The sequence below is a fragment of the Chlorocebus sabaeus genome, chromosome 12 (genome assembly GCF_047675955.1).
Source record: "Chlorocebus sabaeus isolate Y175 chromosome 12, mChlSab1.0.hap1, whole genome shotgun sequence".
In the NCBI taxonomy this organism is placed as follows: Eukaryota; Metazoa; Chordata; class Mammalia; order Primates; family Cercopithecidae; genus Chlorocebus; species Chlorocebus sabaeus.
The window spans coordinates 13,337,778-13,626,135 of record NC_132915.1 but is presented as its reverse complement, the minus strand read 5'-3'; the positions used below and the strand labels follow the sequence as shown (position 1 = coordinate 13,626,135).

Genomic DNA, 288,358 nt, shown 5'->3' with positions numbered 1-288,358 from the left:
ACTAGAGTTTTGACCCTTGGACAATTTCCTCTGCCTCTCTTTTCCTCCTGGGCCTTATTTTACAATCTGAACAGAAAGGGCAGAAGCAACAGGTAAGACTATAAGATTCATATTGGAAAAGGTAAAAGGAAACATACAAACAAAAACCCCAACTATTGGAAAAAGAAAAAAGAACATATCTGGAAATGGACAGAGTTGGAGATGAAATGCTGCTTGGGAATATCCAAGAAGTTTTTGTTTGGGATTTGAGAACTGCCATTTATGGGGAAGACAAGACAAAAATGGAGAGAACAGATTTTAAAGATGTTTTGCTGCCTGAGGTCAGAAGATCGAGAACATCCTGGCTAACACAGTGAAACCCCATCTCTACTAAAACTACAAAAAATTAGCTGGGCGTGGTGGCGGATGCCTGTAGTCCCGGCTACTCAGGAGGCTGAGGCAGGAGAATGGTGTGAACCCAGGAGGCGGAGCTTGCAGTGAGCCGCGATCACACCACTGCACTCCAGCCTGGGCGACAGAGCGAGACACTGTCTCAAAAAAAAAAAAAAAAAAGAAGAATTTACTCTCTTCCTCCTAGGACCTTTAGTCTTTATACATATATGTAAACACACATATACACATGTGTATGTATATATATGTGCATCTATATACACATATATATGTGTATGTATCTATGTATATGTGTGTATATATCCCTGGAACCTGTGAATCCTTTAGCCTTTGAGTTTAAAAACTCATGAAGATTTTAGTGTTTTTCAAAATTTGCTTTCTTTTTTTTTAAAAAAATGGTCAGTGTTTCTGGAAATGTGACTCCATGACACACTCCACTACAGGGAGCTGGAGTGTTGGCGGGCTGTACAAACATACTTTTATTTGAGCTTTAGTAAAGACTGCATTTAATCAGTCTTTTAGAATTCAATACGATTTTTGGCTTTCCACCATGAGATCACTGGTGAGATTTAAAGGAGGTGGTTGTGCAAAAGAGGAGAGAGAAAAGACATTATCTAGGAGTTTGTAGTAAAGACATTTCTGTCGGGGCATGGTGTCCTGAGAGTGGTGAAATAAATGAGGGGGATGCTTCCAAAACAACTTTAATTTCTTGAGATCAAGTTAGTGTATACAGTGGTAGAGGAAACTTTTATGTATTCCTTTTTTATTTCTATTTTAAACCAGAAGCTGGTATCAGCAGAAATTTCTTCTGAGAATTCAGGGCAAAATCTTCCTGTTGTGAAGTTGAGTTTGAGTGAGAAAGGGTGAGAGTGCTGAACAGAGAGTATGTATGTATCAGTAAGCCTTTTTTTCTTTCTAAACTGGTCATAAAATGTACATAACATAAAATGTACCACTCTGGGAGGCTAAGGCAGGAGAATTGCTTGAACTCAGGAGGTGGAGGTTGCAGTAAGTCGAGATTGCGCCACTGCACTCCACCCTGGATAACAGAGTGAGACTTTGTCTCAAAAAAAAAAAAAAAAAAAAAAAGTACCACCCTAACCATTTCTAAGTGTACAGTCCATTAGTGTTAAGCACATTCACATCCTTGTACAACCAATCTCTGTAATTTCTAAGTCACATTGCAAAGGGTGTGGATATAGGGAGGGGTGAAGAATTATGGCCATTTTTGCAGTCTACCACAGGATGGTAGAATTTTAGTCGTACTAGTAGAGGTGAGAAGTTTACAAGAAAAGTATTTGAATTTTTATAATAAGATGACTGGTTTTGTATGCCAGCACAAATATTTCAGAACCCTTTGACTTGTTGAAAGTAAGACTTAAGAGGCTATGAATAAATTTTTCTTGGAATGTTTATCAGATAACTTTGGTGTTTAACCATTAAAAATGCCAAAGATTAATTTTTAAAATAACTTAATTTTGGAATAATTTTAGATTTACAGAAAAGTTGCAAGTGTAGTATAGAGTCCCTAATATCTTTTACCCAGCTTCCTCCAATGTTAACATCTTATTACCTTAGTACATGTGTCCAAACTAAGAAACTAATATTGGCACCTTACTATTAACTAAATGCCAGACTTTATTTGGATTTCACCAGTTTTTCCATTAATGTTCTTTTTCTGCTCCAGGATATAGTAGGATACCATGTTGCATTCTGCCAACTCTTAATTTTAACTGTGAAGAAATTCTCAAACAGAAAACTGTTAAAAAAAAAAAAAAAATTCTGGCCTCCAGAATTATGAGAGAATAAATTTCTGTTGTTTAAAAAAATATTCTTGTTAGACTGAAGTGGGCTGAAGATAAAAATGAAATTATTTTTAAAAATTCTCAAACATCATGATGAAACTGTTCCTGGCTCTTCTTGGGGAGCCCTCCACTCGAAGCAGTTCATTTTCTCAATTCCTGACTAACTCTGACCATGTCCTCATTAGTCTCTTCTCCTTGGTCCCCCTGGCTTTCTAATGTGTTGTGGTGATGAGGAGTTTATTCCAGCCTCTCCGAGCTTTGGAAAGCCTCCTTCGCTCTTGCCCCTCTTTCAAACTCTGAGCTTCCTCCATATCCCTCTCTCAGGGATCTCCAGGAGGTTTTCTCACATCTCCAGAGCTCCTCTCTTCAGACCACGTCAAGCCTCTCTTAAATGCATACAATTAAATGTGTATGACTGCTAGAGTCTGACTCCATTGGGTAGACATGCTCCTTCGGAAAGGTTCCGTGCTGCTTGGTTTGCAGCTGTGAGTCTCAGTGGTGGTGAGGGGCAGAGTGGGCAGGCTTGAGGGGAGGGCAGGACTCTTTCACATTCTACTTGTCTGTCTTCCCTACCCATTTGTCATATTCACTGTTATTGATGTGAATATGACATATCGTTTGTTAGGTCCAAAGAAGTAAAAACCAAACCCAAACCAACCAACCAACCAACCAACCACAAACATGTTATAGGGGGAGTTGATTAAATAATAATACTACTACTACTACTAATAATATATTTTTTACAAATATGTAAACTTGTTCTTCTATAGACAGAGATATTAGACTCCTATTGTACCATTTGTTCATCCATTGTTTTCTGCGGGACAATCCAAATTCTTCCCACAATTTCAACGTCGGGGCCTTCTCCAGAGCTTAACTTAGTTTCGAGCTGTGCTGTGCATGCCAGACATGAGCTTTGGGGAATGAAGACAATGGAGTGCTGGTCCCAGAGGCCCCAGAACTTGTTTTCTTGACCAGTCCCTGATGTCAGCCAGCCTTGTGGTCATTACCGCTTGCTCAGAAGGTAGAGTGAGACATGCACAGCTGTTGGACTCCTGGGTGGGATGATGTGCCTGCCCTTCTAGCAAACTAATTAGCCAGGCTAAAGCAGAAGCAGTTTTCTCTTCCCAAGTGCTTTCTTGCCTCCAGAAACTTATTATCTTCCTGCGTGTACCCAGTGACTCATGACTTGTCAGCATCATACAAAACATGACTTTTTCTGTTCACAGCGATACAACCCATGTGTTCCTGCTTTTCATTCATAGTCTCTTTTTTAATTTTTGTGGGTGCATAGTAGGCATGTATGTTTATGGGGTACATGAGATATTTGGATACAGGCATATAATGCATTATAATCACATAAGGGTAAATGGGGGTATTCATTACCTCAAGCATGTATTCCTTCTTTGTGTTACAAACAATCCAATTATACTCTCTTAGTTATTTTTAAAGGTACAATAAATTATTGTTGACTGTAATCCTGTTGTGCTATCAAATACTAGATAGTGTCATTTTATCTACCTATATTTTCATACCATTAACCATCCCCACTGGTTCCCCTCCCGCTGCCCGCTACCTTTCCCAGCCTCTGGTAAACATCTTTCTACTCTCCATCTCCATGACTTCAATTGTTTTAATTATTTTAGTTCCCACAAATAAGTTTGTCTTTCTGTGCCTGACTTATTTCTCTTAACATAATGACCTCTAGATCCATCCATGTCATTGCAAATGAACAGGATCTCATTCTTTTTTATGGCTGAATAGTACTCCAATGTGTATATGTACCACATTTTCGTTACCCATTCATCTGTTGATGGACACTTAGGTTGCTTCCAAATCTTGGCTATTGTGACTATAACAAACATAAGTGCTGTAATAAACATGAGAATGCAGATATCCCTTTGATACACTGATTTACTTTCTTTTGGGTATATAACTAGCAGTGGGATTGGTGGATCATATTGCAGCTCTATTTTTAGTTTTTTTGAGGAACCTCCAGGCCGTTTTCCATAGTGATCGTACTAATTTACATTCTTACCAATAGCATATAGGGGTTCCCTTTACTCCACATCCTCTCCAGCATGTGTTATTGCCTGTCTTGGATAAAAGCCATTTAACTGGAGTGAGATGATATCTCATTATGGTTTTGATTTGCATTTCTCTGATGATCAATGTTGTTGAGCACCTTTTCATATACACTTTACCATTTTATGTCTTCTTTAGAGAAAAGTCTATTCAGATCTTTTGCTCATTTTTAATTGGATTATTAGATTTTTTTCTATAGAGTTGTTTGAGCTACTGGTTATTATTCCCTTGTCAAATGGATAGTCTGGTTATTAATCCCTAGTCAAATGAATAGTCTTCAAATATTTTCTTCCATTCTGTAGGTTATCTCTTCACATTGTTGACTCTTTCCATTGTTGTGCAGAAGCTTTTTAACTTGATGTGATCTCATTTGTCAATTTTTGGTTTGGTTGCCTGTGCTTGTGGGTACTATTCAATGAATCTTTGCCCAGTCTGATGTCCTGAAGAGTTTCCCCAATGTTTTCTTTTAGTAGTTTCATAGTTTCAGGTCTTAGATTTAAGTCTTTAATCCATTTTAATTTTTGTATATGGAGAGAGATAGAAGCCTAGATAGAGGTCCTCCTTCGGCCTATGGATATCCAGTTTTCGCGCATCATTTATTGAAGAGGCTGTCCTTTCTCTAACGTTCTTGCTACCTTTGTTGAAACTGAGTTCACTGTAGAAGTATGGATTTGTTTCTAGGTTCTCTATTTTGTTCCATGAGTCTATGTGTCTGTTTTTATGTAGTATCATACTGTTTTGGTTACTATAGCTTTGTAGTATAATTTGAAGTCAAGTAATGTGATTCTTTCATTTTTATTCTTTTTGCTCAGGATAGCTTTGGCTATTACAGGTCTTTTATGGTACTATATACATTTTATGATTTTTTTTCCATTTCTGTGAAGAATGTGATTGGTATTTTTGATAAGGATTGCATTGAATCTGTAGATTGCTTTAGGTAGTATGAACATTTTAACAATATTGATTCTTCTGATCCATGAACAGAGAATATCTTTCCATTTTTTGGTGTCCTCTTCAATTTCTTTCATCAATGTTTTCTAGTTTTCATTGTAGAGATCTTTTATTTATTTGGTTAAGTTTACTCCTAGGTATTTTATTTGTACCTGTTGTAAATAAGGTTATTTTCTTGATTTCTTTTCCAGATTGTTCACTGTTGACATATAGAAGTGCTACTGATTTTTGTATTTGATTTTGTACCCTGCAACTTTACTTTGTTTGTCAGTTCTAATATTTTTTTGGTGAAGTATTTAGGTTTTTCCAAATATAAGATTTATATCACCTGCAAACAAAGGTAATTTGACTTCTTCCTTTCCATTTTGGATCACCTTTATTTCTTTCTCTTGTCTGATTGCTCCGGCTAAGACCTCCAGTACTATGTAGAATTAACAGTGGTGAAAGTGGGCATCCTTGTCTTGCTCCAGACCTTAGAGGAAAGGCTTTCAGTTTTTCCCATCCAGTACAATAAAGCTATGGGTTTGTTGTGTATGGCTTTTATTTTGTTAAGGTGTGTTACTTCTATACCCAGTGTTTTGAGGGATTTTATCATGCAGGGATGTTGGATTTTATCAAATGCTTTCTCAGCATCAATTGAAATGATCATATGGTTTTTGTCTTTCATTTTGTTGATATAATGTATCACATTTATTAATTTGCATATGTGGAATCATCCTTGCATCCCTGGGATAAATCCCACATGATCATGATGAATTTTTTTTTTTTTAATATGTTCGTGAATTCAGTTTGGTAATACTTTGTTGAGGGTTTTTTCATGAATGTTCATCCGGGATATTAACTTGTAGCTTTCTTTTTTTGATGTGTCATTGTCTAGGGTAATACTGGCCTCATAGAATAGTGTAGAAATATTCCTCTCTCCTCTATTTTTTAGGATAGATTGAGTAGAATTGGTATTAGTTTTTTAAATGTTTGGTAAAATTCAGCAATGAAGTCATTGAGTCCTGGGCTTTTCTTTGCTGAAAGACTTTTTTATTATGGCTTATATTGTTTTAAATTCTGCTTGATTGTTTTAAATCTTGTTATAGCTCTGTTCAGGTTTTGGTTTTCTTCATAGTTCAATCTTGGTAGGTTGTATGTGTCTAGGAATTTATTGATTTCTTCTATGTAGGTTTTCCAACTTACTGGCATACATTTTCTCATAATATTCTCTAATGATCCTTTGAATTTCTGCAGTATTGGTTGTAATGTTTCCTTTTTCATCTCTGATTTTATTTATTTGGCTTTTCTCTTTTTTTCTTAGTTTGGCTAAAGGTTTGTTGGTTTTGTTTATCTTTTCAAAAAACCAACTTTTTGTTTCATTGATCTTTTGTATTTGTTTTAGTTTCAACTTCATTTATTTCTATTCTGATCTTTATTATTTCTTTTCTTCTAATTTTGGATTTGATTTGCTCTTGCTTTTTAGTTTTTAAAGATACATTGTTAGGTTGTTTATTTTAAGTTTCTTTTTTACTTCTTTGATATAGGTGCTTATTAGTATAAACTTTCCTCTTAGTACTGCATTTACTACATCCCATGGATTTTGATATGTTTCCCTATTCATTTATTTCAAGAACATTTTCAATTTTCTTCTTAATTTCTTAATTGACCCACTGGTCATTCAGGAGCATAGTATTTAATTTCCATGTGTTTATATGTTTTCCAAAGTTCCTCTTATTATTGATTTCTAGTTTTATTGTGGTCAGATAAGATACTTGATATGATTTCAATTTTTTTTTTTGAAATTTTAAAGACTTATTTTATGGCCTAATGTATGGTCTATACTTGAGAATGATCCATGTGCTGAAAATATGTATTCTGCAGCCATTGGATAAAATGTTTTATAAATATGTATTAGCTCCATTTGGTCAGGTTAAATGCAGATTAAGCCTGATGTTTCTTTGTTAATTTTCTGTTTGGATGATCTGTCCAGTGCTGCAAGTGGAGTGTTGAAGTCTCCAGCTGTTATTGTGTAGGAGTCTGTCTCTCTCTTTAGCTCTAATAATATTCGGTTTATATATCTGGGTGCTCCAGTGTTGGGTGCATATATATTTATAATTGTTATAGCCTCTTACTGAATTGACCTCTTTGGCATTAAATAATGACCTTCTTTGTTTCTTCTTGCAGATTTTGTCTTGAAATCTATTTTGTTAGGTGTAAGAATAGCTACTCCTCACTTTGGGAGCCAAGGCGGGCAGATCACAAGGTCAGGAGATCGAGACCATCCTGGCCAACATGGTGAAACCCCATCTCAACTAAAAACACAAAGAATTAGCTGGGCATGGAGGCGGGCACCTGTAGTCCCAGCTACTTGGGAGGCTGAGGCAGGAGAATGGCGTGAACCCAAGAGGTGGAGGTTGCAGTGAGCCGAGATCGCGCCACTGTACTCCAGTCTGGGCGACAGAGCGAGACTCCATTTCAAAAAAAAAAAAAAAAAACAGAGTAGCTACTCCTGCTCATTTTTGGTTTCCATTTACATAGAGTATCTTTTTTCATCCCGTAGAATATCTTTTTCATCCCATTATTTTTAGTCTGTGTGTATCTTTATAGGTAAAGTGTGTTTTTTGTAGGCAACAGATTGTTGAGTCTTGGTATTTTTTATCCATTTAGCCACTCTACGTTTTTTGATTGGAGAATTTAGTTCATTTACATTCAATGTAATTATTGATATGTAAGGACTTACTGTTGCCATTTTGTTATTTATATTCTGGTTGTTTTTTCTCCCTCCCTCTTTTCCTCCCTCCCTTCCTTCCTCCTTCCTCCTTTCCTCCCTTGCTTCCTTCCTTTCTTTGTTTTAGTAAAAGTGATTTTCTCAGGTGGTATGTTTAAATTTCGTTTTTTTTTTTAATCTTTGTGTATCTTGTGTGTGTGTTTTGTTTCGAGATTACCATGAGACTTGCAAATACTTGTAGCCCATTATTTTAAACTGATGACAACTTAACACTGGTTATATAAACAAACAAGCAAAGCGAAAACTAATAAAAACTCTACACGTTAACTTCATCCCCTCACTTTTTAACTTTTTATTGTTTCTATTTATATCTTGTTTACTGTCTATGTCTTGAAAAGTCATTACAGTTATTATTTATGATAGGTTCATTTTTCAGTCTTTCTACTTAAGGTAGTTTACATACCACAATTATAGTGTTATAATAGTCTGTGTTTTTCTGTGTGCTTATTATTACCAGTGAGTTTTGTACTTTCAGATGATTTCTTCTTGGTCATTAACATCCTTTTCTTTAAGACTGAAGAACTTCCTTTAGCATTTCTTGCAGGACATGTCTGGTGTTGATGAAATCCCTCAGTTTTTGTTCGTCTGGGAAGATCTTCGTATCTCCTTCATGTTTGAAGGATTATTTTGCTGAATATACTATTTTAGGATCATGTTTTTTCCCTTCAGCCCTTTAAATATGTCATGCCACTATCTCTTGGCCTGTAAAGTTTCCACAGAGAAGGCTGCTGCCAGACATATTTGAACTCCTTTGTATGTTATTTGTTTCTTTTCTCTTGCCACTTTTAGGATCCTTCTTTATCTTTGACATTTGGAAGTATTAAATGTCTTGAGGCGGTCTTATTTGGATTAAACCTACTTGGTGTTCTATCACCTCCTTATACTTGAATATTCATATCTTTCTCTAGGTTTAGGAAGTTCTCTGTTATTATCTCTTTCAATAAAACTTCTACCCAGATCTCTCTCCCTACCTCCTCCTCAAGGAGGCTATTGAGGCTATTTTTTAGATCTTGTAGGCATGCCTTATTCTTGTGTCTCCTCTGACTGTGTATTTTCAGATAGCCTGTCTCCAAACTCACTAATTCTTCTGCTTGATCAATTCTGCTGTTTAGAGACACTGATGCATTTTTTAGTATGTCAATTGCATTTCTTAACTCCAGAATTTCCGTTTGTTTTAAATTATTTTAATCTCTTTGTTAAGTTTATCTGATAGAATTCTGACTCCCTTCTCTGTGTCATCTTAGATTTAACTGAGCTTCCTCAAAACAGCTATTTTGAATTTTCTATCTGAAAGGTATCAGATCTCTGTCTCTCTGGAATTGGTCGCTTATGCCTTATTTAGTTCATTTGGTAAGGTTATGCTTTCCTCAATGGTCTTGATGCTTGTGAATATTTGTTGGTGTCTGGGCATTGATGAGTTAGGTACTTATTGTAAATTTTTCAGTCTGGGCTTGTTAGTACCCATTCTTTTTTGGGAAGACTTTCCAGATATTTAAGGGAATGTGTAGGTTGTGATCTAAGTCTTTGGTCACTGTAGCCATATTTGTTTAATGGGGCACTCCAAGCCCAGTAATGCTGTGGTTCTTGCAGGCTCGTAGAGGTACCACCTTGGTGGTCTTGGTTAAGATCTAGGAGAATTCTTTCGATTACAAGGCAGAGACTCTTATTCTCTCCCCTTATTTTCCCCCAAACAAATGGAGTCTGTCTCTGTGCTGAGCTATTCTCTCTGTGTGAATATTGGCTTTACAATTGACTTTACATACTGAATATGCATTCAATAGAAATAGTGCTTCACATTTTGATTTTTGATCTTGGACTAGCAATATGTAGTACGATACTATCTTGTGATGGCAGGCAGCGGCAATGAGCCACAGCCCCCAGCCGAACACATGATCACCACTGTAAATCACCAACAATCTACAGTATTCTGTGTTTCCAGATGATTTTGCTCAACTGTAGGCTAATGTAAGTGTTCTGAGCTTGTTTTAGATAGGCTAGGCTAGGCTAAGCTATGGTGTTCTGTAGGTTGAGTGTATCAAGTACATTTTTGACTTACAATATTTTCAATTTACTTATACTGGGTAAAACACCATCATAAGTACAATAGCATTTATATGGATTTAACAAAGCAGCCTAAAGAAACCTTTAGAACTCATCACAAATATCTGTAGGTAATTAACTCAATTGTGGACAAAAAAGTAGATATGTAAATTATTTTTTGCCCGTAATTTGGTAAAGTTGTCAAGTGTGGAATGTTAGGTGTGTCCCAGCTCACTTTTCTCTTTTTGTCTGGGCTGATTTTCTTCCTAAGCATTTCATGTTGTCCTCTGTGTTCTGCAACCCAGCTGTGTGCTCTTCTTCTTCTTCTTTTTCTTTTTTTTCTTTTGAGATGGAGTGTCGCTCTGTCACCCAGGCTGGAGTGCAGTGATGCAATCTTGGCTCACTGCAACCTCCGCCTCTAAGGTTCAAGTGATTCTTCTGCCTCAGCCTCCTGAGTCACTGGGATTACAGGCGCACACCACCACGCCTGGCTAATTCTTGTATTTTTAGTAGAGATGGGGTTTCACCATATTGGTCAGGCTGGTCTTGAACTCTTGACCTCAGGTGATCCGTCCGCCTCGGCCTCCCAAAGTGCTGGGATTACAGGCGTGAGGCACCGCGCCCGGCCCTGCTCTTTTTAAATTTCTCTGTGCTGTTACCCAGTTTGCAAGGGTATCCTTTTCAAGTAAGTCATGTCAAGTTACTTCTATTTCTTCTAGGATTTGCTGCTCTTGCTCTCATGTCTTAGGAGCTCACTTTCTTTCTGCTTGGTTTTTCTTATGACTTGTTCAACTCACTCTGGCTGTACCCAGCACAGAGGCACATAACGGGCTCTTAAGCTTGGTGATTAAATGCATTGAATAAATGCATGAACACTCTTACTTAAGGCTGCAGTCTTTCTCCTTCGTCTGCACTGGGTCTTTCTCTGGTTTATTTATCTTTTCAATGGAAGTCAGGTTACTAGACTGTTTAAACAACAATATAAGATACCATTGATAACATTTGTCAAGAAATGCAAGATATTAGAATTTTATAGATAACAGCATATATCCCATTTTTATATCACAGCAGGTTTACAACTTTGTGTGAAGTTTTTGTTTTTCAAACATTTGTCATTTGGGAGGCCTGTTGCTTAAAATACAAACACAGTTCAATTCCACAGGGTGTCAGTTGGGTTCATATTTGTCAGAAAAAAGTACACACCCACAAACATTTTAAGTTTTAAAGTAAATGCCCAACTTAACCAGCAAAGAATTATACATCTTATTGGAAGTGAGGTCATTATGTTGGGTGAGATCAGATGCAGTTTATCTCTGCACAGCTTCCTGTGAGCTCCAACATTCCTAATGGGATAGGTCTACTGAGGAACATGCTGGGAGGCAGGCGTATGGTTCCTGTGAGTTAGGGTTTTAACAAGCTGAAAAGTTCCATTCTTGTTTTGCCACTTCCTTTTTATTTGCAGAAACTATACTCTTAACTTACGGGCTTCTTCTTTCATTAAATTTACAAACATTAGGTTCTCCTAATTCTTTTTTTTTTTTTCTTTTGGGACGCAGTTTCACTCTTGTTGCCCAGGGTGGAGTGCAATGGTGCAATCTTGGCTCACTGCAACCTCTGCCTCCCGGGTTCAAGTGATTCTCCTGCCTCAGCCTCCCAAGTAGCTGGGATTACAGGTACCCGTCACCATGCGCAGCTGATTTTTGTATTTAGTAGAGATGGGTGTCCACCATGTTGGTCAGGCTGGCCTCGAAATCCTGACCTCAGGTGATCCACCCACCACAGCCTCCCAAAGTGCTGGGATTACAGGCGTGAGCCACTGTGCCTGACCAGGTTCTCCTAACTCTTAATCCAAATGCAGAATCTAGAAGCTGATATCCTTACTTGGGCATGGAAAGCAGGGCTTAAAGGTTTCTATAAAACGTTTCAAACTCCAGGGCCCAGAGTCCCGAGAAACCCCTTTCTTCAGGAATTTTTACTGACTTGACAATCTCCTGTGATCAGACTCTTAAAGGTTGTCTGTGGTAATCAGAGACCCTTACCACACTAGCTCTTGACAAAGGGATTAAGGCAGTGCATGCATCAGCTCAGGCTGCCATAACAAAATATCACAGATGGCTTAAACAACATAAATGTATTTTCTCAGGGTTCTGGGAGCTGAAGTCCAAGATGAAGGTGTCGGCAGGTTTAGTTTCTCCTGAGGCCGCTCTACTTGCCTTGCAGGTGTCTGACTTCTCCCTGGGGCCTCAAATAGCCTTTCTTCTGTGGTATCTCTTCCCTTCCTATAAGAACACCGGTTCTGTTGGATTATGGCCACATTTTCATGACCGCATTTAACCTTAATTATCTTTTTACAGGCCCTGTTTCCAAATACAGTCACATTGTGGGCGTTAGGATTTCAACACATACATTTTGGGGGATACAATTTAATCCATAACAGACAGAATACCAGATCATTGGTAACCATTTCAGAGTAGCAGATTCTCTGCTGATAAAAACGTTTTTATCTGTTATACATTAGTTAAGTGCTTTTGGGAGCTAAGCTGTCTGCATTCATGCCCTTGCTCTGCCACTTACTAGCAACTGTGAGACCTTGGGCAGGTTACTTATCTTCTTTCTGCCTCAATCTTTGCATCTGCAGAATGGGAATTATCAAAGATCTAGCTCATGGAGGTGTGGTGAGAATGAAATGAGTTAAAACATGTAAAGTGTTGATTACGGTTGGTAGCACGTAAGAAATGCTCAATGAACGTTAGCTATTCTCATTGTCAAGAAATGTTACTTTTGGCTACGGACTGAATTGTGACCTTCAAAATTCATGTGTTGAAGCCCTAACCCCCAGACCATCAGAATTGAACCAGATCCGGAGATTAGGGCTTTAAAGAGGTAATTAAGTTAAAATGAGGCTGTTAGGGTGGGGACCTAATCCGATGTGACTGGCGTCCTCAGGAGAAGAGGGAGAGACACTGGGGCATGCACGCACAGATGGACACCCTTGTGAAGAGGCAGCAGGAGGGGCTGTCTGTGAGCCAAGGGGAGAGACCTCAGAAGAACCCAGCCTTGCCGGCACCTTGTTCTTGGACTTCCAGGCCCCCAAACATTGAGAATATACATTTCTATTATTTAAACCACACAGTCTGCGGTATTTTGTTATGGCAGCCCTAGCAGAGTAATACACGCCCTAAAAAGAATGAGCCTAACAAGATCCAAAGTATTCCCTTCTAATTAAAATTAGGTGGCTCCTCTTTCTGCCACGATGACAATGTCCTGATTAGAAGTCACTTTGTCAAAAGAAATGACATCGTGAACACCCAAAGAATGGTATGGTATGTTTTTAAAAGGGTGCTTTCTCTTTTTGAGGATGCTCTGTTGTACATCTATGCACTTAGGAGAAGTGTGTTTTCATTACCTGTTTGGTAATCCCTCTAAGATGCAAATATAATTATTCTAATGCAAATCTTACCACATATTCTCAAGAAATTTCAGAAATAAAACCAATTTTTTTGTTTTAAGACAGATGCCTTGTTTGTTTGTGTGTATGTGAAATATTCTTTATCTTTAAAAGAGATTGTCTAGTTAGAGAAAGATAGATGGTAGGCAAAGGACCCCTAACTTTGAAGGGCATAGCTCCACAGTTGAGAGCTGCCTGGTTGGTCAGCGGGGACAGTGTAGCAGTGACCAGCACTCAAACTGCTCTTGGTTTCATAGCAGTGACCAAGTCAGGCTCATGTTCTTTTTTTTTTTTTTTTTTTTGAGACGGAGTCTGGCTCTGTCGCCCAGGCTGGAGTGCAGTGGCCGGATCTCAGCTCACTGCAAGCTCCGCCTCCTGGGTTTACGCCATTCTCCTGCCTCAGCCTCCCGAGTAGCTGGGACTACAGGCGCCGCCACCAAGCCCGGCTAGTTTTTTGTATTTTTTTAGTAGAGACAGGGTTTCACCGTGTTAGCCAGGATGGTCTCGATCTCCTGACCTCGTGATCCGCCCGTCTCGGCCTCCCAAAGTGCTGGGATTACAGGCTTGAGCCACCGCGCCCGGCCCAGGCTCATGTTCTTAAAGTGGCTTCATAACACTCCAGTGGAGGATTTATGTCTGCGAGTTTTCCTGTTTCTTGGACATCCCAAAGACTGAACTTCTAACAGAAAACTCTAAGTGGGAGGCATGTTTACACCACAGAAACCGCTATTATTGGGAGGAGAAAATGTTGTTTTTGGCAGTGTAACCAGGGAGACAGACCTACCCCTTCAGGGAATAAAACAAGCCCTTTCTTTGTGATGCTCACTTTTTTCATCCCGTTGAATGAGGAGTTGCAAACTGATATCTCACAGGCCAAATCTGGCCTGCAGATGTTTTGTTTGACACGGTGGTATTTACGCAGGTTTTCAATTTGAGCATGTTTAGACAAAGCAAGTATTTTCTAATTTGGCACAGTTCCCACCACTCTCTGTTGTCTTACATACAACACACTGGTTCCCACTCATTTATGTGACTTGACTGGATCCTGAATGCATTTAGCTTGCAACCTTGGTTAAATTGTTCCCTGGCCACAGTTAGAGACTTTGCTTCAACACAGAATTTGTTTTTTTTTTTTTTTTTTTTTTAAAAGCTTTTGAGGTTTGTTCACTATATATAGATCATGGCATACCTTCATTTGCATTCAATGCATTCTGATATTTGAGGGATTTGGAACACTTGTTACTAATACAAATTTTACTGTAGTCAGTAGGAATCAGATTTTCAAATCGCCAATTTCTTCTTTTACCTGGAAAATGAGTTTTCATATTATAGTTCACACATGGGTTATTCTTAACTTTAAGTCTCGACTGGTGCTATCCAAAATGGTAGCTGCTTGCCACATGTGGCTACTGAGCACTTGAAATGTGGCTAGTCTTCACTGAAATGAGTTGTGAGGGTAAAACACACAATGGATTTAAAGCAGTACAAAAATAATGCAAGATACCTTTTTAATACTTTCTTGTATTGAAATAATATTTTTGAGATAGTAGGTTACATAAAATATTAAAGTTAATTTCATCTGTTTCTTTTTACTTTTGAAAATGTGGCTACTAGAAAATAAACCATTGCATAGGTGGCTTGCACTGTATTTCTATTGAATGGGGTTGGGCTAGAAGTTAAACAAAGTGAATTTCTAACGACATTAAGTTTACTGAGTTCATGGCGCCATATGTTGAGTTTATTTATAATCCTTCTATAAAATCAATAATGAATGATGGCTTCAGTTTCCTGAAGGAGGCCCCTCTCTGGGGTGTGGTGTTAAACATGAGTGCTAACAGGCAAGAAGTGTGCTGGAAAGATATGCAGGCACTAGGTAAACAAAAGAGTCCAGAGAGTTTGAGTTGGAAATTAGTTGTTGCTTTGACATGTGGCATGATTCATCCCTTTGCTGCTCATATTTCTCTATCAGGCAGCTGCTAGGCTTCTTCTAATATACTTGCCTGCGTATGTCTGCACACACACACACACACACACACACACACACACACACACACACTCACACCCCACACACAACTGTGGCTGGAAGCCTCTTTTAGGAGTTCTCTTGGCATCTAATGTGAAAATTCCTTTCCAGTGGGAAGTGACCTTGGTATTCTTTTAAAACCCTATTAGAGATCATTCTTGGACTCTTTTTTTCTTGGTATAGAAATGAGAGACAGGGAAGTTACGAAACTGATATTGTAGAATGTATGAGAAGGTAGGAAGCAGATGGGAGACTGGAAAGAGAATGGAAGTTGGAGGGAGACAGGAGTTTGCATGTTGGTTCTGAACTCACCAACTGTAACTTAGGCAAATCTCACATGCTCTGTGAGTCAGCTTCGTTTATAAAAGGTGGTGCTACTGAGAAGCACTTTACAAAATTCATATCCAGTTCAAAGGAGTGCTTTTTAAAACTTGAAGATTCACAAACTAACATTTTTATTAGGGAATATAAGCTTTCATTTAATAATCATTATTATCAATAAACATTTGATTGCTAACTAGATGCAAGTTACTACCCCTAGAGCAGTGCCCTGGTTTAGAACACTCAAAACCAGAAGTTTTACTCATTGCTGAATTTGGCCTCGTATCTCCTGTGACCTTCACTGTCACAGAGAAGGAATTGTGTTAAGTATGTTTCATCTTGCTCTACTGTTAACTCATACTTCACAGATTAGAAATGTAATTCTGAGATTGGTGAATTCAATCATGATCCTGTTTGTTGTGGCCAACAAATAGATTATTTAAACATTGCTTTGCTGTCCTTTTAAATCAAGATAAGAACAATTTAATTCATTACTGATGGCTTTAGAATAGATATTTCTCAAGGAGCTGATTAATTTGGTTAGGGCTTCAAGTACTTTGGTTTGCTTCCCTCTATTCTTTTTCATAAATTCTTCTTTATATTCTTTTTAAGTAAACAAGTTTTCACTCTTATGATACCCTGTGCCATCAAAGTAACTTTTCATTATTTTAAAAATCACATTAAAAAAATTAAAGAAAAAATGCAGAATATAAACTGTCTTCTGTGTTTATTGCTGTGGGTTGTTTTTTCCTTTACCTTTTTTCTTTCTCTTTTTTTTTTCAGACGGAGTCTCACTCTGTCGCCCAGGCTGGAGTGCAGTGGTGCAATCTCGGCTCACTGCAAGCTCTGCCTCCCAGGTTCACGCCACTCTCCTGCCTTAGCCTCCCAAGTAGCTGGGACCACAGTCGCACGCCGCCACACCCGGCTAATTTTTTTTTTTGTATTTTTAGTAGAGATGGGGTTTCACCGTGTTAACCAGGATGGTCTTGATCTTCTGACCTTGTGATCCGCCTCCCTCAGCCTCCCAAAGTGCTGGGATTACAGGCATGAGCCACTGTGCCCAGCCTACCTTTTTTCTTTACCTTTTGTTTTAATGGTCAGCTTTTTATTTGTTTCATTTTTTTATTCTGAGCCAAAACATAAATCTTGGTGGATGGAAAGAAGATGGGTAAAAGAGAGAAGGTAGAAAATAAGCCCCACTAAGAAAGAGAAAGGAAATAGAACCACCACCAATGAGATTAAAAGATAACATGAAAAATAGTGTGTTCAACTGATAAACAGTCTCTCCTTACTAAACTCTAGCCAGAGTCCTCTGAATCCCCTTCTTGACTAGGCCTCTACCTTGGCCTATAAAAATTACAGACACTCAATACAAATGATGTCATCCAGCCCCCCACTCACATTAAAAGACTTAAGCAAGCATTAACTTAGTTTCTTGCCAGTCAAGGCCACATCTCTAGGTGACTTTAGCTTCCCTTAAAGTGCCTGCTTGGGAAAGCTCAAGGCTACCAAAAGAATTGACTGTTTGTTCCAGCTGATACCTGACCATAGGCCCTTGACCATCCTTTCTTAGAGCATTCACTAAAAAGGGTTTATTGTGAATCTTTCCTCTGTCCCTTGGGATATGTGTATACCTCCTACAACTCAGGAGTGTCTTTCTCAAGGACCTGAAAGCCATTCCTCTGAGATACTATCATAAGGAAGAACAGGGCGTCTGTCTTCCAGTGACCATGGGAGGATGCAGTCCTGACTTTGATAACTGCCAGCTAGCAGACGCAGCTGGCCCAATCAGCATTTACACTGATCAACCCTTTGCAATTTTTTCGCTTCCCTGACTACTGAGCCCCCATTGTCTCCACTCCCTACTCCATTGCCCTCCCTTTAAAATGCCATCATCTCTGTACAAACTGAAGTTGAGTTCTGTTCACGTGGGACCCTCTTTTCTAGTGCAATCGTATATTATATTGGTGATTACAATCTATCCTTACCATTTTTACTTCTGTCCAGCTTTGTTTATCTTTGATAGAATGCACCCTAAGATTACCCCCTATGAGTCACATTCTTGTATAACGCCTTCCCTTGAGTGTGTGGAATCTACAACTTGCTTCTAACCAACAGAATGTGGGAAAGGTGATTGATTATCACTCTTTGATTTGGTTACAATATGTTAGACTCCATCTTAGCAGACTAGTGTATTAGTCTGTTTATGTTACTATAAAGGAATACCTGAGACTGGATAATTTATAAAGAAAAGAGGTTTAATTGGCTCACAGTTCTGCAGGGTGTACAGGAGGTATGGTGCCAGCATCTGCTTCTGGCAAGGCCTCAGGAAGCTTCCACTCATGGCAGGAGATGAAAGGGAAGCAGGCGCATCACATGGTGAGAATAGGAGCAGGAGAGCGAGGGGTGAGAGAGTGGGGAGGGGAGTTTCCAGACTTTTAATCAACTGGATCTTGAGTGAACTAACTGAACAAGAATTCACTTACTACCAAGGGGATGGTGCCAAACCCTTTATGAGGGATCTGCCCCCATGCTCCCGTCACCTCCCACCAGTTCCCACCTACAACATTAGGGATCACATTTCAACATGAGATTTGGAGGGGACAAACATCCAAACTATAGCAGCTAGCGAGAAATCCTCCTGCTGTTTTTGAAGAAGCAAATGGTCATGTTGTGGACTGCCTTTGGAGAAGACCTCAAGTCAGGGAACGGTGGGTGGCCTCTAGGAGCTAAGGATGGCCTCCACCAATAGGCAGTGGGAAGCAAGGGGGCTCAGTCATACAAGTGCAAGAAAATGAATTCTGTCAACAGCCTGAATGAGCTTGGAAGCAGACTCTTCCTAAGTTGAGCCTGCAGATGAGAATGTAACCCGGCCAACACCTGGACTGCAGCCTTATGTGATCCTGAGTGGAGGACCCAGCCACTCTGTGTCTGGACTCCTGATCATGGAAACTGTGAGATTTAAAAATGCATGTGCACGTGGGGCCTAACACCTAGGTGAGGAGTTGATAGGTGCAGCAAACCACCACGAAACACGTTTACCTACATAACAAACCTGCACATCCTGCACATGTATCCTGGAACTCAAAACAAAATATAATTAAAGAAATATTTTTAAATGCATGTTGTTTTAAGATGCTAAATTTGTGTTCATTTGTTACATAGCAATAGAAAACTAATACAGTTACTACATACATTTCTATGCTAAGTTTTTTTTTACTTTAAATTTTTAAAAAAATTTTTTGCCATAAAATTTCTCAAACATAGAGCAAAGTCAAACAATGTTTATGATGAGCACCTATATATCTACCACTTAGATTCTACCATTAAGATTTTACTATCCCAGCACTTCGGGAGGCCGAGGCAGGCAGATCATGAGGTCAAAAGATCAAGACCATCCTGGCCAACGTGGTGAAACCCTGTCTCTACTAAAAACACAAAAATTAGCTGGGCATGGTGGCTTGCGCCTGTAGTCCCAGCTACTCGGGAGGCTGAGGCAGGAGAATCACTTGAACCTGGGAGGCGGAGATTGCAGTGAGCTGAGATCATGCCACTGCACTCCAGCCTGGCAACAGAGAAAGTCTCAAAAAAGAGAAAAAAAAGATTTTACTGTACTTGCTTTATTACATTATCCATTTATCCATTCCTCTATCCACCTATCAATCCATCTTACTTCTCGGTGCATTTCAAGGTAAATTGGGACACCTCTACACTTCCCCCTAAATATTTCAGTACTCGTATCATTAACTAGAGTTCAATATTTCTTAATAGTTTGCTCTTAGGCCGGGCGCGGTGGCTCAAACCTGTAATCCCAGCACTTTGGGAGGCCGAGGCGGGCGGATCACGAGGTCAGGAGATCAAGACCATCCTGGCTAACATGGTGAAACCCCGTCTCTACTAAAAAATACAAAAAAACTAGCCGGGCGAGGTGGCAGGCACCTGTAGTCCCAGCTACTCGGGAGGCTGAGGCAGGAGAATGGCGTAAACCTGGGAGGCGGCACTTGCAGTGAGCTGAGATCCGGCCACTGCACTCCAGCCTGGGTGACAGAGCCAGACTCCGTCTCAAAAAAAAAAAAAAAAGTTTTCTCTTTTAATGTAAAATACAATGATGTATACAAACGTTAGTGTACATTCAGTCAGTCTGACAAATGCATACACCTGTGTAACCCAAGCCTCTATCACAGTAATTACTGAGCATTGCCATGACCCCACTAACTTACCTCATGTCCGTTCCCAGTCCTTTTCTGCTCCTACCCACCCTGCTCCTTCCAGGAAACAATTCTTCTATTTTTTTCCCCCTATATTAGTTATGCCTGTCCTAGAACTAAATATAAATGGAATCATATAATATGTGCTGTCTTGAGTAAAGCTTCTTTCATTCAACATAATTTTTAAATATTTTTCTGAAAAGTTGAGTGAACAGTTTCTTAGGAAAAATGTATAATCAAAAATTTTAAAAATTTTCAAATATTTACCTGAAAAAAAGGCATGGGGTCTAGAAGTCTAGAGGCAAGTGTTTTTAAACTGTCAATGAAGAGATAATTTCTATGCAGTGTAAATTTATTTCCTAGGGTAGATGTAGATTAAAAAACTGTCCAAATTGTTTCACTAAGCTGCCAGAATTCCAATACCAAAATAAATCAATATAACACTCAAAAAAGAAAATAAAATGAATTTAAATAGAAAATAATACATTATAACCAAATAGAGGTCATCCCAGAACTGCAAGGATAGCTGAATATTATTTTAAGGATCAATATAATTATCTCTACAGGTAAAAAGAAATCCCTTGATTATCTTGAATATATGTGGTAGGACAGGCATTGAGGACTTCTAGTTAAATATGAAAATGGATTATGTGCATTAGTTCAAAAGAGTCCAAAACACCGCTAAGATAATGGTAAGGAAATACAAAAGTGTAGAAACTTTAATGGAGAAAGAAAACTAGAGCGAAGACCATAATGGACTAAAGAAATCAATGCAATTCTGAAAGAAAGAAAGTAGATGGAAGAGCAGAGGGGATGCCAACCAGAAACAAATTAATGTGCACCACTTAAGCCCAGAAAAGCTCAGCAATGACAATAGCAGGTACCCATAAAAGTCGGGATATGGGTGTGCGGAAAACAAGGTGTACTGCTGAAGTTTGTATCTAGAGCAGTTAGACCCTGAGATTCTCTCCTCACCTCCCACAGTCAAACAACTTTCTGTCTCTGACTTGGAGGAAGGGCTCAGAGTTTTATTCCCTGGAGACCTTAAGACAGAGAGATGTGGACTGGACACTAGGGGTAGTTGAGGGTCGGGGTGGGGGGTTCCTACTAAAAACAGTCATTAAGTTGAGAATGATGAGACCAAGATCCTTTCTCCAGTTCAGTGTCCAGGAGGCAGGCAGCCAGGCCTATGCCCCTCAGAGTAGAACATTTCTCTCTGGAAATAGTGACCAAGCTAAGAGAAAAGACCTACAGAAATAGACATTTTTATTCCTTAATGACATGGCTGGGTCTATGCCAATTACTTGATGGTGAGGGCCACCATTCTATAAGCCTTTCACAAACACAAGCCTTCCAATCAGCTTTTTAAAAGCAAAAACATTAATGAGTGATTAAAAATCATGATATATTTAAGGAAATATCTTAATGTGAAACTATTCAATACAAAAAAGTTAAAATAGATCAAAAAGAAACTCAGGTAACCGAGACAAGGCAGAAAACAGAATAAAATTTTAAAGAGACTATCAATATCTTCAGAGAGATAAGAAAAGATATTGCATTAGTGAAATAAAGGCAGAATGCTATAAGAAAAGGACACTTTTGAGACTAAAAAAGGGTCTTTAAAAAATGTTAACATGAATTTTAAAAATTCAGTGGAAAGGTTGGAAAAGAAAGCTGAATAACATTCTAGGAAGAACGTCAAAGAGGAGGAGGCAGAGCGGGAGAAGCAGTGGGAGGCTCTCCTAGTAAACAAGGCCGAAGGCAAGACAGAAAGGTTTGGTGACTTATTTGAGAGCCATACGATTTGGGAACACAAAAGGAATGTGAAGCAAGGGAAGAGATCAAGAGAGAGAGACTGACATACTCCTAGAGATGAAGCAGGCTGATGGCCAGGTAGATCCACACAGCATGCAAGACTTTTTTTAGATGGGTTGCAAGGAGTGACCATATTTCCCAGCAATCTATGTGGAAGAAGGTGAGGGAGTTTATGTGCCCAGATCCCTCCCATCTCTTGCTTTCCATTGGTCAAAGTTCACTCCATGGGAGTTCACTCTTCCGCACACCCACATGGTATCATTTGGCCTCTTTGGAAGCTGCCAGGGATGGCAGGAACCATGCTGTACAGTGTGGTGCTTCATCTAAGTCCTGAAATACAGGGAGGGGCCAGAATCTCTGACCTGGCTGTGCAACTGTGCCCACAAGGAAGGTTTTGGCATTCCCAAGGCAAATGACCAGTTAGCTCCAAGTGACAGAACTGGCCAGTGGTAGTAGGTAAGGCAAAGAGGTGGCGAAGGGACTGAGGAGATGCGTAAAATTTGTGCCCGATATATCTAAAATTGAAGAATCAAGAAAATTAGGATATATATGTTATTTAGAAATAAAGATTTACGACTGGGCACAGTGGCTCATGCCTGTAATCCCAGCACTTTGGAAGGCTGAGGTGGGTGGATCACTTGAGGTAAGGAGTTCGAGACCAGCCTAGCCAACATGGTGAAACCCCGTCTCTACAAAAAAATACAAAAGTTGGTTGTCCCAGCTCCTTGGAAGGCTGAGACAGGAAAATCACTTGAACCTGGGAGGCGGAGGTTGCAGTGAGACAAGATCATGCCATGACCCTCCAACCTGGGTGACACAGCAAGACTGTGTCAAAAAAAAAAAAAAAGATTTACAAGTTTGCAAATTAAATATTAAAACTTACAGAGTCATAAGTGAAAACTCATGTAACTTAGAGACATTAAAAAAACTTTTCCAAATATAACACCAATGGGAGAAAGCCATAAAGGAAACAATAGCTGGATTTAAAACTTGTTTTTTTTTTTTTTTTTTTTTTGAGGCGGAGTTTCGCTCTGTCGCCCAGGCTGGAGTGCAGTGGCCGGATCTCAGCTCACTGCAAGCTCCGCCTCCCGGGTTCACGCCATTCTCCTGCCTCAGCCTCCCGAGTAGCTGGGACTACAGGCGCCCGCCACCTCGCCCGGCTAGATTTTTGTATTTTTTAGTAAAGATGGGGTTTCACCGGGTTAGCCAGGATGGTCTTGATCTCCTGACCTCGTGATCCGCCCGTCTCGGCCTCCCAAAGTGCTGGGATTACAGGCTTGAGCCACCGCGCCCGGCCTAAAACTTGTTTTTAATTACAATGCAGTATAAATGAAATTTTGAAAAAAGAAATTTCAAAGAACTGGATAACAATATATGACAAATAATAACTTTAAAATATAAAAGACACTTATAAATACACGAAAATAAGATGAATATCTCAATATAAAGGTGGGAGAAGTTATAAACATTCAATTCACAAAATAAAATACAAATAGAAGGAGATGAAGAAATAGTTCATATTTCTAATAAGTACATATGTAAACAAAGTACCATTTAAGCTTATCTTATTGCACAATAACAAAACATGCACTAATACCTAGTGTTGAGAAGGTCATTGGGTAAATGTTGATGCACTGCTGGGAGAATTGTACGTGTATCTTTCTGGAGGATAATTTTGCAGTATATATTGAAAACCTTAAAATACATATACCCTTACAGTTAGACATCTAATTCAAGGAATTTATCCTAAAGACACAAAAATGTATGGATGTCTGTTTATTCTGGCTTTTATTATAACGCCAACAACACAAAACAACATAATCCAACAGTAGCGTCTTTGTTACATATAATGTCCAATATCCAAATATTGGAATACTATTCAGTCATTAAAAAGGTATTTTTATATTTCTAGACATAAAAGATAGCCAGGATATATTTTTAATTGAAAAAAGTTCTCATTGTCTCTTTTTTCTAAATACATATATTTATTAGGTATACATGAAAGGAAAATTAGGAAAAAAAAAGCGTAAAGAAAGGTAACTGTTATTTGAAAATTTTTTGCAAAGGAGTTTAGACTTTAGAAGAATTTGCCTGATGAATAAAAGATTGAATGTTGTATTTAAAGAAAATTCCCCGCAAGGTTACCAAGGTTGCAGATAGTCTAGTCATGGTGGGAAAATAGTTTTCTCACACAACTATCACATCTGCAAGGAGCATCATATATTGGTAGATGTCTGCAACAAAAAAGGCAGGGATAAAGTTATCACTGTTTATGGCCAGGTGCAGTGGCTCACGCCTGTAATCCCAGCACTTTGGGAAGCCAAAGCGGGTGGATCACTTGAGGTCAGGAGTTCAAGACCAGCCTGGTCAACATGGTGAAACCCCATCTCTACTAAAATACAAAAATTAGCCGGGTGTGATGGCGGGCACCTGTAATCCCAGCTAGTCGGGAGGCTGAGGCATGATAATTGCTTGAATCCAGGAGGTGAAGGTTGCAGTGAGCCAAGCTCTGTTACTGCACTCCAGCCTGAGCGATAGAGCGAGACTCAATCTCAAAAATAAAATAATAAAAAAAATTATCACTGTTAGAGAAGTCAGTATACAGGAAAGTGATGAGGTTTCATTTGTTTTGGGGACTGCTGCTAGATAGAGTGATTCTGTAGTTTTATTTTTTTTTATCTTGGGGGCAAAGTGCTTTTTTCGCCCCTCCATACTAACTCATAATAGCAAAGTCCCACTTTCTCAAACACATAGAAACATATCTAGAGGAATGTACATCACAAGGTTCAGTACAATTACGTCTTGGTGTAAAATTACAGATAATTTTTGTTTTTAAAAAATTTTGTGCTTGCTTGTATTTTGTTTTTCTATCATAATATTATTGCTTACATACAAATTCTGATTATAAAAGTAATACATTCTCAGTTAAATGATATATAAAACACTGAAAAGTGAAAGGAAGGACATTGAAACTGTCAATAAACTACCCAGCAGTATCATTTTAATGTACTATATTTGGTAAGTTTGGTATGTATTTCTAGCAGGTTTTTTGTTTGTTTATTTGAGCCTATAATCTGCTTTTGTTAACAAATATAGTACAGGCATCTTCCATTGTTTTTATATATTTTAGTATATTTTTAGTATATTTTAATATATTTAGTGTATATATATATATATTTTGAGACAGAGTCTCGCTCAGTCACCCAGGCTAGAGTGCAGTGGCGCGATTTTGGCTTACTGCAACCTCCACTTCCCGGGTTCAAGCAATTCTCCTGCCTCAGCCTCCCAAGTAGCTAGGATTACAGGCATGCACCACCATGCTCAGCTAGGTTTTTTTTGTATTTTTAGTAGAGATGGGGTTTCACCATGTTGGTTAGACTGGTCTCTAATTCCTGACCTCAAGTGAGCCACCTGCCTCAGCCTCCCAAAGTGCAGGGATTACAAGTGTGAGCCACCGTGTCTGGCCTATTTTAGTAAACTTTTAATGGCTTCAAAAATTCTACCACATGTATATACCACAACTTACCTACTATCGGTCATTTGGGTTACTTCCAATTTGGGGCTATTATTAATAAATAATTGTACTCCATAGTGAACATCTTCATTACATAAATTTTTGTACATGCTTCAGATTATTTCCTTAGATTCTTGGGAATAGAATTACAATGTAAAAAAGTGGGAATGCTTTTAAGACCCTTTACACATGTTGCCAAGTTGGTCTCTAGAAAGGCTGAGAACCAAAATCATCCACCCCTGGCCCCCTACACACAGTTTGGACACTGAGGACACAAACTATTCCCCTTATAACTTACTGTCTACCTTAACATGACTTTGCTAGTCCAGTATCTTCATTATCATAATTTAAAAAATCTGAGAGACTCTTGCCTAGGCAGAGTTCCTTGTTCATTACTGAAATTTCCCAAGAGGCCCATACACTCTTCAATGGACTAAAGATTCCTTGAACCACTTGCTTTGAAACTCCTCACCTTGCTGTTTCCACAAATCCTGGGCTATTGTGTCATCCTTACCCAATCCTAATCATGCCCTCTTCATCTCCCCAATTGAAAGACCCACCTTAAAGCAAACCTTAAATGTCCAATTTTCAGTAAACTCTAACCTTGACATCCCATATCCTAAACACAAAGTAGTATAGAGCTGGTGTTCTCCTTACCTTGGTAAGCAGTAAACTCAGCTTTGTCTGAACACCTCATGTTAGTGCCGGTCTATACATTTTGCAGAGTATAAAAGCCCATGCCAGGATATTTGTATCACCATATCCAAAGAGATGATACGATCAGCTGTTAACCTAATCAAACAGCCAGCCCTGTCCATGGAAATGGGTGCGTTAACTGTAAAGAAGGATTTGTGGTAGGAACATCACACATCCCTTTTGCCAAGGAATACATGCAATACAATGCAAAGTATTGTTCCTGGGTGTGTCTATGAGGGTGTCGCTAAAGGAGATTAACATTTGAGTCAGTGGATTGTGAGAGGCAGACCTACCCTCAGTCTGGGTGGGCACCATCTAGTCAGCTGCCAGTGGGGCCAGAATAAAAGCAGGCAAAAAAACGTAGAAAGAGCAGACTGCTTTAGTCTTCTGGCCTCCATCTTTCTCCCATGCTGGATGCTTTTGCCCTCAAACATCGAACTCCAAGTTTTCAGTTTTGGGACTCGGACTGGCTTTCCTTGCTCCTCAGCTTGCAGACGACCTATTGTGGGACATCACCTTGTGATTGTGTGAGTCAATACTCCTTAATAAACTCGCCTTTATATATGCATCTATCCTGTTAGTTCTGTCCCTCTAGAGAACACTAATACATTCCTATAAGTACTTTACTATCAAACAGGGGTCCTTCATCAGACTTCATTATGATCCTAGCCATGTAGTCCTTCATTATTAACATTAATGTTTTACTGTCAGTAAATACAGTTGTCAGTTATTAATGGCCTATAACACCAAGTCTGGGGCCACAGGCTTTATGTGTGTTCTTTTTTTTTGAGACAGAATCTTGCTCTGTCACCAGACTGGAGTGCAGTAGTGCGATCTCGGCTCACTGCAACCTCTGCCTCCCAGGTTCAAGCGATTCTCCTACCTCAGCTTTCCGAGTAGCTGGGATTACAGGCACGTGCCACCACGCCCAACTAAGTTTTTTGTATTTTTAGTAGAAATGGGGTTTAACTGTGTTGGCCAGGATGGTCTTGATCCCTTGACCTCTTGATCCGACTGCGTTGGCCTCCCAAAGTACTGGGATTATAGGCGTGAGCCACAGCGCCCAGCCTTATGTGCATTTTTGATCTCATGTAATTCTCACAACAGTCCTCTGAGTTAAGACAATTTTTATGGCTGTTTTATAGACCTACTCAGAACGTAGTTCCCAGGTATGACACCCAGGGATCTACTTTTGAAAGCTCCCAAGTGATTCCAATGCATCTATCCATGGAACCATTGCATTGGTTGATATGGGAGAGGTGAAGATGAGATACAGATCTGTATCTAAGCACATCTCAAGATATGATATAGACATCCTGCCCATTTGGGGCTTAGAGTTCATATGGCTATAAGTACACGAATGCCCAATAAACATATACACTACTAGGATGTCAACTCTCAAAGTCCACCGCTGGTGTCTGGGTGTTGCAATTTGCGTGGAGATGGGAGGCAGAAATGTCTGCTCTTTGGGTTGGAGAGAACTTTGGACATTAACTTCTTGGTTTGATATTTAAAACTTCTATTGTGTTGATAGCCCTTCCAGAATAATTGTGGAAAAAGAAAAATATTTTAAAATATTCAAACCCAAATCATCTTTGATTTGGACTTTTTCGGATGGAGCAAAGCTTTCACATATCCTTGGGAGGAAAGAATTCAAAAATTGGATGTAAATAGAGCTGCATTTATTGAGATAGGAGAGAGTGGATGCAAAGAATGAAATGTGTGTGCAGATAGTAAAGAAGTATTTACCTATAGGAGTGTGCTGTTTGTATGTTCTCTCCCACAATTTACTTGGTACTGAAAAATGTTGTCATGGCAACAGTATAACAAACAAGGTGGAATTGCATACAGATGAATCACGACTTTATATGCCAGACAAAGAAGCGAATGTTCTATTAGGGCTAGGCTTATTAAGCTTAAAAGTTACAGCAAACATTTTAATGAGGTTTTCTTATTGTTTCTCATTTTAAAAAATGAGGGAGGTGCATAGATGGGTAGAAGGTGTGGGATTATATTTACAGGATTTCCATAATATTACCATGGCAGAACACAGGTCTGCTGCGTCAGCTTCACCTGCTGGTGTCCTAGCTTGTTTGACGGGGTAGAGCTTGAGATGGTATCTGTTCCAAGAACATGTAGTTGAGGAGTTTACACACACATGGGCACATGTGCACACACACACATGATGAACATGGCAAGAAACTGTCATGTCATCTTATCTGGTGGAGAGAGCCATGTATATAAAGCATTCCACCCAGGGGTGTGAGGCAGAGAGGGCTATGACCACACACGTGGTTCCAAGGACACAATGGCTGTCCTTCCTGAAGGATAGGAACCCTTGAGGGAGCAAATTTGTCTTTTTTTGATGTTTTGGGAATCTTCTCTTTGAGTTCCATGAAGAGACACACCATGGGTGGGCCACATACTCATGCAGAGTCATTGGTTTGGGTTATGATTACATAAAATTCCTTGCTCCAACAAGTGGTCCATGTCCTGGAGCTAGAGGATGATTGTTTTCCAAGCACTTTTTGGATACAATCCCCTTCCTTGATACAGAGCTGCAAGCACTGATTGGCTGCTCTTGGCTGTGAGTCTTACCTCACTGATTCTTGGACTTGAGACTGTATCTGTATCACCTGGAGAGGTTTGTTAAAACACATCTTTCTGGGACTCACTCCTAGAGTTTTAAAACTTGCATTTCTAACAAGAGCCCGGGTGATGCTGTTGGTCTGTGGATGACACTTGGAGAGCTGCTGCTTTAGATGGAAACTCACCTGACAGAAAGGATGGGAATATTGGTCTTACAGTTTCCTTTCCCTTCCCACTAAGTGGCTAGGGCAGAAATTCAGGGACCTCTCCAGTGGAGAAGAAGACTGGGACTTAATTGTTTGAAGTAAATTTGATTAAAAAAAAGAGAAGAGATTAACAAAAGGGCTGTCTTTCTTCAGATCCCAGGCAGTGCAGGAGGGACAATTTTCTGGATTTTTCTGTGATTGAGAAATGTTAAGAGTGGAGATGTAATAATGTGCTTCTCAGAGAATTAGTCCTCCACTAGCAAACTGGCATCACAGGAAGCTTATTCGAAATGCAAAATTTTGCACCCTACCCTCGATCTGAAGCAGAGTTACATTTAATAAGCTCCCTGGGTGATTCGTATACATGTTAAAGTTGGAAAAGCACGGCTGTAAGAGACAGGCTGCCAATTTGGCAGTCAAGATACTTGAGTTTAGCTGGGTGTGGTGGTGTGTGCCTATAGTCCTAGCTACTCAGGAGGCCCAGTTGGGAGGATTGCTTGAGCTTAGGAATTTGAGGCTGCAGTGAGCCCTGATTGTAAGTGAGAATAGCCATTGCACTCCAGCCTGCCAGCATAGCAGATCTATCTCTTAAAAAAAGAAGATATCTGAGTTTTAGCCCAGGTCCTTCTTTTACCCAACTGTATAGCCCTTACTGGGCTTCGGGGGATGGGCTGGGGTGAGTTAGTGACCTACAAGTTTCTTGCTAGCTTTGGGGTGCTATAATTCTGAATCATACCTTGGCAGGTCCCGACTTGCTCTGCCATTTCAGAAGGCTTCTGAAAAGTGTGAGCCCAAACATCTCTGAGGTCCTTGAGTTCCTTCCCTTTGCTGCCCATCCTTTATCCCACTGCAAGCTGGTGTGAACTCTTGCAGGAGGACAGTGCTATCTTGTGCCAAGGACATGACATCATTCCATGTACCTAAACTCAAAGGAGCCCAGTGTATAATCACTTACTATGGATGAAAGCTTGAGCAATCTGGGGAAAGTACATCCATTCTGATAGCACTAATAACAAAGCCTTTGTCCTGAGTAGCCTTTAGGAAAGCGGCTGGGTCAGTCTCTGAGCCTCGACTTCCCACTTAGTAAGACACATAATTGCAATACTGTCATATGCCATATAACGACATTTTGGTCAATGATAGGCTACATATATGATGGTCCCGTAAGATTATATAGTCCCATAAGATTATAATACCATATGTTTAGTGTACTTTTTCTATGTTTAGATACACAAATAATTACCATTGTGTTACAGTTGCCTCCAGTATGCAGTACAGTCCCATGATGTACAGATCTGTAGCCTAAGAGCAATAGGCTATACCAGCTAGCCTACATGTGTAGTTGGCTATAAAATTAGGTTTGGAAAAGTGCACTCTATGATGTTGGCACATGACAAAATTCCATAACAATGCATTTCTCAGAATGCATGCCTTTCATTAAGTGATGCATGACTGTGCTTACTTTTCATGCACAAACATCCCCCAAACTAGTAAAAGGCTGTCTTCAGGGTGTTTGAAGTATTCTTGTTTCTGCTGCATCGAAGCATTAAAATAGAACCATATGCATTTTCAGATTTGGAACCTGAATTAATTAATATAAAATGGGCAGGAAAGATGTCTGATGACTCAAATTAAGAAGAACCTGATATGGAAATTTCAATCTGCTCTATAGGATAAACTATTTTTAAAGACTTCAGACACGCCAGTTTTCATATAAAGCAGATTTTCTTAAGGTCAGCTCTGTGGATGGTGCACTTGCCCTAGTTCAGTGCTCACAGGATTGCATTTTGTATTCCTTAAGCAGTCCATCATCCTGACTTTTTATTAATTTAAGCTCATTTTCTCCTAAATCTGCCCAAATGAATTAAACATCGTGTGTGTGTGTGTGTGTGTGTGTGTGACATGAGATCGTCTTTCTTGCTGCTGGAGGAGTCTGATTGCTGGATGAATTTCTTTTGGCTGTTGCTGACAGAAACTTGTGGCCCCTTTTGATTTGGTCGAATTTTGGCAAAAGGTGATTTGGACAAACAGCATGACAATGTAAGGCCCAACACTTTCACTTCCCTTACAAGTGGTCTCTTTCTGTTTTTTTTGTCCCCTGGCACTTTGGTTTCTATTGTCCAAAGGTGTTTGCTTGCAGTGTCTTGATTGCATGCATTGCCAGGCAGGTGTGAGGTACATTGGAGCAATTTTCTGGGAGAAATGCTGACTTAGAATGGAGGCAGAGTCTTGATGTTTGTTGAGGGAAGAAAGGCTGCAAAAACAATAAAGCTGGGTTTTCTATGAACTGACTCAGGGTCAGAGGGTAAAGGAAAACATATCCTTGATAGAAATCCTTATACCCTGGAGACTCAGTGGTTTGTCTACAAAGCCATCTGTTGAGATGGGAGTAGGAATTATGAGAAGGGAGCCAGCTCTCTAGCCTGAATCCTTACCGCATTGTTTTGAGTCTTTTAGGGGGCGGTGGGGGAGCAGCTACTTCTGTTAAAACAATGTCAGATTCTAAGTGTGTTGGAAAGGGGATTTTTGCTGCCTTCTCTTTTTATGTAAGCATGGTGTGTATGTCTTTCTTTTAAAGGAAACTAGAGTAGTCTTGCATAAAAGCTTGGAGGGTTTGCAAAATCTACTGCAGCTTTGCTTGGAATAGCACGACTCTGGAAACAACCCAAATACACATCAATATGGAATTGCTTACATAAATTATGATACATCCATACTGGGAAATTCATAGCCTTAAAAAAGCATCGAATAATCAAAACCCAATGCAAGGCATCCCTCTCTATATTGAGAAGGTATAATCTCCAAAATACAAACTTGAGGGTGAAAATACAAGGTAAGACACATAAGATGTTAAGAACATTCCGCGTGTGTGGGGGGCAAGCATTTGGAAGTGGGGGCAGAATGTGTGTGATTACTTGAATACACGTGTATACACATGTGTATAGGCATAGAAATATCTGGAAGGGTGCCAAAAACCTGGTAGCGCTGGTTGCCTCCATGGGAGAGCGAGGCTTGGGATCTTGAGAGGCCGAATTTCCAGGGATACCTTTCTAGTTCTCTTTGAAACTTTTTTTACCCTGGGAGTCAAACAGCCAACCAACAACCAAATTCAGGACTGAGCAAATACTTAAGCACCAGGGGAGGAATAATGGGCGGCACAGTTGCGGGGTGCATCGGGGGTCTGGAGAGGGAGTGAGCCCCAGCCCAGCTGCAGCTCCAGTCGATTTTATGGCTGTAAAGGAGCCGGAGACACCAGCCGTCTCCACGCCGGTCCGCCCTCAGCACGCTGCACCCTACACCTGGCTCCCCAGGCACAGCAGCCTCGCCAGGACGGCACGGCTTCGCGTCCTTGCTCAAGTCCCCTGTGATGGCCGCGTCCCGGCGGGCACGGTGCAAATTGACTGGGGTTTGGGGGAACGAAAGCCCCGAAGGGGCCTTCTCTGCCAAATGTCTTCTTCCGTCCGCTCGATGGCAGCCCCCAAGCCTTTCATTTTCACTGTATGAAAACACTGGGGTAGATTTAGCTTTTCCTTTGGGAAACAAACAAAAAAGAGCACAAAGAGCGTGTGTGCGGGTCTTCTTTCAAAATAGTGGGGCATTTGAAACCCGCGCTGCAGCTGCGGGCGCGGCTTCAATCACAAGCGTTTCGTTTTCTGAAAGCGCTTTAAAAGATGCTCAAGAGGGAGAGAGCGAGCGCCCTGCGCTTTTTCGGAAACGGAAGATTTTGAAAGCCTGTATTTATCTGCCCTTCGCAAAAAATCCGTTTCTCTAGGGCAAGCCTTTCCAGCCTTTTCCGTCAGGACACATAGAAAATCATCTGATTTCAAGAGCATTCGGGGTAAAACTGGAGGGGATTTCAGAGCGTCTCTGTGAGGTTTATTTAAAAATTGAATACAGTTTTTAATGTTATAGAATTATAAGAAAATATGTATGAAGTATTAGAGAAGAAATTGTATGTGTTTTAAACTTCCAAATCTGCTCAAAATTTTAAATGAGAAAATTGAGCTTGTTTCCACGAATGTAACTTTTATTACGGAAAAATTTCAAACAGATACAAATAAAGAGAATGGCGTACCAGCTCGCCTCTTGCTCATAGCCAGGACCCAGACTAAACTGCTATCCACGTTTGCCTTTCAGATTTCATCTACCTCATCCTCCTTTTTTTTTTTCTTAGAATATTTAAAAGCACACCCCAGGAATCACTTCATTTCATCTGAAAACACTTCAGTGTAAATCTGTAACAGACAGGACTTAAAAATAAGCAAAATACCATTCTCAATTCCAATAAATTAAATATAATTTCTCAGTATTATCTAGCATCCAGTTCATGTTCAATTTTTTTCATTTGCTTAAAAAAAAAAGTCTTTTTACTGTTGATCCGTTTGGGTCAATTCAAGATCAAAACAAAGTTTTCGATCGATTGGTATGACTTTCAGGTCTTCTTGAATCTGTAATATGAATATAACTTTTTAAATGTATAGTAATTTTTATATTATGCTCTGCTTATTTTTAAAAATAGCTTTATTGAGATGTAATTCACATACTGTTGCAGGCTGAAAAATGATCCCTCCACTCCCTAAGATATCCGATTCTAATCCCTGGAACCTGTGACTATTACCTTATATGGAAATAGGGTTTTTACAGCATAATAAAGTTAAGAATCTTGAGATGGGAAGATTATCCTGTATTACAAGAGTAAGCCCTGAGTGCAGTCACCTGTGTCCTTCAAGAGGGAGATGTGACACACACTGAAGGCTTTGTGAAGATGGAGCTGAGAGAATGGAAGATGCTGGCTGATTCGAATGACACAGCTATGAGCCCGGAATTGACAGCAGCCACCAGAAGGTGGAAGAGGTGGGAGGGGCCCTGCCAACACCTTGAGGCTGCCTTGGGAATTCTGGCCTCCAGAACTGTGAGAGAATCAATTTTTGTTGTTTTAAGCAATCACGTTTGCGGTAAATTGTTGCAGCAGCTACGGAAAATGAAGACCCACACCATACAGCTCACTTATTTAAAGCATACCATTTAAGGATTTTTGTTTGTTCGTTTGTTTTTCAGATAGAGTCTCACTCTGTGGCCCAGGTTGGAGTGCAGTGGTGTGATCTTGGCTCACTGCAAATTCTGCTTCCCAGGTTCAAGTGATTCTCCTGTCTCAGTCTCCTGAATTTAATGGTTTTTAGTATATTCACAGTTCTGTGTCCATCACCACAGTCAATTTTGGAACACTGTATCACCCCAGAAAGAAATATTATATATATTGGCAATCACTCACATTCCTTTCATCCCCCAGCCCTGGGCAACTACTAGCCTCCTTTCTGTTTCTTTAGATTTGCCTATTCTGGACATTTTACATAAACAGGATAATACAACACATGGTCTTTTGTGTCTGACTTCTTAGTGTAATGTTGTCAAGGTTCATCCATGTTGTGGCATGTATCAGTACTTCATTTTTATTGCTGAATAAGAACATAGCTGTAATATTAATTTATGATCTTAAAATACCTGTGAGCAAATCCTGATGAAGATTTTTTTTTTTTATGGCAATCTTTTCAAGGTATCAGTAGTCACTATTCATACTTTGTTTGCACAAACCAGGGATTTAAACGGTTTAATGTATTTAAATCTAATGGTTTAATGTTTAAACCTTCCTAAAATTTACAATTGAAATTTTATTTAAGGAATCTAACAGCTCAGTCTTTGCTTTCACTGACAAATGTAATACTGGAATCTCTTGCGGTAGCGTGAATGGATTTCAAGTCTGATAGAAGTTTCTCACAGCAAATTTTTCAAGATTATGATGAAGCTGTTAGTGCTCAGGCACCACAAAGAAGAGGGCATGGGAGCTGAAAGTGGGTAGAAGTATAGGATAATGTGAAGACAAAGCCTGGGGCCACATCTGACAGATGTGTCAGCAGCCTCAGCTGAGCCTCCCAGACCTGCACTCCTTCTCCAGCGACTGCAGCCCCTGCTCCTGGGGTCAGAGGTGTGCTGTAAGGGGCTGCTGAGCCAGGTGGGAGGGCATCTCTTTGGTTTCTGACATCCTATCACAATGGGACGAGGAGTCTGCGTGTCTCTGTTACTGCGCTTCCCCCTTCAGGGCCCACTTCCCTGGGGCTGCCCTTTGAGAAGCATTAGACTAGGTGCCCCAAGTCAGAGGTGGCCAGCAGTACCCTGTGACATGTCGTGGCTCCCACTCTGGCACACTCATTGTAAAGCTCTGCTCTAGGTTGGCCATGAGCATTTGGGGCCAATAAAAATGAATGAAGTACTGATACATGCTACAACATGGATGAACCTTGACAACATTACACTAAGAAGCCAGACACAAAAGACCATGTATTGTATTATTCTGTTTATGTAAAATGTCCAGAATAGGCAAATCTAAAGAAACAGAAAGGAGGCTAATAGTTGCCCAGGGCTGGGGGATGGAAGGAATGTGAGTATGTGGGAAATGGCAGGAGAGCACAGAGAGTTAATTTCATATGGCTAATTTCTATGGACCAGTGACTGCTGTGGGCCTCTTATTTCCCTTCTTTCTGAACATTGGTGTCTGTTGTGGTTATCTCATCCTTACACTGACATTGTAAGTTGGGAGTTAGGAAGCAGATAGCTTGTCATGTAGATCAGAGTTCTGATAGAGAGACACTGTACCCCAGGAGCTGCACCTGAGCAGTCCTCCTTCATCGGGGCTCAGGTGATGAGGTCATGGACTTTGAATTGATGCTATAATGAGATGAGATTTTGGAGATCTTTGAAGGGGGTTAGTGCATTTGACATTTGGCATTTGCATTTGACATGATGCAAATTATTGTGGCTAGCTGGCAGAATATCTGAAAAGTAGTTACCATCAATTCCTTCCCTCTCTGTATTCATACCATCCCTCTGTTAGGAGATAGATTCGTTTCCTCCCTGACCCCTTGAATCTGGGCTGCTCTATGAATGCTTTGACCAATACAGTACAGCAGAAGCGATGCTCTAAAATTTATGTAAGAATTCAAGGACTTAGAATATCCAAAACAATCTTAGAAAAGAAAAAAAAGAGTTAGAGGACTTGTCCAAGTGCAGTGGCTCACGCCTGTAATCCCAACACTTTGGGAGGCTGAGGTGGGCAGGTGGCTTGAGCCCAGGAGTTCGAAACCAGCCTGGGCAAAATAGTCAGACCCCATCTCTACAGAAAATAAAAAAAACTTAGCCAGGTGTGGACCTGTAGTCCCAGCTACTCAGGAGGCTGAGGTGGGAGGATCGCTTGAGCCCAGGTGTCCGAGGCTTCAATGAGGCAAGATCACACTACTGCACTCCAGCATGGGTGACAAAATGAGACCCTGTCTCAAAAAAAAAAAAAAAAAAAAAACAAAAAAAGAATTTAGAAGTCTCACATTTCCAGATTTCAAAGTATTCTCTAATTTTGTAATTAAGTGTGATATTGGTGTAAGAATACACATATGAATCAATGTAACAGAATAGAGTTCAGAAATAGACCCATGTGTATGTGGCTAATTGAGCTTTACAAAGGTGCCAAGGTAATTCAGTAGAGAAAGAATAATCTTCTCACAAATGATATTGGAACAACAGGATAAATATATGAAAATATGAATATTAATCCCTATCTCATACCACATACAAAAATTAGTTCGAGATGGATCAGAGACTAAGTGGAAAAATTACAACTATAAGTTTTCATGAAATAAAATAAAGTCTTTTCAAACTTGGGTAGGTAAACATTTCTTGGAGAAGACACAAAAATCACCAAACATAAAAAAAATTGATGTGTTGGACATCATGAAAATTTTACAAATTCTGCTTATCAAAAGTACCGTTAAGAAAATAAAAGACAAGCCACAGGTGGTAGATGTGGGGGTGGAGACATCTGGGAAAGGACATTTATCCAGGTATATTAAAAATTTCTACAAATCCATAACAAAATAAAAACCATGTAATAAAAAATGGGCAAAAGACATGAACAGACACTCTATAAACAAACTAATAAGAATAGCCACTAAGCAGATGAAAGGTGTTCAACATTATCAGTCATCAGGAAATGCAAATTAAAATCACAGTGAGCGACCACATTTTAAAAATAGCTAAAATTAGTCAGACAACACAAATGTTGGCAAATATGTGGAGCAACTGGAATTCTCATAATTTGCAGGTGGCAACAGGGTGTGGTATTAACGACTTTAGAAAACCTTTTGTCTGCCTGTTAAAAAAGGTTATACATACACTTACCTATGAGCCAGCATCTCTACTCCTAGATATTTATCCAAGAGAAATAAAATAATACATCGATAGCAAGACTATATAAGAAATTTGTATAAGAATATTTATGCCAGGCCTGGCTAGGTGCTCACGCCTGTAATCCCAGCACTTTGGGAGGCGGAGGCAGGTGGATCACCTGATGTCAGGAGTTTGAGACCAGCTTGACCAACATGGTGAAACCCTGTCTCTGCTAAAAATACAAAAATTAGCCAAGTATGGTAGTGTGCACCTGTAATCCTAGCTACATGGGAGGCTGAGGTAGGAGAATTGCTTGAACCCAGGAGGCAGAGGTTGCAGTGTGCTGAGACTACACTATTGCACTGCAGCCTGAGCAACAGGAGTGAAACTCTGTCTCAAAAGAAAAAAAAAAAAGAATGTTTATGGTAGGTTTATGAATCATTGCCAAAATCTGAAGACAACCTGCATAACTGTCAATAAGAGAATGGATTAACGAATTGTGGTTTCGTTATACAATGGAATATGGCCTAGCAACAAAAAGAGCAGTAAGATATATATAACACCATGGATAGGTCTCCAGCACATTATATTGATGGAGGAAGCTAGGGACAAAGGGCACATCCTGCATGATTCCACTTTATAAAGTTAAAGCAGAGGCCACACTAAGCTACAATGATAAAAATCACAACAGTGGGTGCCTCTGAGGGTAGGGCGGGGAATGACTGGGCAACAGATGCAGGAACTTTCTGGGGTAATCAAAACAGCACATTGTACTGCTTAAATATATATAATTTTTATTTGTTAAGCAAGCCTCAATAAAAATGGAAAAAAGAGAACTTTCTAGGGTAATGCAAATTTTTTTTATCTTGATGGTGGATTGCACGGGTGTGTACACTTAGCAAAACACATTGAATTATCAATTTAAGATATGTGCATTTTCCTCAATATACATTTTTCCTCAATTTAAAAAGTTGCAACTATAGAGAAGCTACATGAATGAGTGTTTCCTAGGTCTCATCATTCAGGCCTTAGTTCAAATGTCACTTCCTCAGAAAAACCTGCCCTGACCAGCTATGATTATCCTTGCTGCTTAGGCTGTATCACAGAGAGCCCACTTTTATTTTCTTCATAGTGCTTATCTGTATCCAAAAGCATAATTTAAAAGCAATTAAGCAATTATTTGGTTAATTGCCCCATCACCTCTGACTACAGTGTAACTTCTGCGAACATAGGAACTGTGTCTCTTTTGTTCACTGCTCTATCTCTAATACCTGACAGCAAGGATTTGCTCAATAAACATTTGTTGCTATTAAATGAATAATGGATAAAAGGGCAGACAAATCTGACCAATAGAGATTAAGTTCCTTCTATTTGGAAAAACATGGAATGGGGATCACACAAGGGGACTCACCATCATCAAAGGAACTGGCGGTCAGTTCTATTCCTTGGATAAACATATGCACACCTCCTGTGTGCTGAGTGCTGGACTGAAACCAGACACACTCAGATAAGTAAAACTGGATTATTAGTGGTATTGAGATGGGTGTTGAATGAAAAACGGACAGGCTGGCTACTAGAAATAGGGCAGGCTCTTTGGATTCCCCACATGCCTTTGAACATCTATTTTTAGGTCCACTGGGTTTTTTTCCCAAGTGTAGTAACTTCCTGTTAAAGCTTTTGAGCAAAAGACCGCAACAACCAAATCAGGGACCTAGGATTGGCAGGAAAAGGACTAGTTAGGACCTGAGCAGTGTGGGGTGATGAGGGCCTGAGCAGTGGGAAGGAAGAAGAAATGATAGATGAAAGAGATACTCTGCCCACAATAGTAGCTTTTATTGTATATTACCTGTAAGAGATATCAGGCCTTGGCCATTAAATTTTATTTTTCTTAAGAAGCATTCTTTTATAATTGTTTTGTAAGCTTTAGGGAATTGCCTTGCAATTCATGCTTGTGGAGGAATTTTAGGCAAATGTTTTCAAATGGTACTCATTGATTAATTGCTTCCAAAGTCTATTGAGTAGGCCTTTATCTGGAAAATGCCTTCCTTGGCCCTCACAGTCATCCTTTCCCAGAAACCAGAATTTATCTCTTTTAGTTGGTAACAATCACTAGCCCTCTCCCGCAGCATTTCCTTGTCAATGATAGTTTACACATTTCCTTCCCAGGAGACCTTCGGGACATAAATAGACACAAACCAGCTTGGGCAGCATTGTGAACAACCCTTTCAGGAAGTAAGAAAACAACTGGTCTCTGAGTCCATGAAGGAAGCAGATTTACATTTCAACAGGGACACCATAGGCTTGACATAAATGACAACTGTCTAATTCTAGAAGATTTCCTTAATTGGGCCTAAAAAAGAGCAGATGGGGCAGCTATGTATGGAATGATTTGGGTATATTTCTGGCTAGAAGCAGAGAAGAGATTTATGACTTCTTTATTTTTTAAAAGTTTATTTATTTTTGGATCGTGAGAGCAGTACTTGTCATTGTTTCAAACTCAAAAAATAAAAAGTGGCACCTAGATAATATTACTCAGAATCCCACTACCCAATCATAGCCACTACTAGTGGTTTGATGTAGTTGTTTTCAAATAACATATCTGGTGTATTCATAGTTTTGCATCTTGATTTCTTTCATTTAGCATCTTCCTGCATTATTAAATATCCCCCTAAGCTCATTTTTAATGGCTGTGTAATACTCTCTTATAAGACTGTATAATAATTCCTATTCTGTGTCCTTATCCATGTCAGTTTAGGTTGTTTACAATTTCTCAACACTATAAAGAACAGCTGAAAAGAGCTTGGCATATCAATGTTTCTGCACATTCCTGATTGCTTCCTAGGAAGAGATTTCTTTAGAGCAGCTCTTGTTACGGTGTGACGCCTTAGCCACCTCTACCAGAACCAGGCATTAATGCACATCAGGGTCCCAACCCCGTCCTGCAGTATCTGAATCTCTGCAGTTAGGGCCCAAAAATCTGCCTAGAAAAAAGCGCTCCTGAGATTTATGGGCACACTAAAGTTGCCTCTTATTGAGTTTCATAATTCTAGAAGAAATTACTGGATAGTTTTACTTTCTAACTGTATTTGTATTTCTAAATGCATTTTTATTTTTATTATTTATTTATTTATTTATTTTTTTTGAGAGGGAGTTTCATTCTTGTTGCCCAGGCTGGGGTACAAAGGTGCAATCTCAGCTCACTGCAACCTCTGCCTCCTGGGTTCAAGCAATTCTGCTGCCTCAGCCTCCCGAGTAGCTGAGATTACAGGCACCCACTACCACGCCTGGCTAATTTTTTGTATTTTTAGTAGAGATGGGGTTTCACCGTGTTGGCCAGGCTGGTCTCAAACTCCTACATCGGGTGATCTACCCACCTTGGCCTCCCAAAGTGCTGGGATTACAGGTGTGAGTCACTGCACCCAGCCTGGATTTTTAAATTTAAAGTTTTGACACATGGTATCAAATCATTTTCCTAAAGCCTTATGTACGTTACACTCCTGCCGGCAATGTATGAGGATACTCAACCCATCAAACTCTTGCAAAACAGCTTTGCTAGTTTGTTGGTTGAAAAGTGATGGCTTCATGGAATTAAAAAAATTAATACATAATAATTGTACATATTTATAGAGTATATGAGATATTGTGATACATGCATACAATGTGTAAGATCAAATCAGAGTAATTGGGGTATGCATCACCTCAAATATTTATCATTTCTTTATGTTGAGAATATCCCAAATCTCTTCTAGCTATTTTGAAATATATAATAAATTATTGATAACTATAGTCATCCCACTGTGTTCTTGAACATTAAACCATATTCCTTCTTTCTAACTGTACTTTTGTACCCATTAACCAACCTCTCTTCATCCCTTCCTTCCTGCTACCCTGCCCAGGCCCTGACATCTATCATTGCTTCCTCCATGAGATCAGCTTTTTAAGCTCCTACGTATAAATGAGAACATGTGATATTTGTTTTTCTGCACCTTACTTATTTTCACTTAATGTAATGTCTTCCAGGTCATCCGTGTTGCTGCAAATAACCAGGTTTTATTCTTTTTATGGCTGAATAATATTCCATTGTGTAGATATACCACATTTTCTTTATCCATTCGTCTACTGATGGACACTTAGCTTGATTCTATGTCTTGGCTATTGTGAATAGTGCTACAATAAACATGGGAGTGCTATTATCAAAAATATAAACAATAACAAATGCTGATGAAGATGTGGAAAAAGGAGAATGTTAGTATATTCTTGGTGGGAATGTAAATTAGTACAACTATCATGGAAAATAATATGGAAGTTCCTCAAGAAACAAAAAATAGACCACATAATCTAGCACTCTCACTGCTGAGTGTATGCACAGAAGAAAGGAAATCCATATATTGAAGAGATTTCTGCATGTGCATGTTAATTGCAGCACAACTCACAATAGCCAAGATATGGAATCAAGTTGAGAATTTGTCAACGGAGGATAGGATGAAAAAAATGTGGCATACACATACCACGGAATGCTACTTAGCCATAAAATAGAATGAAACAATATCTTCTGCAGAAACATGGATGCAACTGGAGGATATTATCCTAAGTGAAATAACTCAGAAATAGAAAGTCAAATTCCTCACGTTCTCACGTGTAAGTGGGAGCTAAACATTGAGTGCGTAGGCATGTACAGAGTGGAATAATAGACACTGGGGACTACAAAATGTGGAAGGTCAGGGGAGAGGTGAGGGTTGGAAAATTACCTGAGAAATAATCATCCAGACTTCAAAAAGCCCAGACTTCATCAGTATACAATATATGCATGTAAGAAACCTATACTTGTGGCTGGGCATGGTGGCTCACACCTGTCATCCCAGCACTCTGGGAGGCTGAGGTGGGCAGATCACCTGAGGTCAGGAGTTCGAGACCAGCCTCACCAACATGATGAAACCCCATCTCTACTAAAAATACAAAAATTAGCCAGGCATGGTGGCTCATGCCTGTAATCCCAGCCATTCAGGAGGCTGAGGCAGGAGAATTGTTTGAACGTGGGAGGTGGAGGTTGCAGTGACCTGAGATCACACACACCACTGTACTCCAGCCTGGGTAACAGAGTGAGACTCTGTCTCAAAAAAACAAAACAAAACCAAACAAAAAGGAAATCTTTAATTTTATCCCTTAAATAGATAAAAATAAAAAATAAACTTAAAAAAAGACACAATAATAGAATAATGGAAGCTGGCAAATCTTTCACTAAGCCACCCATATTTGCGTAGATTTGAGGAAATCCCTGGGCGCCAACTCAAGTTTTGGTGAGACTATGTCTTCTTTCATTTTTGTAACTGTAAAATTGAAGGCCCTTGCACACTTCTCAGAAGGCAACCATCCTTTTTTGTTGTGTTTTGTGTTGTTCATCTTGTTTTTTAGGTACTGGAAAGAGATGAGAGGTAGAGAAGAGTGTGAGCAGGGCCTTGAGCACTGGCTGCTGAGGGATCTATGTGGTGGCGAGGCTGTCATTTCCAAACCTGCCCCTGGGCTCAAAGGCTGCCAATAATGCCTATGAGCCATGGTGTGTTTCTGGTTGAGAACCTGTAAACTCAATATTCCATCTTCAGATGTGAATCCAAATTGCCTTTTGTGATTCCAGTTTGTTCTTTGGTGAGTTTGGAAGGGCAGCCAGTTTTTCCAGGGATTCCTGGGAACCCGTTTAAGCTGACTTTAGAGGCTTCAAATTGCTTTCAAAGCATACATGACGGCCACGCACCCCGTTACCCTGTGATCCCTCTCCCTCTCTTATTCTCCTAGCTTCCCCCACAGCTTATGAAGTTGTTAGGATATGGAAAATGCCTCTAGTGACATCTCAAATATAGAAGTCATCTGTCCTGGAGGCTCAAAACGTGCCTGTTAACTGCTGCTGGCAAAAAAAATCTTTAATGGATTTTTTTTTTTTTCTTTCAAAACAGTGGTCATAAATTAACTAACTCACATAAAGATAAAAACATCTGAAATATATTTGCCATCAAAGACAGGCAGCCTTCCTTAAAGGGAATTGAGTGTTGGAAATAAAAATTCGTAAAATCAGAAGAGAACTGAAAGTCCATGGGTAGCCAGGACTCAACAAAATGCAACGAGTTTTCCTTTTCTACAGGTTCGAAGATGGCAACGCTGCATTTCTTTGTTCTTTGTGGCTCCTCATTGCCTTGTTAATCTGGACACGCAACAGCCTTCAGGAACTGGTGGGGACTTACTGGTCTCTAAGTCCTTCTTAACACAAAAGGACAATATTTAAAAGGACCCCCCTCTCAAAGCCATCTCTAACAGGATTTCTGCCAATATCTGTTTCTTTAAAACAGTAAGGAGACTTAAAAACAGCAACAGCACCTCCCTAAGCCTCCCTCAGCCCTTTCTTTACAAGTTCTTTCCTTTAATGAAGGGAAATTGGCATACTATATTGTGTCAGAGTTGGCATTCGCATAGATACAAATGGGAAGTAAAGAGCTCCTGGCTGCCCTGGTGCCAGGTGTTCGCTAATTGTAAAACTGAATAATGGATAATAACCCATCTTAGTGTGTTTATCAATGCAGTTCACTCTCTACAATGCAGAAGAGGTCATTGGAGACAATGTGTAGGCCTCTCATCTCTCCTATTCATTAACAAGGCACTGCTGGCTGGAATACAGGCTCCATTACCTAGATGCAACAATGATGGGGCCCTGCATCAAATTGTAATTAGGTTTGATCAGGGCTGGGGTACAGTTTCTATAATCAGAATCACTCAGAATTCATTTTATACTTGTGAAAGGATATGAGGTGAGATTGATTTAATGGTAACCAAAGCAACCCCTTTTTCTATGACTCTCTGAGCTTATAAAAAAGCAAAAAGAGAAAGGGAAAAATGGAGGGCAAAGGAAAACAGAGATGAGCATTTTAGTTCTATTAATTTTATTGTAACTAGTTAGGAGAAAATGTGTTGCAATAAGAGCAAATATGCGACAGCAAGGTGATCACTGTCTGGGTCCTAGAAACTGCTGTGGGTCTCATTACATGCCTACAGCACGTCCTGGGATGCTTAATTTCCTCTCCCTTTTTGTCCATTTCGTATGTGTTTGGAAACAGCCTGATTAGGGCAAGAATTTCAATTTGCAGGAAGAAGAGGAGGAAATTCAAGCTGAGTAATATTTCCTTTCTTTAGTAAGAATCAGTTAGTCAGCCTTTCACCTTTGGCCCTTTGTATATATCTCAGAACTAATGACCACTGGTTTCTATAAGAGCAAAGAGAAGGTTTTGGAGACCTGTTTGTGACATGGTTTAAGAAGTTACAGAGATGCGAGTGGTGTGGTAAAGGGATCATATCTAATTCCTCATGACTGAGTGGTTACTAAATTTTTTCAGGTTAGCCAGGTGCTGTTCTGGGACTAGAATCTCACCTTAAGGTTTGAAATAATTGGTGAAATGTGTGAATATGCGTACATTTCCATTTATGTACACCGTGCAGCTATTGATACACCTGATTTGCTCTATTTATGTGTGTTTGATCACTAATATTTAGACACCATAAATTAAATATTTGTTCTTTCTCTCCCCCCAGGAAGATTTAGAAATATATATATATAATAAATATATACTAATATTTATATATAAATATATATATCTATCATATCAGCTTCAAGAGTAGAAGTATCACAGTCATTTTGAGGATACTTTAAAATATGTAGGTAATGACTTAACAGGGAGAGGCTTTTTTTTTCTTAAATACATCTCAGGTTATTTTGTGGATAAGCAAATGGCATGAATATTTCCAGTCGTTTAATTGAGTAGGAAGTATTGAAACAAAGTGTATCTCTTTCAGATTTTAAAAAAGAAACACTCTAGCTCTTTTTTTTTTTTTTTTTTTTTTTGCTTGGACACAACCTCTTGGCTACTCAACTAGTGAAACTATACTCAACTAAGGAAAGTTATAGAGGTGATATTGGCACACATCATTGCATATCTGACTACCTAGAAATTTCATGTGTAGACTTAGATTTTATGTCACATGTTAATTAGGATGTCTGAGGTTTGATTAAAACATCAAATTTAGCTAAAATTGATTTTACCTCTTTCGGAGTTGGAGATTTTATGTAACAAATTTATTGCTTCATTGTTTTTCTTTTTCTTCTTGTTTGTTTCCGTCAAAGACAATGTGAATAAATGAATGTGAAGTTGTGGAAATGGAATTAAGACAGTTAGGAAGTGGAAGGGTGACTCTAATGGCAATCTTCATGCTGTAGTTTTATAGATTTTCTTGACTTTTCTCCCACTATTCTAGTATATAAAGAGTATATGGAAGAAACAGTGGGGACATTAAAGTTTAAATGGACTCAGATGGATGTACATCTCGTGTTGTATTTTGAAAAGTAGTGACCAAGGTATGTATGCTGAAAGGCATAGCCGGCCTGATACTGCTGGCCTTAGAAAGGCCTATTTGCAAAGTTGGTCCTTGGCTGGTGTCTGGGAACTGGGTTAGTAAAAACTTCCCTACACTGATGCAAAACTTTCCTTAAATGATAAGATTGACTTACTATACAAACAACGTGGTTTATGCTAGATACCTGCCTTCCTTCTGGGAACATGAAATGTCAGGGACTGCAGTTAGTCATATGGGTCCTATGTGCCTGTGTGACCAACCTTTGATAAAAGCTCTGTTCTTTTAGGCTCAGGTATGTGTTCCTGGTGGACAGTGCATGCCACAGGGCATTGCTGGAAGAAATAAACCTGTCCTGTCTAATGCCACCAGCAGAGGGTTCTTGGAAGCTTGTTCCTGGTTTCCTCCAGACTTCATCCATAAGCCTTTTCCCTTTGCTGATTTTGCCGTAATAAATCTTAGCCATGAGTACAAATATATGCTGAGTCTTGTAAGTCCTAAAGGACTGGTGTCCTTGGCTTTATTCAGTAAAAGAACTTAATAAGATCATAAGCAAGTCATTGAACTTGGGGATGGCCTAGGGAACCCTGACACAGTAAGAATGTAGGTTTTGAGTTGTTCGGTTATTAACTCTGTCCACAACCACCAGAGCAGATGACTCAGTAAAATATTGAAAATTCTTATGCCCAGTGTTATTGCTCAATTTGGAGAGGAAGGATTCAGCTGAAGACTCTGAACAAGCAGACCAGGGGAATTGATACATGCCAGGCTCTCTAAAGGAGTAAGAGCAGGTGTGAATATGTGTGTGTGTGTGGAGGCGGGGAAAGGTGCTTGGAAAGCCCTAAGTGAGGTTCTACCCTCTAACCTCTTCCAGCACTCCCTTACCCAACTATTAACTACCAACCCCCCAAATCACAAATAGTTTATTATGTTCCCTTTTTGGATTGGAAGAATAGGACTTGCTACTGAGGAGAGATACGTCAGTGAAATGGGGGACGTCAGGAACAGGGGCTGATTCTCTCTGACAGAGTCTAGGTTCTAATGCTTCATGTCAAACCGGAAATCCATCGGAAACAGAAAGATATTCCCCTATGGAAATAGAACATGTCCCCACTTAGGTGGATCAAGGCCTGGGACTGTATATCACATCAAATGTTCGAAGAGAGAAAATAATTCACATCCCCCAAAAAACCTGCACATAGACCCAGCTGGCCATTCACCTCCACTCCCAGGACAGCAGGTAACAGAAACATGGACACAATCTCCTCGAACTCTAGCTCAGAGGTGAACACGATGTGATCTCCAATACAATGGGAAGAGAGTTAATAAGAATTCACCCACACCACATCAGAGCAAGCACCAGGCAAGCATACCATGCTCCCCCTAAAATAAGAGAGGAAGAAAGTAATATAACATTGAACACACTGAGAATCCAGTCTGTAAGAAACCATAACTCACAGAATAGAGAGCTTTATTCAATAAAAGAGCTTCATAAGGTCACAAATTCAACACAACAAGAACTCAGAAATGAGATGCTGGAACACCAGAACAGAAAGAAGAAAAGTGATGGAAAACCTAAAGAAAGAAACTGAAGAACAAATCAATACCATTATAGACCTGACACGTGTATCTGATGTTTCAGGAGAAAGAACAGACAGGGCAATAAACTGAATTCCTGACAGAGAAAGGGCCTGAAATAATCAGTGTTTGCAGTGAAACATTTAAGAGAAATTAGATACATATTGAAGGTAGACAAAGATAATCAAACATTTAAGAATAATCAGTGAACTTAGAGGACACAGCCCAACAAATGAGGTGTGCAAACTCTTCAGAGACATAAGAAGAAAATTTCCTGAATAAGGTGCAAAGAAAAATGGCTACAGAGTGGCCGACACTGAACTATATCTTAGTTAAGTTGTCTGCTTCAAGGATGGAGAATAAATTGCTCATGGATCCAGGTAGAAAATGCAAGTCATTTACAAGGAAGAGAAAAATCAGGCCAGAGATGTCTCCACAGCAACACTGCATTCCAGAAAAAAATCTGTTGTAATGTCTAAGAAAGAATTGTGAACCCACAAAATGTTATCCTGAGGCAAGTTACCATTCAAGTGTAGTGGCCAAAGATTTTTTCAGAGACAAAAGAACTGAGTTCTACTTGAAAAAGTATATAATGATGAAATCTAGCCATGGAAGATGTAAATATGGGAACCCAGCAAAAGAATAGCCATAGCAAAGGGCCTGGTGAACTTGGAATCCATTTAATCACAGAACGACATTAAACAAATATGGGAATTATGTTTATAAAGATGGATGTAAATGTTATAACCTTGATCATAGAGAAATAGTCTGAAACAAAAAATGAGAAATGGAAAGTGTAAGAGTAATCATTTTTTTCAACACTCATTGCTGAGGCAATTGATATTTTCTGTGGGATTCACTTTTATTTAAAAAAATGAAGCTTCTGATATTTTGGGTCTTTTTGTATTTTTTCTCTTTAAGCTTTTAGTAAATAAATTTACTGTGGCTAAAAAAATCCCCTTCAGTTTTAACTTAATTTTTTTCTGATTAATTGAAGAAAATTTTAAGTTAATGTTTTAAATAAATAGCATCTAGGCTGGGTGTGCTGAGTCACACTTGTAATCTCAGCACTTTGGGAGACTGAGGTGGGTGAATCGTTTGAGGCCAGGAATTCAAGACTAGCCTGGAAAACATGGTGAAATGCTGTCTCTACTAAAAATACAAAAATTAACTGGGCATGGTGGTATGTACTTGTATTCCCAGCTACTTGGGAGGTTGAGGAAGGAGAATCACTTGAACCCACCAGGTGAAGGTTGCAGTGAGCCTCGAGATCATGCCACTGTACTCCAGCCTGGGTGACAGAATGAGACTCTGTCTCCAAAAATAAATACATATATACATACATACATACATAAATGGCATTTCTATTATGACTTCATTTGTGTGAAATTATGTCCATTTACACACACACACACACACACACACACACACACACACACACAGAGTAATACTCACCAAATGTTAATTAGTTTTTTCTGAATGGTAAGATTTTTGTGTTGATTTTTTAAAAACTCATCTTACTTGAATGTATTACGAGTGGATTTATTATCAGACACTTAAGACATTAAAAACATTATGGAGAATAATTTGATGAATTCCCATGCATCCACTACCCAACTTAAGGAAACACAGGCGTTACAAAAAAACCTTTGGAGTTTATTATTTTTGTGTGTGTGTATGTCTTTTTTTAATGGAGTAATTTTTCTTCTGAAATAAGTTTCTTCTCAATTTCCTTCCTTTTGTAAAGGGTCTTGGAGTTGATTAACAGAAGAAAGGTAATAAGAAATGAAAAAGCTTTATTCTCTGCTAGTGGGAGGATTAGAATAAAAAGGAGAAAACTCCTGTATTCTGACAGGACAGCAGCAGAGGAAAAGCTTTGGAATGGGTTCTTTTGGCTGATCCTGAGTTGAGATGCTTACCCTCGCTGATTGTAAGTGATCCATGGTTAGAGTTTATGGTTAAGTGAGAGAACACAAGACATATCTGAAGCATTAAGTCTTCATGGCTAACACGGCATTTCCAAAATAAAAGACTCAGTTATTTTCTCTTTGTTTCTTGGCCCTTTTCCTTATGGCAGCAAAGAGGGCTGTAGGACAAGATACGGTGCTATTTGTCATTCTCTGGCATTTACTGAAAAGTTGGCCGTTCTAGGCTTGGGACGCCTTTTTGTGTTCTGAATATTGTGTACACAATTCCTGGTCTAGACTTGAAATTTGTTGGTGAGCTTTTGGTTACCTGTTCAGTTCACCTGTTTCTGGAGCACCCTCTGGGTAGAGAATCCTATTATCATTTCTTTTAGCAAATTGAGAGGCGTGAATTCAAATAGATATATAAATAGTAGCTCTCCTCTCATGGACTCACCCAACATCTATTTGTTTGTTCACTCAGCAAATATTTACAATCCAGAATGGAAAGTGAAGACCTGGAAAAAGCGTGTTTCATTTAATCAAGATGTGAGAATTAGAATCTCATTTTAAAAAAACATTATCATCCTCTGAAAGTATTGGACTTGTTTGTATATCATTTAAAAAAATTCATCCAGCAAGCACTTTACCAGTTCTCCCTGATATTCTGGAGGTCAACTACCCTACTGATTTCTCTGTCTAGATTCAACCAAAAGTGGAATCTCTGTGCTTGGGCAGTTTCCTTGTACAGCCTCAGATTACGGTTGTGCCCTTGCCTGGTGGTAGTGCCAAACAAAGGGGCATAGCTCTGGGAACACTTTGCCTCAGGTATAGACAATGGGCAGGCACATGGTTTATGAAGCATTTAAAACAACACAAAATCAACTAAAATTTGGTCTGCTTTTTATTATTACCATATGCTGGCAATTATAAACAATGTCAAAGATAAAATACTCCTACATACACAAACACACAATTTGTTGCACTAAATTCTAAACAATTGCAACAGTTAATTGAATGAGGTAGCCATACGCTTATCCGCTGTGGGGCAGATACATTTACAACTTTAACTACTTTTGAGTAAAAGTATTTATATAGGAAAATGCCCATTTTTGTGGGAAAGCTTGTTGCCCACGCTGAAGCACAGAAACAGATTTCTATTCACTTCTATTAACATGTAGGCTGAGGAGTCCTTTCCAGAAATTCATTTCACACATCACAGAGTTTTTATTTGCACTTACCACTTTAAACAGTGTAATGGAGTGGTGAACTGTGAGGTATAATGTTTTTGTTTGGCAAATTCAAATTTTATTTCATACATGAAATATTTTATGGAATTTGAATAATATCTTTAAAATTAAAAAATATTTTAAAAAGTTAAAACTAAATAGCCAACTCCAGAAAATAGTAATTACTACAGAAAATAATTTTATATAGAGGCAGAGGCTGTTAAAAAATGATCTAACTGGTGTCCAGTTCACAAGAGAAGCCACTGCCTGGCAGTTTCGTTTAATACTCTGGTGGTCAGACTTCTACCTAACGGAGAGTGTGGCTCTTACATAATTGGCTGTAGTTTTCTTTGTTTTCTGCCCTTCTTCTCTTAGATATTTTTTATACTGCATCACGAGATAAAGAGAAATGCATTATATTTTCAAGGTCTTTTATTTAATCCCACTTCTGAGTGAATGAAAATTGCCACAGAACGCCCACAACAGCAATTTACATCTTTTCCAAGTTCATTATTCACTTACTTATGGACAGGGGTAAAATAAAAGAACCGTGCCAGGAAAAGAACCATTTCAAACCTTTTCATGCCTGGTTTGGTTGAAGCTTGGAACATTTGTGCCGAGCTTGTAAGTTCACTTTAGAAACCAAACCAACCAAGCAAAGGATGTTGATTCTAAAGGCAAAGTGATGTTGAGAGGGACTCAGGAGAGAGAGGAACCTGGGCACGGGGTAGCAGTGAGGCACACACACCTCCCTTCCTCTAACCTAAATGTCTGCAAAGAAAACCCAAGAACTAAAGGAGAGCCACCATCTCTACCCCAAGACAGCCTCAAGATAAGCAGACTTTGGTGACAGAAGAGCATCAAACCATTGTTAAAATGGAATCCCACCTGTGCAAAAAACACAGGCGTACCTCCACTTTCAGGACTGTCGACAAAAGAGGAACACAGTTCACCATAGGGACAAAAAGATTCCCCAGCACATGGTCAGACGAGTAAAATTCCATTCTATGCATAAAACACGAAGAAGTTTACCAGCACCATTGTGCAGTTTGAAGATTAAAAGTTGTTGGTGGGGTGGAGGGAACACGTGTATTCACAGAGTTTAAAAATAAATGTAGTGGAAGCTGTTTTCTCTGAGCCACTGGGACCAATAAATGGAAAAAGCTGGTTCAATTTGGCTGTCATGGAATGATCTATACTTGCCTTAAATAGGTTAACATAAAATGCATACATGAATGGCAATTTACCAGTCTTTTGATGTAAGACCAAGGCTTTTGCTTTGAATTTGGATCTGTGGATTGGAAATTCCCCTACATTTTCTATAATTTCCTGGCTTTGTTTCTTTACAATAGAGAGTTTAAAGACACTAAGAAAACAGACTGAATGCAGAATCTTACTAGATCCCTGTGAATTCTTCTTCTAATTTAAAAAATAGCAGCTTAATTTTTTTAAGGCATCTAATTTAGTTTGTGTGAGAACTTTTTCCTTTTGCACCAATTTTCATGAGTTTATACATATTTTAAAATGTGGTTACATAATTACAATAGTACTGGCATAAATAGGTCCATATGTCCAATCCTTGGTAAATGTAAAACTCAATTGGCTGGAGCCACGTAGATTCAGTGTGCTGTGGGCACCAGTCAGGATGTTTTTCTAAGAAAATGGAGGGCCTTGTTATTCACAGACTTGAAACTATATTAAGAGAACTTCTACTGTAAAAAGTGAAATTATAAAATTAATTATAGATGGATTGGGTCATGGAAAAGTGAATTTTCTAGATAATTGAATACTTAAAATTATTCCAAACTGGCTGTTGAAGGACAACTTCCTATAATGTATTACATCTTAGAAAAAAAACAATAAACATATAACTCAATAAGCTGACACTCTAGTAAGCATTAGTGAGTGCCAGTGGGGATGTCTGGTGAGCACTATGCCTTTTCAATGGATTCCCCCAGCTGCCTTGCTGGTCTAGTTTGTGCTTCCCTCCTCCCTCATGGACTGTATTTCCCAACCTTCCTGTACACTTCTCTCCCCAAGGTCTTATCTAACCATCGTTCTCTTCAAGTTGCCATTTCCGTTCCCTGCTTCCCAGCTATGCACCTTCTGTTCCATTTGGTTGACTTTTATGTTTTTCTTCTTTCCAGCACATAGCTTTCAGTTTTTCTGCCTCTGCAGGAGTTTTCAGGGTTGGAGCCAGGAGGGCCTTGCTTTTTCCTTTTTTTCTACCAGGTTAGCCCAGTTGGATTATGACATCTCCTGATTTTCAACTCTCCTCATCTCTTTTCATGCTGCTTTGCTGGAGTTGGATGATTGAGGTTGGCTGGACTGATGGTTACAAAAGAATATGTGAGAGTATTGAGGGAGTGACTAAATCCCTCAGGGATAAGAGAGGGAACAGGACCTTCCAGAAGGTTGTGCTCTTATTGTCTCAGACTTTGTATATACATGTTTATTTCTGTAAATTGCTTTCTCCATTTGGATGAACTACAATACCCAGAGTAAAAAGCTACCAGGAACGAGTTCTGTTCAAAATTACAGAGATGGACATTGGAGTCTCAGTGAGTTTGCTTGAGAGTTCTCGGAATAATATGAAAATAGCTTTAAAAGGGACAACAGGAGAGCATACAGAGTGGAGCTGCTTTTTTTTTTTTTTTTTTTTTTTTTAATGCTGAAATTGGTTCAGATAGAATGAAACTGTCCCTCTTAAGATTCGAAAAATAAAAGCCAAAACAACCCACTCACATATCTCAAATCCCGGTTGAGCTAAAGCTACAAATAACATTCATTTGTAGTATACAGTTGAGAGATGACGCTCGAATAATGAAGGCTCATCAGCTGGGCTGTAGTTAACGTAAGAGGTAAACAGGGGCCTTCTTGTTTTCACTCTTTTGGAAGCTCTAATTCATTTCTAATTACTATCTCCTGGAAAAACATCTTGTTGTCATTGCCTTTTAAATTTCTTTCTCTTTTTAGAGAAAACACATATTTTAGGTCATTAAGAAAAACCTTGTCTTAATTTGAATGATGTTTTTATTCAACAAAATAGAATTATTATCTTGTTTGAGGCACAATTTGTGTGGTAAGAAGAAGAGGCTGTATGCATTTTAATTTGGCAATGAATTAACAATAATAAAGAGGATGTGACTTTTCCGCTGTTACACGGTTCAGATCTACATGTTTATTTAGGCCAGAGAAAAAGCATCCTTGCTATTTGAAGTTTTACAGGGAATTGGTCAGGAGGAAAAAATAATGGCACGTGAAATATCAAAACCTTTCCTTAATTTTCAACTCAATAACGTGTTTTGCAATTTTAAAAGTCCCCGAAGAAAAAGAAAAAGAAGACTTTACAATTAGTAGGCGTAAAAAAGAAAAACCAATATAGTTTTGTATAGACAAGGAAGCAGAATGTGGCAAAAATTAGCTTTTGTTGTTTTTCATATTATGAAATATTCCCCAGTACATATGAAAATATAAGTAGACAAAACATTTTTTCTCACTTATAAGCTGAGGTTATCTTGGTTATTTTTTGAACAGCTTAGTCTGTTCTTACAGTAATTTGGGGAAATGTATGAATGGATGGGATAAACTTTTCTTTGAGATTGAGAATGAAAATGGGCTCAATGGAGGGCCACGGTCTTCCTCAGTGCATAGCAGATTCCGAAGACATCACTCACACAAGTTGTCCACCACTTCTAGTTCCAAGAGAAGGTGTGGGAAAAAGGGGTGAAGGGACCAGCATTGCCTGGAAAGATGGTTGGGGGAGTAATCAGCTGGGGAGGCCACGTTAGTCTGGATACAGAGAGGGGACCAAAGAGGTCTCAGACTTTGCCATTTTACTTCTTGATTTACTAATGGGCTCCAAGTGTGAACTGTAATGTAGAGAGTCAGGAAGAAGGTAGGTCTTAAATCTTGTTAAAAAATAGATACATTCTTAAATGCTTTAGCTTGTAGAGAAGAGAGAAGAAATTTTGATTATTCATTATGCTTCTATTAAAATACCTGGGAAAACTATTTGCTCATTTGATTTTTACCAGCTGCATATTTGTATGACATAGGTGAACTATATTTGTTTTAACAAGACCAAAAATGCTGAACACAAAAAGAAAAATACATTATTCACAATTCTACCTCTAAGAGATCAGTACTGTCGACATATTATGTTTGTGTGTGTGTGTGTGTGCGCGCGCGCACGTGTGTGTATTCTTTCATTTGGCAAACCAAAAAAAAAAAAAAAGATATTCTTAATATTGTCTCTTTAAGAGATTTCACATTAAAATATTCAAATGAAAGAGACATAAAATTCATAGAGGCAAGGCCCTGCTGTAAACCTGTAGTTACAGAGCAAAGAAACAAGCTTTTCCAGGACTAGCTTTTAACTAACACCTTTCCTGAAAACTTCCCCATTTTTTCTGTTCTGCTGGGGAAAAATAAGGAACCTGGAAAATTAAAGGCCCAATCATCCATCTAGTTGAGAGGCTCTCAAAGTGTGGTCAGGGACCAGTAGTGTCACAGCCACCTGAGGACTTGTCAAATGCAGATTGTCGGGCCCCACCTCAGACCTGAATTGGAAATTCTGTGGGTCGGGCCCAGCAAGCTGTGTTTTAGTGGGCCTTACTGAGTGACTCTGACGTACACGCAAGTTTGAAAACCACGGCCCCTGGAGAAATTCTAGAGTGGGGTCTGGGAATAATGACTGGGGGAGCAAACAGGGGCTCTGGTAGCCTGTGGTTTGGCTCCAAACATACAAGGAGACGACTCTGTCAGTGTCTGAGTGGAGTTTCCAAGAAAAGTCTAAAGAAATAAGCAGCTGTTTACTCTGGAGATCAAGTGGCTCAGAGAATCGGGAACATGTAATTTAAGACCAGAAAGAGCAGTTTGTGTGGAGCTATGTCCTAAAGACCAAATTAGGGTTAATGAATATATTGAAGAAGATTAATTACAATATTCATAATGATTCAAGCACTGCTGACTCTCCTATTTTGTTTGAACTAATTTCTTCTGTCTTTATTAGAACAATTAATGGCTGCCAAAAATAATATTGCATTTGTATTTCCTTAAGCATATTTGAATATGTCATCATCTTACACAGGAAGCAAAGCACAGTGAATGTTTATTTTTTAAAATATGAAAACACTTGTTTTCAAGCCATAAAAATGTGACTTAAACCAAGATTCAGACTTTGCAATTAAAATATAGAGAATTTATAAATTTCTTAATTTATTATTTCTGTCTATGTATATAAAAATTATTTTCTGTTCCCAGATTGGGTGCTCTGATTCTTATTAGCCGAGTGGCCATTAAGAAAGATCTGAAAACTCTCTTAGTCTTAGTTTCTTCACTTGCAAAATGGAATAATAATACAGAACATATAATAAGAGTCAAATAAGATAGTGCATGCAAAACTGCTTTCTAAGCTGCATAGTGTTATCATGACCATTATTAAATTATGATATAAATTTATTTTTGAGATGGAGTTTTGCTCTTGTCACCCACACTGGAGTGCAGGGGCATGATCTTGGCTCACTGCAACCTCCACCTCCTGCGTTCAAGCGATTCTTCTGCCTCAGCCTCCCGAGTAGCTGGGACTACAGGCGCCTGCCACCACACCCGGCTAATTTTTTGTATTTTTAGTAGAGACGAGGTTTCACCATGTTGGCCAGGCTGATCTTGAATTCCTGACCACAAGTAATCCGCCTGCCTTGGCCTCCCAGGGTGTTGGGATTACAGGCATGAGACACCATGCCCGGCCAATTTTTTTTAGACAAATCTTACTATGTGGCCCAGGCTGAAGTGCAGTGGCGTGATCTCAGCTCACTGCAACCTTCACCTCCTGGATTCAAGCAATTCTCACGCTTCAGCCTCCTGAGTAGCTGGGATTACAAGCATGTGCCACCACGCCTGGCTAATTTTGTATTTTTAGTAGATACGGGGTTTCACCGTGTTGGCCAGGCTGGTCTCAAACTCCCAGCCTCAAGTGATCTGCCCGCCTTAGCCTCCCAAAGTGCTAGAATTACAGGAGTGAGCCACCATGCCTGGCCAAAAATTTTAACATAAATGTTAATTTGTTATTTGTATTTCCCTTAGTATATTTAACTTTTCTACTTACCATAGAAAATGTGTCCAAACCATATCTCATTGAAATTGAAATCTCATATTCAATTGTAATTCCCAGTGTTGGAGGAGGGGTTTGTAGGAGGTGACTGGGATCGTGGGAGTGGAGTTCTCATAAATGGTTTAGCACCATCCCCTCAGTATTGTATAGTGAGCGAGTTCTTACAAAATCTGGTTGTTTAAAAGTGTGCAGCACCTCCCCCACTTTCCTCCTTCTGCTCCAGACATGTAAGATGAGCCTGCTTCCCCTTCCCCTTCTGCCATGATTGTAAGTTTTCTGAGGCCTCCCCAGAAGCCGAGCAGATGGCCAGCATCATACTTGTACAGCCTGCGGAACCATGAGTCAATTAAACCTCTTTTCTTTATAAATTAGCCAGTCTCAGGTATATCTTTATAGCAGTTCGAGAACAGACTAATGCAATGATGATATTGACAGAGAAAATGCAATTTGATCTTGGGCAATTTGCTCTCTATCCTGTAATACCTTAGGGCTAGAAAAAATGCAAACTCTAAAACATTGGAAAATAAAAACACATTTTCTCCTCTATGAACATAGATGGAGAAATCTTCACAATATTGGCAAGACTAATCCCCCTATGTATGAAAAGGATAATGCCTTATGATTAAGTGAATTTATCCCAGGAATATAAGGTTGGTTTAAATTTTGGAAATGAAACAATATAACTTGTCATATTGTATCATAATTGATGCAGGAAAAAAACTTGACAAAATTTAACACCCATTCATGAAAAAAAAGTCTCAAGAAATTAAGAATACAATAGTTTCCTCACCCTGATAATGTGCATATACAAAAGCCTACTCCCTCTTAGATGAGTGAGTTTTCACCCTACTATCATCAACGTGCATAGGGTCCACGCTCCCGTGAGAACCTGTAGTTACAGAGCAAAGAAACAAGCTTTTCCAGGACTAGCTTTTAACTAACGCTTTTCCTGTACATCGTACTTAACAAACATCATACTGAATAGTGAAATGAACATCATATTTAAGAGTGAAAGACTGCTTTCTCTTAGGTATGGCAGTCACCATTTCTATTTGACATGGTACTGGAGGTCTAGCCAGTGTAAAAATCCTAGAAAAAGAAGTGAAAGTCATATATATTGGAAAGGAAGAAGTCAAACTGTCTTTATTTGAAGATGATGAATATGAAGAAGATCCTATTCTTCAAAAAAAACGACTAAACAATGTGTGAATTTAGCAAGATTTCAAGATATGGGGTCAATATACAAAAATCAATTGTACTTTTTTCCTAGAAATGAATAATCAGAAATTGAGTAAAAGTAACACAGTAGCATCAAAATTATGACATTCCCATGGGTCAATTTAACAATGTATATGTGAGACCTATACCCAGGAAATCAACTTGGAAGACTCTTGCTACCTATGGCCAAGTTGTTTTCCTGGAGGATCCTGGTACATTTCCCAGGAGCAGTATAGACAAGTGTTAGCTTACGTGTGTGTAAGCTTTGGATGCTACTTTTTTCTTTTCTTTTCTTTTCTTTTCTTTTCCTCTTCTCTTCCTCTTCTCTCCTCTCCTCTCCTCTCCTCTCCCTCCTTTCCTCTTTCTTTTTTTTTGAGACGAAATTTCGCCCTTGTGCCTCAGGCTGGAGTGCAATGGTGCGATCTTGGCTCACTGCAACCTCCGCCTCCTGTGTTCAAGCGATTCTTCTGCCTCAGCCTCCCGAGTAGCTGAGATTACAGGCATGCGCCACTACGCCCAGCTAATTTTTTTTTTTTTTTTTTTTTTGTATTTTTAGTAGAGACGGGGTTTCGCCATGTTGGCCAGGCTGGTCTCGAACTCCTAATCTCAAGTGATCTGCCCCTCTCAGCCTCCCAAAGTGCTAGGAATACAGGAATGAGTCAACGTGCCTGGCCACTATTTCATTTTTTAATAAAACTTTAAAATCTGGTTACACTGCTTGAATATCAGGTGTTACTGTGTAATTTTAATATTTACTTTAAAAGCCTAAATTGCAAGTAGTCATAAAGATTAGAATAGGGACTACTTATTGAGGGTTTATTGCATGTCAGACATACTCTAAATGTTTAATGAACATTAATTCTCACAAGGACTCTATGAGTTAGGTATTTGTCTTAGTCTGTTTTGTGTTACTACAAAGAAATATCTGGAGCTAGATAATTTACAAAGAAAAAAGGTTTATTTGGCTCGTTATTCTGATGGCTGGAAAGTTCAGGATTGGCATCTGCCTCTGGTGAGAGCCTCCGACTGCTTCCGCTCATGGCAGAAGGCAAAGGGGAGCCGGTGTGTACGGAGATCACATGGAGAGAGCGGAAATGAGAGAGGAGAGGAGATACTCAGCTCTTTTTAACAAGTTCTGCAAGAACTATTAATAGTAGGGTGAAAACTCACTCACCTAAGAGGGAGGACATTAATCTATTCATGTGGGATCCATCCTCACGACTTGAACACCTGCGGTTAGGCCCCACCTCCAACACCTGGGATCAAATTTCAACATGAAGTTTGAAGGGGACAGAGGTCCAAACCACAGCGGTGCTGTCGTTTTCCCATTTTACAGGTGAGAAACCGAGGCTTAGAGAGGTTGAGTTTCCAGGACATGCTGCCAGGTTGTAACTGAGCTGGATCTTAAACAAGGCATCAAGCTTTCAACCTTCACATTTAACTGCTTCTCTGAGCATTATTAGCTCCAATGCGGTTTTCCTATCAATAGTGGATCTGCACGTAAGCTGGGGATGCAGGCTACTAAAATACGTTAATGAATATTTTTAGAAAGGCAGAAATCTAGGCAGTTCCTTAAAATAGGGGTCCCCAACCTCCAGGCTATGGACGGGTGCCCGTCTGTGGTCTGTTAGGAACCCGGTTGCACAGCAGGAGGTGAGTGGCGGGCTAGTGAGCGTTACTTCCTGAGGCCCGCCTCCTGCCAGATCAGCAATGGCATTAGATTCTCATGGGAGCGCGGACCCTATTGTGAACTGCACATGTGAGGAATCTAGGTTGGTTGCTCCTTATGAGAATCTAATGCTTGATGATCCAAGGTAGAACAGTTTCATCCCGAAACCATCCCCCAAACCTGTGCATGGAAAAATTGTCTTCCACGAAACTGGTCCCTTGTGCCAAAAAAGTTGGGGACCGCTGCCTTAAGGGAGGAACATATGGTGATGCAGAAGCTGCATGTGTTGAACCTAAGATGCGTATTCCTGGGCCCTATCTCTAGAAGTTCTGCTTCAGGAGAGCTGGGGTAGGTCAGGAATGTGCATGAGGAACAAGCACCCTGGGTCCGTCTGGCGAAGGCGATCTACGGAACTCACATTGAGAAATACACCCCAGAGGTGGCGGCGGCGTGGTGCGACATTTCAGAAGGAAAGCGCACTTGTGTATCTAGACATTAATGAAACATGGGCAAAAACTGAAGGCATAAAGGGGATTTGGCAAAGATGAAAATCTGATGACCCATTAAATTAAAAGTAAGAAGATTCATAAATATCTTTCCAAGTACTATAGGAACTTATTTTTATAATAGTCATAAAAAATAAATAAATGAAGGACTACAAAGTGACTTCTTACTGGCAGGGACTTGTTAGGAAGGGGACGGGATCAGTTCCTTCCCAGCCATTCTCCTTATTTCTCCAGCTTTGGGGGCTCTGTTGGCAGCACATGCCCTTCCCGTGAGCCTGGCAACAAAAACGCCCCAGATGTCACTAAGCAGGGCCTTGTTTAGAAGTTAAGTGAAGCCTGTACCACTTCTAATTTTTTGACTTTAATACATTAAAAATGGAGAAAGCCAACAAAAGGTTACCAGAATACCAGTATATATAGTATATATTGTTTGCATTTGAATATTTAGTACTTTTAACACAAAAATTCAAGGTAGTGTAATTTTGAATTCATCAGGCAATAGTACGATTTCTTTATAATAATTCATGATAGAAGATGTAGTCCAGAAATGGAACAGGGTTTTAAAATTGTATGATGGGCCTAATGTTCCAGCCCTGTCGGTGTGTCTATCTCTAAATGTACATTAACATCATTTGGAGATGATGTCAAAGATCTAAATTTGAGATTCTTCCTGAGAGTGAAGTCTGAGCCAAACAACTCTCCTAGCCTACACTAGAATAAACTCTGTTGTTAAATATAGTCATATGTCACTTCATGGGGGATATGTGATGCACAGTCAGGCAATTGTATTGTTTAGGAACATCATAGAATGAGCTTACACAAACCTAGCTGGTAGAGCCTACTACACACCTAGGTGGTATGATACAGCCTATTGCACCCAGGCTGCAAACCTGTACAGCATGTTACATACTGAATACTATAGGCATCTGTAACTCAATGGTTAAGTATTTGTATATCTAAACGTAGAAGAGATACAGTAAACATATGGTATAAAACATAAAAAATGGTACATCTATATAAGGCACTTATCATGCATGGAGCTTGCAGGACTGGAGGTTGCTCTGGGTGAGTCAGTGAGTGAGTGGTGAGTGAATGTGAAGGCCTAAGGCATGACAGTACATTACTGTAGACTTTATAAATACTGCACACTTAAGTTATACTAAACTTACAAAAATGTTTTTCCTCAGTAAGACGTTAACTTTAGTTTGCTGTAACTTTTTACTTTATAAACTTTAAAATTTTTGGACTCTTTTGTAAGAACACTTAGGGTAAAACACAAACACATAGTATAGCTGTCCAAAAATACTTTCTTTCTTTATATGCTTATTTTATAAGCTTTTCTTGTATTAATATTGTTTCACTTTTTAAACTTCTTCATTAAGAGTGAAGACACAAACACACACATTAGCCTAGGTCTACACAGGGTGAGGATCATCAATATCACTGTCTTCCACCTCCACATCTTGCCCCACTGGAAAACCTTCAGGGGCAATAACCCACATGGAGACTGTCATCTCCTGTGATAACAATGCCTTCTTCCAGAATACCTTCTGAAGAACCTGCCCGAGACTGTTTTTACAGTTAACGTTTGTTTTTAAATATGACAGCTATGATGGCACTGAGCAATAGGAATGTTCCAGCTTCATTCGAATCTTATGGAACCACCCTTTTGTATATGCGGTTTGTCCTTGCCTGAAACATCATGATGTGGCACATGACTGTATTTTTACTCTTTTAGTTCTTTAAACTTGCAGGGAACTTTGCAGGCAATTTCTTGTTAACCATTCACCTATCATAAATGTTGAAGATAAAATATAATGTATTAATATGATTCATTTGAGATACAGTTCAAAAACAGGCAAGACTAGTAAATTGTGCTGGAAATCATCCTAGTGATTAGCCTAGGGTGCTGATATTGTTCTGTTTCTTAGTTCTGAGGGCTGGTTACATGATTTGCTTACAATTTGTGAACTTTTTTTTCTTTAATGTTACATTTGAATACAAGTCTTACTTTAAGAATTTCGCTGAGTCTTTACAGTTTGTAGAAGTGCAACCACTGTCAGCTCAGCAATGCCTTAAATCAGAGGAGCCAAGTTGGATCAAGGGGCTTTTCTATCTCCAAGAATAGCCCTCATTGGCCGGGACACATGGTGCTCACTGGTGGGCCCCCGCTCGTGTGTCCCGATGGCCTGGCACTACTGAAGAGCTAGGCCCATTAGATTCTTGCTGGTAAATGTGGACGAGCACGTGCAGTTTGTCACAAGCCCAAATATGCGAAGCCTCTGACAGAAAGTCCCTGGTACGTGACTCCAGCCTGGGCAATGGCGGTGTCTCAATGCCTCTGCAGTTACTCATTCACTGAGGGGGTGTGCGTGCGTATTTGTGTGTGTGTGTGTGTGTGTGTGTGTGTGTTCTTCTCACCTTCCCCAACATTGTTGTCCCTGGAACTTCTGTGAGTGACAGGACAGAGGGAAACAGGGCCTTGTTGAGAGGTGGAAAGCCTGCCAGCTGGCCCTATGGTCTGCTTGGCCCCCAGGAGGCCCTTCCTGACACCTGGTCCCATATGGCAGTGCATGCTCTGGGACATGAGCCAAGTAGTCCCTCGGAGTAACAGAAACACATTCCTAACTCTGTGGCCAGACCAACAGGAGGTGGGGAGGCGGGGTGGAGAGCTTGGGCCTGGGAGTTCAGTGCGTGCCCTCAGTACTGCTGTCTTTATCCCTCAGAGCCCTTCCTTCCTTGTGAACAGAGGTTCAGCATCTCAAAGGTCTCTTTCAGTGTCTATGATCTTACAATAATGAAAACAGACTTCTTGTTTAGTTTTAGAAGTTCACCAAATTCTTTCCTCAAATCCACTTACCCCCACTTCTGGCCTCTGTATCGTACATCTGTTTATCTGTCATGATCTAGATCAAATCCGGCTCCCCAGATGAAGTCTCCCTGAGAGAATGTCAATGATCTGCCATACTTGTCATCTAATTTATATTTTGTTACTTTTATCTATGTCTTAAAATTCCACTTGAGATTGCAAACTCCTTGATGAAAATGGCAGCAGCAGCATCTTTGCATCCTCTGTAGCAAGGATCCCCGAATGTGGGTTGAGTGACCTGCAATGATTGCCTGCATTCAAATCACACAGGGTGTTTAACAGTTCAGATTTCCACGTGCAACCCCTGGAGATTCTGATTAGAGATGTAGGATGGGATCGAGGAATCTATCTTTAAATAGCATCTGCAGGGTTTCCCACGCAAAGCCTGCTCAGAGAGCTCCTCCACCACCTCCTTTATATGGTGATTTGATTAAGCGCCCAGTATATATAGGCTGAATCAGTAGAGGAATTTAATTTATCATATCTTTTTTTAGTCATCCTAAAATTTTCCAGAGTTCACAAAGATGTAGCACATAAATCAAGATTGTGACATTTAATGAAAACAATGTCACTGAGTTGTTCCAACAGCATTTTCTAATATTTAGAAATGTTTTGTGCCATGAAGGTGAGATACAAGATTTTATTTCCTGAATTATTTTTTGGTGTTTGAGTTGAAATAGGCAAACTTTCTTGTAAAGACTCTACCAAGTTCTTTGATGTCTTCCTCCTGTGCCACCTGCCTTCCACTTATAATTTCTGCCAGTTTAAGAAAAGTACAAGCTTTTTTCCCCCTTTTCTCTTCTTCCATCAAAATCTGCTATATCTCTTACTTTCTATTTATTCCTCTATCCATTCATTTAATAAACGTTGACTGAGGACTGCTCTGTACTGGGCACAATATTAAGTTCTGAGAAAGCAGCAGTGAACAGAACAGACTTGGCTTCTGCCCCTGTGGGATTTACGCTCTCAGTGGGGAAGGCAAATGTGATATAAATAATTACAAATATTAGCTAGAACCTTGCAGCTTTATCTCATCTGTTAAGCTAATGACATCTAAACTGTTGGCTGCTAATGACTTAACATTTTATTCTTCCCAGATAACATTTGCTGCAAAAAATATTTTAGCACCTTACTTTGAGAAGAAAGGATGAAGTGGAGGGGAGGAGTTTCAAAAGGAGATCTATTTGTGGAGGAGACGTTTTCTGACATTAAAAAATTATAATAAGTAGCTAGATGCCTACTCCACTTGACCATAATTGTCCTCTTATACTAAACAACATTGGTTTCAGGTCATTTGCATGGGATTGTCCAACATGCAGCATATATCCTAATGGTGGGACACAAGATGTGTTATCCTAATGGTGGGATGCAAGGTGTGTTATCCTAATGGTGGGATGCAAGATGTGTTGGGTAGTTGAAGCAGATGTGGTTAGTGACCTAAGCAAACTACCTAGGCACTTGCTGTTCCTTGCTATGCTGATGGCTTCTGTTTTTGGTTGGTTGGTTTGTTTTTTGAGATGGAATCTCGCTCTGTCACCAGGTTGGAGTGCAGTGGTGCGATCTCGGCTCACTGCAACCTCCGCTTCCCGGGTTCAAGCGATCCTCCTGCCTCACCCTCCCGAGTAGCTGGGACTACCAGCATGCGCCACCACGCCCAGCTACTTTTTTGTATTTTTAGTACAGACAGGGTTTCACCATGTTGGCCAGGATGGTCTTGATCTCTTGACCTCGTGATCCGCCCGCCTCGGCCTCCCAAAGTGCTGGGATTACAGGCGTGAGCCACCTCTCCCGGCCTGTGCTGATGGCTTCTTACTGCAAATGCCTGTAACTCAGATTGCAGGAACTGGCTTGCCCACCTCCACAGCAGGCCTGCAGTGGTGGGGAGTTAATGGTCACATCCACGGGAGTAGTTTTCAAAGAATGACGAAGGGAAGTTGGTGGGTAAAACTCTGAGACTCATTCTCCAGCTCTCCCAGGAGGTCCCCAGGGATGCAACCCCAGAGCCCATAATGCTCCCTGGACTGACTTTCCTTTCTTCACGCTTATTTCTCCAGCCCCCTAGTGGTGCTTCTTGGGAACACCTCTCAAATAGATGATTTGTACTTAGTCCTAGCCTCAACCCAACCTAAAACAATGGCACATGGGCACATACTTTTATTTTAATGGCCCTGTATTTTAACATGTGTTAGAAAAAAATATAAATTGCACACCGTATCTGTAATTTCATGGATATTAGTGAAGCTTAAGTTCTAAAAGTGAGTCAATTTAAACCTAAGTGGAAAGTAGTGGTATTCGGGTATTTGACAAGTTACAAACGGAGAGTGTGAATGGGGGACAATTGTATTAGAGCTTGAGGTTACCTGTAAACTGGAGCGCTTCCAACTTTCTGGAATAAACTCAAGGATACCGGTTCTTAATTCAAGGTTCCTGAAAAGACTCCCAGGTGCTCACCAGCCCTTGAGAGATTACGCAAAGTTTTATGTATTTGGATCTTCTTCCTCCCAAAAGTTCATTTATTTCCTTAGTCTTACAAAGGGATATTTCACTCAAAGTCAATAGAGAGGAAAAAAAAAAAAAAAAAAAAAAAAAAAAGAAGGAAGAGAGGGACAGGGGGAAGACAGGCAGACACTCTCTGTTTTTCTATTTTATTGATGTAATTCAGATTTCTGTTTCTGTTGCAAAAAAGCAAAAAATAAAATAAAACAAAACAAAGGAGAGGAATGAGGAGATGGAGCCCTGATCCAAATAGCAAAAAAAAAAAAAAAAAAAAAAAAGTGTTTGTAGAATTGGGTTACTGGATGACTTCGGGGAGATGAGCTATCCGTCACCACCCCCATCCTCAATAAAAAACCTGGAAATATCATTTGAGGATTTTTGTTTGTTAGGAAGGATGGCGATAGCCCAAGGGCAGCATCTGTATACAATGAGGGAAAAAATATTTGGTAACAAAGATCCATTAAACACCCAAATCTACCAAGTATCCGATGGCAAGATAAATGAGATTTTTGTACATGCAAAGCAAATTTTATATAAACAATAACCAAGGCAGTTCCTGTTGCTTCATAAAGCAGGACTTCTGTTAATAGCAGAAACAACAAATACAGAAAACCAAGCCAATGCATTTTAATGCCTGATTTTGATGCATTAGAAAAATCAAGAAATTCAACAATTCACAACTAATTGTGTAGTCATGCCACCCAGACTGAATTAGGATTAGAATCAACTGTGAGCAACAGAAAATCCAAAATAATGAGTGATGGAAAAAAGATGGAAATTTATTTTTTTCATGTGAAAGTCTGAGTAAATGGTCTAGGGGCTGGTGTGATTATTCGTAATACCAGGGAACATTGAGTGGCTTCTCCAGTTCAAGCCATCATGTCCCCATTCCAGCCAGCAGAAAGGAGGGAAAAAAGCTTCCCTTTAAGGACACTTCTGTGATGTTGCATACACCATTTCTTCTTACATTTCTTTGCCCGGAACTTAATAACTTGACCATACCTATCTGCAAGAGAGGGTAAGAAATGCAGTTATTATTCTGGAAGGTCATATGCTCAGCTAAAAATTCTCTTGCTGTGGAAGAAGAGAATAGATATTGAGTAACACCAGCAGTCTCATCTACCCAGATTTCGTACATATTGGTAGTTGTAAGTAGTTAACTTTGGCCTGCTATTCAACTGTAAGTCTTATTTAATGTGTCAATGAAATGGCTTGACCCTAATCACCCAGTTTTTAAAGCTGCCTCTAATTAAATCTTTGCTGACATCTACAAATAAAGCATATTTTTCATTTTGAGTGTCTGTCTGCTTGATGCTGGACAAAATTCAGCCCACCTAGAATAGCAGGTCTAGTTTGTGGGTTATCGAGACCCTTTGTTCCCTCTCCTTTTCTGTTCAACATACTTGTGGCCGCTTTCCCATTAGTTAAAGTCTGAAATAAAGAGAGAAAGAAAGATTTAAAAAAGAGATAAAGTCTAATCAGATGTTTTGTTCCTTTTCAGCAACATTTCTCCAGGGCTAAAGTAGGAGAGATTGAAAATAAGTAATATTAAGTTGTGGGATTTATCTGTTATAAAAACAGTCCTTTAGGCCAGTTGAAGAGCAAAGCCCTTTTCACTGCCATCCATAATTGTGGCTGCAGCCCTGTGAAGAAGGCAGTGTCATCTCCGCTTGAGCGAAGAGATGAAACATCCCAGAAGCAGCAGTTATTAAAGGGCAAAGCCAGGATTTTCATTGGGGTCTCTCTGACCCCCAGAACTGTGCTCTTTTGACTGCTCCACCCACAGAGTCCATCCTGCCATGAGTCTTTTAAGCATCATTATCTCCAGTGGAGAGAGAACTTTTACATGAACATTGGCTGAGACTAAAAGCAGGCCTTGGAGACATAAACAAACTGAAGAGGTTCAGAAAGTGCTCGTCAGCCTGCTCCTCATGGTCTGTCTGCCCTCCCAGGTTTTGAATTTTGTTATTAGGAGGCACTTGGTATTTACAGAGTGGCGTCTGGGACTTGCAGCCCCAGGTGGAATGCAGAAGATAAGGCAGAGTGCCCTCTCTGCAGAACACTTGAAAAGAGTGAGGATGGTTTCAGGACAGCGTTTCCTTGGCCTCTCATCCTGCAATGCTGGAGAGAGAAAGTCACTGAGGTAGACGGCAGTTTGGAAGGATCCCACCTTCCTTCCCTCCCCCTAGCTTGGAATGGAACCTCTTGCCCATAGTACAATAACAGAACCTCACATACATTCAGTACGTGCTCTGTGGCTGCCACGCTGCGGGTTCTTCTCCATCAGTTCCAAGAGGCCTTCTATAGGGGAGGATGTGGGATTTGAACCTAGAATCTCTGATTCCAAAACTCACATGCTTAACCACAAGGCAATGTACCCTGGTCATAAACCCACACTAGGGGCTGAAATGGAGACAACTGATAGTAAAGTCTAGAAAGAAAGGATGGGTAGAATATATCTGAATATACTTGAGGAAAAACATTTTGGTGAAATGCTTTCTAATTAATCACATGGAGCAGGTTCTTGGATTTGGCATTGAGAAACCCTGAGTTTTTTCTTCAATTCTATCCATAACATGGAGGGCAGAAGCCGTTAATGGAGAACGATCTGAGGAAATCACCAACACAGGGGGCATTTGGTAGCACTTTACCACTGTGGGCTCAGCTCTGTGTGGACGTCTCAGAGTCTGTTGAGTGCACCTCAGAACTGTGTTGTTGAAAAGAGGAAACCAGGGTGTTAAACTACCAACTCCTGTCCCCTCTGACAGGAAAGTCATGAATGGAAGGTCACCTCTGGAACATTGACTCTAAGGTGTGTCTGGCACCTACGGGGCACCTGCACACAGTTCTGAGGTGGAGAGACCCAGGAGGCTGATGGTGTATTCAGGATTTGTTTGAAGTGACTTCTGGGGTTGGCTAAAGGGGTTTGGGTGGGGCCCTGAACCCGTCTGCCTCAACTTGTTCTAGCTACAGCATGGCATGTGAATGTAGTATGGGGGAAATCCAAGAAATGCAACTTATTGTTATTTTTAAAATGACCACATTTTCAATAGTTATAAATAATGACCTGATGTGGGTTATCCAAGCTCAGATTCCATTTTGCCAACTTGGATGGTTTGCTAGTGGTGCCATAACAAAGTACCTCAGACTGTGGGGCAAATAACATATATTTATTTCCTCACGATTCTGAGATCAAGGTGTCTGCAGTGCTGTTTCTTCTAAGGCTTGTAGTGGGCTGTCTTCCCTCGGTGTTTTCACACAGTCTTCTGCCTGAATGTGTCTGTGTTCTAATCTTCGCTTCTCATAAGGACATCAGTCCTATTGGATTAAGGTCCACTCTAATGACCTCATTTTAATGTAACTACCTCTTTAAAAAGACTGTCTCCAAAAACAGTCACATTCTGAGGTATTGGGGGTTAGGTTGTCAACATATGAATTTTGGGAGGACTCAACTCAGCCCATAGCCTCACTTAATGGATAATAGTGACAAAAAAGACACTGTTGAGCTACCTTTACTTTTTCACCCTATAACCTTTACTGCAGAAAACACTTAACATAGCAACCCCAAGGTTGCTGTCTTTAGAAAGACCTGCTTGCAAGGTTGTTCCTTGGCTGGTGTTAGGGAACTTGGATTTGAGGGGATTCCCACCATTTCCAAAGCTGATAATAGAAGCTCACAGTGCCTACATTGTACCAACAATGTCGTTTATGCAGAATACCTGCTTTCCTTCTGGGAGTCTGGAATTTTGGTACCTACTAGGCCAGGGTTGCCTATGTGACCAGTTCCGATGAAAGCTCTGGGTGTCAAGTCTCTTCTGAGGTTCTCTGGTAGACAACATTTTACGAGTGTTGTCACGGCTTATTGCTGGAAGAGATAAGCATGTCCAGTGCGATTCCACCGGGAGAGGACTTTTAGCAGCCTGTGTCTATTTCCTGCAGACTTTGTTCCATGTGTCTTTTCCCTTGCTGGTTTTGCTTTGCATCCTTTTGGGATAAAAAATCTTAGCCATGTGATATCGTTTGGCTTTGTGTCCCCATCCAAATCTCATCTTGAACTGTAATCCCATAATCCTCACGTGTCATGTGAGGGACCCTGTCGGGGATAATTGAAGCATGAGGTCGGTTTTCTCCATGCTGTTCTCATGATAGTGAGTGAGTTCTCACAAGATCTGATGGTTTTACAAGCATCTGGCATTTCGCCTGCTGGCACTCATTCCCTCCCCTACTGCACTGTGAAGAGGTGCCTTCCACCATGATTGTAAGTTTCCTGAGGGCTCCCCAGCCATGTGGAGTTGCGAGTCAATTAAACCTCCTTTCTGTATAAACTACCAAATCTCGGGTATTTCTTCATAGCAGCGTGAGAATAGACGAATGTGCCATGATTATCACTATTTGCTGAGTCCTGTGAATCCTCTTAGTGAGTCATCAAACCAGGGGTTGGTCTTGGGGACCTCTGGCACACCTTTTTTTTTTTTTTTTTTTAAATTATACTTTAAGTTCTGGATACATGTGCAGAACGGGCAGGTTTGTTACATAGGTATACACATGTCATGGTGGTTTGCTGCACCCATCAGCCTGTCATCTACATTAGGTATTTCTCCTAATCCTATTCCTCCCCTAGCCCCTCACCCCATGACAGGCCCCAGTGTGTGATGTTCCCTTCCCTGTGTCCATGTGTTCTCATTGTTCAGCTCCCACTTATGAGTGAGAACATGCGGTGTTTGGTTTTCTGTTCTTGTGTTAGTTTGCTGAGAATAGTTTCCAGCTTCATACATGTCCCTGCAAAAGACATGAACTTATCCTTTGTTAGTGCTGCATAGTATTCCATGGTATATGTGTGCCACATTTTATTTATCCAGTCTATCACTATGGGCATTTGGGTTGGTTCCAAGTCTTTGCTATTGTGAACAGTGCTGCAATAAACATACGTGTGCATGTGCCTTTATAGTAGAATGATTTAAATTCTTTGGGTATATACCCAGTAATGGGATTGCTGGGTCAAATAGTATTTCTGGTTCTAGATCCTTGAGGAATCGCCACACTGTCTTCCACAATGGTTGAACTAATTTACACTCCCACCAACAGTGTAAAAGCATTCCTATTTCTTCACATCCTCTACAACATCTGTTGTTTCCTGACTTTTTAATGATTGCCATTCTAACTGGCATGAGATAGTATTTCATCGTGGTTTTGATTTGAATTTCTCTAATGACCAGTGATGATGAGCTTTTTTCCATATGTTTGTTGGCCACATAAATGTCTTCTTTTGAGAAGTGTCTGTTTATATCCTTCTCCTACTTTTTGATGGTTTTTTTTTTTTTCCTTGTACATTTGTTTAAGTTCTTTGTAGATTCTGGATATTACCTGGCATACTTTTATAGGTTTGCTCTGATAGCTGGCTGCAGTTAAAGATGCCACTTAGCTGGGACTAGGAGTGGGATAGGAGAAGGGTTTATTACATAGCACCTAGATTATGAGGTAATGCCTGAGAAAAAAGGCTGCTGAGTTGTCAGAAGATGCTACATATGTAATAAACCTTAGAAGAACATGGACATGGCCTTGGAGGTCATAGATCTATTCACCAGAGCACTTTGATCTTCCTCTACCTGGCCGTAAGGTACCACCGACTTGGTGTGGCCAAACTCTGGCTCGAGAGACACTCTCCCTCACTTGTTGCCAAAGACTTAACCTCTCTCCTGAAAATCAGGAGAACATGTCTGACTGCTTGATGTGTCTGCCTGTCTCTGATCTCCTTCCCTCTCATCCCTGGGTAAGAGGCAGTCTTCTCTTTTGTAGCCCCTGTAGATGGCTTATAACTTGTATTTTGTATTGCCGGTATTGCCATTGGGATGTTTCTGGCCGACATCTGTTCTGATTGGTCAGTGCCTGTATTAAATATTTTGATGATCACCTCTGACCCTATGTCACATCCCTCTTCTACCATTAAGCCACCAGGATTGTGGCTGTGCTGGAATGAGTGTCTTCTGCACACCTAGGAAAACCCTCTGAGCTGGGTGCCCCAGGCTCGGTTCTTGATGTATTAAAGCTGGGACATAAAAGAATTTTTGTGTCCTCTCTGGAAAATCCTCTCTGGAGGAGGTAGCCTGACTTGTACAGCTATTATCTTGCTGCCAAATCCTGATTTGCCTGCTAGAAGCTGCATATGACTCTGTACTTTACCTCTGTAACAAATCCTAATTTTCCCATGGGCAAATGGACACTTATTCAGAAAAGCAAAAGAGAAAAATACCTTGATACTTTTCAAAACATTATCCCATTACATTGTACTGAGTTGAGTTAAGCATTGGGTCAGACACTGGGGATCCAAAAATGAATGACACTCGTATCCACCCAAAGGAGAGGATGGAGTACAACACCAGTTCTTTCATTTATTTATTTATGTATTTATTGAGAAAGAGTCTTGCTCTGTTGGCCAGGTTGGAGTGCAGTGGCACGATCTTGGCTCACTGCAACCTCCGCCTCCTAGGCTCAAGCAATTCTCCTGCCTCAATCTTCTGAGTAGCTGGGATTACAGGTGTACACCACCATGCCCGGCTAATTTTTGTACTTTTAGTAGAGACAAGGTATCACCATGTTTTCCAGACTGTTCTCGAACTCCTGACCTCAGATAATTCGCCTTCCTCAGCCTCCCAAAGTGCTGGGACTACAACACCACCAGTTCTTTAGTGCTAGAGTGGCGGTGTGTCCCAAATGCTGTGGAAACTTAGAGGTTAACAATCACAACAGAAGCAATATTAGCTAATAACATACCGAGCTTCTCTGCGAGGCGTGAGCTCAGTGACTTAATTTACTTCTCTCCAGTAATTCTGTGACCTAGGTACCATTACTTCCGCCATTATTCAGAAGAGGAGCTCCAGGCACAGAGGGGTGAAGTAACTGTCCAGGGTTGCCCAGCCAGCCACAGTGGGGCCAGGTTTAGGGTGACCAATCAGAGCATAGCACCTTCGGTCTGATTCTCTCTATTGTCCCCATCAAGGAAGGCTTCACAGAGGAGGTAACATTTGATGTCTTTCCATTTGAGAGATACGGAACTAGGGTGTGATTAAGAGGCTTGCCTAAGGTCTACTTGGCAGCGGGTCAGAGATTCTTCCTGCATCTTAGGCTGCCTTTCACAGTGAACTTGACACTGAGGTAGCCTGCAGAGTGTTCACGCTATACATAGTATAGATCACGCAAGGGTCAGCACAAGAGGTCACCTGGATCCCGATCCTACCCCAACTCTTACTGCTTGGTGGGAGACTGGATGTTCTGTTGAATAGATCCATGACTTACAAGGTCAGTCCATGTTCTGCTAAGTGTTAGTACATATGTTGCATCTCCTGACAACTCTGTAGCCCTTCTTCTCTTGCATTACCTCTCACAGTCTTGGTGCTATGTAATAAACCCTGCCCCTAACCCATTCCTAGTCCCAGCTGGATGGCATCTTTAACTTTTATGTCCCAGCTTTAATACATCAAGAACTGAGAGTGGGGCACCCAGCTCAGAGGGTTTTCCTGAGTGTAGAGAAGACACTCCTTCCACCTGTGACAGCACAGCCACAATCCTGGTGACTTGATGGTAGATGAGGGATGTGACATAGGGTCAGGGGTGATCATCAAAATATTTAAGGCAGGCACTGACCAATCAGAGCAGATGCCAACAAAAAACATCCCAATGGCAATACCAGTGCATAGTAGCCAACTATAAGCCGTCCACAGGATCTACAAAAGAGAAGTCTGCCCGCCCGGTGTAGGGGTGAAAGAGAAGGAGAGCAGAGCAGAGACAGAAAGGACATCTGTGGCTCTGAGGATTTTTTTGCTGGATTGTCTTCTGAATTTGTGTCCCCTAGAAGCAGATCCTGAAATAAGCTACTGAAGGAAATATACGTAGGGGAGTGGAGAAGTGATACTGGTCGGGGAAAGCAGCTGGTAAATGGTGTGTTTTCAAGCAAGTCACCTGTGTGGGCAGCCGAAGCTGAAGCCAGTGGGGAAACACCGTGTGCCAAGAGAGCTGGGGTGTTTATAATTGGACAAGGGCTGCTCCCAGGGTGTTAATTCCATGGCACTACCGGCCTATTATTAGGCGTCCAAGCTGGTTCCAAGAGCCAGTGAAAGCGCTGAGGCAAATGAATGCAGGTGCTGGTTTTGGAAGGTGCTGTGTGCCCAGCAGTGGTACAGGTGATGGGATAGGAACAGGGCACTGGGAGCGTCTGGTGTAGTCATCAGCAGACTGGGTGAGGGATAGAGCCCTACAGCCTCTGTGTGTGTGTGTGTGTGTGTGTGTGTGTGCGTGCGCGCATGTGTGTGTGTTTGTGCATGTGTGTGTGTGCGTGTGTGTGTGTATGTGTGAGAGAGAGCTGCCCTGTGGCATTTCAAGGCTGGTGATTCGGATCACAAGAGAGCGGCGAACATGAGACTGGAACACTCTGGAGCCAGAGGAGGGGTCTGTGGCGGCAGGCACTGTCAGTTGCTGGCGCTGTCCTTCCCCTGCTGCGTGTGTCACTACCTGCTCCCCCTTCCTTTCCTGGTTGGCCCTCCCAGACCTAAAGATGCCACCCCAGTGGTTTCTGGCCAGTCTGAGTGCTCCTGGTTGGACTTCCAAGAAATGGGTTTTGCCCCCTCATAGCTGATCTTGTGCCCTGAGGGCTGGGAGGAGGCCTGTTTACAAGAGCTTTGCAGCCTCAACTTCCAGTGTCCTATTTCAGCCACAGAGCTGACCAGCCTCCTTGGGTAATTAAGATTCGTTCCCTCCCTCTGGTAGCTAAAGCATGTACAAGTTCAATTGAGGTTACTACTCCCTGGCACCAGTGAGGCAGCTGTCAGCCTTAATGAGATAATGCCTTCCACGTTTCCTGAGTTCTTTGGGAGACAGGCCCTGTACTACTCTATTATTTATAGGATTGTTTGCAGTGTTGTTTTCTAAACACATATCAATGTGCATGTACAAAAGGCTGGAAACATTTTCTTTTTTAATTTTTTGGAGAGAATCTCGCTCTGTTGCCCAGGCGGGAGTGCAGTGACACGATCTCAGCTCACTGCAACCTGCGCCTCCCTGGTTCTAGCGATTCTCCTGCTTCAGCCTCCCTAGTAGCTGTATTACAGGCGCCTGCCACCATGCCTGGCTAATTTTTTTGTATTTTAGTAGATACAGGGTTTCATCATGTTGCCCAGACTGGTCTTAAACTCCTGAGCTCAGGCAATCCGCCTGCCTTGGCCTTGCAAAGTGCTGGGATTACAGGCGTGAGCCACCAGACCCGGCTTGGAAACATTTTCATCTGAGCATTATCTCTTCTTGGATACCCAGGACAAGGGCAGATTTACATTGTTCCCCACCCTCAACATTTAGGTGGAAAGAAAATGTTCAAATGACAATTACTTTCTATCCCTTTAAAATGTGTGTCTTTGCACTATTCACAACAGCAAAGACTTGGAATCAACCCAAATGTCCATCAATAATAGATTGGATTAAGAAAATGTGGCACATATACATCATGGAATACTATGCAGCCATAAAAAAGGATGAGTTCACAGCCTTTGCAGGGACATAGATGAAGCTGGAAACCATCATTTTCAGCAAACTATCACAAGAAAACGAAACACCGCATGTTCTCACTCATAAGTGGGAGTTGAACAATGAGAACACATAGACACAAGGTGGGGAACATCACACACCAGTGCCTGTTGGGGAGTCGAGGGCTGGGGGAGGGATAGTGTTGGGAGAAATACCTAATGTAAATGATGAGTTGATGGGTGCAGCACACCAACATGGCACGTGTATACCTATGTAACAAACCTGCACACTATGCACATGCACCCTAGAACTTAAAGTATAATAAAAAAAATGAAAAAAAAAAAAAGTGTGTCTTTGGCCAGATGTGGTGGCTCACACCTGTATTTCCAGCACTTTGAGAGGCCGAGGTGGGCAGATCACGAGGTCAGGAGTTCAAGACCCGCCTGACCAACAAGTTGAACCCCCGTCTTTACTGAAAATACAAAAATTAACCGGGTGTGGTGGTGGGTACCTGTAATCCCAGCTACTCTGGAGGTTGATGCAGGAGAATTGCTTGAACTCAGGAGGCAGAGGTTGCAGTGAGATCGAGCCACTGCACTCCAGCCTGGACGACAAAGTGAGACTCCATCTCAAAAAAAAAAAAAAAGTGTGTCTTTGAAAAGAAGCTCTCCAATGTTATCAGCATCTCACATCTTCAATTCCAGCAAAGCAACTGGGTTCCTGGTGAAGCTTGACGCTATGGAAACAAAAGCACACTTTTTTTTGGTGTTAATTCTCATTTGATTACCTATTCAGTAGCTAGGATGCTGTGGTCAAAAGGAATTTTTGGATTTAGAAAAATTTGAGTTCCAAATCCTCATCTTACTAATTGCTGATTGTGTGATATGGAGCGATGTTGTAAATTAGAATTGCTGTGAGGGAGCCCAGAGCTGCTGTATGATTCTGTGCAGCTTGGACACTGCAGTCTTCCAGAGTTCATGTGGCAGCCTATGCGGATGATGTCCCCAGAGTTGCTGGGTATACAACCTGAACAACCACATGCAGTGACCCTGAGGACCAAGAGCCTGCACATGAAATTGTAAAACACTTTGCAAATGGTAAGGTGTTGACCAAGAAAAACTAGAGGAAGCCAACTTTAAGGGTGAACTATTTTTAAACATCCTTTAAGAAAATTATTTTTATGTTAGCTATTTTTAAAAGCTTATCAGTTACTTGTAAGTGTAACCCACTTAAAAACGTCTGTGTATTTTAGGGTAAATCTAATCTTCATCACTTTAATTTATTCAGTGTTGTCTCTAAATCTGTTTGATGTCTAGTGAGCTTTTCTCTAAGCTCTGAATACTAACTACTAAGCACTTTCTCCTTGATGTAGAAAGAAAGTTGTCATTTCGTGTTTGCTATAGGTCAGTGCTGCTGGATAGGACTTCCCATGGTGATGGAAATGTTTTCTCTTTGTGGTATAAGGCAGCCAGTAGCCACACCCGGATATTGATCATTCGGCGTGTGGCTAATGCAATTGAGGAACTGAATTTTAAATATAGCTTAAACTAATTAAAAAATTAAAGAGCCACACGTGACTATTAGCCACTCTGTTGGGCAGTGCAGTGCGTTCTCAGTACTACTCACCATATCTAGTCCTATTAAAGTCATACTATTGCAGCCCAAGGGAACCCTACTTAAGGGCAGTATGTGACTTTGGGCAATAAAACTTTGCTTCATTTTCCTGTATAACGTGTTCCTAAACAGCTGTATGTATGGAGAGAAGTTTTGTATCAAATCATGTTTTCTCATTTAATCCTATTATAATTTCAAGATGGCAGAGCCTCTGAAAAGTCTTTGATTTCAACATTTAATAGATCCAATGCTTGAGTACATTAACCCTTGCTTTCAGAAGCTGTTGATCTTTATCAACATCTTGTCTTTTTATGTCGATTTTTTCCGGCTTACACTCATCTTAAGAAGGTTAATTAAATGGATTTTGCAAATGGGATGGACATAGCGAGCTGTATTTCCTTATGGAAACATGCGAATTCCCTGTGGCTCACAGGACATTGTTCTTGCTCCTGTTGCCTCTGCTTCATCTTTGCAAGCAAGTCCAGAGGTGAGGGCTCAAAGTTCTGTACTCCAAGTAGACATCTGCCTAAAGCACAGACATTTTTGCTTGGATCTCCTTTCCCTTCTCTTTAAGTCCTAGAAGTCAAAAGCCTTTGAGAATAAAAGCTGTGGGAATAACCCAGTCCTGAGGGTAGGGATTGGGAGGCTAGACTTAAGTTAATTCCCCACTGCCTGCCATGAGTGCCTGGCCTGATCCAAGAGTCTGGGGGATAGATATATCCCCCAGATATACTCAAGACTCTGGCTGGGGGATATATGAGTAAGACAAAGTTTTTGCTTCTTTTGAGAAGTCTACAACCAGTGTTCCCAGAGAGGGCTACGAAAACAGTAATAGGAACTTGAGGAAGAAAATTCATGTAGAAACCATTCACAGAGGCTTCATTTTTTTTTTCTCAAGGAACTTTCTGACCTGATACTATCAATCTGAGAAACAAAGACCACTTCCCAAATAAAAAGCAACAAACCTTCCTAATCAAGATGCTAGAGTCTGTGAAATGCTCCCATACCCATAATCCCACCTGACGGCCACAAAAAGACCTTTCTGGGAAAGCAGGGAGAGTGGCATCCATATTTGAGTAAAAAATTGATGCTCCCCCTAGTCTCCTGGCTTGTAATCTTATAAATACTACCTATAGGACTTTATATGCCCTCTTCTCTCCCAAAGAGCAGTATGAGTAATTTTTATCCCGTACTCTTTAGTTCTGTTTTTTAAAGTACATTGTTTAATAGCAAAGACATTGAATCAACCTACGGGTCCAGCAGTGGATGGATAAAGAAAATGTGGTACATATACACCATGGAATACTATGCAGTCATAAAAAAGAATGAAGTCGTCCTTTGTAGCAATGTGGATGCAACTGGAAGCTATTATCCTAAGCGAATTAACATACAAACAGAAAACCAAATACTGCATGTTCTCACTTATAAGTGGGAGCTAAGCATTGGATCCTCATGGATATAAAGATGGAACAATAGATACTGCAGACTACTAGAGAGGGGAAGGGAGGGAGAGAGACAAGGGCTGAAAAACTTCCTATATTAGATGTTATGCTCGCTACCTGGGTGATGAGATCATTCATATCCCAAATCTTAGCATTATGCAATACACATGGGACAAACCTGCACATGTACTTCCTGAATCTAAAATAAAAGTTGAAATTATTTTTTAAAATACCTGTTTAAAGTTGTGTTTACCCTCTTAAAGGAAACACTTCTAAATTGCTCCCTCCTTTTCCCTTTAATATTTGAGTCACCATTATAAATGCTTCAGCAAGGTGACCAATGAATGGTGAGGGTTTCGGGGTAGCACAAAGCTCCCCAAAGAGAGGCATACCTCTTTTTATTGTGCTTCACAGATACTGCATTTCTACATTGAAGGTTTGTATCATCTAAGCTTAAAGCAAGTCTGTTGGCATCGTTTTCCACCAACATGTGTTCATTTCATGCCACCATGTCATATTGTTGTAACTGTCACAATATTTCAAGCTTTTTCTTATTGTTATATCTGTTCTGGTGATCTATGATCAATCGTCTTTGGTGGTACTATTGTACTTGACTGCTCCTCCACCCGTTCCCCCATCTCTCTTTCTCTCCCCCAGAGTCCGTATTTCCTGAGACACAAAAATATGGAAGGTAGACCCATTAGTAACCCTACAATGGACTCTCAGCGTTCAAGTGAAATGAAGAGTCCCATGTCTCTCACTTTAAATTGAAAGCTAGAAATGCTTAAACTTAGTGAGTGAAAAGGGCATGTTAAAAACTGAGACAGGCCAAAACAACCAAATGGAGGATGCAAAGGAAAAGTTCTTGAAGGAAATTAGAAGTGCTACTCCTGTAAACACACGAATGATATGAAAGCCAAAGAACCTTATTGCTGATAGGGAGAAAGTTGTAGTGGTCTGGATAGAACAGAAAACCAGTCACAACACTCCCTTAACCCATTTATGCCTGAGGTTGCAATTTTTTGAATTTTTGCAATCAGACCTTGGCAATGATCTTGAGCAGTAGCATATAAGTAACTCCCACATGCCTAGCGTTCCAATAATGGAATGCTAGGCATAAGTATTAAACCAAAGCCAAATTTAGAGTAAGGCCCTAAATCTCTTCAATTCTATGAAGGCTGAGAGAGGCAAAGAAACTGCAGAAGAAAAGTGTGAAGCTGGCAGTAACTGGTTCTCGAGGTATAAGGAAAGAAGCCATCTCCGTAACATAAAAGCACAAGGTGAGGCAGGAAGTGCTGGTGGAGAAGCTGCAGTGAGTCACCCAGAAGATCTAGCTAAGATCACTGATGAAGCCACCTGTATCAGGCTGTTCTTCCATTGCTATGAAAAAATACATGAGACTAGGTAATTTATAAGAAAAGAGGTTTAATTGGATCCTGGTTCTTCAGACTATGCAGGAGACATCGTGCTGGCATCTGCTTCTGGGGAGGCCTCAGGAAGCGTTTACTTACGGTGGAAGGCAAGTGGGAGCAGGCACTTCACATGGTGAAAGCAGGAGAAAGAGAGAGCGAAGAGAGGTGCCACACACTTTTAAACAACCAGATCTTGCGAAAACTCACTATCTTGAAGAGGGCAACAAGCCCAGAGGGTTCTACTCCATGGCCCAGCCACCACCCACCGGGCCCTACCTCCAACACCGGGGCTTACAATTCAGCATGAGATTTGGGCCAGGACAAATATCCAAACTATATCACCACCTTCACCATTTACACTAAACCACAGATTTTCAATATAGACGAAACAGCCTTATCTTGGAAGAAGATGCTGTCTGGGACTTTGATAGCTTGAGAGAACAAGTCAATGCCTGGCTCTGAAGCTTCGAAGGACAGGCTGACTCTCTTGTTGGGGAATAACGCAGTGGGTGACCTAAAGTTGAAAGCTCATTTACCATTCCCCAAATCCTAGAGCTCTTCAGAATTATGCTAACTACTCTGCCTGTGCTCTGTAAGTGGAATAACAAAGCCCAGATGACAGCGCATGTGTTTACAGCTTGGTTTACTAAATGGGTTATGATCACTGTTGAGACTTACCCAGCAGAAAAAAAGATTTTTTTCCAAAATATTACTGCTCATTGACAATGCACCTGGTCACCCAAGAGCTCTGAGGGAGATGTACAAGGAGATCAATATTGGTTTCATACCTGCTAACACCACATCCATTCTGCAGCCCATTGATTAAGGAGTAGTATTGACTTTCAAGTCTTATTATTTAAGAAATACATTTTGTAAGTCTATAACTATCATAGATCACGATTTCTCTGATGGATCTGGGCATATAAAAAACCTTCTGAGAAGGATTTATTATTCTAGGTGCCATTAAGAACATTTATGGGCTGGGCACAATGGTTCAGGCCTGTAATCCCAGCACTTTGGGAGGCTGAGGCAGGAGAAACCACTGAGCCCAGGAGTTTCAGACCAGCTTAGGCAACATAGTGAGACTTCATCTCTACAAATAACAATAATAATAATAATTAGCCAGGCATGATGGCATGTGTCAGTGGTCCCAGCTACTTAGGGGGCTGAGGTTGGACAGTTGCTTGAGCTCAGGTGGTCGAGGCTGCAGTAAGCTGTGATCATGCCACTGCACTCCAACCTGGGTGACAGAGCAAGACTCCATCTCCAAAAAAAAAAAAAAAAAAAAAAAATTGTGATTCATGGGAGGAGATCAAAATGTCGTCAACATTGACAGGAGTTTGGAAGAAGTTGATTCCACCGCTCATGGATGACTTTGAGGGATTCAAGACTCCAGCGGGGGAAGGAACTGCAGAGGTGGTGGAAGTAGCAAGAGAACTAGAATTAGAAGTGGAGACTGAAGATGTGATTGAATTGCTGCAGTCTCATGGAAAACTTGAAAGGATGAGGAATTCCTTCTTACGGATGAACAAAGAAAGTGGTTTCTTGAGATGGAATCTACTCCTGTGGAGGTGCAGTGAACATTGTTGAAATGACAACAAAGGATTTAAAACATTACATAAACTTAGTTGATAAAGAAGCGGCAGTGTTTGAGAAGGTTGACTCCAATTTTGAGAGAAGTTCTACTGTGGATAAAATGTTATCAAACAGCCTTGCGTGCTACAGAGAACGTTTTCATGAAAAGAAAAGTCAATAGATGCAGCAAATTTCATTGCTGTCTTATTCTAAGAAATTGCCCCAGCCATCCCAGCCTTGAGCAACCACCACCCTGATCAGGCAGCAACCATCAAAATTAAGGCAAGACCCTCCACCTTCCAAAAGATTATGACTTGCTGAAAGCTCAGATGATCATTAGCATTTTTTTTTTTTTTTTAGCAACCAAGTATCTTTAAATTAAGGTATGCTTATTTTTTTAGATGTAATGCTATTGCACACTTAATCGACCTCAGAATAGTTTAAACATAATGAGACAGCCAGGTGGGAAGAGCTCCCTGGCGGAACCTCCAGCGACCTGCGCACTGGGAGGAATGTGTACTGGAGTGGAGCCGTGGGAAGTTCGCGCCCTTTGCAGTGGGCAGGAGCCTGGCCTCTCTCTCCTGTTCTGGGGTTTGGTACCTGGGATTTAATCTGCAAGGCGGGAAGTACACTAGCAGGACTCTGAGGACTCTGGCTTTGCAGAGAGTCCTGTTTTCCCTTTTTTCTTTTTCGCCTGATAAATCCTGTTTTTCTCACCCTTTGAATTATCTGCAAGGCTAATTTTTCATGGTCATGTGATAAGGACCATCTTTAGTTGAACTAAGGAAAACTCCTGCAGCAATAACTTTTCTATGCACTGAGAAACCAAAAAATTTGTGTGACTTGCTTTATTGTCACACAGTAAATTATTAGCTATATTTTGGTGGTCTGAACTGACTCTGCACTATTTCTGAAGTTTGCCTGTATCTGTGCTTTTTCTGCAGCCTTCCAGGTGGCATTAAATAGGCCTGTTTTACAAAAAACCCCCCCTTCCACCCTCATCTTATACTGTGGCACTTATTTACCCAAAGTCTTCTTGGCATGTACATTTCTGATCTGCTGCCATCCGAATCTGCCTGCTGCTTGAATGGATGGCGCCCTGAATATATTTTAGGGAGAAAATGTACCTAAGAGTTAAAAACTCATGATTGTAAATATTCAGTAGGCACTTAAATGATTGTTTCAAAACAGCTTTTGGGATGCAGAGAACATGTTTTTCTGTCAGCTGCTCAATATTTATTTTAACGTATTAAACAACCTCAGAAATATTCATTGCACGAAAACCTTTCTGCGTTCGAGTGGATTAAATTTACGAACCCACGTTAATGCTATAAATTACATTTACATAATTCGTTTCCCACTAAACAGAATTTATTTAGCCTGTGTCTGCTAATATATATGTTTAAGGAAAAAGTAGCACCTGTATTGTCGGCCACGCAGTTAATTTAGATTAAATAGAATTTAGAAGGCATCTTTGTGTTTCTTTGTTGGGCTATTCCTCTCCACCATCCAACATCTGAATTTTACAATTAAACAGCATATATGTGTGTGGTCGTAGGCGAGGAGAGAAATCTGCTAAACAAAACCGAAGCCGCCCTTATTTTTGCTTTTCAGAATGTTCTGTGATGTCCTTTCAAATCATCTATTACCTGTATTTTGCTAATTTTGTGTAATCCGGGAAGACAGAAAGAGATGAACAAACTGGGTTGGAGGTCAGATGGAAACTTTGAAACCAGCAGTTTGAACCCAGATGAATTTGAAGTGACAAGGGAAAAAGAAGCAAGAGTTAGTGCATTGACAATGCACGCAGAGACCCGAAGAGCCACAGATCTTCTTTCCTTTTGCATTTACATCTATTTTCACAGATGAGGGTGAGGGCCATCAATGCATTTGCTGCTGCAATTTCAGGTTTTAGAATGTTTTGAACAATATGCTTCAAATCACGCCAATAATTAGGGGGCCCTTCATTATCGAGTGTCATGTCTCTAACGATGTTACTGGCAGAGAGGAGACATCGGCTTCACCTTGCGAGGCTTGGTTTTGTGTGGCTGGCACTGAAACAGGCATTGTTCGCCTCAATTTCTCCCTTCTTTTTTTTCCCCAGTATTCTATTAAACCTCTTTGTTAAGAGACCCAGCTGCTTGTTTTCTCTCAAGATAATGACTGAAAAATGCACTTTAAAAAAATCATGGGGAACATTATTTCTGGATGGTCTGTCTGCTCTTTCTTTTTCCTGTCATCTGGTGATGATGACTTTCAATAATCCTTTGGTAATAAAAATTCATTTGAACACACAGACCAAATATGGAGCTTAAATTACCACAGAAACCGTGGACTATTCCCCTTCTTTTCTGCTTAATTGGAATTCTTCACTTTCTTTTCCCCCTATATATATATTTAAAAAAAAACCTAAAGTATAATTTAAATACAATAGGATTTGCAGATTTTACATACACATTTTCTGAGTTTGAACTGATGTACGTTCCCATGTAACTGCTATTCCCACCAAGATAAGGAACATTTCCACTACCCCAGAAAGTTTTCTCATTCCCTGCCCCAATCTACCCTCCTCCAGAAAACTCCCACTGTTTGGATTTTTTATCAACACAGATTAGTTTTGCCTGCTTTTGTACTTTACATAAATGAAATCACACAGTATGTATTCTTTTCGGTCTGGCCTTTTCACTCAGCACAATGTCGTTGAGATCATTCCTATTGCCGCATGTATCAGTAGTTTGTTCCTTTTGATTGCTGAGATGTCATCCATTGTGCGGATGGAGCACAAATGTTCTAGCCTTCTTTTTGTGGGCACATTGATTGTTTCCATTTTTGGCTATTTTGAATAAAGTTACTGTGAACATTTATGTATGCAATGTCGTGCAGATACCCGCTTTTGTTTTTGCTGGGTAAATACTGAAGTGTACAATTGCTGGGCTGTATGGGAGGTGTGTGTTGTACTTTAGAAGAAAGTGCCAAAAAGTTGTTCAAAGTGGTTGTATTTTTTTTAAAAACATCAAAACATGGATGTGTGGAAAGCTGATTTTGGTCTCTGACAAATTCTATCATGAGATTTTTGAGGGGATTGACAGTGTGCTCTGCCTTGCTTTTTGACCCACTTTAATTTTGGGGAGTACTTGGCTCCTATCTACAAAGAGATCTGAAGCATTAGAAATTGTGGAACTTGGCTCCTTCCTTCCTTCCTTCCTTCCTTCCTTCCTTCCTTCCCTCCCTCCCTCCCTCCCTCCTTTTTCTCTTTCTTTCTTTCTTTCTTTCTTTCTTTCTTTCTTTCTTTCTTTCTTTCTTTCTTTCTTTCTTTCTTTCTTTCTTTCTTTCCTTCTTCCTTCCTTCCTTCCTTCCTTCCTTCCTTCCTTCCTTCCTTCCTTCCTTTCTCTCTCTCTCCTTCCTTCCTTCCTTCCTTCCTTCCTTCCTTCCTTCCTTCCTACCTTCCTTCCTCCCTTCCCTTCCCTTCCCTTCCCTTCCCTTCCCTTCCCTTCCCTTCCCTTCCCTTCCCTTCCCTTCCCTTTCTTTCCTTTCTTTCCTTTCTTCCTTCTTTTTTGGAAAAGAAACCTCAGGAGGTTTCAGGCAAATGTCCGCAGGAAATGAGCCTCAGACCCATTTCCCTGCAGGCTGAATGCTTTGATACATTGCTCACTTGAGTGGTGGGGGCAGTGCGGAGGTCTCAAAGAAGGCTACATCTGCAGGCTCTGTGCTGAAATGGAGCATGTCATTCTGCAGCAGGAAGTAAAAGATATCAACCCCTCCACTGGAACACAGAACCTCCATGAAAAATCAGTCAGAGAAAGGTGAAGAATCTCAGCAAGAGAACAGCTCTGTCTTTGGTCACTGGGACAAAGACTAGGACCTGTTTATAACTTGTTAATGTTTTACTAGACAAATGCTAGCATCTTTTTTTCACATTATATGCTGTTCACATGTCTTGCAAATAGTCATAAATCAACAGACTTAGACATGTCACCATGATGTTTGTCCTGATCAGTTTACCTTGGTATTAATGAATAGAAAAAATATACTGTCTTTTACTACCCTTTTCTTGTAAATCTCAGCAAAGCAGGTAAGGAACTGAGGTATGAAGCTGGGGGTGTGAGCACTGCTTTTTTTCCTTCTTGGGGGTGGATTATCATAATCCACAGAGCCGTATTTTAAGATCAGAGTCTCTGGTCTCTTAAGTTTGACAACAGATGCCAGACTCTGTTTCTACTTCCATTGCAAATAGGTACCCCGTTTATATACAAACAATTGAAGGAGGAGCTGATATCAATAACTTAACTGAAATCTTTCTCCATTCATCCCCACTCCTATGTTGCCTCTGCAATTTGTGATTCATGTCAATATATCAGATTATTCTGATCAAATGAGTCAATTCAAATGAGAATATTTAAATAGATATTTATTAATATCATTAAAAAAGGCTCTAACTTAACAATCAGAAAACAAGCAATCAAGTAAAGAATGGACAAAATATCTGAACAGACACCTCACCAAAGAGGATATGCACATGGCAAATAAGCATATAAAAAGACACTGGACATCATATATCATCAGGGAATTGCAAATTAAAACAATAATACCACAGTTACATGATCTTTGGGGTGTCAACTTTCTGGCCAGAAACTTCTGTGGTTGTGGTGCCTTTACCCACGTTCTTGTCCTGCATCCAGGAAGAATGGGGTATGCAGACAAGCGAAGGGTGCACAAGATGCAGATGAGCTTTATTGAGTGTTATAGCAGCTCAGAGGAGACCCACAGTGGGTAGCTCCTTTCTGTAGGCAGTTCATCCATCAAGTGTTCAGTTCTTAGCAAAGAGGAGGCCCTGGAGAGGGTGGCTTCTCTCTGACAGCAGGTCGTCTCTGCAGCTCTCAGCAGAGAGGGTAACTTCTCCCTGCTACTGGTTGTCCTGTCATCTCCAGCTATCAGCAGAGAGGGTACTCCTCTCTGTAGCTGGTGGTCCTGTCCTCTTTCTGCCCTCTTCCTCCTCAGGCTGTCGTCTGCCCTGCTCTGGCTGAGCCTAGGGCTTTTATGGACCTCAGAGGGGAGGAAGTACATGCAGACTGGTCCATGGGTAGCTGTGGATGGGCGGAACAGGCACCACAAGTCCCCACTCTGGTCCGTGGGACTGGCAGCCTGGTCCCCAGCCTTCAGGTCTTCCCTGGCCTGAAGGTGGAGGCTTACAAGTACCTGCCTTTTTCCACCCAGGACTCTGCTGCCTCCTGTTGCCATTGAAGGCCCCAGGACTTGGCCCCAACCCTACTCAGAGAGTGGAACAGGTGCAGGGCGAGAAGAGAGGCTAGGCAGTGGGAGCCGAAATCCCTGAGCCTTTGGGGCTTCGGGGACAGTCCTTTCCTGACCCGAGGGTGCAGGCTGTAGAGATGCCTGGGTTCTGTGCCTGGGAGGGCAGCCGCAGCTGCACTCAGGAAGGCAGATCCTGCCTGCTCCCAGCCCACCCCGAGAGCACAGGGAGCTCAGATCCACAGCTGCAGTTTGGGTGACTGTAGCCCTACCCAGGAGGGCAGGGATGGCTCCTGCCTGCTCTGTAGAGCAGGAGGCCTGGGTCTACAGCTATGGTTTGGGTGGCTGCAGTGGCACCTGAGGAGCTCCTGCCCCAACTCAGATGGAGTGAGGCTCCAAATGGCTCCATGGAATGTGCAGCCACAGCTGGGCCTCCTTGCTGTAGCCACTGTGATGATGGCAGCCGCTGTCATAACCACTACACACCTATAAGAAGGGTGAAAAAATCATTAAGAAATAAGAGAATGGTGAGAATCCAAAACACTGAGGATGCCAAATGCTCGTAAAGATGTGAAGCAATAAGAACCATCGTTGCTGGTAGCAATTTGTCAGTTTCTTGGCAAACGAAACATACCCTTACCATAAGATTTAGCAATCATACTCCTTGGTATTTACTCAAATGAATTGGAAACCATGTCTACATAAAAACTTGCACACATTATTCACAATAGCAAAGACATGGAATCAACCTAAATGCCCATCAGTGGTAGACTGTATAAATAAAATGTGGTACATATACAACACGGAATACTATGCAGTTATACAAAAGAATGAGATCATATCCTTTTCAGGAGCCTGAATGAAGCTGGAGGCCACCATCCTTAGCAAACTAATGCAAGAACAGAAAACCAAATACTGCATATTCTCACTTACAAGTAGGAGCTAAAAGATAAGAACATATGGACACAAAGAGGGGAAGAGTAGACACTGGGGCCTACTTGAAGGTGGAGGATGGAAGTAGGGAGAGGAGCAGAAAAAATTAACTATCAGGTACTATGCTTAGTGTGGATGACAAAATAATTTGTACAGCCAACCCTGTGACACAAGTTTACCTATATAACAAACCTGCACATGTATCCCTAAACCTAAAATAAAAGTTTTTATAAACCTCGCACATACATGTTTATAGCAGCTTTATTCGTTATTGTCAAGCTTGGAAGTAACCAAGATATCATTCAGTACATGAATGGATAAACAAACTGTAGTACCTTCATACAACATAATATTATTCAGTGATAAAAAGAAGTGAGTTATCAGGCTCTGAAAAGACATGAAAGAGGCCCTTTCTTCTGCAGCTGGGACCTCCATCTTCTCCTGCCCTGGAAACCATCCCATTCTCAGGCCTCCAGCCTCAGACTGAATTCCACCACTGGCTTTCCTAGTTCTCCAGTTTGCAGATGGTATTTCGTGGGACTTCTCAGTCATCATAATCACATGAAAAACTGAGCCACCAGCTAGCCAATAGCATACCTGGGCAGGGAGTGGAGGTTTTGTATGCTATCATGGCTGGGATATAGTCACTATCAAGACAGAAAGAACCCCCTTCATGGCCCCCTGGATTCAAGAAAGCAATTCTTCACTTGGACACTCAACCTGAAGCAGAGAATCCAAGAAAAGTACAAAGCAAAGATTTTCTCCTTTTTGTGTCTTCAAAGAGTCCCCAACCTTTTTGTGGGAAAGAGGTGGCTAGTTCTTATTCTCCTAAAATCTCACAATGTCTAAGGGGTAGGTGAGGACTAGGCATTTGCCCCAACCCCCTTGTCACTAGAAATGCTAAAGGGATTTGGCCATAATGGCAGCTGTTTCATAGCTAGCTAGTTTTACAGAAACTTTTTTTGAACCTGGTGGAAATTCCTGTCCCATGGAACCAGAAAAAAAGATCAAGAACATTGTGATTGCCACCAAAAAGTTAGAACTGAGGCGTGCTCCTATCTTAGTCTGTTCATGCTGCTATAACAAAATACCATAGAATGGGTGATTATAAACAACAGAAATTGAGTTCTGAAAACTGGGAAGTCCAAAGTCAAAGTGCTAGCAGATTTACTGTCTGATGAGGGCCTGCTTTTTGGTTTATAGATGGCCTTTTTTACCAGTGTCCTCACATGTGGAAGGGGCAAGCTATCTCTCTGGGCCTCTTTTTATAAGGACACTAATCCCATTCATAAGGGCTCTGACCTCATAACCTAATCACTTCCCAAAGGCTCCACTTCTTAATTTCATCATATTGGTGATTAAATTTCAACATGCCGTCAACTGTGTTGGGGAACCCTGAGGAATCTGTTTTTGTATGAGTAAGATCAATAAATCAAAAACATAGGAGCAAATCTTTGTGGTCCTGGATGAGGGAATGGTTTCTTAGATATGACACCAAAAACACAAGCAACAAAAGAAAAAAATAGATACATTAGACTTCATCAAATTTAAAACTTTTGTGCTTCCAAGAACACTGTAGAGAAAGTGAAAAGACAAACCAAGTCCAAGGTGGGGACAAGTGAAAGCTCTGCTCCAAAGGCAGCAAATAAATGTGTTCAGAGGAGTCTATTCCATGTCCATTGATCAGGGAGATATTGACAAATTTAAATGAACATGGCTTTGTACTGAATGAAGTGGCTCTGAAGTGCCACATGGAATGCCAAACTTCTGTTTCAGGTTTCTTAGACATATTTATTTGTAGTCTCTCTAATTTGTGGGCATGGTTGGATCCTTACTAAACAATTAATTGATGGAAAAGCCAAAATGAGGAGCAGGCACTTATTTTTCTTTTCTAGGTGGCTGCTGAGTTTGAAGGTTTTAAAACATTTTTGGCTTGATCATTCTAGAGTCAAGGTCAGTGAGCTTGGAAAGCCAAGGATTCATATTCTTTCAGTGGTAAATTAAGTATCTGGATGACCTAGGTACCATATACTACCTGAGGAAGCGAGTTGATTCCATGGAGAAAGTGTAGGCCACTGTTAACTTTTTGCTTGGATGACTAAAAGCTTCCTAATTTCCCTTAGTGCAAATTCTGGCTCCACTAATTTGTAAATGTTTCACTTTAGGCAAGTTACATAATCCCTGCTGAAGTTAAGGAAAATGAAAATAACCATAACTACCTTGAACAGTTGTTAAAAGAATGAAATAGAATTATACAAAACAGTTAGTACAGCGCTTGGTAAATAGTAGGTTCTCAGTAGATAGTGGGACCTGTAGATAATCTCTAAATGTGGTTTCCAAATTGGGGAAAGCCAGTATATCTCTCCTATACATTCACATCTTGTATCTGCTTGCTAGCCTTGGTGTGATTTCTCTCTGATGGATTTATAATTTACATGTTTATCTCTTTACTGGACTTTAGCTACCTAAGGCAATGATAGAACTTCCTCTTTCTATCCCTAGTGGCTAGCAATGTACTTAGTGAATGTTTGAATGAATAAAAATCTCTCCCACTATATACATTGGGAGGAAAGAAAATATAAATTTCACCAGTGCCCACCCTATTGAAGACTTCTCAGACTGATGCCATCCGTGAGTGTATACCCTTGTCTTTTAGAGTACAGTGATCACTATTCATGGATGTTCTCATCAAGCAGGACATAAAGGAAAAAAATGTCCTCTCTTCTGTGCAAACTGAACTTCAGTGTTTATAATCCTATCGGACTGGGCTGGAGAGAAGCAAAATAATATCATGGACCATTAGTGGTCACAAGACATAGTGTTTATAGAATCCTCCCAGTGAAATCTTTCCTGTTTTTCATTGTGTGGGTGTATTAGTCCATTGTTGCATTGCTATAAAGGAATACCTGAGACTGGGTAATTTATAAAGAAAAGAGGTTTAGTGAGCTCATGGTTCCACAGGCTGTACAGGAAGCATGATGCTGGCATCTGCTTGGCTTCTGGGGAGGCCTCAGGAAACTTAAAATCATGGCCAAAGGCAAAGGTGTAACAAGGCATCTCACATGGTGGGAGCAGGGGTTGGGGGAGGTACCACACACTTTGAAATGACTGGATCTCATGAGAACACACTCATGATCATGGGGACAGTACCAAGGGGATGATGCTAAACCATTCATGAGAAGTTAAACCACATGGCTCAGTTACCTCCCGCCAGTCCCCACCTCCAACATTAGGGATTACAATTTGACATGAGGTTTGGTAAGAACATAGATCAAAACCATATAATTCCACCCCTTGCTCCTCCCAAATATCATATCCTTCTCACATTGCAAAATACAATCATACCTTCCCAACTGTCCCTCAAAGTTTTAACTAATTCCAGCGTTAACTAACTCAAAAGTCCAAAGTCTCATCTGAGACAAGGCTAGTCCCTTCCACCTATGAGCCTGTAAAGTAACGAACAAGTTAGTTATTTCCAAGATACAATGAGGGTGTAAGCATTGGGTAAACATTCCCATTCCAAAAGGGAAAAATTGGCCAAAAGAAAAGGGCTACAGGCCCCATGCAAGTCTGAAACCCAGCAGGGCAGCCATTAAATCTTAAAGCTCCAAAATGATCTCCTTTGACTCCATGTCCTACAACCAGGACACACTGTTGCAAGGGGGTGGGCTTCTGAGGCTTTGGGCAGCTCTGCCTCTGTGGCTTTACAGGGTTCAGCCCCTGTGGCTGGTCTCATAGGCTGGCATTAAGTGCCTGCAGCTTTTCCAGGTGTAGGGTGCAAGCTGTTGGTGAATCTATTGTTCTGGGTTCTGGAGGACAGTGGCCGTCTTCTCACAGCTCCACTAGGGAGTGCCCCAGTGGGGACTCTTCATGGGTGCTCCAATCCCACATTTCCCCTCTGCACTGCCCTAATAGAGGTTCTCCATGAGGGATACACCTCTTTTAGCAGGCTTTTGCCTCGACATCCAGGCTTTTCCATACATCCTCTGAAATCTAGGTAGAGGCTCCCAAGCCTCAACTCTTGCATTCTGTGCACCTGCAATGAAACAACACACTTCTAAATAACACATACATGAAAGAAAAAAATCTCAAGAGAAATTAAAAAATGTAGTTTGAACTAAATAAGAGTAAAAATAGAATAACTGAATAAACCAAAATTTGTGAAATGCAGAGAAAGCAGTGCTTAGCAGGAAGTTTATAACGTTGAATGCATATATTAGAAAAAAGATCTAAAATCAATAATCTAATCTTCCACATTAGGAAACTAAAAAAAGGAGTGCAAATTAATCCCAAAGTAAGCAGAAGAAATAAAAATTAGAGCAGGAATCCATGTAATTAAAAACAGGAAATCAACAGAGAAAAGAAATCAAAAGTTAGTTCTTTGAAAAGATCAATAAAATTGATAAGTCTCTAGCCAGGTTAATTAAGAAAAAAAAGAGAAAAGATAATGGCCAGGCATGGTGATGCAAGCCTTTAATCCCAGCTATTTTGGAGGCTGAGGTGGGAGGATCACCTGAGCTCAGAAGTTTGAGTTTGAGGCCAGCCTGAACAACATGCAAGACCCTGTCTCTAAAACAGAGGGGGAGAGAGAGAGAGAGAGAGAGAGAGACAGAGAGAGAGAGAGAGAGAGAAAGAGAGAGAAAGAGTCAGAGAGAGAGAGAGAAGACAGAAATTACTCATATCAGAAATGAAAGAAGGGACATCACTACAAATCCTATGAGTATCAAAAGGATAATGAAGGAATATTATGGACAACTCTATGCCTACAAATTTGACAACCTAGATGAAATGGACACATTCCATGAAAGACATATGTGCGAAAACTCACCCAAGAAGAAATAGACAATCTGAATAGGCCTATATCCATTAAAAATACTGGATCAATAATTAAAAACTTTCCAAAACAGAAAACATCAGGACAAGATGGATTCACTGGGGAATTCTACCAAATATTTAAGTAAGAAATTATACCAATTCTCTACAATCCTTTTCAGAAGATAAAACCCCAGAAAAAAACTTCCTAATTCATTCTATGAGGGTAGCATTACTCTAATATCAAAACCAGACAAAGACGTTACAAGAAAGCTACAGAACAATATGTCTCATAAATACAGATGCAAAAATCTTTGACAAAATGTTAGCAAATCCTCAGATGCTGAAGACTCTTATATAAAATGGTGTAATATTTGTGTATAACCTACATACTTCCTCTTGTATATTTAAAATAATCTCTAGATTACTTATAATAGCTAATATAATGAAAATGCTGTGCAAATAGTTATCATACTATGCTGCTTTTAAAATTCGTATTATTTTATATTATTTTTTATTTTTTTCAAAAACTATTTTTGATCTGCAGTTGTTTGAAATTATGGATGGAAACCAGAGGATATAGAGGGCCAACTGTATGTGAGCACTCCCCAAAATGAAATACTAAGGTATGAATTTAACAAAATATCAAAGAATAACTGAATAAATGAAGAGATATTTCATGTTGATGGATAGGAAGGCTCAATATTATCAAGATGTTGATTCTTTGAAACTTGATCTATAGATTCAGCACAATCCCAATCAAAATCCTAGGAAGCTGTATTGTGGTTATAGACAATGATTTGAAAGTTCGTATGGAGAGGCAAAAGACTCAGAATAGTCAATTCTATATTGAAGGAGAACAACAAAGTTGGAGGACTGACACTACCTGACTTCAAGACTAACTATAGAGCTGCAGTAATCAAGACAGTGTGGTATTGACAAATAGATCAATGGAACAGAATAGACAGCCCAGAAAAAGACCCATACAAATATGGTCAACTGATCTTTGATGTAGGAGCAAAGGCAATACAATGGAGCAAAGAGTCTTTTCAACAAATAGTGCTGGAGAAACTAGACATCCAAGTGCAAAAAAAAAAAAAAAAAAAAAAAGAATTAGACATAGACTTATACCTTTCATAGAAATTAACTCAAAATGGATCATCAACTTAAATGTAAAATGCATAACAATAAAACATCTAGAAGATAACACAGGAGAAAACCTAGGTGGCTTTGAGTATAGTGATGACTTTTTAAATAGAGTACCAGAAGCATGATTCATAAAGGAAATAATTGACCAGGCACAGTGGCTCACACTTGTAATCCCAGCACTTTGGGAGGCTGAGGCGGGCGGATCACCTGAAGTCAGGAGTTCAAGACCTGACTAACATGGTGAACCCCTGTCTCTACTAAAAATACAAAAAATTAGCCAGGTGTGATGGCACACACCTGTATCCTAGCTACTTGGGAGGCTGAGGCAGGACAATCACTTGAACTTGGGAGGCAGAGGTTGCAGTGAGCAGAGATCGTGCCAGCACTCTAGCCTGGGCGACAAGAGTGAAACTCCATCTCAAAAAAAAAAAAAAAAAAAAAGGAAAAGGAATAGTAAGCTGGACTTCATCAAAATTAAAAACTTCTACAAAAGACATGGTCAAGAGAATGGGAAGACAAGCCACAGACAGGAAGAAAATATTTGCAAAAGATATATTCAATAAATGACTGTTATCCAAATATACTAAGAACTCTTAAAACCCCACAATAATAAAATGAACAACCTAATTAAAAAACAGGCAGGAGACCTGAACAGGCACCTCATCAAAGAAGATATACAGAGGGTAAATAAGCTTATGATAGGATGCTCAACATCATGCATCATTACAAAATTGCAAGTTAAAACAAAAGTGAAATACCATGACACACCTGTTAGAATGGTGAAAAGACAAAACACTGATAACACCAAATGCTGGTGAAGATTGAGAGCAGCAGGAACTCTCATTCATTGCTGATGGGAATGCAAAATGGTACAGCCATGTCAGAAGACATTTTGTCAGTTTCTTACAAAACTGAACATAGTCTTACCATAAGATCCAGTAATCATGCCCCTTGGTATTTACCCAAATGAGCTGAAAACTTATACCCACACAAAAACTCGCACACAAGTGTTTGTAGCAGTTTTATTCATAATTGCCGAAACTTGGAAGCAATCAAGATGGCCTTCAGTAGTGAATGAATAAATAAACTGTGGTATACACAGACCATGCAGTATTATTCAGTGCTAAAAAGAAACGAGCTACCAGTCCGGGTGCGTTGGCTCACACCTGTAATCCCAGGACTTTGGGAGGCCAAAGCAGGTGGATCATGAGGTCAGGAGTTCAAGACCATCCTGGCCAAGATGGTGACACCCCATCTCTATTAAAAATACAAAAAAAAAATTAGCTAGGCATGGTGGTGGGCGCCTGTAATCCCAGCTACTTAGGAGTCTGAGGCAGAGAATTGCTTGAACCCTGGAGGCGGAGTGAGCTGAGATCGCGTACTCCAGCCTGGGCAACAGAGCGAGACTTTGTCTCAAAAAAAAAAAAAAAAAAAAAAAGAGCTATCAAGTCATGAAAATACATGGATGAAACTTAAGTGCACATTACTAAGTGAAAGCAGACAATCTGAAAATACTACATACTATATGATTCCAAACATATGACATTCTACAAAAGGCAAAATCATGGAGACAGTAAAATAATGAGTGGTTGCCAGGGACTTGGGGGAGGTTGGGATGAGTAAACATAGCACAGAGGATTTTTAGGGCAATGAGAGGATTCTGCATGGTGATAGAATAGTAGATACATGCTACTATACATTAGTCTACACCCACAGAGTGTTTAGCACCGAGACCTAATGTAAACTAGGGACTTTGGGTGATAATGATGCGTCCATACAGCTTTATCAATTGTAACAAATGTTCCACTGTGGGTCAGGATGTTGACAGCGGAGAGGTTGTGCATGTGTGGGCTAAGGGGTATATGGAACTCTCTGTACTTTCCACTCAATTTTGCTGTGAACCCAAAACTGTTCTAAAAATAGTCTGTTAACAAAAAAGAGAATGTACATTCTTTATCTGTAATTGCTCCTAATTTGTAGCAATTCAGGAAAAACAGCTAGAGAAAGCAGGTTATCAACATGATGCACAAAATAAGCACTGAGAACCTCAAAAATGGTATCATTTGTTAATGCAGAACCCAGACTGGTCCCAGGTCTTCATCAGGATGGGTTGATGATTTTGACTGGGGAGTAGGTTCAAAGTTTGGGGGGCACAGAGGACATGCAAAAGTAATTCCAAGTGCTTCTCAGATTATGGATTTGGTGTGTAATAAAGGTTTTATTTTTAAATTTTTCTTAATTCTCTCAAGCTTTTCTTCTGGTGGAAAACTCAATGTTGGTCATTATTAGAGCTTTTTATTTTCACCTCCGGTTTAAAAAGGTCCTGGGGTCTTACTGCCAAGCATTGAAGGGCGAGCCTCTTGTCATCCAGGTACCTCTCCTATTGCCACCATCCTGGCTCACATAGTACCTCCAGGCTTGGCAACCCTGCTGTTTCCTCAAGGTTCAGGAGTTTATGATGAGGCAGGGATCCTACCTACCTCACTAGCTGGACAGCTAAGTTTTTCAACTAGTTAATAGAACTGTCTATACACAAGGAGGAAGAGGAAGTGAGAACAAGAATGAAAGAAAGGGAGGGAGAGAAGAGAATAGAGAAGAGATGAGAAGAGAAGAGAAGAAAGAAGAGAAAAGAGAAGAGAAGAGAAGAAGTAGTGCCCAATGAGGTGCAAACGTCCATGAGAGAATATTGGGGTTCAGTTAGGTGAACAGGCAGTTAAAATCCAAAGCTCCCCTGTATTGGACAGATGTCTGGTTCTTAAGGTACCTTTCTTAGCTGGGTGGTCTAACAACAGCTTTCGAAAATGTGCCTGCCCCCCCACGAAAAAATAGGGGAAAAAAGTGCTTCCCCAGAAAGACAAATATCACACATTCTGACTCATGTAGGGGCTAAAAATGTGGATCTCATGAAGACAGAGAGTAGAATAATGGTTGCCAGAGGCTAGGAAGGGTAATGGGGAGGAGGGCATGAACAGAATTTGATTAATGGGTGAACATATACAGTTTGATTGAAGAAATAAAACCTAGTGTTTGATAAATCAGTAGGGTAACTATAATTTACAATAAGCTATTTTACCTTTCAAGATAGCTAGAAGAGAATAATTCAACTATTTCTAGTATAAAGACAAATGTTTAAAGTGATGGTTATCCCAACTACACTGACTTGATCAAACTTACAAATTATATAAATGTATTAAAATTATCACATGTACCTTGAAGGTATGTATATTTATTATGTATCAACAAGAAATTGTTTCTTAAAAAGTGCCTCCCAATTGTTTTTATGGGAACTTTCCTCTTCTCTAGGATCAGTCCCTGAAAGTTAATATAGATCAGGTTGGAATACATTTGTTTATGTTTTAAACTTATAAGGGAGAAATGCCATTTCTCTCTCTCTGTCTCTAAGAGGTAGATATGAGCTGGACATAACAGCCCCACCATTTTCAGCTTCCAGGATGAAATTTTCCTTCTCGAGGGATGAGGATTTTAGTGTTGAACCCCTGTTAGCCTCAATAGGGAAGGCACTGGGATCAAGATGCCAAAGAAGAGATCCAGAGTCAGCAAAGGAGACGGAGTTTTATTAGGGCCTTCCATACAGGGGAGAGAGTCCAGTGGCCATGGGCTGGACAGAACAACTGCCTTATGTGCAGAAACAGTCCAGTGGTAGTGGGCTGGACAAGATATCTGCCTTACATACAGTCCAGTGGCGTTGGGCTGGACAGGAAAACCACAACCACTTGCAAATAACATGCAGTTTATATAGAGTTTTCACTGACCACCCTCCCGCTAACAACCTCCACTTTATAACCTTCATTTAAGCCAAAACTCAGGGTCTCAGTTCTCTGTATGACCTGTGTTCCATGGGTGGGCTGGGGGCTCAGTTGCTCCTCATAGATAATGAATGACTCTCCTGGTTGGCTGTTCCCCGATTCCATAGTTTGGAGTGCACCTTCAGGTATACCTTCCATGCAGAGTCAGTCTAAGGGTATGATTAAGCTATTGCTACCAGGTGCGTTTACCCTGCAGGTTTAAATTTACCTTTCAAGCACTCTGTCCTATTATTTGGGAACACCATCACAGTGAGTGTTTAATCAGGAAGCAAGAACCCCTGCTTTGTCCTTGTGGAAGATGTGAACGTTAGGAACTTACCCAAAGGCTTGGAATTGGGTTCCTGAAGTTGAGTCCTTGAAGTCCCGCCTTGGGAGGTCTGCTGGACAACAAGAATGGGTGGGTGTTCTAATGAGTCCCTCTGTAGGTGTGGTTGGTTGTTTTTGGTTTGTAGTGACAGGAAGCATTGCTTTTCTTTGTAAGAATTCCAGTCTCTGTGCTTCTTGCTTGTTCTTGGGAGGTGAGTGTGTGTGTGTGTATTTGTGGTGTGTGTGTGGGGTGGTGTATGTGTGTGGTGTGTGTGGGGTTGTGCATGTGTGTTGGGTGTGAGTTTGTGTGTGTGGTGTGTGGGGGGTGGGGTGTGTGTGGGGTTGTGCGTGTGTGTAGGGTGTGTGTGAGTTGTGTGTGTGGTGTGTGTGTGTCTGGTGTGTGGTGTTTGGTGTGTGTGTGTGTCTGGTGTGTGTGTGGTGTGTTTGGTGTGTGTGAGTATGTGTGTCTGGTGTGTGTGGTGTGTATGTGGGGTGGGGTGTGTGTGTGGTGTACGTGGTGGGTTGTGGTGCGTGTGTGTGTGGTGTGTGTGAGTTTGTGTGGTATGTGTGTGGTGTGTGTGTGGTGTGTGTGTGGTGTGTGTGTGTGGTGTGTGTGTGGTGTGTGGGGTGGGGTGTGTGTGGTGTGTGTGGGGTGGTGTGTGTGTGTGGGGTATGTGTGGGGTTGTGGTGCGTGTGTGTAGCATGTGTGTGTGTGGTGTGTGTGTGTGTGGTGTGTGTGTGTGGGGGGTAGGGTGTGTGTGGGGGGGGTTGTGCATGTGTGTAGGGTGTGCGTGAGTTGTGTGTATGGTGTGTGTGTGGTTGTGTGGGGTGGTGTGTGTGTGTGGTGTGTGTGTGGTGTGTTTGTGTGGTGTGTGTGAGTATGTGTGTCTGGTGTGTGTGGTGTGTATGTGGGGTGGGGTGTGTGTGTGGTGTACGTGGTGGGTTGTGGTGCGTGTGTGTAGGGTGTGTGTGAGTTTGTGTGGTGTGTGTGTGGTGTGTGTGTGTGGTGTGTGTGTGTGGTGTGTGTGTGGTGTGTGTGTGTGGTGTGTGTGGGGGGTGGGGTGTGTGTGTGGGGTTGTGCATGTGTGTAGGGTGTGCGTGAGTTGTGTGTGTGGTGTGTGTGTGTGGGGTGGTGTGTGTGTGTGGGGTATGTGTGGGGTTGTGGTGCATGTGTGTAGCATGTGTGTGTGTGGTGTGTGTGGTGTGTGTGGGGGTAGGGTGTGTGTGTGGGGGGTTGTGCATGTGTGTAGGGTGTGCGTGAGTTGTGTGTATGGTGTGTGTGTGGTGTGTATGTGTGTGTGGTGTGTGTGTGGTGTGTGTGTGGTGTGTGTGTGGTGTGTGTGTGTGGGGTGGTGTGTGTGTGTGGTGTGTGTGTGGTGTGTGTGTGTGGGGTGGTGTGTGTGTGTGGTGTGTGTGGGGTGGTGTGTGTGTGGTATGTGTGGGGTGGTGTGTGTGTGTGGGGTATGTGTGGGGTTGTGCGTGTGTGTAGCATGTGTGTGTGTGGTGTGTGTGGTGTGTGTGTGGTGTGTGTGTGGGGTGGGGTGTGTGTGTGGGGGTTGTGCATGTGTGTAGGGTGTGCGTGAGTTGTGTGTGTGGTGTGTGTGTGGTGTGTGTGTGTGTGGTGTGTGGGGTGGTGTGTGTGTGTGGCGTGTGTGGGGTGGTGTGTGTGTGTGGTGTGTGTGGGGTGGTGTGTGTGTGTGGGGTATGTGTGGGGTTGTGCGTGTGTGTCGCGTGTGTGTGTGTGGTGTGTGTGAGTGTGTGTGTCTGGTGTGTGTGTATTAAAGCTGCTGCTCATGACACGCAGGAGCTGAGACAGCTGTAAGGTGGGTCACGCTGGAGAAGAGGCTGAGAAGAAGTGCATTTGGTCACACTGGGTTTGGTCACACTGGATCTCACAGCAATGTTACAGAAGATCACTGGATCTCACAGCAATGTTACAGAAGACTGAATAGGATTCCTGGAAATAATGTCCAGTTGAAGGACATTGCCATTGTCAATCAGCTTTGTAAAACAGCAGGACCTGGGACCAGAAAAGAGTTCAGGAGGCAAGTTTCAGGCTGGAATAGGGTGAGGTGGGGGAGTTTGCCTCTCTTGCGGTCTTGTGGAGGTTGAGGTCCTGATGCTGAATAGAACAGGTATTGAGTTTGCCTCTAGTGGGAATGGTAAGCTAGGACTACCTATTTGATGTGTGTAGAGGATCAGGCAAAGAGAAGGCAAGCAAGGGAAACTGTCTGTGAACTATAGAGAATCAATCTGCTATCCAGTGTTTCTCTCTTTTGTTGTAATTCCTTTCAATTAACTCCAAACCCCAACCCCCATAAGACCCCTTTTAAACATTACGGCTTGGTTTCTGCATTCAATGATGGGAAGTCAGAGGGGTCCATTTTGGGGGGACAGAATGGTACAGCAGAAAACAGCAGCTGGAAAGAGGAAGGTCCAGGGACCCCAGGGGAGCCACCACCGGCAGCCAGAGCCTCCCCAGTGGCTGAGGCTGCAATCAGTCATGAAAACAGCATTCTGACAAGCGAAATGATTCCTTGGCAGTCCCAGAAATGCTGGTGAAGAGGAAGCTGGTAGAAGAACTGGACTTCATCGGGCCGAGTCAGTGGGAACCCGAGGCACCATCACTTTTGAATCACAAAGAAATGTGACTTTATGATGACATTTAAAACTAATGAAGTCTGAACATTTGGGCTGTATAATGTAAGGAACTGAGGCTTGGTTACTGTGTGGTTCATTGCTGCTCATTATGTTGTCAGACGAATGGGAATGAGGCCACACTCGGCTTGAAAATTGCCAGTAAACTCTGATGGAGAGGAACATTCTGCTTTCATTCTGTAAAATTAGAGACACAATGTAACACTCGCCGTCTAATTAGCTACAAAACATTGACATCAGTGTTCATGCTCTGCATATCAATACAGGTTGCTCCGTTTGTGCATTTATACCATCTTCCTGATTACCAAATACCTTAGCAAATGGGACAGCAGATGTTCCCTCTCACAACTTCAACGTGGCATCTGCTCAAATCATTTGTCTCCTCCAACCCATTCAATTGCTAAGCCCCTATATTTGTTCTGACATCTGGGGGCTGGCTCTTTGCCTGTTCGACTAAGTTGGGTAACATTGAGTGCTTTCCTGCACTAAGTTGGTGTTTAAGGGGAAGAGCTGAAAAATCACGTCTGCATGCTTTCTAATCTGGTAAATGTTGGTTTTACTCATAACTCCCTGGGAATGATTTTCTCTGGGTCATGGAAATCTTTTATTTTTTATTTACTCATTTCTATTTGCTAGTTTAAAAATGAACAGATATTATTGATAAAATAACAATTTTTAAAAATGTAAGACAGATCATTCAGGAAATTTTAGTCAGATGCTACTAAGTCTTCCATTTCATTATTTTTTGTTTGTTTTTATTTGATACATAATAATTGTACATGTTTATGGTATACAGGGTGACGTTTCAATACATGTATACACTATGCAATGATCCAATCATGGTATTTAGTATATCCATCACCTCAAACATTTATCATTTCTTTGTAGTCACAGCATTCAGAATCCTCTCTTCTAGTTAGTTTGAATCCATTAGTTATTCCATTCATAACAAGGTGGAGAGAGATGGGTGGATGGTATGGTAGTGTATCTCCAAGATGAATACTGTTAAGTTCTTTCTTTCCCTACAAGCCATTCTTCATTGAGAGGTGGAACTTATTCCACCACCTTAATGAATCTAGGCTGGCCTGTGACTTGCTCTTGACCAGTTGAATGTGGTGGAACTGGCATAGTCTAACCTCCAAATCATAAGAAGCCTTGCAGCTTCTGTTGGGTCTCCTGGCGTATTCCCTCTTGGGGAAATCCACGGACCACCTACTACCAGTCCAACTACTTTGAGACCGCCATACTGCGTAGGAAGCCCAGCCTAGCCATGTGGAGAGGCTGCTTCAGGATAGATGCTCAAGCAGTCCCCAGCTTTTCCAGCCTACACATAAGACGTGAGAGTGGAGACACCTTCTGATATGGTTTGGATATTTGTCTCCTCAAAATCTCATGTGGAAATGTGACCCCAGTGTTGAATGTGGGAGATGTTGGGTCATGGAGTGGATCCCTCATGAACGGCTTAGCACCATCCCCTTGGTGATGGGCAGTACTTGGTCAGTACTTTATGTAGATTATTATCTCTTTAACCCTCCCATGACCCTATATGTCAGACAGTTTTGACAGTGAAAGAGACACTGTTAATAATTATTCTTTTAATTATTCTAATCATTATAAAAATATTCTATATGCCAGCACTGTCCTAGGCCCACCTGGGCATATGATCACCCCTGCCTATGGACAAGTATAGTTCCTGCCCTGATAGTACACCTGAGGAAACTGAGGCTTAGTTCTTACTCTCTTAGTTCACATGACAGCTAACTATTTAAAGGAGCCTGGCACCTCCTTCTCTTTTCTTGTTTCCTCTCTTGTCATGTGACATGCTGGCTCCCCTTCCCTTCCACCTTGACTAAAACTTCCTGAGTCTTCCCCAGAAGCCCAGCAGATTCTGGCACCATGCTTGTACAGCCTTCAGAACTGTAAGCCAAACAAAACCTCTTTTAAAAATAAATTCCCCAGTCTCAGGTATTCCTTTATTGCAATGCCAGACTAATGCACCTTCCAGTGGCTCAAGTTCCAGCTGTGCTCTGTCTGTAACCAAATGAGGCACCCCAAGTAAGAACCACCCAGCTAAGCCTGTCAACCCCCAGCCCCAGGAGAGGTAACGGTACATAGTTGTTTTACACCACTAAGTTTTTGGGATAGTTGGTTGTGCAGTAACAGATGACTGGAACAGTTTAACTAGGAAATAAACTTAAGGGGTTGTAGTTTGTATTTTAGTAAAAGTTCTAAGTCTTCTGTTAATTTTCATGGTAAGTGAGGACAGCTTAAACAAATGCCATGATCTATGTTTTAGAATAGCATTTGGCTGGAGGGCACTGGACTCATTGATTTTATGCTTGGTATAAATTCAGATTTGGAGATATATATATATATATATATATATATATATATAAATATATAAATATATATAAAATAGATTGAAGAAATCAAGGTAGGTCTCAAGTTTACAAGGAGCTGTTAGTGTGTGTTGTTTGAAGAAATACTGAAAGCTACCCAAAATCATCTCCTTCCACCAGCCTAAAGTCCCCATTAATCCTTTTTTATCTCAACTTACCTAGGAAGGGCAGTACATAAGTCTCCTGGGAACCTGGCAAGACCAGACTACTCTGTCTGGGAGATCAGCTTGCTGAGCCCTGAAGGAGAGTCCTGAAGGAGTGGATCAGAGACAGCTTTTTGAGGTCACTGAGAAAGGTCCAGGCATATGTGGGATGCCAATGTGAAGGAATCTGGGTAGTATGAGACTGGGGCTGGGACAACTCTGAAGACAAACTTCTCTCCCCTCCTAATTCTGCACAGAGCTAGTCTTACATGAAGCTATTGCCAATTATTTTGGGTGCATCTTCTATATCCTAGGCACTATGGTCAGTACTTTACATAGATTATATCTCTTTAACCCTGCCATGACCCTATATGATGGACAGTTTTCACAGTGAAAGAGACACTGTTGATAATTATTCTTTTAATTATTCTAATCATTATAAAAATATTCTATATTCCAGGACCATCCTAGGCCCACCTGGGCATATGATCACCCCTACCTATGAACAAGTATAGTTCCTGCCCTGATAGTACACCTGAGGAAACTGAGGCTTAGGATGTGAAGCCACTTGCTGAAAGTCACACAGCTGGTAAATGGTGGAGGAGGATTTGATCCAAGTAGTCTGGCTCCTGAGTCTATACTCTCTGCCACTACAGCTAAGTATTGACATAGCTATCGTTTAATGCGAAAGTCAGACTGGAAAGCTGAATTTGGCTCATAGATTCTGTTTTGGTTGGCATTCATTGATTTTTTTTTTTAGAAATTGGGCTTAGGCCGGGTGCAGTGGCTCACGCCTGTAATCCTAGCACTTTGAAAGGCCGAGGTGGGTCAGGAGATTGAGACCATCCTAGCCAACATGGTGAAACCTCGTCTCTACTAAAAATACAAAAATTAGCTGGGCGTGATGGCGGGTGCCTGTAGTCCCAGCTACTCAGGAGGCTGAGGCAGGAGGATGGCGTGAACCCGGGAGGCAGAGGTTGCAGTGAGCTGAGATCATTCCACTGTGCTACAGCACTCCAGCTTGGGCAACAGAGAGAGACTCCATCTCAAAAAAAAAAAAAAAAAATTGAACTTAAATGCCTTTGGGTTGAGGCCTTTTTCTTTCAGTTCATCTTATAATTTCCCTTGGTCCACTTGTCTTTTTTTCATAAGTGTAATCCCTGGAGGCATTTGATTTGGAAGCTCCTAAAGTAATACATTTCTAGCATCCTATGGTATCCCACTGACCATTCTTTCTACTTTCTACCCACAACCTTCTCTCATCCACTGACCTCTCCAGTCTCTTGTGTATGATACCATGATACCATCAATCTCATAACCCCATTTTCTCCACTCCTCTCTGACCTTCACGGAAGAGCCTGTGTATGGGTGAGCTTCTCACTTCTGTCCCAGTGTACCTGTATATACAAAAAGTCTCCAAGTGTAGCTGGGTATAATTTCCATTTCATGTGGTCACTCTAAAACCATTGAGTGTACAATATCCAGCAATCACTTGGAAATACCCCTCTAAATTGATGACAGTAGGCAGTGACTATTCAAAATAACTATAAACATTGCTGAGCATTTACTTAATATTTAAAAATTAGGATGAGAAACCCTTAAGCAGGTAGCACATTTTTTTTTCTTTTTTTTCTTTTTTTTGAGATGGAGTCTCGCTTTGTTGCCCAGGATGGAGTGCAGTGGCGTGATCCCGGCTCACTGCAACCCCTGCCTCCCAGGTTCAAGTGATTCTCCTGCCTCAGCCTCCTGAGTAGCTGGGATTACAGGTGCCCACCACCATGCCTGGCTAATTTTTGTACTTTTAGCAGAGATGAGGTTTCGCCATGTTGGCCAGGCTGGTCTCGAACTCCTGACCTCAAGTGATCCGTCTGCCTCGGCCTCCCAAAGCCCTGGGATTACAGGCATGAGCCACCACGCCTGGCCATGATAGCACATATTTTTAAGTGTTTATAAAAATTGAAGAATTTATTTCTTAAGGAATTTTGTGTATTTTGAGATATTCATGTATATAACTAATCAAAGGTTTAAAAGTTTTGGGCAGTGGCTGGGTGTGGTGGCTCACGCCTGTAATCCCAGCACTTTGGGAGGCCAAGGTGGGCGGATCACAAGGTCAGGAGATCGAGACCACCCTGGCCAACAATATGAAGCCCCATCTCTACTAAAAATACAAAAAATTAGCTGGGCATGGTGGCGGGCACCTGTAGTCCCAGCTACTCAGGAGGCTGAGGCAGGAGAATGGTGTGAACCCAGGAGGCGGAGCTTGCAGTGAGCTGAGATCGCACCACTGCACTCCAGTCTGGGCGACAGAGTGACAGAGTGAGACTCCATCTAAAAAAAAAAAAAAAAAAAGTTTTGGGGAGCTTTAAAAATGTCTGAATCATGTACAAGAATTCTGTGAAACCATAGAAGAAATTCTAATGAAACATGAAAGAATACTTAGATTTCAAGAGCCAAATTTTATTTTACAATGATGAAGATGGACAGAGAACATCTTCTTGATGAAAGAGAAGAGTGACTGAACATGAGCAGAGAGGAAGGACTCATTACATACAAGTACCAGATGCAAATATCATCAAGCTCTAATCAGCATGGGAGAGCATTGCTTGGGAAATGTGCACTCTGGCTCAGGGCACGGTACAGAACTTGGAAACTCTTCTCATCCTTCATACACTCTGATCCAAATAAACCTTGCTTACTTAAAAGAAGACAGCTTCTTTCATGTCTGGTGTTCTCAATGCCTATCAACAGGTCACAGAAACAAACTTTTAATAGAATCTGTTTAAACCTCCAGAAATCTGTATTGTATTACAGGTTTGCTCAAGAATGTGATCATTGGATTAATTAAGGGTTGTGTGTGAGAGCAATGAGATTTTTAATTTACTTGAGCTGATAGCCTTTATGAATATATTAATATACACAGACAAGTAAAATACGTGTATGTGTAGATTTTTATTAATAACTATTAAGATCTACTGGAACGGGGAGGGCTTCCTCAAGTCTAGCCACTTAGTGCCTATTATGTGTACACATCTATGACTAAAATTCTGTCTGTGGGCTTCACAGATTATATAAAGTAGCAGGGAGTTTTCTCTTTTCAGTAACTTAGTTTATGAGGGGGCCTGGATGCTGGTTGTATGGAAAGAATCTTTACAAAATTTCCATTTAGGGAAGTAGTTGGTGACATTTCTGTGTATTCACCCTGATACTGCATATTCATGAATCACTGCTTGTCAACACCTCCAGGTTAGGTTAGATGAGCTCTGTCGTGCCTTCTGACTTGGAAATTCTGGGTTTTATGTGACTTATCAGCCATTTTTCCTGTCTGCTCTTGCATTGAGCCATTTTCTACCAGGAGCCTTCTGGTTGCCAAGAGTCAAGCTTATTGTATTAGCTTGGTTCTGCTTGACTGATTCCACATTACTAGGAAGGCTTCTATAAATACAACTAAGAGGGAGAGTTTCCCAAAGCCTTTTATCCAAGGCCATGCCACTGAATTCACGTAGAATAGAAATTTCTCTGGAGCAGTTAGCCTACATTAAAAAGGGCAGTTCTGCTGGGTGTGATGGCTCACACCGGTTATCCCAGCACTGTTATCCCAGCACTTTGGGAGGCCAAGGCAGGTGGATTGCTTGAACCTAGGAGTTTGAAACCAACCTGGGCAACGTGGCAAAATCCTGTCTCTACAAAAAATACAAAAAACAAAACAAAAACTAGCTGGGTGTGGTGGCATAGGCCTATGCTTGCATCATCATATCTCTCTCCTGGACCCTACACACCTGTCTCCCTCTTATAAGAACTCATCTGATTACATCAGGCCTACGTGGAAAGCCCAGGACAATCTTTCCATTGCAAGAGCCTTAAATTAATCACACTTTCAGCCCCTTTGTCATGTAAAGTAACATATCCACAGGTTCTAGGGAGTGGGCCATGGAAATCCTTGGGGACGCCACTATTCTACCTACCACGCTCTACCCTGTGTCCCCCAAAGATTCACATCCATCCCAGATGTAAAATATATTCACTCCATTCCAACTTCCCCCAAAGCCTCAACCCATTACAGCATCAACTTAAAGTCCAAAATCTCAGCTCAATCTTATCAGCTCAAAAGTCTCACATCTCATCCTCTAAATGTCTAACTCAGGTATTGGTGAGACTCCAAGTATTACCCATCCTGGGGCAGCATTCCCCCCTACCTGTGGACCTGCAAAACGAAAAAACAAGCTATCTACTCAAGTACAATGTTGGCACAGGAAATGAATAACGGCTATAGAGATTTCTGATCAAAAAGAGGGAAAATGGAAGGAAAAAAGGAATCATCAGTTCCAATCTATTTTGAAATCCAACCAGGTGAACTAGGTTAGGTTTCAAAGCCTACAGATAACCCTCTGTGCCTCAAGACTCCACTCTCTGGGTTCACAGATCTGCCCTTAAAATTGTCCCTTGACATTAAAGAGTTTAGGCTAAACAAATTTATCTTTAATTTTCCACAAAAGTAACATATAGTTGCGCTGAGTAGTTTTATCAGCCTTTTTATTTTTTATTTTTTTTTCCTACCAAGGGCAAGTAGGCATGGCCTGGTATCTGCAGTTGGGATGGCACCACCTGAGACTGACCTTGGGTGTCCTGGGCAGTCTACCCTTACTAGAACCACAGGCCCTCCTAATCCCTCAAACTATGAAATAGGGAGATGTGTGGTATATTTGGAGTTCATTGCCCAGCAGGGCTGAACAAGAGCGGACCTCAGGCATGCTTTCTTATTCTTTCCTTTTTCCCCCTTTGGTATGGCTTTATTGAAATATAATTCACATACCATACAATTCACCCACTTAAAGTATAAAACCCAGTGGTTTTAGTACATTCACCGAGTTGTGCAACCATCAGCACAATCAATTTTGGAACATTTATGTCACCCCAGAAGGAAATCTATTCTTGTTAGCTGTTATTCTCCATTTCACTCATTCCCCAGCCTTAGGATACTAGTAATCTATTTTCTGTATCTATACATTTGTCTGTTCTGGCCGGGCGGGGTGGCTCATGCTTGTAATCCCAGCACTTTGGAAGGCTGAGGGGGGTGGATCACCTGAGGTCAGGAGTTAGAGATTAGCCTGGCCAACATGGTGAAACCTCGTCTCTACTAAAAATACAAAATTAGCCGGGTGTGGTGGCATGAGCCTGTAATCCCAGCTACTTGGGAGGCTGAGGCAGGAGAATCCCTTAGAACCTAGGAGGGAGAGGTTGCAGTGAGCCGAGATTGCAACACTGCACTCCAGCCTGGGTGACAGAGTGAGACTCTGTCTCAAAAAAAAAAAAAGAAAGTTGTCTGTCCTAGCCATTTCTATGTAAATGGAATCACACAATATGTGATCTTTTGGGCCTGGCTTTTTAAATCTAGCATAATATTTTCAAGATTCATTCATGTTGTACCATGATTCAGTATTTCATTCCCTTTTATTGTCAAATAATATCCCATGGTATGGATATACCACATTTTATTTATACGTTCATCAGCCGATGACTATTCGGTTCCTTTATATTTCTTGACTATTGTTATTAGTGCTGCTGTAAATATTCATGTACCAGTCTTTGTGTGGACATATGTTTTGATTTCTTTTAGGCATACACCTAGGAGTGAGATTGCTGAGTCACCTGGTAACTCTATGTGTAAACTCTTAAGGAATTACCAGACTGATTTTCAAAGAGGCTTCACCATTTTACACTCCTGTCAGGAGTGTATACAGGTTCCGATTTCTCTACGTTCTTGACAGTTGTTACTTTCTGTCCTTTTTTTTATTATAGCCAACCTGGTTGGTAGAAAGTAGTATCTCACTGTGGGCTTTGCATTTCCCTGGCGGTCAATGAAGCTGAGCATCTTTTCATGTGATGCGTATTTTCTTTGAAGAAATGTCTATTCAAATCCTTTGCCCACTTTTTAATTGGGTTATCTTTTACTATTGAGTTGTAAGAGTTCTTTGCATATTTGACATGTGAGTCCATTACCAGATATATGATTTGCAAATTATTCCCCTCCTCCCAGCTCTGTGTTTTTTCTTTTTACTTCCTTGGTGATGTTCTTTGAAGCACGGATGCTTTTAATTTTGAAATACAGTTTAAGTAATTTTTTTCTTTTGTTGCTTGTGCTTTTGGTGTCATAACTAAGAAGCTGTTATCTCATTCAAAATTGTAAATATTTATTCCTGTGTTTTTGAGCTCTGATATTACCATAAGAAAGCATATTTCTTGACATTCCCATTATGGTTTTTGGCACCTCCATCCTTGCAATTGTTTGGGTCAAAAGGCTTTAAGTCATTCTTGACTTCTCTGTCTCTCTCCTATGCTATTATATAACCATTATATATATCTATTATATTATCAAATTCCTTTAGAATTTTGGGAGTCAGATAGCCTTCTTTCATTTTTGTCTTCCTCCATTTTTTCCCTTCCAGTTCAAGTTGGTGGTGTTTATGCTGGTATACATTCTTCAGAACCTTCTGAGTCTACTGTGTATGTCTTGGGAATATACTTCTTTGGGCAAGAGGCTCCTCTACAGATCCTTCCTGGATAATCCCATCACTATTCCTGGCTTCTACTGAGATGGCTGAGGGAATCAGTGACTCACATGCCTTACCTCCTCAAGTCAAAGGTCTAACCCTTCTGTGTAACTAAATAATCTGAACTTTTGATTCTTCAAGACACGAGTGGAAAGGCCGTGTAGCCACATCCTTGGTTTTCTCTCCAGAGCACTTTTTCCTGACAACAAATTTCCTAATTTTAGTGTCTTTGGCAATTGGTATAGGCTGGGAATATTGCAAATCATCAATCCTCACTTATTTTTGTTGAACACTTCTTCCCTTAATCAATATTTTTTCCACTCTCATTTTACTATAAGCAGCAAGAAGAAACCAGGCCCTACTTTCAACACTGCTTAGAAATTTCCTCTGCTAAATATCTCAGTTTATTGCTACAAGTTCTGCTTTCTACATAACTATAGAGCATAATTCTGTCACTATGGAACAAGGATCGCCATTTTTCCAGTTTTCAATATCATGTTTCTCATTTTTTCCTGAACCTTCACCAGCAACACCTTCAATGCCCACATTTCGACCAACAGTATGCTTATGATCATTTAAATATTTTCAGATACTATATGTTTTCTCTACTCAGCTCCTCATTTCCTTCTGAGTCCCTATCAGCAGAGCTGTTAACATCCGTATTTCTTCTTCTTTTTTTTTTTTTTAGACGGAGTCTCGTCGTTGTTGGCCCAGGCTGGAGTGCAACCGCATGAACTCAGCTCACTGCAACCTCCCCCTCCTGGGTTCTAAGGGATTCTCCCATTTCAGCCTCCCAAGCAGCTGAGATTACAGTTGCCTGTCACCACGCCTGGCTAATTTTTGTATTTTTAGTAGAGATGGGGTTTCACCACATTGGCCAGGCTGGTCTTGAACTTCTGACCTCAGGTGATCCACCTGCCTCAGCCTCCCAAAGTCCTTGGATTACAGGCATGAGCCACCGCACCCAGTCAACATCCGTATTTCTACTAACAGTCTGCTCGAGACAATCTAGGCTTTCTCTATCACGCTCCTTACAATTTTTCTACTGTATGCCCACTACTGAATTCTAAAGCAACTTCTACATTTTTAGGTATTTACTACAGTACCACTTACAAGTACAAAAATTTGTTATCAGTCAGGGTTACACCAGAGAAACAGAACAACCAGTAGGAGATATTTATTAAGAGATTTATTGCAAGAATTGGCTTACATGATTGCGGGAGCTGACTAGGCATGTTCAAAATATGTAAGGCATGCAATCAGGAAGGGCAGGCTGGAAACTCCTGGGCATGCCGTGAATCTAATCTCCACAGGCAAAATTTTTCTTTTTTAGGGAAGCCTCAGTCCTGCTCTTAAGACCTTTCAACTGAGTAGATCAGGTCCACCCAAATTATTAGGATAATCTTCCTTACTTAAAGTCAACTGATAATGGACTTTAATCACATCTAAAAAATACCTTCACAGCAACACCCAGTTAGTGTATGACTGAATAACTGGGTTCTGTAGCCAAGTCAAGTTGATACATCAAACTCACCACCGGAGCTTCTCAAGCCCGGGCCCTGAAGTTGCACAGTGTCTCTTCTGCTGCATTCTGTTGGTCAAAGCATCTTACAGACCAGGCCGGAGCTGATGTGGGAGCTGATTTAGACCCAACCTCTTGATAGGAATCGTGGCAAAGAACTTTTAAAACTTTTCATCTATCACAATCTGTACATCATATTTAGAACAGACGTCGCACATGGCGAGCATTCAATATATTATGATTATTATTTCAAAGCTGCTATTAACTATGACTTGATATTGTTGGATCTGGATAATTTAAATGTGGGTATTCATTAAACTATTATTTGGCATATGTTTTAAATTTTGTATAATAAAAAGTAAAAAAAAAAATATACCAACTACTATTAATATAACCTTTTCCCTTTCCTTTTAACTTTTTGCTTCCTTTTACATTTTAATTTCATTTTCTTCTCTTTTGTCTCCAAACTCATTGACACTTACATATCCTGGCCATTTTTCTCTATCCTAAAAAACTTGCAGGATTGATAGTTGCACCTGTGATGACTGTGCTTCCAGAGAGGCGGTGCCAGGCAGTAAGGATGCAGGAGAGGGCAAAGTCAGCGTGAAGACCTCCAAGAGCAGCAGTCAGCTGAGAAGACAGGCAGGCTACACCATTGGTGAAGTGAGGCAGTTGTGCTAAACCCTCACCCCAAATTTCCTTTGGCCTCCATATTTTTTGAAAACCACTTCTCTGTTTTGACTTCCAGAAAAAAAAAGGTTCTGTAGTGCTGTGTTTGACTACTAATCAAAGAAGCAAGGTGGAGGGATCGGGGCAAGCTAGAGAGAGGAGGACGCAAAAGAAAGAAAAGGGATCATGAATTTACTACACACAGAATCCAGCACTCCTGGGTCCGAGACCATGAGTAATTTCTCTCTATGGCTGGGAGCTGGCCCCAGAAACTGAACTCTTGTTTCTGACATTTCATAGTGAAAATGTGAAGGAAGTACAAAGACTAGGACAACTTATTCATTTTTCCTCTTCTCTAGTTATCTTTTTGTTTACTTCCTGGGCTTTTTTTTTTTTTTTTTCCCAATCTTATCTTCTAATTCTTCTATTGAGTATTTCTTTTCTGCTATTATTTTAAAATTTCTAAGATCTCTTTAAAAAATGTCTCTGAATTTTTTTGTTATGATAATCCATTCCTTTTTACAGTTGCAACATCTCTGAACTCTCTAAAGATGTCAGTAACCATTCTTTTTTTTGTTGTTGTTGAGACGGATTTTCCATCTTATCACCCAGGCTGGAGTGCAATGGCACGATCTCGGCTCACTGCAACCTCCACTCCCCAGTTTCAAGCAATTGTCCTGCCTCAGCCTCTCGAGTAACTAGGGTTACAGGTGTGCGCCACCATGTCCAACTAATTTTTGTATTTTTAGTAGAGATAGGGTTTCATCATGGTGGCCAGGCTAGTCTCAAACTCCTGACCTCAGGTGACCTGCCCACCTTGGCCTCCCAAAGTGCTGGGATAACAGGTGTGAGCTACCAAGCCTGGCCAATAACCATTCTCTTGAAGATTTATTCTTCCTGCTTTGTTTGTTTCTTCAGATTATTTTGTTCTGTTTGTTTTGGATTCTACTCTCATGATAGAGGCTTTCTTCATCTAGCTGAGGGTACTTGGTTTCAATTCAAAGAAGGGTTTGAATAAGCTGATTGAAGGCTATTGATTTTAGGAGTTTAAACATTTTGGCCATTTTGTTTGGGAAACCGCCACTGTCAGTATTTTTGAGTCTTTCCTTTTGGGCTGATCAGATCCTTCATGCAAGGATCTAATCTGGGCATTAGACAGTGCTGGCCAGTAGACCTTTCTGTGATGGTGAGAATGTTCTAGATCTGCATGTTCCATATGGCTATTGAGCACTTTAAATGTGGTTAGTGTGAGTGCGGGCTGAATTTTAAATTTTATTTCATTTTATGGCTAGTGGCACTACATTCCATAGTACAGTTCTAGAAGTGTCCTTGAGAGGCATTGACAGATAAATGTTCATTTAATCTCCTTTTTTTTTTTTTCAGCACAATATTTTCATCTTCAACTATAGCTGATGTTCCTTTCCAGGAAAGAAATCCTTCGGTCTTTTGCCAGTGCTGAGAGATGAGTCACCTGGCCAGGCTGAGCATGGGATGGCATCTAAGAGAATGACTCTTTCTAGAGCATCTTCTGTTTAGCCTCACTTTCATGACCACTCCTCCAAGTATCTGGGCTGACAATTTCAGGGCCTTTGGAGGTTGCTTCTTGGTTTTCTCCGTGCTGATTAGAATTAGGATTTCTTGATTTTTGGTGTCAATCATCCTTGCCCCTCTGGTTCGCAGCTTTCAACATTTTGTTCCTAATGTTTCCTCTGCTTTCTCTTTGTCCTTGTGAGTTTATAGAGTTTTAAAAATATCTTTAGTGTCATTAGTGAGATTTCAGGAGGGAGCAAAAGTGGATGAGTAGGTCCAGACTTCCATGTTTAGCAGGACATTGCTAAATGACCTAACTTAAAAGTTGCTCTACTGTAGGATAACTGTATCATGTAATCTCACAATTCTGTAGAGTCTTCAGATCATATAGTGCTCTTACCTGTCTAGTTTGTTTTGTCAGTGTCTCTGTGAGCGAGTGGAAAACAAAGAACAATAAAGATGAGGAAAACAACTACCAAATGTTGAGCACGTACAGTCTTCCCAGCAAGTATGCAATGGGTATTACAATCACTTTCCCATTTTACAGATGAGGAAACTGAATCTAAACGTTAGGTTGTGCAATTGAGGTTTGCACACTGATCTGCTAGACTGTAATGTTCTTGCTCTTCATCAATGATCTGTCCGGGTGTGAGAAGATCTGGATTAAAATCTCAGGTCTGACAACGTAGTCAATAAAAACTAACATTCATTGAAAGCTTATTAAATAGCAAAACATCTCTAAACACTTTACATATATTATTTCATTTAATCCTTGCCCCAACTCTGTAAAATAAGTACTATCTTATTCCTATTTAACAGATGAAGAAACTGAGGCATGGAGGAGGTTAAGTAACCTGTCTAAGGTCACACAGCCAGCAGGTAGTAGAACTGGAATGGTGACCCCACATAGAGTAAGTCTTCGGAGGCTTATTGGTCACATGAGGACAATAATACCTGCTATCTCAGGTATCTGCTCTACCAAATTATTGTGAGCATCAAATTTAATGTGAGAAAACAATTAATAAATCAGTCTACACTGAGAAGGCATTGTTGTTCTCCGTTTCAAGCAGACTTGAAGCCAGAAATCCTTCTGATCTCTGGTCAAATACACTGAACATGAAACCCTTAATTCCACTCGTATCTCCAGTACATTTTGGTTTCCATTTTTGCCTGTCTCCTGCCTTTTACCAGTTGTAGCTCAAAGGCGAAGATGAGTCTTGGATTTCCGTAAGTTCAAACTATCTTTTGTCTCTGGAAATTTGGTGCATTGTTACAAATATAGAAAGCAGAACCCCATCGGTGTGGGCATAGATTCCATGCACTATTGACAGCCCCGCACCCTAAATTCTCTCTGTGGTTACCACATCAGCCCCACCCCAACCTCAATTCAACATCTTGCATTACAGTGTTTCCTATGGGTTCTTGGGACAAAAACCAATTGCCATGGCCCTCTGCCCACAAGGGCTAGCTCCATTTCTCAAGTCAATGGGGGTGCCCATTGAGATGCCCTCTGTAGAGTCATCTCCCATCTGTTCATCTCATGTTCCAGGCTCCAGAAGATGTGACATGGGTTTGTATGACATTCTTATGGGGGATGCTATCAGATATTCAAGTGCACGTGCCCACTGGTCTTGTGGTTATGGAACTTAATAGGATTTATTAATCTTAAAAAGTCAGTTCTTTTCTTCCAGAAATAAGCCTTCCAAAAGGTCAGCTTGGTTTTAATTAAGAGTGAATCTTTTTTTGCAGGTTAAATTGTGAGTCCAAACGGCTGCATTGATGGGATCCCACAGCAGTCAGTACTGCAGTGATTAGCAGACAGGAAGGCTCTGTGTTCAATAGGGTTGAACTGCTTTAATGAGAGGAAAGTTCCTGCTAGCGAATGACATTTACTGCAGCTTTTCCATGGAGGGGGCGGTGGTGAGTGCTCTGTGCTCTCCTCTCCGTCATCCTGTCTTGCTCACTCTGTGCCCCTTCTTACCCTCTTTCTCTTCCATTCTGGTTTCCTTTCTCTGGTGGCTCTCTCCTCCTTTCCTCCCTGGGGAAGGAGACTGGAAACCTCTCTCTTCAGTGTCCTTTGGAAACCAGTGTCTGCTTACCACCCCCTGGGGCATTGGCAGAGCTTCAGCTCTGGGTGCTGACCTACTTCTGCTGCAAATTTTCTAGGCATTTGGAATCCCTGCCAGCAATGTGGAGGAGTATGCAGTGAGCCAGCGAAACCCAGAATGTTAGAAGGAGGCTGGTGTCTCCCAGAGCTAGGTCAGAAGCACTGGCAGGGCATTAAATAACAATATCGCATAGACTGAGAAAGACATTCTCTTCCCAGGTCTGTTTCAGTCCTTCCAATGAATCAAAGAGTGAGCCATGTGTCCTCTTTCAACAGAGAGCAAGAGCGGCCCTCGGAACTCTAGCTGATAGTGGGCAAGAAGATCTGGCTAGAATTTAATAACATTGTTTAGTTTTCATGGGTGGCCAGTGAGATTGCATTTTCATTGATGGTAATGAGGTCAGATTTCCTTTGTTAATAAATGTATGTGTGTATAGAAAGGACTGGATTTGAAGAAGAGTATTTAATCATCCATTGTTCAGGTGGTGGTGCTACATATGGCCAAATCACGAAGCAGGTATTACATGGGTGGTCAGCTGGGGAGGAAGGCCCTTGCTGCTGTGGTGCCTGCAGACCTCTACTGAGAGCCCTGAGCAGGCAAGGGACGGTGATGACCCTGTGGAGCCCTCCTCTCACAAAGCTGAGGTTCTGAAGGCCACAGGTTGACTCGATGTTTCCCCTTTGCTCCCTGCCCCCTGCCCCTGCAAATTATCTTTGGCTGATGCTTGCCCTATTTGTGTATGGGAAAAGATGAGGGATATTCAAGCAACTTCACTGAACACATTGTACCCACTTAGGCACAAACTCCCCCTGCCTCAGGAATCCCTCTCCAAGTCTAGACCTAGATCCTTTTATTTGTTTATTTTTATTTTTGAGACAGAGTCTCACGCTGTCATCCAAGCTGGAGTGCAGCGGTGTGATCTCGGCTTACTGCAACCTTCGTCTTCAGGGTCCAAACGATTCTCCTGCCCCAGCCTCCCTAGTAGCTAGGACTACAGGTGCATGCCACCTCACCCGGCTAATTTTTGTATTTTTAGTAGAGATGGAGTTTTGTCATGTTGGTCAGGTTGGTCTCGAACTCCTGACCTCAAGTGATCTGCCCACCTCAGCCTCCTAAGGTGTTGGGCTTACAGGCATGAGTCACCACGCCAGCCTGGATCTAGATCCTTTTGAAGAAATCCTGGAGGCAGCCATGAAGGCCAAGCTACATCCCCTGACTTGCTCATTCAGGGTCTGCTCTCTCTGCAGGGCATGACTACTGTGTGTCACGGTTCAGACCAGGGGAGTGCCCTTATGTATGGATGATACAGCTCCTCACCCCACCCACAGTCTTTCAGGGGCCAGCTACCTCTTGGTTGAAGGATAATCACTCCCGTGGCCTGTGCCCATGTTGGACACAAGTGAAAGGCAGCAGAAGACCAGCTACTGGCAGAACAAGGGAGATGACTTCTCCAGCACCTCCCTCTTCTGCCTCTGCAGCTGGGCATGCTGCTCAAGCAACTGCTTTTTGGCAGAGGGGCAGCCAGAGACATCTCTCTTGTTCACAGCTTACGCAGTAAAGATCTTTCCAGAAAACTTTTTTAAAACACAACTTTGAGCCCTGAGTTTTTAGTCGTTCTGTTATAAGATACAATTTTAAAGTGCTGCTTTTTTTTTTTTTTTATGACTTTCTTTTCTAGGAGAGGGTGAGTGTGTGTGCTTGGCCCAGTGGCCCTTGCTTGGCGGCAGAAGCCTTTCAGTGTAGAGCAGTGTCCTCCCCACGTCCCTCTGGCCTCACCACTTGGGTGGGTGCTGGCTTGCTTCCACCCACCAGTCTTCTCTCTTGCCCAGGAAGCAGAAGTGTTGGTGAATTAACAGCCTTCAGGCCGGGCACAGTGGCTCATGCCTGTAATCCCAACACTTTGGAAGGCCAAGGCAGGCAGATCACCTGGGGTCAGGAGTTTGAGACCAGCCTGGCCAACATGGTGAAACCCCATCTCTACTAAAAAGGTAAAAATCAGCCGGGCGTGGTGGTGGGCACCTGTAGTTCCAGCTACTCAGGAGGCTGAGCAGGAGAATCGCTTGAACCTGGGAGGTGGAGTTTGTGGTGAGCCAAAATTGTGCCACTGCACTTCAGCCTGGGCGACAGAGCGAGATTCCATCTCAAAAAAATAAATAAATAAAAAATAAACAAACAAAAAAAATAGAAACAAAGAAGAATTAGCAGCCTTCAACCAAAGACTGACAAGAATTGATACACAAGTACTGCACCCCTTCACTCCCAGGGGGCAGAACTCGGAGGTATGTACACTACACTGGCTCCTAGGGTTTTCCCAGTAGAATTAAGCTATTTCATCTGAATCTCTGTGCTGTGGTTTGAATGTGTCCCCTAAAAAGCATATCTTGGAAACTTAATTCCAAAGCATCAATGTTGGGAGGTGGGGCCCAATGGGAGGTATTTAGGTTACAAGGGCTGTACCCTCATGAATGGATTAATGCTGATTATAAAAGGGCTTGAGGCTGTGAGTTTGATCTGTCTCTCTCACCTTTTCACTTTTTGCCTTGGCATAACACAGCATAAAGGCCCTTGCCAGATGTGGGCCCCTTGATCTTCAACTTCCTACCTTCCAGAACTATAAGCCAGATAAACTTCTGCAGATACGACAGAACTGGGAGAGTGGTAATTTTTCTTAGAAATTACCCAGGCTGTGATATTTGTGTTATAGCAGCACAAAACAGACTAAGACACCTGTTCTTAGGCTTTGCTTCTGAGGGGACCCCAAGATCAGACATAAGCATATTGCTGGAGTAAAAACTAAGTCCTCCATTTTAATCGTTAGGATATTTTTTTAATACACTCAGGTTGGATATAATATCTTACATGTGAACATTCCCATTAAGCGTAATCTCAGCACTTTGGGAGGCCAAAGTGGGTGGATTGCTTGAGCCCAGGAATTCAAGACCAGCCTGGGCAACATAGTGAGACCCTATCTCTACAAAAAATAAAAAAATTAGCTGGGCATGGTGGTATTTACCTGTAGTCCCGGCTACTTGAGAGGTCGAGGTGGGAGGATTGCTTAAGTCCAGGAAGCCAAGGTTGCAGTTTACATAGTTGACATCAATTAAGCCCAAGATGTCTCACTGCAACAGATGTTTAGGGTAAAATTTGTAACTCAGGGCACAAACATCGGTCTAATGGCGGCATATCTTTGGTGTGCAGAGAAGGCTTTGGTGCTCCTACTGAACAGGACACCCTCCCTGACCTAAGTTGTCACAGACTTCGTTAACTCTTGCTAGAACCTAGATGTTCATCTTTAGCAAGCCTGATATCCAGGGGAAAGGCAATCAGAGATAATTGAGGAAGAATGAAAATTATAGCATGTGCTGTCTTAGCTCATGGGTGGCCAATTTGAGAAAGTGAAAAAAATGAAACCATGCTGTGTATTCTAAAGAGAAGCTGGGAGCCATGGAAGGAGATTTATTTAAAAACAGGTTTATTTCCCAATGGAGAACTTACTGGATAGCCTGGAACTTGGAGCCACAAGGCCGAGTCCCTTGCTGCAGTATCATGCACACTCCTATTTCCTGACTCTACATGCCATTCTCCTGCCAGGAAATCCTTCCTCTTCATCACTTAAGACATGGCTTAAACACTGCCTCCTCTAGAAGGTTTTCTGTGAAGCAAATCTATGTTCGTACAGGAGATATAGGTTGTCAAGAACTGCGAAGGGTCTGCAATTTTACACTACTTGCAAACTAACAAGTTCACCTACTACAGTTTCATGGCTGCTGGCAGAAGACAGGAGACTCTTGGATCAGAGATAAAGGATTTTATTATTTATAGCTATAGTATTAGCCAGAGTGCCAGTTCCCTGAGCCCCAGTTCTCACAGAGTGATGCAAAGAAGGCCACATGTCACTTGTTAGTTACATTATAGGAGAGGAACCCTGAGCTCAGGGAGTCTGAATCTTTTATAATGGGCAGTAAGTATGTCTGCCCTTTGGTCCAGCAAAGACAATATCTCTGTCTTCTAAAGGCTCTTCACTGTTCAAACATTCTTGAGATAATAGGAACAAAGGGAGTCGTGCCTCTGCTCAAAGATGTGCAGAAACATGAGAGATGGATGCCAAATCATCTTCCACCATAGATCAAACCTAGAGGACTGTTGTAATCAAGTCAACAAGCAGTTTAGTGGTTAAGAACACAGATTGCATGAGTTCGAATCCCAGCCTCACCTTGTATTAGCTATATGACTTTGGGTAAGTTATATAATTGACCTGTGCCTCAGTTTTATCCTATGTAAGATGGGAATAGTGATGGAACGTACTTCTTGGGTGCCTATGATGATTAAGTGACTAAATATTTCCAAAGTGCTTAAAAACATACTTGGAATGTTAAAAATTCTATATGTTTATAAAAATAAGAACTAGGAAGTAGTCAATGCATTCCCTGATGGCTTATAGTTAGGACCCCATGTCCCTTGTGACAGTCTTATCAAACACTGGCTGAAGTGTCTCAGCTAGGAAGTGAAGTCCATACATAGTTCATATAAACTTTGGGAAATTTGAGTACATTTCCTCATTAGGAAAGGTGCAACTGGCATAATCAATGTGGGCAATTCAATTTTTAAAAAAATGATTATGTTTCATAAGTATTCTATTTATATAGAGGTTACAAAGATACAGGTCTATCTTACAGATGAAGCTTCTCTCCAATTAAATGTGACTTCTCACCTCTAAATTCCCCTAGCACTTTATACTTTTCTTGTATCTTTTTGGTGTGTGTGTATTTGTGTGAGTGAGTGTGGTTTGTGATCACTCCCAGTAAACTCTACGAGTTTCTGAAGAGTGAGGGCTGTGTCCTGCTCAGTTTGGTGGAACTGACATGACTCATGCTAACGTGGGGCCTGGCACAGAGTGAGGGTTCATCCACTGTCGACTCCAACTGAAGCAGAGTCACCCCAGTCTTCAAAGTGGTTTTTCTGACTGGCCTGGGGACTGCAATGTCACAGAAGCCAATGCTATGACTTGGCTGGTGGAGGTTCTCCGTGTGGGTGCAGGGATGGAAGGGGCAGTATGGGGGATTTTGCAAAGACAAAACTGACCTGGCACATGGAAGCTGTTTAGTTTACTAACTTCTTTCCCCCTACTAGTGTGACATGTGCAGCAAGTCAGGTGACTGAGAGTGTTTGTGGGAAGAGGGTATTAGTGTACCAGAGTGAGGAGCCACTGCAGTAGGAAGATGGAAAACGCAGTAAGGGATTGGGGAGTAGAGGGAGAAAACTTCTCCTGAGGCTAATGGTCTCTCTAGTTTTGTGCAAATGTCATTTTAAGAGTCTGGAAAAATGTGGCCGGGCGTGGTGGCTCATACCTGTAATCCCAGCACTTTGGGAGACTGAGGCAGGTGGATCACCTGAGGTCAGGAGTTTGAGACCATCCTGGCCAACATGGCGAAACCCTGTCTCTACTAAAAATACAAAAATTAGCCAGGTGTGGTGGCAGGTGCCTGTAATCCCAGCTACTCAGGAGCCTGAGGCAGGAGAATCGCTTGAACCCGGGAGGTGGAGGTTGCAGTGAGCTGATACTGCGCCACTGCATAAAGGCAGGGGTAAATTTCAGGAAAGCAGAAATTACAGACAAAATTATAAATCAATGCATGCAGATCACACATTGGGTTTAGCCTGTTAAAGCGAACTAAATATGGCCTGAGAAGGACTCTGTCCTTCTGTAGTTGGGTCCTTGTGGATGAACTGCAACCTAGTTTAATATGTGGACAATATTGAAAACCTAACTTAAGAGTATGCGCCTGTAACAATAGCTGAGTTTTGGCCAATCCCAGTGGCCGTGCCTCAACCACTCACACTGCTGAGTGTTCACATTGTGTTCAAATAAGGCAAACACTGAACTGTAACCAATCCAGCTGTTCTGCACCTCACGTCCAATTTCTGTACATCAGTACCTTTTTTTTTTTTTTTTTTTTGGTCTGTAAATCTCCTTCCACCATGTGGCTGTGCTGGAGTCTCTGTGAATCTGCTGTGATTCTGGGGGCCGCCCAATTCGTGAATCGTTCATTGCACAATTAAACTCCTTTAAATTTAATCTGGCTAAAGTTTTTCTTTTATCAAGCCTAAAACGGCAGGATATCTTGAAGCAGGGCCTTAAAAGTCATGGGTAGATTCAAAGCTTTTCTGATTTGCAATTGGTTAAGGAAGACATGCTCTGTTTAAACATTTGGGTACAGCAGAAAAGAATGTAGGCTCTGGCCTGTGGGTGTGACTTCCTCCAGGCCCCTCAGGAAGAAATATAGAACAAAGAAAGGTGGTCAGGGTTCAGGCTTCAGTTTCCCTTAGCTGAGGTCTATTTGCCTGCAAATCTGTTTGGTGAGAGTCTGGGTTTCTGTAAAACAACTTGGAGACATGGGTTAAAATGTTATCTTTAGTTTCTCTAGGGGAACCAAATGTCCCATAATTCTAGCTTCCTTGGCTGTTGTTTTAGAGTACCCTGTTTCTTATGAAGTTGCTTATTTACTTCTCAGGGCTAGCGATGGGCTTGGATCTTTTCTAGAAGGAATTAAAGATATTCCTTTATTTCCATACTTGGGTGGGGGGCTCTCAGGCCCCTGAGAGGGAGGCCCTGCTCCATCTCAGTGTCTTGGGGAATTCTACCTGCGACAGGCCTTCTTACTGCTCTGCTAAAAAGCAGAAGCCTGTGCCTCTGTTCTGGAGATGTGAGGGGCACAAGATGAAGTCTGAAGGGCAGAAAAACATTCTAGGTGTAAAAGGAATGCATTTGAGGTAAGTTCCTTCCAGGAACGCTGAGAGTGAGTTGACGTAGTGGGCCAAGGTGGTTGCAGTGGTCAGTAGGAAGTGGTTCGTTGTGGTCAGCACTGGAATATGCCTGGAAGGTGTAGAGGGGGAGGATTTGCTGATAAGTTGATTGTGTGGTGTGAGAGAAAGAGAGAAGTCAAGGATGACTGCAGGGCTTTTAGTCTGTGCCTGAGGATCAGCAACAGAGTCATTATTATTCAGCGTAGAATATGGAGTATGGAGCCGGGCGCAGTAGCTCACGCCTGTAATTCCAGCACTTTGGGAGGCCAAGGCAGGCAGATCACGAGGTCAGGAGATCAAGACCGTCCTGGCCAACATGGTGAAACCCCGTCTCCACTAAAAATATAAAAATTAGCTGGCCATGATGGCGCGCACTTGTAATATCAGCTACTTGGGAGGCTGAGGTAGAATAATTGCTTGAACCTGGGAGGCGGCAGTTGCAGTGAGCCGAGATCACACCACTGCACTCCAGCCTGGCAACAGAGTGAGACTCCATCTCAAAAAAAAAAAAAAAAAACCATAAAGAAAAACAGAATATAGAGTATGGATTTAAGAGGAGTAATAGATATCCTGGTAGAGATGTTATATAGGCAACTGGATGTCAGAATCTGGAGTTCAGGGAAAAGGTTAGGGCTGGAAATACAAATTGGAGAGTCACCAGGATATAGATGGTTTATGAAGTTGAGGAACTGGATGATATCCCCTGGGCTTGGGTGCAGAGAGAGTACTGAGTCCCGAGACCCTCCACCATTTAGAGATCTGGAAAAGGAGGCCAGTGCAAGAGAGCAGTCCCCTATATTTTCTGAGATAGAAATACAGAAGAAGCCCCGTTTTCACTGCTGCTATTTGTAATCAGCTGTAATACCTATTGAACGGATTAAACCGACTGAAGCATTTTAGAGTGGGAGAATTTGAAGAGGCCCTCATCATCATGTGGTCCAGTGTTTTGCACACTGTGGGTCATACAAGGTCAGAAAACCAGTTTATTGAATCCTGACTGGCATTTTTAAACGAGTGAACTAAAATAGAAGACTTCAGAGTGTTACATGTAGTAGAGATAAGCATTGTTTTTGGAGCTACTCTTTCAGTGTGTGAGTGCGCGCGCATGTGTGTGTGTATATGTGTGTGTGTGTACTGGTCACTATGCAATTTTTCTCTTTTTCCTTTGGCCCTCAGGTGCACAGAATTGAACTAATTATAATCCTTCGTTTGGGACACCACAGTATTGTCGTGATGCATAAGTGACCACTGTCTTTTACCTATCATGTAATATTGTAATTTAGAAAATAACATAAAAGTCACTCACAACTAAGAGCTAGAACATTTCCAATAATTTACATTTGACAACCCTCTGCCTCCCCAACCCCAGGTAACCATGCCCTTAATTTTGTGTTTATCTTTCCCTTTCTCTTTTTTTATTCTTTTAATCTTACTATGTGTAAACAATATGTTGTTTAAATATGCTTCTTAAAAACTTTTCTTTTCTTTTTTTTTTTTTTTGAGAAAGGGTCTTGCTTCATTGCCCAGGCTGGAGTACAGTAGTGTGATCTTGGCTCACTGAAACCTCTGCCTCCTGGGATCAAGCAATTCTCCTACCTCAGGCTCCTCAGTAGCTGGGTCTACAGGCGTGTGCCACAACGCCTGGCTAATTTTTGCATTTTTAGAAGATACGGGGTTTTGCCACGTTGGCCAGGCTGGTTAAAAACTTTTTATGATGGAACATTTAAAATATATAAAAAAGCAGAGAGAGCAGTATAAAAAAAACCCTCACGTGTCTATCAGTTTCCATAATGACCAACTCATGACTAGTCTTGTTTCATTTGTACCCCTATTACTCCAATTGGAAGCAAATCTTCCAGATAACATATCATTTTAGCCATAAATATTTCAGCATAAGGCTTAAAGAATATAAAATCATTATTATATCTAAAAAAATGTAACATTTAAAAATATCATTAAGACCGAGCACAGTGGCTCATGCATATAACCCCAGCACTTTGGGAGGGTGAGGCGGGTGGATCACCTGAGGTTAGGAGTTCGAGACCAGCCTGACCAATATGGTGAAACCCCATCTCTACTAAAAAAAATACAAAAATTACCCAGGCGTGGTGGTATGCACCTGTAGTCCCAGCTACTCGGGAGGCTGAGATAGGAGAATTGCTTGAACCTGGGAGGCGGAGGTTGCAGTGAGCCGAGATCATGCCACTGCACTCTAGCCTGGGTGACAGAGCAAGACTCTGTCTCAAAACAAATAAAAATATCGTTAAATATCCCATCATTTTCAGAGTCCCAATTGTCTTAAGAATTCTCTCATTTATGAAAAAAATCAAAAACTTGAACTCTGACCTGATAATTAAAAATATTATGAAATTTTTTTTTGTTAGTATGGTTATGTAGTTTATGATTATTAATATTTTGGTTATTTTTGTTATTGTTTTTTATTTTATTTTATTTTATTTTTTTGAGGCAGAGTCTTGCCCTGTCACCCAGACTGGAGTGCAATGGTGCGATCTCAGCTCACTGCAACCTCTGTCTCCCAGGTTCAAGCGATTCTCCTGCCTCGGCCTCCTGAGTACAGGCACGTGCCACCACACCTGGCTAATTTTTGTATTTTTAGTGGAGACAGGGTTTCACCATGTTGACTAGGCGGGTCTTGAACTCCTGACCTCAGGTGATCCACTCGCCTCAGCCTCCCAAAGTGCTGGGATTATAGGCATGAGCCACCGCACTTAGCCTATTTTTGGTTATTTTTTAGAAGATTCTGTATTTTTGAGAGATATATATATATATGAGAATTTTGAATATATATATATTCAGTATATATATATACACACACATATATGTATACTGAAATACTTATGAATGAGATGATAGAATGCCTGGGATGTGGCATGAAATAATACAGGAATGATGATGAGTGGGTGGGGTTTAGTTGAAATGATATTGCAATGAATTGGTTGTTATTGAAACAGAGTGACAGGAATGTGGGGATTTATTAAACTGCTCTGTTAATTTTATACATGTTTAGATTTTTCCATAGCAACAATAACAAAAAAATCCAATAAAAAGACCCCAAAGTGAATAAACATTCTAATGCGTAAGCCCTTAAGCACATGTTTCTTCAGGGTATAAACTTGGAAGTGCGTCTTCAGTCTACTAGAGAGTGCCAAGTTGCTCCCCAGAGTCAATTGTCAGTCTTTGACAGAGTCCAGTAGGAACTCAGATTGCCTCCCTTGAGGACAATGAACCGCCTCTCTTGTGTTAAGCCTTTTCTACAGTTCCCATTGTGATTCTGCTGGGGTTGGAGAGGAGGGTGCCTCAACTCCTGAGGGCGATGGGACCATGAGGAGATGTAGCTGGATCCAAATAGCAATTTCTGGACCATGAATCCTTGCCTAAGTCAACTTACTGTTTTTCTCCTACGTTTGAGCCTTTATGCTGGGTGTCAAGTTATAAAACTGAGCTGGGGTCTGCTCACCCAGCACAGTAAGACCAGACATCCACACTGAGGTTCTGCAGTGATAGAAAGGAAGCTGTTGGTTTGCAGGGTGCCAAGCAAGGAGGACCAGGCCATAATGCTCAAATCCTGACCTCCCCGATATCTTGCAGGAAGAGGTGTTTAAAGGCAGGGGTAAATTTCAGGAAGCAGAAGTTACCGACAAAATTAGAAATCAATGCATGAGGTTACACACCGGTTTTGGCTTAAAAGGGTGGGAGATCTTGAAGCAGTGACTTACAGGTCATGGGCAGGTTCAGAGCTTTTCTGATTTGCAGTTGGTTAAGGAAGACAGGCTCTGTTTAAACATTTGAGGTCAGCAGAAAATAAAATGTTAGCTCTGGCTTATGGATATGACTCCCTCCGGATCCCTCAGGAAGAATTTAGAACACAGAATGGTGGTCAGAGTTCAATCCTCAGCTCCTTCTTATCTGGGGCTACTTGGATCTGTTTGGTGAGAGTATGAGTTTCTGAAAACAGCTCAGAGTCATAGGTTCAGATGTTACCTTTAGTTTTGATAGGGGCACCAAATGTCTCCTGACTCCAACTTCGTTTGCTATTGTTTTAGGCTACTAATTACTTCTCGTTGCTTACCGAGTTGTTCATTTACTTCTCACGGCTAACTAGCTAGGTACCTGGAATTCCTCTTTCAAGGAACTCCAGATTTTCCTTTATTTTCATACTTTGGGGGCTCACAGGCCCCTAAAAGGGAGGGGGGTGTCTGTGCTCCATCTCAATAAATCTCAACCAGTTTACAAAAATATGCATACAGCTGCTTTTTTGTTACAAGGGAAATACATATTTATGATAGAAATTGAAGACATTATAAGTAAATAAAAGGAAGAAAATAAAAATCAGCCTTATGTACCTTAGTGGCTACCAGCATTCGTTGGTCACTTTGTCTTTTTTCTGGGTTAATACTCTACATTTTACTTGAAATGTGCTCTCTTCACTTAAGATTTTTTTTCATATCATTAAACATTATTTTACAATATAGTTGATAGTGTCTTGGCATGTTTTTTGTAGAAATGACACAATTCATTTAAATAATTCCCCATTGTTCACCACTTAGACTGTTTCCCACAGTTCTCTATTTTTTTTTCCCATTTTTGCCTTATGAGCATTTTGAGGCAGGACTCAGAGCTTTGACTTACCTCCAAATAGAGCCAACTCCACTGCGAATGAGAAGACATGAATGTTTCATGGAGAAACAGAAACTTAGCCTTTTGATATTTGTGCTTTCTACCCATTCTCCTTTCCAGACACTGGCCTCTTCTCTCTTTTTTCTCTTTCCCAGACAGTTTCCAAATGTCCCCTATGATGTCCAGAGTTCAGAGTCATTCATCTCTGTACACTCAGCAAAGCAAAAAGTTCTGCGCTCAGCAGAACGAACCATCTTGACGTAGCAGTTAGGGACCATAGATTTTAACTCAAATATGTCCCTTGAAAGGTTCACCAAATAATTTATCAAAGTAATATGGTTATTTCTTCGAGATAAATTCTTAGAGGTGGAATGACTGGATCAGAAAGCATAAACAACGTGAATGCTTTTGATGACTTAGGAACAAGGGTGTTAGGTGTGTTGATTTGCTTTCTGCCAGTGCTCTTGAGAGTAAAATCAATGTTGATTTGACTGCAGTCATTACCTAGCTGAGATTTCGAGTAGGATTCCTCTGGTTCATTTGTTATTCTGTTACCTGTCAGCGTACTCGGCAGTAGAGCATCAGAGTTCTGTCTGGGAAGTACAACCACTATGAGTGGTATGAATAAGAGATTTGTTATAAAGCTTAGACTTTACACAACTCTGCAAGGGCTAAGCAAGTATAGTTCTGAAAGGAGATTGGGTAGGGGTCATAGAAAACTCACCAACAAGGTACCATGAAGGGGACCTGTGGTTGGCCTGAGGGTGTTGTAGGTCAGCAGGGCAGGCAGTTGGGAAGAAAAGCTGGCTGTGAAGCAGAGGGAAATAGACAAGTAGAACACAAAAGGGAACACTGGAGTCTGGATCTGTGTTTCACTGATGTCTAACTCCAGTGGTGCTAATGACCTATCAAAGAATCGGTGCCTTTTGCTATGGAACTGTGCATGTGTCTGGCCCAGGACTAGTTGAAGCTGAAGGAGTTGATCTGGTGGGAGCTGAAGGAGCTGCATGCCCTGCCTCTGCCCCATGCTAACAAGACTAACCAGCAGATCAGCCTGCACTGAACTTAAAGCATAACGGCTGCTGTTATGTAGCTTCCAAACCACATGCAAATCTTCCTTGTGTGCAATCCCCACTTGGAACCATCTGGGGAAAGGATTTTTGGGAAGCATCGTTCCAGCTTAGCTAAGTTGACAGAGTAAAACCACCACAAGCAGTGCCTGTAGGACTCAGTGCCAGGACAGAAAAGTGAATTCTAGTGAATCTGGTATTTACTACTGCCCAGGGAAGCTTAGAGAGGTAGCAAAGCCAGAAAAATTTTGCTGATGTGTTTTTCTGTAAGGGAAGAAGTTTCCCAGAAGGGAAAACAAGCTCAGCACTGAGGGCGGAATTCTGCAATGAAATGTTATACCTTTGAGCCCACGAAAGGAATTACTGAACCGAATATTCTCGGTTCTTTTGGTAGAGGCATTGATGAGCCAAGCAGAGAAGGACCATGTGTTTGTATCATTTCTCTGAAACAGACTTAGGAAGTAATCCGAGCTAACCTATGTATAAAAATCTCTGTGAAGGATATGAAAATACCCCCACTCAATAATTAGAAGCTATTGTTATTGGAGATGCTGCTAATCTTGTATCATGAAGAATTTATACAGTTACAGAAGTTGAACTTGCCTGTAACAGCAGTCCTTTTCACAACCCAGAGAACCTATTGTATTTTATAGCTCTTATGGGATATTTGTCATATGTTCCAAACACAGGCAATAAAAATCTGCTTTATAATATTGAATAATTCAAGCCGGGCGTGGTAGCTCATGCCTATAATCCGCGCACTTTGGGAGGCCGAGGTGAGTGGATCACATGAGGCCAGGAGTTCAAGACTACCCTGGCCAATGTGGTGAAACCCCATCACTACTAAAAATACAAAACTTAGCTGGGTGTGGTGGTGCACACCTGTAATCCCAGTTACTGGGGAGGCTGAGGCAGGAGAATTGCTTGAACCTGGGAGGCGGATGTTGCAGTGGGCTGAGACTGTGCCACTGCACTCCAGCCTGGGTGACAAAGTGAGACTCTGTCTCAAAAAAAAAAAAAAAGATTTCAAAATGGTAGTAGTCAACTACTGAATCTCCCTGCTTTGGTAGACACCTCCAGTGGTAAACATGAACATTTTCAAAATTTTCCTGTTTATGGCATAATTTTTTTTCAGCTTCGTTGACAACAGTGGCAGTGTCGGAGACAGCCTGATAAAAGACAATGAGGGAAGGCAGAGCCAGAGTAACGTAGATAGTGGAACTCAAATGACTCTATCTTTGTATCCTTGTTTTTATTATGGCTATCGGTCCCCACAATACTTCCAGTCTCAGTCAGGACCGATATTCCTGCCTATTGCACTGCCTGATTCTTTGATGTTTTCCAGACACATTTTGCTCAATATTGCTGGATTTTATCATGAGGAGTCGAGTCCTTGAGAAAATCCACAAAGGGGGTCAGAGGTTACTGGTACAACTCTGGAAAGACCTTTTCCATTCTAACAGCAAAAGATGAGATTTCCAGATTATCACCGCTGCTCTTAGGTGAGATACGCTGATCAGAGTTCTGCTTGAAAATGACCCTAGACTGGGATTCCAGGACACCTTCCAAAATCACACCACCAAACGGAGCCACCAGGGGAGCTGCTCCTCCACAAGTGGGAGTTGCTGATCCAGGCAGCTGCCCCAAAGCTGCAGCCTGCTTCTCTAGCCTTTCCAACAATTCTAAGAGTGCTCTATATCCTTAGCAACTCCTTTGCGTTTAAACTAATTAAAGTGGATATTGCTGTCTGCAGTAAGGGCCCTGACTAATAAAGCAATTGGACCTAGAATCTGGGTAGAGGAAGAGTTGGGCTTTTTTTGTTTTTGTTTTCTTTCTTTTCTTTTTTCCCTTTCTTTCTTTCTTTCTTTCTTTCTTTCTTTCTTTCTTTCTTTCTTTCTTTCTTTCTTTCTTTCTTTCTTTCTTTCTTTCTTTCTTTCTTTCTTCTCTCTCTCTCTCTCTCTCTCTCTTTCTTCTTTCTTTCTTTCTCTCTGTTTCTCTCCCTCCCTGTCTCCCTCCCTCCCTCATTCCCTCCCTTCTTCCTTCCTTCCTTCCTTCCTTTCTCTCTTTCTCTCTTTCTTTTCTTTCTTTCTCTCTTTCTCTCTCTCTTTCCCTCTTTCCCTCTTTCTCTCTCTCTCCCTCCCTCCCTCCTTTCTTCCTTTCTTTCTTTCTTTCTTTCTTTCTTTCTTTCTTTCTTTCTTTCTTTCTTTCTTTCTTTCTTTCTTTCTTTCTTTCTTTCCTCTCTTTCTCTCTTTCTCTCTTTCCCTCTCTCTTTCTCTCTCTCTTTCTCTCTTTCTCTCTCTCTCATCTTTTAAACTTCATTAGCAGGAAAGAGTTGCCTTTTTTCAATCCTGAGAGACAACTAGGTGGACGGAGATTAAGGAAAACAGCAGAAAGCACCTGCTTTGACATAATTTTCTTTCTCCCCATCTTTGCTTTCAAACCAGCCAGCCTGAGCCTCAATTCACTGTTTGTTGTCGAGTCCTCCTGAAAGGTACCAGAAGCAGCTGCCACTTGCGGATATACTCTGTTTTTTCCTAGAGCTACTAATCTGGTTGGCACCTTTCATCAAACTCCTACAAAGTGAGCCTCTGGGATCACCTAGATCTACCTCTCTTCTGGCCCAGAATCTTTCAGACAACCTCATCTCCTCTTCTTTGGGCAGAGGATAATGTCTGAATATTCTTTTGCTTTGACAGGAAATAAAGGGCACTGCCTCTGGAGTGGGATCCAGGGTTTGATGGGGCTTGAAGCTTATGCAATTCTGGGGTTTCCTTGAAGAAAAAGTACAAAACTACAAATACAAAATTAGATCAAAGTGAATACTTAGGATTGGAAAAGAAATCACAACAAATTACAAATTTTAAAAAGTTGAAAAATAACACAAACTTCAGAAAGTGCAGAAAATAACGGAATAGGCTGACACACCTCTACAATACTTTTTCCCCTATGTTTTTGGCTAGATACTCATTGTAAAGACCACATAGCAGAATTACCAAATTCATTAAAATGAAGCAGATATGGGTCCCACATTGCTGCATTGTCTGTACAAATTGCTTTTCCTTTCTATATCTTCCATCTTTCTTCATTTGTTTTTCCATTTTAGAGTGGCTCAATTCTCCTAATCATCTTTACCTTTTCTATTTTAATTTTTCATCTGTATTTTATCAGCTATTGTGATTCATTTTATGAATTTCCATGATTTTGACCACTAAAGGATTTTAATATTTTCTTTGATATCCATTATCTTAAAATGGCAAGAGAATTGTTGATGCTTTGATTTTGCTAACTTTCTTTTTTCTTTTCTTTTTTTTTTTGAGACTGAGTCTCACTCTGTCACCCAGGCTGGAGTGCAGTGGTGCAACCTTGGCTCACTGCAACTCCACCTCCCTGGTTCAAGCGATTCTCCTGCCTCAGCCTTCTGAGTAACTGGGATTACAGGCATGCGCCACCATACCTGGCTAATTTTTGTATTTTTAGTAGAGACGGGGTTTCACCATGTTGGCCAGGCTGATCTAGAACCTCTGAGCTAAGGTGATTCACCCACCTCGGTCTCCCAGAGTGCTGAGATCACAGCCATAAGCCACTGTGCCTGGCCTAATTTTCATTTTTTAATTTACGTTATTGACTTTCGCCAAGATGTTTCCTTCCTGCTGTATTTATTTTGGTGTAATCAGTAATTCTGAATGCAATATGTAAAATGTATAACATTTATTTGAAAATAAATTCCACATGACTGATTCAGATGCATTTTGAAATTGCCACTAAGTTGAACAGTGCTACGTGGTTAGATAGTCAAATTACATTTAGACTACATCCATTGGTCAATTGATGAATATGTGCAGGAGTTTTGTTGCTGGAGCACTAATTTCTTCTTTTTTTCCCAGGCCATTGTTGAACATTGGTGGCAAATTTGCATGCCATCTCATCGGGAACTGTCAGACTTTGTTGGGATAGGATACATAGGATATGCTAAGATACAATCTGACACCTTGGGATGTATTAAATGTAATATCTCACACAGCCACTGTCTGTACCACTGCTGGTGCCCCCAAAATGCAAGAATCCTGATAAATTCCATTTTGCACAATTTCCGATAAACACACAAAAAATTGTATGATAGATTTATTACTGTATCTGCTGCACTCAATATTCCTAATAAGAGGAATTTGACCAACAGTCTTCTGCTTACAGTTTTACACATCTGATGATTAGAAGAATTTCTCAGACTGGCTTCTGGCCATGAGAACCTCAGTCTTGGTTTTTCCTCCATTACTCTCATCCTTACAGTGCCAGGTGCTGTGGGGCCATTCCATTTCCTGGCAGTGTCTGGCCAGCAGCCTCATGCCATGATGTCAGGTGTATTAGCACAGCAGACAGTAGGAGTATTCCCGGAAGCCGTCCCTACAGAGGATGGTTAAACCATGCAGGATGTGACTGTGAAGCATGAAAGTATGTCTCAAGCTAAACACAAGCTATGTGTATTGCCAGGTCCCCTTCAATGATATCCCAAAATACCTGTGGCCACTTCAAAGCCACCCTAGATGAAACACAATGAGATGGAGGAAAAGTCAGAGTAGAAAAAGCCCATGGAATTGAACAACTGAGGTTAAAAATCTTACTTTTGCAAACTTTATAAAACACATGACCATGTGTGTTAGAGCTTTTCTCAGGACCTTGGAAGGGCCTAGGCAGCTTAAGCCACTAGAGCTTAAGTGGTGCTTACCACTCCATGGTAAACCTCTTCTGCTGGTCTCTTAGTGTTTTTGACATTATAGCCCTATTAGATTTAAATGAATTAAGGTACAGGTACAGCTTATCCTTGAGAAAGAAAGGACAAGTTTGTCAGACGCTAAAACAGGGGACTAATACTTTGTGAGGTTCATTATACCCACCAATGAATTTAATCATTCTTTCCACCTGCAAAGTTCTGTTCTCTTATTGTTGATCTGGCTTCATTTCTAAAAGAAAGCATGTCAAGACTGCAAAGGGTCTGAGATTGTACCCTGCTTTCAAGCTAATAAACTCATGGATGGCGGCAGCAGTTGTGGGACTCCCCGGCCAGAGACAAAGGACTTCATTACTCACAGCAATGCAGCATGAGCAGTGTATTGCCTCAGTGCCCCTTGCCTCTGAGTCTCATGGGGGTGACACAGATGAGCCCAGATGGATGTCGCACATGCAGTGTTTGCATTGCAGGGAAGGAGCCCTGAGCTCAGAGAACACAAATCTTTTCTAATCAGCAGTAAGTTGATTGCCCTTTGCCGTGGAGGAAGGTGCTACCTCTGTCTCCCAAGCCTGTTCACTAAACATCCCTGAAAAGATTTGCACCCTTAGAGCAAAGGGTGATCAATGCCTTGGTCATGAGATATACATTCATTAGAGGCTCATGGAGAATCATCTCCCAATACAGTTAAAGGCCCTTCGTTAGTGAGAATCAAAGCTTAAAATGGTGCTATATAAAACAACTATTTTCCTGTTGACTGATATTAGTCGACTTATTACCTAAGAAAAATGCATAGTGAGGGGGAAAAAAAAAAACCCTCTTTAATATCAATGTAGGTGTTAGGGAAAGGGTCTCTAGATATGTAAGTGTTCCTTTAATCCTATATGACTCTGCGGTCTCCAATTTGATCTCTTCTTTAACATTTTTAAACTTATGGTTAGGTGAACACCCTTTGGGTTGGTGAATCCATAAGTAAATGGCTTGCTTCATGAAGTAGAATTTGTTTTTATTTGCTTTAATCTTGTTTTTTCCAAATAAAGCACCAGGCTCAAGTCTCAGTTAGGCCACTAACTTGTGATATGACCTATGTAAGTCCTTAGCATCTCTTGGCCTCAGCCTTTCCATCATGTAGGGGAAACTGGGCTAAATGATTGCTAAGGCTCCTTCCAGATTCCCAAGTTCTATGATACTTTTGCTCTTGGATTTGGGGATTTACTACATTTTATTTTATGATGATTAACAACAAATATCAAGAACCTTTCATCCTTCCAACTGCAGCTTCAAATACAAAGATACACATGACATATCTTCTGTCCCTAGAGGATAGCCGGATATTCTGGTTATCATCACCGAATAACAAACCACACCAAAACTTAGTGGTTTACACATTTATTTTGCTCATTCATCTGCAATTTGAGCAGGGCTTGGCTCGGGCAGCCCATCTCTGAACCAGGTAGCATCAGCTCGACTGGCTCAACTAGGGCTAGAGGATTTATTTGTAAGGTGCGTCTCTTACATGACTGGCAAGTTGGTGCTGGGGTCACCTGAGAGTTCAGTTCCTCTCCACAAGGGTCTGTCCTCAGGCATCTTAGGCTTCCTCACAGCATGGCAGAGTCCAAGAGTGAGCATCTAAAGAGAACCTGGTGGAAGCTGAATGACCTTTCCTAATGTAGCCTCAAAAGCCACATAATATCATTTCTGCCCTAGTCATAGCCCACCCAGATTCAAGTGAGAAAAAAGAGTTAAGAGGGGCAGACATAAACTCAATTCCCCCACGGGAGAAGAATTAAAATTGCATTGTTTATTGGAAAAGGCAAAACTATAGAGATAGTAAAAAGATGAGTGGTTGTGAGGATTTCAGGGGGAGGAGAAGAGGGATAAATAGGGGCAGAGTGGACTTTTAGGGCATGAAACCATTCTGGATGGCACTATAATGTATGACATGCATTTGTCAGACGCCTAGAACTGTACAACAAAAGAAGCAACCCCTGATGTAAATCATGAGCTTCAATTAATGTTTTTTATTTTTTTAAATTTTTAATTTACTTTTAAAATTTTAGATTCAGGGGATACACCTACAGATTTGTTATATGGATATGTTGCATGATGCTGAGGTTTGGACCTCTAATGATCCTGTCACCTATGCCTAAGTAGTGAATGTAGTACCCAATAGGTAGTTCTTCAACTCTTCCCTCTTCTTACCTCCTCTCTTCCTCTCCACTTTTGGAATCCCCAGTATTTATTGTTCCCATCTTTGTGTCTGTGTGTCCCCAGTGTTTAGCTCCCCACTTATAAGAAAGAATATGCAGTATAGACTGAGGCAGGTGGATCACGAGGTCAGGAGATTGAGACCATCTTGACCAACATGGTGAAAACCTGTCTCTCCTGAAAATACAAAAATGAGCTGGGCGTGGTGTTGCATACCTGTAATCTCAGCTACTTGGGAGCCTGAGGCAGGAGAATCGATTGAACCCAGGAGGTGGAGGTTGCAGTGAGCCAAGATTGTGCCACTGCGCTCCAGCCTGGCGACAGAGCAAGACTCTGTCTCCAAAAAAAAAAAAAAAGAAAGAAAGAATATGCAGTATTTGGTTTTCTGTTTCTGCGTTAATTCCCCTAGAATGATAATGTAGTTGGTTCATATTTGTAACAAGTGTACTCCACCAATGCCAGATATTAATAATAGAGGTGTTTCATGTTCTGTCATGTAATGGTAGTCAGGTGTGGCCATAAGAGGAGGCAGTGGAGAGGCTCAGGAAAACAAGTTTTCTTATACCCACAGGTCCTACAGACAGAGGCAGGGCATACCATGACACACAGAGCCACATGAAAAGACACTGGGTGGTCAGGAGGCAGAATACAGGAGGGGGTGGAAGGTTGAGACTGGAGCCTTCATGGGGGCATCCAAAGGAAGGGCGCATTCTGTTCTCTGCAGAATTTTCAATCCCTAATTAGCATAACCATCATGAAACCTCCTTTTTCACACTTAGAATCCCTTGATTTTCCCCTCTCTGTGAGTTCCTCAGTTAATTTACTCACTGGTGGGTTTTCCCTAGCTTGGCAATTTTTCCCTTAAGCTCTAGTGGTCTTTGTTTTATTCTTTGACATATAGGAAGTAAATGAATAGGTGTTTTTATTAACTTTAGGTGCTATTTATATGGAGGTTTCCCTCTGGAGTGAGTGAGGTTCTTTCTGGTGGTGAGTGTCTTCAGTCCTCCATTCTTGGCTTCTTGGAAGAAAGAATTCAGCCAAGAGACAGAAGCAGATTGAAGACAGAGATGACAGTTTATTGAAGCAAAGAAAAGTACATATAGAAGAAACCAAACAAGGAACTCAAAAGATTGAGTGCCCCACCTGATTATTGGCTTAGGGCTCTTATAGAGTTACTATTTCCTGGTTCTTCCTAGTCTCTTGCCCTCATTCTTCTTCTTGGGTGGGCTGTTGGCTAATTACCACATATACTGTTTGGTGGTTGACACTATGCACATGCTCTTTTAGGGCAATTTTTCCTTACTGGTCTAGCACCCCCAGAGGAAGGTCTTACACCAGTCAATCTGCTGTGTTTCCTCTTACTGCACCTGCCTGGACATGTTTGCTCAGTTCTCAGGATCTTACTGGGAAGTTGTTGCCCATAAGCTCAAAATGTTTCCTGGTTGTTAGGAAATTTTCCCCTCTCTGGCACCAGCAAGGACCATCTATCATTCTTGAAGAGTCACCTGACAATTGCATGGCAGTCACCTGACTGTTGCCTGATATTCCTCGGGGCCCTATCCTGCCCTACCCCTATCCGTCTATCTACCTACTCCAACAAGATGAGGGATGCTAGAGGCCTGTGATTCCCTTCTCTGTGTCTCAGTGCCCTGTAACCACCCTCACCTCACTGAACAAACACAGAACTGAAGGACTGAGAACCAGAGGAGAAACCAGATTGCTTGAAGCTGATATAATTTGGGGGACCCTATTTAAGAAAAAGAATTTTGTAAAGTTCAGCAAAAATGTATCTGAAAAGTAACAAATATTTCTTCCGAATGAGAAAACAGATCCCAACAAATTACAAATTGAAAAATTGCAGTCTCCTAATTGGAATGTATAGGAAGGGTTACCTTTCTAAGGAGCTTGCACATGTGTACGGCTGAAAGCTTAAGCTTTCTTGGCTTCCTGGGTAAATCTCATTCTGATGACCATAACACCCCCAAGCATTCACTCCCCTTCTCCCAGCAGTTCAACACCTCCAGCTTCCTGTCAGCTTCCAGTAAGGAACACAGTTTTGAATTGAGGGTGAGCAGCTGCTTATGGATGTAAATGATTCACTGGTGAGAGACCTGGGCCTTTTCCCTGTGGATTAGCCCCTTCCGTGGAAATTAATTAACTTCTCTGGGCTTGGCTTGCTTTCTTCATAAAATGTAATCATGGGACTTGCAGGCTTGCCTCCTGTAATTCTATAAGAGGGATCAAATGATGTGAGTGAAGGAGTTTTAAGTTGTGCAACCACAAGCCTGTGAAAACTCATGTGATTATTGGTGTTGGGTACTAAGGGGCTTTTCCCTAAAGAAATTCTGCCTACAATCCTCTCTTTTAAAAGTAAAGTAACCAACAGGTAATTTAAGACATGGAAGTATATGCTATCTGCATACAGACAAGTAATAAGTGGTTTTAAACGATAATAAACGGGTTTTCAGCGTGGTGGGTGGGAGGAATCTCTCTGATGGCTGCTTTCCAGATACTCCCAAGACCTATCTTGAGGGTAGGTTCTGTGTCTCTCTTGTCTGTATTCCTACCATCTAGCATTTTGCTGTGCTCATCACAGGCTCCATAAATGTTTGACAAATAAATATATGCATTACAAAAGAATTCTGTTTTATAGAAGTGCTATCTAAAAATTGCACTTACGGGCTGGGCATGGTGGCTCAAGTCTGTAATCCCAGCACTTTTAGAGGCCAAGGCAGACGGATCACTTGAGGTCAGGAGTTCGAGACCAGCCTGGCCACCATGGTGAAACCCAGTCTCTATTAAAATACAAAAATATTAGTGGGGCTTGGTGGCAGGCACCTGTAATCCCAGCTACTTGGGAGGCTGAGGTAAGAGAATCGCTTGAACCTGGGAGGCGGAGGTTGCAGTGAGCCAAGATTGCCCCATTGCACTTATGGTGCATTTAAATAAACTTAACTCTGTCTTCTCCTTCCTCCGTTAAGAAATATAAACAACTCTTTCCTATTCTAGGGTCTATGATCTGGTCCCTTGGGACCATCAAATGGTTCTTCAGTGGCAATTAAGCCCCTTTTATTAACGAAAAGGCAAGTGAATGAAGGTTTTGAATTTCCAGGGTTGGAAAAGCAGGCTGGCCCCAGGGTGCAGGTGGAATTTAGAGCCTGCAGAGGACAAGGGTTCAGGTGTGAGTGGAAAGAGCCTAAGGAATACTGAACCTGGCCCCTCAGGTGGCAGGACCTGGGGTAACAGAGAGTGTTTTGGAGTGGCCTGGGAGCCTGGGGCAGGGCTTCACAGGCCTCAGGAAGCTGGATATAGGGCCCACCAGTGACAGAACAACAGTGGATCCCCCAGCCCTCTGCAAGGAGCAAGGGTAGCGGAGAAGCCAGATGCTGAGAGTTCCCCACCCACCTCTGGAACCTGTAGGCCCCTGATGGTCAGAGGGAAGGAAAGTGAGGTTGGAGAAGGGACAGACGTTGGATGTTCCACCAACTCAGGAGAGCGGGTGCCTGAGAGGGATTGTATTAACATTAGACAGTCAAGACATGACCTGTGACACCATTTAATGCCTCTGATGCCATGGAACAGAGGGACTCAGTGGACAGGTGAGTACTTCCTACCTACTCAAGGAGGCTATGGAAGCTGCTGTGTAGTTTGGAAGACTACAGCCTGGGAAAGCCAGCTCAGAGATGGTGGAGGATGTGGGTTGTGGAGAGTCAACCAGGCTGCTGCCTTGGACAATTGGTGGGTCATAATGGGTGGTGGGGATGGAGGCAGTGTTGGGGGAGAAGGCCCTTGGCAAGACATTTGAATTTGATGCAGGACACAGGTAAGACTCAGGGGAAGGTTTTAATCAATATCAGATATCTGACATTTTATCAATGTCAGAATATGGTGGCTTTGGAAGACAAGTTCAGGAGCTGACTACGAGCCCAGGAATCACCAGGCTGTTGTGGGGCCTGGTGTGATGGCTTAAAGCAGAAGACATCTGGTGTGGTTTTATGCCATGGGGGCTGGTGTTGCTCATTTTCCAGTGCTTTGGGGGGTTCCTCAGAGCCTGCCCTTGTCCTGTGTTGCTATGGGTTATCACTGAAGACCCCCTGTGAAAGCTTCTGCCTAAAGATACCAGAGGATCAGCGTCAGGCTCAGTTCTGCCATTTTTTCAGACTCTTAACCAAGGTACTTTAAGGTCAGTACTCTTGACTGTTGGACCAGAGTCTATAGGGGCAATTTTAAGCCACATGCCTCCATTACAGGCAGCCTCGTGGTCCTGAAAGACAACCCAGATCCCAGGAGCATTGTCAAAGTCTTCCCCAAACTTGGACCCAGTAGCTGTGTGGTGATTTGGGGAACTTACCAGGATGACTCAGAAATCTGCATTCTACTTTTGAGCAGGAACTTTTTGTGTCCCTTTCAGGGTACTCCTTGATGCTGGGAATTCTGTAACAGACAGATATGTCTTCCCTTTGTTTTGAGAGCAGAAGATTTCTTGCCTTTGTGTGTTCTGTGGGGTGTCAGGCAATCAGGCTGGCCCCATCACAGCACTTTGCAGCTGTGACTCATGTAACATTTCATTTCAAGAAATGGCATTTCTTTAAGACTCGGCTGTAAAATGAGATGAGATGATAATGTGTTTTTAAAGTACTTAAGGAGAGTCAGAGACACAAGTGAGGTCATGTGCTTTAAATGTTACATGGAGCTGTTGACAGCCTGCTTTAAGATTTTTGGCATTTAAGTAAATTACAAGTGAGGAAAGAGGGATCAATCAAGTCACCTTCTGACATGAAACTCCCCTCAGTCCTCTGCAGAACAGCCATGCCGCAGGACCAAAAAGTGGAATGATGCATTTATGGGGCCTCTTGGTTGCTTTTCTTAGGCCCATTGTCTGTGCATAGGGAACAGCTCTGAAGGGAGGGCGCGCTGCCCTCCCTTCACTCTCTTCTCTCTCCCTTTCTTCTTGATTTGTACTTTGGGTAAGGGCAGCCCAGTGTTTCTTTCCATTTTCTGCTACCACATATACCACATATACCATCCCACTGAACAGTCTCTAGGTAACAGGAGTTCCAGTCCTCAGCCTGCGGCCTCTCGATTTGAGGCAACATGTGGAACCACAAAACATGTGAAATCAATTCTTTTGGTATGTGTTATGTTGGGTTTGAGTCATTCAGAAAAATCAAATATTCAGATACAGGGACGTTTTTCCTTTCCATTCTTTTAAAATATTAATTGTTCTCAACTCTTTCGTTTTTAATTAAATTTTTGTTTCTATCACAAGAGTGTCTGAATCTAGTTTTAAAACACAAATACATTATCGAAAGCCTAACCAAAAACTCCCTTAAACTTTTTGTCTCATTAGAAAGCAATCCATTTTGATGGAAGAAAATTTTGAAAAATGAAAAGAGGTCTAAAGGAAAAATTTAGACCTAACATGCCTCATGTAACCTAAATGCTAACTCCGTAGACCACGTGCATATAGTTGGTCAATTGATTTGCGGGATATACTTATTCTAAGTAAAATGTTTTTAGTGACTATATATGTTTTAAGTCTTTTAATGTCTTTCCAGACTTTTACGTAAACATCTTTTAAAAGTCATTAACACAGCACTTTGAGAGGCCAAGACGGGCGGATCACGAGGTCAGGAGATCCAGACCATCCTGGCTAAGACGGTGAAACCCCGTCTCTACTAAAAAATACAAAAAACTAGCCGGGCGTGGTGGCGGGCGCCTGTAGTCCCAGCTACTCACGAGGCTGAGGCAGGAGAATGGCGTAAACCCGGGAGGCGGAGCTTGCAGTGAGCTGAGATCTGGCCACTGCACTCCAGCCTGGGTGACAGAGTAAGACTCCATCTCGAAAAAAAAAAAAAAAAAAAGAAAAAAAAAAAAGGCCTTAACATATCTGAATTCTGCAAATCCAGAATAGGTCATACCCCATTGATTTGAGGTTGGTAGTCTTTTTCCATACTTCTTATGGGTCATCTTTTTCTCTGTATATAATTGAAAAAAAAATTTGATTCATAATGTATATTTTTATAAACTAGGTAAAATTTCCCATCCCTTTCTACACTTTGGGAAGTGTCCCACTTCCCAAAGACAAATACTTTAAAGAATCTTTAACTGTCTATTCCACTATTTGCTGTCATTTAACTGAAGAATATGCATATACTGTCATTTCTTGATTTATCGATTTTTGATGTTTTCTGTTGCCTCCTGTTTGTCTCTAAATCCTAAGAAGGATTTAGCTTTCTTACATGGTGTCTCCCCTCTGCCCGTCATCCCACACGCTTTCTCCCTTCTTCCTATTTTATTTGTATCCAAACATTTTTTACAAAATCCATTATTGACATTGACATTATTATGTCTTAGCTGTAGAGCCAAAGAGTATTCTATGTTTATATCCCAGCAGATCTGTTGCACATTGCTCAATTTCATTTTCCGAAAGCCAACTATATCAGAAAATTTATTAAATATCAATCAGTTCCTCCTTGTATCGGACTCCTCTCTGTTTTCATCCTTCAGCTCCAAACTGGATGAGGAGTACTCGGGGGGCATCTCGAGCTACGCTCTGCATCATCCTGTGACTTTGCTGGGCATTTTCCTGGTAGAATCTTTTTCTCCTATGTCCCATGTCTTCATTCTTAGCTTAGTTCCCTCTTTCTCTACCACTATGAGCTGTGAGATTTATGAGCAAATCACCAAATGCCAGTTTCCTCTTTGTAAAATGGAGATGATAGGAGTACTCACCTCCTGGGGGTATAGCGAGGGGTAAACCAATTAATATACAAAAAGTACTTCGAATAATACCTGGTGCAGAAGATGCTATCTACGGACCAGCCATTATTTTGTTAGGCTGCATCTGCCATTAGCTTCCTCAGAAGGGGTGCAGGGAAAGTAAGTTTTGAGAACATATCTAATAATGTAGTTTCTTCCATTTTCCTTGATTGATCATTTGTATGGATAGCATTCTAGGCCGAGGATGATTTTCATTTAGAATTTGGAAGGCATCGCTCCATCTTCCATCTTCAAGTACATGTTATTCTGATGGGCAGGTCTTCACACATGAGTTGTTATTTTTCTCGGGAAGCTTTTAGAATCTCAAGGTTTGGTTTTGAAATTGCATTTTCATGACTCTTATTTTTCATTCATTATGTGGAGAATTTTCAGTTGGAAATGTATTACCATTATCGTCATGATTATTCATAATTTCATTCCCTCTACTTTTTCTGTTCTCTTTTTAGAACTTTTATTCATCGAATTTTTGACTTCCTGGATTGGTTTCCTGGAAGACTTATCTTTCCCTCTCCTAGTCCATCTTTTTGTTTTGTTTTGTTTCAATATTCTCTGGCTCCATCTTCTCATATTTTTTGACTCCATCTTCTCATATTTTTCAGGAATGTTATTTTTGTGTTTTGGTCTTGCCAGCAAGTGAGTGCTGCTAAAGGCCGTCTTCTAGTGGTCTGGTCATCACTTTCCCTGTGAACAATTTATAGCTTGCTTGTCTATCATGGGAATAATCTGTGCAAGATTTGCCTAGTTTCATTTCTTCCTTTACTACTCTTTTTTTTTTTTTTTAAGTTTTTTGCCTTAAGTCACAATTACACAAATATGGAGAATTACATGCATATTTTAGTTAACAATGGAAAAATTGTGTGTAATTACTCTAAATACTAAGACTCAAGAGAATTTGGACCCAGAAGGAAGCTTGCAGAAAAGCAAAATATGTTCAGTAAACATAGGAGGGTGTGAATGCTTGGGGAGAATCTTTTCTGTTCATCCTGGGTTTACCTGATTACCAGGGAGTCCACTTCAGCTGACAGCAGAGGGAGCTCAGCATGGAGTGGCCATGCAGGCTTTCTGAGATGGGTTCCAGAAGAACTTATGTCACCACTCGCTCCATTTACAAAGACAGCTTGAGAGGGGAGCAGGCAGAGGCTGCAGGATTCCTGGGGTGGTAATATTCCTCCTCTAGCGCTCCAGGGGAGGGGTGGTGGTTGACATGTTACCCCTCAGAAGAGAGGTTGCTGAAATTGCTCCTGAGGCTTAAGGGTAACCCTGAATGTTAGTCAGCGTTTTCCAGAGAAAACAGAATTAATAGGTTGTGAATATGCATACAAGAAATTTATCATAAGGAATTGGCTCACATGATGATGGAGGCTGGCAAGTCCTAAGATCTGTAAAGTGAGTCGACAGGCTAGAGAGGCAGAAGAGCTGATGGCTTCGTTCTAGTCTGAAGACTGGCAGGCTCAAGACCCAGGAAAGCACACGTTTCAGTTTGAGTCCATATATATATATATATATAAAAAACTGGAAGATGGAGTGTAAACTGATTGGGCTAAATGCAGTCTTCTTGGTGTGAATGGGATTGGAAAGCTTGTCCAAGAGCAGAAAGCCAGCTTCATGCTTGTTCATCACTGAACTGAGACTTTTCAACCAATCCTGTCACGTAGAGAACTGTGAATAGTGGTTATCTACTGGGGTATATGTGGAAAATGATAAGAAAGTTTAAAATAGTCTACATTATAGATTATTGTAATGTTTTATTTTATTTTTATAATTAATGTGTTATTTTTGTAATTATAAAATGACAACAACAAAGTGTCATTAAAAACTCAGAAGCAGCCCAGGCGTGGTGGCTCACACCTGTAATCCCAACACTTTGGGAGGCTGAGGTGGGTAGATCATTTGAGGTTAGGAGTTCAAGACCAGCCTGGCCTACATGGCAAAACCCCACCTCTACTAAAAATACAAAAAAATTAGCTGGGAGTGGTGGTGTGTGCCTGTAACACCAGCTACTCAGGAGGCTGAAGCAGGAGAATTGCTTGAACCCGGGTGATGGAGGTTGCAGTGAGCCGAGATTGCACCACTGCACTCCAGCCTGGGACATAGAGTGAGACTCCATCTCAGAAAAAAAAAAAAGAAGTGAATTAGCTGGCATCCAATCAGTTTGCTTATGGCCTGTGGATGTGGGTGTACCTGTCAGCAAACTGATGGAGTCCTTACATACAAGGAGACCTGGGGAAGGCCAAGGGCGGGCAGTGGAGAGCAATGCAAACCCATCACCACCCCTAGAAAATCGATTCGAAGCTCCCCTTGATGGATGATTGAGCAGCTCCATTTTCAAATATAACACAGGAGTAGAGTGATCATTTAATGGATTATCCAAACTGGACATTTTGAGTAAGCAGGGAACTAGTGATAATTCCATGGCAAACAGTCATAGGAGACTCGCACAGCCCTGAGTATATGCCATGAGGCTGTGTTCTGGGAGTGGAGGTCACCTTAGGGTGGTGCCCTTGTTCTCCAGAGAGGGTCTGGGCACCCTAAAATGGTCCATGTAATGAATTCCAGTGATCAGAAAGACTCTAGGCTGGCACTGCCCAGTAGAAATGTAATGTAAGACACATATAATTTAAAAAATTTCTAGGACACCCTTTGAAAAGGAAACTGGTGACAATAATCTTAATGACATATGGTATTTAACCCAATATATCCATGTGGTATGCAGAATTATGACCCCCAAAGATGTCCACGTCCTAGTCTCTGCCAGCTGCGAATATGTTCTCTTACATGGCAAAAGGGACTTTGCAGATGGAGCTAAGTTAAAGACGTTGAGATGGGAGATAATTCTGAATTATCTGGGCCTCATGTGATCATGGTCCTTAAAAGCAGATGACTTTTCCTGGCTGTGGTCAGAGGGAGGTTTGATATCAGAAGAATGGGTCAAACAGATGGGATGTTGCTGGCTTTGAAGACGGAGGAAGGGGGACCATGAGCCCAGGAATTCGGGTGGCCTCTAGAAGCTGCAAAAAGCAAGAAAGCAGATTCTCCCCAGAGCCTCCAGAAGGAATGCAGCCCTGTGGATGTTTTGGTTTTAATTTAGTGAGATCCATTTCAGACTTGATCTTCAGGACTATACGATAATGCATTTGTTTAAATTTATTTTACATGTTTTAAATGTTGTTTAAAGCCACTAATTTACACTAGCAATAGGAAACATACAATCTAACATATTCTCATTTCAACATTTGATCATACAAAAATTATTAACAAGATATTTTACATTATTTCATGCTGAGTCTTAAAGCCGATCTCAGATCTCAGCTCAGGCTAGTCAACATGTCATGTGCTCAGTGGGCACATGTGACTAGTGAACAGCACAGTTCTTGAGCCTTTTCCCTGGATTCTGAAATCTGAGGTCCCAGCTCAAAGCATCCCTCCAGAGCATCACTCTAGAGTAGCCCTGATTCAATCTAGTGCCAGTTTGTCTGTGTGAGTCTGTGTGTGTATATATGCCCACATATGTATGTGTGTATGTGTGGTGTTATTTTCATGAGCACTTATGCTATGCCTGTGGGAGGAAGCCTTAGCTGAAATCTCAGGTATCCCAGGAGACAAGGGACAGTTTTTGCAGGTGCTAGTTGTTCCTCCAGCAAAAACCAGCTTGCAAATTGGTCTCCTGCTAAAGATCTCTCATCACTGTGCTGGATCTCTCAGCTTAAGCCACCAGCTATTTCCTTGGTCTCCAAGGAGTTGGTTTGTATGGAGACAACATTACTTTTTGATCTGCCATTGCTTGTACCTGCATTGGAGTCACCCCAGGATGGTAGCACCACTGTGGGGACAGTGTGTGAATGAGACTGAAAGAGGAATGACAACACTATTGTGTTCCACCGAGGCAAAGCAAGAAACACCTTTGCTGTATCTTCCTTGGGTCAGATTTTCAGGGGTGTTGCATGTCCTCTGGCTCTGCATTAGGTTGCGGGGAGGCCTCACAGAGCAGCTGCAACTCAGGCAGACAGAGCTTGTTGTGAGGAGGCCTGAGTCAAGGATATGTCTGTGATGAGACTCACATTTCATCCAAGGTGACAAGCATTCAGATCGCTCCTCCTGCCCTCTCCTAAAGCAAGTTCCACAGTGATCAGGTCACACAAGGAACGGGCCAGCATGGCTGCAGGGCAGGCAGCTAATCCATCTGTTTCGTTTGTTGGCATATCCTGTCTGTAGGGAGGAAACCCAGAGGAGAGTAGTGGGCACTGGATTCCTCACTCCTCATTTAGTGGCTGCTTAGAATATTAGATGTGCAAGAAGCTCACAGGAGACATACTGCACTTGCGAGAGGCTGTGCTGCTGTCACAAAGCAAGCAGGAAAAAAAACTCTCCTGCCCTCCTCCTTCCCTGAAAAAGTGTATGCTGTTTGCCTCTGATTCGATTTCCTGGAGAAATGACCCTTCACCTGGGTAAATAATCCCTCTGTCCCCCTGCTTTTCTTGGGTTCCTGCTTCTGATTGTAATTCATTTACCTCTGGTACATGTTGTTTTGTATTTCTGATAAGACTCGGGTGAAAAATAGGGTGGCAGCTGAATTTACTGATGCAATTTGCTCATGTAATCTATGCTGTTGGTGATTCAGAAATGCATGCAAAGGTGTTAGCCTCCTAATTATGGATTTTCATGTGATTCTTTGAAATGCAGATGGTCAATCAGCTCCTGAGTTGGGGACCTCGATCTAGCGGTGGTGGTGGCAAAGTGCTGGAGGTAGAACTATTATGACTGCAGAAAGAATGATATGTTTAGCATTTATGGTCTGTTTTTTTCCTGGGTAGATATCGGGGAAGTTGTAAAACCCTTACAAGTCTACAAAGAGTCATACATAGTGCTGTAATACACTCTGTATCCATGGGGTATTGGTTCCAGGACCTCTGAGGATACAAAAATCCTTAGAAGTTCAAGTCTCTGATATAAAATGGCATAGTATTTGTATATAATCTCTGCACATATTTTCATAAGCTTCAGATCATCTCTAGATTATTTATAATACCTAATACGATGTAAATCCTATATAAATAGTCGTTAGACTGTATTGTTTATTATTTGCAATAATTTTTGTTGTTGTATTGCTGTTTTTATTTTTATTTTTCTTGGTTATTTTTGATCCACGACTGGTTGAATCTACAGATGAAGCACCTGGGTTACACTGGGCCCACTGTAAATAAAACTTACTCATTAAACAGGGTATGGAAAATTTAACCAGGGAAGGTCTAGTCTTAATACCACTGTGCCCTTATTTTCAGCCAGCCAGCTCCCCTAAGCTTTGGCTGTGTGTGTGTATGTGTGTGTTGGAGCATGTATGGAGAAGCAGCAGTGTTCTCGAGAGGAGAAAAGTGTGAGAGCATGGAGCACTGTCACCCTGCATTTTGTTCTCATCCTTCCTTCTCAAGGAGCACTTACAGGCTTTGTTATGGTTAAACCCACAGGTAAAAGCGCTAGCCCTTTTCTAACATTAATGGGTTACTACAAGGCAAGGTGTGAGCTTACATTAGACATCATATTTTGAAAAATAATGAAGGGGGCTCTGGATGGACTGTAGGGTTGAGGGATTCTTGCAGAGAAGAGCTCGGTAGATTTTCTTCCCTCCTTCTAGGAAGAATGCCCACAGCTGCCATGTTGCTACCTGCTTGGTGCAGCTTGTGGCTACTTGCAACTCTGCAACAGTCACCCATTTTCCTGGTATACTTAAAGCTCTTACTCGTGACCCTACTCTGTGGCTTGGCATTCAAAGTCCTCCAGGATTTGGCTACAACTCTCTTTTATAAGCTTCTTTGACTCTCTGCCTCTGCCTGCACCCTGTGCTCCAAGCAAGTTAAATGCTTCCCTCTTCCCTACACAGCCTCATCCTCCCCCACGTTGTGGCTTTGCTCACACCTGCTATGTTTGACAGTGACTCCGCTTTTCTATCTCCATGTGCCCAAATGCTTTGTACTTTCAGGTTTAATGCATACCTCATCTCTCCATAAAACCATGCCTTATCCCTTCTATCTCAATGTTACCTGTTTCTCCTCTGAACTCTTATAATATTTTATATGTCTCTCTCAGGACAACCTCTTACTCCCTTTGGTTAGTTATTGATGTTCATGTCTCATTTCTCCTGTTAGATTGTAAGTTTCTTGAGAGCAGGGCCCACATGAAATTTATCTGTCCCTCAAGTGACATCCTGCACATAGTGGGGACCTAGTCACCGTTTGTTGAATAAATGAATGAAAACAGCATTAATCAAAAGCTTTGGAGATTGACATTCTTGGAGCAATGTTGGTCAAAGTGCATTCCAAGGACCATTTACTTGGGGGTGGGGACAGAAGCTTGTTGAAAATGCAGACTCATGGATCCTACTAAGATTTACCAGATCAGAGTCTGTGGAAGGTGAGGCCTGGGAATTTGTGTTTTAAATAAGATTCCTGAAAAGTCCGGTATTTAAAAACCCATAGATTTGCAAAAAAATGTTCAGTCCAGTTGGGGTCAGGCCCTTTAAGCTGAGCACATAGAAAGTAAGAACTGGGGACTAGGGAAATGTTAGTCCACGGATACCAGAGAGGGCATTTGTATCAGCTTTAAAGCTGGAAAAGGGAAGTTGACCTGAATATTAGTTATGATTTGTAGGAAGCTGTCATCTAATGCAGAGAAGCCTTTGAAACCTGCGTTTCAGGATAAACGATTTATTATGTGTGTTGTCCATCCAACACCCTGTGTTGCCAAGGCTTGGTTCCAGATTCAGAAGAGACTCCTGTTGGAAAATTCAAAGGCCATTGGTTTATTGAACAGAACTGAGAGCTTATTTATTTATTTATTTTTTAGAGACAGGGTCTCTCTCTGTCACCCAGGCTGGAGTACAGTGGTGTGATCGTAGCTTACTGCAGCCTTGAATTTCTGGTCTCAAGCGATTCTCCTGCCTTAGCCTCCTGAGTAGTTAGGACTACAGGCACATACTACCACATCTGGCTAATTTTAAAATTTTTTTTTTTTTTAAGAGATGGGAATCTCACTATGTTGCCCAAGCTGGTCTCAAATTCCTGGTGTCAAGCGATCTTCCTGACTCAGCCTCTCAAAGCCCTGGGATTACATTTGTGAGCCCTGTTCCCTGCCAGGAGTTCACTTATTAATTTAAACAAATTTTAAGTGAGTAAATAAATTAAGAAAAATCAGCCAGGCTATAGACGTCAGAGTGAAAAAAGTTCAATTTGGATGCAAAAGAAAAAACACCATACAGCATCCAAGTGAATGTTTTTAATGCTTATAAAATTTTAATAGGAAGTGGGAGATGGATTTTTGTGGGCTTTAGTTACTACAGCAAATGGGTAACTAAGGAAATACTCTATTCTTCCCTACTGATCTTTCCAGGTGATTTAAACCAAGGATAAAAGCCCTCAAGAATTTTTTTTAACTAATATCTCTATCTTTAATTCCTTTCTCTAGGGAGAAAGGAAATAAAAAGAAAATCACTCCTCTCTTTACATAAAAAACCTTTTCCTGAAGAAAAGTAGTGTGGTGGTCAGGGGTGTTAAGAAAAGGTAAAAATGGACAAGTATTTTAAAAATGACAGTATAACTAGGGTACTGCTAATATTTAGAAAGACAGACGATTATAAGAGTTGAGCTGCAGAGAAAATGGCTCAAGGTTCTATTTTCAGCTTTTCATCAGGTCAGAGTTATCTAATGAGGGCTGTGACAGGGCGGCGGGCACACTTCCAGCTGAACTGGTTGTACAAGGTTCTTGTACAAAAAGCAGTCTAGAAGAACCTTCCCGGAGTTGAAGCAGCAGAGAGAAGAGCCTGTAGGACCCATTTTTCTAAACACTGTGCTCTTCTTATTCCTTTTAATTTTTTCAACTTGATGTCCATTAGGAGAAGATTTACCTGGCTGCATCATTTAGACAGAAGTTATTGAGTTTCCGCTTGGCCAAGGGCTGTGTTATGTATTTTCTCTGCCTCTCATGTCCTGAGCCAATTTGCCTTATCCAGGCACATCTCTGTTATTATTCTGGAAATTGGGCCGTCCTGACAGTCTCAGACAGAGCCACCTCAGCTCTGATTTATTCTGCAAATGTCTTGCTTAAAGGCACAGAGGCAAACCTCTTCAGAGGTATCTTTCTCCTGAGTACAAATGCAATTGTACTTACAGAATTGACAAATTCAGGTTTTTTCCTGCTGTCTGAAATACGGTGTCCCTCTTACCTCAAAAAAAGCAAACAGCACAACCTATACTGTGCATAACTAACAAGACCACCAGATCACAGTGACAGCAGGTGCCTAATGGGATGTGTACCTGAGACAGCCCCATCTGGGGTCCCCTACCTAGCACTGAACTCAGCAACCATAGCTCTATAAACAACTTCACCTGCATGACGTCCTTATCACAGAATCACTGTCCCCCAGGACCGAGACAGAGATTAAAGTAGGTAGGTGGGGAGATGGGATCAAGGTCCCTGCTGGTGCTTCGTCATTGTGACAATAGCCAACCATATGGGATTGTAGCTCAAGTAGGTACTTAGATCAGGCGCCTCTGGGGAGGATTACAGGCAGTTCTTATTTCTGAAGAATGTACACGTGTAAGCCTGGCATTATCACCTTGACTAGCGAGTGTTAAAAGAGACATCAGAATCCCCGAGGACCTCCTGTGAAGAGCTATTCAGGAAAAAAAAATTACACAACACCCGGTGCTGACTTTCCCAGTTGCTCAGTCTCCCTCAAGTCCTCGGGGCTTGTGATTTACACCAAGCTTCAGTAATGTCTATCAATTACTTTGGAAAGTAGAGAGCACCATGAAAACTGTAACAGTGAGGCTTCCTTCCAGCTATGAACACTAAGCAAATTCGTACCTTCGCTCTTCCCCACTTACTTACCCCTCCCCGGCTTTGATCTCAAACTGGTCCTGTCTGTTCTTTACTATTTACTTACGTATGGTATGGTTTTTGGATCAGGATACTGGTACAAAGGTTTAAAGTCTGGAAAATAATTTGCCAGAGTAACACCCCAAAGAATACTTCCCGGTTGGATAGATTAGGCTATCATCTCCCCACCCAGTGGGCAATGGCAGCGTAACTAATGGTGAGCAACTGAGTGTGAAGTGTCTGCTGATGTGGGACAGCGTAAATAAAGCATTCCACATCTTTCCGGATGGATTCTAGCCTAGAAATGTTGGAATCTAATCCGTTGGGTCTGATTTCCAGTTCACAGGGAATATAGAGATGGAAGAACAAGTTTAATAACTGAGGACCTGGGTGTGGTAGCTCCAGCCTGTGGTCCCAGCTACTTAGGAGGCTGAGGTGAGAAGATCATTTGCGTCTGGGAGGTGGAGGTTGCAGTGAGCCGAGATTGCACCACTGCACTCTAGCCTGGGCGACAGAGCAAGAAACAAAACAAAACGAAACAAACAGAAAACCTGTATCAAAACAAAATAAAACAAAACAAACAACACCCCCCACCCAAAAAAACTGAGCATCTAAGGAAGCAACAAGGCAAATAAATCCAGAGGCTGGATCTTTAACTAGACAACTGGCCTGCATTCTTCAATCAGTGATGACCAGTAAGAGACTAGTGTTCTAGATTTAAAGAGATTTAAGAAACATTACAACCAGATACAGTGTGTGGTCTTGGATTGGATGTGGTTTAGCTAAACTCCTAAAATAACAGATGTTTTGGGGACAATGGAGAACATTTGAAAGGTATTAAATGAGAAGCAAATTGATTGACATGGAAAGATGACTGATTTTATGTATGTATACATATATATACACATATGAGTGTATACCTCTATATGTATATATAAAATACATTTATAGGTGCAGAGAGAAAGTGTGGGAGGATTTGTACATTGGGGTTACCTGGGGTACTTTTGGGGGAATAAGAATATGATGGTTTGATTTTCCTTTTTTTCTTATCAACACTTTCTAAGTTTTTGTTTGTTTTTTGAGACACTTTTGCTCTGTTGCCTAGGGTGGAGTGCAGTGGTACAATCATGTCTTACTGTAGCCTCAACTTCCTGAGCTCGAGCAATCCTCCTGAGTAGCTGGGACTACAGATGCGTGCCACCATGTCTGGCTAATTTTTAAATTTTTTGTAGAGATGGGATCTCACTATGTTGCCCAGGCTGGTCTCAAACTCCTAGGCTTAAGTGATCCTCCCCCACTTCACCTCCTAAAGTGCTGGGATTATAAGCATGGACCACTGGGCCCAGTTAACATTTTCTAATTTTCTGATATTGAAAAGAGATTGCTTTCGTGATCACAAAAGATTGATTTAAAAAAATCTTCTTTAAAAAATTGATTTAAAAAAAAAACCCCAAAACAAGAAATACCTTTCCAGGCAGCAATAATGAAAAGGAGCCTTGAGGCGAGGTCAGCCCAGCTGCTAACAAAAGACTTGTGAACACCTCCTGCCAGGCCTAGGACTTACCAGGAAGACCCAGCAGAGACCATAATTCCACAGCCTTGTAGTCCTACTTTTTTTCATTTTGAGGCTCAGGTGAACAATTTAAGATTCGTCACAATGTAATTGAATGTGCAGAGTGACTTCCCACTGGCGGTGATTGCTGAATAGGAGTGAGGGAGGGGATTGGGAGGGAGGCCCAGGTTTTCTGCTCGGGCCGATGCTGAGTCCTGGGTGGGAAGCACAGAGCGGGCCTCTTCTATGCGAGGTCTTGATAGCTCTGCTGATCACTGGGTAAACCCCATGGGGCCAGGTTTTATCAGTGATGTATTTTCTTCATTGAGAAGAGTATCAAGTGAGTTAAATAAATGGCACACAGTTTTTGCAGACCCACCTGAACATTAAATGACATTTGTATGCTGAAATAATAACCAGAAAGTTCTATGCTCTAACCAATGAGTCCTTTCTCCCAGGCAGATTAGAGAGACTGGAGGATGAATTTGAATATTCAAATGAATGTCCACCCTGGTGTGTAGCGAGGGGGGAAGGGGCAGAACTGGCCCAGGGCTTCTCTGATCACGTTTTGATGATAAGTGCAGGATAATGAAGAAATGTGAAAAGCAAAGAGAAGAACCAGAGGGGGAAAGAAGGCTCACTGCACAATAACTTCAACTGTGATCGGCGAGGTCACATCTGCCCTGCGGGAGGGAGGTGAAAAGGCGGAGGGTACACTCTGTTCCTTAGTGAAATCGCTTAAGCACAACTCAGATCAGCTGGCCTGTCTGGCTGAGTCCCAGGACCTAGAGGGACCAAACTGGCAAACCTGCTTTCCAATATGTAGGTAATCACATTACCATCATTGCTTAGGGTAAGACGGATGGTTTTTACAGAATGGCCCTGATTGTGAAAGGCTGTTTGTGGGTGTGTTTGACTGAATATTTTATACCCTCAAGATGAGCAGTTTAAATTAGATGGTGAGGAAAACCTAAATGCATAAAAAATAGGACTATTAAGAGAGAAAACTGATGTTCGGCTCTTGTGAGGCTGTGTAGCACCACATGCTCTAGGATCTCAATATCGATGTTCAGTATTGTCCATCTCAGCAGGGTGATGTTAGCTAACACGTTTAAACTCCTTTTTACCACTCTACTAAGATTTTTTTTTTCTTTTTTTTTTGAGACAGTTTCATTCCTGTTGCCCAGGTTGGAGGGCAATGGCGCGATCGTGGCTCACTGCAACCTCTGCCTCCCAGATTCAAGCGATTCTCCCGCCTCAGCCTCCTGAGTAGCTGGGATTACAGGCACCTGCCACCATGCCTGGCTAATTTTTTTTTTTTATTTTTAGTAGAGACAAGGTTTCACCATGGTGGCCAGGCTGGTCTCGAACTACTGACCTCATGGTCCACTTGCCTTGGCCTCCCAAAATGCTGGGATTACAGGCATGAGCCACCGCGCCTGGCCTCTGCTAAGCTATTAAGCTGTTAAATTGATTACCTTGAATGATGTGATTTTTGTACATTAAATATGGTCAAATAGCAGTAATTTCATACGATTTGATCTAAAAATTGACCTTTCCTTTAGAAGAGCTTAGATGTGAGTTGAGAGACATAAAAGTAACTTATCAACAGACACAAAATGATTAAGAACTAGAATTAAGAGGCCTTGCTTTGAAGTCAATAATACACAGATTCATTCGTTCATGCTCCTTAAGGGTTTTCCTTGACTGACTCCATGTGGCTGAATCTTTTTCTCTAGATGAACCACACTGTCCAATGTTTAAGCCCCAAGGGAAAATGAACCCAGTTACTATTTAATACATGCAACTCAGATTTATCCCAAAATATGATGATCTACCTAGACCAGTCACTTTTTTCCAAGAGTTGACACCAGAGGTTTACTAGAAAAAACTCCACCCTCGCACGACCAAGATTTGTGTGCGTGATCAACATTTAGAAGAACGTGCTAAAGAGGACACTGAAGACAATTCTCAAACAAGAGTTAATATCTGAGCTGCTGCAACATCCTTGCCACAAAAATGCAGCTCCCCAAGTGACTGTGCCAGAGGACACAGGGCTCACTTAGAAGTGGAAGCTCTGGTTGTGTTTCTTTTAAAATCAGTCGCATTACTTTACAGTCACACCTTGTAAGAGAGGGCTCAGGGTCTCCAGCATCCCTGGAGAGGCATGTTCTTTCTTCTGCTTGCATTTTCCTCAATCATCTTCTATCCCGTTTGAATGGTTGTGACCTGTTAGGGATTTTATTTGATTTTTAGGGCTTTACTATTTGTATTCATCTTGATGCTCCTCATATAGTGTTTGTCCTAATCATGGCTTCTAGTACAGAGTCCAAGTTGAACTGCTGGAATTACGGAGCAAAATACTGAACTGGTATTTTCTTCCTTGTTACTGGCTTGCTGTTCCATAGGCTAAAGGAAAGTAGTGACTTTCCAGGCACAGTTAAATAAATGGTCACATTTAAATAAGTTAGTCCAAAGTGTCTTGAGAGATGATCAAAGTTTGGGTCTCAGTTCTGACCTAACTTGCTGTGTCATATTTGGCAAATTTATTAACCTCTGGAAACACCAGTTTCTTTCTTAAGAAAATGAAAGCATTAACATAGATAATCTCCCAGTTATTATCTGATTCTAAAACAAGTCTATATAAAATCTTGTTTAAAGTTAGACTGTTATTTAAATTATTGTATCATCCTTAAGCATTCACTTTTGTGGAGAGGAAAAGAGAGAAAATGGCTCAGAAATAGGTTCGTAGGAAAATTCAGGTTTTGAAAATGGTTGGTGGCGTTTGAGTTATACAGAAATAATTTAGATTTGACTAGTTTTTGAATATATAGTCATTTTTTTTAAGACAAGGTCTCACTGTGTCACGCAGGCTGGAAAGCAGTGGTGAGATCATGGCTCACTGCAGCCTCAACCTCCTAGGCTCAAGTGATCCTCCTGCCCCAGCCTTCTGAGTCACTAGGATTATAGGCACATGCCACTATGCCCGGCTATTTTTTTTAATTTTTTTTAGAGACGAGGTCTCACTGTGTTGCCCAGGCTGGTCTCGAACTCCTGGACTCAAGTGATCCTCCTTTCTTGGCCTCCCAAAGTGCTGAGATTATAGGCATGAACCACTGTCTGGCCGGATATGTTCATCTTTACAAGAAAACATTATAATAGGAGAGCTCCAGGAATTCTGGAGGGTTGCTTCCGACACCTAAAGCTTCTCAGTTTTTTTAGTGCATTTGAAAATTGGAATTCATAAAAAAAGAGTTAGTCATTTATATTGGAATAAGTTCACGGTCACCTTGAAGTTTCTTTTTGTACGTGGAGGATGATGTGCCTGTTTTGCTGTCTTGTCTAAGAGCTGAGCAATTAGGCAGAAAAATGGCATTTATGGGATTTTTGGCATTAGATTTCGGGCTGATATTGATTGGAGTATTTCAGGTTGTCATCTTGAGCTTCAGGCGTCAATCAGTACCCTAGCCTGGGTGGGAACAAGGAGATAGCTCCAGGAAGTCTGGGCTTGATCACACTCGCTGGTGACATCCTGCCACCTTGTGGCCAGCTCTGGACTTCAGCATTAGGCCTCGTTCCCTAAGTGGCCAGGCTGCTTTCCGCTGTGCCCAAGCTGCAAAAGCAATCTGTGACAATCATTTCTAGGCTTCTGAACTGACAACACAATTCTATGGGTTCTATTCATTATTTATAGATTCTTCCATTGATCATAAAATATTTGCGTTGTACCCCCGTCCCAAAGGAGTGTCCATATCCTTTTATTCTTTAAGAGCGCTTGCGTAGCTGATGGGACAGCAGAAATGGAAAAAGGTTAAGTGTTGGAAATGTCAATCTTTGTTCTGCTCTGAAATCGATTCTTGCTTCAGGCAAGCCCCAGATCTGGATCCCAGGCTCTTCCTGGTTCTGCAGATTAAACTGCTCATCCCTGGGAAGAGCACTGAACCCATCCTCCGCTAATGGAGCATTTTACTAGTGTGACTGCATTTCACAGCATCTGTCTGTGTAGACATTTTTGTCTTTGTTTTATAAGTTTACTGAGGTTCAGAGACACTGAGTAACTTGTCCAAAGCCACGCAGATGATAAACAGTAGGACTGAGACCCAAACCTAAGTAACGTGACACACTCTTAACCCCTTTGCCCTTTGTCTGCGAAATCAAGTAAAAACACTTTACTACACATACAAGGCAGGTGTAAGATCGAAGGAGATAAAAATGCAAATGAAAGCATTTCGTGATGAAAAATATCTATCCACGTGTTGGTTAACTTTTAAAATGCCCGTTATTACTATTGTTATGCATGCTGCTGAGATGATTGTTAATGGCAGGCCAAAATTTTCTATTTCGTAAATGGAAGAGTGAGTCCTCAGAGGGAGATATTCAAAATTGATTAAAAGGTTATTTGCAGTTGCTATTAATGATGTTCTCTAATACTCTTATTTTCCCATTTGCTGCCCAGTTTCAAATGAAGTTGATCCTAATTAGAGATTCCATTTGTAGGAAAAATAACTTGGGTGTGCATTCAGTATGTAAATTAAAAGGTGGCTTTTAATAGTAAGGGAGATAATAACTAAACCAGTGTGATAAACTTCTGAGATTTTAGCCTGTGGCTGCCCAGGTGAATTGAGCAGTTAATTTAGGTTAAAGGTGAGAAAAGATGCTCAGGCATTCTTACTGGGGGATAAAGAGGACTTCATTTTGTGTTCTGTTTGGGTGAGACTAGAATTATTCAGAATGACTGGCTATCCTGAAGATATCCACGCATCCCTCTACTTCACCAGTGTAAGTCCAGTATTTGCATCATGAAAATAAGTAATGCTCAAGGTAAAAAACAAACAAAAATTGGCATAGACTTCTTTTCTCAAAGCCAGTGTTGGGTTATAGGAAAGAATATATTAGCAAAACCTAGTCATAAGTTATAAAGGAACCATGTTGGATGCAAAGTGTGTAATTGTCTGCCATAGGTGGTACAAATTCCCCACTCATTGCCCACACAGTGTGTTCATGAATCATCCCTCCAACAGGTTAAGGCAAGAAAGAGACCCAGGTTTAACCAGCGAATCTTTGTGGCAGGATCCTGCTTGAAATGCCCTAGAATCGATGGAGCAAATATGAGGATCTATATCAGCAAGTGTCTCACTTAAGTGCTTAAATTTGCTGAAAATGTATCCTGTGGCTTCAGGGATGCCTGTCACTGCCTCTGGGTTGGAATCCATTCTGGTTTCCTTTATGAGACATAAATTGCCAATGTTTGCCACTTTGTATTCACAGTTGAGGTGCATGACTCCTAAGTTAAATATTTATATTTTTTGTTTCCTATGCCTTATATCTGAGTTTTGTTCATATCTATCTGTATTTTGTATTTAGAAATATGCAGAGAGCAGAAGTAAAATATCGCACATTGAGTTTCTCCTCCTACTACATGCATGTGCATGCAAAGACACATGCTTTTATTTTTATTCATTGATTTTTTTTTAAGACAGAGTCTAACTCTCTTGCCTAGGCTGGAATGCAGTGGCAGGATCTCAGCTCACTCCAACCTCCACCTTCTGGGTTCAAGCAATTCTCCTGCCTCAGCCTCCTGAGTTGCTGGGATTACAGGCGCCCGCCACCATGCCCAGCTAATTGTTTTATTTTTAGTACAGAAGAGGTTTCACCATGTTAGCCAGGCTGGTCTCGAACTCCCAACCTCAGGTGATCTGCCCGCCTCGGCCTCCCAAAGTGCTAGGATTACAGGCATGAGCCACCGTGCCTAGCCTACGTGGATTTTAATACATTTAAAATAACCTAGAAAATGTAAACGTAAGTAACATTGAATGTATTAAAGGAGAAAATAAGCCAAAAATGGAAAGGTTGAATGGGGTACCCTTTGTGCAAGGGAGGACATGGCTATTCTATCCTTTTCTCATTGGTGATGCTGGTGCTGGAGCTGGTGGTAGACAACACTGATGTGGGTTGATTCTATAACAATTTGGCTTTTGTAGTCACTTTCTTATCCTCCCACCAGTTACCTCTGAGAGTCACTGCCTAGCTAGTGTTTGCAAGGGATGAAGCAAGCAAGCATTCAATTTAGTGTAGCACATGAACAGCTATACGGGGCAATTTCAGATCATCTACACTTTGATTCTCCTGACCTGTACTGAAGAACATCATGAAACACGTTGTTTCTAATATAAGGAAGTAGTTTCAGTTGTTGTTAATTACAGCAAATGATAGATGCCCTCTTTATAAAGATTCAGAATAAATTTGTTTGTTTTTAACATCAGGAACAGTAGTATTTCTTTTGAGAAATTTAAAAAATAAGCATATGATCCCAAGAGCTGTGTTCTTAAAAAGTTTTACAGCCATGTCAACCTCTGGAAAGCTCGAATCTAAATTTGCAACTCATTAATAGCAAATATATATGGTTTTTCTGGTATATATTCTTGTGTTGTTTATTTCTTATTCTATTATATGTTGCCATTTTATTTTTTTGTCTCACTTGCATTACTAGTGAGGATTAAGCTTGGCTGTGGGGAATGGAAAACGCAAAATACCAGTAGCTTAAATAAGAGAGAAGTTTCTTTTTCTCTCGGGTAAGATTCTGAGTAGGGGTCCAAGTTTAGAATGGCAGCTCCAGGATTATTAGGAACCCAGACCTCTTATGTGTTGCACTGCCATCCTCAACACCCAGCATGGTACAAGATGGGCTGCTGTGGCTCCAGCTATCATGTCCATCATCCAGCCAGTAGGAAGGAGAATGGGAGAGAAGAGGGTCACAATTAATCCTCCTTTTAAGGGATACTGTCTAGAAGTTGCACATGCAACTGACATTTACATCCCATTGACCAGACCTTAGTCACCTGAGTACACCTAGCTATGAGAACAGCTGGGAAAGTTGGTCAACCATGTATTTTGGCTGAAAATGAGCAGTCTCAATACTGCAGAGGAAATGGAGATGGGCTATTAGGAGACAAGTAGCAGGCTGTGCTATATCAATTGGTAATTCAGATTCTTTTTTTTTTTTTGAGGTAGAGTCTCGCTCTGTCGCCCAGGCTGGAGTGCAGTGGCCGGATCTCAGCTCACTGCAAGCTCCGCCTCCCAGGTTTACGCCATTCTCCTGCCTCAGCCTCCTGAGTAGCTGGGACTACAGGCGCCCGCCACGTCGCCCGGCTAGTTTTTTGTATTTTTTAGTAGAGACGGGGTTTCACCGGGTTAGCCAGGACGGTCTCGATCTCCTGACCTCGTGATCCGCCCGTCTCGGCCTCCCAAAGTGCTGGGATTACAGGCTTGAGCCACCGCGCCCGGCCTGGTCAGATTCTTTTATGGATCTTTGCAAATCACTTTAAATTCTGTCCACACTGGGGGAAGGGTGGTTATAAGTAAATTAATGAATAAATAAGTTTAAATTCCTTAGGAGGAGGATGGATCCTGTTATTGCTTCTGTTTTACGTGAGTCTGCAGAATCTCAGAACAGGCTCCCTGATGCAATGGAGTTATTTAACAGTTTTTGTAGATCACAATTTGAGATTTCCAGATCACTTGGTCTCCAAAAAGACAGTGGCAGTGAGCTTGAGCTGCTTTCTTTAGCTCTGAAACTCTAATGAGCAATATACATCCACCTGAGCTGAATCTGCAGAGGAAGATAAACTTTCCTTGGTTTGAAGTAAATTTTTGTCAATATAATATTTTAATACTGCCTCTCTCATCCGATCAGGCTGGCAGTTATGTAAGTCTTTGATTTAAAAAGGGGGGAAATGATTTCTTTTTGTTTCTTTCTTTCTTTTTTTGTTTTGAGACAGAGTTTCACTCTTGTTGCCCAGGCTGGAGTGCAGTGGCGCGATCTCAACTCACTGCAACCTTTGCCTCCTGGGTTCAAGCGATTCTCCTGCCTCAGCCTACCAAGTAGCTGTGATTACAGGCATGCGCCACCACACCTGGCTAATTTTGTATTTTTAGTAGAGACGGGGTTTCTCCATGTTAGTCAGGTTGGTCTTGAACTCCCGACCTCAGGTGATCTGCCTGCCTTGGCCTCCCAAAGTGCTGGGATTACAGGCATGAGCCACCGTGCCTGGCTGATCTCTTCAGTATACACATTTTGTTTGGCAGACAAACACCTCTCAAAGAATGGGACTCTTGAGGTGCCTTGGGGATGGAGGGACATGACAAAAGATATGGGGCAGTGAAAAGTTTCGGTGCTACTGGCTAGAGTTATTTTGCTCTGAGATTTTAAAGTTAGATAGCTAAACTAGAGCAGTACTTGTCACACATCAGTTAGCCTAGGAACGTAGTTAAAACTGCAGATGCCTGGGCTCCACCCCCCAGATATTCTGATTCAACAGATGGCTTGGGAACAGCATTTTGACAAATATTGAACTAGCGGATGCTGATTGCCCAAAGTTGAACAACATTTCAAAATGGAGTAAACCTTCCTTTGAAAAAAGAATATGAACAAGTCATTAAAAAATACAGGGTTTGGTTTAGATACTTCATTTGTCTAGGATGCTGAAATGTCCGGCATTTCTGTTCTCCCCCAACAATCTCTTATGAAGCTGGGCCTGCAGACCCATTGCACACAACTGAATGTGAACTTACAGGTTAATGATTTGATGAGGGGCTTTTAGCACTTTCTGGCAGCTCTGGTCACCTGATATGCCAGGCACCAATGGGCATGGAGAAAACATCCTTAATTTCCTCCTCACCATGGCAACCAGTGCATCCTGATCCCTGTCTGTCAGTTTCCAGGCTAGCGACTCTACGGTCACCTGTGTCATAGCAACAGGAGAAAACTGCAGTTGACTTTCGCTTTCCAAACGTCTTGGAAACAGGGCTTTCAATTCTAAACCCTAACTTCCACTCCGCGGTTTCCTGGGTACGAAGCTGTTTGGACTCTGGGAGTTGGTGGCTTGAGAGAAACAGGAGGGAGGGGAGATTCTGGGACATTAGTATATTGATGGCAGGTGTGCGTAAATTGGAGCTATCAGTTGGACCAGCAGGAAATAAGAAGTATGAATCTTAGGGGAAGGGAGTGAATCACATTCACAAAGACAGCTTGAAAAATTGGCGAGGAGGCAAATGACAAGTTCTCTACTCTATATGAAATATCAAGATTCAAGGAAAACCAATCCTTTACATTTTGGGGCATTTTGGGGGTTATGACGAAATTAGGACTAGAGGGAGTAAGCAATGGAAGCCTTTAATTTTTCCTAATATTTTACTGTAACAAATTTCAAACATACAGCAAATTTGAAGGCATTTTACAGTGTAAATTTAGATTTTGTCATTAACATTTTACCTGACTTATCACTTATTGTGTATCGTTGTTGTATATTCCTCTATCCTTCTATCAATACACCTTAGTTTTGGAAGTAGCTTTGATTTTAATATTCTGATTATTCTCTTTCTTTCTTTCCCTCCCTCCCTCCCTCCCTCCCTCCCTCCCTCCCTCCCTCCCTCCCTTCCTTCCTTCCTTCCTTCCTTCCTTCCTTCCTTCCTTCCTTCCTTCCTTCCTTCCTTCCTTCCTTCCTTCTCTCTCTCTCTCTTTCTTTCTTTTCTTTCCTGTTTTAGTGTTTATTACCCTCCTTTTGTCTTCATCCACCCAAAGCCATCATCTTTAATGATTACAACAAAGAACATGATAGTGATAACAAAAATTTGTTAAAGCTACATTTGCTGAACATATACTATATGACAAGCACAGTACTAGCTACTTATATTATTATCTCAATATTTGTCAGAATAGGAGATATAATTATCCCTCTTTTGATAATAAGGAAGCAGAATCTCAGAGATGAGTGACTAAACCAGGATTCAAACCCAGTCTTGTCTGGTAATTTGCTTTGGCAAACAAATTTCAGGGGATTAATGGCCCTAGGAATTTCATTTCAAAGTAGGTTAGTGAAAAACTCACTAAAATCACCTCAAACCTATTATGGAGATCATTGATAAAATCATCTTCTGCCTTTAGTTTATGTAAAGGAGCCTTTAGTTCAGAGTGGAATGAAAAGGCTAATCTTTGAACCATGATTATCTGTGAACACTCTGGGTATCTGCATTTCTTTGTACGAGAGTGAAATAGGCAAAAATTTCCTCCTCTTTGTTGTCATTGCAGAAACTTATTGAACTCTTCTATGGGCCAAACATTACACATTCATTTAATTCTCTCTCTTTCTTTCTTTCTTTCTTTCTTTCTTGCTTTCCTTTCTTTCCTTTCTCTCTCTTTCTTTCCTTTCTCTCTCTTTCTTTCCTTTCTCTCTCCTTCCTTCCTTCCTTCCTTCCTTCCTTCCTTCCTTCCTTCCTTCCTTCCTTCCTTCCTTCCTTCCTTCCTTCCTTCCTTCCTTCTTCCTCTTTCTTTTTTTTTTTTTTTGGAGATGGAGTTTCACTCTTTTTCCCTAGGCTGGAGTGCACTGGCGTGATCTTGGCTCACCACAACCTCTGCCTCCTGGGTTTAAGCGATTCTCCTGCCTCAGCCTCCTTAATAGCTGGGATTACAGGCATGCGCCACCACGGCTGGCTAACTTTTGCATTTTTAGTAGAGACGGGGTTTCTCCATGTTGGTCAGGCTGGTCTTGAACTCCCGACCTCAGGTGATCTGTCTGCCTTGGCCTCCCAAAGTCCTGGGATTACAGGCATGAGCTGCCATGCCTGGCCTCATTTAATTCTTAAGGCCAGTTCTCTGAGGCAGATATTATAATCTTCATTTTAAAGATCAAACAGTTAATGTTCACTGGAGCAAACAGACAGACCAATAGAACAGAGCAGAAAGTCCGCATAATCCCTATACAGGGGACTTTATGATAAAAGGGATGACAGTCATCCCTTGGTATTCCCGGGGGGTTGGTTCCAGGATCCCCTCAGATACCAAAACCCCAGGATGCCATAAAATGGGATAGTATTTGCATATAATGTAGGCACATCCTCCTGTAAATCATCTCTAGATTACTTATGATACCTAATACAATGTAAATGCTATGTAAATAGTTGTTGTAGTGTATCATTTAGGGAACAATGACAAGAAAAAAAGTCTGTACATATTCAGTACAGACATAACCATTGCAGGCCTAGCTACATTTTCTATTCAAGGTTGTATCCAAGGATGCATAATCTATGGATACTGAGGCTAGCTGTACCAGTATTCAATAAGTGATATTGGGACAACCATCTAGGAAAAAACGTTAAAAAAAAAAAAATCTGAAGCCATATCTCACACCATTTAGGAGGACAAATCCCAAATGAATCAAAGACAAATATGACAAGTGAAGCCACAAAAGTTCTACTAGAAAAGATGAGAAAATTTCTTTATGACTTTAGAGTGGGGATGGCTTTCCTATGACACAAACTCTAGAAGCCATAATAAAAGATATTGATATATTTAAGTATGGAATTTTTTTTGTTTGAGTAAGAGTCTTGCTGTGTCTCCCAGGCTAGAGTGCAGTGGTGGGGTCATGGCTCACTGCAACCTCCACCTCCCGGGCTCTAGCCATCCTCCCATCTCAGCCTCCTGAGTAGCTGGCACTATAGGCGCATGCCACCACACCTGGCTATTTTTTTTGTAGAGATGGATGGTCTCAAACTCCTGGGCTCAAGCGATCCTCCCGCCTCTGCCTCCCAAAGTGCTAGGATTACAAGTGTGAGCCAATGCTCCTGGCCTAAGTATATAAATTTACTTTACATGTGGAAACTTCTTCATGGCAAAAAAGAACCACAAAAAAGTAAAAGTACAGATGGCAATATGGAGGAAATATTTGCAATTCATGCCACAGATAAAGTGTTATGCTTCCTAACAGATAAATAGCACCTATTAATGTCTGAGGAAAAGACAACCTTACCAATGCAGAAATGAACAAGGGTAGGAATAGACTGTTCAAAGAAGAGGACATGCAAATGGCTCTTAAACATACAAAAAGATGCCTAACCTTATTAAACAAGAGAAATGTAAATTAAAACAACACTGCGGTACCATTTCCTTCGCATTTTATAAACTAAAAGTTGAGTTAAATACTGCACTGTGTACGGTTGGTGGAAATATCAGTTAGTCAAATCTTCATGGAGAACAATCTTCATGGAGGACAATCTATTTCAAAATTACAAATGTACACGCACTAAGTTTCAGAAGTTCCATTTCTAGCAATTTCTCCCTTATAGGAGAAAATTTTGCCTACTTCACTCTCGTGCAATATTCTCATATAGTCACATCTGTGGGAAGCGACATAGGTAGAGGCTATTCACTGCAGCATTTTGTTGTTGTTGTTGTTGTTGTTTTGTAAAATATGGGACACTAAATAAATAGAAGACTATTAAATAAATTATAATAGAGGCATGTGATGTATACAAAAGAATGAAGAAAGTTTCTATGTAGTGATTTGGAAAAAGCCCTAGGATATGTTAAGCAAAAAAAATAAAAAATAAAAAATAAAAAAAAAAGAGCAAGGAACAGAACCATGTATAGAGTATGCTGCTGTCTGTGAACCATGAGTATAGCGAGTTTACCCTCCTCCCCACAAAGGAGAATCTATGGTTGCCCCTGTGGGTAAGCTGATGGTGTAGGACACACAGTTCTGGATTCTGCTTTTGCTGGTGAAATTGCTGGCTATCCTCTGACTGGGTAAACAAACTCAGTTCCTCAGAGAGCTACACAGTGCTCACCCCTCCCCAGCTGTCAGCCTTGTATCCAACTGTACTGGTACCATAATTTTTGATTCTCTGAGGGCTGGGACTTCTCTTTTCTTCCTGGACTCAGGGCAAGGATGGTTGGGCAAACTTACTTTTGTCTTATTCATACCCGATGTATCTGTGTTGTCAGTGTAAAAGTCCACTGAAGACATAAACTGTGTATAGTTCCAACACTGAAACTAGAAAATTCATCTTTAATCCAATGAGGATAACCTGGTATGTCATTTGCCAAAGGTTGTTGCTAATACAAAGAGGTTGTCAGTGGTGAGTGTATGAAATCGCACATAAGCCCAGGGTTGCTGACTTGTTTCAACTACCTTCTTTTTATTTGATTTGATTTAAGTGGACAGATATCACTGGATGTCTTTGTTGTGTACAGCGTCAATGACTTTCTTCCTTGCTAACAGAATCTGAGCTTTTGATTACTCGAAGTAGACTGACTTTATATTGGAAATATGTTATCTATTCCATGACTGATCATTTGGTTTTGTCCAGAGGCCTGGCATAAGGTATGAAACATGCTGTTGGCAGACAAATCTCTATGTGTCTCTGCACTTTTTGTATGTCTTGCAAGAAAAAAAAATCGCTAGTCATGAATTTGTGCAAATATTTGACTACAACATTTATTGCCCATTTGTTAATAATCATAAAATATAGGAAATACCCATGATGGCCAATCATAGGGGATAAGTTAAATTATGGTACCTCATATAATGGAATGCCCTTCAGTGATTTTAAAATGATGATGTAAAAGAATATTTAATGTGGGAAAATGTTCTTGACATATTAAGGGGGAAAGGGGAAAAGCTTCCTCAAAATAAATCACAATAGTGTGATCTCATTTAAAAAGTGTTACACATACATGCGCACACACACACAGACATCGAATGGCGATACATCATGGATTATTAGCACTCGACATATTTTTGTAATGGGACATGGGTAAAGTTCTGATTTTCTTCTTAAGATTATGAATTTTTCTACAAAAATATGATTACGTTTGCAATGAAGCATTTTGCAAAAGCTATTATAAAAAGAGGAAGAGATAAAATGCCTTCCTGAGTGCCTCTTCTAATCTAGTTCGCGGGACAACACAGGATATTACGGAGTCACCTCCAGATTCCAAATCTCTGCCTTTGTCCTCTCAGGCCCATGCAGACTCCCAGCCAGTTGCTGGGGAGACTCTCCAGATCTGAGCGTTTCCTTGCTATTAATTTCTGGCTGCTGTTGTGCTTATACACCTCAGCAGAGGCACAGGTAAAAACCTTTAATCTGATTAAAATTTCCCTCAAGCATATTCCTGGTATTGCTGGTAAGAGGAAGGAGAACGCATTTCAGAAATTAATTTCATCCTCATGTCATCTGAAAGGCCAAAAAAGAGCAACTCCCCCACCCATTTTAAATGCAATTTTGATTGGATTCTTTCTGAATACTTCAGTAGCTTTTGAGAAACAAAACAAAACAGCGTTCCTGAGCGTCCAGCTGCAGCCTCCTGCGAGCACATCATGTTCCACACGTCTCGCTGGTTCGAGGACGCCTCGTCTGTTGCTATGGAAACAGAGTAGTCAAATCAGACTGCGACAGAGGACTCTCCCGAGTCCCGAGAACAAATTGTTTCCTTCTGTTTGGTTCCGTTTGGTTTAAGTAGCGGCGGAGACCCTCGCTTTCTGGATAAACTATTTTCCCGGGCCGGATACTAATAAATGGACGGTTAAAGACAGCAAATAATCCTCAACTCTAGATGTCCTTGTCAGAACGGGCTGCGGGATTGAGTTTTGATGGGTGAATTCTAATGAGAATTAGGGTCTTTGTTTCGCACAAGTGCTTTCAAGAACCGGCCAGCCTTTTCCGTAAATGGGATTACATTTATTGTAGCCACTGAATAACAAAATTTTCAGCCCACAGACGCTTCTGTAATTTGCACGCTGCTTGAGGCAAAATCGGTTTCAGAGCGAGCAGCGCGCAACGCTCACATACATCAGGCTTTATTGGACTACTTTCAAACTTCCCAGTGTTTTTCACATTTCTTTTTCTTATGTTTTCATTCACGTTCCTGTACTTTAAACATATGAAGTCAAATGTGAATGTAACTCTTGCTTTTATTGGAGTCTAAGAAAAGCCAAGTGATTCTTCTCAAAATGCAGCAACGGGCTGTTACGTGGCACAGGGCCCGGCTAATCAAATCCTATTCAACCACCAATGACCTCATGGTGCTCTGGTTGCCCTGTTATTCCCTTTTGAGACTCATCACTGGTCTCCCATTTTGTGGCCTGAAGGCAACAATTTTCGGAATCCCTGTGAAGAACAACAGATAAGTAAAGAGGCTCTGAAGATTAGGAGGGAGAGAAAGGGCCGTAGGGAACAAACTACCGTGTGGGTAAATCACACCTGCACATCCTAATTCATATTTCCAGAGCGTAAAATATTCTGAAACACCTAAAGAATGTGTGGAAAATAAAAGTTCTTCAAAAACAAATATTCTGCAAAAACTAAAAGCAACCTAAATGTCCATCAAGAGTAGAATGGATATAAAAAATTGTGGTCTACAGTGAACTACTACTTAGCAATAAAGATAGAACGACCTACTGGATAAAATGTATACATTATGTTGGGTGAGGAAAACAAGGAACAAAAGAACATGGGTTGTGTAATTCCATCTACATGAAATTCTTTCTAATCTATAGGGGAAAGAAGAGTAATCAGGCTTGCCTGGAGGGATAGGGGTGAGTTTGGGATACTAGGGAACTTTCTGAGAAAGTCAGCGAGCTACATTTGACTGGGGTGATTGTTATGTGAGTGTACACCATTTGTCAAGATGCATCAAACTGTTTACATAAAATCTGTGCATTTACATACATAACTTGTATCTCAATGAATAAAAGGAATGTATCTTATAGCCTTTCTCTGTGGGGTATTCTTTTAAGTGCTTTACATGCAAATATATTTAATCCTCACAAAAATATGAGGGAGAAGTATATTTATTTGCATTTTACATATGGGGAAACTGAGACAGAGTGGTTACATAAATTTCCAAGGTAATGGATCTAGTGACTGGTGGGGCCAAGATTTGAGACCTGGCAGTCCAGCTCCAGAGCTAGGCTTTTGGCTGCTGGATCACATGTTCATACCTGCTAGAAGTGGCAACCAGCTTGTTCTGTTTCCTAGAAGAGCTTTTCCAAATATGATAGCAGAACAGTTGCTCATATACACAGAGAGAATCCAGCTACCTTTATTTTTGCATTTATTTATGTTGGGTATTGGGATACTTCTAATAATTCCATTTAGCTTCAACATAGTCAACACTACTAAACTATAGGCTTGCATTGCACATGATCAAGAAGGCCAATCTCCTGAACTTTGTTTGCTAATCATTGTACAACACAGTTGATGTTATAACACAAGCAAAATTATTTACCTGATTTTGCTAAGAGGAACTGGGAAATGTGAAAGTGATTCAGGCACTGGGCTAGAAAGAAGATTCATCCACTCCATTTTGATATTATAACTTACTGTATTGTTTATCATATAGAGAGAAAAATTCACAGGGACATCAAAATACTAACTGTGACCGATTATAGGAAATGAGATTAAGATGAGAGGAAGATTTTCAGTTTCTTAGTTTGCAATGTTTAAGACAAGTATGCATTTTTAATGAGATTCTATAAGTTAGACAGTCAACTGTTCTTGCTTGTGTGAAGGTTAGCTATTTTGTAGTCCTCATTCATTCACTCATTCGTTTGTTAAACAAATATTTACTGAATGTCTACTGAATGCCAGGTCCTAGGTACTGAAGAGACATAAGAACTAGTATTGTAGAGGTTAGACGTATGGACAAATCATCATGGAATGAGATAGGCACCCTGCAGTTGAAAGGATTTAGTTTAGACCAAGAATACTGCCCCAACTCTGTTCTTGTCCATAGTGACCTGTGGGTTTGCCAGTTCTGCATGACCAGAAGGTGGAAGGAGAGATGAAGCATTTCTGAATGACCTAAGGTTTTCCTATCCTCTTATTTTATGAATATTATTGGAAGCATGGCCAGTACTTGGAAGAGGTAGGCTTTAATTCTTCATGTTAATATGGCTTGTAAGACTTCAGTTTTTTCCTAATTCTAGTTTCTCATGGCAAAGCTGTTGGTTGTTAGTGGCCAGAGGACTAAATTTAAAGGTTGTCATTTGAGTACTTTTCTCTGTTCTGTAGCTATAGGCTATCTTCCTAATACCAGCCACTGTCCTTCCATTTTGCAAAATGCATAATGGTTAAGAAGGGCTGACTTGATGTAGGTTCACTGTTTAATCTCCGGAGTTTCCTGGAATGAAAATGCAAAGTAGCCCACTAATAACCAGGTTGAAACTACTCATTCTATAACCAGCGGGCAGTCACACTGCCTTTGTGATATAAAGGAAAATATCATTGTTATAACAAGGTTGTGTAGTTTTTAGTGCCAGAAAAAGAAAAGTCTTTGCTTTTCTTCCTGCTTCAGCTTGAAACAAAATTACGTAACAGGCTGTAAAGAGCAGCCTTTCTTAGGACCATATGGTTCATTAGCACCACATGGTGTACCTGTACCAGAGACAGTTATTGAGTCCTGCGCTCCTGCCTGTTTAGAATGTGAATGATTGGCTCCCCTTGCCCCACTCCAGTACAGTCAGGGTAGCTTAATCCTTCCTGGCGCACTGTGTCCTTGTTGGCTTATAATACCTTCTTTATAAGCATACTTGATTTTTGGAATTGTTCTGTAACTGGAAATCAGTCTCATTGGACATGTGCACGTCTTAAGCTCTTCGCAGTGCCCTACCAGCCTAATTAAACTACAGAAATATGAAAGTAATCAAGTGGGAACATTTGCAAAATGAATGCCTGTTAGTAATCTGCATAGTTACAGAGACTGTCACTTAGACCTAACTGCTGGGACATGTTGACTTTACCAATGGGGAGAAAAAAAATCAATGTTCCATATCCCATGACTCCAATCTATTTTTGGCTGAGACCCAAAGGCCTCTCCAGGGTCAGAAAATTTGTTTATAACCAGTTTCTGGATTGCGAAGAGAAATATCATTTCTGCCCCTTCCCCTTTTTTGCAAATCAATAGAGAACAACATGGAGAATAAGCAGCAGTAAAGTAAACTTCCATCTTCATTGAAACGAGGAAACAATGATATCTGGAACCGTAATACTGTATACAAAAGGGGCTTTCAGGTTAGGGAAGACTACCAGTGGGAAGACACAGAGGAGGCTAGGGGCTTTGGAGTTCATGGGTGGACTGGATAAAGTAGGAAGTTCTCCCAAGGAGATGTTGCAGCCCTGGCTTGAAGCAAGGTGGGGGAGCACAGACCAAGAGCAACAATCTGTCAGCAGTGAGTGGGCTCAAACAGCTGAAAAACATAGGCACGCCGTCTTTGCCCACTATACGTATGTGGGTGAAGGAGAAACTGGGGAAAACAAGCAGCCTTCTGCTTCTACGTCTGCTAAAGGGAAACAAAAACATCACCATGCACCGGCCGGGCGCGGGGGCTCACGCCTGTAATCCCTGTAATCCCAGCACTTTGGGAGGCCGAGGAGGGCGGATCACGAGGTCAGGAGTTCGAGACCATCCTGGATAACACGGTGAAACCCCGTCTCTACTAAAAATACAAAAAATTAGCCTGGCGCGGTGGCGGGCGCCTGTAGTCCCAGTTACTCGGGAGGCTGAGGCAGGAGAATGGCGTGAACCTGGGAGGTGGAGTTTGCAGTGAGCCGAGATCCTACCACTGCACTCCAGGCTGGGGGACAGAGCGAGACTCCGTCTCAAAAAAAGAAAAAAAAATCACCATGCACCAAAAACCTCCATTAGGTTGTTTCACTGGGCGAAGGGCCACCTATAACTTTCACAGGGTATTGGTGAGGTTTCTGGAGGCCACAAGCTCAAGAGGCTTAAAACAAGCTCAAGAGGCTTAACCAGCTCATTTTGCTGGTCCTTGGCCTTTACTATCCTCCATAATATAGCTCGGGAATAATACCCGCTTTCTCAGTTCAAGGATGCACAGTATTAATAAGGAATCAGCGTACGACCTATGCGAACATATTGCATTTATAAAGGAATGTCACACATATACACAGAGGTAGATGAAAAAACACATCAGAAAGGTCACATAAAAGTAGGTAAAAATTAAGACAAGATATGTCTCCAAAAACTAATCTGACATCTTATAATACCAGAAATATACACACACTTCAAACCTAGGAAATCATCCTATGAAACTGCTCTGACCAATATGGTAGCTACTAATACTTGAAATATGTAGTAATTGAGTAACAAAATTTTAAATTATAAACTGCTAGTCATTTTAGTTATTGGAAAACTTTTAAGCACATTTAGACCAACATGGGTATATAAATTTACTTTGCAAATTTAGATATTATGAAATCTAAACATGGATTAAGTATTATCAGTAAAACTTGAGTGTCTCAACTGAGATATGCAAACCAGACTGAGACTTAGTTTGATAAGAATGAAAAATATCTCACTGAAATAATATCTCCAATGTATTGGGATAAATATATTAAAATTAATTTTACCTGTTGTTTAGTGTGGCTACGAGATCTTAAATTACATGTAACTTGCATATGTCTACAGACACCATTGCTATAGAAAAAAAAGCACCAGCATGCAAAGTAAATGTACATGCACTGTCCAAAGTAGGAAAAAGAGAACCCCCAAACTGTAAACAAAGTAAACGCATGTCCACAGAGGAATGGTATAATACATATACATAACATTCTGTAGGGTATGATCAACTAGGACACCAAACATTGAGAATGGGGGGAAAACATGCAAATATATTTTCCTAAAATTAAGTCTGAAGACTGCAAGGGCACATTGAACTCCAAGGAAAATTGATACAAATAATGATAAATATTTTAGTATATCACACTTCAGGGATAAACAGTCCTCTGGACATTTAGGCTCCTCCTTCACCACCACAAAAAAAAAAAACGTACAAAAAACCACAACTATTTACACATAGATTTTTCTTTTAAGTTACTCTTGTACACAAACAGAAGGAAAAATAGAAACAAAATAAATTACTTAAGGTATTTCAAAACCTTTTTCACATTCAGTGTCTGTTTCTTGACTTGGTAATTGACGTTTGTGTTTTCTCACAGCATATGGTCTTTATGCTATTAAGAGCAGTCGTGACAGGCATTTCATTAAAGAGCACACCACCATTGTCTCTGGAATTTTCTTCTTAGACACTGACACCCATTCTTCAAGTTTGATACTGATGCCTTCCTGGTCAGTGAAATTATCAACGCAAGGTTTTCAGAGCTCAACCAGGACTTTTTTTCCTCAACTGCTTCTTACACGGCTTTTGACTGAAGAGTAACTGCTTTGTCACTGGGAATACATTACTAAATGTGCACATGAATAGGCCTACCATTATGGCCTACAACAGGATGGCTCCTTGAATGGAGACAAGGATGTCATATACCCTTTGTGGTGTATCATATTACTTCTGCAAAATATTCACTATCCCTCCCTATGATAGAATAATTTAACTGTGGTGACTGACGTCGTGCCTGTCACAGGACTTGTTTTGGCTAATGGAATGTCATGGAAATAAAGGGTATCATTTCCTAGTGGAAGATGAAAGAGCCATCACGTGGTTCCCACCTTTCTTTTCCCTCTTAAGACCAAAATGCCCCCGCTTAGAGGCTGCTCCTTTAGACTGGGTCCTGAAGCAATATGCATTACAACCAACATGGATCGTTACAAACATGTGAGTGAAAAATAAATCTGTAAGCCACTGAGGTTTTTAGGGTTGTTTGCTAGTGCAGCGTAACTTATGCTTAAACTGACTGACAGAACTCTTAAGCAGAATGGATTTAAACCCTGGTTTTGGTATGGTCCACGTGTTCTCTTTAAGGACTCTTGATTTCTGCAGGACTTCCTGAGGGTAGTCAATGATTTGGTGATTGATGACTAGTTTCCCCTTATGTGAGATTCAAGTTCAGGCTATTTCAAGTAAGCCAAGGTGTATGCAGAGTGACCTCATCTGAGATGTGCTTAAACTGAGTCACCCTGAACTACTTAGTGGACACTAAGTGGGTGTGGGTGAGTCAGAGCCCAGTCGTCGGGAGCTGCCATTTATAGCTGTATTCTGGTGAAATGCCTTGGAAACATTAAAGTCAGAAAATACCTTTGAGACTGGAAACCACACCACCTCACTTTGGGACATCACAGAAGTTCTCCGTGGGAAAGGGGCTGGTGGGGAGGGAAGGGGAGGAGGAAGATGTTGTAGCTCTAAAGGTCCACTCTTGTTTTTCTTCATTTCTTGCCATTAAAGCTGATTCCATGATGGAAGTATCAATCTGTGGGCAGTAGTTTTTTTGTTTTTGTTTTTTTTTCTCTCCAAAGTAGAAAATTCAGCATCTGTACTTAAGAGTTCCACTGGAGAAGTGGCTGACCTCAAAATGTATTAGGGATCCAACTGCAGTTAAATGTTGATGGATTCAACAATGTGCAGCAGCCCTTCAAAGAATGCAGGCTGTGGTTTCCTCCTGGGATGACTTCACCAGGACCCTTGGCAACAGTGCTGGTAGAAAGTGGAAACGAACAGTTACATGAGCCATAGATGGCAGAAAACAGTAGGTGAGCAGACAATGACATTAAAAATAGTTCAGGGCAGGAAGCTGATTTTCTCGCTCACATTCTGGTTAGGGTGGATTAAAGGACAGAGGCACTGGGGAATTCGTTTTGGCTCCTAAATTCTGGGTGTCCTCAAGAACTTTCCCTATTTCCTCCATAACAAGCAAAGATAGGATAGAATCAATCGTTATAAAACACTTGCACATTAAGGATGGCATCTTGGGTGGGAACATTGATTTTGCAAACAGAAACTGTACGGGGTAGGGGTGGCTGCCATGGGTCACTGGTGGTTTCTTGTTCACCATAGACGATCATCATGTTGTCTGGACAGTCTGGATCCCCTTGAAGGGGAGCCAGCAGAAGGCGGCAGTTAAGGGCATAAGCTTAGCAGGCAGATAGACCTGAATTTTGTATCTCACTTGTGCTTGTGCTAATTTTGCTGGAGTAGGCATAGCTTCCCTAATTCCTTAATTTTAAGGAATACAAAAAAAAAAAAAAAGAGAGAGAGAGAGAGAGATAGTTCCCAACGTACACAGTGGTTGCAAAGTTTAAGTGAGCTAATTCATACAAAGTGCCTAACACACAGCTGGGTGCATATTAAATGCTTGAGTAGCACTAGCTAGTGTTATAGTTGCTGGTCTTATCTGAGGAAAGTCAAAGTGAAAGATGGTTAGAATCACTGCATAAGTTCTTACTTTTTTTTTTTTTTTTTTTTTTTTTTGAGATAGAGTCTTGCTCTGTGGCCAGGTTGGAGTGCAGTGGCATGATCTGGGCCCACTGCAACCTCCGCCTCCCGGGTTCAAGTGATTCTCCTACCTCAGCCTCCTGAGTAGCTGGGACTACAGGCGCCCACCACCATGCCCAGCTAATTTTTTGTATTTTTAGTAGAGACGGGGTTTCACCATGTTGGCCAGGATGGTCTCGAACTCCAGACCTCGTGATCCACCTGCCTCGGCCTCCCAAAGTGCTGGGATTACAGGCGTCAGCCACCGCGCCTGGCCACTTTTAAATAGAGTCATAAAGTTATAAAATTAAGTGGATGGGGTATTTAGGTCTGATTTGATTTTTAATAATGAAGTATAAAGAAATTATAATCAAGAATACAATACCTGTTCAACAGACTTTGGCAACAAGATATCACCTTGGTTGTGTTTCCAGGGAAACTGGAGTTGAAGGCATTCTCTAAAACGTGATGGCAGTTGATGTCCACAGGAGTGCTGGAGAGTATGCCTAGAAGCGGAACAGAGTCCCATTTATTTTATTATTTGTTTATTTTTTAGTTTTATTTGTGTATTTGTATATTTATTTATTTATTTTGAGACACAGTCTTGCTCTTTTGCACAGGCTAGAGTGCAGTGGCATGCTCTCAACTCACTGCAACCTCCGCCTCCCGGGTTCAAGCGATTCAAGTGCCTCAGCCTCCCAAGTAGCTGGGATTACAGGTGCGCGCCCAGCTATTTTTTGTATTTTTAGTAGAGAGGCGCTTTCACCATGTTGGTCAGGCTGGACTCAAACTCCTGACATCAGGTGACCCACCCGCCTTGGTCTCCCAATGTGCTGGGATTACAGGTGTGAGCCACTGCACCTGGCCCCATTCATTTTATTAATTAAGGAAGTCACTGAACCCTCATTCTGTTCTTAGCTTCTCCACCACACTGCACACCTTTAACTTTACAATATGCCGAAGAGCAGCTCTGACTCTCAGCTTTCTGTGGTGGTGTGTGCTGCACGTGCGAGCTGGAGGCACTGCCTGTCCTGAAGGCTGCCATTCATCCTGTGGGCACCAGGACACAAAGGACAGGGTGTAGTACCTGCGATGCAGGCTGTCATGAAGCAGGCCACGGTCCCCGCGATCAGAGCTCTCACTGCTCCCGAGGCGATGTCACGCTTTCTGGAAGGGGCCATGGATGCTGGGAAACATGGAAGGAGGGATGTGAGATCATTGTTGAAGTATTGATTAAAACCCTTAGTCTCTGAACATTGTTCTGGGACTGGGCTCAGGTCAGCTGGCTTTTTTTTTTTTTTTTTCTTTAACTTAACTGGGAAATTCAAGATTCAAGGATTTAGTAATAAACTCTACATACAGAGAAATTCTCTGCTGTGGGAAGAAGGGAAGAGGCTTGTTTGCCAAAAGGCTCAAAGGCTTTCATTCTCCACAGAAGAAACACCTCCTGTGTTTCATCCAAAGGGCTGTTCATTGAGGGCATGGCAAGGCAAATGAGTGGCAGGAGGGATGACTAAGGAGATGATGTATAACTCAACTGTCACCATCTACTTCTATGCCCATGGCAGACACCACTAAGAAATCACAGCCTTCTCCCACTGGACTTCTGATGGCTCTCAGAATCCTTCTCCAGGTGCCCTTCATAAATCTATTGGCATTGGCATGCAAGGTGAAGCCTACAGGTCACCCCTGGGCTGGGAGAAGCACCTGTATGTTTGAGAAAATTCTTCCTGAGGTCAGCTTGGATGTGCATGGGAAAACTATATTGCAGACTAGAGATAAAAAAAAAAAAAAGGACCCCAGAGGACTCATGACTGTTGAAAAGGCCTTTTTCTTTTCCTGACATGAGTAACATTACAGAACAAAATGGAGATCCAAGTATGTCTATGTCACATCTGTGTTGTTGAAGAATGTTCTTTTCACTTACTGAGTCCGCCGATCACAATTCCTAGGGACCCGATATTGGCAAAACCACAGAGAGCGTAAGTGGCGATTGTCTCAGAACGAATCTGTAAGCAAGCATAAACACATATGTATACACAATCTGATCGGGCTTAATAAATCTGACATCCAACTGGGCTTCATTTTGACCATAAATTCAATATTGACAAATAAATGCACAGTCCATGGTATCAAATGCCCATTACTTCCTAGACCCCTTTTACCATCTCCACTTGAATTTTGTGGGAAAATGGAAGGGGACTGTGTGGACTCAGTGACTCTCTACAAAAGGCTTACAATTGGTAGCCTTGGCTTCTACAAATGCTGCTTCCTGGTCAATAATGCCTTCTAATATTCCGTATGACCTGGCCTTCTGCTACAGTGTGCCAGGGTCAGGACTAGTAGCTGGAGATACAAAATTGGTCCCAGAAAATATTCACATTACATTTACTTGACAAAAGACTTATTCAGACTATATAAAAAACTATTAACTCAATAAGATGATAAACAGCCAAGGAAAAATGAATAGAGATTTGGATACTTCACAAAAGCTCTGCAAATAACCAAAAAGTACATGAAAAGATGTTCAACATCATTGATCACCAGGGAAATGCAAAATAAAGCCACAATGAGATACTACTATATCTCCACTAAAGTAAAAAAACTGACAATACAAAGTGTTGACAAGGATGTGAGTGACTAGAACTCTTAGATATTGCTGGTGGGAATGTAAAATGACACAGTCTGTTTGTGAAACAGTATGGAAGTTTCTTCTTAACATGCGCTGCCTGAATGACCCAGCAATTTTTCTAGGAGAAACAAAAACACTCATCACAAAAAGATTGTACATAAATACTTATGGCAGCTTTATTAAATAGCCTCATGCTGGCAACAACTTTAACGTCATTCAGTAGGCAAATGGATAAACAATTGTGGATACCCATAAAATGAAATACTGCTTTGCAATAAAAAGGAAATACACCCAACAACATGAAAGCTAAGTGAGCACATGTATATGAAATTCTAGGGCCGGGTGCAGTGGCTCACGCCTGTAATCCTAGCACTTTGGGAGGTTGATGTGGGTAGATCATTTGAGGTCAGGAGTTCAAGACCATCCTGGCCAACATGGTGAAACTCTGCCTCTACTAAAAATAAATAAATAAATAAATAAATAAGCCAGGCATGATGGTGTGTGCCTGTAATCCCAGCTACTTGGTAGGCTGAGCCAGGAGAACTGCTTGAACCCAGGAGGCAGAGGTTGCAGTGAGCTGAGATTGCACTATTGCACTATAGCCTGGGCGACGGAGTGAGACTCCATCTCAATAATAGTAATAATAATAATAATAATAATAATAATAATAAATCCTAGAATATGCAAAAATAATTTACAGTGAAAGAATGGATATTGGTTGCCTGGGACTAGGTCTTTGGGTGGGGATGGGAGTGGAGTTGTTGACTACAAATGGCCATGAGGAAAACTTTTTTCTTTTTAAAGGTGTGATGGAGATACTCTGTATGTTGAATATGGTTGTGGTTACATAGGTGACATCAAAACTGAGCCCTTAATTTGGTATTTAAGTTATAATTCAGTGGAAAGGATATAATTTAAAAATAATTATGTTAATAAAAAGGAAATTTTTAGCTATCACAGGAGCTTCCTGATAGTCTGGCCATGGTGTGTGTACTGCAGCTCTGACCACTCTGTAGGAATGTCAGGACGCCCAGCTGGAAGTAGGAGAAGGAACGTCCTTTTCACGGGGCAGTCAGAGGATGGAAGATGAATTCATGAAAGCATGGGTGTGGCCCTGTGACTCAAGAGATACTGCTTAGGCCAGACAATTTTTTCTCAGTTTGAGGACTGATTCAAACTGAGGCTCAGAAGATCCCATCTACTCTATTGTTCCCCAGAGGCATACCCAGTCTGACAAAGGTACCCACGTGACTAAAGCAATAATTTTCCAATATCCTCAAAACTCTATGATTTTGTTCAAAGAATAAACCGAGCAATGCTACACTCATTCAAGACTCAAGTGGCCATGGTAAGATTTTTGTTGATTCCAAGGCCCCTCTTCTCTCTCATGGTTTCTGAGAACTCTCCTTTTGTTGATATTTTCCATCAGCGTGCATATAGCCAGCAGGAAAAAAAAATATTTCAAGTAGGTATGCAGTCCACCGTTCCTGGAAAAGCTGTCCTTGTTCCCCACTTTTTTCTAGTGCTTTTCATTTAGTTCAGCTGGCTTCAAAACCAGGCATGCTTATTAAGAGATTGTGGGGAGAGAGATAAGGGGCTTGAAACTCCTCTTTCCCCTTTCCTGGGATAAGTGGGAAGGGGACACACAGATGTGGCCACGATGGGTTTTAGAAAAGGAAAAGGAGGCTGGGATAATTCCACATTGACTTTGCCCACAAATGTGCAAGATGATGTGATGAAAAGAGATGCACCGTACTAGGAAAATATTAATAACACACCTTACAGCTCTCCTTGTGTCTGCACAGGATGCCATACATACAGGATGGTCATTATAGCACTATCTCTGATAGTGAAAAAACAGATAACTGCTTATCAGAATGGGTCTAGTTAAGATGAATTATGGTGTGCAATACAATAGAATACTATGTCACAGGCGCTGATATGGAAAGGTACCTGAGACACGTTATTAAGTGCAAAGGACAAGGTTAAAAACAGTGAGTATATGTTACAGGGAGAAGAGCTCCGGAGAAAGAGGAAGGTTGCCTTACTTTTTCCTTTATCTTTTTTTGGACCTTTTGAATTCTATACTATGGTATGTGTTACATGTAAACAAATGAATAAAAACAGACGAAGTATTATCTTTAGGAAAGAGAAAGTGATGGAATAAGGGGCTCATCCTGGGGGCCTGGGGGTATAGTATTCTCCCTCTTATCTCAGATGGAGGTCAGCATGGGCAGAATTCAGTGAATATCACTGGTGTTTTGCCTCACGGACCCACATGGTACGTTCTGTTCTGTGGCACCTCTTCGAGGAGACTGTTGGGACGCGCTCCTCCACTTCTAGGTTGTGAGCAAAAATTGCTGAAACTCATCTGCATTTTGTTGATTGCAAATCAGAAATTTGGAGAAACAAAATGCCTTTCCCATCGTGACTCAACAATAGCAGAGGCCACTGAGCTCCTGTTTCCAAATGTTCTCTCTGTGCCTGCCTTTGGTTGGGCTCACCCCTAAACTCAATCAGCTCTACTGTTGTGTCACTACCCTCGTAATAACCTTTCCACACAACTGCTTCGTGCTGCCAGAACACAGAGCCCGGCCTGCTCATTAACAAAACGATTCTTTCCTGGCAACTGGCAACTGGGGATAGAAAACATTTCACTTAATTTAGCCTATTGTTTACTTTTGGCAGGGAAACAAACTGGTTTTGGTGGCATCTAAACAATGGGAATAATTGGCCAAGCTTTACTGGGAGGTTAGTTGAAGAATGAACATGCGAGAACAGGGAAATCTGCAGAGCCCCCGCTCATGTCAGAGGTGTGGGTCAAAATGCCCTAGCTGTAAAATATAAATCAGTGCTCCCCCCGGAGTGGGCTTTTACATTGGTGTGCTGTGTGGGAGTCAATCTGCAGGCTTGTTCTTTGGGAGGCCGGGAAGGATGGTAGTGTTGTTTGTGGGTGAGCAGACTCAGAACCTTAGGCAGGCTACTTTTCCTCCCCTTTCATTTTTAAACCAAGTACATGCCTGGAACATTAATTCCAAATGGATTGTTTCAATGAGTACTAGGGGTGCTCAGGAATGTTAACCATTTCCTTAAGAGTTTCCATGAGTGACAATTCTGTTGTCCGGGGGAGAAAGTTGCAAACTCAACTACAAACATGACCTCAGCTGAGTTCCTCATCCCACCAAAGGCCAGACAGATGTGAATGTCTCCTTGCAGGCTACTGACTTGAAGTCCTAACGTAATTATGGTGCTTGTCTCAGGGCTTTCAGATCACAGACTCTGAGTCTTTTCTCTCCCTGATCCACGTAGAGAGCAGTGATGATGCTACACTCTCTCTCAAGGATGTCCAAGCATGATGTTACTTTTAAACGGTTTCTCAGAACCCACAGAATCCATTAAGTTCAAAGGGAGAGGTCTTTATGATCACTAGACTGTCAGCCACTAGACTATGAGGGCAGGGGCCCCATGACTTGCTGAATGCTGTGGCCTCAGTACTCAGCACATTGCACATAAAACATTTTTTATGTTTTATTCAACAAATTTTGGTTGATTGATTGCAGTCCCAGCTCATGTGACTCTGGGTCTGTGTCCACAGTCCTCAAAAGTAAATGATCACAAAGGCAATGATTAGCTATGTCTACACACTCATACACACACACTGTCTCTGATTAATTCAACATAACTGAAAATTAGGAAGTTCTATGTACGTTATGAGCTCCATGAGCCATAGATTTTAGGTTGTTTTGCCCTCTGATCTATCCCAGGTGCCTGGCATAGTGCTTGACGCACAGAGGCATAAGTAATACATGAATGCAGGTATGTGATGAAGAAATGTGCCGAGAAATTAAAATAGTTACTCACTGATATATATTGCTGCACACCATTCACAAATTTGGGTCCACCTTCTTTCCTCAAGTGGATCCATTTTGAGAGGTGCTCGTAAGCCACAAATTCATTGAAGAAGGTCTTATAACCTATGAGTCTGGCAACCATAAAGCTGTCCTGCCATTCCACTCCCATTATGAAGGAAAAAGGCATGAAGATGTAGGAGCAGATTAGCTACAGAAACCAAAAGTAGACACTTGATTAGAATAGTGATTTGCTTTCAGTTCTGCCTCCTCAGTGATAACGCTGTTCCTGATCCCTCTGTCTCCTTTAGGCACAGAAATTCCTTCTTCCCTTGCCCATCTTTATCCATCAGAAATCAGAGCTAGAAATCGGTCATTTGAAGTAAGCTGGATTCTTGGGGAAGGGGCCAGGAGAGACTGACGGTCGTTGCGGGGAAGGAAGGTGATAGGAGACAGAGAAAAGGTGGGCGGGAAGTTAGGGGATGCATGAGAAGCTTCTATAGCATGGAAGAGTCCACTGAGGTCGTTAGGGTGGGCTGTTTACAAACCTATTTTATTTTTAAACAAAGATAGGCAGAAACAAAACAGAGGGCAGGGATGTGATATGAGTATACCTCAAAACTCAGCTGTGGGTAGTCAAACATGTTTCCAAACCAGGACAGGGCTGAATTCATAAAAGACAGCAGGGCCAGGAAGGCAATCAAATTCACAGCAATGTTGGCCACCAGGGAGATGGAGGAGGAAGCTCCTTGTGTTGCAGCTTCTAGAAGATTCCCTGAATCGCTTTATCAAGAAATAGCAATTCCAGAATTACCAAGGGGTTGTTAGGGGATGGACACCATTGGTGCAGAAGTGGCACAATCAGAGCTTAGACAAGAGACAAACTATCAGGCCCCTGCCTTGCTCAAAATACTCACCTGAATCCCATGACATTATGAAGTGGGCATACGGGTATTTAACCATGTTTGTTCTTGTTTTTAAAGAGATAGGGTCTTGTTCTGTGTCTCAGGCTGGAGTAAAGTGGTGCGATCATAGCTCATTGGAACCTCCAACTCCTGGGCTGAAGTGATCCTCCTTCCTCAGCCTCCCGAATAGCTGGGACTACAGGTGTGTGCCACCATGCTTGGCTAATTTTTTTTTTTTTTTTTAAGAGATGGGGTCATGCTACATGGCATGGGCTGGTCTTAAACTGCTGGGCTTAAGCGATCCTCTTACCTTAGCCTCCAGAATCTGGGTAACTTACATTACTTTTTAAATTTGGGAACATTTATAATAAAAACTTGGAAAATGATAAAAATATTACAAGTTTAAAAATGATTTTTATTACAAGTAGCTGCCAGAGAATAGTTATAAAATATAAATGCTATAAAAACTAATGATTCAAAAACAACAACAAACCAATGATTCAAGGAAGGCTGTAAATCCATCACCTCATTTAGAGATGGAGTGCCACCATCACTTTGAATCCCCCTGTGTACTCTTCTTTGATCCCATCCTCCCCTCTAATCTCAGAGGTACCTGTCTTCCTAAAATTCACTCATCATCCCCTTTCTTTACCGTTTTCCTGCATGTCTGTATCCCTAAAAATATATATTGTGTCCGGGTACAGTGGCTCACACCCTATAATCCCAGCACTTTGGGAGGCCGATGCAGGTAGATTTCTTGAGCCCAGGGGTTTGAGACCAGTCTGGGCAACATGGCAAAATGTTGTCTCTATAAAAAGTACAAAAATTAGCTGGGTATGGTGGTGCCTGCCTGTAGTCCCTGCTACTCAAGGGGCTGAGGTGGGAGGATCATTTGAGCTCAGCCTGGGTGACAGAGTGAGACCCTATCAAAAAAACAAAACAAAACAAAAAAAAAAACCCAAAAACAACAACAACAGAAGAAACACACACAAAAACATTGTGCAAGTCTGCACACTGAGTAACTTTATAAGTGGAATTATGCTATATTCTTTGGCAGCTTGCTTTTTCACTCATGGTTGACTTTATCTACATACAAGTAAGGGTGAATTTCAGACACATGTTGGTTGCTGATGAATTCTGTTATTTAAGGAAATACTCTTGAACATCCTAAATTCCTTAGTCTTTTCCACTCTGTTTTTCTTTCTTTTTCACAGAGCGAAAGAAAAGGAACCAGCTTTCTTATAAGAGGAACCTCCAGAAATGGTCATCCTATGACTGTCTAAACCAAGGCTCCATAAACATTCTGCTATATTTACAAAGAAATATCTTTACAACAAATAGATATGGAAATGTATTGACATTAGGTATTTAGAGAGGTTGATGTCAAGTATTAAACAAGATTTTGGCCAGGTCCCAGCGCTTTGGGAGGCTGAGGCAGGAGGATCCCTTGAGCCCAGGAGCTGGAGATCAGCCTGGGCAACATAGTGAGACCCCCGTTTCTAAAAAACTTAAAAAATTAGCTGAGTGTGGTGGCGCATGCCTGTAGTATCAGCTACTTAAGAGGCTGAGGTGGGAGGATAACTTGAGCCTGGGAGGTCGAGGTTGCAGTGAGTTGTGTTCATACCACTGCACTCCAGCTTGAGCGACAGAGCAAAACTTTAAAAAAAAGTCTTTTCTGAGCAAGTCTCAAAAAAAAGGAAATAAAATGAGACTCTTTTTGGTGAAGTCTAAATAGTCTTTGGACTTACTTAAATATCATAATTCACTGTGCTTTCCGGTTATCAAATTTTTGCTGTACATTGAATTTGGAGTCCCCCACCCCAGCTTGGGTAGTCATTAATTAGGTGAATGTGTCACACTTACCCACTTTCCATTTTCATGGCATTCTTGAGGGTTATTTTAGGTTTTTCTGTCTCAGGCCAAAAGAGTTTAGCAGCAGCCAATGATGCAGGTGCCGACATAACCGAGGCTGTTAACAAGTGGGAGGATGGAACCTGCAATTTCAGAAGAAAGAAGGCAAACCCAGGGTTAGCTTTTTTCTTGTGTTCAGAGGAAGGGTCCAAGAGCTCCGCAAGGGAAGAAACAGGGCAGGGGGTTGCTTCTATGACAGAAGACAATGTTTCTTTGGAGGTCTGGAAGAGCCACTCTAGCTCAGTGAGCCAAGTTGCGGGCATCGCCTTGAGAGGCTGAGGGATAAGGGAGACATTTGTGCTAACTGACCTCATCCCTCAGGAGAAGCATAAAAATGAAATGTGATTGTTTCAGAAAAGAATTAATCCTATGTCGTGGAAACTTTCAAGGAAGATTCCTCAACCTCTCTGTTGCCCTTTTGAATGCTCAGACAGCCCCTAAAGAATGTATGTCATTACAACCTTTTTTTTTCTTTGAGATGGAGTCTTGCTCCATCATCCAGGCTGGAGTGCAGTGGTGCGATCTTGGCTCACTGCAACCTCCGCCTCCGTAGTCAAGTGATTCTCCTGCTTCAGCTTCTTGAGTAGCTGGCATTACAGGAGCCCACCACCACACCCAGCTAGGTTTTGTATTTTTTAGTAGAGATGGGTTTTCGCTGTGTTGGCCAGGCTGGTCTTGAATTCCCAACCTCAGGTGATCCACCTGCCTCATTCTCTCAAGGTGCTGGGATTACAGGCATGAGCCACCGCACCCAGCTTCATTACATCATTTTAGATAGGGGATGGGGAGTGGAGAAGGGACTCATGATTCACTTGCAGATGTGTATATTCTGCTCTCTCCATCTTCCTTTTGCTCTCCTGAGATCCTCGGTGCCTTTACACAATCTTCATTGATCTGGAGGCCCTTTAATTTGTACATGACTTCTGTTTTCTTTATCGCAGGTCCACTCGTTCCCCTTCCCGTCTGCCCTCACATGGTTTCTGGATTCTCTTCCACATATGTTCAGAATTCCAGGATCAGCACCTCCCTGCTTGTTCCTGTTCCCCCCGGAACGTTTTTGAGGCAGCATTTCTACAGTGGGGATGGCATTCCCCAGATGATCCACTCAAGCTGCTCATTCCACATGTGTCCTTTGCCCCTTTCTTCTTGGCTCTTCCTACTAATTGGCACTCCAAGGCCTGGATGAAGACCTAGAATGAAGCCCACTTATCTTGTAAGAAATCCTAGCCTCCTGAGTCACACAGTGACTGGGCTGTGTTACTCAGTTTCAATATCGGGGATTGTGCCTCTGTGTGGCTTGTAAACTCTATGGGTCAGGGTGCATGCACCAGTTATAACATTCTCTAGCCTTTTACTACAGACTGCCAACTCTCAAACTTGCCTGTACCTTAGAATCTGAGGAATTTTAAAAAGATATTGACGCCTGGGTCTCTTCCCAAGGAACTGTGGTTGAATTACTCAGATATGGACCTGGGCATTAGAGAATTAAAGCTCCCAGGTGATCCTAATGTGCAGAAAGGTTTGCGAATCACTGCTCTAGACCAGGGGTCAGAAAAGCTTTTCTGTAAAGCTCCAGAGAATAATGTTGTTGGCTTTTTGGATCACAACGACTCAACTCTGTAGCATGGAAGCTGCCATAGACAAATGAATAAAAGTAGTTGCTTTCCAATAATTAATTTCCAAAAACAGGAGCAATTGGGATTTGGCCCATGGGCCATAGTTTATTGACTCCCAGTCCAGATCACCTTGACTGACGTAACAGTTTTTTTTTTTTTTTTAACACATTTAAATTTTCAACCAAAGCAACTTCATCATACGATTGCATTTTTCTATTTTTATTCTGCAGATAGAACTCACATTTAGACAGCAGGGATATGAAGCCCCCAAACTCCTTGGGGGTCCCTATGTTCAAACGCCAAAGCAACTGTGACCAACTTTTGCCATATGGCAAAACAAAACAAAACAAAACACTCCCTTGGCCTCCTTTTCCCACCAGCAATGGAAAAGAAAAAAAATAACAAGAGCAAAGAAAGAAGAGGTTGACGTTTTCATAAGTTAATTCCAAAATATTCTTACCCCAAAAGAAATGTATGCACCTAAGACGCTTCCAGCAATTGTAGAGAACCCGGCGGTCATGATGGCGTGGAGTTCAGATTTGGTGATGTATGGTAAATATGGTCGGACCAGCAGTGGAGACTCCGTCTGGAGACAAAGAAGGGTGACCAGGTTGCTTTTTAAATCTGTGCGGGGGTGGGGCAAGGGGTGCCAATCTACTTATAATTTTATTCTTTAAAGCAGAGTTTCTAAGAGTGAACCCCAGACCAACTTCATCAGCGTCACCTGGAAACTCATTAGAAATGCAAATTATTTCGATTTACTAAATTAGAAACTCCAAGGGCGGGAGCTAGCAATCTGTATTTTCACAAGCTTTCCGGGTGATTCCAATGCATGCTCAAATTTGAGAACCCACACCATCGACCTGTGAGTTATTTGAGCTCTAGATCAGTTTCCATATGTGGTCATGTGTAAATTTTGCAAAATTTGTGAGGCTAGACATAGAAAGCCTCCACACAGCCTAGGAATGGATGCTGTGATGACTTGGTGCACTTCTCTAAGGGTCAACTGACTCTATCCAGTGGCCTGAACTTCTGGATGGGTGATTTCTAAGCCACTGTGACTTCCAATCTTTCAACTTCACCTTGACAGACCCTAAACCTATTTCCTGATACCTCAGGGAAATAGAGACACAAGCATTAAAAACAAACAAACAAACAAACAACCTCAGTAATAACAAGGACAGGTGCCTGCAGGCCCTTCTGTAATTGGGAGTCAGAGAGCCCTCTCTATTGGGTGGAAAGGAAGAAGCAGACGGACTATAGTTGGAAAGGCTTGAAACCCATTAAGGAGGACAGGCAGCCTGTGGCGTGGGGCTCTCCATAGATAATAGCTGTACTTTTAGCATATTAAGTATCAAATTGAACATCACAGAAGCTTGTGTGCAATTTTACAATTTTCTCCTCATTATCTCTAATTGTTCTATAAGATTGAATGTGTGGTGCCTCGATCTATCGACTAGAAACCCTGTGCATGAGCCCTCTTATCCCGCAGGTAGGAGCAATCAACTCAAGATGGTGCCCTAATTAGTCCTGGGAGATTTTATGACTGTAATTATAATTATTTCAACTCCTAGGGAAGGAAGCGTGGGCTCCCACTCTAAAGACTATGCTCCAGGCTAGTAAGCATAGATTATTATTATTATTTTTTTTGATACAGTTTTGCTCTTGTTGCCCAGGCTGGAGTGCAGTGGCATGATCTCGGCTCACTGCAAACTCTACCTCCTGGGTTCAAGTGATTCTCCTGGCTCAGCCTCCTGAGTAGCTGGGATTACAGGCATACGCCACCATGCCCAACTAATTTTGTATTTTTAGTAGAGATGGGGTTGCTGCATGTTGGTCAGGCTGGTCTCGAACTCCCGACCTCAGGTGATCTGCCTGCCTTGGCCTCCCAAAGTGCCGGGATTACAGGCGTGAGCCACTGTGCTTGGCCGTAAGCATAGTCTTTAGAGTAGAGGTCCATGCTTCTTGTTGGCTTACCAACAAGAAGGTTCAGCCTGCCCAGAGCAGTTGTAAGCCTGGGATTTGGGGCTATGTGTTTTTCTGAGTGACTTGATTTTTGCTTCGAATTCAATTGCCTTGCCAATGGTGCTGGCAAGCATTGACACCTGGTTTTCGTGGTGTGTGACTCCATTCTACCTGAAGCTGCATATCTGGAGTGATGAGGGACTTATTACAATTTCTTACTGATCCACCTCTTAGCAATGCTACTATTTTGAGGGACACTCCTTGGCATTATAGTTATTTGCTTAAATGGGCTTCAGGCAAAAGAGCATTTCTCCATGTGATGGAATAGGGAGGTGAAAATTGCAGCCTAAAAGCTTAATTTTGATGAGAAGAGAAAAACCTAAAAGCATTTTTTTTCAGGCTCAGCAAAGACAGAATATTGACCAGTTCAGAGAAGTTGAGAATACGCTCAAGTGTTTACACAGTTGCATGGTTGTTGGTGGAAAGGCCTTTTGGTCTCCTCCGTTGCCACAGGCATTATAGTTTAGAATGGGAGGCTGCCTGTTCCATGTTTGCGGCTTCGAGATTTGGAGATAGTGAAATCCATTCAAGTGGAAGAGCTAACAGCCTCTGAAGAGTTGACCAGAAACCTCACAATCACTAAATTCAGATTTATTGAGAATCTATATGAGAAGCTCTATGTCTATGCTTTAATAAAATGACAACCTTCCATCCTCTTCATAAACATTCTCAAGAACTCAGTTCCACAATACCGTACCCAGATTGTTAAAAGGAATTTCTCTTTCTCTCGCTCTCTGCCTTCTCCCTCTGAAATCTGGACATTGCCAATACTGAGGCTTTCTTATGTTGACACCCTTCTCTCTACACTAAATAACATTATGTTGTTTTCTAATTTGACTTTTTGGAAAGAGAGGATCCATTTCAACAGACGTTTTATTTTGTTGATATTACAACTTACTTGTCCAACAAATATATTGCCAGAAGCAACTACAGATTCAATAGGAGATGATCCTGTAGTAACTAGCATGATCCATCCAACCTAAAAGGAAGAAAGGGACAAAGTTGACAAAGAACTCTTTGTATACCCAAAACTTCAAAGTAGGGATTAAAATCCTTAAACAGGAGTAAAATGTTGAGGGCTTTAACAATTGTCAGCAGGCTAATGATGGTGCCAAAGGTAAGTTTAACTTATTGAACCCCTAGAGCAGGCCAAGCAAATCCTCTTATTGGAGTAGTAAGTCTGAGTCATTGCATATACTTTGAACGTTATACAAATCAATTTCTGTAGGTCTATTGTATACAAGTAATAAATGACAATTGCTAACATGGCCATGGAAAGCTTTACTGCATTCCAGACACTGTGTTAAGCCCTTGATCCAGAAAATGCAATTAATTCTTACAATAACTCTTTGAGAGAGGTCCTATATAATTATACTCATTTTATTAAATAGGAAACCAAAGCACAGAACAATTTAGTTGTTTTGTCAAAGGTCACCCAAATGTAGCGGGATGTATTTGAGGTTTGATCTTTTTTACTTAATTGAAATGAACATGGTTTTTGGTTCCACTTTTGTACTGGCCTTTCGACTAGAGATGGTGGATGAGGACTTCCTGTTGCATTCTCTCTCCTTGCTTTTTAGTTTAGACAAGAGCATAGCAATTCTGAATGTTTTGGGGTTTAAACAGAAAATTATGGGCCCTGGAGTTCTTGCTGTCATTCTGAACTCTGCTGCTACCTGTATTCTGGTTCCCTCTCTCTCTTTCTTTTCTCTTTCTTTTTGTACATTTTGATTTATTTATCGGGATCCAGGAGGGCTGTGGCTGTGCCCCAAGCACTGCCTGCACTGCTCTGTGCTTCGGTGAGGTGCATCCAAATTGACTGACAGATCTCCTCGTCCTCTGATCTAACACATGAACATAGGACTCCCAGAGGCTAGGGCAGCAGGAAGCACATGAACTCTTCAGCTCTGCGTGTGTGTGCATGCATGCACGCTTATGCTAATGAAACTCTCTCAGGAGTGAAAAGCTGTTTCTCCTTTTTGCTTCAATTTCTCTAGCACCTCCAAAACAAGAAGTGTCTACTTTTGTAACCTCCTTAAGCAAGGTAGCATATAATTAAGGAGTAGCTTAAAACAGAAAAAAAGGTAAGCACAGGGTGGATAACCAAGCAGTATCCAGCATCGTTTCCCCCAGCAATATCTGACCTCAACTCCTCAGCTAAAGAAGTAATTGCTATAGTTTCATGAAGATATCCAGTGGTTCGCAAATCAAAGCCCTATTAGAAGCTCCTGAGATAAAATTCCCACTATGGACACATTTAGGATTGGGGGTTTTGAATCTAATCACTTAGGTGGTGGTGGGGGTGGATAATGGTAGGGAGAGAAAGGCACTTCGTAAATACTTGCATAAAAGGCCTTGAGGACTTGTGTCTGAGATAATCAGCTCTACACCTGTAACCCAGTCCCTCCCAGCCCCAGTACCTTTCTAATAATCCACTGCATCAGTCCCAGGTAGTACAGCATGGACATCACCGTGCTGAAGAAAACCACGATCGGCAGGATCTGTGAGGACAGCAACAATCATGGATTAATGATGGGTCCAGTTGCACCAGCAGGTTTTATATCAGGCCTCCTCTCTGTCTCCTTTTCTCCCTCTGAAACATCATAAAAATATGGGAAACTCCTCTTGAACTTTAAGCAGGCAGCTTCCCTATCTACAGTCTTGTATTCTAATTTGTCACAGGACTTGACTTTTTTCCCCTCTCTTCTATGGTGGGCTGTTTTTGCTCAAGGAATGAAGTTTGGGGGGATTTGTAATAACTAGATCAATACACTAAAGGCTGCCAGAAAATAGTCTTGTTGTTCTGATGCTAAAAAGACATGGGCTTCACCACTAGTTAGCAGAGTAACCAAGTCAAGATACATTGTGAGCAGCCTCAGAGCCTTATTCTGAGTGTCTGTAGGAGTCAGGTAAGGCATGGTGGGTGCTGGTACACAGTGCCTCCTACTGGATGGCAGACACACCCAACAGCAGTAACTTCAGCATGTCCTGAGAATGACCCTATGGTCTAAGCATGTGTGTTTGGAGTTCTGAACTAAGGAAACTAGGAGTGGCCAACCCAAAGATTCATTCCTTATCTGTAAGGAATATCTGAACCCTTGGCCCATCCCGTGGAAAGCAGGCCATACAGGGGATCCAGGCCCTTTGTTTTGGGTTAAATGAAGGTTGGGAGGTGGAGGTTGCTGAGGGAGGGTGCTAAGTGAGAATGCTATATAAACTGCCTTTTACAAGCGACAGCTGTTCTCCTGTCTAGCCTGCCACCCCTGGACTGCCCTGCATGTGAGTCCCCTCAATAAACCCTGTGTCTCATTTGCTGGCTCCAGGTCTTTTCTTTGGTCTCTCAAACATGGTGCCCCCCTACTGAAGTCAACAGGGATCTGTCATGACCTCTATGCAGTAAACATTCATTCTTCTAGCTTTTAAAATAATAGTGATTTTACCTATAGTTTTTCAAATTACTGAAAAGTGACTGCATTTTGGAAGCTACTTTAGTTCTGTGTTAAAGGCCATTGTATTTTCTGGGCGGGCTCGGTGGCTCATACCTGTAATCCCAGCATCTTGGGATGCTGAGGCAGGTGGATCACCTGAGGTCAGGAGTTCAATGAGACCAGCCTAGACAACGTGGTGAAACCCTGTCTCTACTAAAAATACAAAAATTAGCCAGGTGTGGTGGCACACGCATGTAATCCCAGCTACTGGGGAGGCTGAGGCAGGAAGATCGCTTGAACCTGGGAGGTGGAAGTTGCAGAGCCGAGATTGCACCATTGTACTCTAGCCTGGGTGACAGAGCAAGACTCCATCTCAAAAAACAAAAACAAAAACAAAAACAAAAACAAAAACAAAAACATTGTATTTTCCTAGATCCTATGTTCCTGATGCTCTTTGGGTGCCTTCAATGTAGCCCGTGTTTCCACAGAGAGCAGTTTCTATCCTGCATAGACCACACAGAGCTGTGGGCTGGGTCCTTCCTCAGCCTCATCTTACTGCACCCCTTCCCCATTGTTCCCCAGCTAACTGGCCAGAGAAAGCTGCTACCAGAGGCACAAAATGACCGAGGACAATTTGTACAAGATCTAATTTAGAAAAAAATCTATTAATAATATATATTAACAGACATTCTGTGCCAGTATTCAGAGCTCACTCACTATGAGCCTTTTATTGGCTTTAATGGGTAGGCAGTGCCTTCCTGAAAGCTTGAGGGAGTTAAACAGTCTCATCTCTGGAATGTTAGCAGAGGATTCTGTGTTGGCAGGAAAGAATAGGGGCCACTGCCCTGGAAGAGGGGAGGGGGAGGGCCTGAAAACCCCTGTGTAGTCTGGGTAGCAAGTTATTCCTTCTTTATGACTTTATTTTTTCCAATTCTGAATTCATTTTATGATATGAGCATATTTCTATCTCACTCTATAAACATTTGGCCCTTCAGAGATGGCTGAGTTATCTCAGCCCTAAAACATCAAACCAGCTAAACTGCCAGGTAGAGGCCGCTGGGGGAGGGTGCTAAGTGAAACGCTGTATAAACTGCAGGCTTTTTCAAACGGTAGCGGTTCTCCTCTCCAGCCTGCCGCTAAACTGCTGGTTTGGTGTTTTAGGCTGAAAAAAGATTCAGCCTAAAAGTTGGCCTAACTGAATCTGGGGTAATTTGGAGGTAAATTTGGAGTCTCTAGGTGAGAAAACAATTTAGAAGTGTATGAATAACAATACACCACAAGAAAAGCTGAAGGAAAACCCGAATGCATGCTTCTGACTCACTGACAAGCGTTTGTAGGGACTTCCCAGAGGAGGATGGGCTTCCTGGGGCCTGTGGGAGCCTCAAGAAGGAATTGACTGTGGCCAGCCATGGGGCCAAGCTGCCTTTCCCCTGTAAAATAATGTTCCTTCTTTAGTTAGGAGAAGGCCTATCCTCTAGTCCTGCCTCGGCAAAGGCTGTGCTGAAGGAGAGATGAGAAGGGTTCAGCGCGGGGATGGCTCTAAAACAGGGGTTCATGTGGTTGACCGGCTGCCCCAGGGACTGGGACTGAGGGGCTTTCCGAATACAGAGCTGTCACTGATCCTGGACCCATCCGCCATTTACTGCCACATGTCTACTTGTTGCTGGGAACATAATATTCTTTTCCCTGAAGGCCCAAGATGCTATTACCCTTTTGATTCTTCCTAAGTATCGCAGATAAAGTTACAAGCCCCACCCCCTTGTATTTGAATATTTCTAACTTTCTCTAGATGTTTCCTCCATAGTAACAAGGTAAAATGCGTGCAGTCCACTAACTTCAGATAACATTGTCAATGGAAAAGGGTGGTGATGTATTACACACCTCTGACCAGCCCAATAGGTATAATCCTGGTTTTTGGTCAGTTAAGTTCTATCCGAACATCTACAAAGACTGAGAAGCTACTGAAATAGCAGTGACTACATAGAAAAAAGGTTTGACTTTACCTTAAATGCAAAGAAGTGGTCTTTGTATTTCTCACCAAACACAAATGAAGCACCAGCATCTGTGTACTCCAGAAAAGTCTGAGTTAAAGAAAGAAAAAGAGATTTCATTCCAACCACGAGTGGAAATTAGACAGTGCACAGGAATGCTAGGCTCTCAGAGGATGGACCCAGCAAATGTGTTGGATAGACTTGGGAAGTTAATGTTCTCAGCTTTGCCCCCTCTAATGAATGGCGTAGTAGAAGCATATTTTTGAAATATTCCTGTATACAGATTTCCTGACATTTCTGACATTCAGTCTGACTCCAGAATGCTACAGAATGAGTTGACCATGGCAATGTGTTGGGAGCCATACGTGGATTGTAGGTGGCATTAGTTAGCACTGGATGCAAAGGAAGCCTGTTTCTCTGTCTGTGGAGACATCTAAGAAGTATGATAGTCCTTGGGGAGGAGGATGTGGGCAATGAATTAGGGAGTGATGATATAGGTACGGAACAGCAGTAATGTTAACAACCAGACAGACTAACATATTCAGTATAAGCAAAACTATTTGTCTAACCCATGATGCAGAATTAAAATTTGAGACAACTCATGCAGACAGATAAACCCATTTCTGACACATCTTGAGGATTACCTCCAATGTTAAAAGCACCATAAAAGCAAGGTGTTCTTTTGAATCAAACTTACCTGAACTTGCCTGCCCAACCAATCAAAAGCTATGTATCCAGGGTCAGTCCTTAGAATCAAGAGCCCAAGAAGAAACTGTAGCCCGATTCCCCATAAGACAGGTCTCCAGTAAACCTATACAGAAAGATCAAGTGATATATCTTAGAAGGAAAATTAATGCAGGCCTCAGCATAAATGTCTAATGGATCACTATTTCCTTGGACACATTCTCAGATGTGGTCTGTCATCCACCTTCTTTGGGAGGCTAAAGCTGTCATAAGCAGAGAACCCTTTGATAGAACCATACCTTAAAAAACTCAGGCCGGGCGCAGCGGCTCATACCTGTAATCCTAGCACTTTGGGAGGCCAAGGTGGGCAGATCACCTGAGCACAGGGGTTCGAGACCTGCCTGGCCAACATGGCAAAACCCCATCTCTACTAAAAACACAAAAAGAAGCTGGGTGTGGTGGTGCGTGCCTATAATCCCAGCTACTCGGGAGGCTGAGGCAGGAGAATCGCTTGAACCCAGGAGGCAAAGATTGCAGTGAGCTGAGATTGCACCACTTCACCAGCCTGGGCAACAGAGCGAGACTCCGTCTCAAGAAAAAAAACAAAAACAGACTCAGGATTGCATTCCTTCTCCCTAAAACTGAGTTTCAAGTCTTCGGTCCAGGAAAGTATGTAAGTAACAATTATGTCCTGATAAATTACTTCGATAGAAACAGTAGTCTAAGAAGGACCATTAAAGGAGGCAGGATCTGGCCATCCTAGTCAAGCTGTAAGTACTGGATACTTATAATTATTTCCCCTGTCTGGAAAATGGAAAGGCAGAACATGATTTCTCTGTGTGTCTAAGGTTTGTTGATCTGACAACCTGTAAGTGAATTAAGTAAAATATTGCCCTGTCAAGAGGCTCTCATTTGATTGTAAAAGAGCCCAATAAACTCTAATGTAGACCCAGGATGTGCAGTAGGAATGGACAGTCATTTGCTTGCATCGGTGGTGCAGGGCTGAGTGGCTTCAAAAGGACTATGGCATCAGAAGCACAGACAATGGAGATGTTCCCCTCAGCAGGGCAAAGAATTTAGATCATATTAGCTGAACTCGGTCTCTGATTAATGTTTTTTTTCCTTGGGTCAAGCTTTTAATGGTAAAGTCTTCCAGAGTTTGCCATCGTGAGTTACATATGAGAGCTTTGATGTCTCAGAATTCTTGCCCATTTCATGGGTTACCAGTGGACAGAACTAGGATGAGAGTTAAGTTCAATATTAAAAAGAAAATTGTATAAGGACACATTTTTGGAGTATAAATGCCCAAACTGCATGGGACTTCGTCTGGGGAAATCTGGATCAAAATGCATGAGTTTTCTCTGTGTGTTTGATGGAAGGTATGCGAGAAGAAATTAGACTTGACAGGGAGAGAACATCTCACTGGTTGTGTAACTGGAAAATTAGTGAAAATGGAGCATGAGATAGTAACAAACAGTACCGTGAAAGTTCAGGAAGATAGGGCACCCTGGCCACATTAAATAATCCCATCAAGGTAAGAAAAGTACTGAACAATAGTTAAATTCTCTCACAATCAATATTTTGAGCAATTTACACATGGGGAGAAAAATAAAAAAAGAATCTAAAAGATCAGCTGGATACTTACTCTGGTTGGGTACTTGGAAAATAGAAATAACAGGACAATGTACGTTACGAGCCCACCAAAGGACACCAGCTGCTGTTGACCCAATTTGGCAGTGTCAAAGGCCAGCCAGAAAATAACTGCTAGGACCAGGAAGCTCCAGATCACCCTAAGAGAAGGGGAAGGGAGGCATTGACATCATTTGTTGTGCTACTTGAGAATCATAATCAGGCTTAATTTTTTTTTTTTTTTTTTTTTTTTTTTTTTTTTTTTACGAGATGGAGTCTTGCTCTGTTGCCCAGGCTAGAGTAGAGCAAAGCGATCTTGGCTCACTGCAACCTCCACTTCCCGTATTCAAGCAATTCTCCTGCTTCAGCCTCCCCAGTAGCTGGGATTATAGGCATCTGCCACCACCCCCGGCTAATTTTTGTATTTTTAGTAGAGAATGGGGTTTCACTATGTTGGCCAGGCTGGTCTTGAACTCCTGAGCTCAGGTGATCTGCCTGCCTTGGCCTCCCAAAGTGCTAGGATTACAGGTGTGAGCCACCACTCCCAGCCATCAGGCTTAAATTAACAAAGAAACATAGAAACAAGATGAATACACTCTGGCACCAGTAGGTTGTGCTTTTGGAAACTGCAACAGAATCTTTTTGGTTGTGGCTATCAAGGCAAATAGCTAAAAAATTAAGTACTGGGTCTCCTTACTCTACAACTCTTGGGCCCTTCACCTGTTCAAGGATGCATGAAGGGGCCAGAGAGGAGAAAGCATGTTTGGAGAGGAACGTCTGGTGATTTCTTTGAGAGAGCTACTGGGATTCTTCACCTTCGTTTTGTGGGGTGGGTGAGGTGTTATCTGCTTCCCTTTAAGGAATAACTTGGAATATGTTATCTGCCCTTGGGGGACCTCACCAGCCGCCGAGAGGGAGATCAGACATTAGGGCGAGTTCTGGCTCCCCTGGGGAGCCCAGCAAGCCTGACAAGTCTGACTCAGGACTCACGGCTTGCACAGCAGAGCCAGAAGGCCTGCTGTGTTGGGATTGCACAAGCCCAGTTTATTAGGCCAAGGATGTGTGAAGCATCCTGGTAGATCCCACGTTAGCCTTGAGGAAGAGAACTGGTCTGGGGTCCTGCTCAGGGGGCCACCTGAAGGGAGAGGAGGTCCCTCAGAGAGAGGCTGAGGGAAAAGCTCTGAGCAGTTGCTGCAGGACACAGGGTCCTATGGGAAGGGGTCGCTCTAACACTTCACAGGCCCTTCCTCCCAAGAAGGCCAGCTTCCTATCCAGAGCAGGTAGCCAGGCTGATCCTGGCTTTGAGACTGGCAGGGGAGCAAGTAACAAGGAGAAAGGGGACACTCAGGCCCAGGCTAGGGAGGAAAGCTAGGGCACTGGGTCAAGTTCACAGTTCTCATTACTGGAGGGGACAGCATATTCTGATGTTAAAAAATGTCCATGATGCCTGTATCAAAATATCTCATATACCTCATAAATATATATACACCTACGACATACCCACAACAATTAAAAATTTAAAAAATAGGCTGGGCACGGTGGCTGACACCTATAATCCCAGCACTTTGAGAAGCCAAGGCAGGAGGATCACTGGAGGCCAGGAGTTCAAGACCAGCCTGAGCAATATGGTGAAACCCCTGCCTTTACTAAAAATACAAAAAAATTAGCTGGGCATGGCAGCACATGGGAGGCTGAGCTACTTGGGAGGCTGAGGCATGAGAATCATTTGAACCCAGGAGGCAGAGGTTACAGTGAGCCAAGATGGCGCCACTGCACTCCAGCCTGGGTGACAGAGCAAGACTCTGTCTCAAAAAAAAAAAAAAAGGAAAAAGGCCAGGCTATGAACTTTGGACTATTACTAAGGGTGTTCAGAAGGGTCATGTGCTTTTGGCATTTTTGTAAAATATAGGGTAGATATCTCCCATTGAATAAAATTGAAAGAATGATGAATGAAAAAAATTTTTATTTTGACCATAGCCCCATGGGTCATGAAAAAAAGTGCTAGCAGTCTTCAACATCCCTAAACAATTTTAAAAGCCCTACGTTTTTTATGAGTAAAAGGCATGGGAAGAAATTAGAGGAAAAGAAAACCTGATAGAAAAATTATTTGGGGCCAGGCGTGGTGGCTCATGCCTGTAATCTCAGCACTTTGGGAGGCTGAGGCAGGTGGATCATCCAAGGTCAGGAGTTTGAGACCATCCTGGCCAACAAGGTGAAACCCTATCTCTACTAAAAATAAAAGAATCAGCCGGGCGTGGTGGTGGGCAGCTGTAGTCCCAGCTATTCAGGACCCTGAGGCAGGAGAATCGCTTGAACCCGGGAGATGGAGGATGCAGTGAGAGGAGATCGCGCCACTGCACTCCAGCCTGGGCGACAAAAATGAGACTCCTTCTCAATAAATAAATAAATAAATAATAAATAGATATAAAGATTTGTGTTCATCATAATAATTAAAATAGCAAAGATTTTGTAGGTAAAATAAATGGTCAACCATACAGGAACTATAATCAAATTCAAGATTGAATATGTTCTACGATCCTCAGTTTGTAAATAAATTGTAAAGAGAATAGGTATAACTCATAAAAGAAAAAACGTTGGTAAAAATGAAAGCTCTTTAAAGACACGTCATCAGCAATCTCCGTCAGTTTGTACTTATAACCCAATTCTTTATTTACAGGTATTGAGATTAGATGGCATTTGTGCTGTTCCCTATCTAGTGCCAGGACAGACATTACTGACTGATCATGGTGCCCTTCCACTGACAGGTTGGAGGGAGAGCGAAGCCATCCTGTTATGACAAAACTTTCACTCTTTTCTATTTTTCTAACTACTTCCTAATACGTAGGCACAGAGATGTCTCTCCCTAATATAGCACATGGAATGTAATATGCTCATCATCTTTTGGACAACATTTTATCATTTAATACACTTGACATTAAGGCAGTGTGTGAGGACATTTGCACACTTTTCAAATGAGCCATTGCCTCATCTAGGCTTTGACTTCCTGTTTGTAAACTGAAGACATTGTAACAGATACTCCCTAGGGTGTTTCTAGCTTCCATATCCCATAAATGAGGAAGCAATTTCAGAACAAATTTTTGAAATGGCGTTGGAAAAGACTCTCTTAACTGAAGAGAACCGATCGCATTTACCACTTCAGCCAGAACCAATGGCCGTTTAGAAGCCTTCTGCCAGGAGACAGCATCTCATAAATTCGATGTTCGTATTTGGCCATCAGGTGATCCCAGACAACAAAGAAGATGGCAGCCATGGTGATCCCAAAAAGAGGAAGGGCTCTGTGAAAGTTCAGCACACAGGCCGCAATCACCATAACCAGATAACCTGTCCAGGAAGCAAAAACAGACATTGAACATCACTAACTACTGGGACACGCCTCCAGCCCAGACATTGAACATCACTAACTACTGGGACACGCCTCCAGCCTCCAGCCTTGATTTGGCTCAGGTGAGGGGAGGTTTAATCAAGATATCATTGAATGCAGGAGTGCTCTTGATATGGCTACTGGCTTCTTTGATGGGGGCTTTTGATATTTTTCAAAGCAAGTCTGGAAAATTATCGCCATGAATGCTAGGAGGACAGGGTGCTAGGTCTTTTTATTCTTACAGGACCTTCTGAGTTCTTGAATCTTGATGCTCGATCATTGGGCCTCTAAGTACTGGCCATTTTTATCCCTGGCATTCAGTCTCGGCAGGTGAGCTACTATCAGAGAAAGGCTGAGTGTTGAAGCGACCACTGGCAAAGAGGTACTGATTCTTATGGTTTGCAGTTCAGATTCTGTCTAAACTTGAGTGAAGGCACAGACCTACCAACAACAGACTACTTCTCTAAGTGACACAGAGCCTCTAAGGAAGAGAGGTAGGGGCAATTACCAAGGTGGCTGCTTTCGAAGAGCAGATTCTGGGACAAGAATAAGGTTTCCTATTCCTAAAGGTCTGCAAAGGTGGTCTGCAGGTTAAATCTGGCCTGCTACTTGTTTTTGCAGGTGGCAAGTACATTTGTATTTGTGTGTTTTGAGAAATAAAAATAAAGTCCTAACTCACCCAACCAACTGAACTGACCCTTTAACCAGAATTCCTTCCTAAGGAGTAAGCAGAAACCAGCTCTGGAAAACAAGAAATGGAAGGCTCATTTCTCTATCGCCTTTAGCCAGTCATCTGAGGTGGTATCCAAACTCCCCCTCCCTCTTAGAGTTTTTGTTTGTTTGATACGGAGTTTTGCTCTTGTTGCACAGGATGGAGTGCAATGGTGCGATCTCGGCTCACTTCAACCTCCACCTCCCAGGTTCAAGCGATTCTCCTACCTCAGCCTCCCAAGTAGCTGGGATTGCAGGTATGTGCTACCACGCCTGGCTAATTTTGTATTTTTAGTAGAGATGGGGTTTCACCATGTTGGTCAGGCTGGTCTCGAACTCCTGACCTCAGGTGATCCGCCTGCCTCGGCCTCCAAAAGTGCTGGGATTATAGATGTGAGCCACCGTGCCCGGCCTCTTTAGAATTTTGATGTGACAGTTCACCAGTTTCACAAGGCATTTCTTCCTGATAAGAGACTGCTGACCATGGAGTGGTTCTGGCCAGTCTTGGAGGATGCACAGTGAGGGTTTCTGTGTCCTTTGCTTTACCTTTTGACTTCACAGGGCTGATAACTCCACCCTCAGATCATGGTAACACTGCTATTTTTTATACACATGCTCCATAAAGAGGCATAGATCTCAATTGTGCATGTGCATGTGTCTCCTTTCATAAATATTCATGACTCCCCCTATAGCTTATTGAATATTTATGCTTAGCCAATCCTTTCAGCATAAATTCCTGTCTTATTCTTCCCTCCCTCAAAGTACTTGTTTCTGGCTTCTGTTGGAGACTACACTTCCCAGCCTGTCAGAATGGCCACCTTGCAGGCTGCAACCCTTTATGAGAAACATAACTTTCCTTTCCAAATGTTTGACCCTCATGATTGATTCTTCGGTTGACAGTTTGTATGTGTGTTCTAGAAATAAACTTGTGTTGGAATACAGCCATGTCTGTCTACTTACGTATTGTTTACGGTTGCTTTGTTACTACATGGCAGAATGGCATGGTTTTGACCTTACGTATGAAATACTGAAAAGCCTAAAATATTATCTGGCCCAGTATTCAGAAAGCTCACCAACCCTACTGTTTCCTATTCCAACTGTCTGAGCACCGCAAAACCACTGACCTTGGCGGTGCAGCAGCCTTGGATTGATGTCTGTGGGCTTGGATGGGGGTGCTTATGTTTTATAGACAGGAGTGTTCTTTAAAATGGGCCAAGTTCAGTGTGCTGAGCTTCAAGAAAAAAAATAACAATACAACAAGACAAAAACAAAAACAAACCAAAACAAAAAGCAAATAAAGTGAGCCAAGGAGTTCTTTGTTTTGGAGGGAGTGAAAACAGGAGACATTTTTGTCCTGCCTTCAGGCAAGTGGAATGGGCTAGATGACCCTAGGCTACTCATGTCGTATTCATATAAAGAACTAATCACTTGTGTTTTCTGGATTTGTGTGAACCAATGCACCCCTCAAATCCACATGAGAGTAACAAAGGCTATAAGAATGAGGAGAGTAACTGACTCCGAAAATTAGCTTCCCGGCCGGGCACAGTGGCTCACACCTGTAATCCCAGCACTTTGGGAGACTGAGGTGGGCAGATCACGAGGTCAGGAGTTCGAGACCAGCCTTGCCAACACAGTGAAACCCCGTCTCTACTAAAAATACAAAAATTAGCCAGGCATGGTGGCAGGTGCCTGTAATCCCAGCTACTTGGGAGGCTGACGCAGGAGAATCACTTGAACCTGGGAGGCGGAGGTTGCAGTGAGCCGAGATCGTGCCACTGCTCTCCAGCCTGGGTAACAGAGCTAGGCTCCATCTCAAAAAAAAAAAAAAAAAAAGAAGAAAGAAAGAAAGAAAGAAAAAAGCTTCTGGCCTCATAAATGGGGTAGGGAAACAATTTACAAAGGCTTCACCTATAAAGGGCTTCTTGATTTACTTCTCTGCCTCCCTGGATGATTCAGTAAAGGTTTAATCTCTTTCCACCTAAAGTTAATATTTGTGGGAACCCCTGCAAAAAAAAGACTGTGGTATCTCTATCCCTCTTTGTTATTTACCTGCTAATAAAATGCCCCAGATGATGTGCCGAAGAGTGGTTTTGTGTTTCCTACAGAAACCACATACTGTGTCATACCTCCTTTCCAAACACCTGCAACACAAAAGCAAAAAGGCAGGGATAAGTAAATACCAAAAACATGAAATTCATCGTACGCTGAGGCTAGATTAGGCTTTGTAAACCAAGAAAGCAAACAAACACATGTGTGAGGCATACGTCTTACAAAATAGAAAGGGGAAACTCATTTTGTTTTAGACTAGAGTCAGCCATCATCGTGACCATTCATTGATCACCATCACTGAATAAGTGTGCCAATCCCTGAGGGATTAGAGAGGTGCAGACAACATGCTCCTGGGAACAGAGCAGGGGAGATGGATAACTAACCAAAGCTGAAATAGTCACAGGAAGAAAGTGTTTCTGGCACACTATGAGATCCTCTGTTAGCTTCTAACCAATGGTTATTATGTGTTTGTTGTTAGAAAATAAAAAGCCAAGGAACTCTGTCATCCCTCTTGGTTTGGCAAAGTCTGAGCAAGTTGGTGGCGCTCTGTCCCCCATCACCATCCCCATTAGTCCAAGACTGATGGGCTTCATGGGGTGTGCTTAAAATGCAAAGTAGGATTTCCTGGATGTTAGGGCTATTAACCAATGGGTTGTCACAGCTTTCTCAGAAAGCTCTGGAGGTGTTGGACTGCCTTTATTTCCATCCAGGGCTTTGTTATGGGGTGGGTGGGTAGTGTGTGAGCAATGTGTAGGTTGGGTCATGTCTTCGGAGGAGGATCGTGTCCAGCAGTTCCCCAGGAGTGAGCTGGGAGGCCAGGGTGATAGTCACATGGCTCTCTTCTTATCTGGGGATCTTGTTCCCATGTAGATGCCTCTTTCTTTGGAGGCCTCTCCTTCTCCCACTTGAGTCTGGGTGGAAGGAACTTCTTGCATATTTCCCCATTGTCCCCTCCAGGTCATGGGACAGCACTTCTAAAAATGACCATTTCTCATCCCATATAGATGATTTCCAAACTCCAGGACCTCAAAGGACATGGCCCCGAGCTGGAAGACCTGCACTCCCCTTGGCCAGTGCCTTCACTTTCCTGCCTTCCAACAGCCTCGCCTGCATGTCCAGGTGAGCCACCTCTCAAGCTTTGGGGCACAGCTCAAGCTTTTGGCTTCTAAAAAGTCGTCTTGCATCTCCTCAGACAGATACATGCCTCTGAACTTTATTCTTACTGTCTTCTTTGATTGTGTTTATTTCAAGTAGCAGGAAATATTGGTTATTTGGTTAATAACCAGTCATTTGGTTATCTAGGCTGAATAATTTCCAACCCATTAACCCTAGTGAAACCTGAGTGCCTGTGACCACACAAGAGAATTTCTCAGTCCCCCAGGGCCAGAGACCCTGGAGAACAGATGCCTGTGAGCCATACAGCACCATGAGTAGAACCTTGGATATTAAGGATGTTCAACAGATATGTATTGGTTGATAGATGAATGAAATGGGAGTAAATATTGCTTATCTGAAACAGTATTTTACAGCTCTGAGTTGGAGATCCATTCGTGGGTTATAAAGTCCACATAGTAACCACTATTAAAATAGAAGGAGGCCAGGTATGGTGGCCTGTAATCCCAGCACTTTGAGAGGACAAAGTAGGAGGATTATTTGAGCCCAGGAGTTTAAGACCAGCCTGGGAAATACAGTGAGACCTTGTCTCTACCAAAAAAAAAAAAAAAAAAAATAGCTCGGTGTGATGGCACAAACCTGTGGTCCCAGCTGCATGGGAAAATCACTTGAGCCTGAGAGGTCAAGGCTGCAGTGAGCTGTGTTTGTGCCACTGCACCCTTGTATCAGAAAAAAAAAAAAAGGCCAGATGCAGTGGTTCAAGCCTGTAATCTCAGCATATTGGGAGGCCAAGGCGAGTGGATCGATTGAGGTCAGGAGTTTGAGACCAGCCTGGCCAACATGGTGAAACCCCATCTCTACTAAAAATACAAAAATTATCCGGTTGTGGTGGCACATGCCTGTAATCCCAGCTACTCGGGAGGCTGAGGCAGGAGAATCACTTGAACCTGGGAGGCAGAGGTTGCAGTGAGTCAAAATTGCGCCATTGGATTCCAGCCGGGAGTCAGAGCGAGAATCCATCACAAAAAAAGAAAAAGAAAAAAAAAAAAGAAAGAATAAAAGTATCAAAAGTATCATAGTGTATCATTCATACATAAGAATGATAGTATCACTTCATAAAACGTTCATCATTATGTATGTGTGTGAATATGTGTACTGAGAATTAGAAACAGTGCTCTAGAAAATATTGGGTGAATAAAAGTGTAGTGAAGACATTTTTCCATGGTCTGATTTAGGAAAGGCTAATGATGTATTATTCTCAGTTGAATATACGTTAAAAACCAGCAGCAGAGGGTGACATTTAATAGGGTACATTCACATACTGCAGGTTGACTCTATCAGGTTCTTTAATTGCAGGGAATGTGTGTAGTCCATTACGGCAATCTGACTTCTGCATAAAGCAGAGTACCTGCAAGTAGACACTTCGGTCGTTTGGTTATCTAGGCTGAGTAATTCCCAACCTCCTGACGGCCGTTTCAGTCTCATTGACATTAGTGAAAAACTGAGTACCTCTGACCACCCAAGAGAATTTCTCAGTACCTCCGGGTCAGAGGCTCATAAAGTAAAATGAAGGATAAAACTTTGCTATGTTTCTGATATGGTAAATATTTGGGATGATGTATATGTGACAAGAGCTGCCAACCCTAATTCTGGCCAACTCCAGAGGTGTCGTCTGATACATAAAAACAAAGTTCCTCCCGTAGTCCCAGCTACTTGTGAGGCTGAGGTGGGAGGATCACCTGAGCCCAGGAGGTCGAGGCTGCAGTGAGCTTGACAGATCTCACGACAGGGTCTTGCTCTGTTGCCCAGGCTGGACAGAATATATTTAAATTAAAATACATTTCTGGCCAGGCATGGTGGCTCACACCTGTAATCCCAGCACTTTGGGAGGCTGAGGCGAGCAGACCACCTGAGGTCAGGAGTTCAAGACCAGCCTGGCCAACATGGTGAAACCCTATCTCTACTAAAAATACAGAAATTAGGTGGGCACGATGGCGCATGCCTGTAATCCCAGCTACTCGGGAGGCTGAGGCAGGGAGGTGGAGGTTTCATTGGGCCGAGATTGTGCCACTGTGCTCCAGCCTGGGCAACAGAGTGAGACTCCGCCTCAAAAAAAAAAAAATTAAAATCTATTTCTAGATTTAAAAATAGCACCACTGAACTCCAGCCTGTGCAACAGAGTGAGCCCCTGCCTCTAAAAAAAAGAAGAAAAATTTCCTCAGAGACATAGGAATGCAAATCAAATTTAAGTAGGAATAGAGAAGATGGACAAATACTGTAGTATTATGACAGAGTAGCAGACAATCCCGGACTAGGAATCAGAAGCTGAAATTGTGACCTAGCTCTCTTCCTCTCCTAGCTCACTTGGGAAGTCAATTCTTTGAGGTTCATTTTTCTGTCCAAAAAATAAAGATACTAATCTTGTGTCTCCTACCTTACGGAGTTGTAAGAGCTTGGAATACTTTGAGGCTATTACAAGGTAAGAGTAACAGTTTGTTGGGATTTAAAGTGGATTGGGTTTTGAGCAATCAATTGCTATTGATTGACATTGAGAAGATGAATTAACTGCATTTGTATGGACTGGAGCAATTAGTTGGTGATTTACACTTTTAATTAGAAGACTGTCCTGGGTGAATTTAAATCTGCATATTGGGTTCCCAGAACATCAGCAGTTTGAATTGGCCACATTGATCATCTTAGAGCTTCATTAATTTTTCTGGAAAGGATGTCAGGTAGGGAGGGTAGATGGATGAGTGGTGACAATCTCTAATAAATTACAATAAATGTTAAAATTTGCTGGCCGGGCGCGGTGGCTCAAGCCTGTAATCCCAGCACTTTGGGAGGCCGAGACGGGCGGATCACGAGGTCAGGAGATCGAGACCATCCTGGCTAACACGGTGAAACACCGTCTCTACTAAAAATACAAAAAATTAGCCATACGTGGTGGCAGGTGACTGTAGTCCCAGCTACTCGGGAGGCTGAGGCAGGAGAATGGCATGAACCCGGGAGGCGGAGCTTGCAGTGAGCTGAGATCCGGCCACTGCACTCCAGCCTGGGCGAAAGAGAGAGACTCCATCTCAAAAAATAAATAAATAAATAAAATAAAATAAAATAAAATTCAAATGGGAGGTCCGGCGCTGTGGCTCATGCTTGTAATCCCAACACTTTGGGAGGTCGAGGTGGGTGATCATTTGAGGTCTGGAGTTCGAGACCAGACTGGCCAACATGGTGAAACCCCGCCTCTACTAAAAATACAAAAATTAGCCAGGCGTAGTGGCATGCGCCTGTAGTCCCAGCTACTCGGGAGGCTGAAACACGAGAATCACTTGAACTTGGGAGGCGGAGGTTGCAATGAGCCTAGAGTGAGTCACTGCACTCCAGCCTGGGCGACAAAGTAAGACTCTGTCTGGGGAGAAAAAAAAAAAAAAAAAATCAAAGTAATAAAACCGAATAGGAGGTAGACTTGGTTATTTCCCTGTTTTAAAGACTGTACCCTTTTTGTTGCACCTCCTCTTCATCATCCTCCATGTCTTCTTTGTTTCTTGGAGAATCCTGCTCAACTGTGCCCTGTTCTTCATCCTGGAAATCAAACATTGGAGCAGAGATGGAATAATGAGCATCCTGGGCATAATGGACCCTGGTTTCATTGCTCAGAACTCGGGCAAAGAACTTTCAATAGGTTCTTTTAAAGTATTATGCAAAAAGATGGCTCCTATTATCTACTGCACAGACATTTTCTTCCCCGCTTATAATCTCACACAAAAAAAAGTCAGGATCACATTGAACTCTTCCTTTCCTTCCAAACGAGCGGTTGGTATTTTCTCCTTTTCTTAAGGGAACAGGCTCATATTTGTGCTTTTCACTCCTGTCTCTCCTGTAATCATTCAGCCCCAGCTCTGTTTTCAGCCAAGTGCTAAATGAAGTTAATACCAGGAGCTGCATAAATCTCCTCTAGTACTCTGCCAGCCCCGGTTTCCAAAGGACTGAGACCAAAGCTGGATTTATTTCCCCGGCAGCCCAGGGCTTGGTCTGCGAATATGAACACTAGCTTGGCACCTTCAAGAGCCGATAAACCTCCCCTTGGGAATGAGGATCCTTTTATCAGTTGGGCGAACAAGGACTATTTCCCTTACTCAGCTAGCCCTTGCTCTAATTAATTGAGTGTAGGATATCTCTGGTCCATTTTTTCAGGGACCCAATCTTTCTAGGTACAGTTTGAGCTCTCAAATATCCAAGACCCATCCTATTTCCAGGATGGCAGAGGATTTCCTACCTGTCTTCAGTCTCCAAGAATGTCTCAAATAATAAGCCTGGCTCTTGTAACCAATGGTACAGAAGCTGGTGGGGGAGGAAATAGATGGAGGTGGAGCAGTTTGAGTGTGCTCTAAGAAGTGTAATGTCAAATCTCAGCACTGGTCTTCTGTCATATCCAATGTGGCCTTTGATTCTCTTTAACAGAAATCATAGAAATAAATCATTAGTGTGTGTCTGAGCTGAAAGGATTCTCAAAAATCCTATAATTCCACGAGGCCAAACTCCATTTTTCTCCTGATTCAGATTACCTTTGGGCTGGACCCCAGGAACTAGGAAGGTGCAAGGATAATTGTAAGAGAGACCAGCTGAGTCCAAGCTGCAGCTTCTTTGGAGGGGCTGGGGTTGAGTCTTATTCATTTATTTCTATCTAATTCCCAGCTTAGCCAATAGTCAATGTTTGGTAAATATTTGGTTGAAATGATCATCATTATTATTGTCTTGTGGTGAAAGTACCCCAAATTACCTCCTATCTATGGTATGTCTAGCATTACTACTGTTGTCTTTTATTTTTCCGTCTTTTCTCATGTTTTAAAATCAACAACTACAAATCTCCCTTGGCTCCCACAATCATGGGGCAACTGCCCTCTCTTTCCTTGCACAGTCAGGCCACTGGAGAGAGTGGCGTTTACTCTTTGGAGGTGACTTCCTCACCCCCTGCCCACTTCTCCACCCACTGTGATTGTGCTTCTGCTGAATGTGTCCTGCCAATGTCACCCAAGGCCCATTGCTGTCAAATCCAGTAGCTACTCCTCAGCCTTCACATCCCCGTTTATAACTGTAAAATATCTAAATTTTTGTTTTTTGAAAAAATATTTTGAAAATATTTTTAAAAGAGCAGTTTGAAGTTCATAGCAACATGCAGCTGAAAGTATACAGATTTTTCATGTGTTGTCTACCCACCCTCATCTTCCCTACTATCGAATGAACCCAGAGAAGTACGTTTGTTACAACTGAGGAGCCTCCGTGGACACATCATCGTCACCCAAAGTCTGCAGTGAGACTCCCTTGGTCTTGGACATTCTATGGATTTGGACACATGTATGATGACATGTATCCACTATTGCAGTATCAGGCATACTAGTTTCACAGCCTTAAAAATCTTCTTATAGCCAGGGGTGGTGACTCATGCCTGCAATCCCAGCACTTTGGGAGGCCGAGGCGGGTCAATCATGAGGTCAGCAGATCAAGACCATCCTGGCCAACATGGTGAAACCCCGTCTCTACTGAAAATACCAAAAAATTAGCCGGGCGTGGTGGCGGGTGCCTGTAATCCCAGCTACGCCGGAGGCTGAGGCAGGAGAATCGCCTGAACCTGGGAGGTGGAGACTGCAGTGAGCCGAGATTGTGCCACTGCACTCCAGCCTGGGTGAAAGAGTGAGACTCCGTCTCAAAAAACAAAAAAGCCCACACTTCTTATTTGTCCCCACCTCCCCCTGACGCCTTGAAAGCGCCATTTACTGTCTCCATAGTTTTGCATTTTCCAGAATGTTGTACGGTTGGGATCGCACAATATGTAGCCAGTTTAGATTGGTTTCTTTCACCCAGTAATGTACATTTAAGGTTACTTAGTGTCTTTTCATGGCTTGATAGTTCATTTCTTTTCAGCGCTGAAAAACGCTACATGTCTGGATGTACCACGTTTATTTATTCATTCACCTACTGAAGGACATTTAGGTTGCTTCCAAGTGTAGGCAATTACAAATAAAGCTGCTCTCAACATCCATGTGTGGGTCTTTATGTGGACATAAGTATTGTTTTCTTTTTTTGTTTGTTGAAGAATACTTAGTGAACATTTTTTTACAATCAATTAAGCAAAATAGACAGTTACCAAACACTGTACTATGCATGGTGTGATTCCAATACAGATGACATATGCATGTGGGCGTATGTTTGCATTAAAAAAGGCTGTGTTCCAAAATGTTAGGCACTGACTTTTTTTCTTGAATTATGAGCCTTTTTTGGTCTTCCAAATTTTGCTACAATAAGTTTTCCAAATTGTCTGCTTTTTAAAAAGTGATTCTTTTACCACGAGAAAACTCCTCACAAGATGACACACTAGTGGGCACCCTGAGTTCCTTTTTTTTTTTTTTGAGAGTCTCGCTCTGTCGCCCAGGCTGGAGAGCAATGGTGCGATCTTGGCTCACTGCAACCTCCACCTACCGGGTTCAAGCGATTCTCCTGCCTCAGGCTCCCGAGTAGCTGGGATTACAGGCACACGCTGCCATGCCCAGCTAATTTTTGTATTTTTAGTAGAGATGAGGTTTCACCATGTTGGCCAGGCTGGTCTCGAACTCCTGACCTCAAGTGATCCACCCTCCTCAGCCTCCCGAAGTGCTGGGATTATAGGCATGAGCCACTGTGCCCGGCCCTGAATTACTTTTTAAGGGATGACCTATGTGGGTAATCTGTTCACCTTTCTTGCAACAGGAAGCCATCTTTAAATAAACTCCTGTCCAGAATTCCACATGTAAGTGAAATTAAGCAAGAGTCCCTAGGACTGGTATAAAGCTACTAAGGAATGCTAGGGCATGATGGACACAGATTTAGAACCATAGAGAGCATTCCTCTTGTTTCTGTCGTTTACCTTAAACCTCAGGTGCTTTTGTCTAAGCCAATGCCTTTTTCCTTGAAATGGAGCTTGGAATTCCTAATAGGGAAGCGTCAGTGAAAACCTGTGTACGCTTCCCATCAGGGAACTCTGAGGACAGGCGGATAGAAACAAAATCTCTTCGTTTGGGCATGTGTGTTTTCTTTACGACTGTGCCCCACACACTTTAATTACCACTTAATCTGTTCCTCTGCATGCCAGCGGGGCGCCATGCTTTCTGTGCCCACTGTTCTCAGGTGCCTGTTGCACAGCGGTTGCCATGGCACCAGCGTCACGCACCACAGTCTTGCTGTACCTGTTTGGTGTTTGTGTGCTCCCTGCTTTGCACAGCTCTGCTCCTTACTGAGTTCTTGTTTCCTGGTGTGTTCTCGTTCTCAAGAAAGTTTTCTTCATTCTAAGAAAAAAGTACAGATTGAAAAAATAAAAAGTTACAGCCAAAAGACAGATGTTCTTTCATGAATAATACCTAGAAGAATTTGGAGGATGAGACAAGCAAAGAATAGGTGTTCAGGTGAAGCATCTGATTCAACAAACAGCTGATAAATCCTGGGCTTGTAAAGAAACAGATGATCGGCTGGGCACAGTGGTTCGTGCCTGTAATCCCAACACTATGGGAGGCTGAAGTGGGAGGGGAGACCAGCCTGGGCAAAATCTCGCATCTACTAAAAATATAAAAATTAGCTGGGCATGGTGTTGTGCACCTGTAATCCCAGCTACCTGGGAGGCTGAGGTGGGAGAATCGCTTGAGCCCCGGAGGTAGAGGTTGCAGTGAGCCGAGATCATGCCACTGCATTCCAGCTTGGGCGACAGAGCAAGACTCCACTTGAAAAAAAAAAAAAAAAAAAGAAAGAAAGTAAAGAAACAGATGACTTTTGCTTTGTTTTGTTCTGATACAAAGGTGGTCCGGTGGAAGAGAGGAATGAGGACAATTGCCCTTATCTAGGCCAGATAACTTTCCAATAGGCAAAGCTGGGACTGGGGGCAGGTTTCCACTCTCCTTTCTATCACATCACACTGATTTTCACCTTATAAAATGAAATAAAACGTGGTAAACCATAGGCTGGATAACCTTATTCTTAGACGTTAGATTTATGAAATGTTGAAACGGGTTTTATTTGGTTTAAAGCAATCTCTGGGAGTAATGATCACAAGAAAAATGCCCTTTGTGTGTGTGTGTGAGACTGTCTTGATTTTACTTTAAGGAACTGAATGAGATTTGCTCTCATAGGGCTGTTGGGACCCCTCAGCTGCTGTTTCCAGAAGTGACAGACACCAGACCTGTCTCCTGTCTCTTTTATCTTTTTGGGGTATTTAATATTTCTCCCATCTCATTTCAACTTGCCCTTTTCCAGAGTGAGGTAATGGATAAACGGTGTCAGGAAATGCCTTCTGTTAGCCCAAGTGCTATGACTGTGTCTTCAAAGACCAAGTGCATGACTTTGATTTTAACTTAGATCTCTGACTGGCCCCAGGAATCCAGCAAATATTGCAATTCTGAGTTGTATTGCATTTTCCACTTACAGAAACACAAGAATGAATAAACATGAAAAAAAGACAAAAACCTTACAGCACAAGATTCATGCATCAAAGTATTGTGCCATACTTCCTTTTTTGTTACAGTTGCTTATATTCTACAGGTCTTTGCATATAGCAGACACTAACAATTTTTTGAATTAATGACCTACAGTGATTTTAATGTTGCATTAGCACAGGAGTGTAGTACCCCTGGGTTCTTGGTATAAAAATACGGCATGGGCTAAGCATCGTGGCTCACGCCTGTAATCCCAGAACTTTGGGAGGCCAAGGCGGGCAGATCACGAGGTCAGGAGATTGAGACCATCCTGGCTAACGTGGTGAAACCCCGTCTCTACTAAAAATACAAAAATTAGCTGGGCGTGGTGGCATGTGCTTGTAATCCCAACTACCTGGGAAGCTGAGGCAGGAGAATTGCTTGAACCCAGGAGGTAGAGATTGCAGCGAGCTGAGATCGCACCACTCTACACTCCAGCCTGGGCGACAGAGCGAGACTCAGTCTCAAAACAAACAAACAAACAAACAAACAAAAGAGCATGAAAGGAAAAAATATACATAGTATGGGAAGATGACAGAATGTTGCTAATTGCTGAAGTTGGCTGACAGGTACCTAGAGAATCATTTTATTATTCTCCTACTTTGGTGGATGCTAAAATTTTCCTTAATAATAAGTTAAAAATAAAACCAAGCATAAGTTGGTGGAGTAACAGGACACAGGTCACTAAGGGGCTAGTCCTTAGGATCCCTACTGAGCAGGTCACATTCTGTCAAGCCTCAACTCCCTCATTCATACAACACAGTTTGGATTTGGAGTTCTTGTGGATCCTTCCGGAATCCTGATATTTTCCGAGATTCGGCTTCTTGACGTTGATTCCTCCTGCCCCCTGGTGGCAGGATCTGAAAATTACTGGTGGAATACAGGGATGGATCCTTCGTTTTTAAAGTTAATGAAAGTGGAAGGTGTGTGTGTGTTGAGGGATAGAGTGGGCACTTCTTCAAGTGGCAACAAGGGCACCTGTGGTTTTGTTTTTCACTGTGTAATAGTCTTATTTTTGCCGCTAGCAGAGTATACGCCTTGGCCTTTTAGTATTTTCTGGAAGAACAATGTCCCCCACTTGAGGATTCCCCACAGAATTAATGGGGTTATTGTGGATATTGACTGGTACCTGGAAAATGACCATTAAGACAACTGTCTTTCTACTTCTTTTCAAATTAGAGTCATGGGGCTGTGATATGGGGCCCCAGATAATGTCTTAGCCCATTGTTTCTTTCCATTTATTTAGCAACTCACATTACTATTCTTTCTTTTTTTTTTTTTTTTTTTTTTGAGACGGAGTCTCACTCTATCACCCAGGCTGGAGTAGAGTGGCCGGATCTCAGCTCACTGCAAGCTCCATCTCCCGGGTTTACGCCATTCTCCTGCCTCAGCCTCCCGAGTAGCTGGGACTACAGGCGCCCGCCACCTCGCCCGGCTGGTTTTTTGTATTTTTTTGGTAGAGACGGGGTTTCACCGTGTTAGCCAGGCTGGTCTCGATCTCCTGACCTCGTGATCCGCCCGTCTCGGCCTCCCAAAGTGCTGGGATTACAGGCTTGAGCCACCGCGCCCGGCCGCAACTCACATTACTAAATACCTTTGCACACTTAACACCCTACAACCATGACTGCATTCTCATGGTAAAATCTATCCCTCTGTTTAATGTGTAAGAAAGGTGAGGGAATTGTGTTGTGAGTATGTCTAGGCCGTTTACAGCTTACCACGTTTAATTTCTCTAGTTAACTTTAGTTGTTAGATGTGCTAAACGATGAGGGTCCTGATTGAGGCCCCTTTGAAGGGACAGCCTAGTAACCAGGAGTACATTGTGCCTGGGGTTTGTTTCCCACCATCTCTTTGATCTTGCACTTTCTGTGTGGCTATTATAGGGAGGCACAGATGGACAGAGGCATTTTCATTGTCTTCCTTTCATTCACTTTCTAAACCTATGATAACTTCTAGAACACTGGAGATTTCTAAAATTACTCCCCTTTCTATTTGTGGCATCCCTTTTCAAAGAATGTTAGTTGACACATGGTCACCTAGGCAAAAGGCTACACTTCCAAGCCTCCCTTGCAACTAGGTTCTGACAACGAAATGAAAGTAGAAAGGGTGCCCTGTGGGGGCAGCTCGGGGAATGTTCTGCTAGGGATGTGGCAGGTGCACTTGGTCCTTTTTGTCCTTTCCTCTGTCTTGCTGCCCAGGGTGAGGCTGATTCCAACTGAACCATGGATACAAGGCCTACATCCTTATGATGTCAAGGTGCTGAGTTGGGAGGAACGTGGGTCCCTGGAAACCTTGAGCAGGAGGCTCACCCCAGCTCTGTACCACCCACCTCATCTTTAGTGGGATGAAACTAACTTTTCCCTTGTTACTTTTGGTTTTTGCTTTTATTTTGCACCAAATGATACAGTATTTAGCAGATAGGAGACCCTGTGTAAAACTCTTATCTGGGCCTGGTGGCTTACACCTGTAATCCCAGCACTTTGGGATGCCAAGGCAGGCGGATCATGAGGTCAAGAGTTCATGACCAGCCTGGCCAATATGGTGACACCTTGTCTCTATGAAAAATACAAGAATTAGCCAGGCGTGGTGGTGCACGCCTGTAGTCCCAGCTACTTGGGAGGCTGAGGCAGAAGAATCGTTTGAACTGGGGAGGTGGAGGTTACAGTGAGCCAAGATCCTGCCACTGCACTCCACACTCTGTCAGCCGAGGTGACAGAGTGAGACTCTGTCTCAAAACAACAACAACAACAAAAACTCCAAGAAGCCTGTGAGGTGGGTACCATGATCCACATTTTCACAGACGAGGAAACTGAGGCAAAGATAAGTAAATCACTTGACTTGGGTTGTATAGCCCGAAATGGCTGGGGTAGGATCTCAACCCAGACTGTCCCTCCCCAGATCATCTTGTGCCTATAGACGGGTGATTCTTTGGGCCTGGCGAAAATCAAAAGACATAGTAGTCTGCCTAGGAATTAAATTCCTTTTGGAAATTAGGATTGGAAAGCCTGATTTGACCTCCAGATATTAAAAGGCAAAGGTAGAAATTATAGAAATGTTGAATTAGAGAAGCTTGTGGCCCCTTTTAGCTACACCTAGGCTCTGGTCATTTCTCAAGCCACAATAGTGGCCTTCCTGCCTTGTACGCTGGTTTTAAGTGGAATATATCCTTTGAGTAACATGGGTGGGGACTCCTGCCTCTGTGGATACATCTTGTCATCATGGCTGGTTTCACATTCTTCAGCCTCTCCACTGCACTGTGCTGTAATCACACAGCCTGGCTTCCATTTCTCAGTTCTTGTGGCAGGGGATTTTCTGCTGCAGAGGCACCACCATTGTGCTAGGAGAGCCTTTCTTCACTACAGAATTTGCTCTGGCCTGGTTGCTGTGACTGCATGAGTGGTCTTGCGCTCATTCAGTGGTCTTGCTTCTTGTGGGAATGGAGGCAGGACCTACCTAACAAAGTTGGGTGGCTCCGTCCAGTGGCACACATAGTAAGTACTCGTTGCCTATTAAGTTAATTTCATGGTTTAGTTTGCTTTTCGCTTGTTCTGGGGCATTTGCAGTCATGTCGTCCTCTATATTTGAACTTAGACTTATCAAAATCAACATCTGTTTGGTGAATCTGATCTCTCAAAATTGTTTGGGGTCATCCCCCACCTCAACTCTTTCTTTACTCTTACCATCTACCAATGTCAAATGTTTTAAGTCCCTTTCTCTAAATGTTATTCTTTGACTGCGTGGATTTTGGCTAGGAATGATTGCGTTTTCAAAGACTGTATTTTAGAAGTCTTTGATCTTTATCTATCGGTCTTGACTCACTTGGTTCATGTAACTTTCTGGCTCAAGTCTTGGGTGTGCATAATCCTTAGTGTGAGTTATGGGCACTAGCTTGGCCATTCCCCAGAGATGTTCTTGTTTCACCTGCCTGCCTGTGTGGGTTTAGAGGCCAGGTAAGGAGCAGCAGTACCTGTGGCAAGAGACACACTTGGGCAGCCTGGGGCTCACTGTTACCTCTTAATGCTGAGGGATCTTTAGATTGGGTGCAAGAAGTCAAGTCTCTGTATGTTGCTGTGAGTGGCTGTAACACTAGCAATGTCTATGGCTTCAGAACACTGTTAACATTCTCCCCTTGGGAACTTTGTGAGCCAGGAGGCAGAGGAAACCCCTATGTATGGGAATGTCAGGGAAAGGGGGGAGAGAGCGCTGTACCCGATGGAGAAAACTTAACGGAAGATTTATAATAAGAGTTTTAAGAAAGTTTAAATATGCGAGTACTCATAGAATATGGTTTCCAGGCCGGGCGCGGTGACTCACCCCTGTAATCCCAGCACTTTGGGAGGCTGAGGAGGGTGGATCACCTGAGGTCAGGAGTTCGAGACCAGCCTGACCAATATGATGAAACCCTGTCTCTACTAAAAATACAAAAACTAGCCGGGCGTGGTGGCAGGCGCCTATAATCCCACTTACTCGGGAGGCTGAGACAGGAGAATCTCTTGAACCTGGGAGGCGGAGGTTGCAGTGAGCTGAGATTATGCCATTGCACTCCAGCCTGGGCAATAAAAGTGAAACTCCATCTCAGAAAGAAAAAAAAAAAAAAAGAAGAAAAAAAAAGAATATGGTTTCCATGAACTTTCTTGAAGCAATTGCTAGAGGAAGAAGTCATACAAATGATAAATGGAGAAATTATGACAAAAAGAGGGTTAGTACATTTTGAATCTATTTCATAATAAAATCTAAGATGATTCCAGGGATTATGATTCTGGAACAAATTATAAACATTATATCCTCTGCCAGTGTAGAAAAAATGATTAGAAGGCTACTTGAAGGGGAAGGAAAAGAAAAGGTAGGAGGTAGGATAAGTAGGCCAATTTCCTACTTCAGGTCACGCTGGACCCTTTTCCCTACTGCAATAGTTTATTACTCACTGAAATCCGTCTTCACCACTTTAACGAGTGTTCAGCTTTATTTATCTATGACATTAACCACATCAAGAATAAGACCAAAAGGCCTGAGTTAAATTGTTCCAAATGCATGGAGGTATATTTTTATTTCTTTCTTAAATACGGTGTCTCCAGAGCTGGGGTCTAGTTAAAAGTCATCATGAACTGGGCGCGGGTGGCTCACACCTGTAATCCCAGCACTTTGGGGGGCTGAGGCAGGCGGATCACTTGGACTCAGGAGTTTGAGACCAGCTTGGGCAACATGGTGAAGCCTTGTCGCTCTATTTTTTAAAATAAAAATTTAAAAATTATTTTGTAAAAGGTCACAAATGCAGAATTGTCCACTCCAAGACACCATTACCCTTGGGGCTGCTGGGTGATCTTTCGCTCTTATTGTTGCTTTGATATTTGTGTTGATCGTTTGTGTTTGTTAGTGTGTGACTATTTCAAACTGGCTCTAGTTTCCCGTTACTGTTCCTTGCCTTTTACTGACTTAGGCTGATTTGTTTGAGCAGAGAAAGACACTGCCATAAGAACTTCCTATGCATTTGGGAGGGAGACAAGAGAAGTCTAAAGTCACCCGTGGTCCTGAGAGCAATGTGACCACGCCTTCACTCACGACTCTGCCAGCCACGGTGCTGTGCTTTCCCATACACGACATGACTTAACCCCTGACCCCCTTGAATGCTAATATTTGTACCTTTATTAGTTTTTTATTACCCTGCAGCCAATAATTCATAGATAAGTATCCTTTCTCCATCTTCTAGCTGTACTTTTTACTTATGTTTACTCTTGAACTCATTCCAGCCTGGCTTGCACTTTTTTGAGACAGAGTCTCACTCTGTTGCCCAGGCTGGAGTGCGGTGGCATGATCTTGGCTCACTGCAACCTCAACCTCCCGGGTCAAGTGATTCTCATGCCTCAGTCTCCTGAGCAGCTGGGACTACAGGCACATGCCACCACACCCTGCTCATTTTTTTCTTTTTGTATTTTTAGTAGATACAGGATTCTGCCATGTTGCTCAGGCTGGTCTCAAGCCCCTGGCCTCAAATAATCCACCTGCCTTCCCTCCCAAAGTGCTGGGATTATAGGCATGAGCCACCATGCCTGGTCTGGCCTGCACATTTACTACTCCTTGGAAATCGCCCTTGCCAAAGACAATGATTTCCACATCCCTAAATTCAGTTTTCATCATGCACCATAGACAACTTCCTCTTTAAAATGATCTGTCCCTGACTTTCGTGATATCACACTTTACTAGTTTTCTCCTTCCACTTAAACTGTTCCTCCTCCCTTTCCTGTGCTGTATCAGCCTTTTATACTTAACTCTGAATGTTACATGTGCTTCCCTGGGGCTCTGTCCGGCAAATATTTATTGCGCACTTACTATGGGACAGATACTGCTTTGGGTGTGGGGGATTGCATACTGGTCCCTATTCTCACGGAGTTTCGAAGAAAAGCTGTCGGCTAGGCATGGTGGCTCACACCTGTAATCCTAGCACTTTAGGAGGCCAAGGAGGGTGGAACACTTGAGGTCAGGAGTTTGAGACCAACCTGGCCAACATGGAGAAACCCCGTCTTTACTCGAAATACAAAAATTAGCCAGGCGTGCTGGCTCACGCCTGTAATCCCAGCGACTAGGGAGGCTGAGGAAGGAGAATCGCTTGAACCCAGGAGCAGAGGTTGCAGTGAGCTGATATCATGCCACTGCACTTCAGCCTGGGCGACAAGAGCAAGACTCCACCTCAAAAGAAAAAAAAAAGAAAGAAAGAAAGGAAGAAAGAAAGAAAAGCTTTCAACCATGAGTTACACAATTGATTACTTAATTATAGTTGTGATAAAAGACTACTAAAAAGTTGAAGATGCTACTTCTAGGAATTAATTGGAACAAAGTCCACTGTGTTTGAAGTTCTAAAGATGTGACCTGTTAAGTCACGGTGAACTGGAAATCTTCTCACCAGCACAACACCTTTCAGTAGATGAGAAAGAAGATGAACAAGGGTATAATCTCGTTGAATCTATCAGTTGAAACCAAGATTGTTCTTACTCTCATTTGCTTCTTTGATTTGTTTTTAATAGGCAAACTCCTAGTCTGTCTGAAGGGATCAACATTTAGACTGCAAGGTGATTATAGATTGTTTTTTGTTTATAAAAATGCTTTCACCAGGGGCACACTAGACCAACAGTGGGAAGTCTTTTTCCTTTAGGGTTTCTGATCCTCAAAATTTGTGAGATTAAGAAATTCTGGGCGTGGTGGCTTACGCCTATAATCCCAGCACTTTGGGAGGCCGAGTCACGAGTTCAGGAGTTCGAGACCAGCCTGGCAAACATGGTGAAACCCCATTTCTACTAAAAATACAAAAATTAACCGGGTGTGGTGGCGAGCGCCTGTAATCACAGCTACTCAGGAGGCTGTGGCAGGAGAATCGCTTGAACCCAAGAGGTGGAAGTTGCAGTGAGTTGAGATTGCACCACTGCACCCCAGCCTGGGAGACAGAGCGAGACTCTGTCTGAACAACAACAACAACAACAACAACAACAAAAAGAAAAAATATATACTACATATTATTTACAGCACAGAAAAAGATATGGAGAGGATAACAACACCTGTCTGTGAAGCAATTTGGTTAGAGTGGTCATGAAATGATTGACTTCTAAATTCAAGAGCAGGAAATATGGTTTCAGCTCTTTATTAAATTCTATTGTTAGAATAAGATAGAAGAAGAAGAAGAAGAGAGGGAGAGATAAAGGTAGTGGCAGGAGACATTGGACTTCATTAATGATACCATCATCTTGGAACATCTTGAATAGTCCCTAAGCTAATTCAAAGACATGTTTTGCTTCTGCTATCATTGGTTTATGCAGCACGTATCACAACTTGGGATCTTCCTTCATGTTCAATGAAATCGAACTCAAGTCTACATTTGGAAAAAAGTTACTTTTTGGTGATTTCTAAAATCACCTTGACCATCAAGCTCTTCTTTCCAAAGAGTGCTAAGTAAATAAATGTAAATTACTCAAATCAGAGACACAGAGAATGAGGCCCAGCGCAGTGGCTGATTGATGCCTGTAATCCCAGCACTTTGGGAGGCTGAGGTGGGAGGATCATTTGAGGTCAGGAGTTCCAGATCAGCCTGGACAACATGAAGAAACCCTGTTTTTATTAAAAATACAAAAATTAGCCCAGTGTGGTGGTGCATGCTTGTAATCCCAGCTACTTGGGAGACATGAGAATTGCTTGAGCCCAGGAGGGGGACATCACAGTGAACCAAAATTGTCCACTGCACTCCAGCCTGGGCAACAGAGCAAGACTCTGTCTCAAGAAAAAAGAAAAAAAGAAACAAAAAGAAAAAAAACCGAATGAATTCACAGTATATAAAACATTTAAGAAATGCATTTGACTAAATAGGAAACAGATCAGAATGACTCAAGATGCTAGAAAAATAACTTTAGAAAGTCCTTTGATGAGACAAGACAAGGGGAGCCAAGCTCTCCTGGGCTGGCAGGGACCTAAGGGATTTGAGGGTTTTTGTTTGTTTGTTTGTTTGTTTTTTAATTTATTTAAAAATTTTTTTTTATTTTACTGACATGATGACAACTCAGAGCGGCATGTTGGCAACTTCCACAGGCCTCACATAAATGAATTGCAGTATTTGCTATAGGAAGAGGCAGATTTTACATCTAGGTTTCAAGATATGATTTGGCCTGTACCAGCATCTGCAACTAAGTGGTTGATTAATAGCTGATATTTGAACATTTGCTAGGCACCAGTATATTACCTTAATTTCCCAGCAATTATATGATGTGGAGTATTAGTATTATTATACCTATAGGTATAGAGAAATAGATGAGTTGCCTAAATGGTGGGCCTGGAAAATCCAGGCAGACTGACTGAAGCCTCATCTCTTCACCTGAAGAACCTATGTTTTGTCATTTTTATGATTCAGTACGTCAATTTTTTTTTTTTTTTTTTGAGACAGAGTCTTACTCTGTCACCCAGGCTGGAGTGCAGTGGCCTGATATCAGCTTACCACAACCTCCAACTCCTGGGTTCAAGCAATTCTCCTGCCTCAGCCTCCCGAGTAGCTGGGACTACAGGCATGTGCCACTCTGCCCAGCTAATTTTTGTATTTTTAGTAGCGATAGGGTTTCATCATGTTGGCCAGGCTTGTCTCAAACTCCTGACCTTGTGATCCACCCGCTTCGGCCTCCCAAAGTGCTGGGATTACAGGTGTGAGCCACTGTGCCCAGCCCCAGTGCTTGATTTTTAACATCCCTCATCTATCACCCTCCCTTGACCTTCCCCACTGACATCCCCCACCCCTCCAAATCTGGCTTTTTTTAGAAGCTCATCACTTTCCTCCCTCTCCCATGTCCTCCTTAATGACAGGCCATTGATCTCTCGCCAAGGTCTAGGCCATGTACAGTACAGTCAGTGCTAGAAGCATTACAAGCTACCTCTCCTACCCACTCCTGTGCTTTCTCAATCCTTCCTCCCCTACTTCTTTCTTCCTCTTCTCTGACCTAAAGGACCTCATGCTTTGCGGGGGAACAAGGAAGTGATGATATGGGCCAACAGGAAGCCTAACATTTGCTGGCTCCGAAACCTGTCACTGTGAGAACCTTTGTCTCTCTATCCCCTCCTTGCTGGAGCCAGCACATCATGTAAATAGACCTGTGCTCGCCACTTGTTTTATCTGTATGGGTCAGACCCTTGATTAAGCAATTTTTCTTTCAAAGCTCCCTGGCTACACAAATCAGGCCAGTACTCTCTAACCAACTTCCTCCTTGCGACTATTTCTCAACTAATGGAGTCTGGTAGATGTGAAAATCAGGGTTCAGTACATTAAATTAGAAAAATAAAAAAGCTTTTTGCTGGGTGCGGTGACTCATACCTGTAATCCCAGCATTTTGGGAGGCCAAGGCGGGTGGATTCCTTGCGCTTAGGAGTTCAAGACCAGCCTGGGTAACGTGGTGAGACCCTGTCTCTACTAAAAATACAAAAATTAGCCAGGCATGGTGGCATGCACCTGTAGTCCCAGCTACTCAGGAGGCTGAGGTGGGAGGATTGCTTGAGCTCCAGAGGCGGAGGTTGCAGTGAGCTGAGATCACACCACTGCACTCCACCTCCAGCCTAGGTGACACAGTGAGACCCTGTCTCAAAACAAACAAACAAACAAACAAACAAACAAACAACAGTCTTAAAAGCTAGTGAAACTGTAAAGTGATGCGACTGAAAGGCAGGGATACTGACAGGGGACTAGGACCCATCACTCAATGACTGTGCAACTTCATAGATTGTGCTGTTCGGAACCTTTGGTATTCTGTCAGAATTGAGCAGGTCAGGAGAGTAAGGCAACTGGATCATTAAATAAGCAGATTTGCCTGTCTTGGCCCCTTTTGGACGATAGCTGACCCTCTCCCATGGTATAAAGCAACCTTGCCTCACATTAATGGCTTGCTTTAGGGCCATGTTTTATGGAAGAATGTTTACCATCACTTTAGTTACAACCCCTTATGAGGTTGCTGGCTAGTTTATTCTGGAATGTTCCTGAGTCCATATAATTTACAAATTTAGTTTTAAGCTTAACTTATCATTGGTTTTGGATTTGAGGGACCAAGATTTTGCAATCATTGAAGATCCCTGAGGTAAATCAGGAGAACTGGTGTCTATTCCTTTTTGCCTTTCTTTACTACTCTTTCTATCTCCCAGCTCGTGCGTCTCCTACCTTTTATTTTTTTTTTTTAAATGGAGTCCTAACTTGGAATCCTACCTTCCCATTCTGGGCCTTGATTTCTCCATATAATGTAACATGAAAAAAAAAAAAATAGTGCTTGACATGGTAGCTTGGGGAATTATATCTTTTGTGCCCCACCTAGTATTTTCCTTCCATCTAGCACAGAGCAGTGGCTCCATATACTTTGTTGAATGAATGAATGAAATAATAAAAGCATACAAAATAAATGTTCATTTGGAATATTTGGAAAATGGAGTGACTCCCTGACTGTCAAAGTAGGTGAGGTCACCTTTTGCCATGAATGGGACTTTTCACAGACTGTGCTGTGCTGGTTTGCCATTGTTTAATTAATTTTAACCAAACTAACTTTCTGTTTCCAGCTCCTAGCATAATGCCTGGCACAAGGTCAGAGCACAATAAATTTTTTGTTGAATCAGTAATTGCCATCCTTTATGTCAAAGAGTTTTGGCTTTCAGAGAAAATGTAAACAAAAACAAAGTTTTGAACCAGGATATTAGAAGGAAGATTGAGAAGTCTTCAGGTGCATTTCCTGGCTTCCTGACTCACCCATTCCTGGTAATCATCCCCTTCATTACTGAAAACTGACCGGTGACTCCTTAGGCAGGTGACTCAGCATTTTGCTAAGAAATCGCTATCTCCGGCTGGGCACAGTTAAATACCTAGTCCTTGTGTGGGGTAGAAGTAGCAGCTATTCAAAGATCCAGAATTGTGGCTTTGAGTGGAAATTGTATTGTGCTTTTGTCTGCCTATATCTGCAATCAAGTTCCAAACTTCTGTGGAATAATACAGATTTGGAGTTCATGCTTAATCATTTCTATTGTATGTAAAATTCCAGATACCCTCATCTTTGAATTTTTTTTTTTCTAATTTGATAAATAAGAGCTCAGTAAGCATCCTGGCCCAGCTTTTCCATTTAACATCAACAGTGTCTGAATGAGATGGTTCAGCAGGGATCACCATCATCATTTTAAAGTAATTAACTAGAGTGGAGGTTTTATCATCAGGAATAAAAAATAAAACTGGAGCCTATTGGTACCAAGGTTATCAAAAGAAAAATACAAAAACAAAACCCAGAGCTTGGGAACTAGTTTTGGTTCTATCCTAACTGAAGCAAGAGCATTTTTCTGAAACCTTCCTGCAACCTACTCTCTGAAGGTTGGGGATATGCTTGCAGGACACATTGCCTTGTGAACCAATTAAAGCCTGTGGCTTCATGGCTGAATCAGGGATTTTCCAATCATTCCTGACATGACATCCTTGTGGCAATCTGTCTAGCCTACAGATGGATTAAAAAAACAAAAAAAACCAAAAAACAAGTCTTACTCTCTAGTCAATCAAAACATAACACCTCAGGCTGGGTGTGGTGGCTCACACCTGTAATCCCAGCCCTTTGGGAGGCCAATGTGGGCAGATCACTTGAGGTCAGGAGTTTGAGACCAGCCTGGCCAACATGGTAAAACCCCATCTCTACTAAAAATACCAGAAATTTTAGCCGGGCATGGTGGTGCATGCCTGTAATCCCAGCTACTCAGGAGGCTGAGGCAGGAGAATCACTTGAACCCAGGAGGCGGAGGTTGCAGTGAGCCGAGATAGATTGCACCACTGCACTCCAGCCTGCGTGACAGAGCAAGACTCTGTCTCAAAAAACAAAAACAAAACCCCCTAAAAACATAGCACCTCAAAAGAACTCTCTTAAAATCAAGAGGGCAAAAATAAAATAAGATAAAATAAAATTAGGAGGGCATCTCTCTTGGGACACTTATGGTAGAAATAATACAGTCCAATCTCTTTCTCCTTTCCTTTTTCTGTGACGATTAGGTGCCTCAAGTTTTTCCCCAGTTTTGGTAAAAGACAGTAGAGATGGCTGTAATCTTGAAAACCTCAGTCCTTGTTCTACTCTTGACTGATTATCCAATGCATTCTAGTCTAGAAATGTGGCTGGTACCATTCACCACACTGACAAAACTGTCAAAATTACTTTTTCAGAACTCTGAAAAAAAAAAAAAAAAGACTTGCAGCACTCCAGAGAATGCTTTTCAAATAAAATGACTCAGAATCTCAGAACATCATGCTTTGTGGTGTCTTAAATTATCCTAGTTCTGTTTCCCTCTCCACAGACTCATGATAGCCTCAACAACCCTGAAATCATGAAAACTAGCAGTCTAGCCATTTTGAAGGGGGTAAAACGAGATTGGAGTTACCCAAAGTCCAACTCTCAGATAACTGCCATTATCTGATCTATTTTGAAGTTCCTTAGAAAATCCTCTGTGTCTTGGCTGGGGGCGGTGGCTCATGCCTGTAATCCCAGCACTTTGGGAGGCTGAGGCAGGTGAATCACCTGCGGTCAGGAGTTTGAGACCAGCCTGACCAATATGGTGAAACTCCATCTTTACAAAAAATACAAAAATTAGGCGGGTGTGGTGGCAGGCACCTGTAATCCCAGCTTCTCGGGAGGCTGAAACAGGAGAATTGTTTAAACCTGGGAGGTGGAGGTTGCAGTGAATCAAGATCATGCCACTGCACTTTAGCCTGGGTGACAGAGCGAGACTCTGTCTAAAAATGAAAAACAAAAAACAAAAAAACAAAAATTAGCCAGGCACGGTGACATGTGCCTGTAGTCCCAGCTAATCAGGAGGCTGAGGTGAGAGGATTGCTTGAGCTCCAGAGGTTGAGGGTTCAGGGAGCCACACACGACTGTCCTACTGCACTCCAGCCTGGGTGACAGAACGAGACCCTATGTCCAACAAACAAACAAACAAACCAAAATAAAACAAAACCCCATGATCCAAATATATGCTGTCTAAAGGAGACATACTTTGCATTCAGAGACCTAAATAGGTTGAAAGAAAAGGATGGGGAAGATACAGCATGCGAATAGTAACCAAAGAGAGCTTGAGTGGCAATAATATCAGCTGAAATAGGTTTTAAGACAACAATTGTTATTAGAGACAAAAGACATTTTAAAATGGCAAAAGGGTCAATTTATCAAAGAGCTATTTTAACATATATGTACATAATAAAAGAGCTCTAAAACACATGAAGCAAAAACTGACAGAATTCATGGGAGAAGTAGACAGTTCATCAATAGCTGGCTATTTCATTACCCCATCTTCAGTAATGAATAGAACTAGAGAGATGGTCAGTAAGAAAATAGAAGAATTGAACAGTGGTATATAAACCAACTAGACCTTATAGACATATACAGAACACTCCACCAACAGAAGTAGAATACACATTCTTCTCAAGGGCACATAGAACATTCTCCAGGCTAGATCACATGTTAGGCCCAAACAAATCTTAATAAATTTAAAAATATTGAAAGATAATGTATCTTCCCCAACCATAATCTGGGGGAAACTTAGAAATTATGTGGAAATTAAGCACACTCCTAAATAACCAATGGATTAAAGAAGAAATCATAAGGGAAGTTAGAAAATAGTTTGATAAGAGTTAAAATGCAGCCTGGGTGACAGAGTGAGAGTCTGTCTTATAAAAAAAAATTAATACAAATAAAGCTCAGGGTGAGACTCTGTCTCATGAAAAAAAGAAGAAGAAAGAAAAATAAAGCTGAGCACAGTGATGCATGCCTGTAGTCCCAGCTACTTGGAAGGGTGGGGTGGGTGAATTGCTTGCACCCAGGAGTTTGAGGCCAGCCTAAGCAACATAGCGTGATCCTCATCACAAATAAATAAATAACAAAAATGAAAATATACCAAAATTTATAAATATGGCTAAAGTAGTGCCTACAGGGAATTTTATAATTGTAATTGTTTATATTATCAAGAAGTAAGATCTCAAATCAATAACCCAATCTTTTACTGTAACAAACTAGGAAAAGAACAACAAACGAAACCCAAAGTTAGCAGAAGGAAAGAAATGAAGATTATAGTGGAGACAAATGAAATAAAGACTAGAAAAACAAAAGAGAGAATCAATGAAACCAAAAGTTGGTTCTTAACATACTTAAAAAGGGGGAAAAAGAAAGCTCAAAAAACGAATAACAAGTGAAGAGATTGAATTATTAACCACAAACTTCCCAACAAGGAAACATCCAGGAAAAAGAAACCAAGAAAAAAAAAAGAGAAGACAAATAACTAAACTCATGAATGAAAGAGGAGATGTTACTACTGATATTACAGAAATAAATGTCAAGTTGTTGCTTTAATTTTTTGGCATAAATCTGGTGGTCAGGTCCTTAAAGAGGAAGGATAACCAGATTTGTGTGTGTGTATGAACTCCAAAAGCAAAAACATATAGCTTACGTGAGTGATCCAATAGAGTAATCACCAGCGATAAGTAGTTACTGAGTACTTGAAATGGGACTAATATGACTAAGGACCTGAATTTAATTTTAACTAGTTTAAATTTAAATTTAAAACTGAACATTAGATCCATGTATTGAAAAACACTTAAGCATGTTTGGAACAACTTGTTTATGAATCTACTTTTTACAACTATACATTTTATGGAATCTAAAAACAGATCAAGTATTTCTGATACAAATGTGGCATTAGAGTTGACATGTACTATATGTTTAAAATATACACTGGATGTTCATAGACTTGGTATGAAACAAATTTAAATTATTTCATTAATTTCAATATATGAGGTTCCATAAAATATAGTTAAAATATAGTGAAGAGTTATATCTACTTTATTTTGGATTTTTAATGGACTTGCAGAAAAGTTTTAAATTACTTATCTGGCTTGTGCTGTATATTAGATAGTTCTGCTTTAGCCCTCAGCAAAAATGTATCTTTACATTATTTATTATTTCCTGTTTTCTTTCCAATGCCTCAACCACTGATGAGTAAGTGGCTCCTCAGTTTTAAGGGGAACCGCTTCAGGAATGTTTGAATGAGGAAAAAGTAAATCGTTATACCCTCTCTCTGAGATGCCATGGAAGTGATTTGGTTTATAATCCCCTACACTGTTTTCCCCTAAAAGTAAGTCTAGGTGTGATCATGCAAATTTGAAGAAAGAGTAGAGAATATGCTTTTTTTTTTTTTTAAACCTCCTTCCCCAAAGCAAATTATTGTCCCGTGTGTGTGTGTGTGTGTGTGTGTGTGTGTGTGTGTGTGTTTTAATTGAATCTAGGAAGCTCCAGCCAAGTACCTCTTGAGCAATGTGAAAAAGTACTCAATGTGATTCATGTTGACCTCCCAGGCTAGTGGGTTAAGGAGAAACAATATTCTTCCTCCCTACGTAACATAGTTACTTCCCACCTCAGAACTTTTGTATTCAAAGTACCTGCTTGACAAGAAGTCTCGGCCGGGCGCGGTGGCTCAAGCCTGTAATCCCAGCACTTTGGGAGGCCGAGGCGGGTGGATCACGAGGTCAGGAGATCGAGACCATCCTGGCTAACACCGTGAAACCCCGTCTCTACTAAAAATACAAAAAACTAGCCGGGCGTGGTGGCGGGCGCCTGTAGTCCCAGCTACTCGGAGGCTGAGGCAGGAGAATGGCGTAAAACCCGGGAGGCGGAGCTTGCAGTGAGCCGAGATCGCGCCACTGCACTCCAGCCTGGGTGACACAGCGAGACTCTGTCTCAAAAAAAAAAAAAAAAAAAAAGAAGTCTCTGCCCATACTCCAGCAGGTTTGGATCCCTAATGGGACTTGCACTTACATGATTTCCCAAACTATGACCTCCATTTAACAAACTCTCCAAACCTGCTTGACTGGCTTCCTCATGGAGTAACTCAGCCTTTCCTGTGTATTCTTGCAGAGTGAGGCCCATTTCCCCAGCCTAGTCCTCTCCCAGGACTTTCAGGACTTTGGTAAGTGAGTTCCACCCAACTGACTTCAGAGCAATCGTGGGCTCTGTGCCTCTGAGAGCACCTGTGCCAAGGTTGGTTGCTTCTTTCACAGGGAGGAGGAAACTTGAGCTGGGATTCCAAGAGATGCCCTTTAATAAATGTGTTAAAACAAATTCCTGCATTTTCCTCTTAGAAATTCTCAACTGTATTTGACCTCTCTTGCTGTTAACTTCCATCTCTTTGGATTCCTCCCCATCTCCTCTGAGTTTGGAAAAATCTTTCAGTTGCCCTGTTCCAAAAAGCCTCTCCCAAATATGGACACGTGGCAAAATATTTGTGGAATGGGGAAAATACATTTTTTTTAAAGCAATGTTGATCACTGAGTGGTGTTAAAAGTAAATAAAAAAACTAATAATGCCGGCCGGGCGCGGTAGTTAACCCCTGTATCCCAGCACTTTGGGAGGCCGAGGCGGGTGGATCACGAGGTCAAGTCAGGAGATCGAGACCATCCTGACTAACATGGTGAAACCGCGTCTCTACTAAAAATATATTAAAAAAAAAAAAAAAAATTAGCCGGACGTGGTGGCGGGCGCCTATAGTACCAGCTACTCGGGAGGCTGAGGCAGGAGAATGGCATGAACCCGAGAGGCGGAGCTTGCAGTGAGCCGAGATCGCGCCACTGCACTCCAGCCTGGGCGACAGAGCGAGACCCCGTCTCAAAATAAATAAATAAATAAATTAAATAATAATCATAACAATAATGCCAAAATAAGTGGATGTTCATGTGGAAAGCAAACTTGACTCCTACCTTACACTATACCTTAAACTCAATTTCAAGGGGAATAGAGATCCTTAATGTGAATGAAAGAGTAAGCTTTTAGAAAATATCTTCGAGATTTTAGAGCATAATACGCTGTTTTTCTCAACAATGAGCAATATGTACATTGTCATAATGATGTGGTGACTGCTTAGCCCCTAAATCTGGTAACCACTTTGGGACAATATGGGAGGAAAAGTGAAGACAGTGATGGTGTAAGAGATAAATCCTCATTTGTCATATCAAGAAGTCACTATATAATGCATAAAATAATCAACAAATGACTAAGTAGTTATGTGAGGAAAAAAATAGAAGACATTGCCAAAAGAGTTAAAAGTCATTGCTCTGGAGGATTAGGAGGGATGGCGCAGGGGACTGTCAGGATGTATTATAAACTGAAGAGGCTTTTAAAAATGTCATGTATTAATATATGCATTCACTTGAAAAACTAAAAAAATAATAATTTGGAAAAACCCATGAAGGTAACTACCAGAAGGAAAAACTAAGAGAATGAAAAGTGCTTGCCTCTGGAAAGAACAACTGGCAGGACTGTTGTTTTCATTGTAAGACTTTTGGAGCCATTTAATTGTACTTAACCATTTTTATCTATTTCTTTAATAAAAGCAATTTCATTGTAATAAAGAGTTACACTTGTTCAAAAAAAGACTTCATGATTTTGCAGGTTGGAAAAGAGATTTTAGACAGGATGCAGGAAAGAGAAGCAATGTTTCCTAAACGGGACCATATGTGATTAACTTTTGTCCTAATGTTTCCTAAATGGGACCAATATAATTAACTTTTGTTCCTCAAAATATTCCATTAGAGTAAAAGATGGCTTCACAGTGGTAGAAGATATTTACAAATCATAACTGACAAAGGGCTTGTCAATTGAGGAAAATGACAAGACAAGTCTCAATCATTTTAGCAGATTTATTTGCCAAAGTTAAGGAACTGCCTGGGAGACAGGTCTATGCCTTTCTCCAAAGATGATTTTGAGGGCTCCAAATTTAAAGGAGAAAGGGAGGGATATTGAGAAGCACACAGTTTTCACGTAAACGAAGAGGGCAAAGGAAAAATGTGGAGCATCTGCATTTTCTGTAAATAATACAGACGAAATGGGGTAGGGGAGCAATCAGATATGCATTTGTATCTGGGGTGACTGCACCTGTAAAGATAAGTTATCAATTTACATTGCCATGGTGAAGTTTTAACAACTCACCAGGAATTTCCTTGTGGGCAAAACATGGGGAAGTGTGTAGCTTTTCATCTTGTAGCCATCTTATTTAGGAACCAAAAGGGGGAGACAGGTTTGCGTGACCCAGTTCCCAGCCTGACTTTTCCCTTTGGCTAAATGAGTTTGGGGTCCCAAAATTTAATTTCCTTTCATAGGCTTGTAACCAGAATATCTAAGGAACTCTTTCAAGTAAAAATGGAAAAAAAAATCCAGTAGAGAAGGGCAAGAAAGTTGAGCAGGTATTTAAAAAGTTGGCATCTAACAACCAATAAGAGGAAAATTTTAATTAAACTCAATGACATACTGCTACACACCCACCAGAATGGTTGACATTAAAAGGCCAGCTGAATAATGATGAGAAATGGGAATATTCACTCTGCTGATGGACATATAAATTGGTAAAATCACTTAGGAAACCAATTTGACACTATCAGTAAAGTTGAAAGCATATGTTTATTCCAGTGGCCTAGCGACTCCGCTCCTAAGTACAACCCCAGAGTAAATTTGTTACAGATACTCCCCCTGGCATGGATAACAGTGTCCCTAGCTGCAATGTTTGTAGAAGCTCCAAAATCCCCAAACTTAATAACACAAATGTCCACCAGCAGCAAAATGTATCAGTTGTGCAATATTTACATGACAGAATCCTATGCATTAATGAAATAGGATGAGCTGCAGTTACATGCAACACCATGTGAATCTCAGAGAGCTGATGGCCAGGCATGGTGGCTCACGCCTGTAATCCCAACACTTTGGGGGCCAACGTGGGTGGATCATGTGAGGTCTGGAGTTTGAGACCATCCTGGCCAACAGGGTGAAACCCCGTCTCTACTAAAACTACAAGCAGAGCCTGGTGGCTCATGCCTGTATTCCCAGCTACTCAGGAGGCTGAGGCAGGAGAATTGCTTGAAATGGGGAGGCAGAGGTTGCAGTAAGACAAGATTGCGCCACTCCAGCCTGGGCAACAGAGCGAGACTCCGTCTCAAAAAAAAAAAAAAAAAAAAAACAAAAAAAAGTTTCAATATGAGCAAAGAATACATTTTGTGTGTTTCTATTATATAAAGTTCAAAACCAGGCAAAAGTATTGCTTGGGGATTCATAATTAGAAGTTAAGGTGTAAAGAAAAGCAAGGAAGTAATTGCCCCACATTTGGGTCAGTGGTCACCCCTGGTTGGGTTTACCCCAGGGAAGGGAGGCAGCAGTGATGAAATGTGTAGGGCTGGACCCTGAGGGATGCAATGTCCTGTTTCTTGACCTGAGTGACAGTTCGCCTTACAAGTTGTATATTTGTTTTTTGTATGTTGTATTTCACAGTGAATTTTTTTTTCTTTTTACATAAAAACACCTCCCCGTAACTGCCTTTGCCTGCCCTGCCCCGGGTACTCCCCTTCCCCGCCCCTCCCTAGCACCACCACTGCACCAGAAGAGCGTTCACTCTGCTCCCATTTTTCCTAGCCTAACTCCCACTCATAACACAAACTTCTCCTCCTTCCCCAACTCTAGCGTCACCAGTAACCTCGTAGCTGGCAAGTCAAGTGAACCCATGGCCTCATTCTATAGACTCCTGTGTCCTGTCGGAGTCTTTTCTGTTGACTTGTGGTTCTACTTTTCCTTGACTTCTCCAGATCGCCCCTCTCCTGGTTCTGCTGCTCTTTCTCTCCCTGCAGCTCCCTGCTTCATTCTCTGACATCTCTAACTTCCCCACTCCTTAAGCGCTGCTGTTTCCCAGGCTTCCCTCACAGTGGTCTCATCCATGCTCATATTGCTCATATCTATGCTAACAGCTCCCAAATGTGTGTCCTCTTCTGAGTTCCGGCTGAAGGTTGAACGTATGCCACAAGCTTCCTACGTCATCTCCTTCTTCATGAAGATGCTTGGAGTCAACTTAATTTCAACCAACAGGCCCCAAAGAGAACTCACTCTCCTTTTTGCTCTAACTTTATTCCAAGATTTTCTACCTAAATAAAGCCTTGTGCAGGCTGGACGAGGTGGCTCACACCTGTAATCCCAGCACTTTGGGAAGTCCAGGAAGAGGTGGGAAGATCACTTGAGGTCAGCCTGGGCAACATAGCCAAACCCTGTCTCTACAAATATAAAAAAATAAAAAAACTTAGCCAGTTGTGGTGGCGTGTGCCTGTAGCCCCAGCTACTCAGGAGGCTGAGGTCGAAGGACCGCCTGAACTCAGGAGCTGGAGGCTGCAATAAGCTATAATTGTGCCACTGCGCTTCAGCGTGGGTGACAGAGTGAAGCCTGTCTCTATTTAAAACAATAGCAATAAATAAATACAGGGAATCACTTCCAAGTTGACATCCCAAGCTGGAAGCATTGACTCCACACTATCCTTAAACTACTCAGCATCAAAAGCTACTATTATTATGTTCATACTATGTGCCAGGCACTGTTTTCACAAGTATGTATATACATATATGTGTGTGTGTGTGTATATATATATAATGTCCATTATACATATATAATATTAGCTTATTTAATTATTTCAACAATCCCAAGATAGGTACCATTATTATGCTATTTTACAGAGGAGAAAACAGAAATCTTCAGAGCCAGAGCAGCATTTTCACCCTCATCTTTACTCCTGAATTTCATTGTGGAGGGGCCACCTCATCAGTATTAGTACCTCCACCCCCGTGTCTGCATCCACTGCCTTTAACCTTGTTTTGGAGTATGACAGTAACTTCCCAACGGATGTCCCAGCCACACACAAATCTCTCTCCATTTCCAAGCACTTTCAATGGGACCACTAAAGTAACATTAAAAAAAAAAAAAATCAGCCTGGCGTGTTGGCTTACACCTGTAATCCCAGCACTTTGGAAGCCTGAAGCAGGCAGATCACTTGAGCTCAGGAGTTTGAGACCAGCCTGGGCAACATGGTGAAACCCCATTTCTACAAAAAAATACAAAAATTAGATCGGGCACTGTGGCTCACGCCTGTAATCCCAGCACTTTGGGAGGCTGAGGCAGGCGGATCATTTGAGGTCAGGAGTTTGAGACCAGCCTGATCAACATTGTGAAACCCTGTTTCTACTAAAAATACAAAATGTTAGCTAGTTGTGGTGGCATATGCCTGTAATCTCAGCGGGAGGCTGAGACAGTAGAACTGCTTGAACTCAGGAGGTGGAGGTTGCAGTGAGCCAAGATCATGCCACTGCACTCCAGCCTGGGCAACAGGGTGAGACTTCATCTCTAAAACACAAAACAAAACAAAACAAAACTAGCCAAGTGTGGTGGCACGTGTCTGTAGTCCTAGCTACTCGGGAGGCTGAGGTGGGAGGATTGTTTGAGCCTGGGAGGTCGAGGCTGCAGTGAGCTGAGATCATACCACAGCACTCCAGCATGGGTGACAGAGTGAGACCCTGTCTCAAAAAAAGTCACAATTTGACTGTGTAAATTCTGAGCGATTCCTTCTAAAATGCCTTAGCACACACAGAGGCCACCTGACCTGATGCCAGCCTGCCCCCTTTCCCTATACCGTGTTCCCTTCCTCCATCCCAGGCTCATGTGCTCTTCTCCTTTAGGGCTCTGAGTCTGTGTACAGATAGTTCTCTCTGCTTGCAGTGCTCTGCCCACCCCGACTCCTACTGTGACCTGATCATCCTTAAAGCCCTAATCAAATCCTCCCTCCTTTGGTGATGCTGTCACAGACTCCTCAGTTAGCTCAGCTCCAACTACATATTATTTACAATGCACTTGGTGCTGGCTGGGTGTTGTGGCTCATGACTGTAATCCCAGCATTTTGGAAGTCCAAGGCAGGAGGATTGCTTCAGGCCACGGTTTGAGACCAGCCCTGATAAGACAGCAAGACAAAATATAAAAAATAATAAATATAAGAATACAATGCACTTGGTATGCAAAAATGCAAACCTCTACCATTTTCCTTAAAAAAAAAAATGCAAAAAAAAAAAAAAAAAATGCAAACCTCTACCATTTTCCTTAAAAAAAAAAAATGGAAAAAAAAATGCAAACCTCTACCATTTTCCTTAACATCAATTATATTGTAATTGTATGTTTATTTCTGCCTGTCCTTCTCCTTGAGGGCAAGAAGAGCATATTATTCTTTCTTAAGTTGGTATCCCTTCTTAGAGGCGGCCATATCTAGGGGGTAGTTGATGATTCTGCTGAATAAATACATGCCTCCAAAAATTCTTGTTGAAAAGCAAGCATTAGAAGAAATAACCCAGTCACTGTTTTTAGGTGTGGGCATCGCTGGTATGATACTCTGCTGTGTTTGAGATGCCCTGCTTAGAACCTTGAGGCCTGGGGATGCTAGCCTGTGTGTGTGTGTATGTGTGTGTGTGCATATGTGGGTGTGGGTGTGTGCACACACGTGTATGTATTTTGTCCTTTCAGGCAGTTATTTTTCCTGGACTGATGGGAACAGCTTGCACAAAATCAAGAGCCAGTTTGTTGACTGTTTTAAGGTGTAAAAAATATTTTAAAATAAAATAAGAAATCCTTAGATATTCTACATACACACAATACTTCAAATGCCAATCCGAATTTCTTTCATAAATAGCAAATGTCTTATTTGCAACTGCTGTTGAATGAAGTCATTTCCATCCTCAGCCATATGAGAAATAAGTTACTTATTCATAGAAAACATTTGGAGGTGCAATAAAATGAGATTTGAAAACAAAACAAAACCCCAAACATTCTTTTCTATTGTTGGTTACAAAATCCTCTGTCATGTACGAAATGTGCTCTAGCTGTGAAATCCTTTCTTGGATGTGAGATCATTTCTCTCCTATAACCCGTATCACTGACTTTGTGCTCCCGTTTAACCCTTCCCCCCGGAGTACTGGCTCCATGAAAACAGCAATTGGTGCTCACTTCTTTGAGAAACAGTCCAGATGAGAGCCTGTCCCGGTAATCCATAGACACATGTAGTCATTGTACCTGCACCAAGTCTGACAGGCACAGGCCTTTTGGGAACCCACATCAGCATTTCAAGCTGTGAAGGTAATTCTACTCAGTAAAATTAGAACTTTGGTCTACCAAGGGCACTCTTAACATCTGAAGAAGAAAAGTGAATTTCTAGAACAATTCACAGACTAGGACAAGCTGAATAAGTAAGTATCCTAACTTCTTTGGAAGCCCTGGTGGTATGTGAATGCATATTTAATAATGTGAGTGAAGTAGCACATATTTTACAATCAATTAATTTTCCTTAAAGAAGATAATGTAGCCAGAGAGCTGAATGTCAAACAAGGCTAGACTCATACTTACTAACTTGGTAGGAGTTATGAAGCCTCCTATTCTCTTGAAAGACAAATTGTCTTCACTGTGTTGATTTTGAAATGTAGAAATTCAAATTTAAATCAATCCAGTGAGTAAGGATGACAGGAAATTTTACAGGACTAGGAGGAATCTTCCTTTCATTTTTCCTTCCTTTTACTGGGGCAGGTGTAGGGGGATGTTTCCCCCACAAAACAGCAGTTTTGCTAGAAGACAGTGAGCGATCACCAGTGTTGTGTGCCTTCCTCCCTGGGAGCAGCCAGTTGCTGTGACATGGACCTTCTCTATTGCAGATACCTTTTCTTGCTGCCATACTTCCTCTGACTCTATCCCATTCCACCCCTTCCATTCTCTGCAGTCAGACTGGGCCCCATGCTTTATGCTTTTCCCCCTCACTTAGCCCTTAGAGAAGAGGTCAGGATGTGCCACCCTCCAAATGCCCCCATTTTGGCACAAGAATATTTTGAACTGAAGGCTATGAAAAAGAAAGCAGACACAGAAAGAGCTCTCTGCCCTCCCCCATCCCCCATCTTCCTAAAAGCAGCACATTTATTGATATTTCCCTTGCACAAGTGTCCGGCTCCCTCATGCAAGGAAGAGAGCGACCCTTATCGCCAGAGACAGAGATGCCACTAAGATGAATCTGCACAAACAAATCTCGATAAAATAACCCTTATCTTCCATTAGTTCAACCCTATACCCCCAGTTTATTGCCCCTAAAAGCCTAACCCTCCTTTCCTTTGTCCAGTCATTTCACTATTTGCTGCCCTTTGTTATAATGGTGTATAAGCTCCTGAGTCTATTAGGTTTTTCCACTTCTTTTCTGTGAGGCTCTCATACATGTGAGATTTTATTTTATTTTATTTTTTTATTTTATTTTATTTTTTTGAGACTGAGTCTCCCTCTGTTGCCCAGGCTGGAGTGCAGTGGCACGATCTAGGCTCACTGCAACCTCTGCCTTCCAGGTTCAAGCAATTCTCCTGCCTCAGCCTCCCGAGTAGCTGGGACTAGAGGCGTGTACCACCACACCCGGCTAATTTTTGTATTTTCAGTAGAGATGGGGTTTCACCATGTTGGCCAGGTTAGTCTCAAATTCCTGACCTCAAATGATCAGCCCGCGTCAGCCTGCCAAAGTGCTAGGATTACAGGCATGAGGCCCCGTTGCCGGCCACATGTGAGATTTTAAATATGAATAAAATTTGCGTGCCTTTTCTCCTGCTAATCTGTTTTATGTCGGTTTAATTCGCAGGCCTCAGGCACTCAACCTAAGAGGGTAGAGGAAGTTGTTTCCTCTCCTACACTTGTGACCTGTAAATGGTAACCCAATGCCTACTCATGGAGATGAGCATCACTGTGACCATGGGACAGACGATCAAACTGGGGCTCTGGGAAGTTACAGGAACTTGCGGGTGCTGGAGTCCGGACTCCTGTCCAAGTCCTTTTACCTCCCTCTTTTCTTTCTTGGTTAGCACCTCAAAGTTTCCTTTTGCCCATCTAGCAGACCATAAAGCCCGAGGGATAGTTCGCACTTGCTCGTGCAGGCTTCCCGTCTTCCCCAGAGCGCCCATGCTGAGTGTCAGCTCAGGAAAGGAACCACACCTAAAAACAGCCCTGGAAATCCCCATCCCAGGTGTTTCCGACAGGTCTCCTTCTGGGTCTCTGCGGGCACCTAGACTTGGGCTGAGCAGCATTAATCACTCAGTGAGTTTTGGTTGATGAAGTGAGACTGATTTGCGTCATCCAGCTGCTCTGGGGCAGGTACCTGGGCCATCTGACAGGGGCTCCGGGACTTGGCTTGAGTAAAAGGAACCCTGAAGCACTACCCCAGCCAGGATCTAAATTCCCCCATTCTTCCCTTCTCACCAGTTCTTTGGGAAGGCGCCTGAAGATAAATAATGTACCCTTGCTGTGAGCCAGAAGGGAAAAAAGGCAGGAGAAGAAGGCTATCTTGTTTCTAAGTGACCATAGGGATCACAACACATCGATTAAAAGAGACTTTTCAGGTTTGTCAACCCAGAAGAGCCCAAGAAGAAAAAATAATGGGCTTAAAGTGTGCCGTTAAAAATCTTATTGTCCTGATAATCTCCCTGCTTAGGTAAGAAACTTGCCAGGGCGCTAAGGAAAGGGCAGCATTTCCACTGACTTGGCCTTAAACATAAGAGGAAAGCTCTGCTCACCTGGAAACCCGTGTTGCTGTAGCCTTCAGCTCTGGGGGCTGCTGTACTCCTCAGCTCCATGCTGTTTTTGCTGCTGGCCCTGGTGGTCCTTTGTACCTGGGAAAAAGCACCAGTCTCTGCTGATGTCAGAAAGCCACCTGCTGTTATAGGGACTTTGGTACTGCTTGCTTCAGTTTGGAAACTTCTGCAATAACCTCCTGAATGACTAGGGCTGACACCTGGTTGGGGTGGGGCAGGCAGGCGGGCGGGTTGGCGGGGTGGAGGCATCTAGTGCTGGCCCGCCCACTTTATTAATCTTTTCCTTTATCCCTATTTTTGGCATCCTATTTGCACTCCTGGGGAGAAAACTCTTGTGCACAAAACAGAAAAGGACCCTTGCCCTGCCCTGCCCTGCCCTTCCCTTCCCTTCCCTTGCCCTTCCTCCCTCCCTCCCTCCCTCCTTCCCTCCCTCCCTCCTTCCTTCCTTCCTTTCTTTTTTCTTCTTCTTCTTCTTCTTTTTTTTAAATGGAGTCTTGATCTGTTGCCCAGGCTGGAGTGCAGTGACACAATCTCGGTTCACTGCAACCTCTGCCTCCCAGGTTCAAGCAATCCTCCTGCCTCAGCCTCCCAAGTAGCTGGGATTACAGGTGCATGCCACCACACCTGGCTGACTTTTGTATTTTTAGTAGAGACAGGATTTCACCATGTTGGCCAGGCTGGTCTCGAACTCCTGACCTCAAGTGATCTACCTGCCTTGACCTCCTAAAGTGCTGGGATTATAGGCATGAGCCACTGTGCCCAGCCAGAAAAGGACATGTTCTCTATAGTCTTTAGTGAAATCCTCTGTTTTCCTGTGGGTGGTGTTAAAGACTAGGAGTGGTGGTGGGGTGGAGGGTGGGAGAACACAGGACATAAGGCCACCCTCGGTGATCACCTACTGTATACCGGGGATGGATAGATAGATAGATACATAGACAGATAGGTAGGTAAGTAAGGGTCTTGGCTCTTCAGAACAACTCCAGATTCTATACTGAAGTACAGAAAAGTTAATTTGTTTAGTGTCATTTAGCTAATAAAGGGATAATGAGAGTTCAAATTCAAGTTTGGTTCATTCTGAAACCTTTTATTACATCCCTGCTTCAGACTGGTCTGCTTTCAAAAATCCAGCTTACAGAAATGCAGATATGTGACAAGTAAATGAAAGGTGACCAACTATTCACCTACCAAAAGTCAATAGAAGTGCTTTGTTTTCATAAAGCAATCCACTTTGCTTTATAAAAATATTGGCTGTAGAAGTCTTTTAAAATAGGGATTTTCCTCCCAGTACAATTTAAAATACTGCAAAACTGTGGACAAAAGAATGGAAAGGGCCTGGTGTGGTGGCTCATGCCTCTAATCAATCCCAGCACTTTGGGAGCCTGAGGCGGGTGGATCCCTTTAGGCCAGGAGTTCGAGACCAGCCTGGCCAACATGGCGAAACTCCATCTTTACTAAAAATACAAAAATTAGCCAGGAGTGATAACGCATACCTGTAGACCTAGCTACTCGGGAGGCTGAGGCAGGAGAATCGCTTGAACCCAGGAGACACAGATTGCAGTGAACTGAAAACACACCACTGCACTCCCATCTGGGTGACAGAGTGAGACCCTGTCAAAAAAAAGAAAAATAAAAAGAAAAAGAAAAAGTAAGAAAATACCAAGTATTACGAGTGGTTATTTCTTGGTTGTTAATTTTATGGGAAGTTGGTGTTTTGTTTCTCCCTTAAATGCTGCTGAGTTTTCTATAAAGAGAATGATTTACTTTTATTATTGTTAACCTAAAGGAAAAACCTGAGACAAACTTAATGTAAGTGTAGAGTTTATTTGGGCTAAGTTTGAGATTGCAACTTGGGAGCACACATTCAAGTTGCTCTGAACATACACTTAGTAGCAGTTACAAGTAGATTCTTTTGTGTGGTGTGTGTGTGTGTGTGTGTGTATGTGTGTGTGTGTCCTGTTGCCCAGGCTGGAGTGCAGTGGCATAATCATGGCTCACTACAGCCTTGACCTCCTGGGCTGAAGCTATCCTCCTATCTCAGCCTCCCAAGTAGCTGGGACTATAGACATGTACCACCACCCATGGCTAAATTTTTTTTTTTTGGTAGAGATGGGGGTCTCACTATGTTGCCCAGACTTATCATGAACTCCTGGGCTCAAGCAATCTTCCCACCTGCCTTGGCTTCCAAAAGTGCTGGGATTACAGGCACTGTGCCTGGTCACAAGTGAATTTTAAAGGAAAAGAAGGAGTTTCTGAGTTGTTTATCAATTATTTACATTAAAATAACAAGTTATTGATTGGCTATACATTGTTATTTGTATCACACATTCTAGGAACAGAAAGGCAGCCAGTCAGAAACAAAATGCCTTTAAAACAATTGCCCCTGGTCGGGCGTGGTGGCTCATGCATGTAATCCCAACACTTTTGGGAGGCCGAGGCGGGCAGATCACGAGGTCAGGAATTTGAGACCAGCCTGGCCAACATAGTGAAACCCCGTCTCTACTAAAAACTACAAAAATTAGCCAGGCATGGTGGTGCATGCCTGTAGTCCTAGCTACTCGGGAGGCTGAGGCAGGAGAAATGGTTGAACCCGGGAGGCAGAGGTTGCGGTGAGGCGAGATCAAGCCACTGCACTCCTGCCTGGGTGACAGAGCGAGACGACATCTCAAAAAAAAAAAAAAAAAATTGCCCCTGGGCACAGGGTTGGGTGGTGACTAAAGTCCAACCTTCTGTCTCTCTGGGCCTGATGGATTTTGCATTGCTCACATAGCTGGGACTGTGCGAGTTATTTTTGTTTTCTCTTTATCAGTGACTGAGGCCCAGTCTCTCTGGGCCTGATTGATTTTGCGTATCTCACACAGCTCAGACTGTGGCAGTTATTTTTCTTTTCTTGTTATCATGATACAGACTGTACAGTGTATACATAATGATTAAAGGCTTGCAGGAACCTGTGGTCTGGGTTCAAATCCTGGACTCTACCTCTTAACTGTAGTCAACCACAGCTTGAGGGTCACACCTAGCCTTCTTGTGTTTTCATATGGCCCAAGAGCTAAGAATGGGTTTCAGATTTTTAAAGAGTTGAAAAAAATTAAAAGGAAGAATATTTCATGACACATTAAAGTTATATGAAATTCAAATTCAGTGTCTGTAAATAAAGTTTTGTCAGAACAGAAACATGGCCATTGATTTATGTATTGTCTAAGGCTACTATCATCCCATAAGGCCAGAATTGAGTAGATGTGACGAATACCACACGGCTCAAAGACAAAATATCCACTACCTGGCTGATGCCTGTAATCCCAGCACTTTGGGAGGCCAAGGCAGGAGAATCGCTTGAGCCCAGGAGTTTGAGATCAGTCTGGGCAATGTAGGGAGACCATGTCTCTACAAAAAATACAACAATTAGCCAGGTGTAGTGGTGCGTGCCTGTAGTTCCGGCTACTTGGGAGACTGAGGTGGGAAGACTTTGGCCATGGAAATTTGGGCAAGTAACTTTGTTCTCTGTATCTCAGATTCTTCTTCCATAGAATGGAGATAATAGTACCTTGAGGACTAAGCTCTGATTTTTTTTTTTTTATCTTGCCCAAATTACTATCTAAGGGGTCTGGGGAGTCATGCCCTACAAATCATAAATTCTCATGAGATGGGGTTTTTTTTGTTTGTTTGTTTTGTTTTTTTTCCAGACGGAGTCTTCCTCTGTCACCCAGGCTGGAGTGCAGTGGCAGATCTCGGCTCACTGCAGCCTCTGACTTCCGGGTTCAAGCGATTCTCCTGTCTCAGCTTCCTGAGTAGCTGGGACTGCAGGCGTATGCCACCATGCCCGGCTAATTTTTACATTTTTAGTAGAAACAAAGTTTCACCATGTTGGCTAGGCCAGTCTTGAATTCCTGACCTCAAGTGATCCACCTGCCTTGGCCTCCCAAAGTGCTGGGATTACAGGCGTGAGCCACCGCATCCAGCCCAGATGGGTTTTATTTAACCCTATATATCATGACTTACTTTCCAACCTGACTCTGGCAGAACATTATGAGACAAGGAAGAAAATCAAAATATTTTACCCCAAAACATGTTTCTTTGCCATATTTTGAAAAGAAAACATTGTCATCCTTTGTCTCTAAGGGCAGCCACTATGAAACTTTAAAAGAACTTTGGTTTCCACAATCTTTATCTTAACTTGAATCTTCCCTTTCTATTAATCCCAGGTCTTTAGACAAACTCAACCAATTGTCAACCGGAAAATGTTTAAATTCACCTATAGCCTGGAAGCCCAACCCCCTCCTCCCGTTGCTTTGAGTTGTCCTGCCTTTCTGGACCAAGCCAATGTATTTCTTAAATGTATTTGACATCTCATGCCTCTTTAAAATGTATAAAACCAGGCTGTGCCCTGACCGCTTTGGGCACATGTTTTCAGGGCCTCCCAAGGGTTGTGTCACGGGCCATAGTCACTCATATTTGGCTCAGAATAAATATCTTCAAATATTTAACAGAGTTCAACTCTTTTCACCAACATACCCATTTAGAAGCACTGCTGAGATGATAAAATGAGTTAATATATGCAGGGAATATTATGTGCCTGACACATACTTCAGCATCACCCAAATTTTATGATTTAGCTCTTCAGTGCTTCTTATTGATGAGACTTGAGGATTTTCATTAGTTCTTCCCCATCATTGCAGTGTACCATAATTAGTAGTCATTGTGTTACCAAAGGCAAAAATAAATAAATAAATAAAATAAAATATCTCCAAGTGGAAGGGAGCAAGAGGAGTACAGATAGACAGCAAATATTTGGGAAACTTTCCTTGAGAAATTGTTGGTTGGAAGAAACCAGTTGGTGCAACCTGATATTAAAACCTTCACCAACTCAAGACTCAATCTAGTTGAAGATTATGGACGATCCTTGCTTTCTGGAGCAAAAGACAGAAATCTTCATCCTATCATTTAAAGTTTCCAATTGCAGAAACATGACTCCAATGCCTGACAGTCTTGCAGATACTGCTTTAGGAACTTTTAAAAATGCAACGATGTGTTTTCTTCTCCTTGGCTACAGACAAAATGTGAAAAGAATGCAACAACGTTTGGGAGCATATCATTGTACAAGCCACAGTACTAGACAGTGTTGATTAAAAGATACAGTGACGATTAAAAGATACAGTGACCTCCCTCATCCATCCTCCAACTGTACCTGCCAGCAGGAAAAATTGACACCTAATTAGAGTAAATTGTATATACAACCATGATACTAAAATGCCAGAACAAGGGTCATATCCAGAGAACTTGTCATTTAAAATTGTATGTTTCTGAAGCCTATCTTTAAAGAGGTTTCAGAACCGATAAACATTCTGACTCCTTGCAGCACCAGAATTAGTTTGATTTATGGGGCTATCATTTAAAGTGGTAATACCTTGGTAGAAGCTATGGTTCATTTCGTCCAATTAGGAAATAGAAATTGTGATCAGAAAATGAGGTGAAAGGCCTTTTCAGTTTTACAAGATTACATTTTCAACAATTCCCCAGTCATGCAGTCATTATTTGTGATAAATAGCTTGTACCAAGACCTAAAAATCTGTCTCTTAACTCCTCAGAATTATTTTCATCACATTATAACTCAAACTCAATTTTAAACTTTGAAGCCATTGTGTAGCAACCAAATCGCTAGACTTTTCAGTCAAATAATTCCTATATGCCATTCTGTTCTCTAAAACTCAGCTTATAAAAATTTGTAAACTTACGGACTATCTATACATAAGCTCATTAAAGAAAACCAAAACATAAAAGCCCTCCATTTTTATTAAAATGTGAAAGGGAAAAAAAGTAATCACATGGCAATAGATTGTTTTTCTTGCCTTGTGCATGCAGTTCTATAGTGAAGTCACTCTTGATGATGGTATTTCCAAAAGGAGTCAAGTGAAAAATTTTTTAAATTGTGTATAACGCTTGTCCTATTTTGAGCATGATGTGTTATGTATTATAGACTCCTGCTGTCTTCCTCCCTGAAGAACATTTCATGTAGTGCAGATTAACCTCTGTCTATACAACTTGAAGTAGTTAAATAAATCAAATAATGTTAACGTTAATAATAAAAATGTAATCCTGGGAGGTTTACAAGGCTTAATCTAATTAACTGTCAATTGTTCGGATCGTCCAAAAGGGGAAAAAGGAAAGCAATGAAAATGTGTATTTGACATAGGAAATGTTTCAGGATTTGTTTTTCAACAAAATTCTCCTTGCAGTTAGGTTTCTTCCCCCAACATTTACACTATATACCAGGTACTAGGAACGGCCAGCCAGAGCACTTAACCCAGCCAAAGACTGGCCATAGAATCTGCCACATGGGTCATACCTGTCTGCAATTAAAGGATGATTTGACTGTCTGTATCACTTTAGTGAGAATCTTGGGAAGGGTGGGACACAGTGGTTCATGTCTATAATCCCAGCATTTTGGGAGGTTGAGGTGGGTGGATTACTTGAGGTAAGGAGTTCAAGACCAGCCTGGCCAACATGGTGAAACACTGTCTCCACTAAAAATACAAAAAACTAGCCGGACATGGGAGTGGGCACCTGTAATCCCATTTACTCAGGAGGCCAAGGCAGGAGAATAGCTTGAACCCCGGAGCATGGTTGCAGAATGTCTTGAACCCAGGAGGTGGAGGTTGCAGTGAGCTGAGATCACACCACTGCACTCCAGCCTGGGCGACAGAGCAACACTCTGTCTTAAAAAAAAAAAAAGATTATTAAAGAAGGTAAGAGAACTAGTGACTGTTGAATGCTGCAACATACCTTTAAGGTACTTATATTGTTTCCATTTCATCCTCACAACAAGTCTTCACATGAGGTATTAATATCCCCATTTCACAGATGAAACACATGAAGCTCAGGGAGATAAAGTGACTTTTCTAGCAACACAACTCATAAGTGGTAAAGCCATTATTTGAGTCCATGCCTCTGAAACCTAGTCTTGTCAAGAGCCCAGTTCTGGAAAGAAATGAAACCTAAGGGAAGCACAACTGAATTAATACCCCAATATGCTCACTCCATTAGTGAGGAAAACAAACCACAAGCAAAGTATATGCAAAAAACTAATAAAATGGTAAAAGCCTAATAATATGGGGTTGTCAGGGAAACAGAGTTTAATCCATCTGTGCACTTTGAAATCCCCAAAAAGTGTGCCAGTGCTTAGGTGAGGGGACTCCTGAGAAGGCACTAGTGTTGGGCTGCCATATTGATTCCACTGGAAATGAATGCTTAGAACTGAAAGCTATAGAAGGGCAGGAATTTTACCCATGTTAGTCTCTGCTGTCTCCCAGTGCTTAGCGTAGTGCTTAGAATATCAGCTCAAGGCTGAAGGTTCATTGAACAAAGGTACACAAAGGAAGAAAATTGAAATCCCTACATTCCCATATGTCCCAGTAAATATGTGTGAGTTCAAAAATGAATTTCTAGGGAGCACAAGTTTGCACTGGTCAGCTCTCCCCAAGAGCCAACACTAGGACCAGGGGAAGGTAAGTAAAGAGCCCAGGGTGCAAAATTTAAGGGGGCACTCTCTGGACCAAGTGCAGGATTGGCACCTGAAAGTAAATTCCTCCTTAAATTTTGCATCATAAACACCTTGCCTAGCTCACCCTACTCCTGGCCTGGTCAAGAATAATCTATGGGCTTGTTTTAGATGAGTATAACATAGCTGTTAAGAGTGCAGGTTCAGGCCAGGCATGGTGGCTCACACCTGTAGTCGCAGCTACTTGGGAGGCTGAAGCAGGAGAATCACTTGAATCGGGAGGTGGAGCTTGCAGTGAGCCAAGATCACACCGCAGCACTCTAGCCTGAGCGACAGATCGAAACTCCATCTCAAAAAAAAAAAAAAAAAAAAGTGCAGGCTCTGAACTCAGATCAGCTTCCAAGTCAGGCTTTACTTCTACACTCACTAGCTGCAAGCTTGGGCTAGTTACCAGTAACCTCTGAAATCATCTACTGCTGCCTGAAAAATGAGGTTTGTGTTTACAGCTATCTCATGGGTCTGCTAGGAGGATAAACTGAGGTGCCACAAGGAGAGTGTCTAGCATCATGTCGTAAGCATCTGCTGTGGATTAAATATGTCCCCCAAAGTCCATGTGTTAGAATCTTTATCACTGATGTGACAGTATAAAGAGGTAGGATCTTTAAGAGGTGATTAGGCCATGACAGCTCTGCCCTCATAAATAGATTAATGTGGTTATCTGAGGAGTGGGTTCCTGATAAAAAGGGTGAGTTTCTCCTGAATTTCGCTCTCTCTCCTGTGCTCACTTGCCTTTCCACCATGTTATGATGCAGTGAGCTGAGATCACTGCATCTCAGCTCAGAGGCACAAAGGCCCTCTCCAGCTCCTGGTGCCATGCTCTTGGACTTCCCAGTCTCCAGAACTGTGAGCTAAATAAACTTGTTTTTTTTTTTGAGATGGAGTTTCACTCTTGTTGCCCAGGCTCGAATACAGTGGGACAATATTGGCTCACTGCGAACTCTGCCTCCCAGGTTCAAGGGATCCTCCTGCTTTAGCCTCCTAAGTAGCTGGGATTACAGGTGCCTGCTACCACACCTGGCTAATTTTTGTATTTTTGGTAGAGATGGGGTTTCACCATGTTGGCCAGGCTGATCTTGAACTTCTGACTTCAAGTGATCTGTCTGCCTTGGCCTCCCAAAATGTTGGGATTACAGGTGTGAGCCACCTTGCCCGGCTTACTTGTTTTTTATAAATTACCCACTCTTTAGTATTCCGTTATGACAGCAGAAAACAGACTAAGACAGCATCCATACACTCATGCGTCTGTGGGATACCTGTCAGTAGCCAGTTTTTTGAAAACCTTGAGTTGAACCTCTAGGGCTCTGTCAGTGTTTAGTAGGGTAAGTGTGTTACCATTACATGTGGTTGAATGAGGTTAACTAAGGGAGCAAAGAACAAACATTGATATGGGTTATAGTAATGGCAACATACAACTTATGGATAAACAAGAATCTTCCAGGAAGTGCATTCTTGAGTCTAGAAGATTTCCAGAGATGAGAATCTTTTTTAATAACACAGTCATGTGTTACTTAACAATGGGGATATATTCTGAGAAATGTGTCCTTAGGCAATTTTGTCATTGTGCAAACATCACAGAGTGTATCTACACAAATCCAGATGGTATAGCCTACAACACACCTAGGTTATATGGTATAGTCCATTGCCCCTAGACTACAAACGTGTACAGCAAGTTACTCTACTGAATACTGTAGGCAATTATAACAAAATGTTAAGTATTTGTGTATTTAAATGTATCTAAACATAGAAAAGGTATAGTAAAAAAATATGGTAGACGTGACACGGTGGCTCACACCTGTAATCCTGGCAACTTTGGGAGGCCGAGGTGGGTGGATCACTTGAGGTCAGGATATACCAGCCTGGCCAGGAGGGTGAAACTGCCTCTACTAAAAATGCAAAAATCAGCCAGACGTGGTGGTGTGCGTCTGTAGTTCCAGGTACCCGGGAGGCTGAGGCACGAGAATCGCTTGAACCTGGGAGGTGGAGATTATAGTGAACCAAGATTGCACAACTGCACTCCAACCTAGGTGACAGAGCGAGACTCTGTCTCAAAAAAAGAAGTTATGGTGAGCTAAGATTAATTTATTATTGAATAAAGAAAATTTTAAATAAATTTGGTGTAACCTAAGTGTACAATGTTTATATAAAGTCTACATTATTGAACAGTAATGCCCTAGGCCTTAACATTAACTCACCGCTAACTCACTGACTCACCTAGAACCTAGTCCTGTAAGTGCCATCCATGGTAAGTGCCCTACAGAGGTGTACCATTATTTTTTTATTTGTTTGTTTATTGTTTTTCATTTATTTTTTATACCTTTATTGTTATTATTTATTTATTTATTTTTGAGACCTAATTTCACTCTTATTGCCCAGCCTGGAGTGCAATGGCATGATCTTGGCTCACTGCAACCTCTGCCTCCTGGTTCGAGCGATTCTCCTGCCTCAGCCTCCCGAGTAGCTGGGATTATAGGCGGCTGCCACCATGCGTGGCTAATTTTTTGTATTTTTAGTAGAGATGGAGTTTCACTATGTTGGCCAGGCTCGTCTTGAACTCCTGACCTCATGATCTGCCTGCCTCAGCCTCCCAAAGTGCTGGGATTACCGGCATGAGCCACTGCACCCGGCCAAAATGTTGCTATTTTAGTTCAGAGTTGAGATGGATTTATGTAACCACACACACACACTTCTGCTATTGATAAGGATTAAAAGTTTTGGTATATTAAGATTATTTAATTTATTAAGATTATGGCCAGATGTGGTGGCTGACACCTGTAATCCCAGCACTTTGGGAGGCCGATGGGGGCAGATCACTTGAGGCCAGGAGTTTGAGACCAGTCTGGCCAACATGGTGAAACCCTGTCTCTACTAAAAAAAAAATAAGAAAAAAAAAAAAAAAGAAAAAAATTAGCGGTGCTTGGTGGCAGTCTCCTGCAATCCCAGCTACCCTGCTGGCTTAGGTACAATGATTGCTTGAACCTGGGAAGTGGAGGTTGCAGTGAGCCAAAAAGATCGCACCACTGCACTGCAGCCTGGGTGACAGAGTGAGAGTCTCTATCCAAAAAAAAAAAAAAAAAACTTATTAAGATTATTAGTTTATTAAGATTTGTAGTATGAAGAATTAAGATTTAGATATTTAATTCTGCTATTGATGAGAATTAAGATTATTAGGATTAAGATTTTTTAGTATTTAGGGATTTCTTGTTTTATTGACACAACAATGAGATTTGTCATTATTAGGTCAAGTTATTGGGTCAGAATTATAAAAATGCTGAGTAATTATTAGTGACATTAAATTTAAAGATTGTCAATGTCTGAGATTATTAAAAAAAAGAACTTAGGTATGTACCCCAAATATGTATCTCAAATGTAAGTTGTCCTTAACATTTGCTGTAAGTCTAAAAGTAAATGTTTCAAATCGCATCTTAAGTTTACATATTTTAAGTCTCACTCATGTCTACTCAATTATTTCATATACCGGTGGAAGCTTGAGATATCTTGGCTCTTAAACTACATGGTAAAACATTTGTAAGTTGAAGTATAACTTGGGAACACAGGGAAATACTGATATTGAATTCTATTCCATCTACTGCACTAAAAACAATTTATAGGCCGGGCATGGTGGCTCACTCCTGTAATCCCAGCGCTTTAGGAGGCCGAGGTGGGCTGATCACTTGAGGTCAGGAGTTCGAGGCCAGCCTGGCCAACATGGTGAAACCCTGTCTCTGCTAAAAATACAAAAATTAGCCAGGCGTGGTGATAAGCGCCTGTAATCCCAGCTACTTGGGAGGCTGAGGCAGGAGAATCGCTTGAACTCAAGAGGTGGAGGTTGCAGTGAGCTGAGATTGAGCCACTGTACTCCAGCCTGGGTGACAGAGCAAGATTCTGTCTCCAAAAAAAAAAAAAAAAAAAAATTATAAACAGAAAAGGACTATGTCCTATATATGTAACTTAACAGTCACAATCACAAATACACCAAACTGTGTAAACCTATGTAAGAAAACCTCAGTTTATTTGCTTTCCTGATAATTTTAGTTTTACTTATTTGCCTTGTTAGCATTCATTAGCATGATTGAAAAATTATCAAAACCAATCATTCCAAGTAAATCCCATTCATTCACTCAAAATATAAATTGTAATTACTGAAAGAAAAAAATCCAGCTTCTTGGCTTCCTCTTATGGTGGTTGTACACACTGAGATATTGGCGTCATTGTTCTTTGTTCGTATAGGGATGTGGCTCAACGCCTGGCTCTCACCTTATCTTGTTCTCTTTCTTCTTGGCTCACAAATCTTCCAAGTCCTCCAGACCTGTTCTGGCCATAGGGCATTTTCACTTGAATTTGGACTGGCCCCTGGACTGGCTCTTTCTCTTTGCTCAGATCTTAGCTCCTCAGTGAGGCTGTCCCAGACCACACTGTCCTGTTGCCAGGCCAACCCTCACAGAGCACACTGTTTTGTGAACCATGGGCTCTCCTGCATGGGGCATAGGGCTGGGCATGGAGGCAATACAGAGGGTAGGTATCTAAGAGCTCTGAAAGCCTGGCTGGTAAATACCATCCCCTCTAAAAGGAACCCCACAGGTTACACCTAGGACTTCTTGTGCTAGAAACAAGGAAGTTTTTAAATCTACCTAAGGTTATAGCCAAAGGATGTAGGAGTGGCCTGGGAAAGAACAATGTTTATAATTGATTGAAAAACATAAAACCTTCAAAAATTCATGAGTCTATAATGATACTTAAAAACAGAATCTCTAGGCCAGGCACTGCGGCTCACGCCAGTAATCCCAGCACTTTAGGAGGTTGCGGCAGGCAGTTCGAGACCAGCCTGGGCAACATGACGAAACCCCGTCTCTACTAAAAATACAAAAATTAGCTGGGTATGGTGGCATGTGCCTGTAATCCCAGCTACTCAAGAGGCTGAGGTGGGAGGATGGCTTGAGCCCCGGAGGTAGAGGTTGCAGTGAGTCTAGATCATGCCACTGCACTCCAGCCTGGGCAATAGAGTGAGACTCTGTCTCAAAAAGAGAAAAAAAGAAAAAAAAAAAAGAAAGAAAAAAGGAAACTCTGAAAAAAGCCTAAAAAGGGAGAAAATAAGTATTTATATTGTTCATGAAGAATTGAATTCAGGGTAACTGAATAGCCCCAGTCATTAAGAAGAAGCTATACCTTATATATCGTTGCCAGCAACAAATATAAAAATGATAGAATTTGAAAAGCATGATTTTGTGATCCTTTGAGCAGGGATAATCAGTTGGAATTAAATCACTGGTTGGGTAGCTTATGGGGTGCTGGACATCGTATGGAGCCAAATTCACAGTGTGCAGATGACATATTGCTACAGGGAAAACAGGAAAACAGCATCATAAAGATGTCACGGCTGAGGCAGGAGAATCACTTGAGGTCAGGAGTTTGAGATCAGCCTGGGCAACATGGCAATACCCCTGCCTTTGAAAAAGGAAATAGCCAGGCACAGTGGTGCATGCCTGTAGTCCCAGCTAACTGGGAGGCTGGGATGGGAGGACTGCTTAAGCCCAGGAGTCCAAGATTACAATGAGCTATGATCGTGCTACTATAGTCCAGCCTGGGTGATGGGGTGAGACCGTGTCTGTGGGGGAAGGAAAGACATCAGGCCAATACTAATCCAAATCAACAATTTACTATACATGGGTCCACCAGATATCATGAACTTCTGATGTGGGGTAATATAAAGTACATATTGTCATTTCTGGTTTTGTCTATATATATTTTGATTTCTTTTTTTTTGTAAGAGCTCTGAAGTCAGACTGCCTGGTTCTAATCTTAATTCCCCTATTTCTAGATTGGGATCTTGAGCAGTTTATGCAAACTCTCAGAGCCTCTTAGGGTTTTGTGAGGATCTAACGAGAATACTTGTGCAATTGTTGGAATGGGGCTGGGTACTTAAAACACTCAATACTCAATACGTTAGCTATTATCACTGTAAGTGCCCTATTCTTCCTTTTCTTATTTTATTTTATTTTAGAAAGGTTCTTGCTCTGTCACGCAGGCTGGATTGCAGTGGTGCAATCATGGCTCACTGCAGCCTTGACCTCCCTGGTCTCAGGTGATCCTTCCACCTCAGCCTCCCAAGTAGCTGGGACTACAGGTGCACCCCACCACACCCAGCTAATTAAAAAAAAAATTGCAGAGATGGGGTTTCACCATATTGTTTAAGCTGGTCTCAAACTCCTGGGCTCAAGCAATCTGCCCGCCTCGGCCTCCCAAAGTGCTAGGATTATAGGCGGGAGCCACCTCACCCAGCACCTATTATTTCTTGAATAAATGCATACTATTGTCGTAATAGCCATAGATAGCTATATAGCTCTCCTCCCCCTTCCACCCAGTTCAGCCCATGGGATTCTAGACTTTCAGCATGGGATAATTTGAGAACCATCAAGACATCAGGACCCAAGTTTCAGGCTCTCCTCCCATCATTAACCCATCCCGAAGGCCTGAGGAAGTCAGTTAAGGGCTCTGAACCTGGGCTTCCTCATGAACCTGGAAGAAAAGTGGGCAGGGCCTCCAATCTGTGGCCCATGGGGAGAAAGGTGATACTTTCTTGGGCAGGAAGGTATTGTTCAGTGTGACTATCTGCTAAATCCCTGGGGCATCATCCAGCTAAGATAAAATGTGATGGTTCCCACTCTCAGTAGACAATACACCAATCCTATTTTTCTTAAATTTACAGAAATGAGGCTAGGTGAGGTGGCTCAAGCCTGTAATCCCAGCACTTTGGGAGGCCAAGGTGGGCGGATCACAAGGTCAGAAGTTCGAGACCAGCCAGGTCAATAGGGTGAAACCCCGTCTCTACTAAAAATACAAAAAATTAGCTGAGCCTAGTGGTGTGCACCTGTAATCCCAGCTACTTGGGAGACTGAGGCAGGAGAATTGCTTGAACCCGGGAAGTGGCGGTTGCAGTGAGCCGAGACTGTGCCACTGCACTCCAGCCTGGGCAACAGAGTGAGACTGTTACAAAAATAATAGAATAGAATAGAATAGAATAGAATAGAATAGAATAGAATAGAATAGAATCAAATGAAATCCAGAATGAAACTGAGACCCACCCTGATTCTATTTCCCAGAATTAGTGAACAAATGTTTGTTTACTGAATCCTATAAAGAATAAATATAATTTTTTCATTTTTTATTATCATAATTCTTCCAGAATAGATTTCATAGCACATATCCCCTTGTAAAACACTATAGTGCATTCATTTATGCCATTGGTTGCCTGTCTCCCCTTCTAGACCGTCAGCTTCATGAAGGCCGTGAACTTTGTTTTGTTCCTTGACACTGCTCAAACATGTATAGCAGCCCTGGTACATGGCAGGGGGTTGATAGATATCAGTTTAATTGTTCAAAAATCAAGCTTGGGTTTTGATTTGTTCACTGAATGCAGATTTACTCTATGCTTGATTTCACAATCTTGATCCACAAGAAGTAAAAATATGGGGTTTAGGTGCATAGCCTGTGAAATGAATACCATTTTTCTCCTTCCAAGACTGTTTTGAGACAGGGAAGTGTCACAGCTGTCAAAAGCCTGGGTGAGAGGACTGATGTAATAATGTGTGTTGTGTCACTTGGCACAGCAAGGTCAGGGTTTTCCCCATAATTCTTCTGCTTGTGTTAATTACAGGAAGTAAGGCGGAATCTGGATTCCCAGGCATGCCTCCCTTGTTGGTCTAAATGGGCATGGCTGATCACAAAGGAGCCGACCAAGGCTGAGAGCCTCAGTCCTTGGGAGCGGACTGGGAAAGTGGGCAGGAAGTGGAGACTATGTTTAGCATAGTCATGTTTAGCACAGTCTCGGCAAGAGATGGGGTGAGCCCCAGGCAGCACCGCCTCCTCAAAAGGCTTGTCCCACTCAGTGAGAGTCACATTCAGTGAACAGCAATGTGACACCTACTCTGTCAGGGCCTAGAATAGCCCATGAGACTCAGAAGTTGAACACCGAGCTGTGGGTCACACAGCTAGAAACTATGGCAGCGAGATAACCCAATCTAGGGCTTTCTGCCTTGAAGATGTGGACTTTTCCCACTGCCCTGTCTGCCTTTGGCATCTCCAGCTCCCAAACAAATATGTACGGAGAGCTTATTATGAGCCAAGCACCATTCTAGGTGCCTGGAAGTCATAAGTGAACAAAGCAAAGATTTCTGACCTGATGGATGGGATGCGGAATGCGAGAGAAAGAGCCGAAGGTCATGTCAGGGGTTTTGCCCTGAACTCCGGGATGGAACTGCCGTCATGTGAGATGGGGAATCTATGGATGGGGCAACTTTAGGAGCAGAGGGGAAGTCCTGCTCTTTAAATATTTGTAGAAGCACGCTTTGCCTTTTCTGCCCACCTTATTTTCTTCCACACAGTCCTGCCTCAGCATTAACACCTGTTCTCCAGACAGATCCCTATTAGCCCTTACATCTTTCTCTCTATCCCTGGTTCAAGGAATGGGATTTCAAATGAATAAGACATGCTATTCTTTTTTCAAGGTTAGTCATAGATATTTTCAAAGATGTTTTACCAACGTTAATTCTTATCACCAGTATGTGACCTTACTGAACTTGTTTTAATTTAATTCGATTTTATTTTTTGAGACAGGCTGGTCTTGAACTCCTGGCCTCAAGTTATCCACCCACCTTGGCCTCCCAAAGTGCTGGGATAACAGGTGTGAGCCACCATGCCCAGCCAGACATACTATTCGATAGCGCAATTGGTGACTGGAGTCAATAGTAACTTAATTGTACAATTTGAAATAGCTAAAAGAGTGTAATTGGATTGTTTGTAACTCAAAGGATAAACGCTTGAAGGGATGGATGCCCCATTCTCCATGATGTGATTATTATGCATTGCATGCCTGTATCAAAACATCCTATGGCTGGGCGCAGCGGCTCACAGCGGATTCCCAGGCATGCCTCTCTTGTTGGTCTAAATGGGCATGGCTGATCACAAAGTAGCCGACCAAGGCTGAGAGCCTCAATCCTTGGGAGTGGACTGGGGAAGTGGGTGGGAAGTGGAGACTATGTTTAGCACAGTCTCGGCAAGAGATGGGGTGAGCCCCAGGCAGCACCGCCTCCTCAAAAGAGTTGTCCCACTCGGTGGGAGTCACATTCAGTTAACAGTGATGTGACACATACTCTGTAGGTGTAGTCCCAACACTTCGGGAGGCTGAGGTGTTCGGATCCCTTGAGCTCAGGAGTTTGAGACCAGCCTGGCCAACATGGTGGAACCCTGTCTCTACTAAAAATACAAAAATCAGCTGGTATGGTGGTGGGTGCCTATAATCCCTGCTACTAGGGAGGCTGAGGCAGGAGAATCGCTTGAACCTGGGAGTTGGAGGTTGCAGTGAGCTGAGATTGCACCACTGCAGTCCAACCTGAGCGACAGAGAGAGATACTGTTTCAAAAACAAAACAAAACAAAACATGTACTCCATAAATACATACACCTTATATGTGCTTACAAAAATCAAAAACTATTATTTTTTGAGATGGAATTTCACTGTCGAAGGAAGGCTGGGGCAGCGGCCAAAGGGTACTTGATAGAGTTGTTTATCTGTGTGCACTGTTTTGCTTCCCCTCTTTTTTTTTTTTTTTTTTTTTTTTTTTGAGACAGTATATTGCTCTGTTGCCCAGGCCGGAGTGCAGTGGCACAATCTCGGCTCACTGCAACCTCCAGCTCCCTGGTTCAAGGGATTCTCCTGCCTCAGCCTCCCGAGTAGCTGGGATTACAGGCACGTGCAATTTTTGTATTTTTAGTAGAGGCGGGGTTTCACCATGTTGGTCAGGATGGTCTCGATCTCCTGACCTCGTAATCTGCCTGCCTTGGCCTCCCAAAGTGCTGGGATTACAGGCTTGAGCCACCTCGCCAGCCTACTGTAGGCCTGTAATCCTACCACTTTGGGAAACCGAGGAGGGTGCATCACGAGGTCAGGAGATCGAGACCATCCTGGCCAACATGGTGAAACCCCGTCTCCACTAAAAATACAAAAAAATTAGCCAGGCACAGTGGCTGGTGCCTGTAGTCCCAGCTACTAGGGAGGCTGAGGCAGGAGAATGGTGTGAACCTGGGAGGTGGGAGCTTGCAGTGAGCCGAGATTATGCCACTGCACTCCAGCCTGGGCTACAGAGGGAGACTCCATCTCAAGAAAAAAAAAAAAAAGGAATTAGTTACAAATTCATCAACAAAAAGATTCAGAGGATTTTGATAACTGCATAGAAATCTGATCAGTCAGATCAAGTATTATCAAGTAAGTTCTGCTAAGGCCCTAGGACTCCCTCAACGTGCCTTGTGTGTGGAGGCCACATGAGAAGAGGAGGAAGCCCTACCATGTGGACCCCTAAGATATTTGCCTGAGTCCACTCACCAGGACACCCCAGAACAAAAGGCACTTTCTTGTGGTTCCAGGAAGAATTAATTATTTCTTTTCAGGAAGCACAAATTCCAAGAAGCAAGACACAAGGCCATTTTTATCCCCTTTCATACAATAGACTTTTTTTTTGAGATGGAGTCTTGCTCTGTCACCCAGGCTGGAGTGCAATGGCGTGATCTTGGCTCACTGCAACCTCCGCCTCCCGCATTCAAGCGATTCTCTCGCCTCAGTCTCCTGAGTAGCTGGGATTACAGGCGTGTGCCACCACACTCAGCTAATTTTTATATTTTTAGTAGAGACGGGTTTTTACCATGTTGGCCAGGCTGGTCTTGAACTCCTGAGCTCAGGTGATTCTCCCACCTTGGTCTCCCAAAGTGCTGGATTACAGGCCAAAGTCATCACACCTGGCCCCAACATTTTGTTCTTTACAAAAGGTTTATTTGCTGCCCTTATCATCTACTTACATGTGCCATGGATTAGCCATATTGTGAATGTGGATTATTTAAATGTATGCATATCTTTAAAGTTGAGCAACAGTTACTTTCTCCTTTAATTAGTTTATAAACCACGTGCTTTCTGCTATCTTTGCTGAGAGAAAATAATTTATTTGTATATGGCCTCTAAGTGAGATGACTTTTTCCCTCCCCAAGATGATTAATTTCTGATTTCACTTGCATAGGAAAACAAATAGCTCAGATTCTAGTTGTTAAAGGAAAACATTTCAAGAGTCCACACAGATGAAGTAATAATTCTCTTTGTAATTCACATCTCTATCTAAACCTTTGGTTTTTCTTCTCTACTCCCCTCCTGGATTTCCTCAACCCCTTATCCAAAGTACAAGACAGTCCCTGACACACTATGGCTCCATTTAACAATTTTTCAGCTTTATGAAGGTGTGAAAGTCATACACATTCAGTAGAAACCATACTGTGAGTATCCATACAATCATTGTGTTTTTCATTTTTAGTATGGTAGTCAATAAATTACATGAAATATTCAACACTTAGTTAGAAAGTAGGCTTTGTGTTAGATGATTTTGCCCAACTATTGGCTAGGCATGGTGCACACCTGTAGTCCTAGCTACTCAGGAGGCTGAAGCAAGAGGATAATTGAGCCCAGGAGTTCAAGGCTGCAGTGAGTTACAATTGTGTCACTCCACTGCAGCCTGGGAGACAGAGAGAGATCCTGTCTCTATGGAAATATATATATCATTTTGCCCAACTGTAGGGTAATATAAGTGTTCTGACCACTTATATAAGCTATGATGATAGCTATGATGATAGCTATAATATAAGCTATGATGTTTGGTAGGTTAGGTGTCTTAAGCAAATTTTCTTTCTTAAATTTTTTTTTTTTTGGTGGAGATGGGATCTCACTGTGTTGCTCAGGCTGGTCTAAAATAGCTGGCTCCAAGTGATCCTCCTGCCTTAGCCTCCCAAAATGCCAGGATTATAGGTGGCCTCCTTGCCCAGTTGTGCATTTTCAACATACAGTGTTTTCAACTGACAATGAGTTTATCAGTATATATCTGCGTTCTAGTCTGAAACCTGATTTTCGCTTTTAAAGAGGCTTTAACTGTCTAAAATTAGTGACTGGTTATTTTTAATGGGCAGAAGCAGTTACAGTGCAGGGTGCTATGAATAATAACTGCAGATCTATCTATTAGGTTGGTGCAAAAAGTATTGCCATTACTTTCAATGGCAAAAACCTCAGTTACTTTTGCACCAACCTATAATCGGACACTTGCTAAATCCACTTCATCAGGATTCACTTGCAGAGTCACCTGCCGGACCCTGATGTCTCCATGGAGCCACCACCCATTAAAGTCACTGGCGACTTCTTGCCAATCCATGAGCCCTCGGCAGTCCTTATTCTGGTCCTGAGTCTTGACCCTGCCTTGGTTGCAGTGATCCCACACTTACCCACCCTTTCGTGCCACTCCTCCTCTCTCTGGCCACTCCCTCTGAGTTGCCCTCATGGTTCCCTTTCCTCTGCCCACCTGTGAAGTATTAATGTCCCTGAGGGTGTCCTCTTGCTCTAACAGGGGTTTGTGACTTAGAGTTTCTCACATAAGGTCCATGAATGGAATCCCCTAAAATGATGCAAACATTCCATATTCCTGTCCATGTTTTCTGAAGACAGGGTCCTGAGGTTTCATGATCATTAAGTATCCACGACCCCGTAAGAACCAGTGGAGAGAAGGTAGGAGATGAGGAAAGGATGCAGATGCTCTGCAGCTGTATTTGGAAACTGCCCATTGGACATCTCCAGCTGGATATCACACAGGCACCTCTGATTCAATGTGGCTACAATGAAAACAAACTCCTTAAGCAGTTTCCCATCCCTGTGTTTCTTCTGTATGTGGCATTGTCATTCACTCTGCTTCCCAAGTCAGAACCCTGGGGAGAGTCTCATTTGTTAATTTACCCTCATCTCTTATACCCAACCAATCACCAGTTTGTACCTCTTCATCCCTGGCTGCCTCTCCATCCCTTTAGTGCCTGCCCAATTCAAGCACTCACCTCCTCTCACCTTAACCATTGCCATAGTTTCCTTGCCAACTTCTTGCCTATTGTTCTTATACTTCCATTTCTTCTTCCCATGACTGCTCAAAAGGTATGTCACACATGATGGACATTTGATCACGCCACTCCCCTGCTCAGCATTGCTTAATGGCTCCCTATTGCTCACAGAAGAAAAACCCACCTTATTACTTCATTCTTCAACATGATTTGGTCAGTGTACAGAACTCCTTGTGGCCTCTAGATAATGCTAGGGTTTGCACATGCTGTTTCTCTGCATGGGACATTGCCTCCACGACTCCTTCCTCCTCCTTCATTCTCCACATGCAGGCCACCAGGCAAATCCCCTCATCACTCTAAGGCTGCCTCCTCTTTGAGGTCTTCCTGGTTGCCCCAGGTGACAGGCCAGGTTGCTGGAATCTTCCTACTTACTGGGAGCACCCACCCAGAGACACACCTCCAACCTTCACACCCCCATTTATGCTGTGTTTTCTTTTTTTTTTTTTTTTTTCCCTGAGATGGAGTCTTGCTCTGTTGCCCAGGCTGGAGTGCAGTGGTGTGATCTTGGCTCACTGCAACCTCAGCCTCCCTCGTTCAAGCGATTCTTCTGCCTCAGCCTCCCAAGTACCTGGGATTACAGGCACGGGCCACCATGCCTGGCTAATTTTTGTATTCTTAGTAGAGACGGGGTTTCACTGTTTTAGCCAGGCTGGTCTCAAACTCTTGACCTCGTGATCCATCCGCCTCGGCCTCCCAAAGTGCTGGGATTACAGGCGTGAGCCACCGTGCCCGGCCCTGTGCTGCATTTACATTTTATTCTGGAGTGAGGCTTGAAACCTGAAATGGCTTATGCAAGGCAGTATACTTGATGTATAGAGAACCAAAACTAGATTAACAGAAGGAACAAAAGGCAGGTCTGAGCATCCAAATCTTTCCAAGCTAAAAGGGAATGAGGCAGATGTACAGAGAATCCTAAAACTCACATGGGGGCTCACTCCATTTCATCCCCTCATCGATTCCACTATCACATGCTGAGATATAGTTGTGGCTTTGAGGATTAAACCAGATAGCCAGGTGAAATTGTTCCTAGATCTAAATGCACTTCACAGCAATTACCTACTTTCTGTTGTGTTGAACCCCGATTAGCCTCAATAGAGAAGGCACCAGGTTCAGAGGCCAGAGGAGACTCAGAGCCAGCAAACGAGGCATGGGGTTCTATTAGGGGCTTCCATAAATGGGAGAGAGTCCAGTGGCCGTGGGCTGCACAGCCTTACATACAGTCCAGTGGAAGCAGCTGGATAAGAGAGCCACAACTGCTTGCAAACAGCATGCAGTTTATACACTATTTTCACTTAACACCCTCCTCCTAATGACCCCCAGCTGGCAGCCTTCATGTAACCCAAAACTCAGGACCTCAGTCTCCTGTATGACCTGTGTTCCATGGGGTGGGCTGAAGGCTCAGTGGTTCCTCATAGGCAAGGAATGAATCTTCAGGTTGGCCATGCTGAGATTCCCTAGCTCAGAACACACTCAGGTGCATCTGCCATACAGGGTCATTCTAAGGGTATGTCTAAGCTATTGCTATCACGTGCATTTACCATAGACTTAATTTCCTCTGATGGTCTCTGAAATTCTTGAAAGCAAATACTCTTCAAATTTTTCTCCTCAGGGCCTAGCACTATGCAGAAAACTATACAAGTCCAGCCTCACGATGAGGGAGAACAACTTTTGTTGTTAAGAATAAATTTTTTGAATGATTCAGCGAAATACTGAACTAGAAAGAAGACATTTTCTAATAATTATTTTTTTTGTTGTTACTTTTGAGACAGGGTCTCACTCTCACCCAGGTTGGAGTGCAGTGGCGCGATCTCAGCTCACTGCAACCTCTGCCTCCCGGGCTCAAGTGATCCTCCCACCTCAGTCTCCCAAGTAGCTGGGACCACAAGTGAGCACCACCACGCCTGACTAATTTTTTGTATTTTTGGTAGAGATGGAGTTTTGCCACATTGGCCAGGCTGGTCTCGAACTCCTGACTTCAAGTGATCCGCCTGCCTCAGCCTCCCAAAGTGCTGGAATGACAGCATCTTCTGTTTCCAAGTCAGCATCTCTAGCCCCGTCCTCTCCTCCTTGCTCTGTTTTGGTCTCCGGTTGTCACCTAGGCATTGTTGCGCCAAGCTTTCCTCTCCTGTTATGGAGCATATTGGGCCATGAACCCTCTAATACCTCTCCCAAATCTAGGATCTGGTTTAGGGCAACCGCACCTGACAAACCGATGATCTTAGAAAAATGCACGACTTGTACGATCTAAGATTTCACTTCTAGAAATCTGTCTTATAGAAATACACAAATCCTAAACACACAGCTACAAAGGTGTTCATGATAGTATTAATAAAAGAAAAACACTAGAATAGCTTCTAGAGAAAGTGTTGAATTATGGTATATTCACACCATGAGGGAATAAGTAACAGAATAAGGCACGTCTGTAAGAATTGACCCAAAAGTATTTTGGAAAGTATTGAGGCAATAAAAGGTACAGAACAGTATTTATACTATTATCCCATTTGTGGGCATATTAGGGAGAAAGCATACGTACATATAAATCAAAGTTTAAAGAAGGATTACCAAATTTAAACATCTTTGGGACTAAACTGAAAGCTACAAGACAGGTATGAGCCTGAGAAAAGATAAAGTATTAAATATCAAGAAAGTTTTACGACTAGGCTGTGTGGTGGCTCATGGCTGTAATCCCAGTACTTTGGGAGGCTGAGGCTGGCAGGTTGCTTTGAGTCCAGGAGTTTGAGACCAGCCTGGGCAATGTGGTGAAACCCTGTTTCTACAAAAAATACGAAAATGAGCCGGGCACGGTGGCACGTGCCTGTATTCCCAGCTACTTGGGAGCTGAAGCCAGAGAATTGCTTGAGCCAGGAGAGTGGAGGTTTGCAGTGAGCCAAGATGGCGGTGGAGGTTTGCAGTGAGCCAAGATGGCGCCACTGCACTCCAGCCTGGGCAACAAGAGTGGAACTCTGTCTCTGTCTCAAAAAAAAAAAAAAAAAAAAAAAAAAATCTTAGGACTAATCTTGTTAAATCTCTGTGGGTATGGAGGAGACCCTGATGTGGGAAGGAACCTTGAACCCATAAGGCTTTGTGGCCAGACAGACTGGCAGAAAATAAAGTAAAAGTGCCAGGGGTGACCCTTAAGGCATTTGCATTCTAGGAGCCATGGGAAGCCACTGGGAGGTTTTGAACAGGGGAGGATGGATATGGTCAAGGGTCAGATTGGAAGTTGGGATGCCAGTTAGAAGGATTTTTGCAGGAGTCCAGACCAGCGATTTTAATAACTAGGCCAGAGGTTGTGGCAACATGGAAAGGAAGATAGGGACAGATGGAGAGACAGAGCCACTGAAGATAACCTGACTGTCACTTACTGAGATAACCAACCATACAGATTGGCTGTTGGGTGTCCATAGGGAGCCCTGAAGATGTTTGAGGTTCTCATGGGGTCATTCAAGCATTGAGAAGATAATTGGAATTAGAAGCCAAGTGGGAGATAAAAATGTGAGTTGGCAGGAAGCTAGATATGTAGAGTCAATAAGAGAAAAACATCCAGGATTAATAAGAGCTCCAACATTTCATTACAAGAATTTAATGAGATAAGACATTTAAAATACCGACACAGGCTGGGTGCAGTGGCTCACAATTGTAATCCCAGCACTTTGGGAGGCTGAGGCAGGAGAATTGCTTGAACCCAGGAGTTTGAGACCAGCCTGGGCAACATAGTGAGACCTTGTGTCTACTAAAAATAAAAAATTAGCCAGGCATGGTGGTGCGCACCTGTAGTCTCGCTAATCAGGAGGCTGAGGTGGGAGGATCGCTTAAGCCCAGGAGGTCAGGGCTGCAGCGAGCTGTGATGGCCTCACTGCACTCTAGCTTTGGTGACAGAGCAAGACCTTGTCTCAAAATAAATAAATAATAATAATAAACCAACACAGTGCCTGGAATATAGTAGGTACTTCATAAATGCTAATTTTCTTCCCCTCAAGAAACACTTGCTAAATGAGCTGATTGTCAACAATTAATCCCAAATGAGAACAATTTTTAGGGTTAAACATGCAGGCCGGGTGCGGTGGCTCAGACCTGTAATCCCAGCACTTTGGGAGGCCAAGGCGGGCGGATCACGAGGTCAGGAGGTAGAGACCAGCCTGGCCAACATGGTGAAACCCCGTCTCTACTAAAATACAAAAAATTACCTGGGTGTGGTGGTGGGCGCCTGTAGTCCCAGCTACTCAGGAGGCTGAGGCAAGAGAATCGCTTGAACCCGGGAGGCGGAGGTTGCAGTGAACCGAGATCACGCCACTGCACCCCGGCCTGGTGACAGAGCCAGACTCCATCTCAAAAAAAGGTTAAACATGCAAATAGGGTTACAGGCTATTTCAGAATATGAGCCGTCATATGCTTATTGAGTTACGCAAAGAAGACAGGAAACAAGATTGCCAACTTAAAATGCCTTTCCTGTTTTCAGAAGAAGAACTGCAGTTCTGTGTACCTACTGTTAAGCCATAGATGATCTCTGTGCTCCCTCGTGCCCCCTCTCTGATTTGTCAGTGAAAGGCTCCCGGGATGACAGATTCAGGCCCAGCTCTCCATCCAGAGTGCTCTGTCCCCTGTGAGGATGTTTGTGAGTCCTACCGCCTGGGCGTGATAAACCCATCTTAGAGGATCTGCCTATCCCACCCTGATCTGTCCCACCCTAGGGTAGAGTCCCCCCAAAAGAGGCAATATGAACTTCTGAGTTTTCAGCTATGGAAAAAAGTAAGAAGAAGCTGCACAATGGCTGACATCTGTAGTCCCAGCTACTCAGAAAGCTGAGGCGGGAGGATCGTTTGACCTGGGAATTTGAGGTCACAGTGAGCAATTGTGCCATTGCACTGCAGCCTGAGTGACAGAGCAAGAGTCTGTCTCTAAAAAATAATAAATAAATAAATAAATAAATAAATAAATAAATAAATAAATAAAATTAATTTCTAGTAACAACTAAGGGAAAGGGTTTGGAGGTTTGCTGAGGAGATGCATCTTAGTGATTCCAGTACTTTGTGTCCCTTATTTTAATTAAAAGAACCAAATTGACTTTTCCCGGGACAACTTGACTTATTAGTGTTTTTTGTGTTACTAAAGCTTGTTGACTAGAGAATTTCAGATGCTGTTCTGAAGGTGAGTGAAAGTGGAGTGCAGTAACTTGGATCTAGAGTTTGAGCTTTAACAATTGGGAGGCTGATATGAGGCAGAGACTGGGAAAGGGACAAGTTTGGGGGAGAGCCCCAGGGCTGCATCTGTTAATATTGAGATGCTACTGGACACCCAAGTGGAGATGCCAAGGAGGCTGGAGCTAGAATAAAGTCAGAGCTAAAGATAGAAATTTAGGACTTGGCCGGGTGCAGTGGCTCACACCAGTAATCCCAGCACTTTGGGAAATTGAGGCGGGCAGATTGCCTGAGGTCAAGGGTTCAAGACCAGCCTGGCCAACATGGTGAAACCCTGTCTCTGCTAAAAATACAAAAATTAGCCGAGTGTGGTGGTGCATACCTGTAGTCCCAGCTACTTGGGAGGCTGAGGCAGGAGAATTGCTTGAACTCAGGAGGTGGAGTTGCAGTGAGCCGAGATTGGGCCACTGCCCTTATAGCCTGGGTGACAGAGTGAGACTCTGTATTAAAAAAATAAATAAATAAATAAAATAAAAAATAAAAAATAAATAAATAAATTTAGGACTGATTGTCATTTAAATCAAAGGTGATGAACTTTTTAAATACCATGGACCCCTTTGGCAGTCTGGTGAAGCCTACAGCCCCCTTCTCAGAATGATGCTTTTAAATGCATAAAATAAAATACATAAGATTGCAAAGGAAAACTATATTAAAAGATAAGTAGGTATTAAAAAATTGTGATAAAGTAATATAAATCTTGTATTAATACATTAAATAACAGATTTATATATCTAATAACTAACATAATTGCAAGTAGTAAAAAAGATAAAAATATTTTTAGATGTCTGGAAGAACTGTAATATAATATGAACACGTTTGTGCTTGGTGACAGAGCCCCAGATATGGCAGTACCACTGCTTTATTTATGAATGAAAGAAATATTAACTTTCAGATATAGATTAGTGAAGATAGAATATTTTTTCCCATTCAACTTCATGGATCCCTTAAATGATATTTAAAGCTATGGAACACGATGAAATCTACTAGTATGTAGATAAAGAAGAACAAGCGTTCCTAGGACTAATCTGGGATGTTCTTATATTAGGAGATTGAACGAAGGTAGAGGAGCTTAAAAGAGACCGAGAAGGCACAGGCAGTGAGGTAGGAGAGGAACCAAGAGGGGAGAAGTTGGTAAGTCAAAACAAGAAAATGTCTATGGGAAGGACTCAAGATCTGTATTCTTCATAACCTTCAGGGATTTATTGTGTGCACGGATGATTTAGATTCCTCTTTACTGGACTATTCCCATTGTTCATTCAGCTACTATTTTTCAACCAAAACAATATAGCAAGCAAGGTGTTCTAGGGCTGGGAATACAGAAATAATGATCACTTCCTCTGTGCCAGGCACTCAGTATTCATGAATTGAATCCTGTCACATCCATATTATTATTACTTTCACCAGTAGGTGGGATTAGGGCATTTATCAGAATCATCTAAGCGTTTTGCTAACAAAGGAAAAGAAAAAACATGGCCGTGGGCCACCCCAGACATTCTGAGTCAGAATGGGAAGTTGGGATACCCATGTCCCACCCACTGTGTTTCTAATAAATTGCACAGGTGATTTACATTTGTTTATTTGTTTATTTTTGTAGAGATAGGGTCTCACTATGTTGCCCAGGCTAGTCTTGAACCCTTGGGCTCAAATTATCCTCCTGCTTTGGCTTCTCAAAGCAATGGGATTATAGGCGTAAGCCACCAAGACTGGCCTGATTTCCATACTGACCAAAGTTTGTCTTTGATTTTTAAAATTATCTTTTTTTGTAGATTTAAAAAAATTTATCTTTAATTTTTGTGGGTACATGTAGGTACATGTACCCACAAAAATTATTTATGGGATACATGAGATTGTTTTGATACAGGCATGCAATATGTAATAATTGTTTTGATACAGGCATGCAATATGTAATAATCACATCATGGAGAATAGGCTATTCATCCCCTCAAGGATTTATCCTTTGTGTTACAAAAAAATCCAATTACACTCTTTTTTTTTTTTTTTTTTTTTTTTGAGATGGAGTCTCACTCTGTTACCAAGGCTGGAGTGCAATGGTGCGATCTCAGCTCACTTCAACCTCTGCCTGCCGGATTCAGGCAATTCTCCTGCCTCAGCCTCCCGAGTGGCTGGGATTATAGGTATGAACCCATGATGGCTGGCTAATTTTTGTATTTTTTCAGTAGAGATGGGGTTTCGCCCCATTGGCAGGTGATCCACTCGCCTCGGCCTCCCAAAGTGCTGGGATTACAGGTGTGAGCCACCATGCCTGACCTTTGTTTTGTAGAGACAAGGTCTTGCTATGTTGCCCAGCCTGGTGGTTGAACTCTTGGCCTCAAGTGATCCTCCTGTCTTCACCTCCCAAAGTGTTGAGATTACAGTCGTGAGCAACTGTGCCTGGCCAATTACACTTTTTTAGTTATTTTGAAAGGTACAATTAAGTAATTATTGACTATAGTCAATCTGTTGTGTGATCAAATAGTAGGTTTTTTTTTTTTTTTTTTTTTGAGACGGAGTCTTGCTCTGTAGCCCGGACTGGAATGCAGTGGCCGGATCTCAGCTCACTGCAAGCTCCGCCTCCCGGGTTCACGCCATTCTCCTGCCTCAGCCTCCGGAGTAGCTGGGACTACAGGTGCCCGCCACCTCGCCCGGCTAGTTTTTTGTATTTTTTTTAGTAGAGACGGGGTTTCACCGTGTTAGCCAGGATGGTCTCGATCTCCTGACCTCGTGATCCGCCCGTCTCAGCCTCCCAAAGTGCTGGGATTACAGGCTTGAGCCACCGCGCCTGGCCTCAAATAGTAGGTTTTATTAATTCTTTCCGTTCTTTTTTTGTACCCATTAATCATCTCTACCTCCCCTGCAGATCCCCACTACCCTCCCCAGCCTCTGGTCACCATACTCTACTCTCCATGTCCATGAATTCAATTGTTTCCATTTTTAGATTCCACAAATAAGGGATAACATGCGATGTTTGTCGTTCTGTGCCTAGCTTATTTCACTTAATGTAATGATCTCCAATTCCATCTTTGCTGTTGCAAATGACTGAATCTCATTGTTTTTTAAGACTGAATAGTATTCCATTGTGTATATGTACCACATTTTCTTTATCCATTCATCTGTTGATGGACACTTAGATTGCTTCCAAATCTTAGCTATTGTGAACAGTGCTGCAACAAACATGGGAGTGCTGATATCTCTTCAATATACTGACTTCCTTTCTTTTGGGTATATACCCAGCAGTGGGATTGGGGGATCATATGGTAGCTCTATTTTTAGTTTTTTGAGGAACCTCCAAACTATTCTCCAGAATGACTGTACTAACTTACATTCCTACCAACAGTATTCGAGGGTTCCCTTTTCTCTTCATTCTCACCAGCATTTGTTATTGCCTGTCTTTGGATATATCCCATTATAACTGGGGTGAGATGCTATCTCACTGTAGTTTTGGTTTGCATTTCTCTGATGATCAGTGATGTTGAGAACCTTTTCATATGTCTGTTTGCCATTTGTATGTCATCTTTTGAGAAATGTCTATTCAAATCTTTTGCCCCGTTTTAAATTGGATTATTAGATATTTTTCCTATAGAGTTGTTTGAGCTCCTTATATATGCTGATTATAATCCTTTGTCAAATGAGTAGATTGCAAATTATTTTCTCCCATTCTATGGGTTGTCTCTTCACTTTGTTGATATTTTTCCTTTGCTGTAAGGAATTTTTTTAAACTTGATATAACCCCATTTGTACACTTTTGCTTTGGTTGCCTGTGCTTGTGGGGTATTGCTCAAGAAATTTTTGCCCATACCAGTGTCCTGGAGATTTTCCCCAAAGTTTTCTTGTAGTAGTTTCATAGATTTAAGTCTAATCCATTTCGATTTATTTTTGTATATGGGGAGAGATAGAGTTCTAGTTTCATTCTTCTGCATATGGATATCCAGTTTTTTATTCTCTTATTGTCTCTGTGTGTTTTCAGACAAGACTGGGTGTGTTCGAAGGCTGGGCATGGTGGCTCATTCCTATAATCCCAGCACTTTGGGAGGCTGAGGTGGGAAGATCACCTGAGGTTGGGAGTTTGAGATCAGCCTGACCCACATGGAGAAAGAAACCCTGTCTCTACTAAAAAAACCAAAATTAACTGGGGATAGTGGCACATGCCTGTAATCCCAGCTACTTGGGAGGCTGAGGCGAGAGAATCACTTGAACCCAGGAGGCGGAGGTTGTGGTGAACCAAGATCAGGCCATTGCACTCCAGCCTGGGCAATAAGAGTGAAACTCCATCTCAAAACAAACAAACAATAAAAAGATTGGGTGCATTCAGGGCGGTATGGCTGTAGACTGACTGTATTTTCAAATAGCCTGTCTTCAAGCTCACTAATTCTTTCTTCTGCTTGATCAATTCTGCTATTAAGATTCTGACGCATTCTTCAATATGCCAATCGCATTTTTCAGCTCCAGAATTTCTGCTTGATTATTTTAAATTATTTCAGTCTCTGTGTTAAATTTGTCTGATAGAGTTCTGAATTCCTTCTGTGTTATCTGGAATCTCTCTTAGTTTCCTCAACACAGCTATTTTGATTTCTCTGTCTGAATGGTCACATATCTCTGTTTCTCCAGAATTGGTCCATGTCGGCTTACTTAGTTCGTTTGGTGAAGTCTTGTTTTCCTGGATGATGCTGATGCTAGTAGATGTTTGGTGTTTGGGCATGGAAAAGTTAGGTGTTTATTGTAGTCTTCACAGTCTAGGCTTGTTTGTACCTGTCGTTCCCGGGAAGGGTTTCCAGATATTTGAAAGGTCTCGAGTGTTGTAATCTAAGCTATCTGCTTTGGGGGATACCCCAAGCTCAGCAACACTGTGGTTCTTGCAGACTTGTAGAGGTACTTCCTTGATGGTCTTGGACAAGATCTAGAAGAATTCTTTGAATTACCAGGCAGAGACTCTTGTTCTCTTCTCTTACTTTCTCCCAAACAAACAGAATCTCTCTCTCTGTTCTGAGCCACCTAAAGCTGGGGGTGGAGTGACACAAGCACCTCTGTGGCCACCACCACTCTGCCTGTGCTGGGTCAGACCTGAAGCCAGCACAGCCCTGGCTCTCACCCAAGACCTGCTGTAACCACTTCCTGACTACTGCCTATGTTCTCTCAAGGCCCTGGGGCTCTACCATCAACAGGTGACGAGGCCAGTCAGGCCTGTGTCCTTCCCTTCAGGTCAGCAAGCTCCCCTAGGCCTTTGGTGGGTCCAGAGGTGCTGTCTGGGCATCAGGGAGTAGAATTGAAAACCTTAGAAGTCTACCTGGTGTTCTATTGCACTGTGGCTGAGCTGGCACTCAAACCATAAGACACAGTGCTTCCCACATTTCCTTCCCGTTTCCAAAGGCAGAGGAGCCTCACTTCATAGCCACCACCACCACAGGCCACAGGGAGTACTCCACAGGAAGTACTGCCATACTAATGCCAGTGTTCTCTTAAGGCCCAGAGTCTCTTAAGTCAGCCGGTGGTGAATGCTGCCTGGCCTGGGACTCACCCTTCAGGACAATGGGCTCCCTTCTGGCCCAGGGCAGGTCCAGGGATGTCATCCACGAGCCAGGTCCTGAAATATGTGACCCCAAGATCCTGCCTGGTGCTTTGCCCATTTGTGGCTGTGCTGGCATCTGAGGCCAGCAAGTTCCAGAGGCTCACCCTAAGCCCTCGATTGAAGGGGGCCTGCGCCTCCACACCTGTGGGTATTTCTTGTCAGGTAGAGGCAAGAGACTGAGAAAAGAAATGACACAAAGTACAGAGAAAGAACAGTGGGCCCAGGGACCGGCACACTCAGCATGCGAGGACCTGCACTGGCACTGGTCTCTGAGTTCCCTCAGTATTTACTGATTACTATTTTTACTATCTCGGCAAGCGGAGTGTGGCAGGAGAACAGAGTGATGGTGGGGAGAAGGTCAGCAGGAAAACATATGAGCAAAGTAATCTGCGTCATACATAAGTTCAAGGGAAGGTACTGCGCCTGGATGTGCACGTAGGCTAGATTTATGTTTCTTTACCCAAACATCTCAGCGTAGCAAAGAGTAACAGAGCAGTATTGCCGCCAGCATATCTTGCCTCCAGCCATAGGGCGGTTTTCTCCTATCTCAGAATAGAATGAATGATTGGCTTTACATGGAGACATTCCATCAAACGGAAAACTAGAGGCCTTTCTCTTATCTCAACCGCAAACAGGCCTTCCTCTTTTACTCCTCCTCCTCAGCACAGACCCTTTACGGGTGTTGGGCTGGGGGACAGTAAGATCTTTCGCTTCCCACGAGGTTATATCTCAGGCCATCTCAGTGGGGGGAAACCTCAGACAATACCCAGACTTTCTCAGGCAGAGGTCCCTGCGGCTTTCTGCAGTGCATCGTGTCCCTGGTTAATGGAGAATGGAAAATGGCGATGACTTTTACCAAGCATGCTGCCTGCAAACATATTGTTAACAATGCACATCCTGCACAGCCCTAAATCCGTTAAACTTTGATTCAATACAGCACATGTTTCTGTGAGCACAGGGTTGGGGCTAAAGTTACATGTTAACAGCATCTCAAAGCAGAACAATCCTTCTTAATAGAGATCAAAATGGATTTCTTATGCCTTCCTTTTTCTACATAGACACAGTAACAGTCTGATCTCTCTTCCTTTCCCCCACACACGATATAGGACCTGGGTATCGCTGCTGGTTGTTCAGGCCCCAAAGGCTCTTCATCTAACAGATGATGCATGCTGGCCGGACTGGGTCCTTCCCTTCAAGGTGGCAGGTTCGCTTCTGACTCAGGGTGTATCTGGAAATGTTGTCTGGGAGCTGGGGCCTGGAATAGGGGCCTCACAACTCTGACCAGTGCCCTGTCTTGCTGTGGTTGAGCTGGTATCCAAGATGCAAGACAAAGTCGTCCCCACTCTTCCTTCTCCTCTCCTCAAGAGGAAGGAAGGAGTGTCTTATGGAGCTAAGGGCTTTGCAGCCTGGAGTTAGGGGAGGGACGCCCCAGCTGGTGTCTCAGTATGTCACATGCCCTCCCACCAAGTCTACTGTCTCTGGGCCCAGTTCAGCCCTAGGACATGAAATTGTGTCAGAAGAACTGCAGGCTGGTCAGGGTTGAGGAGCTGGGGAGAGTGGGTAGAAGATGAAGTCATGCCGGGCGTGGTGGCTCACACCTGTAATCCCAGCACTTTGAGAGGCCAAGGCAGGTGGAACACTTGAGGTCAGGAGTTTGAGACCAGCCTGTCCAACATGATGAAACCCTGTCTCTACTAAAAATACAAAAATTAGCTGGGCGTGGTGGTGGGTGCCTATAATCCCAGCTACTCGGGAAGCTGAGGAAGGAGAATTGCTTGAACCGGGGGGGTGGAGGTTGCAGTGAGCAAAGATCACGCCAGTACACTCCAGCCTGGGCGACAGAGCAAAACTCCATCTTAAAAAAAAAAGAAGATGAAGTCAGATGAAGATGGACTCTGTAGGGTATGGTATGATCAAATTTACTTTTTTTTTTGCCTCAGAGTTGCAGTCCTTATGGCCTAGACTGTAGTCCCAGAGCACTGTAGCCCTCAGTGGTGAGGTTTGTGGGAACTCAAGTTCAGACAGCTGGGACAGGCGATTCCCCTCTGGCTAGGGCTGGTTTAAATGCTCCCCCAATAGGTGGGTGTTAGCTGAGTTTGGTTTAGTTTTCCTTTCTGCTCTCACAGAACAGCACTGAGTTCAATGCCTTACAACTGCTGTGTACTCCCTCCCTCAGTGCCCAGAGACATGCTCTGCACCATGCTACTGCTGGGGTCAAGGGTGGAATGGAGGGGTGGGGGTACTATGAGAGCTCATGTGATTCTTTGGTTCTTTTTGTTTTTTTAACTTTTAAGTTCAGGGTTACATGTGCAGGTTTGTTATATAGACAAGCTTGTGTCACAGTGGTTTGTTGCACAGATTATTTCATCACCCAAATATTAAGCCTATTATCCATTTGTTATTTTTTCCTGATCCTCTCCTTCCTCCAGCCCTCCACCCTCCAGTAAGCCCCGGTGTCTGTTGTTCCCCTCTTTGTGTCCATATGTTGTCATCATTTAGTCCCCACTTATAAGTGAGAACATGTAATATTTGGTTTTCTGTTCCTGCAATAGTTTGCTAAGGATAATGACCTGCAGCTCCATCCATGTTCCTGCAAAGGATATGATGTCATTCTTTTTTATGGACGCATAGTATGCTACAGTGTATAGATATTGTATTTTTTAAAATCCAGTCTACTATTCATGGGCATTTAGGTTGAGTCCATGCCTTTGCTGTTGTTAACAGTGCTGCAATGAACATATGTGTACATGTGTCTTTATGATAGAAGGTTTATATTCCTTTGGGTATATACCCAGAAATGGGATTGCTGCATCAAACGGTAGTTCTGTTTTTAGATCTTTGAAGAATTGCCACACTGTTTTCCACAATGGCTGAACTAATTACATACACACCAACAGTGTATAAGCATTCCTTTTTCTCTACAACTTCACCGACACCTGTTACTTTTTGAGCTTTTAATAATAGCCACTCTGATTGGTGTGAGATGGTATCTCATTGTGGTTTTGATTTGCATTTCTCTAATGGTCAGTGATGTTGAGCTTCTTTTTCACATGCTTGTTGGCCACATGTACGTTTCTTTTGAAAACTCTCTGTCTGTTCATGTCCTTTGCCCAATCTTTAACGGGGTTGTTTTCTTCTAAAAATTAAGTACCTTATAGATGCTGGATAATAGACTTTTGCCAGATGCATAATTTGCAAAATGTTTCTCCCATTCTGTAGGTTGTCTGTTTACTCTGTTGCTAGTTTATTTTGCTGTGGAGAAGCTCTTTAGTTTAATTAGATCTTGTTTATCAATTTTTGCTGTTGTTGCAATTGCTTTGGGCATTTTCATCATGAAATTTTTGCCTGCTCCTGTGTCCAGAACGGTATTGTCTAGGTTGTCTTCCAGGGTTTTTATAGTTCTTAGTTTTACATTTAAGCCTTTAATTCATCTTGAGTTAATTTTTGTATGTGGTGTAAGGAAGAGGTCCAGTTTCAATAGTCTGCACATGCTTGTTTTTGTTGACTTTGTTGAAAATTAGATGGTTGTAGATGTGTTGCCTTATTTCTGAGCTCTATATTCTGTCCCATTGGTCTATCTGTCTTTGCACAAGTACCATGCTATTTGGTTACTGATGTATAGTTTGTAGTTTGTAGTAGTATAGCTTGAAGTTGGGTAGCGTGATGCCTCCAGCTTTATTCTTTTTGCTTAGAATTGTTTTATTCTTTTTGGTTAGAATTGCCTTGGTTATTTGAGCTCTTTTTTTGGTTCCTTTTGATTTTTTTTTTTTTTGTAAATGAAATTTTACTCTTGTAGCCCAGGCTGGAGCACAATGGTGTGATCTTGGCTCACTGCAGCCTCCGCCTCCTGGGTTCAAGAGATTCTCCTGCCTCAGCCTCCTGAGTAGCTGGGATTACAGGAGCTGGCCACCACTCCCAGCTAATTTTTGTATTTTTAATAGAGATGGGGTTTCACTATGTTGGCCAGGATGGTCTCGAACTCCTGACCTCAGATAATCGCCTGTCTTGGCCTCCCAAAGTGCTGGGATTAAAGTTGTGACCCACAGTGTCCAGCCCATATGAATTTTAAAATAGTTTTTTTCTAGTTCTGTAAAGAATGTCATTGGTCATTCAATAGGAATAGCACTAAATCTATAAATTCAGTGAGCAGTATGGCCATTTTAGCAATATTGATTCTTCCTATGAATAAGCATGGAATGTTTTCCATTTAAGGAGCTTTTTTTTTCTGTGTAGACAGTTGTTAAATTGGTGTCCTTGCAGTGAGGGGGATGATTGGTGGAGCCTTTTATTCTGCCATCTTGCTCTTCTTCCTTCATAGATGTTTTAAAAATTAAAATTTACAAAAGAAACTACAAAAATTACTATTAAGAGAGAAAAGAAACAGCAAATATAATAAATAGGTTCACTGTATTATGCTGAAAGTGGTAAGTGCTATGGAAAAGAAGGAAAAAGCTGGGTAGAGGAAGGGGTTTTGAAATGCCAGGGGGCAGGAAAGCTCGTATTTCTGAGTATTCATAGAGTGAACTCACTGATGCTGTGCGATTAGATATCTGTGGTCAAAGTACTGGCAAGAGCTATTAAAAATGCCCTAAGGCGGGAGCATGAAGTTGTGTCAGAAGAACTGCAGCCTGGTCACGGTAGAGGAACTGGGGAGAGGGAGTAGAAAATGCAGTCAGATGAAGATGGACACTGTAGGGCATGGCATGATGAAATTTACTTTTTTTTTTTTTTTTTTGAGACGGAGTCCCACTCCGTTGCCGGGACTAGAGTACGTGGCTGTGATCTCGGCTCACTGCAACCTCCGCCTCCTGGGTTCCAGAGATTCTCCTGCCTCAGCCTTCCAAGTAGCTAGAATTACAGTCGCGCTCTATCATGTCTGGCTAATTTTTGTAGTTTTAGTAGAGACGGAGTTTTGCTATGTTGGCCAGGCTGGTCTCAAATCCCTGACCTCAAGTGATCCGCCTGCCTTGGCCTCCCAAAGTGCTGGGATTACAGGTATGAGCCACTGCTCCCGGCCCCCAAATTTACATTTTAAAAGCAGCACTCAGCTGTCGTACTGAGAGGAAACTAACTGAACCCATGTCTTCTTGGGCCACCTTCTGCTTTGGATTAGCTTAAGCAAAACTAATGAGTTCTAAATACAATCCCTGTCTGGCCTGGTTATAGGTGATGTCAGATCTTTAGTTTCCCGTAGTAGCCCTAATTTATCTTTATTTTTGCCCATGACACTCTCAGCTTTCAACTTAGCATTGCTGGTGGGTTATAGTTAGGGTTTGTCGTTTTCAGAAAACTCTTCATTCTAATTAGTTACAGTACATCTGTTTCTTATGAAAGATGAATTTTATGCATCTTTAAATCTTTGAAAACATAGCCTTGCCTCATGTTCGTTCTCTTCCACCCCTGTAGGCCTGATAAATGTTGTAGAAAAACTGCACTTTGACAGCATAATTAAGGTATAATTTTATTCTATTTTCTTAACCTCTGTCACTCAAAAAAAAAAAAATGTGAAATAGAATTTATATGGCTGGAAGAACAAGGTAGCAGTGATTTATTTATGTCAGACTGGAGAAGGATATTGATATTTATTGAAATAAAATGTAAAGATGGTAAATGGTCTAATAATCAGAACCTGGTTAACATCATGGCCTGAGCAGGTAGAGTAGTGACCGGCAGAGCCCTGGAGACTGCTCTTATTTCAAATACGAGGGATACAGTGTCAGAGGGAAGGGATTACATTGGAAAAAGAGAAAGCTCACATTTACTCAGAGCAGACTGTTTGCTGAGCTCTCTGGCTGGACCCAGGAGTTAATGCCTTATCTATGGAATTGTGGCTGAATTCCTACCCACAGCCTTCTTGGTCCTCTCTGGTCTTCTACTGCCTTTACAGATTGATCATGGGCTGCAGTGAACACTTTAGCACTTCGGAATTCTCTTAACCCACCCTGTACTGTCTCCAAATGGTTGCCTTTACCCGAGTCTCCAGTGTTGTAAAACTTTTGTCCTCAAAGGCACAAGATGTTCTGAATTGGCCCCTTCAGTGTATTTCCAGGGTACTTTGTAGTGACAGAAATGGTTCATCATTGAGTGGTAAGGTCCTGTAGTATACTCCTTATATGTATGTTTCATTCATTCCTCTCAGTAATGATATGAGACTCCTTCCTTCCTTCCTTCCTTCCTTCCTTCCTTCCTTCCTTCCTTCCTTCCTTCCTTCCTTCCCTCCTCCCTCTTTCTCTTTCTCTCTCTCTCCCTTTCTCCCTTTCTCTCTCCCCCTCTTTCCTTTTCTTTCCTTTTCTTTTCTTTTCTTTTCTTTTCTTTTCTTTTCTTTCTGACAGGGTCTTTCTCCATTGCCCAGGCTGGAGTGCAGAGAAACAATTTTGGCTCATTGCAGCTTCAACCTCCCAGATGATCCTCCCACCTCAGCCTCCTGAGTAGCTGGGACTACAGGTACATGCCACCATGCCCAGCTAAGTTTTTCAATTTTTTGTCGAGATGGAGTTTCACTGTGTTGCCCAGGCTGGTCTCGAACTTGGGCTCAAGTGGTCCACTGTCCACCTGCCTAGGCTTCCCAAAGTGCTGGGATTATAGGTGTGAGCCACGACACTTGGCCTATTTCATTTTCTAGATAAGAAAAGTGAAGCCCAGGCCGGGTGTGGTGGCTCACGCTTGTAATCCCAGTACTTTGGGAGGCTGAGGCTGGTGGATCACTTGAGGTCAGGAGTTTGAGAACAGCCTGGCCAACTAAAAATACAAAAATTAGCCAGGTGTGGTGACGTGGTGACGGGTGCCTGTAATCTCAGCAACTTGGGAGGCTGAGGCAGGAGAATAGCTTGAACTAGGGAGGCAGAGGTTGCAGTGAGCCAAGATTGCACCATTGCACTCCAGCCTGGGCAACAAAGTGAGACTCCAGCTCAAAAAAAAAAAAAAAAAAAAGAGAAGCCCAGAAACATTAGGTCACGTGCCAAGTTTACACAGAATGACTGTGAGCCAAACTCCTAGCCCCTGTGTGAATGGTTATATTATGCCTTGTACTATTGCAATTTATTAATATTTACATGTCTGTTCCTTAAAAACTCTTTGAAAAATTGGATAATGTCACGTTTGTCTTTGTGTTCTCCATAGTTCCCCACATAGCTCCTTACACATAGTAGGGGGGCAATAACACTGTGATGAGTGAATGAATTGCACTCAGATGCCTAACACTAGTACTTTGAATTTTCAAGCTTATTCACGTCTCCTGTCTCCCAATAAAGACGGATATTTTAATAAGAGTTGTGGGAGAAATGAACAGAAAGCAAACATTGCCAAGAAAAACCCCTTTTTGAGACTGATTCTGAAAGTCACATAGCAAGGGAAGAAGAAAATGGTTCTGCAGGGGAGGAACCTCAGGAAGGGGTTCTCTAACGTCTGATTCAAAGCAGAGTTCTTTGCTTGTGAAGTCTTGTTCCCATGCAGTTGAGATCTGAATCTCTGTTTATAGATTAAAATACTGCTAATGCTGGCAAGTTGCAGCAAATTGGTTGCCTGGAGATGATAATACTTTGTTAATCCAGTATCACGTTGTGCTGGGCATTACTGAAACCCAATCTAGGAAGGACTTTCTGATCATTGAGAATTAGGAGAAGGCTGGGGCAATTCCAGGTGGCATTTGCATCATGCATTTAGGAACAGTTGTAGGTAATCAACTTAGGGTGCTTGGGGTACCATTCCTTAAGGTGACCTCCTAAACTTGTCAGAAAGTTATCTCTGCTTTCCTTTATAGATTTGACACCTATATATGTACGCTTAGAAAATATATTTTTTGTTTTGCTTATTTTTGAACTTTATAAAAAAATAGTGTCATACTATGTGTGTTCTGAAACTTGTTAACTCACTTTTTTCCTCCACATTATTTCCTAAGATTCAGTTCATCCATGTTGAAGCTTGTAGCTATGGTTCACTTATTTTTATTTTTTAAATTTTTTTCTGAGATGGAGTTTTGCTCTTGTTACCCAGGCTGGAGTGCAGTGGCATGATCTTGGCTCACTGCAACCTCCGCCTCCCGTGTTCAAGCGATTCTCCTGCCTCAGCCTCCAGAATAGCTGGGATTACAGGTGTGTGTCACCATGCCCAGCTAGGTTTTGTATTTTAGTAGAGATAGGGTTTCACCATGTGGGCCAGGCTGGTCTCGAACTTCTGACCTCAGGTGATCCAGCTGCCTCAGCCTCCCAAAGTGCTGGGATTGCAGGCGTGAGCCACTGTGCCCTGCCGGTTTACTTATTTTTATTGCTGTATATTATTCCATTGTATCAATACTGCCATTTACTTGTCCAGTCTTCCACTGATGAATACTTGAATTGTTCCAGTTCTTTTTATCATGAACCATGCTAAGAACATTCTTGAATGTGTTTTTTGTGCACATGTGCAATGATTCTTGGGGTATACAATTAAGCCTGATATGGACATGAGTGTTCAATTTCTCAAGATAGCGCACAGCTATTTTGCACTGATGTTGAACCGTGGTTGCTGGCAGTTAGGGAGGGAGCACTGTATTTGGGACATGGGGAAGGGATGAGGCCAGGAAGGGCTTGGTGGATGGGAGGGCAGGGAAAGAATTCCAGGCATAGAAAGTGGTAGTTGCAGGCATTCTTGGGCGGGCCTGAGCTTAGCTGGTGAAAAACAGACAGGCTGGAGCACAGTAGTGGGGGAACATTGGCACTGAGGTGGGAGAGGAAATCACAGTTAAGTTCTGAAAGCCAGGTTAAAGAATTTGATTTTATTCAATGTGAGGATTTTAAGATGGGGAGTAGATGTGATTTTATTTAATTTATAAATAACATTCTGGCTGCTCTGCAGAGAATGGATTAGAGTTGCAAGCAAGAACATGAGAAGCCAATCATAACGGTCTGAGAGCCTGGGGCTGAGCAGTGCAGAACTGGTTGTGTTGTGATAGGGGAGGTAAGACCTGCTATCAGAGCAGATGTGGACTGTGAAGGAGAGACAAGAAGCAAGGCTGACTCTGAGTCCCCAAAACTTGTCCCATCTACCTCTTAAGTTTTTCTCAAATGTATATGTCCCTTCTTTTTTGCATTCCATTACCTCAGGTCTTACTGTCTCTCATTTGACTACCGCAAGAAGCTGTCAACGAACTCTTCCCAGGGCCTCAAGCTGGCCCTCTGGTCCTTCATCCGTCTCCATATAGCTGATGAAATTACTTTTCTAATCAATGATTTTTCTAAATAAAGCAAGTCACATCATTTTCTTCAGTAAAATTCTTAGGTGAGTCCCTAAATGCCCTTGGACCAAAACCCTATTCCTCAGGGATAGGAAAAGGAATTACAATGTTAAGTACTTTACATACCTTGAATCCGCATTTAATCCCTCCTAGAATCCCATGAAGAAGCAATTACCCTTGTTTTATGGGTAATACAACTGAGGCCAGAGTGAAGGAACTTTCCCAACATCATAGGGTCACAGAGATATTAAATGGCAGGGGTCTGTTCACATAAGCCTGTTGCCAAACATGGGTGCAAGAGGGTCTTTGTTGGGGGCGAGAAGGCCCCCCAGGGCAATGATATCTGAATATCCTGGGGAGGGACCTGAGTTAATTCTGTCTCTCCCTCCTTCCCTCCCTCCCTCCCTTCTTTCTTTTTTTAAATTTCTTGACTTTACTTATTTATTTTTTGAGTCAGAGTCTCACTCTGTCACCCAGGCTATAGTACAGTAGCGCCAGCTCAGCTCATTGCAACCTCCAACTCCTGGGCTCAAGCAATCCTCCCACCTCAGGCTCCCGAGTAGCTGGAACTAAAGGAGTGCGACACTATGCCTTGCTAATTTTTCTATTTTTTGGAGAGACGAAGTTTCACCATGCTGCCCAGGCTGGTTTCAAACTCCTGAACTCAAACGTACATGCACCTTGGCCTCCCAAAATGTTGAGATTATAGGCGTGACCCACCGTGCCGAGCCTGACTTTGTTTTTTTAAGGCAGTTTTAGGTTCTCAGCAAAATTGAGTGGAAAGTAGAGATTACCCATTTGCTTTCTGCCCCAACACATGCTCATTATCAACATCCCCCACCAGGGTGGTACATTTGTTACAATCTATGGACTGTACTATCTCCGCAGTGTTGTCTTGTCCAGAATGTCATATAATTGGAATCAAATAGTATGTAGGCTTTTCAGATCGGTTTATTTCACTTAGTAATGTGCATTTAAGAAGCCAAAATGCACATTAAGAAGGTTAATGTCTTTTCATGGCTTGATAGCTCATTTCTTCTTAGTGCTAAATAATATTTCATTGTCTGAATGTACCACATTTTATTCATTCACCTACTGAAAGGCATCTTGGTTGCTTCTAAGTTTGAGCAATTATGAATAGAGCTGCTATAAACATCTGTGTGCAGGTTTTTGTGTAGATATACATTTTTAGCTCTTCTGGGTAAATATGAAGGAGCTCAATTGCTGGGCTCAAATGATCCTCCTGCCTCAGCCTCCCAAAGTGCTGGGATTATAGGAATGAGCCCCTGTACCTGGCTGAACATGAGATTTGGAAGGGGAAAAACATCCATCCTGTATCACTGGTATATAGAAAAGTGATTAACTTTTGTATATTAGCCTTGTATCCTATAACTTTGCTATGATTGCTTATTAGTTCTAGGAGTTTTTTGGTTGATCCTTTCAGATTTTCTACATAGATGATCATCTACGAACAAAGAAAGATGGATTTCTTCCTTACCAAATCTGCATACCTTTTATTTCCTTTTTTTTGTCTTATTGCTAGGTAGGACTTACAATACAATGCTGAAAAGCAGTAGTGAGAGGGGAAATCCTTGCCTCGTTTTTAATTTTAGTGGGAAAGCTTCAAGTTTGTCACCACTAAGTGGGTTTTTTATAGATACTCTTCATCAAGTTGAGGAAGTTCCCTTCCATTGTTAGTTTACTGGGAGTTTTTATTATGAATAGGTATTGGATTTTATCAAATGATTTTTCTGCATCTATTGATATGATCATATGATTTTTCTCTTTTATCTTGTTTATGTGATTAATTACATTAATTTATTTTTGCATGTTGAACCAGCTTTGCATACCTGGGATAAATCTCATGTGGTTGTGGTGTATTTTGTTGAAGATTTTTGCATCTATGTTCATGAGATATATTGTTCTGCAGTGTTCTTTGTTATGTCTTTGTTTGGTTTTGATATTAGGGTAAATCTGGTTTCATAGAATGAGGTAGAAAGCATTCCCTCTGTTTCTAATTCTGAATAAGATTATAGAGAATTGGTATATTTTCTTCCTTAAATGTTTGGTAGAATTCACCAGTGAACCCATTAGGACCTGGTACTTTCTGTTTTGGAAGGTTATTAATTATTGAGTAAATTTCTTTGACAGATAATAGGCCTATTCAGGTAGTCTATTTCTTCTTGGTGAGTGTTGGAAGATTGTCTTTCAAGAAATTGGTTCATTTCATCTAGGTTACCAAATTTGTGGGTGCTATGGTTTGAATGCGTTCCCCAAATTTTATGTGTTGGAAACTAAATCTGCATTGTAATAGGATTAAGAGGTGGGGCTTTTTAGAGGTAATTAGATAATGAGTAAGTTAATGCCATTATTGTGAAAGTAGGTTAGTTATCTTGGGAATGGGGCTCCTGAAAAAAAGATGATTATAGCCCAATTTTCTCTCTGTATCTTTCATACTCATTTACCCTTCTGCATATGGCCCTTGTAGTCTTTCAATGAGTCTGTGTCTCTGGACTGTGAACCTCATGTGTGTTTCTCAGCGCCCTCTAGCCTCCCACCCCCTTAGGTGGACAGGGTGGTTAGGTTGGGTATTTCCCTTCCCCTAGGTAGGTTAGGCTCTGATAAAACCCCAGCAGGTTAGACACTGGTAAGATAGTTTAGCAAGGTATTCTTGTTAAGAAGAGAATGCTCTGGCGTATTTCAAAATGTTTTCTTTTTTCTTCACTTTGCTGGAAGCACGAGGGAATTTTTCTTCTGTATTCAGTAAGACAGCCTGGTAGAGCTCCAGGAGGTGAAACTCACAAAAGTTCACCACTTCCCCAGACTGGGTCTCCCTGGAGTTTTTATCTCTCAGACTTGTCCACACTGATCTTCCAGCAATTCGTCAGTTTCAGTTTAGGTATCCTGACCCAGGACCTGGAGATTTCTTTTCCGTTCTAGTAAGTTGTGATCCTCTGTATTCACCTGTCTCTTTAATTTTGGGGGTAGCCATTTGCCTTGTGACCTCATTTCTCTTAAGGGTCTAAGAAGAGTTGTTAATTTTTCAGTTTGTTCAACTTTTTACTAGTTGGGGTGGAGTGGCAACTTACAAGCATATTTCTCTCCTCGTTTCTTCTTTCTCTCATTCTTTTCTTTCTCTCTATTTTTCGTTCTGTCTCTCTATTTTTCATTCTCTCTCTTTCTCTCCATCTCTCTTTCCTTTCTTTTTCTCTCTCTTTCTTTCCCTCCTTCTCTCTCTTTCTTTCCCTCCTTCTCTCTCTTTCCTTCCTTCTTCCTTTCTTTTTTCTTTTCTGTATTTTTGACATGTACAAAGGTGATTCTGAGGACCTGTTCATCCGGGAAACTGACAAGAACTATGGATCAGGAGTTTCCCTCTGACCATTCCCGAATTCCTGAGCCCATTCCAACTCTTCCTGCTTTTCTGCTGTCTTTGTCACCAAAAGAACATTTGGAAGCCAGTACTGAGCGCTTGGGGGAGCTGCTAGTTGTAGCTTCTAGAGTCTTGCAAACAGATTGCTAAATTTTTAGGAATCTCATGAACTGATTGTTAAGCTGCCATTTGCCAAATCAGAGTCATATTACAGCCACCGGTTGCCTATGGAGAGGAGTTTGGCAAAAATAAATGAAAGCCTTCTGTGAGAATCAATTGACTATATAGCAATTGCAATAAAGAGTATGTATATTTTAATGCCTGGGCGCAGTGGCTCACGCCTGTAATCCCAGCACTTTGGGAGGCCAGGTCTGGTGGATTACCTGAGGTCAGGAGTTTGAGACCAGCCTGGGCAACACGATGAAAGCCTATCTCTACTAAGAATATAAAAAGTAGTCTGGTGTTGTGGCAGGCGCCTGTAATCCCAGCTACTCGGGAGTTCTGAGGCAGGAGAATTGCTTGAACCCTTGAACCCGGGAGGCAGAGGTTGCAGTGAGCCGAGATCGCACCATTACACTCCAACCTGGGTGACCAGAGCGAGACTCCATCTCAAAAACAAACAAACAAAGAGTATGCATATTTTAAGAAGAAAATTAAAAATTATTATGTATATTTTATTGTTTTATGTAAATTGTGTGCCACATATCTTCATATTAGTGAGTTTATAATAATCTTAGGTATATACATATGTTTATGTGTGCATACACATAAGGACTTATTTTGGGAGAATCAGTTGTTAAACATTTACCTGCACTAGTTTTTGTTGTTGTTGCTGAGACAGAGTTTTGCTCTCGTCACCCAGGCTGGAGTGCAATGGCGGGATTTTGGCTCACCGCAACCTCTGCTTCCTGGGTTTAGGCAATTCTCCTGACTCAGCCTCCGGAGTAGCTGGGACTACAGGCATGCACCACCATACCCAGCTAATTTTGTACTTTTAGTAGACATGGGGTTTTGCCATGTTGGCCAGGCTGGTCTCGAACTCCTGACCTCAGGTGATCCATCTGCCTCACCCTTCTAAAGTGCTGGGATTACAGGCATAAGCCACCATGCCTGGCCTAGCAGCACTAGTTTTATAGGAAAAACAATATGGCGGCAAATGCCAGCATCAAGATGCATGACACTTTCTTGGATGTGGTTATAAGAAATTCTTCCCAATAAACAATCCTGGAGAGTAAACTCTTTGATCTTTGTTTCTAGAAGTGTCTTTCTATAAATAAGACCTGAGATTGTGGGTCACATATGTAGCCTGTATCTACTTAGGCCACCTCACACCAGGGCACAGGTGACATTTTGCTCAGTGACGTTTTGCTGACCTTGTTCCTACTTGCTGTTTCAGGTCTTCCAGCCTCCCCTCTTGACATTTCTGTGACTTCCCAGGGATGTGTCACCAATCCCATCCTCTTGTGAAGGACCTTCTATGACTTTCCCTTGCTTTTAGGGACTCTCAGGCCCTCATGAGCTCCTTTTAGAGCCTGTGTGATTTGGCTCATGCCTCCTCCCCTCAGGACCTTTGCACATTCTATTTCTTCTGGCCAAGGGACGCCCGTCCTGCTCCTGGTCAATGTGAACCATGGGCCTTTCCAGCCTCAGCAAGGCCATTCCTGACCTCCTCCCCAAATTTATTTCAGAGCAGCCTGTGCTCTGCCACCCTGCTCACCACTGTTGTGCCCATATACTTTGGTGAGGTTGTTTAATATCAGCTCATCTTTGAACTCCCAGTGACTTTAGAACAGGGACCCACTTGACTTTGTCATCACTGCTTACCTGGCACCTAATGCAGTGCCTGGCATTGATAAATAAGTGTGTGTTATTTTGACCACAGCCAGGCACAACCTTAACTATTGCCAAGAGGCCAGGCCGAGGCATCCCTGCAGAGGTTCCTTGAGTGTGTGTGTGTGTGTGTGTGTGTGTGTGTGTGTGTGTTTTGTGAGACAGTCTCACTCTGAGCCCAGGCTGGAGTGCAGTGGCATAGTCTTGGCTCACTGCAACCTCTGCATCCTGGGATCAAGAGATTCTCGTGCCTCAGCTTCCCGAGTAGCTGGGACTATAGGCACATGCCAACACGCCTGGCTGATTTTTGTATTTTTAGTAGAGACGGGGTTTCACCACGTTGGCTGGGCTGGTCTTGAACTCTTGGCCTCAAGTGATCTACCTGCCTTGGCCTCCCAAAATGCTGGGATTACAGGCGTGAGCCACGGCGCCCAGCTGAGCATGTGGTTTAAAGCCCAGTTTAACTGGTGCCTGCTTGAGCACCTTGCAGTCTGCTGAAGGACGAGAAAGAACACAATAGTGTCAGGAGGCAGGACGGTGGCTGTCCTGGAAGGAAGCCCACAGGGGGCTTCTGGGGCTACGGAAATGTTCTGGCCCTGGATTTGGGTGATAGTGACATGTAAAAATTTGTATACTATGTGGATGTTATGTCTCAATTACAAAAATAATAGAGGGAGGTAGTAGAGTGTACAGATTGCCTGGGCTCTGGACTCGGGCAGGTCTGGGTCTGAATCCACAGCTAAATGACATGTCCAGGTCCCTTCTCCAGACCTCAGTCTTCTCATTCACAAAATAGATATTATAGTTTTACCCTTATGGTTATGTGTAAGGCTTAGCAAATTTTAGGATTAGAAATTCAGTAACCTGTAAAAGCAATTCTTTGCCTACTTTATTACCGTGGAAGTTGTCAAACAAACAAACAAACAAACACCCTGACAGACAGCTGGGTAAGGCCAAAACAGAGCTCTCATGCTTGTATACCTGATAGCAAAAATGATCACAAAAGGCTTTGAAAAACCACAACATTGCACAAAGGCCATCTCAACTTTACACAAAAAGTACTTCTTCAAGGACATCTGCCCAGTACCTGCCTGTCCAGCCTCGGACTGGTGCCACCCTTGTTATTGAGCTTTATAGCCAAGGATAATTATTTCAAAACGATTAGGTAATCCTTCTCACTTTCTTTCTTTAAAAACCTGTCTTTTCTTACCTCCCTAAATATGCACACAATTTGGTATGACATGTGTATCTCCATTGCAACGCTCTGTTCCAAGTAAACATCTTTTCTTTTAGAGAGTGTTTCTCTACTTGTTATTCAGGTGGATATTGCCGAAGACAGGGTAAGGAAATGCATTTTAGCAGGAACATTTCAGGTAGATATTACCAAAATGTTTCTTAGGAAGTACAATTCTTTCTTGGAAGTCTGTGAGAGGATCTCCCTAGTCAGCCAGGAGAAAGGAGACTTTTCTAGTGGCCACATTCACTAATCACATGACTGCTGGGACAAGGCACTTCACCTATTTTTAGCTGGGTCTTCCTTATCTGTAAGATGGGAGGGAATAACCTTTGCAGCTGCTGCTGGTGAGATGCTCAATGCAAAATGGAAACAATCCAACTGGTGATTCAAAGTTGCGATACTGGGACTGCTATCTGCAGGACCTTGCGTGAGAGGGGTGGGAATTGCGGAATCGTGGTGGCGCCTTCCGGCAGGTGTCTGTTGTAATACCCTCCAGGGAAGGCGATGGAATTCGACAATGTGCAGGGACACACTGGACCCTCTCTCTTCTAATTACATGGGGTTCACTCAGACTGGAGCTGAAGAGCTCATCTGAAAGCATTGTATTTCATACAACTCTGGGGTCAAATCTCTCCCTCTGAAGGGCTTAAGCACCTTATTGAAGCAGTCAGTGGAGTCTGAGAGCAAATCATGCCTTATTATTTTCATTTGGTGCAGAGCATTAAGGGACTGTGTTCATTGTAAATTGGTCAAAAACAGTCCAGGAAATAATTTTCGAGCACGTCCTGATTTTGATTATGTTCCGAGAAGTAGCAGTATTAGGGTACAGACAAAAGGCAATCAGCTGAAAGGAGTTTTGGACTTTAAAAGCATCATTAGGTGATACGTTGTGCCAGAAATAACAAGTGCAATAGTGGCTCTTTAAGGAGTGAGAATCTGTCACTTACAGATTAAAGCTTCTCTTGTTACTCACATTCCCATCTCTGACAGCTGCTAATTCTTTATCAGGAGAAAGTAACCTCATTCGATTGTTTTCACTGAGGTTGAAGGACTGTAACTTAACCAAATACACAATTATTTTTCCTAGTTTTTAGTTGCAGTTAATTTATAGTTGGTTGTAGTTAAGTTTCAAAAATAACTTAGGGCTGGGCGTGGTGGCTCATGACTGTAATCCCAGCACTTTGGGAGGCTGAGGTGCACGGATTGCTTGAGGCCCAGAGTACGAGACCAGCCTGGCCATCGTGGCGAAACCCCGTCTGTACTAAAAATACAAAAATTATCTGGGCATGGTGGCCCGCGCCTGCAATCCCAGCTACTCAGGAGGCTGTGGCAGGAGAATCGCTTGAACCCAGCAGGCAGAGAATGTAGTGAGTTGAGACTGAGCCACTGCACTCCAGCCTGGGCAACAGAGCAATACTCCGTCTCAAAACAAACAAAACAGCAATAACAAAAAACTTAATTGAAATCTTACTTTAGGAAAAAAATCAGGATATTAGAACAATGGTTTAGGGCAGGATTAAGCTTTGTGGTAGATTCCAGTAGCCAAAAATGCTACAGATCACATACTTTTAGAGTTGCTAGGAATCCATACATCTGACCTGAACTATGTTTGAAAGCAGGTCCCACATTTACTCCTTCGTTCCTGGATGTCAAAGCCTTGGAAAATCAAGCTATCCATGTGAACTGCACTTTTAGGAGAAACCAGACTTTCTCAGCTTTGGCACCAGGGACATTAGATAATCATTGATCCCAGATAGTAGCTGTACTTTTTCACTCATTACATATTTCCCTTTGCTTGTCCTTAAAAGGGACATTCTCCTGATTGCAGAAAATCCGATTTCAATATCCACTTTGTCCTGAAAATGCATGTAGATTACTGGTGGGCTTAGTGGCCACTCAAGAAGATCCCCCATGTTAAAGTGATTTTATTTATTTATTTTTATTTTTTAGAGATGGAGTCTCGCTCTGATGCCCAGGCTGGAGTGCAGTGGCATGATCTTGGCTGACTGCAACCTCCACCTCCCGGGTTCAAGCAATTCTCCTGCCTCAGGCCTCAGCCTCTTGAGTAGCTGGGACTACAGGTGGGTGCCACCATGTCTGGCTATTTTTTTTTGTTTTTTTTTTTTTGTATTTTTAGTAGAGACAGGGTTTTGCCATGTTGGCCAGGCTGGTCTCGAACTCCCGACCTCAAGTGATCCACCTGCCTTGGCCTCCCAAAGTTCTAGGATCACAGGCGTGAGCCACCACACCTGGCCTAAAGTGATCTGATTTAGACTGAACCCTGTAGAAGACACACATGAATTACAAAGCCTTTTGGGAGACACCTGAGTGTACGGGACTGAAGAAATAAGAAGAAAACCAAACAGGTCTGTTCTGAGAAAGCCAGGACTGGATTGACTTATTTTTTCTTTTATTCCTTGGTTTAATTTGTAACTTCAAGAAAACATACTTGCCACAAGTGCTTTCAGATCATTTAAACCGTTCAGGTAACGGGACTGGTCACATTCTCATGACTTTTTGTTTGAGTAATTCATTGATTCACAGAGTGTTTGAAATTTTGCCTTGATTTTTTTTTTTTTTTAAACCCAGCTTTTGAGGTTTAATCTCTAGTAAGGGAAAGAACATCTCTTTGATAACCAGGGCAATGAGGAAGGATAAGAAGAGCCTTTCCTGCATCCTTTTCTTCCTGCTGCAGACACCACCACAGGCTCATCTGCATCTGCAGAGAAAATCTGCATAGAGGCAGCCAGGCTTTCTCTGAGGCCACATCTAGGCCTTTTCCCCTTGTCCAGATCTAGGAAAGATCAGCTGAGAGTCTGACACCTTTAAATGTCTGAATGGAATATTTACCATCTATTCTCTCTGAGGGCTGCTACCTGTGAGGTTTCATCTGTCTAATAAGACCCCCTTCGGTAACCAGGCCTCTTCTTTTCCCCCTGTCTTAATCTGTTTTGGCACCACAATCTCTTCTGCCAAGCACCAAGCCCCCATTCTTTCTGTAAGCTCAAGATGGTATAAAAGCGGCCGGGCACAGTGGCTCACACCTGTAATCCCAGCACTTTGGGAGGCCAAGGTGGGCAGATCACCTGAGGTCAGGAGTTTGATACCAGCCTGGCCAACAAGGTGAAACTCTGTCTACTAAAAATACAAAAATTAGCTGGGTGTGGTAGCGAGTGCTTGTAACCCCAGCTACTTGGGAGGCTGAGGTAGGAGAATCACTTGAACCCGGGAGATAGAGGCTGTGGCCAGCTGAGATCGCACCATTGTACTCCAGCCTGGGTGACAAAGGGAGACTTGGTCTCAAAATAAATAAATAAATAAAATAAAATAAAATAAAAATAAATAAATAAAAGCATCAACCACTGACTATTTCTCTGAGTTTTTAAATTTTGTAATATTCCTGTGCACATTCATACATTTGTATGCCTTTTTCTCTTATTAATCTGCTGTCAATTGATTTTTTTAGTGAACTACCAGAGGTGGAAGGGGAGGTTTTCCCCTCACATGCAATGGTATCATCTGTTAGATAAAAATCACAGGAGGCCATTGTTTTGGGCTAAGTTCCTGCACTAGGCCCCAGACGACCAGATTAAAAATAAAAATGGATGAGGCATGGTGGCTCATGCCTGTAATCCCAGCACTTTGGGAGGCTGAGGTGGGAGGATTGCTGGAGCCCAGGAGTTCAAGATCAGTCTGGGCAACATAGCAAAGACCCCATCTCTTAAAAAAATTAAAAAAATAAAAACTAAAAATAAAAACAGAGTAATTCATGCTAAAGCTGCACATCACCCAACCTGAATTAATTTATCTGAGCTTCCATAAAATCAGTACAGATAACAGTCAGTTTCCCAAATGGGCCAGTTAAAAATTTCAGTTGCATAACAATGAAGCTCCCTCTGCCTAACCCTTACATGGTAAAGGTTGTTTAGAGTGATCTGATGTCAGCTAGTTAGTTATTTTTCTATTGTTCTGTTTCTCTCTCCTGCCTTATAAGAAAAGTAGCTTTGAAACAATGAATACACGCTGTGTTTTTTGCTTCTGCTTTTTTCAGCCGGTCTCTGTCTTTAAAGCAAATCTCTTTCACTCAGCTCATCGGAACACTTATTCTATTTTATGGAATGAAGTGTTGCCTGATTCTATGATCACAATAAAGCCATTAGCCAGGCTTGGTGGCTCACACTGGTAGCCCCAGCTACTGGGGGAGCTGAGGCAGGAGGATAAATACATTTATTTAAATAAATAAATAAATAAATAACAAGCCAATTGAGATCTTTAAAGTAAATTGGTTGTAATTTTGTCGTTTGACACACCTTTAAGTCTTGTCCCTAATAAGGGTAAATCTAAATTTAAGGCTCTGTAAATCTGGAATTAGAAAACATTTTACATTTCCAGGACAAAATCACATAACTTTTAAGTAACTTTGACTACGTTTTTTTTTTTTTTTTTTTTTCTAAGATGGATTCTTACTCTGTCACCTAGGCTGGAGTGCAGTGGTGCGATCTCGGCTCACTGCAACCTCTGTCTCCTGGGTTCAAGCAATTCTCCTGCCTCAGCCTCCAAAGAAGCTGGGATTACAGGCATGTGCCACCACACCTGGCTAATTTTTGTATTTTTAAAAGAGACGGGGTTTTGCATGTTGTCCAGGCTGGTCTTGAACTCCTGACCTCAAGCAGTTCTCCAGCCTTGGCCCCCCAGAGTGCTGGGATTACAGGTGTGAGCCGCTGCACCCAGCCTCTACAGTATGTTTTATTGTGGAACGGAAATTATCTCCCATAGAGAAGTTGTCACTTACAGAGAGAGTCCAGGGGAGCACGTGTATAGAAACTGGCACTTGGAGAGGATAGATGCCCCTTTATCAACTAAGATGGACCCTAAGCTTATGGAAACAAAGTTACCTATTGCTCAAGGGCGTGGGGCCTGGCTGGCATGGCAAATTTCTAAATTCCTACAGCTCTAAACTCCCTAACAATAGGAGCTTTCAGATCCCTCCTAACTCTGATTTACGATCCAGACCACTACAGTTCTGATTGGATGAAGAACAGGCCTTACAAACATTATTTTCTGATAAGCTACTGCAGACTTTAAGCCAGTGTCAGCCAGCATCTAGAGGCCAGGCACAAATTGTGTTTGTGTCCTATAGTTCTTTTCATATAAAGAGCCAAACCCCACCTCATTGTAAAGCTAAAGCCCTGGCCCAAAGTGAACATGGGATGTATGTTACATATATGTTAACCCATTGTGCTTGTGCTCAGCCTCCCTCATAAATATGTATAGCTTTCCCCGCAAACCTGCTGAATATGTACGACTCTATTGTGTGACATGGACCCTGTGAGGCATAAAACGCAAGCTGTCCTTCCCCTCTTTGAAGAGAGAGCAACTTTGTCCATGCTGGAGACATCCTCTTCCCAGTTTTCAAACTGCCTTCGCCAATAAAGCTCTCCTACCACTATTTAGCCATCCTGGTGGTCTTTTAGATGGCAGTAAGGTGCATAGCATTACATTGAAATGAACAATTTATAGTTAGCAAAATGCATTATTTAGAAAAGATTGTCAAGGTATTCTGACCTGAAAAGTCAAAAAAAAACAAAGAGAGAGAAAATCTAAGTCAGGATGAGTGGGATGTGGGTGGGGTTACAGTCTAATTACTGTCAGCCCTCAGTATTAGTCCACATCCATGAGTCTAACCAACCTCAGACCAAAAATATTTTAAAAACAAAAATACTAATACAACAATAAAGACAATACAAATAAACAATACAGTGTAACAACTCTTTATACAGCATTTACATGATATCAGGTATCATAAATAATGTAGAGATGATTTAAAGTATACAGGAGGATGTTCTTAGGTTATATACAAATACTAGGCCATTTTATGTCAGGGACCTGAGCATTCTTAGGTTTTGATTTTGAGGGGATCCTGGAACCAATCCTGCACAGATACTGAGGGACAACTGTACTGTGTGAGA

The 288,358-nt window shown here is 41.9% G+C and overlaps 1 protein-coding gene across 2 annotated transcripts; it reads right to left on the bottom strand.

The window, feature by feature from the left end:
* Positions 1 to 169,807: 169,807 nt before the first annotated feature.
* Positions 169,808 to 260,652, bottom strand: SLC28A3 (solute carrier family 28 member 3). 2 transcript variants are annotated; one of them, XM_007969614.3, is made up of 19 exons: positions 260,168 to 260,652; positions 235,449 to 235,544; positions 208,240 to 208,338; positions 204,516 to 204,601; positions 199,910 to 200,001; positions 196,920 to 197,109; positions 193,784 to 193,928; positions 192,152 to 192,265; positions 191,467 to 191,544; positions 188,456 to 188,536; positions 186,934 to 187,014; positions 184,471 to 184,596; positions 182,347 to 182,477; positions 180,193 to 180,361; positions 179,592 to 179,789; positions 175,026 to 175,107; positions 174,186 to 174,284; positions 173,484 to 173,604; positions 169,808 to 172,321 (listed from the first exon to the last, which is right to left on the bottom strand). In XM_007969614.3, the coding sequence occupies exons 2-19, from the start codon at positions 235,506 to 235,508 to the stop codon at positions 172,195 to 172,197; spliced, it is 2,079 nt and encodes a 692-aa protein (XP_007967805.3). In that variant the 5' UTR covers positions 235,509 to 235,544; positions 260,168 to 260,652; the 3' UTR covers positions 169,808 to 172,194. The 2 variants fall into 2 exon arrangements, with proteins under 2 accessions (XP_007967805.3, XP_072877567.1); XM_073021466.1 differs by lacking the exons at positions 235,449 to 235,544; positions 260,168 to 260,652 and adding an exon at positions 205,296 to 205,471 and having other exon boundaries at positions 208,240 to 208,334.
* Positions 260,653 to 288,358: the final 27,706 nt, after the last annotated feature.

Coding starts and splice junctions, on each gene's coding strand:
- SLC28A3 (XM_007969614.3), bottom strand. CDS start 235,508: ATGGAGCTGAGGAGTACAGCAGCCCCCAGAGCTGAAGGCTACAGCAAC. Junction 191,545..192,151: donor GGTTGGGCAGGCAAGTTCAG/GTAAGTTTGATT, acceptor TCTTTAACTCAG/ACTTTTCTGGAGTACACAGA. Junction 184,597..186,933: donor GCAATATATTTGTTGGACAA/GTAAGTTGTAAT, acceptor CTTTGTCTCCAG/ACGGAGTCTCCACTGCTGGT.